Source organism: Aythya marila, assembly GCF_965140915.1.
Source record: "Aythya marila genome assembly, chromosome: 9".
Lineage (NCBI taxonomy): Eukaryota > Metazoa > Chordata > Aves > Anseriformes > Anatidae > Aythya > Aythya marila.
In genome coordinates this window covers 22,326,927-22,562,950 of record NC_139050.1, presented here as the reverse complement: position 1 = coordinate 22,562,950, position 236,024 = coordinate 22,326,927, and the positions used below count along the sequence as shown (strand labels likewise).

Below are 236,024 nucleotides of genomic sequence, written 5' to 3'. Positions count from 1 at the left end.
GCTAAAGAAGTGCCAAGTGGGATGATAACAGCCTCTGTTTGTTACCTTGGAACTTCAGTGAAAGCAAGTCGTGAAGCTCTTGTCCCCAGCTGGTGGAAACTGGGCTGTCTCTGGCAAGTCTCATAAGACTTTCTAATTCCCTACCTCAGGTCTTCATCCTGCTTTTCATTGATCTACTATTCTTAGCGTGCTGGTGAGTTGCTTGTTTTCAGTGCAAACTTGATTCACGCAGCCCAAAGTTGGCACTGTAAGTGAAGCACTCGCTATGGTTTATGTTGCCTCATTATTTTTCTTTCTGACACGGGGGTGTTTTGCGAAGCTTAATTGAAACCAACAGGTAATTGTCTGACCTGCACTAGTTAGAACTGACCTACTAGGTATCAATTTTGTATACTTGGACTGCTTTTTTTGGCTTGCACACAAATATTTATGGCAAATTGGTTTTAAACCTATTGTAAGAGGGTTGCTGTGGCACAACAGAATTATTTACGTCTCAGAATTTCACCCCTTAAAATCCAGGTTTTATTTCACAAATAAAAATGCATCTGTGCATTTCTGCTGAACAGAGACATTTTACTACTGCACAGTCCCACGTTTACTAGAACTGCTCAAACTGGAGAGGAAAATGGAAGTCTGTGTACACAGGGACTCACCGGGGCAGCTCCAAATTGGGCTTTTGGTCACTCTTCTCAGGAGCAGCTTTTAAGGGAAACGTTTATGGAAGAAAAATCCTCATAATTTTAAAAGCATTGGAAACATATTTTTATTTTCAAAGGACATCTGTTGTGCTAAAGAGAAAATAGGGCTTAGAAAATAATGATGACTCTGTAGCTCAATATTATTTTCAGTGTTTGTGCATACCCAGAACAGACCATATTTGTCAAAAGTTTTGCTAAGCATTAATAAGTGTTGATGTAAGTACAATATGCTGGAGTGTGTTTGTAGAAATCACATAATAATTCATAGAAATATAAGCAAAAGACAGAGCATCCACAGCAATCTGGAGTTCACAGTGCTAGAAGGGAACTCTTAATTGTTAGAAGAAATTACAAATGCTCCTGGAATGCAACTTCTGCAGCTTCCATTTGTCATCTCTAAACTCATTGACTGTGCTTTATTAGCAACTAAAAGCAAATCAGTTAAGGCACGAGGAATGTGCTGAACAAGGTCAAGAACATTTGAAAGCAGCAGTTTCTTTCCTTGATAACATAAAGCATAGACGTTTCAGCACCTAAGCTAAGGTCAGGATGATTCAGGGTCAGCCTTTAAAGTGCCAGCTTTAAAAGAATCGTAAACACACAATGGCCCAGGGTTTTCTGGTGTTCAGCTGGTTTTATTGCTGATTACTCCAGAGCGAGCATAGGTAGCCAGTAATCATAAAAAGTCCTGTTGGGTTTATTCCTAATGGGAGGCAAACATGATGAAGGTTTTTTTTGGTGTACTCATTTCCTGGTATGTTGTAAACATGCCAGGAAAGCTCTGTGCATTATGACAATTTCTTCTGGAGACCAGGAGTTAAAAATGGGCTGGCCTAGGAGGTGACAGTCTTTCTTACAGCTTCAGCAGAAGTTGGACATAGTTGTCTTTTCTGGAAGATAAGATTACAGACATTTAGATTGTTAGATTTTTGTGTGTGTGTGTGTGTTCAGGTAATTCACTATTCTTAAGAATGTCACATTTCTTTAGCATGCTTTTTCTACAGTTGAAATGTGGCTGTGTCTTGTCCATCATCTGTCCTAGAAATGGGAACAGGAACTGTTTCTTTAGAATTGTTAACATTATTCCACAAACACAGCAGGAAAGATGCATAGTTTATGTAGTTGCACCGTGGTATATATACTTCAAGTGAAATATACTGGGAGAAGTTGTTCAGTGGGGTGTGTTAAAGGTCTTTTATTTGCATGGATGCTTAACTTTGTCAGCTCTGATTTATAAATCCGTGGATTCTGGCACCCTAACTAAATACTAATGGGATAGCATCTGCCCCAGAGGACCACAGTGCTCTATAACTGTAGTTGCTCAGCAAAACTGTCACCTCCAAAGATCAGGTACTTTCTTAGCATCCTAATCTGTCAGAGGCTGAATAGTTAGAAATTTGTTTTACATGTCTAAGGCTTGTAAAACAAAATCATTGCACCAGGGAACGAGTGGAAACATTCATGTTCTCTGAAGTTCGGGCTGATATATCACAGCAGACACCATTTTCTACAGACGGATAGTTTATTATTAGTTTATTTCTCATAATTAGTCTATCTGTGTGCTCACATGGCCTTCCTGAGTCACATCTCAGCTCATTATCTTGGGGAACAGACCTATTATTTTTGAAAGCCATCCAGTCAATAAATTAGCTTGGAAGAAATGATAGTCCAAAACACCTTTTCAATAGATTGCTGTCATGCTTGGTTCCTATCAAAGAGAAGCCTGAATTTTTCGTGGTGACATATGGATTAACTGAGCCTTCCCTGCTGTGAGAAAACAAAAGACAATTGGTGATGCATGGAGCAAGCTGATCTTAAAACAGAGACATCAACAAAGAAACATGACAGCATGAAAAGACAGAGTACAGTCTGCTGTCCACATTTACAAAGTCATTCTGTCTGCAACTCCAACATACATCTATTGTCTATTTTTTCTCAAAGTAAGTGACAATGTTCCTTAGCTATATCATCTCAAAAAACCTGCATCTCCGACAGAAGTAGGAGCATATTAATCAGAGTTTCTTTTGGTCTTGATCATGCTTTTATGTTTGCCATTGAGCCACAGTAAGCTCACCCTGTGTCAGCAAGGAATAATTCTCCAAGCACGGCTCCTTTCTTTGCTCTGCCTTTCATTTGTTCTTCCACATTACTGAAACTCTACTGAAATTTCAATGTGATCCAATAGAACAAGCTGATTTGTGATATTTTTCCCTCATTACTTATGCATGAAGATGGCCTTTTACCTGATACAGTTTTTTTATTTGTTGCATCTGTTTTACCTGCTCCCGATGTATTTAAATAGCTCACTACACAGCATTTAATGTGACCTTGTAATTGCCAATTACATCTTCATGATGCATCTTGTTGCTGGATGCAGTGCAGAGGCGTAAAGCAGCTGGTTCTCAGCTGGTGTCAGACAATGGCTCTGTGCTGGATCACGTCACGTCTTTCACCAGACACTGAAGATCAGTGGCTTGCTGCATGGGGGAAGAGGGAAAGACCCTGTCTGACAGCAGAAGTATCACAGAAAGCCATGGTGGCTTCTTCTGGCAGCACAGCCACACGAATTTGGAACTTCATTGACTATTTAAACTTCACTTCAGAGAAATCTTGATCAGTATCTACTGTTCATGTTCAGGTGAACTAAGTTTGTATGTTAGGATTTACCCCTTAAAGGACTGAGAATTTTTGTTGAACTGTCTTTAGTAATAAATGTGTAGCATTTTCTTGATTTTTTTTTTAAGTAGGCATTTAATTTACTCTCTCTTTAAAAGTATCCTTCTTCTCTGAAATTCAGGATATCAGTGTGAAAAAATTAATAGTCCACTGTGGAGTTTTTATCGTACTGATTATTGCATTAAGGTGTGATTATTTGATTCCCAAAGAACTAAAGAGCTCTTTGCCCACTCTCCTCTTGCTGTAGACAGAAAGAAACCTTTAAGCAAGAGAAACAATTGTATTACATCTTGTTCAGACTGTCACTAATATGACAGGGAGATTGATCCCCCCTCACTAATTCCTGTTTTAATTTCATAATTCCTCTAGGTTGTCTTACGAGGAATATGCAAGAGAGGCTCATGCAACCTTCTGCAGACAGAAGGGAAGTTTGGAAGCACGTCATCCCTTGGAATTATTCCCAAGAAGAGCACGTAGGGCGTGTGACTTGCACTGAAACTCTGGGAAGCTAGAATGAGGAAATGGCCAGGTCTTGTTTACCCACGGAGCCTTTAATTATTGATGATATCTACCTGCTTACATAACGCCGGCACTGTAAGTATACCTGCATATCACACGCGTTAATGGATTCGTCCTTAGGCCACCTTGGCATGGCGAGGAAAATTAAAGGGAAATTTGAAATTCAAACACAACTCCCCCAGTGCTTTAGGACATGGAGGTAAAATACAAGTGCTTAGATCCTGGCAGCGCTGTGAGAACTGCAGGCCTAACACTCGTAATTGCCATGGTTTTGGCAGTGATGTTTCCCATTCTGTTTCTGCTGGTGGCCAGAACTGTCTGTCTTAGCAAGGTTTGGCAGCTTTGCTTGTCCCACGCTGACGTTCCTCTGAGCAGATTCCTGCCTGGGACAACCTCTCCAGAAGATGTGGAGCCACTGTCTGGTTTCATTAGAAATGAGGCTGGAGGACACAGGTCTCAGGATACAGGTTCTTGCCCGGTAGTCCAACAGAAGAGGTTTTCTTCAATGTTTCACATACATCTGCCTGTCTTCCACAACAGAAGTACCTGAGAAAGGAGAAAGAGGAATAAGAAATTGGGGATTTCTGGAGAAATGCTGGCAGAAAGAGGAATTCAAGACAGGCAGGAACACAGATGAATGATGGAGCTGCTGTGAGCTCCTGCTTGGTACTTTGTGCCTAATCTGGCTGCTCTACAGCTAGAGCAGAAGGAGGCTTTGATGGAAGCTGCTGACCCCATTTCTCTGCCTCTCAGTGGAGACCCCTGTTTGAGCTCACGAGCTCTGTGGGATTGTGCTTCTGACAGCTTTTATGTCTCCCACTCCACCAGCCACTGCTTTCTGAGCACTGGCTAACGATGTGGAGACCCGATTTCTCTGCACTCTGCTGCAGGAGGGAATTCAAAACCCACGTCTCCTGCACTTCCAGGTTAGTCCCCTTGTCACTCAGTTAAATGTTGCATGCCGTGCCAGTATGCCTCTTTGTCTGTGCACAAACGAGAGAGTGGTGTCCTGACCTGGGGTTAAGGCACTGACCTGAAAAAGAGATGACTTGGTCTTGACCCCTCTTCTAAAGACTGATGATTTATCAAGTGATTGTTTGATGGTACCAGGAGAGTTCCAGACTGCAAATTCTGCATGGACATAGGTATTTTGTCCTAGGCCAATATTTAAGCCCAGGGGAAGGTAAGATTTAGGATTCATTCTTGTCTTTTTTTATTGTTCTATTGGCTAATTTAAATAGCTTCCTTCTAGGTAATGGCTGGCATATGCTGAGTATCCATTTCTTTTCAGTGCAGTAAGATGAGGTGCTGCAACTCTTTTCTAAGAGCTAAACAGCCCAAAGTTAATTGACTGCCTTTACAACTCTTTTCATGACTTCTTTCAGGTCACCTATGAGCTTTAAGAGCAAGAAAATAAAACCAATGTCCCATATCATTTCGATGCCTAAACCTTCAAATTCTGGTTCCTGTGCTGCATTTACTGACTTCCAGCTAAGTGAAAACAAGCCTTAAAATGGACAGAATAGTTTATCATTAATAATATATGTCTGCATAATATCACTGTTGGGCTCAACACTTGAAAGGGAACAAATAAACATACTCGTCAAACCTGAAGATTCCAGTTCAGTAGTGCCGTAACAGCCAGGCTGTTAAAGAAAAAAACTCCGTTTGCACTGAGAATTACAAGAAAATTTATATAAAGAGAGAATGCTTTTCAAACCAGGTTTTAGCACATTTTTGTAATTCCTGGCATCCGGAGCAGATGTCCTGAGGGCCTGCAACCTAGTTCAACACAGGCATCATTAAGTGATGGAGGAGGAGCAGCGCAGCTGTGGAGGCATCCCCCTCTGTCCATATCATGTCTGGACCCAGCTCTGAATGTCAATTGCACATAGCCTTGGTCCAAATTATCAGCTCTAATAAAAGCTAATTGATGTTAAGTGAACGTTGTCTACCATATCAGCTTTATGAAATTAAATGCTTCTGTCATATTTTCCTGCCATGAGTTCAGTACCAAAGTGGAAAAAAAATGCTGCTGCAAGGCATGACACAGCAGGAGCAGGTTTACAGGAGTTGCCTTTGCAGGAAATGGTATCCAGGTCAAAAGTGCATTCTGCAGCCCTTTAGATCCACAAAATCAAGTTTGCAGTTGCTGATCAACCATTCTTTTTCCTGCATGCCTCATTGCTAGAGATAAAGGTCTTGTAAAGAAAATTTAGGAGGTAACTTAGCTGATGGTGTACAAAGATATAACAGAGCCTGTCTTGTTCTCCTGTTAGCCCTGCAGTGCTAACCTTGGTAGCTCTGCCTTATCGGTAAATGTATGGCTTCAGGAGAAGGTGCTACTATATTGAGGGGAAAATTAACTCAAACTATTTCTCTAATTCTAGCTGAACTATAAAATCTGATAATTTCCCATTGCCAATAATATTGCAAATAGGCTCAGCTAGCAGGACTGAACTACTTTGACACCATTGCTGTACCTACCCATGACTAACACAAGCGGATGGGTACATACACATTTGCATTTGGAAAATGTAGCTGGTCTTTGCTTTTATTCAGTCTCTAGATGTTTGCGTGTGATCTAAAAGACAAATATATTTCTATCCTCTTATGAGGAAACATTATAGCATGCTGTGATTTCAGGGTCTGTTTGCCATTTTTTGTTATTATTTATATTAGCATAATGCTAAGAATCCCCAAGCGAGGTTCAGGGTTGTATTGCACCAAACATAAAACAAAAAGGCTATTCCCACTTCAAGAAACAAAAGGCTCAGTTGTTGGAAATCAGTAAAAATTAAATTGGCAACCTCCAAAGTTATTCCATATAGTTGCTTAGCACAGAACCCCGTTTTCAGCACAGGAATTACTAGAAAAAGATCAATGTGTTATTCTTGCACCTGAGGCTGCAACACGCTATGGCTATAGTGATAGGATTCATAATTAAAAGACTAAAAACCAGCTAGGAACATAGGATTGAAAGGCATCGCCTGGTGCCCACATCCAGTTCCCTGTTATCACATAGAAACATATTTTAGACTTTGTTTAATGAACTTATAAAGTTCCACCATGCAGCTAGCTTTTTTGTTGTTGTTGTTCGTATTGCTTATATTAAAAACCTATTCCAGACACTCACTTGTTAAACACTTAAACACTCCTCCATAATTTCCTGCTTAAACATATGTGTATGGCTGGTTTAGACCGGCTCATGCTTACACCAGCGTTGTCTTTCAGCTTTGCCAACATTCTTGCCTGTCCCTGATACTCAGCCTGTCCCACCCCCTTCCCGTAGTGTGCTGCAGGAGAGCAGTGACAAAGCCATCCATCTTTGCCCCAACCTTCAATCTGCTAGTCTGAACAAGCCTTACTTTTGCTCGTCTAAACAGATCAAATTCTTTCCAGCTTCCTGGCTGCCTTTCCTCCTGCTCATCCTGATAACCCCCTCCATACCTGTATCGTGTTGAATTCTTCTCTTCATACTCCCAAATAATCAAAACTGTGTGTGGTATCTCAGAAGGTCTCCCACTGGGATCAGGATATGTTCATTTCTAACATGACACTGTATTCCAGGAGCATACTAAACCTTTTTTTTTTTTTTAATGCCTTACCACATCCGTGGCTTACAGAAATGTGTGAGTGACTTTTCGACTGTTTCTCCTCTTTGTGTGCCATGGCAGATTCAGCAAAGGTTGTTACTACTAGTCCCCAAGTGTGTTGCATTTTTAGATTTCATCCAACCAGCCTCAAAGTCTTCTTGCTTTTCCAGTGTGATGTCCTTATTCTCTACAACACCTCTCAGCTTTTTCACCAGCAAACTTCATGAGGTCATGCCCATCATTTGTGCTGTACTGCTCCTCTTTTTCCCCAGGACTCATCCTTGAGAGATTCCTTAGTGGCCTTCCCATCACTACACAGTTCCTTTTTGAACACAGCTCCCCATTATATCTTTCTGAGCTTTTCTTCTTGTGCTGTAAGCTGCTGGAGGTTAAACAAATAATTTTCCACAAGCAATAAATGCTTCACTGAAGCCTGTATAGATTAGAGTTTGCATCTAAAAACTCATTATAAAAGAAGAATGTAGAGTTAGTTTGGCATGATTTTCCTTCATTAACTTCTTGGAATTTCATACCATTTCCATTAATTTTTAATTATAAGATTCCTTCAGAAGTAGCCTCAGAAATTATGGATTGTTAGACAAGTTTTGAGGTCAGTCTAAAAAGCCTGTTATCGATGACATTGCCTTTGTCCTGTGTACATCTAGATGGTCAATTTATTATTTTCATGATACTTGATTTGCAGTACTTAGTCCACTGAATGCTGATTTTGTTGGAGAGAAGACTGTGTCTGTGACCCTTACATATTCTTCTCAAGCATTTTCTCTGTAAGTCTTTGTAGCAACATGGATTTCTCCACAAGTTAATAATAGGTCCAGAGTTATTAGCTGGGAATTCCATTCCAACACCATTTTGTTGTTGTTGGATATGATCACGGCACAACCCGTTAAGCTGTAGATAAACAGACACGCAGGCATGTGTGAAATATTTAATTGCCACTTTCTTGCTGCAGTCCTGTGCTTGCTGTTTCATGAAGCATGGTCAGCGCAATTCCCGTGCTCAGAATGATTTTATTTGCATTTAGCAACAAATAGTGCTGATGCTAATATCTGTCTCCCATAAGATTTTCAAAAGAAAACTTATTAAACATTTTCAGTTCATCAACTCCCTGTAGACGAGAATGTTAAAATCCTGCCCTGTAATATGTAAATGCCTATATAGATGTGCGCAGCAATACCAGGTTAGCTCAATGTATTAAAGAGCTGTTCCAGGATACTTAGGATTCCTTGAGAATAAAGGAAATGAAAACCTTTTTATGTATAAGAGTTATCACAAAGAAGAGACTCCTTTATGCTTTTCGCATATCCATGATTAAGGAAACAATCAATCTATTGCTAACTTTCTTAATAGCACTTTCATTTTTAAGAGAAATTGGTTACTAACGTTGGACAGGGAACTATGGAAAAATGCTTGCAAATATCCCAACATTAACTGCAGTGTGCAGGCATCATCTTCTAGGATTTAGGACATAGGGAGAGAAGGATCTGGAGCAAAGTGCTTTAGCACCATTAGGGAAAAAATATGCTTTTTAATATTTTTTTTTAAATCATGAATGCTGATCTGTATTTTCAGAATACGCATTTTAGTGTGAGGGATTCCTTTTCCTCACGTCTTTAGTCTCAGACTAAAGTCAACTGAGTAGTGCTGTTTAAGAATAAGAATAAGAATATTAATTTAATATTTAAGTTCAAGCATTTGGTTAAAAACAAATCTGGATACATTCTGGGTTTGTAGGTCACACGGGTCATTCTTGTCTGAGAAGGCGAAGGGAAGTAGGAGGAGGGAAGGGGAGAAAAAAATTGTTCCATCAAAATATGAAGAAGTTATCTGAATTTTAAAGCACGGTAAGTTCTAAATACTTCTGAAAATATGGGTCAGCTCCTGCAGTTGGTACTCATTCAAAACACATACTACAGTTTGTAAGTGTTAAAAATGGAGTATTTGATGTTTTCCTTAGATTTTGCATTCGGGTTTCATCATTCCCCTGAAATTCTCCCACTTTCTATTACTGGTTGGTAAATACTTCTGTAGTAGGCGAACCATCCCTTAGAAGAAAAAGGGCAGAGACAAATCTCCTTTATGCTATGGATAAAGCACCTTTCAAAGGCAATAAAACCAGGACAAATAAGGAAAAAGCTCTCCTCTTTCATTTCATCCTTCCCTCCTTCTTTCCCTCCAAGCCCCTGCGTTAATTAGCTGTGTGGTTGATTATTCCGTCAAGGATTTAAGAGATCGATGGCGACAGTAGCCAGGCAGGTAATTTAGAGGGAAAAACAGTAAAGTAATGCTCTAATGTCTTTCTGAGAATGAGGTGTGAGCTGGTTGCGTCAGCAGAACAGACAGAGAGGAAAGGTAGACGCAGAAACACACCGTTGAGTTTCGGTTCTTCTGTGACAAATTATGTGCAAGTGTGTTCCTGGGATTTCGTTAGCTCCTAATTGGAAGCAAACAAACAAAACACTTATTTCTTTGATTTTTTTAGTATTTTAAGTACCAGTGATAGGCTTAGCGCTGTACTAGACAAAGAGGAAAATACAAGCTTTCCAAGCAGCTACGTCTGAAATACATGAGCAATTCCAAGGGGAAGGGGAAACCCTGAGGAGAATTCTACTTCTGAGCACTTTTTGCTTTGATATATTTCGCGACTGCATTTTTGGTGATGTAGATTAAAGTTACTAGTTTCAACATCTAAAAACCAAATTTTGAGGGGGCTGCCTCCCCCAGAGGATAAATTAGAGCGCTTGAAGTATTAGTGCTAGTTAAGGCTGCAGTTTTACACACAGCAGTTGCTGGAGTGTTATTATTGCCTGGTTTGTGTGGTTGTGTTCATCCCTTATGGTCCCGGTACAGTCCTGACACTCACTGAACTCTGCTGTGAACTAACTGAATAATTCATTTGGCCAAATAGACCTTTTTTATCACACATTTTAATATTTTTTGGTTTTGCATTTATTTGTTTCAATTTTCTTAGAGAATAACTCTTTGAAATCTCCCACCCTCTGGGTAGATCAAGAATATTTGCAAATCAGTTTGTGCTGTCTACCTGTGGTTGGCTAGGTAAGTCTCCAAGCGCTCCCTGTCTTTCCTGGCTCAGCAAGCTTTTAAACACTCCTAGCACGAAGACCCCAAATCTGATTTCTGGGAACACAGGAGCATGCAGGTACTCTGCTCAATGTTGGAACGAGGCGCTTGCTCAGCTGTTTGAAAATTTTCAGGTGGCTAATAGGGTGGCCAAAAGTAATTCATTTAGGAAAGAATTGTTAATTTTATTTTTTTTTTAATACTTCCTCCTAGAAAATATTTTGCAATATTTTCACTGCTCTGCAAAACAGTGCATTGCTCTGGGGTTTCTAAAGCCTAATTCTTTTCTTTGTGTTGAGATGAGGCTGGAAGAGCTCTACTGAGTTTCAGATACATCTGGCTCTCACCTGTGTAGGCTGGAAAAGATACAAGTCCCCCAAATGTGTGATTTTAATTTGAATGTGCATAAGTACACTGGATTAGCCACTCATTGGAGTGTCATTATCCCAAATCCAGAAATAGATAAAAGCACTCCCAGTTGTTACTGCCTACCAACATAAAACATACTTTAGGATTATATTGTCAATAGCGTGTTCTTGCTGGGGTTTTGGTTAACTAATGCTAAAGTGAAAAGCTAAGGAATGAGATCAGCAGCCTTTATGTAAGTAATTGTGAATGTGGGTTACATTTTATTTTCTCAATCAGATGTAATAGCTCCCTACAGAAGTATACTCCTGACTTGAATATCAATAGATTTCTACTTGTTCTGTCAAAAAGAAATAATTTTTTCCCCCCAAAGAAAGATTGCTTTGGGGTCAAATTGTTCACTCTTTTGCTTTTTCTTCCCTTCTAGCCTTTCCTGCCCTCACCTCTGAGTGAATCCCAAACATCAGTGAGAGAATACAGTTCTGTTACACGGGGCATGTGGGAGGGGAGAGCTGCTGGTCATCAGATGGATGGAGTGGAAGAGATGGGAACAGGTAGGATGATGACCACAAATTCACAAACTAGGCAAACCTTGTTATTGAAACCAAATTTATTGAACTTCACAGGCCTTGCTTCTCATCATCCCCTGTCCTGGTGCTTGCAAAGCAATGCCCACGGCAAGCAGAGCCACCGCCAGGGTTCCAGTCCCCAGCCCTGGCCAGGTTTGTTCAAGCACACGTCACGTTTGTCATCAGGCTTCGTGCAGGTTCGGCCTTTGTCGCAGCTAATGGCTGGGAATGGCTGTGTTGCTACCAAGTAATGGAAGAGGGGTCAGGGGGCAGAAATGCTCAGAAAGATAGAAATGAAGCAGGAATTTCGATTCAGAGCTAATGGATGGGGTTTGGAGGCTTCTATTAGCAGAAATTATCACGGTATTAATGTATTTCAGGCAGCATTTTTTACAGTTGAATACAGTGTTATTTTCTGAGTTATCCATTCCCTGACAAGTGGTTATAATCAAAACTGTCTGTGAGCACTATTATCAGAAACTTACTATTATGTGCTGTAGGGAAAAATATCAGGGAATGATGCAGTGCCAGAAAGCTATTATATGTTTTTAAGACCTACTGCAACACCAAGTATTTATTTATGTATTACTTCTACTTCCTGTAGAAGAAAATAATTTGAACTTAATTTTCTTGTCTTACCCAACTGCTTTGGAAAATGTACCTCCTGAAGTCAGTCCATAATTATGATTAACAATGCGGGCTGGATCCTCAGTTACTGTAAATTAGCGTTCCCCCCTTCATTGAGATGGAGCAATGCCAATTCATTGCAACAGAGAAAGCTTCCAGTTACTTTAGTACGTCACTTTTCATCTTTAAGGGTATCAACAAACCTTCTTTAATACAGTATTGTACAGAACTTACTCTGTTTGGCCAGAACAAACTTTAAAGAGGACTAAATCTAGCATCATGTTTCTAAAAGTCTTTAAAATACTCTTGTACGCAAAATTAATCCTTTCAATATATTCTGTTGTTTAATTAAATCAACAAAACTGCAATTGCTCTGTCATGTGGTCTGGCTTTGTAGGCCACCTTTATTTTCTTCTTAAATTTCAGGGTAGCCATACACTTAAAACTATTACTGTAATTCTAGCCTGGCTCTTACTGCTTTTTGTGGAGGAAGGAACTTCAGTGAGACAACATAGAAAGGAAGTAATTACCTAAAAATGTTTATATCTGTATAGCTGACTATGAAATATAAAGAAAAAAATCATAAGTCATAGGGATTCTGAGGTTAAGGGTATGAGTAAGCAATAACAAATTTGGCACTTTTTGATTAATAAGTTCTCCAGAAGGCTAAAGATTAATCAGATTATTTTGAGTAACACAGTAAAAAAATATATATTTTTAAAAGCCTTCTTTTGGGCTGCTCTGCCATGTTCTCTATCCAGTTGGCACAATGAAAATGACAGTCCCAAGACTATTGTACAAAACTTCAGAAGTCCTGAGGATACACTGATGGGGAGTTCACATCTGAAAATGGAGAGAATCCCTGCAACTTGCTCCTTCCCAAATCTTCCTTTCTCAGCATCCCTCTTTTTCATCTTGTGCCTGGAATTGAACAAACCAAATCCAAAGAGGTTTTTGGAACATTCCTAAATCAGGGATACTGTGAAGACAAATGGTAAATGTCTGTTACCCCAGCTGCTAAGTTAATTACTGTAATGGGAAACATCTTGAGAGAAGCATTGCATATGGTTATTAGCAATTAACCCACCACTCCAAAAATCACAATTCCTGCTAATAACAGAACACGGTGCAGCCTTTCTAATTACAATCTCTGCACGAGAATTTCTTTCCATCAGAAGGGAATGTTAAATCCTCTAACTAGCTACGATTTAAAAAGACTTGGAGATATGGAGAATTAGACAGAAAAATGAAAATGGGAACGGGTGGTGTGTCACTGACTCAGAGTTGTAGACATGCTCATTCATATGTGGAGACACACAGCAACTTTCACAACATGTTGTGGGAAGACAAAATCATCAATGACTATTCATGGGGAGGGAAATATGCTTTAAAATGAAGAGGATAGCATGAGACTTCGTGAGAGATGCCAACTTTTCTACAGAATTTGTGATCTCAGTGGTGCTGTAAACAATATGCTGAGTTTGATAGTGCATAGGTAAGGATCACACTGGAAACGGTAAGAATTTTCTGATCAATGAAATAGGAGAACAATGCAAACTACGTATTTTCCATCCCACAGAAAGTCCATCAGTACTACATGGAGGGCAGCAGGTGTTCCTTTTCTGACAGTCAGTATTCTGTGCAATTGGCTTAGATTATAGCTCACCTGCACAAAGTCACCAAGGGGAATCGACACTTTAGCTGCTCAGTTCAAAAGCTGGTTTAGCAGAGCAAGATGGGATTTAATTTATTCCTTTCACCAGGCAGGAAGAGAACTCTTTTGTCAACATGTTCAGTGCTCAGTTTGGTGATGGGCACGATACAGTTTGTAGGTATCAAGATCAAAGATACACAATTGTATGGCAAATAAGTTTCATGACAGTAACCGTGTCTGGTTGGTCACGGCAGGGACGTGTAATATAAAGGAGTCACTAATGCTGTATCCACTACCATTTTTTTCCTGACATTTCCCGCAGCTACCACTGTAAGAACTAGAATAAATGAGTCTGCTTTTACCTCTGTATTGTCTGTGTCAGGTCTGAAGATTTAACTGACTTGGGCACAGTCAGATCAATTATTCCAGTAGGCTTTTGAAACTGCTTTCACAAATGCTGGTTCCCTGCAACTCTTACTCATGTGAATCGTCCCATTAAAGTCAACAGCCTTGCAGGATGTTCTCAATTAAAACACAGCTGAGGATAAAACATTATATAATATTTGAAGAAGGGCACATTGAACAAACTGGGTTTACATTTCAGTTCAGGAGAATGTCAGTGCCATAGCTCCTACCGCGTGGCCTGCAAGGCTTTCTGTGCAGATTACAAGGAGATGTTAAACTGCTCCGTCCTCAGGATCCAACTGCGGCTGTATTTTGCTATGTGCCCCCCAGGCAAAGGTTTCATCCATTAAGTGGCCTTCACCGTGTAAGATGCTGGGAACTCTGCACTTCAGCATCTCCCAATTTGCATGCTGCTGTTCCATTATTCTTAATGACTGGGTGTAGTAAATATTGTGCATAATTTGTAATGATCTCATGCAGATCTGAAATATTAAAGCATTTTCAATGGTTTATTGTTGAGTTCCATAAGATGGAAAAAAAAAAAAAAAAGTATTTTTGAAAGACTAACTTAGCTCTCCTGGAAAAAAAATAGCTGGGCAGTAAGATCCTTCTCTATTTTGCAATGATGTGATCCTGAAAGTAGTCCAGGTTGGGATGACAACTCAGGGCGTAATTAACACTCAGCCTTGACTTAATGAAAGTCTATTATTTTATGAAGAAAGATTTTCTGGGGTTTAAGAAATAAAATGATTAGAAAACTATGTGCTCTGCAGGAGGTAATGAGATTAGCTCAACACAGGGTCCTGCAGAGTTAAAACTACTCCAGATGCAAGAAGAGCTTAACCATTCAATGGAAATTTCAGGGTACAATTAATCTGCTCTAGGGTCAGATAAGGGCTATATGTTTTCTTTACCATGAAAAAGAAATCGGTAATACAATCTCAGGGAGATCGTGCCACTGCAAGCTTCAAAGCAATGAACAATATAAGAACAGTTTTCTTGTTATGACTGGTAAATGTTTACCTACTTTAGGAAAGGCCTTAGAAAATAAAAACCATACAGGGAACTGTGCTTATAAAGTATGCATAAAGTAGAAACTGCTGGATCTTGTTACAGGACTGAAAGGAAGACAAATTAATGCACTGTGAAACCGAGGTTGACCCCTACCCCGTGAGGACTTCAGAGTACCCATGCGGTTCTCTCTGTCACAAATCCTTCTAGGAGCTAATTTGGAGCAACCCGAGACCAAGCCCCTTCCGCTGGGGTGGAAGGAAATCTCCATCCCTTCAGCATCAGCTGGCTCGGGGCCCACCCGTGCACTAACAGCCCAGCGCTTGGTTAGTCATGGCCCTGCAGGGAGATGCAAACCGTGGTGCAATGGACCCTGACTTCTACCTAAGGTCATAAAGTGCTGAAGGTCTGTTTTCTCCCATCTTTTATTTGCTGCTGTGCACAGTTCCCTTTCCAGGTCAGTTGGTGTCCCTCCTCACCCTGGTGAAGGGAAGAGTTGCCTCCTGACAGCAGGGAAGGTCTGGAGGGATTGTGAGGGCAAGAGGATGGGTTGTCTGTAGGGTGTTAGGCAGCTCTGGGGTTTAAGGAATTGCTCCCACAGCCCTGCCATCACTAACCCAGGGCAGTAGCGCTGGTATCCCTCCCGCACGATGTTAACTGCATTTATTTTTGCTGTTTCCCCTTTGAAGTGCCCAGATGCGATTGCAATGGGCGTCACGCACGCAGAACAAAGGAGGACCTGAGGAAAAAAAGGAGAAGCCAAGACGTGGCTCTCCCAGCAAGACCCAAACGCCTTGGCATCCCGCAGCGGGGTGGTCAGCCGTCCTCCAGGAGCCCGTAACCTCCCCAAAACCACGACCGCACAGAACTCCCCGCTTCATCCCCGAGCATAACCCCCTCCTCATCTCCCCCAGCACCAGTGGGGGCGAGGGGGGAAAAGCCCCTTGGAGGGGGACTGGGGGGCAAAGCAGAGCGACCCCAAAGGTGAGGCGGGGCTGGGGGAGCGGGGCCGGGAGCCTCCAGCCCGGGGGGACCCGAGAGGGGCCCCGAGACCCCCCTCAGCCGCCGAAGGAGCTCCGAGGCCCCCCGGCCCCCCACAGCCTCCGAGGGGGCCCCGCCAGGGGCGGGCTGGGGGCCGGGCCGGGGCCGCCCAGCCAGTGGCGTGCTCGGCAGCCGCTTTAAATGATTTGGAGGGCTGGGGGCGGCTGCTGAGGGTGCTGCCGAGCCGTGCTCTGCCTCCTTCCATCCTCCCCTTCCCTCCCTCAGCCATGGGAGCGGGGCCGGCCTCCCTCTGCCTCTCCCTCAGCCTCTGCTGGGCGCTGGCCCCCCGGGCGCGGGGAGCAGAGGAGCCGCGGCTGCAGCGGGGCATGTGAGTGGGGTCTGGGCTGTGGGGACGGGCTGTGGGGTCCTCGGTGGGGCTCCTTTGTCTCCTGTGGCGCCGTCCTGACCGTCCCCGTCCTCTCTGCTGCCAGCATCCTGGGGCTGGCCGCGGCTCGCAAAGTTTGCCCGGGGGTACTCCGCATCGCCCCTAGGTGCGGGTTTGGGGGTCGGGGAGTTGTTTAGGGGGTTTATTGTGGGGTCTTCAGCCCCGGAGGGGAGGTGGGAGTGCTGCCTGGACTTTGATCTGGGGTCTGAAATGGGCTCCGGGGGGGGGGGGGTAATCAGCATCCCCGGGGCTGGTTCTGCCTTCCCGTGTTGGGGAGGCTGCTGGCGGAGCTGCTGCTCCGCGCCCCCGAGCTCTACCTGCGGGGAAAAACAGCAGAAACAGCGGGGAAACGAGGTGTGGGATCAGGCAGGAGCGATATAGGGCAGGGACCACGAGCAGACGGAGGTGAGCGCAACAGAAAGCATCCGGCTGCGGCTGCCGGCACAAAGGAGCTGGACCCGCACCGGTGCCTGGCGGGCGGGGAACTTTCTGGGGGTGTTCTCTGCCCGACACAATAAACGTCTTTTGTTGCAAGTATAAGGTAATGTTTTTTTTATCAAGAGGGCTTTATCTGGTCAAATTCAGACCAGGAGTAGCTGAAAACGTGCACAAAAGCTTAGTCGAAGTTTTTTGCTCATTGGAACTGAACATGTAATTTCTGGAAACTGTTGCATGCGGTGCCTTGGCGCTTCTTTCTCTGCAGAGCTCCTGGTTATTGTTAAGAAATAGCACATGAAACACCACCACCACCCAAAGAAGGCAATCTAACAACAGACTTCGGAGATATATGTGCACCTCAATTCCAAACCTCTTTGTTCATCCTTTTCTTGGGGCTTAATTCAACTTCATCCTACTCTTCTAGAATTCACGTGCTTACCATTTGGTTCATGGTTAGTTATTTCTTCTGTCCCAAAAGCAAATCTGTCTCACCTTGGTTTCCTATGAAATACCATGCAAATCCTCAAAACCCACCTTAAATGCATTTCTAGTAAATATTACTCCATTTTGCTAGGTGGGTATTGCTCTAGCATCACGCTGCTTGCAGAAGTCAAGTTCACTTTCTGCTAAAGCATTTGTCTTTTAAGGTGTTTTGTCTTTCTTTCAGGCTTGCTTCTTTTGCCTTTTTATAAGCAATTCCTCTACTATGAGGAAGCATACCACTGACCTACATTAATCTGTTTGTGTTTAATGTATCGGTAATAACTGTGATCCAGCACTTCTGAAGCTGGAGGTGATGTTAGTTGTGAATTACCTCCATGCAAATTTTGCTTGCTTTTACCTTGTTAAGGTGGGTGTCATAGAAAGAAAACCAGAAACATTCCCTCCTGGAAATGGCACCACTTGTGACTGGGGCACAATGGCAGCATTCACTGGGGGCAGCAGGGCTCTGTCAGCCAGCTGCAGGCTTGGGGGGGGGGGGTGACAACGACAGGGACAAAACCCACCCCCACCACTCCCAATACCCATGGCAAGCCTTGGGTGCTTTTCCCGCATGGAATATTCCTGAAATTACTACAATTTGCATTGCTTTTGTTGAGCTAGGGCACGTACAACTGTTCCTCCCCTCTCCCTTTACCCTGTTCAGTGTCTTTGGTGCAAGCAGAAGCCCAAGAAGGCAATATCCCATAGGAGTAAGCCTCCAGCTTTGACTGGGAACCATAAAAGTCCAGAAGGACACTTGTCACTAATCACCTCTTCTACTAATTCAGTTTTGTTCTTTTGACATTGGTCATCTGCAGTCAATGGGGTAAGAACAACAAATGCATCCCATGGCACACGTCACGCTGGGTGCTTTCTTCTTAAGCATTTTGCTGTTGTTTTGATTGAGGTCTTGTGTGGCTGAGGATATACAAGATATTCTTCATAATTGTTTTTGTTCTGCTGCTAACTCGAGTGTTTGCTCCCAGCTAAAAATGCAAAGGATCTGTGTGGATGTTGGTATTCTGCTTCAAAGCCCCCTGAGGAGATTTAATGTAGAACAGATTATAGGATGACTCGCTATTTCCATCAACCATGTTTCCAGACAATTAGCCCTTGATGATCTTGTATTAGAACTTTGGAGAACAGTGGAGCAACCAGAGCACAAATACAGTTTTCACTGAAAAGCAAGCTATTTAGGCCTTGAAATGAGGAATTAACCATTTCTCATCATAAAAAAGTTTATCTTCAGCAGCTCATTCTGCTGCAGTAAGCTCTATGGTTTAAAATTAGGGATATAATGACACCTTAAGTATGATGTGCAGAGCTGTCTAGCGTTGAGTTTGCTGCACAGAAAGCTGGGGGCTGCTGTGGGACAGGACAGGAATGGGAACTAGGAGCAGAAGGCTTGAGTTGCTGTCAGAAGAGGAAAATCCTTCTCTAGAGAAGTTTCCACTACATTTAGAACTATGCATGCCTGCTCATAGGTACCTGTACAGGACAGATCAAGAGGCAGGACTGCACTAAGAGTGATCTTTCTTAGCAGGGACTGGGACACGACTCAATGAATGGCTTTGTCTGTTCCCAAATAACACGAGTGGAGGCTGCTAGCAAAACTCATGAGGCATTGTCCCCTCCTGCATCAAGCCCAAGGACTTGCTCTGTGGCTTTGCAGCCCAGGATGACATCTGAGGGGGCTGATTTGGTCTTAGAAGCTCCACTCACAATCTTGTGTTAAAGCCATTTTGTTTATTTTTTGACTGCTCACTTATTGCAGCTGCATATTTTCACTCCATCCATAAGCAAGTAAACTTGGTTGCATCCCAAAGAACACCTGGGTTTAGAGCCGGATTTCTGGCTTAGTAACAGCTGTCCAGCTTCTTCAATCCCATGGGGCACCGTAGGCTTACAGGCTTACAAACATTCCTTCAGATAAATCCTATTCCCCAAAGAAAACTCTACAACTCAGGTTTGTGTCTACAGCTGCAACAATCAGGTAAACTTGGTACTCTGACTGTAAAAGTGTTTGGGTTATAAAGGTACAGGACTGTTGCTGCACAATGCTTCACTGCTAAGATGTGGTCGTGGACACTATTTTAAAGTAAATAACAATACTTGGTTCTTTCAAGCAAGTAGCTATGATTTAAAAAAGGGAAGTCCACTTTTTTGAGGACTGGAATTTATTTCACAATGAACTACTGGCAAAAAAAGCAATTCCACATGGCAAGATGCTTCTGGATTTTGATTCTTTCTCCATTGAATTCTAACATTTAAAGTGGCATACAGTTTGCTCAGCTGTAACAAAGTCATAAAAAACTTTCTGTAAAGTATATGGTGCTATATCTTAATCTCAGAGCCTGGATTTTTGTCATGATACTTCTCAAATAATGTGAAAAGTAGGTTGTGTAATCACTTCTCGGTGAGAAATTGTCCCCGTGTATTGGCAGTTTAACCAATGCACTGTATTTTCACCTCCAGTGATGCCAACTTGCAGGTGTGAGTAAAGTTTGTGTTCCTAGACTTAAATAAGGGCTTGGTGTATGTTTGGGTGTGGGAACTGAAATGAGTAATGTAGGATCTCCTGATTGTGTGAACGGAGCGCTGTGTGTTCACAGACCTTGATGCATGAAAAAGATTGTGGGTTTTCTAGGGAAAATAAGGAGATGACTTGTCACTGCAGGGTATTTAAATTTCTAGCTCACATGTTAAGTCTTTCTTATCAACTCTCTTTAGACCTCTGCTGAAGTGATGGCGGCAACTTGCAGGCATTGCCAAATTCTAAATTGCACTACTGACTTCTACTTAAGATTTTTTTCAGTAGAAATTGCACGTACTTCTTGCCAGTCCTGCCTGCCCAGAATCCGTAAGGCTGCAATAAACACTCAGTTCTCATTAATACTCGATAGCTCCATCCCTGGAGATTTGGATAACACGATCCTAGTAAGCTGTAAGTTTAAATGCTTTGGGGTCAAAGTCATGGAAGGTTTTTTGTTTGTCTTGTTTTCTCACCGCTCTCCTTCATCAGTATCCAGTAGCTGTTGTTGGGAAAGAAAATTAATATAAAAGTCTGAGATATTTCTCATCTCTGAATATGAACATCATGCTGAACAAAAAATAACCGTGCTGTCACTGGCTTCTGCACTACAGTATGTTGCCACCAGATAGAGCTCCTGCTGGTCAACCTAATAACACAGAATCGTGTCTCTCAAGAGTTTGCATTTAAAGCTTCTGTTTCAAAAGAGTTCCTAGAGGAAAATTAACTTAGTTTAGTCTTTTAACAGATGGTAAAGGGCTCTTTTTTTGGTGCCCCAGTATATTCGTTGGCAGGAGACTTAAAGATAGTGAATGAGTATCATCCTGCTGTAGTTCTTTCCCTGATTTGTAACAAGTTTTTTATTCTTCTGGAGAAAAATGTGATCAAGACTTCCTCCTAAACTCTGAAATAGACATAAAGCAATGAAAAGACATGGTCATAAAACCTGATAGCCTGAAGTTGCTGTGTTTTTCAAAGGTGAAACTGATCTGATTAACTGTAAATTACTTTTGGCTTTATTAATGTCTGTTCTCGTAACAGATACATCACACAGGAGACTTAGAAGTTAGTGAATCATAATCACAACAGCTGATATATACTATACAAGTCTGAAACCTGCAAGGTTAAGGCAGATAACCACTGCTCCCACTTTCAATGGGATTTAGGTGTAAGTTACTGTTTGAAAATGCACCCTGAGAGGAGAGACCTTGTCAGCTTCTCTTCAGGTTTAATTGTGCTGCATTCTGACATGCTGAGCTAGTTTAGTTATTGATGCATATATTCATTACGTGAGTGTAAAACCTGGTCTTTGGACAACTCCTCAGCAGAACCTCCTTTGTTGGAAACGATGCTTTGGCTCTGGGAGTTAACAGACCATATTGCAAACTCCTGTTATTCACCAATTAAATACCTTCTCTCTTTGAACGCAGTTAATAGATTTCCTTCTTCTGAAATTCAAACCTGTTATTGCTTGCGTTCTCTCTAAAATCTATTGCTTTTAATTTATTTCTGAGGAGAAAGCAATTTCCTTTCATTATTGCTGAACCAAAGCATTTAAAAATTATGTATGGAACATATGTAGTCTGGATTCCATGCTGGTCTTGGTTTAAAACTAGTCATCAATTGTTCTGGAGGTGGACTGGAGATTTTGGCCTTTTGCTCGAAAAGGTGTGTGCTTCCAGATATATCGGTTACACGAGCTGAGCTGTACATTCAGCTGTATTTCTTTCAGTGCCTTTGACCTGTGGATGAATATTTGATCCCATGTATGTGAAAGAGGAAAGTTATTGAAGTCAGAGTGCCAAAGCTCACTTCTTGGATTCCTTAGCAGAAACACAATACCACCTTCAATTAGTAAGTCACAGCAGAGCACCATGCACATTTTTTGTTCAGCAGGCAATGCTATGTCTGTACCATGTTTTTACATACATTACTTACTTAAATATTGAAAATATATCACCATAGCTTTTATGCCTAGAATTCATAAAATACTTAGATCTACCAAAATTGCTTGATGTTTAAATAAATAAATAGGCATCTTGTATCCGTGGTATCAACCTGAGGATTTCTAGGGGTGTAAATACTTGGAATGTTTTAACACTTCAATTCTTCCATGCCAATATTTTTTCTTGCATATATTACATGTTACTTCAAAAGTCAGCTTTGAAGAAAAGAGGTTTTGGCTATAAGCTGTTAAAAATCTGACATCCACCAGAAGAGAGATGAGCAAGTCCTAGATAATGGTTGCCAAAGTGAAACAGAGGATTTCACTAGCTTCTCATTAGTTTCACTGTCAAGCAATGCAGTGCTCACTGTAAACAAAAATGATCTTTTTCTCCTTCTGACTCAAGTGGTATGATATTTTTCAGAGGTTTTCATTTTAATGTTTTAGCATCAGATCCTCCTGTGCTCTCTTGCCAAGAGAAATTCAAGTGTGTGTACCTGGCAGACTTAGTGGGGTTACTGTTATTATTCGCTCTTCTGCAGTGGAATGATAATTGAGCCAGGGTACGTTTAACGTGAAATTTCATCTAGAAATGATTACTGCTACTTTATGCCTTCCTTTTATAGCTTCCCATTTCTTTAACCTTCAGTTTTGTCTGGCTTCTGGACAATTAGTTGCTTTTGTCTAACAATGAGTCCATGCAAACCGCTTTGTAGCCTCCTTATACCTGAGATCCCATGTGTTTTTCTAATTGTGCTAGAGCTGGCTCCTTGGGCATTGGTCCTTAGGCTGTCTGTAAGGCAATCTGCATGCTAGAAGGGTTTTGTCAGTGCTCTGCAAGGCCTCGTCATCAGCAGTGGTGCCAGCTCTCCTGGGTGTTGTTCTTCCAAGTCACTTATTTAAAACAACAGTGGTGTAGAAATAGGTGGAGGTACTCAGAAGGCATCTAACAATACAAAAGCCAACGATAAAGAACAACCTGGATTTAAGAAGCGGCTAATAACAGGTGCTCTGGGCAATAATTTTGCTATTTTAGTAGTGATCTTTTTACAATAAGCCCTCTGCCAGAGCAGTCATATTGTGACATAACTTGGTACTCTGGATACAATAGACGCAGGTAATGTGCACGACTTCCCTGAACGTGAATGGAGACGAATATCTGGAGGCTATCAGAGTTGTATGTTAAAGTAAGGAATCTACACTTGCCATCCCCTGTGGGTCTGTGCTTTACTTGATGCCTTACCTGGTCCTGCAGAAGCCAGCCAGTAGCAGAAAATGTGCAGAAATTGGATGTTGCTAGGGGTATGTGACTCTAAAATAAATAAAATAACTCCTTGATTTAAGATATATTAAAAAAAAAAAAAAAAGTGACTTAGCAATCATAGTTAAATGATCTGGATGCGCGTGTTTATCTTCTACATTTCTTGCTAGCAAAAATAGATTATTCTATCTTGGGGGGGAGGTTAGTTAAATAGAAGCTAAATGACAGGCACTGCAGTCTGATAGCAGTAGGAACTAAAAATCTTATTGTTGTTATAATAGCTGAGTGTGTAATTAATCATCTCATATTGATTTGCTTTGAATCTAGATGCAGTGCACAAAGGCTGAAAGAACCCTCGTGTTATTTAGCTGCTCCATCTAATCAGAGAGAGGATGTGAATAAGACGCAGCGTTGCATTAGTAACCTGTGGGGTTAGGAGAGCCTTCTGTGGTGCACCTCCATCCACGGATCCAGAGAACAGCAGTGATAATGAGACCTAATCTAAATGAGCTTGGTGCTCCCAATCTATATCCCAGAGGGCATATAAACATCACAAATATTGATACAGGATCAGTAGAGAGCAGGGATTGATTAGTGGTCAGGGGAGCAGGATGTTCTAATTGTCACTGGTAGTGCTGATTAATTTTATCTGAAAAATGTGGGGAAGTGGATCTTAAAATAGTTTAAGGGTAGAAAGGGGAGTGAGGTAGTTCAAAAAGGAAGAAAAGCCTTCACTGTCACTCCAGACTTTGTGAAATATTGCTGCTATTAACCAGTATATATCTATATGCAAACTTTATATCTCTGTCTCTCTACAAATAAATATTTTTAACTTGCTCTTAAGACCTTTTGCTTCTGTGCCCCATTTTCCAATTTGTTTTTTTTTGTGTTCAGACAGAACTTGCTTTTTCTTTCTACATGCTGCTATCTATAGCAAACCTTTTATCAACATCCCGTTTTCATACAACGCCACGTTGCTGACTTGCTCCCCTAGAGCCCACCGTGTTTCTACATGGGTTCAACCTGCTCTTCTGGAGTTCTTTTCTGAAAGACACTCAAGGTGTTTGGGGTATTTGGAGGAGAAAGGAATGTACAACTCTGTTCTAATCAAGACTGGTGCATCTCTGGAGCAGGGCCGCCAGTTGCCATCACTGCAGTGGAGAATTGGGCTTTAAGTACAGTCTATTTCCTTAAGGAAAGTTCTTGCTTATCTTTTCAAACTAAATCTGGAAAACCATGCAGGCTCACTTTTCTGCACTCTTATTAATGGCATGAAAGAAGGGAGCACTAACCAATTAGTGTTTTGAAAACCTGGAATTCTGGCAAGCTGCTTCTTATGGCAGCCTTCATCTATTGACTGTTCTGTGGAGGATCAATAGTGTTCAGACTGCAAATTCCTCAGCTGAGACAACACAGGCTACAACATCCTCCTTCTTAGGGAGATGTTAACAGCTCTCTGGTTCAGTGCAGTGGTGCCACTCACTTAGTCCCTGTGGAAAGACCGAAAATAATTCTTTGCTTCATATTCATTAATGTTTTGACTTGAAGTTTGCACTGTTGAAAGAAACCTTTAAGGATATCTTGATGTATGTTTGCTCTCCCACTACTATTAATTCTACCTATTTTTAGCTTTTTAACTTTAAGTTGGGGAGAGGGAAGGTGGGTTGATAGAGAGTTACTTTCTTTGTCATTCAAAGATCCAGGTGTTAGGATCGTGCTAAGAAAAATGCCTGTCACACAGAGATAAGGTTCCTTTTGAAATGGGGGAGCTGCTCCCTTGCTAGCTCGTGTGTGTTCAGTTGTCCTCCTGTCTCTTCACCTCCATTTCCCCTTTTGGACCACACATGCCAGGGGTGTGTGGAAAGCTTCTTCCGCTCCTGTGAGCAGATGGCCTGTGCTCCTGGCTGCCTTTTCCTTTGTTACATGAAAACAACGTAGTACTTCAACTATTGCTACATAAAATTACTTATGGTTGGGTGATTTTGTGCAAAAGCTGTGCTAATATCCTTCTACTTTCAAAGTCATGGGCAAGAATAAAAAGTAGTGTACATCTCTTGGGAAATCGTAGACCTGCTACTTCTATCGCCCATCCTCTGCCATGGGTTATGGGAAGGCTGCAGCTGCTTCTCTGGGGAGCTCGGCTGAGATGCTGCTGGTGGTGGTGACAGCTGCTCACCAGCCTTCTCAAAAGAAACTATTTCTCCACGTCTGTGTCACCAAATCCTTGTATTCAGAAATCAAGAAAGCACTTATGACGCATGGACAAAGCAGGAGTATACATCCCCTTGTTCCCCAGTTGTGACATTAATTGTATTTAACCCTTTGGCCTTTGAATCTAGAAGAGGATTTTTTGCCAGCTTCTCTTGAAAACCACAAGGCTATTCTGCATGGAAGCTGAGTCTAGTGTAGGTGTGCACTTTGGGGACATGGAGCTGTAGAGAAGATGCAGATGTTGTGAAATAAAAATGTGAAGCAGGGTAAGACCGGAGACCACTGAGCTTGTGGGCTGCTTCCAGGAGTAGACCCCAAATGGCCAGTGAAGGCTATAAGAGAAGCATGAGCATGCATCAAAGCTTTGCCTGAAATAAGTGCTTCAGTATCTAGGATGTGAGACTCAGGGACTTCCTGAGCCTGGTTTGCAGTCTCTCCACTTAAGGAGAGACTTAAGTCTCTCCATGGGGGCTTTTTTTGTCTGCATTTTTACGTGAAGATGCATATACCCTTTCAAAATCTAAACATGGGAAAAAATTGTATCCCTCCTGGAAGTGCTTTTAATTTTTCCCTTTGAACTTCTGTTGTGCAGTGGTTCCCAGGCATCGCAGCCATATGATTAGCTGAGGCTGCCGTGCTTTGCATTGGTCTAATTCATTAGAATCTCAAGTCCTGAACTGGAAGTGTGTGGGGTGGCTTTGTTTAAAGGGCACTCTCCTAATGCAAATATTAAATGTGAGCTTTCTGACTTGCCCAAGTCAGACTGACAAGCTAATAACAGCCTTCGTGTTAGTCTTGGCTAACAGAGAGCATCAGTATAAAAAGGTTTTAAGGGACTGGTGTATCAATCAAAGCGCAGAACACAATAGACATTTATGTATTTGGCATATTTTAACACTTAAACTCCCATTAAGAAATATTTTCTGAATGCAGAGGGCACGGGTGTAGAAGTGGAGCTCTCTTCCTCCAGTTGTACCATTACATCCACTAGAGGCTTCACTTTAGTCTTAGATGGCATCTATTTAGCCGAGTGTCATAATACAGAACTGTGTTTCCCAGTGGTACTGTTGTTCAAGGAACTGGTTAAGCTATAGTTAACGTATCAAAGTACAATGAGTTGGAGAGCTAAAAAATGGTGCTTTGAGTGTGGGGAGTTGGGAATTTCCCTAACTGTCGGAGAGGGCACGTGTTATCTGTTGGTTTTGCCAGCGAAGGATTACATGCTATGCGATTGCTGCAATTTAATTATAATGTAGCAGAGGTTTTGATATCTGCCTTTAAATTATCCCAAGGGCATCTTGGAGGAATGGCTTGCTTTGAATAAATCTTAATAAACATACGACTTTATGCTGCTGCCTCGCTTTATTCTGCGAGTGCCATTCAATCCTATTAAGTACATCACAGAAGTCAATCCTGGGAAGCTATTCCTGGGAACACAGCAATGGCACACGAGTAAGAGTTTGTAGGACGGGCTCGGGGTGTCGTTACAATTGTCAGCTTCTCCTTTTATTTATGGGGGAGCGATGCAGATGAACGTACTGTTATCTGGAAAGTTTTAGGCAATTCTAATAAAAGGAGATATGCATGAATTATCAGTACATGATGTTCTATTCACTGGAGGGAGAGTCGTTCTAAAAAGCCTGCTAAGTGAGGCATGGTTGCTAAGTAAGGCGAGGGTTTTATTAGACCAACTGACGTAATGGAGAGGGAAAAAAAAAAAAAAAACAGGCAAGATTTTGGGCATACAAAGAGCTCCTTTGGCTCTGAAACAAACAGCAGACTGCGCTAAGAATGGGTCGGGAGCAAACGCTTTGAGCTGAAGCTCAATATGTTGAATGATGGGGTAACTTGAGGGGGTAGCTGGCACACGTGGGGAGGGCTGTGGAGTGATGGAGATGATGTGGAAACACAGGAAGGGGGGCTTCTGGAGGAACTTGAGGCAATCTGAAGCTGTGCTGCCACTGTCTTCTGTCTTGCTTTGTGGTGTTGGCAGCTGCAGTTAGGGCCAGCCCAAAGACCATGGAGCAGGGCAGCAAGCGGGCTGTGCAGCGGAGGGAGAAGAGCGTGGAGCAACGTGGAAGGGATATGAAGAGACAATCCTGGGCCAGCACAAAGCATCCCCTGAAGGCTCAGGAGGGGTGGGCAGTGGGGGAAACAGATGTGCCCTAACCCACTGCCACTGACCCCATTGCGTTTGGCTATCGTTAAAGGCATGTGTTTCAATTTCCAGAGCTGGCTCAAGTTCTGTAGGTCTCCTGTGAGGAACAGGATTAGGAGGCACTTCTTGAGGGGTGAGGGAAGGCTCTCGGTGACAGCTGAACCTTCCCATATTTTGTTGGTTATCTCTGTGAATCCCCTGGTGTCCTGGCTGACTGCTGTGCTTTCCAGGAAGACCCTTAGTGGTCAAAGTATGTGATACGTGTTGCAATACAGATGCTTGTCACCCAGCAGGGCTAAAACTGACAGAGGGCAAGCGTGATTGAATTGTGGTGTCCACACTTTCTGTTCTTGTGTTACAGATGCTATCTGTGTGTCTTACATGTGTCACAGTTTGGGTAGACTTCTTTGTAAAGAAGCAGGCAGGGGAGGCATGAGAATGATGGAGATGGCATTATGACTTGGCAACAGTATTTTTGTTTGCATGTATGTTTTTTGAAGGTGGAATAACTAAAACCTGTGCTTGCTAATGATTAAATGAGCCAGCACCTGCTTCCTCCTGTGGTTCTTCAGGTGCCCAAAATGCAGGGAAGTCACACTCCTCTTCTGGGGTTTGTTTGAGACTTCTGCTCTATCGTAGGCTGGTTTTGATCTAGGCGTGCAGGTTTTTCCTAAGTATTTAATCAGTAAAAATGACCATGCTTATAGTATTTTCCTGTTCTGCAGAGGCTTAATTTAATGATGTTTGTAAGCTACCTGAAGACCTGCAGATGAAGGATGTACTTTTTCATTAGAAAGGCTGCCTTGCGTGGTACTCAGCCATAACAGGGAGATGTAAAGTACTTTGGGCCTCGCAGATAAAAACCGCCATAAATCTTGAATGAGATAGTAACAATATCCCGTGTAGCTAATAATAACTTTACCTGCCAGGCAGCTGTTGGGCTAGAACCATTATCTATTGTATTAATGTGGAAAGAAAAGTTGCTTTCTCTCACAACTTCATGTTCATGCTCCCTCATTTGACAGAGGAAGCGAGCGTGTATTCCTCTTGGATGGTGCCTGGCCTGAACAGGGGGCTCTCCAACTAACATTTCTGGAAGAACTCTGCTAGCTGGATGACAGAGCTGCTAAAATGGTGAATTTACCAAATGGTAACTGGATTAAGTATACAAAGTTCATGTACATCCCCTTATTTTAATCGTAAAGTTTTAAGTTTGCAAAGCCTCAGCAGGTAAAGCAGGCTGCTTGGAAGGAATTCATTAAATTACTACATTAGCGGTCTGTAAACCACTCCAAAAATCACCGAATTTTAATGTTGATATGCTAGTCTGTCTTAAAAGACAACAAAAAAGCAAGCTTTCTTGCTTCAGCTGGACCTGGTACACACAGCACTTCCTTATTTACATCAGCAATGAAATCAGAGTAAGGCTGACACTATCTCTACAAAAACATCAACATGTTACACTTAACTCTTTATTTTTGACCCTCAATACCTTGTGGGATGTTGCTGTTTTTTAACCAGGGCTAGCTAGTAGGATGAAGATTACATCTCATCCTCCAAAGCAGTGCTTTTATTTTGCTCTTGTTATTCTTGAATAATCAGCTGAGAACAGCTACGCTTCCTCTTAAAATTTCATCTGCTTCCCTGAGGGGGCTGCTCGCAAAGGGGGGCTCTTTACAGACCGTCCCTCTTCCTCAGCAATTTAGCTAAATCTCATCTGCTCTGGAATCAATGGCAAAGCCTCCATGGACTTGTACACAACCTGTATTTCACTGTATGCTTTATTCAGTTTACATGCTGTTTTCTAAGGTAGGATCTGCTTTCGTTAGTTATATTTAGAGCCTGGCTGTTTGGTGGCTCGAACGATGAAGGTCGGTACCTGGAGCTGCCAGGCCTGCGATTTCCACCCTGCTCCATCAGCCCAATGATGGCTAGGCAGTGAGGTTCCCAGCAAACTCAGTACAAGCACAGCCTTTCAGGCTCCCTCACATTAGCCATCCGCTTTTTTGCTTGTGAAGCACCATCCTTTGTCAGCAATGCCTCATCTGAAAGGCTTTTGTCATCTAGAGACAGCAAATAGTGCCTGAGTCGTCAGTCAAATCCTGCTCAGGTGCTTCACCTCCCATTTTCTGGGAACAAGGTACGGTCGTGTTTTGCTGCCTAGCTGTTCAGCTCATGTCAAAATTGCTACCAGGAACATGGTCACGCTCATGGCTTGTGCAACCAATACACTAACGAAATCTTGGCTCCATGAAAGCCTGGGGAGCACTTACTTGCCTGTCTGAGCTCAGTCGATCGTGGTTTGTCAGGTGTTTCTGGATAGTGTGCTCTTCCAAGAGAGCATTTGTGATCAGTTCAAGGAGAAATCAGTCACAGAAGTACAGTGTTCTTAAATAGCAATGTAAAATCTGTTTCAATCTCTTAATAACCATTGCATATGGAAAAATATACTTCGTTATGCTTAGACTTTCATATATAGTGTTAAAAATTATATATCTTTCTTTTCTTTCCCTGAAGGCCAAATGTCTGTCCAGTGTTTGAGTTGGCACTAGTAGGACACCAGCAGCCATGCGTTCAAGCCTTCAGTCGGATGGTCAAGATGTGGAAACAAGGTTGCACGGGGAGGAGGTGGTGCATGGGCTATGAGAGAAGGTAATTATTTATTGTTATAAATTAACTCTTTTACTGAAAGAGTGCAAATTTTTTAATATTTTTTTTGTGAGGAAAAGTTGCATATATTTCAGAAGATGAAACAGTTTACAACTTAATTAAGGGTATATCATATCCTGTTGAGACATAACCACATTTACAATGTATTTAATGTTTTAAATTTCTGGGTACAGTTTGTTACTGATGAGATGCAAATAAGCTAAATTAGAGCTGTGACTGTTCTCCTGAACTAATTCTCTTCAAAGGTCTGGTTACTACACAGTGTACAAGCAGGTGTACAGAATGGAGCATCAGACTGTCTATAAGTGCTGTCCTGGATGGGTCCAACACAACAATGAACCTGGCTGTTTGCACTGTAAGTGGATGGCAAAACTGTGACAGAACAATGACTGAAGAGATCATATCCTTGGACCTTATTTTCTTACTAAATTTTCCTTCTAGAAAGATTTTTTTTTCTTGCTATTTATAACTAGAAATTTAATCTATAAAGATGCAGTCTATTTATGGAAGAGGAAATTTCTTTTAAAAAATACAAAAGCTGTTGTATGCAAAAGTCCCAAGGAACTTGAATTTTGAGCTAATCAGAAATTCAGTTTCTACCGCTTATAGTTGTTGCAGCTTTCTTGTGCCAGTGTGGCTTTGACAGGCCAACCAGATTTATTGCTGTTACACAAATTATGCAAACAAATCTGCTGTAAGGCACTTGTTTCTTGGACATAGCACTCCTTGTGGAGTCTGACTGGTTTGTTTTTTTCACTGCTGCTGTTGCCATTGAAGTAAATTGACTTTCTACCCTGCAGTTCTCCATCTGATGAGAACCTGTTCCTATTAGTAATTTTTAATCATGATTGGATGTTTTCCTAAAAAAAGAAATTAAATTTAAATGATGGGGAGCACTTTAACCACTGTTAACAAGACATGAATAGAAGATAACAATCTACTCACTGTTCAGTTTTGCTACTGTTTTGTTGGTAATTATATTTTCTGTAGGAAAGCAAGCATCTGTTCCTATGTATTTTTTTAATCGTTGTACCAACTTGAAGACCACATTCAGAGAGCTTGCTTTTATGATTCTCTTTACACAAAAAAAAAAGAAAAAAGAGAAAGAAAAAAGCCTGAAAGGTATTTCTGTTAGTTTCAGTGTGAATCTACATATTTAGTGTGCACCTGTTCCATCGTAAGAAGTCAAAGATAAGTTTACAATCTGTATTTTAGTCTCTGGCATAAAGGAATGTAACACTTGAACACCAGGGGTAATGTAGAATTATCACCTTCCTGAACAAGCAGCGAAGACTTACATTGAATTCTTTAAGGCACTGAACTAGCTGGATTATTCTCTTATATTTGATACTCTATGCTAATTTGGCTCAAGTATGTGGAATTTAACCTATTGCAAGTAAATCTGTGTTGGAAGAAGGAAAGAGAATTATTGTAATTCCCTTGGACGTACAAAACATCTTTTAATACAGCAATGTTTCCTAATCATTGCTGCATTATTCTCCAGCAGTTCATCTCTTCTGTCATTCCGCATTCAGGAAGTACTTTCAGTCCTAGGAAACTGTGTTTTCTGATTTTGAAACATCTTCAGGCTAAACTGCGTCATCCTGGTCTTTTTTTATTAAAATTAAACTTCATCATAGTAACATAGTAGTTGTAGTCATAATAAAGTTCTGTCACAGTTTAACTTTTCAATTTAAATAAGTGGATGAATTCCATTTATTTGGAAGTGCCTGTTACAGCAGGCTATGATAGAAAGAGGCAGTTCTGGAGAATCCTTGGCACAAAATAAACAAAACCCTGTTTCATTCTGTTTGTGTGTACTAGTGCTGTGCACTGCTGGCACTTGCTTCAACGGAGGGAAGTGTTCTGAAGCAGGATCTCAGATGTGCCACTGTCCTGCAGGATTTCAGGGTCCTCGCTGCCAGTATGGTGAGTCAAATGTAAATTGTCTCAAACGTATCTGTGGTGAACTGCGTTGATTTCATAATGTTTCAGTAAAATGCATATATAACAAGGTATTTGTTCTTAAAATTAGTTACCTCTTCAGTATCATGTGTTAAGTTAAACTGACTATTTGGCCACTATTTTTCAGGATAAGCCTCTTAGTATTGAAATTTAACAAAGCAAGTTGAGAAATGAATTTTGTTGATAGCAGATGAATTTCTATAAAGGATAACGCCATTGAATATTAGTGGTGGTGTCCTATGAAATATCATTTATGCTGCTTGCTTCTGAATGTGCACAACGTGCTCTTGCTAAATTTCTCAGTGGTTCTTTAAGTGTGGCAAGGGTGAATTGAATCAAAACAGGTTGAGCACAGGTAAAGTACGTAGCAAATGAGCCAAATGTAGTTATTAATGGGCTTTCTTTGGTGCATCTGAAAACCAGAAAGTTGGTTTTACAGATCACTACTGAATATTTTCTAGTCTCAGAACAGTAACTTATATGCTACTCTTTCACTCTACATGCATTTTAGCAAATTAGGTACTAAAGCCTGTGCAACTTAGGCTATTGCTTGCTCTTCATGGGAATCCTTTCCTCTCTTGTTGGTTCTTGATCTGACAAACTTGCAAAAGGTTTTCTTGAAACTCATGTGAATTAAGAATCTCACGTTGTATAAAGCTCTCTAAAGTTATGGATATGCATCCTTCTGGCTTCTGAAAAGGGGTGGAAAAGTCATCCCTTCACAGTAGACTCTGATGGAGACAAAGGATTTATTTCGTATTAAACAAATGGTATTTTTTTCTCAACAGAAGCACATAGTTTGGTTTAGAAAGGCAAGTTTTTGAATGTTTACTTATAATTCTAATATGTTCATATCCACGCTTGGCCTGTGTCTTGTGAAGTATAAGTGAGAAGGGATGTGATGACTTTATTTACAACAGCAATCCCTTTTGAGAGCTGAGAAGCTAAGCTCTGTGCTTGATACGTAGTGTGTATTATACTTGCTTCAAAACCTCTGTCATTCTGATCTCTGGGCTTCACCAAGTCTTATGTGTGGGACTGGGTCTTGCATGACCATGCCGAAATAACTCTGTATGGGTAGCAGCCTCCCCAGGTGAAGGTAATAAAGCAGCTGAAGTTGCAGCCGGAACAGTAAGTAGGAAATGCAAAAAGTCAGCAAACATTGCATCAGGTTTATTTCATTGGAGCCTGGTCATAGGCAACACTTTTCATTTGTAAGCAAGCATTTAAATAAAATGCAGAGCACTTCACAATGAAAATTCACTAATGAAAATTCTGCTGACATCAGGCTACGGCATGCCAACATCTGCCTTCAAACAGTATTAGTTCAGTTAAGTGAATCCTAAGGGTAATGCTGCAATTGTTGTTTCTATGGGCAGTGCAGAAATACACGGGTTTGTGTGTAACTTGGTATGAACCGGCGCGACACCAGTGAAGATTGCTTTGTTACTGTCTTACAGTAGAGCTGCTGCTTCAAGGTAAGCAGGATTAGGATCTCTAAGGAGCCCATACAAGAAGCTTTTACCAAATGCAATATGTCTCAGCAAGTTCTAAACTGTCTTCACTAGTTTTTAGTCTTCCTTCTGTTGCCTGGAAATACCTACAACACTAAAGCATTTCCAACGGGCAGATTATGTGGGTGCTGCATGGGGATAGCAGAGGTCAGGTTTTCAAACTGAAATGAGATTGTTTTTGCAGTGTCCGCAGCCACCAACCTGTGAAATAAAGACTGCACAAAGTGAGGTATCCTGCCGTTCTTGCTCTTTGCAATTGGGTGGAACTTTATCTTGGTGGTTTGTCTGCTTTCTATTGATTCCTAAGGCTTGAATGGAATTTCTGTAGTCATCATTTTCAGGTTTATACAGTAGCTGCTATCGGAGCCTGGCAGGAGTGAGTTTATAAATTAAATTCTGAAGGGAAATACTCCTTTCTGAAAGAACGCTATGGCCATTTCACCCGCCTAACAAAAGCATGGTAATTTAGAGAGTAAGGCCTCTTAACCATTGCAGGCATCTCCAGTCAGGTGTTTGTGAGGCTTGTAACACCATAGTTGTTGCAAACAAAACTAAAGAAAATGCACTGTGGAGCTAGCAACCTTAGCATCTGATTTTTTTTTTTTCCTTTTTTTTTTTTTTTTTTTTTTTATTTGGCTGATATTGGAACTGCCATTTTTAAGTAGTTTGAGTTTAACGTGACTGCATTACTAAACTGTAATATGCTGTGTTTTTAAATAAGCATTAAATCTAGCCTATTCCTCCTCCCCTACTTGCATGTGAAAGTTTACTAAAAATGTTTTTCCTTCCTGCACTTAATGCAAAAGACAAGGAGACCTCTCATACCAGCACCTTTTGCTTTGAGGATTCAGTGGAGCAGATGAGTGCCAGTCAGACCATGGTTTGTTTTTGGAATATGTGCTAGAAAGTGCAAATAGAAAGGGCTATTCTACAATATGTGATTCTGTCGAAGGGGACACTTTGGTACAGAGATGCAATTTCTTGTAACCCTAAGCTGTGTTCCTGACTGCCTCTGGCAGGAGAGTTCAGGTAGCCCTCAGAGGCTTTACAGGGAAAGGGGACTATGTGGTTATGTGGCCACAAAGAATCTTTCAAAAAAGCTGGTTGTTTGGCATCTTTGGCCTTAACCTTGGTATCTGCCACCTCTGGTATTGTAGCCTCTCCCTGGTCCCCTAATACAGGGAGAACCACTGGCACTTCACATTTCATAACCACTTGCAGCAATCTTGCTCAAGTGAGTGCACGTACCCTATCATATGTGCCCCCTCCCAACCTCTCTGCTCATCTTTTCTGCTCCTGCTATTCAGTGTTGACAGCTAATCCTGCAGTTATGTATGTGCAGTGGCTCTCATTTCTCTGCTAGGTACTGTGATCCACAGACAACAGAAAAAAATACTGCAAAAAAGGGGGTAGGTTAAAATTAGGTTTTCTTAAACAAAACACACAAGGAAAAAAAAACCATCCAAAAAAATGGAAATATCCCTGGTCTTCTAATCTGTTTTCCCCTGTTGCCTTTTTTTTTTTTTATTTGCCACTAAGCTTGTTAGTAAGTAGGTCAACCTCCTGGAAATCAGGTTGGTACATGCTCTGCACTGCTCTGTCCCACAGAAAGTTTGGGACCCATTGTTGCGAAAGATTTAGGACATCCTTGTGCACCATATCAATCTGCAGCAGGGGTATTTATTCACAATTGGCATGATCAAATCTAGTGACTTCTTAAAAGTACTGTGGTGTTTTAGTAGCCTGTAAGACAATATTATTTCTGATTAGATGCTGAAATGGTTATGATTCCTGTAACAAACTTTAGGTAATTGACTAGAGATACAGTAATGCATCTCTTGTATACTTCACTCCATAGTTTTATTATTTTACCCACACTAGCAGCAATAAAAAACTTAGAAGAAAGATTTATGAGTGAAATGGCTGAGCTCTTCATATAGCCGTTACAAGGACTCAGTAACAGATTGAGCTGTCTCTTTCATTGTCTGTTGCAATTTGTCTTGCAATAATAGACTTATATCAATTACAGTATAAACTTGCAAGCTGTATTTATTTATTTATTTTAACTTGCTCAGAAGTTGAGGTTCCTATTTGTCTTGAACCCAGCAAAAGGGAGGAAAGACTTATAATAAACAGAAATAGTAAAACCCAGTGCCAAGAGTTAAATTGGCTGCAGTTCTGGTTTCAGTTATTCACTGGTTGTCCTGGTAATCTTGTTCAAGGCCTGCTAGCCACCTGAGCTGGATGTGGAAGTGAATTAACTTGATTTAGCTTGTTTAATTCAGCCCTGGAAGTTGTACTTGGCCACGCAGCTAATGAAAGCATTCCAAATTGTACAAACAGAGGTAACTATTTACTCCTTGTGTAAATAAAACCACCCAATGCAAAAAAAGTTAGTTTTGTCTTAGCCATTTTGTCATCAGACCTCAATTTACTGCTGGTCTTATCAAGTGCCTCCTACTCTGACATTAATACTTGAAGAGAACTGAGCAGCCTTTATCTGTTTGAACAAAACAAAGGCCCAGCATGACAAAGGCTTTGCAGAAAGCTATTACAATCAGACATGGGTGACTGAAACTGAGCATCTATGAGAAAATGGGTATTTTCAGAAGATATTTAGAAGTAGGCATGGAATGACTACCGGAATATCCCAACGTCCTATAGAATCTAAGTGTACAGCTGCTCTGGTTTACACTGAAATGTTTGCCATAATTCAGGTCAAACTTTAAATCCTTTTACACTGGCTCATGTAGACTACAAAGGTTACATGCTTAGGAAGCGTTTGCTACGGCTACATCTCAAGAGGCAGTGTGGTCAACTGAATTCAGTGCTTGCTTGATATTTGAGATAAGAGCTTTGTTTTTCACCTGCCACTGACCTTGGATTTGAGTTCAATAACTTTTAGCAAATTATACCACTGTGCCTCAATTTCTTTCTATATGAAATGCCGATAATGATAGTTCATTCCTTTAAGTGCTTTGAGACCTAAGTAATTAAGCATGAGATAATAACACTGGAATGTGTATGTAAAGACAAAATGCCCACTGCATGGGTAGCTAAAATGAAATGCTTATGAGATAGATATTCATCAGTTCATTGACTAGCTGTCAATCTCTGCCTTAACTCTGGTCACACACTATTAGGATATTGAACTGTATAAAGATTCTAGGGGAAAAAAGGCAACACCTCCTAGTCTGGCTGGGTGAGAGTTCATGCTACAGAACTACTTAGAGCAAAGGCATTTTTTAAAAGCAATGACTGAAACGGTACGGTCTGGTTCTTTGTGCGACTGTCCTTCACTGTGAAGGTTTCCTTCCATTTTTCTCTAGTAAATATTTCTTGATGCAAAGAGTTATTTCTCAACTTGTAATGAATCTCCTGTCTGTATAATTCTGGTCTCTTGAAGACCTGGATTTGAGACCGAAGACCTGGATTAGCCTTTTAGGACAGTATATATCCATAAAATGATGCAACAAAATTTCCTTCTGTGTAGGTCCATTAAAATGGCAAAAGGCAAGCCTAAAAGTCCCATGGATTTGTTATTCATAGAGATGTCTTCAGATTTCATGCACTTTGTTTCCTAGTAGAACTAGAAAATGTTTGTGTATTTGAGGCTAGGTTAACCCTTAACATGCTTATGCAGTGCTCTTTATCCCAAGACCCTCGTTGTTGCCAAGGGTTTTGGTATTTTGTGTTCATATTTTAACTGAGTTTTGTGCAGCTTCACCAAATATGAATATTTTAGCATGAAAATGTGTAAATGAGAAGAAAATACATGATGATTCCCAATTCTCTCAAAGAGTGGAGGAGGATGACACAATGATTCCCCCAGTTTGCACATAATCTCTTTAAGGTTGTCACTTTCTGTCCTACCATAGTCGTCCTCCTGCTCCACATTACTCAGTTCCATTGGTGCAATGCCAGCAAGGGAAGCAGAGATGGCTGAGGCTGCTTAGGACAGAAAAACAGCTTCTTGCAGAAAGAAGCCTGGCAATTGTGTTCCCCTCCTAGTGGGACAGGCTCCTCTGTCCTTCTTCTGCTCTGAGAGGTGGAAAACTTCTGAAGAAAAATTATATGTCAGCCCTCTGTTCTTTCTTTGGCTACCATTCTCTTCTGTTGTCATGATTAAGTAGTGCTGGCTGACAGCAAATATGAAGGTGTGGATGCTTTTGGCTCTTTATATAGCAGTAAAAGAGCACCAGCATTGTGTGAGCTCTTGACAGGCAGCTTGAGAGCATCCTGTTGGCTTGGCGTGTGCTGAAGTGCTTCAGAGCCGTGCAATCACTTGTGCCTGCATTAGGGCCTGTGGTGACGGACATCTTTTTAGCGCTTGTCAAAGTAATAACAGTGCTGCTGCTGAGCATCCCAAACCCCCAAAGTAGCGAGAAGTTTAAAAATGAGTGTGTTTTAAACCACAAACACAGCCAGCAAGGTGTGTTGACACGTTTCATCTCCTCAGGAGTTCAGAGTAGACCTCGGTGCTCCCTTTCTGCTTGAAGGAGAGACAGGAGATGGGCAGCACCAGGCAGGTCCACCTGGTGCTGCCTTCACGTGGGGGTTGTTGGAGGCCAGCAGGTAATGCCTGGTGGGTGTTAAGGAAGCTGTCACTGCTGACGTCCCCGCCAGTTCTACAGAAAGCAAATTGTCTTAATTCGACAAAATTGCGGGGAGCCTAGATTTTAAATGGCTTGATATAAATTGGACATGTTACAAATGCTGAAGCCCTTGACTCACATGAAGACGTCTGAGAATCCCATTAGTATTTCTTTGCTGTAATTCGTTCCAACACTGAAGGCTTTACAGTTCTTTTAACACCGTTTTGAAGGCTGTTTCAGGTGATTTTTATTCAGTGTTAAGTCTTCTACTGCCCAATGGGCATTTGAAAAATCCCCCTTCCTTGACTTATTTCAGATGTTCTTGGATTTGAAGTTCCTACTCCAGGTGGCCAGACAGTTCTGATGTTGTTCGGAGTGTGAGAAGGGACTTTGTAGGGCAGAGCAAGTTGCGTGCCTTGCTTCTTTAGTTGCCTGGTAGGCATGCAAGACCTCCAGAAAGGAGACCTGGAAATCTACTTAGCCTAAAATAAGGATGACCTTTTTTCAAACTTCCCCTCTAATTAAAAAGCAGTGTTTTATTTCAGATGTAGATACTGCTGTTGCAGACGACAAGGACTAAATGTCGTCCTTCCTTCATACAGTCTGTAGTGCACTGGTGTCAGGTGAGTTCTTACCAATACAGCCTTTGTGCTTCCCAGCATAGCCCAGTGTATCGTCAGCCTCTGTCAACTTGGAGTTGTCAGGGCTCATTCCATGTCCTGCTGCCACCTCTGCATTCGTTCTCATGCTTTTTGCACAATCTGCTTCGTGGTGACCTTGGAAACTGCTGTCACAGCTTTGCTTGCTTTCCCCCTCGGCCAGGGGCTGTGAAGCCTCAAAAGATGTACAAGTTTTGGCCCTTCCAGAAGCAATATGAAAGTTCGACAGCGCTGGAGCTTGCTTGATGGCACAGACATCAAGAAAAAAGCCTTTCTATAAGCACAGGGACAACAAAGATAATGCTGTTCAGGGCAAAAAGTAGAGAGCAAGGTATGAATAATGAAAGTTTGCTGCCCTTACACTGCAAAACCATTTCAGATCTTATATCCATTCAGCAAGATGACTTGTGTAATTCTTCAAAAGACAGGCAATGCTTGCATGGTTTAGAATTGTCCTAGAGAAGAAATCAACTGGAGCAGTGGGACAGATATTCAACTCTGTCAAGGCAGCTTCACGGTTCACAGGACCCATACAGAAGTCTAGGCACAAAGCCAGCTCTTGCCTTACTGTCATATGAGCTTGACACTTACTTTGGTCACTCTTAGTAAGCAGGAAGCAGCATTAGGTGTGTACATTTATTTAAGCAAGTGCTTTAGTGTGATTTTCTGCTTAAGTTTGAAAACAGTAGGTGATTTTTCTTTGGCTTTTTTACTGCGTGATTTTAATTCATGATTCGTCGGGGCAAATTTGTACCAGAGTGGAGTTTAAAATGAATTTTATAGAAGTGCCTACAGCATTTGGTCTTTATGTAGGTAATAAAAAGTATTTGCAAGAGAAAGTATGCTGACATATGTTTGGTGTTTAAAATTAGTATATTAATCAGAACAGCTATTTATAGTTAGTGAACTAGATTGATTGTTTTTCCTGCTATGACCTACACTACTTAGAAGTAATTGATCTCATCCTGCCTGCCTTGTAGGAAAAAGAGAAAAACACTGTCTTGCTCTTTCAGTCCCTAATTAATTTATCAACTTTAATGACACTTTAGCCTTGATAGTCTTCTGACTTAACCTTTTAGCACATTCTGGTCTCAGTGGATAGCTGGAGACCTCCAGCACTTCAATGGCCTAAATGCCTCAAATCTGAAAATCAAATATGCACTTCTTGATTCTCTTTTTCCCCCTAAGCCCTAATATAGCATGTAAAAAATTTCCCATTAAATGTTTAAATGCCTTCAAAGCAGGAGAAAATACTGTTTTAAGTTTTGTTTTGTATCTTTTTAGATCTGTTTCTAATGTATAACGTCAACCCCTACATGTAGGTCTATCAAAAGTCATCTGCTGTCAGTGGATAAATACCTTCTGCTCTTGGTAACATCCCTTTCTCTAATCTGTCTTCTGTATTCTGCACTTTGGCAAATGATAGATGTCCTGATACTTTAAACAGACTGTGATTTGAATAATAAATTATATACATATACAGTCACAAATTAATACAGGTATAAAGTTGGACCTAAATAGAAAATGTCAGAGCTGGAGCTGATAAGAAACTCAGGAGAAAGAGGAGTGGAGTGTTCTTCTGTGAAGATACTTGTAAAAGAAAAAAAATATTGCATAAAATACCACAGAAGGGCCAAGCTATCTATAACCTCTCAAGAAAAAAAAGTTATGGTTAAGATAAAAATGACACTATCTGCTCTAGTGAAGGATAACAGTTGATTCAGAGATTAATTTCAGTTGCAAGCAGGATCTCATAAATGATTCAAAAGAAAACAAAAGCATGGGCTTCCTCCAGCTTTTGTGTCCCTCATTCTTTGCCCTTCCCCTGCATTCATTTCTCTCTTCATATGCAGCTGGCCCTTACCGGTGTAGTCTGTAGGAACACCTCTGCATTGGGAAGGTACGAACCTCTACAGGTAAAAAGCTCTTTGAAGTAGCCACTAAAAAGCTCAGAGGAATAAAAGCTTTGTCATTTTAAAATGGGCATGGTAAAACGCTGATTGAAAAATCGTGACTGGCTCCTACCTAGCTATGACAGGATATAATAATCAGCCCATCTCGCTGAAATGCTCTTGAGTGCCTGGGCTTCACAGCCATTAGTACAAAGCGACAGGTAGACAGACAGCAGTAGTGAAACAGCAAACAAATGTCAAAAGTAAATGAACCTAAGAATAACCACCTGAGAGCAAATTCACCCTTATTGTTTGATATAAAAGGCTGTTTACTTTTGTACTTGCTGTGAAAAGTAAAAGTAAAGAATAATGGAAGAAAACCTGCTTTCTAGCTGTTAGCATTTATTTGATGTTGCTTCAAAAAATGTGGTAGAAAGCCATAAGAAAGATGAACGCTGTGCAGAGATGCTTGCAGTTCCTTTTTGTTTTCCTCCCTAGAAAAAGGTGAGTGAGCAGACCTCGGGTCTGCAGAAATGCCTGGATTCAGTTTTGTGCCTCCTGCTGGTCACTGTGTGATGGGGGCAAAGTTGCTTGGGTATCCAGCCTGCAGCACACCATGCAGTGTGGTCTCTGAGCAGATCACAATAAATCGGGTCGGGTGCTGTAGGTAAGTTTAAATACTCAGTGGTACTCCAGCCAGACTCTTGCCAATGCCCACAGCCACTTCAAGCAGTTCTGGGGCTCTGTGTGCAATCCTGCTGTCGAAAAGCATGCAGGTAACTTGGAGCTTTCACTGTGATTTGGCAGAAAATCCAGCAGCAATATTTAAAATCTTTATTGCTGCAGTTTGGAAGGCTTGCTCTGTGTTAACGTGAAGCAGGTTTTGAGATGGTTGCTCTGTGTCCCACTCCTCTCAGCAGATCTCTCTCCTTGTTCCTTAACCTGTGATGCTTGAAGCAGGAGGCTGGGCTCTGCTCTCTGCGGTGCCTTCCCTCCAGCCCCTCAGAGCAAACTGGCTGCCGTGTGCTTCCAAAAGTACAAATAACACAATTCTTCACAAACAGAGCTCAATTGAATGCTTTGCTTTCTACTTCAGTGGTATTATTCTAATGTGTCTCTGCTGATTGCTTCTACTCCTGTGCAGTATGTTTGAGATGCTTTCACTGCAGCTTCTTGCACAAGTGATGAAATTGGGCCTTGAGCAGCACTTACAGGATTGGGAATAAGAAAATTAGATACCTAAATTTGACTCTTCTTGCAGATTTATCCATATGCCATCGACATGTGTATGAACAGTTTTTTGACTATGTAGGGGGAAAAATATATATACTTCAAAAATTACATGTGCACATTAAGCTATTTAGTCAGGGTTTGTATTGTAAGTGACTTACGACACAGGCACTGTGCTTTGTAAGTGATTTTGGCATCAAAGGAAGCCCCGTGGTTCATTCTGCTGTCCCTTCCCTGCAATTGTCTCAAACTGGCTGTTGATATTTGCTGTATTCTGCAGGCTGTGCTTTAAGGCTTAAGGGTAGATCTGTTAATATGTATCCTGTCAGCTCTTTTCTACAGGAAACTCCTTCCTTCCTGTGTTGTCTCTCCTTGGGTGTCCTATCAGTGCCATTAAGGAAAGATCTATCTGTTCCCAGTCATCATCCACCTAGAAATTTATTTTCTCAGGTTTAATGACTGCCATAAAATTCTTCTATATACATACTATTTTACAGTCGTTTAACAACATTCTTCAGTGCCGATGTTTATTTCATCTAAAAGGGGCAAAAGAGTTAATTACATTGTCTAGAAATGGAGACAGAATCTTGCCAGCAACCACGAGGCATTGCTGCTCACTTTGATATAACTGAACTCGCAGTAGTGGCAGCTGGATTTAATTATAAGTTTGCAACCCTGTGGTTTCGGCAGCAGCTGCTGAAGAATGGATAATGCAAGTAGCCTTCGAAGCCATTCACATTAGAGATAAAACCTTGTCATTCACGGAGACAGCTGACTGAACAAGTATTAAAATGAACAAAGATTTCCCCGGGGAGGTTGCAGTAAGAGGGCTTTTTGTCTATCTGGCTCTTGCTCAGATATGTCAGGCATGCACCGTTCTATTCTGTTCCCACCCCAAATATGAGGCTATTCACCAATAAATCCTAAAATGTCTAATTGTTGAATGTATTGAACAGCAATGTGTGTGTTTGGTATTACAAGTGACTTCCATAAAGCTGAGCAGTCTAAGCCAAGCATGGGTTGTGTTATAAACATGTGGCTAAATGAGTTAGAAAGGAGGTAATGCTGGGTTTTGTTGGATTTCTGCAGCAATCTTATGAAGTAAACACTACTCCTGCCTGAAACATGAGGAGGAAGGGGGACAGAAGAAGGCTAAACTTGCTAAAGGCACCTTAAAGTTTCACTCTTTTCTGTTATATTCAGTGGTGTTTAGTAATAAACTACCGGATAAACGTGACTATTACAAATGACATTTTCATTTTTGGTTGATATTTTCCAGTTCTCATATATATTGAATTTTAATTCAGGCTGAGTCTTGGGAAACTGAAATTTTGGAGTGGAAATGACAATCTCCATAGGCAATCTCAAATATTTCTCAACCCAGATAGGAATGAGAACAGGTCTAAATGGTGTGGAAATGCTAGGTTTGGTTTAGGTTATATGCTTAGGTCTGAATTTGGTTGTATTAGTACCACTCAGTATGATGTACCTTTTACATCTGAAAAACTACTTGCTCATAGGACTTCTTTCTCCAGGAAGGCAAGTCTGCTGTTTCATTAGATTACTTGAATGTCAATGTGCATTCACGACACTAAAAAGCGAAGCTGTACAGTTTTGTGCACAGATACAGATATTTGTCTTCTTAACACTATGATTTGCCCTCAAATCTCATTGAAAAATTCTGTGCCTCATGCTGTTGATCACTGATGGGTTGCTCTCTTACTCCCAGCAGTTGTAGTAATATTTCAGTGGTGATACAGGCACGTAGCCTGTGATTACATCTCTGGAAGGCGTGGTATGAGCTTCAGGTTAGCGTTACTTGTGGGTAACAATCAGGCTGGAAGGAAACTGAGTGTGTCAGGGCTTTTATTTTAACCAAATATCAACACATCACTGGTCACAGGTGCTTCCTAAGAGAACTTCCTGTGCTCTCCCAAATTCTGGGATGCGTAGTGATTTGGAATACCAGGAAAGCCTTTTTTTCCTCCTGTTTTCTGCATAGCATGAGACTTGCTGTTCTTAAACTTAGCTTGTTTTCAGACATGTTTTCCTGGGCCCATAAACAGTCAGTCAAATTCTAGACTGGGGTGTTTCAAAGCTGCCCCATGTGACATTTCCTAGGCATGTTCTTAGCTGCCCCCTCTTCTTTTCAGTAATAACGAAGCATTGAAATAGTCTGCTTACCGCAGGTGCAGCAGAAGCCTTTATTTTTCTAGGCAGGTATCTGTCACCTGGCTCTGTCAAGCTCCTGCAGAGGATGAGAAGGCTGCAGATGAAATGTTCTCGGAGGTGCCAGCCCTCTGTTCCTGTGGTTCTCTGAAATTCTGTCACTGCTGTTGCATGTCTTGATCATTTCTTTCCTCTCTTGTTCATTTTCCTTGTGTCCTCACCATGTTTGAAGCCAGAAATTGTGACTAGAACTTGTGATCCAAGCTATTTCAAAATTGTTTTCTGCTTCTTCAGCTACTTTCTGATAACCTCCTCTAAGCACAACCAAAGTGGAAAGGGCCAGCTTCGATTCCCAGCCCTCTGGGAGAAAAGCAGCTGCCCGTGTTTTTGCGATGTTTGAGGTATTCTGATAGTGCTCCTCACCTGGGAGGCACCAGAGTGAAGGCTCTGCTATCCTTTTAAAGAAAACTTATTTCTGACTGTTTCCTTTTTTCTTTGTAAAATCTAATTGCTTTTGGTTCACCAAGAATTCATGAGCAATTGCTTCTCTCACTATTACCTGTACTGCAAGTGTTGCTTTTGTGTGTGGGGTTGCTGACCCGAATCTGCTTTCTTTCACAGTAATCTCATACTGTTTGGGAGCTCAGGAAGCCTGACAGGACTTGGAGGAGGCAATACTGATCTGTTAGACTGTAGATGTGTTTTACGTCACCTACTTCATATGCAAGTAGTAGAAATCCTTTTATATACCAACACAAAGAGTACCTGATGAGGGGAGCAGGGTAGGAATGCTCTATTCCAGTGGAGCCTTAAATCTGAATCTCCCACTGCCCATCCGTCTTCTCCCTACAGCTGTGTCTCCCAGCCTGGCATGTACCTGCATGTAAAAGCGATTGTCTGTTTTTCTTTTTCTTTTTCTTTTTCCCCTCCCTTTTCCTCTAACCTCTAGATTCCAGCTTTGCATTTATGCCATAAATAATGTAGACGCTGTAAATATAACTTATTCAGGGGTGGCATAAAGAGTCAAACTCAATACGCGAAGCCTCCTGAATATTTTTCTCATTTTGGATCTCTGTACCCTACAGGAAGTATTCTTGAGAACTTGTGTAGTGCTTACTTAACTGGGTAGCCTTGTTTGCTCATTGTGTCACTGCTATAAGGACTGTTTATGCAAGCGATGGCTTCCAAGCTTGGGTCTGAAGTATATCGCTTCTGCATCTTTGCACAGTCAAAGAAGCTGAGAGTTTAATTAAATCCTCTCTTTCCTGGCTTCTCTGCTTTGTGGTTAAGGATGAGCTGGAGATGTGCTTTTGAAGCTCTGGTTTAAAAATGTTTTCCTTGGCTTGTAGGTGGTACTACGCGAATGTATTTGGGAGCTTAATTTGGAATTATTTTTGACCTTAGCATAGTAAAGCAACAACCTTCACTTGTAGTAATCTGAATTTAGTTTTACATTGTGTCTGAAGCAACAGAAAGGAGAATATGCTAACAGTAGATCATGGATAGATGCTTATTGGAGGGCAAACTTAACTGTGGAATAAATGAATATGTTAATAATGCTTGCTAAACTCTTTGCATGGAGGGCACATTCACCTGTGGCGTGACTGTATGATTATTCAGGGATTACAGTGCAGTTGTACTCTACATCTCCAGAGAATTTAGCTACAATTTATTTCATGTTCCACCTCTGTTCTAGCCAAGTAAACTTGAGGCAGAAGAAAACTACATAACATGGGAGAGGAAATAGAAAAAACTGTGGATGTAACTCGGTGTTGCTCTCGTCATCATTGCTGTATTTCAGATAGCTTTGTGCAACGATCCATTTATCATGGCAGTCGTTCATTATCCTGCCAGCCACTTGGCGTTATCATTTATTCTGACAAGCCCATAATAAATCAGAGTTTTTTGATGAACTACTGCATATGTGAATAAATACTTCAAGACTTTTGGGGGTTGTGCAACTAATTAAACTTCACCGAAAATGTTTTTTCGCTTCATAATTCTGCAAGAAAATGAGATGGCAAGTAAAACCTGAATTCACCAACAAATGAAATGCTTTCAATCCTCTCATGGAATATGGACAGCTTGTTGGAGGTGAAGAATAAATCTAACCAGCTATTTAGGAAGTGTGCAAAGCATAACTCTAAAAATTCAGAGAAAATCTTAGATACCTGTCCAGAAACACTGCTCAAACTGAGGTTTGGTCAGTTTCTGACTCTTCTCTCATCTTCCAAATATTTCTGTATGTTCTTAAATACACATTTGTGACGTAAGCAAGCTGTCTGTGTAGTAAAACTTAAGTTGCATCTGATTTATTGTGTTACATGTATACTTCTTGGAAAAGCCTAGCTGAACAATTAGTAAATGCCAGCACCTCTTGAAGCTCAATTCCAGCTTTCCAGGAATGCTTCTTTCCACATGCTTTGGTCTTACCCAGCCTTACCTGTTTGCAAAAAATAAGGACTGTCTAAAGAAAAAAGCTTGAGCTACCCCCAAAATCTCCATCATCCCATATTTGTAAAGCTTCAAAAGTACCTAAACATTTAAAAGAGCAAAGTGCCCAGGTCATAGTGTGGGAGAACTCACACTGTGCAAGGCTCAATGTTCTCTGACTTGGCCTCAGTTAACCAGAAACTTCTGAAATGGGGTTATTCTCCTAGGGCAAGATTTCCTTATAAACTAGGGTATTACTCTCATGCCTTCCTTATGCATGTTCATTTACAAAGGCTTTATAAAATGCAGATTCAATACCAGCATCTTTTATCTTTATTGTACATATCAAGTACAAAGAGGAAAATGTCTGCTGGAATAACACTTCTAAGTTTATAAACAGCTGAAAATATACCATCAGGGCAGCACTGTGTGGTGGTGTGAATATACTTGAAATGTGGTTCATCATAGTGAAAGTCAGAGTCCCGTTACCTTATGCAAACGGTTCTGGCTGACCTGTAGTGCTGTTCATTCTGTCTATAAAATTCATTGGATATAAAGTCTTGAGTTTTGTTTGGCCTTTATCCTGACACAGGTACTTAGTAACTATCACCTGATTTATTTTGCTGGGCTCATTCCCTTCCGACATAAAATTTCCTGACTTAAACAGGTCCTTTTTTTTTTTTTTTTTTTTTTTAAAAAAAAAAAAAAAAAAAAAAAAACCTCTGGGAGGCCCATATTTCTGCCACCATTTCAAAGGTTTTATGTGTGGTCATTATTAACCTTATTCAGCGCTAACAGGAAACCTGTTAGATTTCTAACTAGTAATGGTGAAGAACACTTGCCTATATGTCACTATTTTTCAAATGTGTCAGTCTTTCCGTAATAACTACAGGCTTCATTAGCTGACAACTTTACATGGCTTTTGATGCACTAAGGCATGAGGAGAAGGATGCCTTATTACTTACTTGTCCAGAAGCCATGTCAGTATGGCTCATGTGTCTTACAACAAGGTTACATTTACTTTATTTTCCCCAAGGAGAAGTACAGGGTGTAAATGAGGGCAGGGTGAGTGGTGGTTGCTCTACTTCTCTTGCATCGGGATCCCGGTTGAGGGGCAGTGACTCTCCTTTCTCCAGTGTTGTCTACAGGGAATACAGCACCTTTCTGAAGTCCTGCTGCTGCTGATGTCATCCTTCATCCACCACCGTGTCTCTTCTCACGTTTTGTCTGTGTTTAATCTTGCAAGATGCTAACGTAAGCTGTGAGCTTAGCGGTAGGTGGCTTTATTTGATACTTGCTAGGACGTGGGCCAAAGTGTGTTGCAATCTCCTGTGGAACATATGTGACTTCTGCTGTGTATTTTATTGCATTTTATTGCACTGGAGCATGATTTAAAGTCAGTACAGAAATTCTAGAGAGCATGTGTGAAGCACCTAGTCTCCTTCCCAAGCCTGGAAGGACTTGTTGCTGTGCCAGCAACTAAAATCTGCAAGGGGAACCACTAAATGGCATAAGCTCATCTTTTCCTTCCACTAGAGAAGACTGTCCTAGTTCAGTATTAGTTTTGTGTTCTTCCACAGTCACTTACCTCTTCAGGAGGAATACATAAGTGCTTACTCAGAGGAGCTGAGGACCATGTAGGCTTGCTATATGGCTCTAGGCCTTAGAGAAACAATAGCTCTTGACAAGGAAACAGCTTTTGAGTGTACCCACCAAGAGAACTGCCGAAGTGTTCTCTCTTTAATGAGCACTTGCCTCATCTCTTCTCTTGAACAGCCCAGCAGAAGTTACTTGTGTAGTGTTTGGCCCGTCCTGGCTTCTGTGTGAAGGTTTTGTGTGGCACACATGGTTAAACTCTATATCACCTTGACGTTGTCTTCTAAAGAAAAGGAGCACTTAAGCATTCAACAAATTTTGTATAAGAAAATAAGATCAAAATGGGTGTCTCTGATTGCTGCAATCTGCAGCCAGCTTTCAGATTGCAAAAAATAGGTCTCAAAAGCACCATATGCACAGATCGACGTGAAGGAAAGTCTGCCACAGTTGTGTATCAGGCAAAAGTGCCCATGTCAAATGGAGGCAGTGAAGAAGTGGTCCCAGGGCTGTGCTGACAGCATAAGAGAAAATACCCCTGCAAGAGAAAACACTTAAAAACCCACAGCTAAAGGGTCAGGAGAATCACCAGGATGGTGATGCATTTTTATTTTAGCTCCTACTATGTTTTCTACAGGATGGCTGCATGTTATCATCTTAATCGTGTCAGGATTTACTCCTCTAGCTCCCCTAAAAATTAGATACTTACACGTGTAGAGTGAATGCCTTGGTATTTATCCAGAGACACTTCAAGCAGCTTAACAAAGCCCTAAGTACGTAGAAAAAAAGCATATTCACATGTTCAGAGAGATGCAGAACCAGTAGTGTTGAACAGGACAAAGGAGTTCTCGAAAAGTTGCTCCCATTTCTCCCTTCTCTGTGTTTAATGATTTAAAACAAACAAAAACAAAACAAAACTTATGGTTGCATGTGAATAATTGAACCTATAACAGGCTGTCTGTCTTGGGCTAGTTAATAGGGGTAAATCTGTCTTATGATGTCTAAGGGCCAGCAGTCCCAACATTTTTCTTAGTCTTGCCCATTTATGAACTGAATGTTTTAAACTTTTTAAATAATTACTAAGCCCTTTCTAAATTTTTTATATTTTCCCTTTCTAAAGAATTTTAGATCAAAACTGTATTGTGTTCAAAATGAAGTAAGATTCTGTTGTTAAAAAAAAACCTTCAATATTTTTAAATATTGCAACAACTCCATTAAAACTAAAGGAGACTATTGATTTAATGCACACGATAATATTGTATTGTGCTAAGTGTTCTCTTTTAGTAGAAATATATTATTGTTTTCATTTTGACCAGATGGTACTGACTAGCAAAGGAAGTCTAGACAAATTGCCAATTAAAAAAAAAAAAAACACATTTGAAAACTTTTATATCTTGCCATTTTACTTGACTGCAGCTTACTTTTAATGATCTCATTCTTTCACACCTTTAAGTAAAAATATCGTTCTCATTGAGAATAGGTTTGAGTTTAAAATACAAGATCATATAAATGGTGGTACTTCAATGTGCTGTTATGGTTCTTAGGTAGAAAAAAAGTGAATATTGTTACAAACCCTTGAAGAGACTTTTTGGCTGAATTTATACTGGCTTTGCACTGCTGCCTTGGGAGGGCTCTGAGGCAGCAGAGGACTTGATGCACTGTTAACCTTGAAGAAATCTTGATTCTGAAATACTTGCAGCTCTTACTAGACTCCGTGGAAATTCTTCATGAGAAACAATGCAACATCACATTGAGATGTGTGAACCCGAAACAAACTGCCCTGACAGACTTTGGAAGAGCAGGAGGACAGTGGTAAAATGGATCTGTCTAGCGGGGTCCCTCCTGACTTCAAGTACCCCCAGCAAATTTTGAAGCTTCAATGTAATTTTGCCAAGTGATGTGCTGTCATCATGGAGTAAATTAGAAATGATCACCTCCTAGTAGAAGTGGTACTGAAGACCACTTCTTGTTCTCCTACAATTTCTGTTCTCATTTGTTTCTTTCCTGGGGAGGGGAACGTGACCGTACCTCTCAGTGACTCCAAGCTGGTGCCCAGTCAGTGTGTGTGCCAGCTCAAGCAGAGAGGGTGAGAAATAGTCTTGGTGGAAGGGAATAGGGAGTTCTGAGTTAGGTGAATAGTGACGTTAAGTGGTGTGTGATGGCAGTTCCACAATTACATGAATTGGGGCCTGTGTGGGCAGTGGGAATAGCCCTGAAGCCAGAGGGGAAAACTGGGAAATGCAGCCAGGAGAGTGGATGATTCTTTCATTTGTTCTTATTATTTATAACTTATTAACTTTTTATAGATTCTTTTTCCTGATTGAAGCCAGAAAGTTGGTGGCTTCTGATGCAATCTGAGGTTTTGGTCTTGGCAGTGAAATGCAGCTACAGTCATCTATCTAGGATTTTGGCCGAGTGACTCGCTCAACTCTGCCCATCTGTCATCAGCATCCTTTATTCCGTGGCAGAACGAAACTGGGAGTTTGACTTCAGAGATGCTTGTTATGCCTGGCATGTCACCGTGCGTGACAGTTCTGATGTACTCGTGTAGCAATTAATGGTGGTACAGATTTTCTTTTGGCACTATCGTGTTTCATGAGTTTTCATCATCGTGTACATAGTCTGAAGCGAACAGAAGACAGCCAGGGCTGGGACTGCAGATGCCCACACAAATAGCGTGAGGGAAAATGTGCCACAGTGTAGGGCTGGGCAGGCAGCAGCACTCCGGTTCTCTGATCATTTTCAGGATGGAAGAGGTGTCTTGATCTTGCTCTAATTCAGAACAGATCACCAAAATTCAAATGAATACGGACCTGAAGATTTTCATTGCTCTGCTTTGAGTAGAGTGCCCGTCTAACTTCAGAAGACATCTGCTCTGGCAGTGCTGAATACACCCAAATGATCTTTGGCACTTCTATCATCTATTATACTCATGATTAAGCTGAGGAACCGTTCAGTTGCACAGTGTGATGTGTCTGTGGCTCTGCATGAGCCTTGCAGTTAGGCCATCTTAGAGCCCTATACAGTGTGGTTTCTAGACCCTCCGAAGATATCCCAAGTCTGACTTACGGAAAATCCCATTGCTTTTGGTTCCTAACTCCCTCCAGATGGGCTCTTAAGGGTTGCAGCTCACCAGGGGTCTGCAGCAGCCACCTGCATGAGCTTGAAGAGCTATGTTCTCTATGTTCTTCTCCAATGTATGACTGACTCCTTTTGTTTCGTCAGAATTTCGTTGCAACTCATATATTTTCTTCAAGACATTTATTTTGGTGAAGCAAGCTTGTTTTCTTGGAAAACTCTGAGTGGCCTTTTCTGTATACTTAATTCTGCTGCAGCTTCTGGAAGGTCTGAGTGGTGTGACCCACTGCAGGGGGCCTCCTCGTACAGACGGGCAATAAAACGGACAGGGTACAGCACTAAAATCTGTCCTGCTGAAAGTGTAACTGCTTTTTATGTAAAAACTAAGCATTAAATAAAAATAAACAAAACACTGTCTCAGGGAGAATTGTCTACATTTTTAGGCTAAAATGCAAGACACAGTATTTGGCATCTATTTACTAAAAGGCAGGTAATAAAAGAAAGTTATCTTCACTAAAACCACACACCACAATGAGGATCTCATTTAAGCCTGTATAAATTACTCTGAAGTAATTCTGTTTCTGTTTATTCTGCCATGTGATAAGTGTTTATGTGCAGCTGTAGATTCATTGCCTCATTCTGCTGCTGTTGGTGTGAATGTCAAACTTAGCTTCCTTCGGTGGAAGGAGGCTTAGGCCCTTACCTTACATCGTAGGAGTGAGGATACATACCCCTGTTATTGCTATAGGAGTGTGAATTGTTACAGAAAACCTCCTGTTTTTGCAGTGACTGGAACATGTTTTCCATATTCAGACCATAATGAGTAACAAGTTGAAACTTGCAATGGCTTTGCTGGTTTTACTGAGTATTACAGCATATTTCCAAACTGTTTTATAGGCATAATATTTCAGGATTTTGCTTACTGTAGTATTTAAATTGAGAAATAGCCTTGTAGAATTGAGCTGTCCCAAGTCCAGTTTGGCAGCTGCTCCGCTGTAGACTTGTACACTTCTCATTTTAAATCCTGTTGATCGAGTTATTCCATGTTCCATTACCGATTTCTTACATAAATAACTTTAAATCTCCAAGGGACTGAAACAACAGTTGTGGCGGCCAATTCTGGATTGTGATTTTTTTCTGATCTCTTTCTCTGCTGGCAGTGAATGTGTGCATCAGGTCTGACTCAGCTACTGCATGCTTTTGGCAACTTTTTTTTTTTTTTTTTTTTTCATTTTACATTATTAACAATATCAGAGTAACTTAGTCACCTCGGCGAGGTCTGAAGACCTTATTTGCTGGTCATTTTTGGTCTATCAGCCTTGGAGGCTCGGATCATCTAGGCTTTGGAAAAGACTTAAAGGAGACTTACTTAACTTAATGTAAGAAAGAATCGCTAGGACTTCCTTATTCCCTTTGTCAGTATTGTATGTGACAACCAAAATACCCAATGATAATGCTTTAGAGCATTAGGTAGTACCCACTTGCATAATATCCAACCACTTTTAGTAAAAGTCACTGCTTCTGCCATACAGTAATTTAGTATGTTTAAAAAAAAAAAAAAAAAAAAAAAAAAAGAGCAAATACTTTCAAAATATCTTTACCTTTTAATTTGTAAAACTGTGCCAATATTCTTCCAGAGAACCAGAGAACATCTGCAGAGGAAAGATTTTTTTTTTTTTTTTTTGATGACTTCTTTTGAAGGAGAGAAATGGGGTCTTAAAGACATACTTTAGCAAAAGCATTTTCTGAAAATGCATCTGTATTTATATGCACATATAAGTATATCTGCAGAAAGGTGATGATGCATGTCATTGAACTGAGTGATTAATTGGCAGCTACGTTGTTTTCAAAAAAAAGTTAATCTTTTTCTTTTTTAATGAGTTTTTCTTTTTTTTTTTTTCCTACCACCTGTGTTATAAGGTGGCAATTCTGTCATTTTTGTTCCAATTTAGGATCAACTAAGATATTTACTAACATCAATATTGTTTGTTTGTGGCTATAACACATATAGAAATTGTCTCTTAGTGAATGTGTAATTTTGAGTGGGGATGTGTTTTTATGCATAGATCATGTATATATACAAAGAGGAGGAAATAAAGTTGGTTTACTAGAGCTGTAGATTTTTTTTCCTTAAAGATCTTAAAGCTAATGAATGGTGTTCCTCTGCTTTGCTTAGGGAACTTTATTTACATATATGTACAAATAAACTCTGAGTTTAAACTAAATAGTCCCTGTGCACCCTGAATATGTCTGAGGAAAGTCCTTAAAACCAGCCTCTTTCCAGCTATCCTTCTGACAGATGCTTCCCAAAAACAAACAAACAAACTAAACTAAAACAAAACAAAAAAACTTGCAACATTTCAAAGATAATCTTTTTTTTATTGTTGTTGTTTTTCTGGAACTGTTTCTCAGCTGAGAGTCCACCAGGACTAACGTTTCAGCACTAGCCTGGACATTGAAATCTCGGCACCATTAGCTGGAGTGTCCCAATTACTTTAATTGACACAGACATATCTGAGGAGGCTGTTTCCAAGGTTACCAGGATTTGAACTATAGCATCACTTTTTTTTTTTTTTTTTGGTATATATTTAAAAGCCAGTGCTTCCTTTAAACTCTAAACTCCATTTATATTTGAAGTCAAAGTGTAGTGAGGGAAGAACAGGCTCTTCCAAGCACTAGTAAATTGTGTCCTCAGCAAAATCATTACCCAAAGACTTATGTAATGCTGTAGCCATCTTGATTTGCTTTTGATTTACTTGCAAAGTATTATGACTAGCTTTACTTGAAGGATGGGTTTCTGGACCATGCTTTTGGCCGTCAGGACTATTGTATAACGCTCTCTTCAGCGTCAGACCCATGCACATGTCTGGCACTGAAAGAAGTTGTCTCTTCTCTCATCACCCAGTTCCTGGGGAAATGTGTGTTGCAGTCAATGGGAATGAAAGTGAACTTTCAACTCTATTCTATATTAACAGCTAAAAGTTCATCTTATAGAAAATTCGCATAATTCCAGAAATATTGTTTTCCAAACACTTTTTAATGATTCTCTAGCATAGTTTCTGTGCTGTGACGCAACTCTCAGTTCCTTGCTGCATTCCAACATCTGTTTCATTTTAGTAAGAATTTCAAACACTTAGCCTCGATGTGGCGTGTGAAGTTTGGAGTATAATTTTAACCACTTTTCCAGGGACTAGCCCTGGAGTGGCAGCAGATGGGGGAGGCTCTGGGGGAGGCAGCAGAGGTTTTAAGGCTGCTGTGAATTACCAGAGGAGGTACAAGAAAAGGTAATGCAGAAGGAAGACCGTCTTGTCTCTATTGTCCTTCTGCCACAGCTGCTAAATTTATTGTGCATGCTGTACTGTCAAATAAAGAAAAGCAGTTTCTGTTGTGACATCTGGAGCTCGAGTCTCTCAGGCCCAGGGGTTAAAGGCTCCCTTTCCTGTACAACGTAGTCAAATATTTGAGTTATCAACCCCTTTACCCTGCAGGCTGCCTTCTCTTCCCCAGGCTTACAAACACTTATGGAAACCTTAAGAACCTGGCAATGAGGACTGCAAAAGTAGGGAAAGAGAATGCCACAGGGGCAGGACAGCATCTATAACATGTGCATTAATCTCTATCCTCTGGCAGCCCATTTTGTATTTAGTTTTGGGGATGATCGCTGTGGGAATTGACTCCGTCAGTCCTGGAGCTGAACACTTGCTGCTGTCCCCCTTCTGTTGTCCTTCAGGCTCGATGCTATGCTCCACAGTCCCGAGGAACATTTTGTTCTTAATTCCATCTTTTCTGCAGCAGCCTAACGGAGGAGTAGTCCCTGCCTGCAAGTTCAGCCAGTTAACTTTAGGTGAACTTTGCTGCTACATTTCTCCTCCATTTCCATCTTTGTAAATCAGGAGCAACTTTACTGACGCCAGTCTAAAATCATTTCACATAATCGAAGGGAGAACCAGAGAGTAGGAAAACCAATTTGTAAAAGCTTTGGGGGCAGGAATTGTTTAAGAGGAGGAGCTTTTTCCTGCTGGGGAGCAATTGCCAAGTACCTGGCCTGTACTGCATGGAACACGTGAAAGAACCTGCCTGGTTTTATGCCAGGGTACCTCCTGTATGTGTGATAAACCTCTCACTAATTCTGTTGCTGGTTAAACAGGTCCAGTGCCGTTTGGTCTAGGGCTTTGGCAGACTTGTGTTCCCAAAGTCCCTGCTCGGCTAAAGCAGCAGTGAGAGCCTCATTGCTGTCGTAAGCGTATTGATAAGGGTCTGGAAGGAAAACGAGAGAAATTCCCTAAGATTTCCAGAGCAATTATGGAGCTGCAAGGAGTTTAAATAAAGTTCAGTAAGACACCCAGGGATAGCAGCCTTTTATGCTCATCAGTCATCTGTGGGGATGAGGGCGATATTTATTATGGGCGCGCTGTCAAGTCTCTGTAAGGCTCTGCTGAGGAATCGTTTGCAAGACTGGTTCATCGTAAATTTTGTCATATAAGAGTGAAAGCATTTTTTTTTTTTTCTTACTGGACAAAACTGAAATATACATGGATCTTATCCAGTAGGTATCAACTTTTAAAGCCTTTCTGGATTATATCTGCTTTATTAAACTATAGCCATTAAAGAAAAGAAAAGGCTGTTCTCAGCCTGAGAGCTTTTCATTAGAGAATTGGAGAATGCTACAATAGGTGGGAAGAGCTGGTGATGAATTTCCTTTCTGGTCCATGGTTCAGGTGTTTACTGCAGGAAATGATTTATGAGATTAATCTAGATTTCAGACTGTTTGGCAAAGAGAAGAGGCAAGAACACCCTCTGAATAGCATAACGAAATAAGGCATTTAATTTTTTTAATATGTCTTCCCAAAGTGAAGCCTGCCAGTTCTAGACATATGTGCTATTACTGATTTAATCATATAAATGATACATGCACAGAAATCATACACAGCTCATGTATCTGGAGTTGTTGCATATGTGAGTCTCTCTTAATAGCAGTTTTGTGAAGAAAAAAATAGTCTTTTTATAATCTTTTAGAGCTAGAAACAGAGAATGAAGTTTCTTAGCGTTGAACTGGAGCTTTTAGGCACTGTGACATGGACCAGGAGGCTTGTGTTAAGGGTCAAACAAATGATGAGCAAAATGTAGTCCTCACATCTGAATAGTGAAAAAGAGATAAGTGGAATACGTGAAGTCTTAAAAAGAAAAGGTACTGATTTCCTTTTTAAATCAAACGTATTTGTTTCTTTATTGTAAAATTCAGTCACCTCTTTTTTCCTGGTATAATTGAACACTTTTGATAAATTGCAAATAAAACCAAATTCTTTAATTGGGTAGGTGCGCAATGTTCTTGTATTTTTATACAAGGACCAGTATTGTACATAAATGGACCCAGCATACTCCGTATCAGCAAAAAAAAAAATGTTTTTGACTGTCTAAAAGTGCTTTGGCCAGCAGATGACTATGGCAATGCAGCCGTACTGTCTGTATTGGTCTAGAGTAAAGGCCAAGAAGGTGCAGAAACATTTCATAGTGGCCTAGTCAAAGGCTGGCAGAAATCCCATCTGTTAAACTACCACAGACACAACACATGCAATCATAGCTGAAATTAAGAGGCCAAAGTGTGTGTGGAAATATAGTTGTTTGTGTGCTATGCAACACACGTACATGCTTCTCCAGCCATGCCGTAAGAGTTGCTTATCAAACCCATGGAGACTGTTTAGTCATTCAGCGAGGCACCTCCCCAAAACAAATCATGATTTTTCTTGTTCTAGTTTCCCAAAATAACGCTAGGGCTGGGGAGTGAGATTACAACCTTTTGTTTTGTTCCAACATATTGAAAAATTGCTTTAACACACTTTTCATCATTTATCTCCTCATTTATATTCAACTGCTGCTCTGGGATTTGCCAGATTCAAAGATTTTTCATTTCACTATTTCTCTGCTTTACAGAGAAGTAAAAAATGAAAAAAAACGAAGTGATGTAGTAGCTGGTTGTACTTCAGAGCTGTCTGGAGGTGAATTCTGGGCTCCTCTCAAGTTGACGGAAAAGCTTTCATTGACCGTAGCGAACCTGAAGTTTCCTTCTGAAATCTTTTAATTAAAAAACAAACAAACAAAAAACACTTTTTTTTTTTTTTTTTTCCCCTTTGTTATCTTTTCTCTTCTTGCTTGGCTTTCCATCCCTTCTCACTCGTATCTTGTTGAAACCTTGCATGTTCTAACAACAAACTCCATTTATTTTGGGTGATCAACCTTTCTTACTAGTTCTTGTGTCTTTTGAAAATTTCTGACCAGGAACATTTTTCCACAGATGGAAAAGACAGGTACTTGTCCATGGCTTTGAGGTTGTTATCTCAACTCCTTAATATTTTGCTTCCAATAGACGTCAGGCACCTTCATCAGTGAATGTTCACCCTGAGCATTCACCAGTGTTTGTAACTGGCTAGCTGGTGAAAGGCACTTCCAGCACTCTTTCCAGAGGTGGGAGGCAATCCAGAGTATAGATATATAAAATAATAACAAAATCAACAGGAAAGAAGTTGTGCTTGATGTAATTAATGCAACAATATTTTTTTTCTCTGAATGTGATCCTTATCTGTTTTAAAGAACTCTTTTTACTGCTTCAAAATCAGAATGTAGTGAATACTATTTTGCATGTGCCAGTGCAAGAAAAAGCATATAAGAGGTATTTCTGTTCTCTTTCTTTTTCTGTGAATCCCTGGTTTTGTAATGCTCTAGTAAAGAGGTAATACGGCATCATTAGGTAACCTCAGCGGCCAGTGCTTATGAACTTACATGAATAAGACTCGCATGTACAGATACTGCTTTCCTGCATTTACATTTCTATACCAACTTGAGGAATCTTTAGTAGATGTGAAATCTAAGTTCTCCCTCATAACCTTTCTTCCAGGAATGGAAGTTCCTGGATTTCAAAGAGAAGATCATTTTTACAATGAATTTGTAAAATAAGTGACTTTTCAGGCAGATTTCAGCAGAAATGTTGCATGAAAAAAACCCACTAGTGATGGCTCTAAAATTTGTCCAGTGCATAACTTGCTGGAAGTAGCAGTTATTTCTACCATGTTGTAAACTATTCTATTCTTCAAAGCTTTAAAATGTTTGTATTTTGAACTGTTCTTGTAAAGTTTTCTCTTGCTCTCTTTTATCTGGAGACTAGAAAATGGTTGAAGATATTTCAGGTTTTATACCCACTTATTTTTTATTTTTAGTTTGTGTATTGCTCACCAGTTAGAACAAAGTTTCAAAGGTTGCTTCTGAAAAAAAAAAAATCATTAACAATGCTTTTTTTTGAGGTATTCCATGGAATTATAAAAAGAGCTCTTGATTGCTTTTGTTACTATCAGCTTCTTCTTTAGGTTGTCACTTAATTTACCCACTCCTCAGTTTCTGAAGTAAAACTGAGCTTATTTTGTAATGAAACATTTGACAAATGTTATGTAGGTACCCTGAATGAGAAAGGGTAGTCATGAGAAAACGTTTAGAAACTCTGTTAATTTTGCTTTCTTATGTTTTTATGGGTCTTCAAAGGTGGTACCTTAGTGGTTGGCATCCTTATAAAATAAATAAATCCAGAAAACAATTTCCTGCATGCTAGCATTGCATTTGTAAGCACCCAGAAATTTCAAGAAAAATAAATATCATTAAGCAAAGTGCTGAAAGACTTTTGTACATTGCAGCCTCTTTCTGTTTGTGCTTTTATCTGATAATGCTACATCTGTTCACTGGTTACCATTAACAAAAGAACATGATTTAGAGCTATAATAAAAATTGGCCCAGTACTCCTCCTATGCCGACTTTCAGGTGAATTTACTCTTCCAATTTAACCTTTAGAGATAATATAGTTTATTGCAGATACATAGTTTTCCCCAATAATGGTAAGAATTTCCTTGGTGAAAATGTAACATTTGGAAGAGTCTATTAGAGGTTTACTCAACGTGTACTTAAAGATTTACCGTGTCTTGTTAAAGGACAAACTGGGAGCTAATGAAATCACTTTACCTTCTGTAGGACTGCTATGTTGAACTACACCAAGCACAACATCACCAAAGCAGATAAGGCAGTTAATCGAAAAGACACTGTATGGTAACACGTTATTACCATGGCTTATGTAGAATGGTCCAGTGTGCTCCTGGAGAGCAGCTTCGATGGTTCACGCAGTCCTTATTTCTGCTACCCCTGGCTGTGATGAGTAACCGTGTGCTGTCCAGAACACCGGATTTTTATAACTCTTCTTTGTGAAAATCTGTTGCTCGGTGCCAGCTACATCTGCTGCTCTTTAAATGACTCAACGTACACTTTCAGAGGACAGAAATATACAGGCTTTGCTGAGTGAAGAAGTTAAGAGGAGCTCAGCTAATTCTTCTCTTACATTCGCTCAGGTTTCTTACTGAAACCATTACGGGATGCAGAGCCCAAGTCAATCCACTTCCATCTCCATTGTTACTGAGTATAAAAATGCTGTCCCAGCTGTCTCTTACAGTGTAATTTTCAACCATTGACTTTCTTTTGTCGTGCCCTCAGGAGGCTGTTGAGAAAGTAACTCATGGGAATCAAAAGTGTACTGATAGTTTGCCATCAACTGCATAATGAAAGAATTTAACGAAATGTTAAAGCTCATTTTAGCATTCTTCATTTCATCTTCTGCTTTGGATTAGTGCAAAGACCGCTGTAGACAATGCATGTGTGATTGCTCCTGGATTCATGAACTTCAGGGTACATAGGAGGCAATGAACAGAAGCAGATGTTTCCTACCAGACAAACAGGTTCTGGGAAATCAAATGAATATTTATTTTTGCTCATGCTTTTGCAAATAGTAAGAGTACAAGTTATAATATCAAGACCTCTGGTATGCTTTGATCAGATGCTCCCAACAAGAAATTCTTACTCTTTCTGGCAGTGAGATCAATGCACGCTACCTGCCCAACACAGTCTGTATGTTCCTTAGTTAGTAACATTAGAAGAGTAGAAAATATTGGTAAGTTATAAACCCATGTTTTATTTGTATAAGCAAGCATACTTCTTTCATCAGAATGTGATATTGGAGAGGATGGAGATGGCTGAATGGAAAACACAGTGCTTAATGTATCAACATGCAATAGGAGGACAGGAGAAGGGAGAGACAAGTGTTCTTGGTGATATGAGGAAAAAGAGTTACAAAAATGCAGGGATTGCTTAATTCTATTGAAATTACAGATGCGATACAGTGGATGTGTTTCTTCTTGACTGTTTAACTTATAGGAGTAAGAAGTATATTACTCTTTTTTGAAAGTATTTCTTTTTTAACACTGTTACTGTGGAGTTTAGTTATGGAAGAGGTCCTTGAAATGGTGAAAGTATAAAAGGACTTTTTCTCATCCCCACCCAGGAATTACACCTTAAATGTAAAAGACAATGGACACTAACAGGGAGGTAGAAAAACAATAAGATTTTACACTACTTATTTCTTTTATGTTGTGTTTTTGTTATATCCATGGCCTAATTGTCAGGCATTCCAGTAACAAAGTTGTTAGATATTTGAAAGCAGACAGTGATTTAGTTTTGTTCAGGGAGAGCTGTGTCCCTGCCTGGTCCCACAAGGTGAGGAACAGCATGAGACAATATGCAGAAAGAGACACTTGCTTTTATTTTTATCATGTGGGTAATGAAGTCTGACATCTTGATTGATGGGACGGAGCTATTGGGGACCTTGGAAGTAAGGTAAGGCAAGAAAATATATGCTTGATATCTCAGAGAGGGATGAGTCTGCAGGAGAAACAGCACTGAGATTTGGCTGCAAATACAACTTATCTGGACTGCTACTTTCACAAGCTTGTACGGATATAACAGGGGAAATTGCAACACTCAGGCTCAAAAAAAATAAAAAGCGTGATAAAATCTCCTTAAAATAGTCAACATGTAAAAATGATGTGTGCCTCAGAAAGAGGTTAAGCTATCCAGATGAATGCTTCTGTTCGGTGAGGCTGGAAGGCAGACCAGATCTGGCAGCTGGGAGCTGTAGCAAGACCCATGCTGAAGAAGACGATGTGTGGATGAGCACTTTGCCTGGCTGGATGTTGATGTGGTTGGTACCTGGTCAAAAAGTAGCAGGAATTTTCTAACTGTGAATGACACACAAACAGAAAATGTGGTAACCCTGTTTTCCCCGCTGAAATTAATCCTTAAAGGAGCTGGAGACTATCTCATTAAAAAGTTCAAAACAATTTGTTAATTAGCTTATCTGTTCAAAAGGACATACCTCAGAGCCTATGGAATAATTGGGCTGGAGGAGATGGAATACCAGTTCCCATGGAGAAGCAGATTTGGAATTGTAAATCTAAATAAGAATACGCAGCAAACTAGCTCCCATTTCGAGTAAAGCCATTTGAGAATTAGAAAAATACAGATGAAACTAGTGGTAAGCCAAATCTCCAGCTATTCATTTAACTGGAAAAGCTACCCCAGGGGCTTAGGTCTTAATCTAGAGTCTTTTTCACTGCCAAGTGTTTGTACCCTTTTGTTATCTGCAGAAGGGTCGGTCCTCACGTTTTATTTCTCCTTTAATATTTAACGTTTCTAGTTGCTAACCATTTTTTGATCTTCATCTAACCCACCTTTTCAGTTTGAGAAAAATTAATCAAAATGCCTGACAGTGATCAAACCTATTTGTCTTCTGTGCTTAATCATTTAATTTTTGTATCTTTTTTTTTTTTTCTTTTTTTTTTTTTTCCTAAAGCTCAAGTATATTTAGCTTCAGACCTGTGTGGCTGACACATTCCCCCTCCATATTGTTTCTCTATATTGGATGTCCATTGAGACTTCCAAATAAATTGAATTGACCTGTGCAGCTCTCTGACCATTTCTCTTGCCTGATCCTCCTCTTCTATGGCATGCATACAGATTGGAATGAATATGATTATATTGGAAAGCAAATTCTCTGTTTATAATTGCTTTTAATTGCTATTGCTTGGCAATAGAAAGTGCCAAACTCATTTGCTTGTTCCCTCCCTCTGAAATGTAGTTGTGTGTTTTTTTTTTTCTACAGGAACTTTTGTTTGAATTGATAATAATTGTGTGCTCCAATAACTGTGCCTTGAGTAGTTGGTAGATATAATTGGCTGTTAATTGTAAGCTTTGATTGCATGTCTACCACTTGTGTTTATTCAGAAACAAATGTACCTTTTCACAGTTAAGTATGATTCTGGCCTGGGTGACAATAATAGCTCAGTGTTTTGGTATTCTGCCCTCTGATCATCAACCCTGCAAAATTAGCTTTCCCTTTTCATGTGCTATCTGGAGAAAATTTGCCTTTGTTAGCAGTGATGCTGTGTTCTCAGTACCTAAGGATCTTCAGAAATACTCTGTGCTGAGTAGGAAGTCCCAGAGGAGGAATTTGGCCACTCATTTGGGTAAGGGATGTCTTCCCTCAGCTGTATTTCCTACCCAGCTATTGCAATATTATGCGATTATGCGAACATTGGCAAACTGGAAGATGCATCATGCTGTAAACTGGGGGGTGTTTCTATGTTTATTCATAGATTTTGTATGTTGAACTTGTAATAACAACCAACAATGATGCAATGTCATTCCACATCTGCCAGGATTTTTTTTTTCAAAAAAAAATCTAGGTGATGTCTCACTAAAAAAGAAAAAAAGCGAAGTTCTTCATTTTAAAATTTGTGTATGTCTTTTTTATTAATATTATTATTTATTTATTTATTTTTTGCATTTGAATCACTGTTTAAATTCCAATCATTTTTTCCCTCTGTCACATCTGATCGTGGTAGTTTCAGGACACTTTTTATATGTGAAATTTAGGAGAGACTCATTTTTAAGGGAAAAAAAATGCATTTGCTAAAACAAGATAATTTTGTTCTTTGTCTGCACAGAGAACACTGAATTATTTTCTTTTTCAAGCAGCTGACTACAAAGTGAAAGAAAATGTTAAGTACTACAGATAGCTGGAACAAAACTAAAGGTTGAATAGAAACCTCTGACTGGCTGCTACTGCTAGCAGCACCAGTGGTTCTGATATTTTTTTTGGCAGTTCGCTTACCAGATGGAAGTATTTCATTCATCACTATCTTTTTCAGTTTGTCACAAAGAATTTTTGGACGTCATCTCTTTCATTCATTGTTACCAGGACTAATACGTGGAGAGTCAAAGAGTGTTGTTGAGAAGGCTGGTGAATTTAATACTTATTATTGAAGAAAAATGAGCTTACAGATGTGAAAATTAAACTTTTTTTCTCCCCTTATCTTAATGTTTAATCATAGACCTTGCAACTCCTATTTTCGCTGTCTGGCACTTGCAGTCTGATTACCCATACCGTTCTCTGAACTTGAAAGCTCAACGCAATGCCTGCAAGCACACATTAATAATACAGTTTTTCTGGATTAAAATCATTTATATCATTTCTAAAAGTGGAAATAAATGTGGATGACTAAATCTGCCTGATTTCTCCATAGCGCAATATCTTCTTTTTGCTTCAGACCAAGGGAAATTGGCAGATGTAGTTTTATTTCAAATAAACCAAATATTAGCTAAGCAGAGGTGCAGCTAGATTTCGTGTATCCTCTAGGAGAGGATCATACTAATTTACTGAAATAACTTGATTGCTACAAGGTGCAAAGTTGGATTGGGTACTTATCTAACCTGATTCTGAATGTACAATGTCAATTTTGTTTGCATACGTTTTTATTCTCACTAAATCTTGTCTTGTCAGTTGAGCATTGGCACCATGAAGATGCTCACAAGGCTCCCTGACTCTGCTCGGTCCATGTCTTATTGTTTTGTCTTTGTAAGTAGGATTCGTGTGAAAGGAGAACTGAAACCATGTGAAACATCAGCTCTGGATCCTTCCGTTTGTCCCAAAACAGGGGTAGGGAAGCAAGCTCCCAAGTCACTGGACCACCAATGTGCCTCAATCACGCTTTTGCTGGTGGAGATCCTTCCAAGCAGAGAGCTGTTTGTTCCCACTTCAGCCTTCTAAAAAGGAAGACAATTTGTGTAAATTGAGGTTGTTTTCAGTGTGGTAAGCTATGAGCTGAAATCTGAGCTGAAGCCATTTACGTGTGGAACTGGTATTGGGAGCAGAGGACTGATTTGCCTAGGAATCATAGTTATTTTCAGCATGTGTAGGATAAAGTAAGCCTAACAAATGCTGGTTATCTTTAAGTGTTTCTTCTTGCTGTGTTACAAACAGTGGTGCTCTCAGCACTATATGCATTTAAAGGCTCAGAGGCTGTTTCACATTAGACAGCTTTGTTCTCCGAAAACGTATTTCTGCACCAAGAAATGACTGAAATCTCAGACCTCCCTGCTTGGCCATAAGACCTCTAAGCTTCCCTCACCTCTTTGCAACGATGCTTTTAATGAGACTTTGCAGCTCACATCTGGCTTTTACCACTGCGAGCGTATGACAGAATACAAAGGGTTCATTGTTTAAAAACGAAGACCTGAGGCTTGTAAGAAAGCAGTAGGAGTTGAAAGTGACTCTAAACAAAATCCATTTTAAGTGAATTCAAGTCTTCAAGAGTGTTTCTTGTATATTTTACACATCAAAGGCCTTCGTACCTTATTTATGACAGGTAAAAGCTGTGTAGGCCACTGCTTGGTATTGTTTTGTCCTTATTTCGCTATACTAATGCCTGGTTACTGTAGGGTAGCATCTGTATTTGGTGAGCCTATTTGTCTTTTCTATCCATAAAGAGCCAGTGAGTCTGCACCCTCTGTGCAGGAAAGCATCCTTCTGTTTACGCAGCACCGAATATCAGTGGCCTTTGGTGACATGTAATGGATCGTATTTGCTGTGAAAACAGCAGAGCCTTCTGTCTCGTGGACAGATCCTACCAAAAAGGGCTGTGTCCACAGGAAAGCTTCCAAGTATTACTGAGGAGGAGGCAGATAGGGGCAGGTCCAAGAGGGGCTTGCTGGCTGCTGGATCAGCCAAGGACTGAAATCCTGCAAGCCAAAAGCTCTCACGTTTTGGAAGAGAAAAGAAAGTGGGCATTTTAGAAAGCACTTTTTCATCTGAAAGCAACATCTGTGGAATGCCTTTAATGGTAAGCTGTGGCTGTGAAGAAGGTTATGATGTTTTTGCTGTCCAACAGAAGGTAATTGCACAAAGCCCCTTTTGCAAAAAGTGCAGAAATATGTTAGCTCCAGAAATGATCATTTTTATAACTCATTAGTATTCTTGCAGAAGTTCACCATATGTTAAGGGAGTGATATAGGAATATATAGGGCAAGCAAGGAGACTCGGGAGACCTGGCTGTGCGTTGGATTTGCTGTAGGATTGTTTTGCACAGCCTGCGTTGGTGGGTTCATTTTTGCTTTGGTGGATTGCTGCTTTTCACCTCCTACCATTTCTTTTCCCCTTTCATTTGAACTAACGTAGAATGGGGACAGTTTCTCCCCGCTATGTGATTTCAGCTGTTGGCTTGGGTTTTCCCCCAGACTACCTGTTGCTGGTTTTGCTGCTAATTTTGCCACGCTGCGTCTGGTGCCTGAGCTAACGGGAGCTCGTGGGAGGTGCTGGAAATGGCAATTTGCTGTGCCATGTGGGCACACCTTGATTGCTTTTGTACGGGCTGCTACAGCTGAGATCTCTAGATGATACCATAATATTTGTAATGGTTTAGGTAGGCTGATTAAGATAAAAGCAGGTTGTATCTTTTTGTGCTTTTCTTCGGTGTCTAATGTTACTTCTCAGCATTGCTGATTTCAGATAAAGAAATACAACGTGGTGGCTCAAATTACCAGCATGTGTTTTCTTCTGAGAATCCATGAGATGTGTTATTAAGTAAATGATACTTCTGGGGAAATAGAAAATATGTGAATATGAAGTCACCTGCACTCCTACTAAGAGTATACGGAGAACTATAAGTGACAGAGCTAACCCTATTGTAGGCAGCGTTTCTATTCCCCACATAGTCATTCAGACTGGAATTTAAACGAAATTGGGTTAGAACTGAATGTGGATTGGAAGAGAATAGAGACTTCTCCTGTAACTAAGTCTACATTTTTTTTCTTAAGTGTTTTTCTTTTGGCTGTAGTTCCACAATAGTATTTCCTATCTCCATGCTCTATCATGGCAAGCAGCTTTCAGCTGATCAGCTGGAGTTACTCACTTAATATGACCTAAACAACATGGTTCTTAAAACACCAGTTAGATTTAGACTTTGCATTAGGCTACGTGAACAGTCTTTTCATGGCTAAGCCTCAACAGCAGGCAGAAAGCCTACCCCTCCTTCCTCCCCCCATCTCAAGGAGCACAGTTTTCTTCTGGAGCCGATGTGCACAAGCTGTGCTGTGTCCATGAGATTGGTTGTGGAAAAATAAAAATGTCATTTATGTACTAATTTTAATTAAGGTGATTTCTAAAGTCCCAAACCAAAAAGTTGTGGAAGGGGACCAAAATTTCTACCTGATTTTATCTGTTTAAAAGGTAGCCTTCAGAGCTTTTGCCACTGTTTTGGTTTGCTGGGAGTCCTGGGCCAGTCCTAGCTTGCCCTGGCTCGCCGACTACTTTGCTTTGTTTTCTGCATGGGGTTAGTTATGTGCCTTGGGTGCTGTCAGCAATCAGAGGAGCATCTGGGATTGAGCAGGAGGGATTTAAAGGGCTAGTAGGGTACACTGAAGCTGCAGAGTCTTTCAAAATTCATCCTCAACATGATAAGCAACAGTAGCCTTTGATTTGATGATGAGCGATGAAGACACATTTTGTAGACAGACTTGAGCAAAATACGAACAAGCAAACTTTACTGCAAAATTTCGGTGACTCCTTCACCTGCAGCCATCCGATGGGCACAGAGTAGTCAGTGTGAGCTGTTTGGTAGCTCATTTGGGATGCAGCTGGCTGGCATGCTGCCGGCTGGCCGTGCTGGGGCTGGCAGCCCCCAGGGCAGCCCCGTGTCTGAGGTTAAAGCTTCGGGCCTGGGTGTGCTTGGGGACGCTCACTCTGCTCCTTCTCAGCTTTCTGATATATGGCAGATGGGGTCCTGCGAGTTTGCTTTCTGGGAAATGACATTGTTTGCATTTTCTTTTCGTTCTGTAGGGGTTGATTTACTTTTTGTAATTCTTGCCAATGAAGGGAAGTTTGGAAGACAAGGAGCTCTTGAGTCAGGGTAGCCCCTGGGGTTTGGCATCTGAATCTACTCCAAAGCAAGAACGATCTGCCCTCCTCCTTGGGCTTGGTTGGGATATTACAGGAGTTTTCAATCCAAGCGGAGAGAAATGCAGGAATAGTTGATTTCATCAGATTTCTACAAATGCAGCTTGTCCTATTGTCCTGATACCTGTACTGGTTTTCTTAGGTAAATGTTAATAAGAGGCAGGGACCTCCAGCATCACAAACATTTTGTATTGCTTTGGAATACTTTACTTGGCATTTCATGCAGGCAGCTCGCATGTTGATCACATTGTGATGTTCCTGTTCCTGTTGTGCCATACACTGCGCTGCTGGTGTTCTCAGTGGCTTTGGCACATACACTTTGTATAAAATAGTGTTCCCTCTGAGTGAGGTTAGCCTAAGCTGTCCTTAAAATTCAAGATAAGGAGCTTCATCACCTCTAAATCCTGAATAGTTGCTATTGTAGCGCACAGCATGATGAGAAATAGAGCTGAGCAACTGAATACAGGAAAGATCACTGAGGTCTAAGGGAACCAAGTATAAGAAAAAGCATTATGCTGAACAAGCACAAGGCTTCACATTGAACAGCCACCAGAAACTCGACTGTCTGTGGATAAATGGTGTTGTCTTTGCCTGTTTTCTGTTTCTGCAGCAGATAACCACTTTTGGCCAGGAAGGTTTTTTTTACCTTCATTCATTCTCTCGTTACATGACCTGATTTTTGCCTGTTAACCTTTCATACTTACACAGGGTTAGAGCTTCAGGGGTGTTTTCCTTTTCCCACTAAAGCTCCGGTATGAGGAAAGCACAGTTTGTAGTTTAATCTGTTGCAGCTCCTCAGTTAATACAAACTCTGCAGAGGCGCTGAGATTGCAGGGCCGACTGCCAAATTGCTTTTGTCTTTTCTCTCTCGGTGGTGAGTTGTAGGCATCAGCACAGTAACCTTTCTTAAATGGCACCTCCCTAGCACCTGATCTCTAAGCACAGAGCAAATTTGGATTATATAAACTTTGTAATAAATTGGAGAAACCGAGCCATGTTGGTGTCCTGAGACTGTAGACATAGAGGGACTTAGTGAAATAGATATAAATAAACTAATTTGCCCAATCTACGGCTATTTTTTTTAGCTCCTATGTTCCAGTTTATGCAGGATGCACAGAGAAAATAAATAAAAGTTTTCATGGAGTTTAATAAGGATGAGCTATATCTTCAGACATATTTATTTAGTGTGTACTGTAGCCTATTGATAAAGCAATTGGCTGTTGGGAGGTTAAAATATTTTTGTCTATTTTAGCCAACCTCTTGCAAAACAGAAGCATCCTGGTTCTTTTCTAGAGGCTTGGAAGGTCTTGGGGCTTGAAAAGTCTTAGAGAACTTGTGTGCGCTAATGAATTTGTAGTTTCTATACAGGAATATTTATAAATGACCTCTCTGGGGATCCTGTCCCATCGCTCAGTTGCCCATGCAGTAAGGAGCAGTCTCCTGAGGTTCAGATGGAATCGCCTGTGGTTGTGCCCATTGCTTCGTCTCCTGTCACTGAGCACCACTGAGAAGCGCCTGGCTCTGTCCATGCATCCTCCTGTCAGCTATTTATATACATTGACACGATCCACTCTGTTTTAATTGGGTATTTCCAAGAAACTAAGACCTATATATTTCTTACCTGAATCTTTATATCCAAGAAGGATACAGAGGTCGCCCGCTTCCTTGATATGTCTTCTTTTCAGCTAAATAAGCACAACCATTGTTCTTTTTAACAGCGCAAGAACAATAATGAGATGCCTTCTCCTTCCTCCTGAAGAAATTCAGAGCCAGGAAAGAAACTCTGGGGGGAAACCAACTGTAGCCATCTAATATTTCTTGAAGAGTGATTTCTCCTCCAGGGTTACTATTTCATGTTTTTATTCTAATAGATCTTGTTAAACAATGAGGCAGGTAACTCTGCCCTTACTTTTAATGACTGGTTTCAAACACGTGCTGCCGTTCATCAAGTTGAGTGCTTAATTGTTGTTCCCAAGGCCATTTACAAACATGCCCTGAAACAGTCTATCAGCGTAAAGATTAATTGAAGTCATTTTGTTGTCTGGGGAAAATTGGAAGTAATTTTGTTGTCTAGAGAGAATTTCAGAAACTTTTCTTGATGTTCCCTGTTCTTATGAGTGGGCTCACTGGAAAGGTGTCCTGGACTTGTGCTGGGCTTGCTGGGTGTAACAAACAACATTTTTTTAGCTTTAGGCAGTCTGTCACCATTCCTAGAGCAACACACCTTTGTTCAGGAGCTGATCCAAAGCCCAAAGACTGTTGAGCAACCCATGGCTTGCTGTTTTGTGTGTGTTACTCAGATGCTGCTTGCTTCCTGCTGTGACTGGGAAGACCAAAAGGGCGCCCACTTCACAGTAATCAACAGGCGGCAGTGATAAGAGGGAACTGAGATTTTTTTCTTTTATCAGCTAGTGAGAGTTGCTTCATTAAGCCAACAGCACGAAACAGCTCCTTTCAAACACTGTGCCTACCTGCCAGACAGTTGACATCCTGAATAATGTTTTGTATTTGATGTTTATCTGGCTTTTCATCAGTTACTGTGGGCTTTAGGAAGTGTTTATGGACTTCTTACCTGTAGCAATTTCTTTGCTTCTCTCATTATGAAAATGCATTAACCTTCAGGCCAGGGCACCTCAGCTGTTACATCACATGCAAGTAGCAATAGGGAAAACAAAGAACTCTATTTATTTATTTAAAAAACAAAAAAGCTTTCTTTTCCTTTTATAGGAGCATGTAAAGGCCCCCAGTCAATGCTTAGGCCCCAGTTTTGCTGAGCAATGTACAACTACATACCATAAAAGATAACTTCTTTTCCATGTATTATCAGAAGGTAAACATAAAATTAACAATAACAGGTGGAGGAAACAGATTGAGAGAGCACAAGTTAATGATGATATTGCTATAATTAAAATATTAGCAGTGGTTACTTTATGGCAGCTGCTTAGGAGCTCTCTAGAACAACCTGTCCAGCTAAATGAACAGATTGAGGCAGGTGAGAAGGTAGCTTCTAAGAATAATTTAAAAAAAAAAACACACACACACAAGAAAAAAAAAAAAAACAAAAAAAAAACACAAAAACAAACTGCAGAAGGCACTGCAGGTACCATCTCGAAATTAAGGTAAACTCATAGTAACATTTCATTGGACTTAGTAATCATTAAAAATCTCTACTGCACTTCTTTAAAACATGGTACCTGTGATGGTCTCAGAACATCTGATATTGTAGTGATATGTGGGTTTGCTCCTAGCCCATGTTACTTCTGACATGTATTTTTAAAATTCCTGCAGCTATGTTGGTTTTGGGGGGAGGTTTTATTAAGGCTTAAATGATGAATTTTTAAAGAGATGTCCATTCTTGGCCACACTCTTGGAGTCTGTCATTTTAAAAATTGATGGAGAGACAGAGGGAAATCACATATCTCTGGAACCCAGCTGAGTTAAACTCCCATAAAACAACAACGGGAAGGTAAAGCTGAAAAGGAAGGCAGACATTTCAGCTTTTTGGAAGAGTTGAAACGATATGGTGCCTGATGGGGAAGAAAACCAAGCCTAATAATAGTGACAAATATCATTATATACGTCTCTCAAATTTGGCCAGACTTCTTTTGAGCTTACCTAAGAGGGGTTGTTTTACCTTGAAATAATACCAGCCAGAGGAAGAAAGTTGGGAATGGTGTGGCCATAAAAACAGGAGCAGTAGTAAAAAAAGTACCCCTCACGAGAGACTGCTATTAACCATGTTTTCTTTTTGACTGTACAAAAGCCACAGTGATGTTGTTTTACATCTGAAATTTCCAAAGATCTTAGGCAGGGCAAGCAGCTCAAGAGCTCAGGCTGAGGAGCACGTGGGCGAAGGTAGGTGAGGTCCCCAGTGCCCGTTCACTGCGGCACTTCTTTCAGCAGGAGCAGGGCAATAAAGTTCCAACATATAAAATGTTTCTTATTTTAGTTTTTGCCCTCATTATGATATGTCTCTGAAGCAAACGGCACAAAGAAGACAAGTAATTTCTCAGTGTGCTGTGAAATGCCCAGAATCTAATAAAATTTGGGAGCCTGTCCCCACCAGGAGGTAATTGCTTTAGTCCTCAAGCAGCTGATAGGCGTATAATAAATGACTGGACCAAACATAATGTTAGTACCTGAGACATTCATCATAGCTCTTCCCAAAACAGTGAATCTTCCTGGAAGAGCACAGGGGAGCTGGAGTGGTACTGTACACGCTCCTTAGTTTTTGCTGTCTTGCTTCAAAGAAATGCTGCCGTGCGTATCCACCTAAGGTGCGATGAGTTGGAGAAGCTCTTGGCAGCACCCATGCCAGCATTTAGCATGTGTCCATTAATCCCCTTCAGTCCTCACAGCTCCTCTGGAGCTGCCAGTGCTCTGAGCTGTGCCTTGCCCCACAGGTGGAAAACAGAAGCAGCTGGGAAAAGAGATATCCTAAGTTTTGAAATCATTTTTTTTTTCAGAAAATAGTACAAAAATTCTATATTCAAGGAAACAATTTAACAGGAGAAACAATTAAATAGGAGAAATTTCTTGAGAAGGCAGCCTAGTTGATTCTTAGTGATACAGCTTTGTAACAGACCCTTTTGCAGTGTAAGCTTGCAAGACCTAAAACATGTTTTCCTTGCTCAGAACATTTCATATATTAATAATTAAAGTTGGATTTCAAGGGACAACTGGGCTTTGATATGCAACTCCTCTGCTCTGCCTCTCCCTTTTTTGTTCATTAGGGACCTTTGGAGTGAGAGAGGAAAAAAGGACAGATTTTCATTGCCCTTTTGCTTTGCACATGGAAAGGTTAGTTTTTGAACTGCATTTACAAATTTATTTTTTCACTGGAGTCGCTGATTGGATTAGCAATAGTGCTGGCTTTATTATTACCCCTGATTAGAGCCGGAGCACTGGGGATCTGACAAATGAATTCCGTCTGTAGTTCACCCAGCACACACTGTTTAATCCTGTTGATTGCAGAGCTTACCAAAATTGTTTAGTCACAAAGCTAGTTCTGTAAGTCAGCGAGGAGAAAAAAGGTAAATAAAAGATGACTCAGGAGGAAATGAGTTTGCAAATTATGTATACTTACATAGCCTCTATCAAAAGTCCCAAAAAACAGGGGGTTACAAGTTAGAGCTCTGGATGACCTTTCAGTCATCTGGTCTGTATTTGTATTAATGCAGGATGATTTCCTACGGTATACATGTTTGAAGTCTTTGTAGAAAGGAGATTAGGTCTGAGTATTCTGCCCATGAAAGTGTACTTGGTGGCAAAACAAAAGGAAAAGTAGGACATCCTGCCTTGGTTTTCAGTCTTGTGTTCCTTGGGCCTCAAATCTCCCAAATATGAAGGAATGATAAAGTTATTCTGCTTCCATGGAAGACTTTTTTTTTATCATAAAACTGAACAGAGTAATGATTCTTCACTACAAGTACTAATGGCAGACAAAGTAGTAAGCAACTGTTTTCAGTTATAATTATCTTTGAGGTTTGGGGTTGTCACTGGTCTCCAAACGCCCTGTGCCTGCACGCCTCAGTTTCTGCCACGTTTTTCAGACAGCAGCCCTGCTCGTCTCCCGCTGGGTGCCATCAAGCCACAGCACCACCGAGCTCCCTTCCACGTGCCTTGCTTTGCAGTGGTTTCTCAGCTGAGCACTGGGGCATGAGTGCGGTGGTATGTGATAAGACACTTTAACATGTTCTTTTTCATGCTTGCCACAAGTACCTGCGGTAACTGCTGGCTTCTGTGATGCTGAAGAGTTTAAAAGAAACTATCAAAGAGAAAAGGGTTGTGATTTTTTGCTGCTAATGGTTTTGTGAGACAAGCTTCAGGCAAAATTGTACAGTAATGTAATTCCTGTGAACACAGTTTAAGTGCTGCATTTGAATAACTCAGCACCTCCCATACTGATGAGAATCATCCTGATGTTTGAGGGATGAGCCTTCACAAATCAGCCTGACTCAGTCCTAATGCCTGGACCGGGCCATAAACATCGTGCTTAATTCCTGATAGCCACCTGTCTTCTTGTAATGCTGTCATGGTCAAATTATGACTTCCCTTGTGCCAAAGCATTGGGCTGGGATCCCTCTCTTGCTTTGCACAGTGACTCGGAGGGAACTGTTTCAGACGTTTGGGCTCCCAGAGTGAACACTGGGAGGTGCAAATGATCACTGAGGCTGGTTTGTGGTGCCCTGCTGGAAACCACTGCTTCAGGAGTTGAGTTGGTCTTGACTCCTCAGGTTTATTGCTTAATTCAGTGCAGTAACACTGGAAATATTTTGTTAGAAAATGTTAAATTAGATTTAGACTGTAGAAGGAGGTTATATAAATGAGATGTGATAAATCAAAGCTTTTCTTTTCAGGGTGTAATTTGTACTGAATACTCTTGGAATCAGTTTTGTGGCTTTGGAAACTGTATATTACAATTTCAGTGTGGCAGAAATATGTTTTGGTGAGAATTAATTCCTGAATAACAGAAAGATGTTTATGTCTACCCAGCCTCTATCCTCTCCAAGGCAGCATCTGGCTTATTCTCCTTCCTAATTTTACATTTGGATAAAGTCTGGATAGGAAAACTCATGGCTGTACTGCAGCTCAGCAAATAACCCTGTCTTGCTAAAGTCGCTTTCTAGCTGTTGCCTTTTCCCTAAGTTGGTTTGCTACATGGATCATTTTTCTGTATATCCAAAGAGTTAGAACTGAGTGAAAAAGCAAACTTCATTTAGGGGAATGGATTGCAATAAAGCTATTTAAACTGTGCTACCGTATCTATATATGTGGTGTAACAGTTTTATGCCTTGTAGTGATGAAGAATTTCATCAGCACTTGCTGCATGTTTAATAATCGCTCAGGAGTGAAGCAGAAGAGTTGTGAGCATCTTTACTGCCGTTAAGATGGGGAGCAGTGCTGGCCCAACAAGGCTGTCCTCCCTCACCACTGCCTGTCAGAGCTGGCATTTTCCACCCTGCCTTTTCCATTGCTTCTCTCTGTCACGTTTGGGAGCTTGGCTTCTGTATTTTTGTTAATAAATTTAAAATACACAGTGGTGCTCAAATCTTGTTAAATGATGTTTGGGTTGCCTCGTAAAACAAGCTAATTGTGCAATCACAGAATGGTTTAAACATCTGATTTGGATTTGAAACAAAAATGCTGTGTAATTGCTCTCTAAAACTTGTAACTCGCACACGAAATGGATGTTATCAGGCAGATGTTCTTTTCATTCACCAGCACACTCTGTGTCTCTGGCTCTTAAGTAACAGGATAAGCGAAACATGCTCAATTAGCTCAATTGTCTGTGGCTAACCGTTATGCCCAGCGCTTGGTTTCTAGGTATGGCTCTGCAGAAACTCCCGACAATTTTCACTGGTGCTATACCAGCGGACTGAGACGGAGCTACGGGGCATAAAAGTCAGAAATGTGGGACACTGGTGCTTAGAACTACCCCTTGAAACTTGAGGACTGTGGGTTAAATAGACTTAACGGCATCAATATGTAGAAAAGCTCAGCACTGCTATTTAGATGCAAAACTTTTCTCGCATCCAGGCAGAAAATATTTAGAAATCTCAATTCTTACCCAGGAGTAGAACTTGAAAATGTAGCTAAAGTATTTCCTAACCCCAGATCAAGTACTGACATTTTTGTGAGTGCTTTCTCTTTGCTTTCATATCCTTTTGCACTTTCTGAAGTAATTTCAGTAACATTGAGGGCTGCAAGCCTCCCAAACAAATGCCACCTCTTCCACTGATCTGTGAGCAAAGCCCAAGGAAAACTGAGCCTTTAAGAAGTATGCGAGGTGGGTGGTGACAAGTCTGAAAGTATTATCCTGATAGAGCACCATTCCACTTGTCCTTTCAAAATCTCTGCTCTGGGAGACTCTGCAAGTGCTTAGAAAGTCTTGGGACTGTGGAGTAGGGAGTTAAAGATGTCTGGAAAAAAAAAAAACCCTGCTAACCAGAACATCTTTTGGTACTTCCAGTGCATGTTAGTGTTTTTCCTCTTGTCCTGGTCATTGCCAAGTCTTCCAGGTCGTCCTGCACATCATTTCACTATCATAAACAATTCCTTTTCTTCTGCTGAAATCCATTGCACTGTCACCATGTTTTCAGCACATATTGATCTCTAGTCAAGCACATACTCACCCTGCCTTTAGCAGCATCTCGCCTGTGGGCTGCTGCAGCTTGTTATTCCTTCATTGGTCACCGTGTTCTCTGAGATGGCCATCACCCCTGGAAGTGTATTTCAAAGGCACTGAATCTGGTGTTCTAACAGAAAAAAACATAATTATTATTATTATTTATTTTTTATTTCTGTGAAGGTGATGGACAATACTTAACTTAATTCTTTTCTTTCTCCTGTCCCACAGCTCATATTTATATTTCTTAAATATATGAAATTCTTGCAAAACATTCCAAAAGTGGAAAAAATACACAAAACAAAGAAAAAGCCTACTCCACAAGCTTGGAGGAGTTGCTACAAATAACCCCCTTAGTTCTTAAGCTTAATTATGTCAGATCTGGTCAGCAGGTAGGTGGGATTTCTATCCAGGCTGAGGCAGAAATCCCTTCCAAAGGTGGGTGGTGATTGTGGTCACATCTTGTTGAAAAGCCTAATCGTTAATCGTGTCAGTAAGAGGCACAAGGGAGTAGTAGGTGGCTTTGGGTGGCTTTGAACCCAAAACTTTATTCTTGTTGCCCTTTTATGCAAGTGTTGGCCATTAAACAGCTAAAATCCAAATGTGGAAGTTTAATTTCTTTAACGAAATTTCCCGTGAGAATTCAAATTAGACTCTCATCCCCCCAGTTCTCTGTTGCTCATTACTGACAGATTTCGTTTTCTATCCCTCTGTCACTAATGTAAGAGGAAATGAATATCCTTGAACATAAACTCTTTATTGCATAGATGGGACCATCTTCTTTCAAGTTCATTTGCTTTCTTGTACGCCAGCTCCTAAAGGCACCATATATGATTCTTAAAAATAGAATGGCAGAAAGGCAGGTGACTGAGGTCTGCATTACTCATAGCTCTAAATAAAACACATTCCCCAGCTGTAGATAACAGTAGCTTTAGATATCATGAAGCAGCAGAAAGCATGCACATAGGCATCTCTGCCTTCTGCAGGTCAGAGAGGTACCAGGGATCCTCCCTCCTTCGGAAAACACTGGAGACTCCTGAAGCTGAATTAGGGCACTGAATTACAAGGAGGCCTAGGCCTTAACAAGAAGTTTAAACAATTGCCTTCATAAAACAAAGCATCAGAAGCACTGATCACACTCAGGAGTGCTTACAGGATACATTTTCAAGTAAAATTAGGACATATGGAGAAAATCATATGCAAGAAAGGCTTCCAAACTAATTTTAGTTGACTAAAACAATGAGCAGATCCCAAGGTGCAACGTAAGGCTGTAAAGGGAACATAGTTTTTATGGTTGAGAGTCTGAGACTCCACGTGCACTGTTCCTGAAATTTTGTTAAATTAACTTAAAGTTGCCTCATGATAAAGATTGATAATTTCGTTCCTTATTGGAAATTTATCCTTCAGGAGAAACAAAACCAACATCATGTTTCTTGTATTTGAAGTATGCACAGGCTTCTGGAAATCTAGTCTGTGGATTGAAATGTGTTAGGGATTAACAGTTTTAGATCTGATCAAACCAAAACTCAAAAGCTGAAATTTCTGTGGCTTTTTGGGGGTCTGGCTTGACTGTCGTGAACAAGCCTGTTCCAAAAAGCTGTGGCTGTGCCACACAGGAAAGTCAAAGTCATGATTCTCGTTACCACAAAGGGGATATCAGATGTGGGCAGGGACGAGGTGATGGAAACATGGCACTACCTTGGAGGACTTTAAAAAACAAAACAAGCCTCTGCACTTCAGCTGACCTAAATGGAGTATTTAACCTTTTTACAAACTATGGCCTACCTGGCAGTGAAAACAGGCCAGCTTTTAAGAGCCGCGGTGGCCTGGACTGAGCAGTCCTCACCGGCAGAAGATGAATTTCTCTGACTTGAAGCTTGCTGCTTTAACCAGGCTACAGAACAGAGGAAGGCAGTTATGAATCTTTAGCAGCTGGAGAATTAATTTTGTGGCTGATTTTTCTACTGTTTTAAATACCTGACTGATTACCTTATAATGAGCTTAGAACTAAGGTTTGTTGTAAGCTGCCTGCTACTTCCGTCAGGAAACTGCCTTCCTTGGGGTGAGACAGGAGGACACGCAAGTTCTTATAGCTTGGCCTCCCCTTTTGACAATTTGCAAAGCAACGTGCAAATAAATCACCAAAGATTTCTGGTGTTCGTGCTTGGAAATTGAATTCCTGCCACATTTAGCATTGTTCCCATACTGCCTGTTAGTTCCCCTGCGAGCATCCCTTTGGAGAAGGCAAAGGGATGAGAACAGAGAGAAATGTGAGAGAGGACAGGAGCACTGGAACAACAGGAGTTGAAAATCAAACCCCTTCAGTATGCTGACGCTCAGTATTTTAAGATAAAGGATGCTGTTCAATAACGCTGTGGTACATCCTGAACCCAGCTGCTCTTTATATTGCAAGTAATTACGACTTGCCCATGGATTAACCCAAGATCCAGATATTCCTCTAAGAAGATGAACTCTTTGTAAAATTGAATATTTCAAGATCATCCTTGCTGTGTTGCTTTCATTTCTGTAGTTTTGTCAGTAAAGCCTGCTTGCTGATCAGCACTCCCCCCTGCCCTCCAGAAACAGAGCAGCCCACCATTTCAAGAAAACAAATTAATTTATATTGTAAGTTTTGTATAAATTTATTCTCTTGGATGAATAGACAAATAATTTCATTTGGCAGAACTAAACTGTACATTATATAATAATATCTAAAACCTCTCTCTCCAGAAGGTTCTCCTGACCTGCTAATAAGAGTATGAAGGGTTCAGGAAATAATTTTTATAGAGAATCATATTGCGTGCTGATAGGAGAGTTACAATAATGAGGGCTGACTGAGATTCATTGATCTTGGAAAAGGTAGGAGAATAGCTCATTATTTCATTGCAGAGAAGGGGAAATGGATGGGGGATGCAGTCCTTGTTTGTGGGGTTGTTTTGTTAGAGAGGAATGCAGCATCCCTCCTAGAGCTGGGAGGTGGGATTGGAAATGTGCTAACTCAGGGATAGGAAAACAAGCAGCTGGTATTTGCTAACACAATTGAATGTGAAAAGGTAACAGAAATGGGGTTGCAAGGCCTGGGAGATTTTGAAAGCACGACTGTTTTGTTAGAGTTTCTAATACTTTGGAAGATGATGGATAACTCTGAACACATGCAGCACACAGACAGCTCGTGGCAATGAGTAAAGGTGTGGAATTTGGGGCTTTACTGTCAGTAGAGGAACAAACAAACAAGTCTTCTTTCCTTGCATTTCAACAAGGAAACAGTCAGCAGTATGTGAAAGAGTGAAACAAGGCCATGTGAGGTTGTGGTGTGGCATGTGTGCTCACGGGGGAAGCAGGTCTCCTCTTCCTGCTCAGGGCCCTCCGTCTCCCCCTTTCCTGGCCAAATGGAAAGAAGTGTTTCCCTGCCTTGCAGGAGAGTGGTGATGGTAAATGCATGGAAGACCGAGCGATTCCTATCAGATTCCCATCAAATAACACAGACCTAGGACTGGAAGAAAGCTCTTGGGCCATTGACAGGATTTCCAGCTAGCATGAACAGATGTATCTTATTAATCCCTCTATAAACTTGTTAAGCAATTGCTTTAAAAACCTTATGTTCTCATATTTCTATCTTTGTGGCAGATCTTATTGTCATTAAATATTTTTCAGCGCTGTTGTTGTTGAACCATCTGGCTGTGGATGGAGAACTCTGCTTTTTCCAAGGTTTTCCTCGTCTCTTCCTGTTGGGTTTTGGTTTCCTGGTTTAGCAGCAGGCATAAATCCAAAGAAATGAAGAGCTGAAGGGCTAAAACACGATTACTTCTCTTATTTTATGACCCATGCCCAGGCAGCTCTGATTTACAATATGCACTGAACCTTGACTGTTTTGATGGAAATTTCGTTTTTTCATTGTGTTTAGTTAAAACAAACATTTCGGAACACAGAATATCATAGATCTTGGACTTCTTGGGTGGACTTTTTTCAGGAAGTCAGCAGAAAAAGTATAAAAAGGAAGAGGGGAAGGAATCCTATTGCTCTCCCTGCACAATTTGTCAGCTTTCAAGCCAATGAGAACATTTTTCTCAGGACTGAATTGGCTGCGAAGGAAAACGTTCTGGGAGAATGGGCAAAGCAGCCCGCTAATATTGGAGCAGAAATTGCTGTGCAATCCCTGTCTCCTTGTAGAACAGGGCAAAAAAATGGGTGTCTCTTAAACACACACCACCCTTCAGGTTATCCAAAGAGGAGAAATGAAGAAATGTTGTATCTCCATTTTAAAAAGAATTAATGCAACTTCATGGCACTGGGAAGCCATGGTCAGACACCTGCAGGTATGTCTGAATGGGCAGTGAGATGGCAGTAAATGTGGGAAGGGGGAGAGGTGAGTCCTGGAATGCTATTTTAGGAGAAAAGCAGAAGAAAACTAACAGGAATATCAAATGTAAACACTATAACATTAAACAGGAGGGAAGAAAAATACATAGAGGAAAAAAATGTGTATTTAAAGACAGTACTTTGGGTTACTGTTTTATGTAAAAATTTGAGACACGCTGCTGTATGTGAAGTGCAAAAAAAAAAAAAAGATAAAAGTAAGGTTTATTTGCTTTGTATTATGTGCATGGACACAAGACACAACTTCTCATGTTGTGTTTTTCTATTTTGCTCTTTTTTTTTTTTTTTTTTTTTTTTTTTTTATCCTGTAACTAAACCATTCTGCTTTTTCCTGGTTTTCAGAAGGCACACTTGTTGCATTAAACACTGCTTATTCTTTATCAAATGGGCAGCGGCCAAATGCAAAACACAGACCTCTTTGTCTTTGCCTGTTAAAGCTGATCGTAGCAGCTCAAGGAAAGGCTAGTGGCAGCAGAAGAGGTTTGCTAACATCCCCCCAGTTCAGTGCTGAGTGTGGTTCTTTCCCCTCCTTTTTCTTTCTGGTCCTAGATGCAGCAGCAGTGGCTGGGGCTCTCTTCCCTTTTCTCACCTCATCTTTTAATTGGTGATTTTATTTAGATTCCCTTTTACTCAGATTAGTGAAGTTCACATTCCTTGGTGGTGGTGGTAGCTACATGGCAGTTTTTAAATACCTACAGTTCTGTGATCAATTTTAGAAATGTCAGCTTGGAAGCAGGATAAAGTCCTTTTGTTGTCCTTTTGTATTTGCATGTTGGTCTTTTGTGGACTGAAATTACACTCTCTATTTTCTTTACTTTCAAGGTCAACTCGTGACCCCTATTTCCACCTTGCCATCCTGGTTTGAATTGCAGCTCCAGCAGTTAATGTCGACATTAGATATATCTGCTTCTCCTTGAACAGTTATAGGAACAGAGAAGCCAACTGAACAGTAATATCAGGTTCTGTTGGTGCTATTTTCTTTCTTCAGGCTGATTTGAATCACCCCCTAAATAAATATTTTGGTCCTGTGTACTGTACATAGTTTCTATCCCATTCTTAATTTTTTACTTATATTTGTATTTCATATTGAAATTTGTGTTTGAGCCAGAATTGGCTTTAAGCTGCGCTCCATAACAAAAGTGGTTTTGTTCTCAAGGTTGCATTTGAGGTTAAGCACCGTGTCTACCAGTCTGGTTTGGATCCTGTACTCACAAGTAACCCAACGCTGAGAGCTTCCTTCCCCAACAGCCTTGGGATGAGGCAGGCAGCCCCCACCCAGCAGCTGGGCTGCTTACAGCTGTGCCGATCCCTGGTATTTAGCACAACGCTCAATGTGAAGGAAGAGACGTCCCCATGGCAGCTGCTGCTGTTCTGGGTTCTTGGCCAGGACGACAGCAGAAGCGCACATCAGCATCCCTGGTGCCATACGGCTTGAGACTGTTGTGTCGCACACCATGTGCAGGATGAGAGAATAATTTCAGCTGAGTATTTAGGGGAGGCTGCTGGGTCTTTTAGGTGCCTCCGTGTCCTCATAGTGACCCCACCTCTGCAGTGTATCTGCTTAGTTAAATCTTGTCAGCGTGAGGGCATGCGACATATCCTTTTCCTTGTATCGGATAAATTAGTCTGGTGAGAATTTCACTCCAGTAATAAATTTTTTCCTATGTCTCCCTCTCCCCATCCCTCCTTCCTGTTCTGAGCGGGCTTTACATCCTGACATTCCCTTTAAGTGTCTTTACCAATGACTGCATTAATTTTCTTTTACGACTCTTACCCTGTGCGCCAGATGAGATGCAGGTTGGTGGTGGAGGTGCTTTTTAGCTAATGACTCGCATTTGATATCAAACGCCCCATTTTAAATGCAAACAAAACACACCCTGCCAAAAGGAAAACAAAGCCTGTTAAGCAAAGACCAGGCACACAGGGCTTGACGGATGTTCAGAAGTTATTTTTTTTTTTTCTCTGTGAACTCTTGTCAAAGTCTAGAATTCATGAAAGCAAAAAAGAGCCTTGATTCCCTCCGCGTGCCCTCGGGGAATATATATGGCGAAAAGATTTAAAATTCAGATAGAGCAGCTTCAGAAAGAAGTGGCATCTGAAATAAATTATTTTCACTCTATAGCAGCGAGTGAACTTTTACACTGAAATTATTCCTTTTGAACTTGTGCGTGGTGAACAACACAAGTGTCTCGAGCCATACGGCACCAGGAAAACACCGCCTTTCAGGGCTGCAGCCTCGGATTTGCAGCGGCAGCTGTCAGACGGCTGTCTGCTCTTTTGTATTGATCATTTGACTGGAAAATGAAAAGATAATTAACGGCCTGGTATTTAATGGGGATTTGTTTTAAAAACAAGGCAAAACCTAGATGGAAGGGAATCCTGGTGGAAATCGCCCGCAGATTGCGCGTTTCACTCAGCTGCAAATTTGCCTCTCATAAATCGTGGCGGTTCTGTTCCCTAGTAAATGGATTTAGTGTCAGCAAATTTTAAAACAATGTCTGAAGTGTCTAATGAGTTTATAAGCCACTAGAGAAGATAGGATGCTTTGCTTGCAGCACGGAGCTTAATTTGATATTCAAGGTCAGCACATCAAACTTCTTAATCAAGACCATAATGAGGAAAACATTTCTGCTCAAGCAAAGGAGCAGAAAATAGGAACAGTACAAGACTGAACGTTTTATGCCACTGATTAACATGTGCTTGTTTTAGACTCCTATCAAAGTTTAACCAAAACTCTCAGTACACTCTTCCATTAAACTAGTGCATTAAAAGTTAAACACTACTATTACTACTAATAAAAAATTACCTTAGTTTCCAGGGGATTGGTATATGGATGCCAAGCCATGTCACTCTATTTTAGCAAGGTGACAATGTTCTGCTGTCCTACATTTCAAATGGAAAACCTGAAACCTTCAAGACTTAATGCATTAAATGTTCTCTTAAACTGTGCCACAGCAGGAGCAGAGCTGGGGAGAGAAGCTGAGGAAAGCTTTGCCAAGGAGCTGGGAGCTGCTTTGGGGAATTAGCGAAGGTATCTGTTTGTATTAGCAAACGGAGATAAGAACTGCTCAGTTCTTTAGCAGCAAAGTTAAAATCTCGGTCCTTAGGGCACTCTTTTGGATGGAAAAAGTCTGGTGCTTTAATAATTTTATTTATATAGTTGATAACAGGAATTGCTTCTGTCTTCGCTTGCTGATGGCCAAGGGTTGAAGCGGGGCGGGTGCAGTGGAGCTGCTCTTGGAGAGCGCTGGAGGCGTTTGCCCTTCGCTTTGCCCTTCAGCTGGGTCTTTTTGGCTCCATATCTGCAGACGACATAAGCGGAGTGCCCCAAATTATTTCAGTCTGAGATACTGTCAATATGTCATCAACTGCTGCCTTACTGGGGTGTTTTAAAATTCTTTCCAGCACATAATGGATATATCTGTTTAAACAGCTCTTAAAATTCTGAGGAGATAGACAAATTCAGCAGAAAATCAATAGTGTGTTGCTAGTGGATGTATTATTTATTAATTTCCAAACAACCTGGTCTATGGCTATGTGAATATTGAAGCCCAGGGTTTTTTCAGTCCATTATAAAGATGATATCTTAAGGCTGAGGGGGTTATTATGAAATGCTTTTGTTGGGTAAATATCTCTAGAAGGTCCATCAACTGGCCTCTTCCTTTTGAAGTCTGAGCTCCATTTGTGCATTTTAAAGCTGGATGTAGGCACACAGTGACATTGCTGTAGAAGCACCTTTCTTAATAGCATTTTTTTTTCCTCTGAAATTATTGTTTTACAATATATGCAGGCCTTAAATGTGATCTTCGTGTCAATGATGTTCTGTAATCTTTGTAGGAAATGAAGCAAAGTGTAAAGTCTGATACATAGAAAAAATTCCTTTTATTTATTGGGCTGATGTGGCTCATAAATAAAGGTTTAAGAAAAGCTGTTTCAGTAAGCATATTTATATTGAGAATAAATCTTTTATCATGGTACAAGCCATTATTGCTCAGTGTGGGTGTCCACTATAAACTGGCAATAGCTCGGGGCAGCTTTTAAATGGTAAATCTTGATTATGAAGATATTAAAGCCTGGCACTAGCCTGAAAATAAGTATGCGGTGATGATACCTTCTCACTTGCAGATCTACTTTCTGCATGTTTTCACAGTCCAACCTGCTGATGGGGGAAACTAAAATAGATTCTGTTTGCTCCTGGTAGCTCTGCAGTCAGCACGCTCCTGGAAATGGGAGCTAAGCTTTTCTCAGGGCTAAGCAAATCCACCATACTCATTAGGGAAACTCTGATAGCAGGGTCTTCATGGCCAGTAATATATTCAAGGAAGAAAAAAATCATCGAGGTTTTTAGAATCAAAATGAAATTGCCAGGCTGACAGAAATTATCGGGAGGAAGCCAAGAGACTGAGCAGGGTAAATCTAGAAATCTCCTGGGAATCTGGGGATCTCCTGTGCATCTCCTAGAGCAGCATTTTTATGAAGAGAAGCAGTATTTCTACATTCACAAACCTTATGATAGCTCTTTTGCTACAAAAATGTACAATTGTCGGGAAAAAATGTTTGTGTTTTTAATATTCTTTTTTTCAAATGCAAAATGGAAATCTGACTTTCAGGGAGTCCTGTGTGGAGTGCAGTCAGCAGCACGCAAAGTCAGAAAGGAAAACTAAGCCCTGAAGTACAAAGGGGTTCTGTTGTGTTCCCAGAAGCCACATGAGTTTGTGCTTGTGCGAGCATCCTGAGGTAGGACAGAAAGGGACCTTCTGGAGCCCTAGCAGGTAGCCAGAAGTTGCTGTTGGGTGGGAGTGCTGTTTGCTGGGGCAGTCTGGTGAAGCACATCCAATTTCCTGCTGCCACAGGCCAACCACCTCATGTAAGTCCTTGCATATTTTTCATTTTCAGAGTATTGTTTTATTTTCAGTTTCATTCCTTTCTGTTTTGTAAACAAGGGACCAGCAATACAGGATGCACCGTCAGTCCTATTGCCTGGCACAGTTCCTTCCTATAGTTTTTGGGAGCTTGCTAAGAAGTCTCCCGAGTATGAGAGTATTTATCATTCCCAATATGACTGATTGAAGCAAGCACATGAAACCAATGTCCTACCCAATACCAAACTTCTGTCTTCATGTTGGAATTCATAAGGTAACAGATCCCAGGCAGCCAAAATCTGCTCCAGGTGTACGGGCACCACTCCCTGCCCTTGCCAACCTGCTGTGCAACGTGCCTTCTGTGCCTCTGCTTTGCTGGTAGGAACCTTTTGGTGTTTATAAACTGGTGACTGGTTATTTACATTGCATTTTTAAAATGTTTCTGTGCACTGTGATTCTCTGAGAACTTTGCAGAGAGATGTGCAAAGTATCAGCTTTCACAGCAAGTCTCACATCCCCGCGCTGGTTGAGATGCGAGCCTTATGGCTCCTTCTCGCCTTATAGCAGGGAAAGGAACTTGTCACGGGGACCGAAGTGGTAACTCGCTCTTTAGCAGTAATAAAATTGTGTTAATTTATTGTTTTTAAGATAAGTGCATGCTGAAACTTGAATTTGCAATTATCCTACTGATTGAGCCATGTTATAGCCTTTGTCTTACACTGTTATCTTCCTTCCATGCATTGGAAGTGAAAACAAATTTTCAGTATGTTTTCCTGTCAATACACCAAATTTAAGCTTTTTTAATAAAAGAGCAGTGCAAGTTTTTAAGACTTTGCAATTCAGAAAACACCACCCATGTGGTCTTTGTGTTATATTATTTCAATATTATTTCATTCCTGTTTTGGGGAAAGTGCTGTTCTCATTTTGGCTTCTATGCTTGAGGTGCTATTTGTGTAATATGGGTATAAATTCCATTTGGACGGTTTTATGGCCTTTGTAGGTCCTACAGCTTAAAGATACAGAAGTAATTTAAAGTATCAAAAATATCTGATTCTAACCTGCCTACTCAGACAAAGTCAACTGCCAGTACAGTGAGAATGGATTTATTATCATTTGAAATAAAAGCATTTAAGGCAATAAAAGCACACGTGATAGTAGTTTTTAGAATCATATTTGGAGTTTGATTCTCATGAGTTATTTTCCAGTATAGTGAACCTGAGCAAAGTAGCTTTGTGATCTATTCATGTGTTTGTAACATGGTAAAATTATGCATGAATTTAGCAGGTAAACGTGCCGATGGGTAAGTGTGGGATAGCCTGGGCTGGCTCCGAGATGAACGAAGATCTCTCTGTGACCATAATAATGCTGTGCTACACTCAGGCTGGCTCTGGAGCTGCAGATCTGCACTAAGAGCAGGAAGATTTGCCCTCTCTCCTCTGCTTTTCTGAAGCAGCTGGAAAGAGGAAGGCAACTAAATGAAGGGAATGTACAGCAAAAGGTCAGGAAGATTTGTTCATGTCACTGTGCTTTGATTTCCCTCTGTAATTTAGAGAAAATATGTTGTAAGTCTTTAAAAATAGTACATTTGACACTCATTTGGTGCTCAGATATGGTGGTGATTAGGATATCAAATATTTTTATAATGAATATGTTTTAATTTTTGTTCGACTTGTGGTGGAAAATAAAGCAGAAAGCCACACGTTATAAGTGGGTTTTCATCCTTTCAGTAGCTTCTCAGTAAGAAAGCTGTGCCCGTTTTATGAACTGAGTGATGGGGTGTGGATTTAGGACTCCTGGGGGAAAGCAAGAAGTGGATATTTAAGAGAGAAGGTATGTGCTACAAAGGCAGATTTCAGCTCTAGTATTCCCCCTCATGCTTCTAACACTAATATGCATGTGTTTTGTTTTGCTTCGTTGGTTTTATTTTTTATGCCTGAAGTGAATTGCTTTACCAGCTAGATTGTGTAGCTGTACGTCAGCTTATTATTTTATTTGGAATTCTAATTTACAATAGTAAGCCATTTCTTAATGTAGGATTTGAGTTAGCATCTTCTTCTGTAATATATCTGAACATGCAAATATTGCCTTCTAGTTTATGGCATCAGAATACCTGCTAAATACACTTTTATCTTCCTCTTCACTAGAAAAGTCATTGTTATCTGAAATATACTACTTTTTTTTGGAAGATAGAACTTATTTAAGACCTTTTTCATTTTCAATAATTTATCACATATAAATCTTTGCTTATAACTTTATGAAGCCTTCAGGCTGGAGGCACTGTTAGAAGAAGAGTTATAGGAAGCAATCTTTTTTTATATGCTCCTAATAAATGGAACTAGGCTAGGTAAGGGTATAAAAAAGTCAATACCTAAGAAGTAAAGACATGAAGCCAGGAGATTGCGTTCCTGTTCTAATCTGAATAAGAAACCATGCGCTCACAACAAAGAGATGGAGTAAGGTTTCCCTGCATCGGGCACACGGTATATTCAGAGAAAGGAAAATTCGTATTCTGAGCGTGTTCTTTTGCATTCTTTAAAGTAACCCAAGCAGTTTGTGTGTGTCAAGTGGTTACGTTTCAATGCAATTGGTTATCTTACATTTCAGGTGCATAAACACCTCTTTGGTTCAAGTTTGCAGGAAGCTCAATTCAACATGTAGTTGAGCCGCAGACGTAATTTTTCACCAAATAATGCTTGAAATTATATCGATTGTATGAAGCTATTCTTCCTCATCCAAATGGGCGCACAGAATGAGGTACAGAAAGGAATAAAAAGAATAGCTTTGCCCCAAGAAAACACATGGTGTGTGGCTTCTTGTTCAGTCTTTGCATCGGGGTGCGTGACAGCCACGTCAGTGCTCGCCCTTTGGCGCCAGCTGCCTGGTCTGAGCCGTAGATGACACCAAGGGAATTGCATCCAGGGTTAGCCTGAGAGCAGCTGAGATTGTAGAGCTGTGAAACTATCAGATACAAGTCAGACTCCACGCCTGTGTATTTGTATATTAAATAAAAACAACCACAGACGAAGAACAACAAAATCCTTCCCTACAGATACCCACCCGAGGACTACTGGCTCCATTTCCAGCAAAGCCTGGACAGGTTTTGAGGAGAAACACATGTGAAAAGGTAGACTCCCCAAAGAGTTGAACAAAATCTTTGTCACCCATCCCTCAAGACCTTCTGCTCATGCCAATACCCTGTAGCATGGCACAGAAGGGCTTTAGGTGGGCTGCAGCATTGCTGCCACTCCCCCTGCAGTGCAGCTGTCTTCAGGGCTGCTTCTCCCCCACTTAAAATCCTAAAAAAGTTATCTGTACTTTCATGGCAGCTTGGTTGTCTAAGAGCAGCAATTAGGAGACTTCAGTGCCTGTGCAGCTGCCTCAGATGTAAAATTCAAGCCCTGGGGAGCAAACATCCACCTGAACGGTGATGCTGGTATAAATGCCTCGTGTAATGCTGTGTCCTTGTGTGTCCCATTGCTGTGCGGTGCCGGGAAGATGCTCAGCTTGGGCTCATCCTCCTGGCTGCCTCTGGGTAGATTCACTTGTTGCTCACATCACCGGAGGCTGTGTCCCTGTTGAGCCCACAGCTGACACCGTGACGGTGTGGATGTCCCTTGAGCGTGTCCTGTGGTTCAAAGGCAGTTTCTGCTCTAAGCCCCTCACGTCCATAGAAAATCTGCCTTGTTTTTAACAGGAACTACAGGAGCTGACAAGTTCACAGTTCTTAGAAACACTGCTACTAGAAATGGTGGTTTTCAGGATATTCTGGATCCCGTTAAAGACATGTCTGTGTCTGTGTATGCGAGGGTGAGGGAGCCTCAGTGGCAGCGCACCGCAATTAGGGGCAGCGGGAGAGGTCAGGGCTCCTGGTGCTCGCCTATGGAAGCTCCTCACAAATAAAAATAAATGTTTATTGGAGTCCTCCTGCACAGTGGTAGAAAAGATAGGTATTTGTACCAAATCTGGGCATTTCTTTGACCTTGGTGGTGTCAGGCTGAAGGCAGTGCCGGGTGCCTCACCGGCAGTGTCCCCACGCCAGGGCTCCATCGTTAGGAGGGGAGATCAATCTGAGACACCACCTGAAGGGAAAGATTAATGTGTCACTGCTGGCTTAAATTGTCAAGCAGGTAATATTTCTTTTTTCTAAAAAAGTAATTACTAGTGAAGTAAAGGATGGGTTTAGGCATCCAGAGGTTTCAAACGACATGAAGTATTTGGTGCTACTATTATAAGAGGTGATTTATCCCAGTGGATCCAGAAGGCTGGTGCAATGAAAATATTTCTGGATACTGTTACTGCTTACCATGCACAAAATCCCTCAAAGAGAAATATCTGAACCATCCTGAAGAGTAATGCTGGAAAGAACCCCAGTACGGGTGGTTTCTCACAGCGTACGTGTTCTTCATTTCATTCTCTTTCTTTTTTTTTTTTTTCTTGAAGACTCCAGTAAACCACAATTAATATTTACTGTTGAAAAAATACAGGTTCACTCAGTTTTTAGAACCGTAAGCTGCAAACCTGTAATTGAAGCATGTGCAAGATTATTTGGTTGATTACCCATTTTCACAATGATAGGTTTCTCGTTGTGTGTGAAAACTAAATGATAATGTTTAAGTCACGACTGCACCTTGCCAGCCTCTGAACAGCGATGTGCAGAGCTTTCCGTAAGGTAATATCAGAGTCTCGTAGCATAAAGCAGTAATTGATGTGACTGATCTGCGAGTGAACTCTGCAAGGTGTAAGATGAATAGCAATGAAATTGCAAAAGCTGCAGTAATGAGGCAGGCTGTATTTTAGTCTGTTTTACTAGAGGTGTGCTGCTACAGATTGTGCTGGTTTATGGTAGGCTACATAGCAAAGAACATCTGAGCATAAACTCAAAATTTTAGTTTTAGGTTATTTCAGGTAGACTTCCAAACTGTTAAGTATTTTGACACAGAAGTTATAGCAGAAGTAGAAATTCTCTCGTACACACATTGTGCGAAGAGAGGGATATATATATCATGTATATGTATTTTTTTCCCCAAAAAAATTGCTTTTAAACCAAACCCTGGTGGTATTTGTCAGACATCTTCACTTGGATAGCGCCCTTCCTTAGCGGTAAGTGTCAAAACACCTCCTAGGTGCCTTCCATTGGTTCCTCTGTGGCAGCATTTGGTATTTAGTGGGCAGGTCCTCATTTCAGTCTGGTAATTGTGGCACCATGGAGAATACTACAGAAACCCACCAAGTCACACAGGCCATGTGAAATGGGACTTGATCTTCTGGCTTTGTCAATCCTCCTCAGAGAAATTGTATGTGAAGACATGATGTGAAGGCAGAAAAATGAGAACGATTGGTAAATCGGTAGTGGTTAAACGGATTGAAGAAGGCCACCTCTGCATGCATGCTGTGTTTCCCCCAAACAACGGTTTGGGCAGAGCTTTGTCAACACAAATAAAGCGGGTATTTAATCCTTAACTCCATTTGTTTCTCCAGTTTTATCCCTGGCAGCACACACACTGGGTCTGAATTTCTTTACTTGCCAAAATTTTGGCTGGTTTCTGGGGCTGAAGATCCCTGACAGCACGGCCACCGGATCCGTGGGGGCGAGAAATCAGCATGTGGCAGTCACGGGCAGGGGGAAGGAGCAATGGATGGGCTGTCATGTGTGGGATCCGAGGGGCAGCTGGAGTTAAAAGGGTCGTGAAGTTTATGCATTATTGACAGAATATCCATAATGACTCCTTAGGAGCTATTATACAGTGATATGTGAAGACCTTAGTTGGGGATGATTTAATTTATGAATCATTGCTGTGATGGATTGCCTGTTATGTCAGACTGGCTGCTGCACTGACTCTGTGTTCTTAACTCATTATGAAAGATTTTATGCAAAGTAATTGCTGTACAACAGCCACTCTTCAGAATGAAATAATGTACATGCTTTTCCCCCCCTCCTAACAGCGCAGGCTTTTGTTCACATTATGAGCAACGTTCGCTTTGTGAAGTATCATCTGGAAAAGCTTTGCTAGGAAGCAGCGCTGCTGAAGAACAGAGCTTCTGAAATGGCAAATATTTCGGAGGCCTAATCTTTCAGGTTTCAGGTTTCCTTCCGTTTAATGAAGTATCACGTTAATTCACACATAGGCCCTGTATCGAGAGTCTTCATTCACAAATCCTCCAGAGGATCTTAGGGGTTGGTTCTAAAATGTCTGAAGTGGAATTGAAAAGTAATGGCTTTTTATTATTTTGGTAGTCTTCCTGTACAGTCTTCAGTGAGGCTCATAATCTTTCCCTGCCTTTCTCTCCTCACTGCAAAATAAAGGTAGCAATGTTTCCTCTGGAGAAAAAATGGAAAAGCACTTTTTTTTTTTTTTTTTTTTTTTTTAAGCAATACAAGATGATGGGACTGGGGCGGGGAGAAGTTTGTCCTTGTGCAGTGCAGGGGCTGGCAGGAATCTCTGTCAGCCCCCAGTAAGGAGCTGCGTTAACACGGTACACACTTAATTTGTTCTGCTCCTCAGGCGCTGAGTTGCTAGTCCTTGTTAAGAGAGAACATAAACACAGGAATCCACGGCATGGCTTCAATAGTTATTTTTAAAAAATCTTAATTCCTTCATTCTGCTTTCTTAATTCAAAGCAGGGCTGAAATTGTAATATATTCTGCTGGGAAACATAAAAATGGATTCCTCTGGGTTAAAAAATTCAAGTGTGGGTTTAAAAATAACCTGAGTGATCCTTTTTCTTTCCACTAATATGTCCTATTTTTAAAGCCTAGAGATGAAATCTTCAATTTTTTTTTTTTTTTTTAATAAGCGGATGAATAACTTAAAAGTGCAATCCCAGAAATATTGTAAGAGGCTACGAGCTCCTCTGCCTGGGACAAGATTGATGATGTTAGCCTGACTGGCAAGTGTGCAGTTTACATGCTAATAGAAACTAGGCTGTCTTGCAGGGAGCAAATACATTGCAGAGTAAGTGTGGAATGTTTATTAGTCCCAGTAAAGTGCAGCGGAGACAGTACAAATGATGTAAGAGGAATGTTGTGCAGGAAATATAAGTCATTAGATCAGGCATATGTGTTTCTTGGCCCAAACCCCTTTGTTTTATAATCAATCCGTAAGGAATTAGTGCAGACAGATGTCGCGCTCATCGCCGCCCCCCGCGCTGGATTCGGCAGAGGTGCAGCAGCTCCACTAATGCCTGCCCATGGCTCCAGAAATCAAGGATGGGTAAGACCTCGTAGGAAAACTTGAAGGCGACCCATACTTGGTTTCAGGGGCTGTGTGGCCGTCGTCGACGTTGGGTATCGCTGCGTGTGCGCCCGCACGTGCTTTGTTTTCTTATCCAAAATGATTCGTGCATGGCCAAAAAACAATTTTGCTTTTACCCTGCTTGCAATGAAGTTTATGACAATGACAATGAAAAATTGAGTGAATCACAGTAAGATACCCTGCTGCAGTCAGAAATATCAAGCTCACTTCTTGCTGGTGATGGGGAAAGCAGGGAGGGTTTAAGCTCTTGCCCTCCTTGTTATTGCACAAGTCATAAATCTGAGGGAGATTTTATGGCTTAGCAATTAAAAACAAAATTAAATTTATCCCTGCTGTAGACTGTAAATACTTTTATACAAAGCACCTCGGCTTTATTGACTGGAGCTTCTTTGTAAACTAGGATATCTTTATTTCATGATTCGGTATAAGCCATTACCTATAGAAGAAATTACTTACAGAAGATTGTGTTTTGATTTTAACGTTACTCTCGGTTTTGAGATGGAAGGGAATCACATTTTTGTGCTGTCCCTACTTTTCCTTGAAGAGTAGAAAATTCAAATTGGGTTCCCTTTTGGGAAGCCTGGCTTTATGCAAGTCCACTCAAATACAAGAAGAAACACAATAATGACTGTGACTTCTTTTACCTTCTAGTAGCAAAACCTCTTGCTTATGCTCACTGGACAAGTATTACAAGTTTTCATTCGGCACAGCCAGGGATTTACACAAATTCCTGTTTACCATATTAGAATGGAAATCTCCCCCCTCCAAATGATGTTCATATTAACTGCAAGTAAACCTGGGGTAGAGCTGGCAGGGGGTGACTGAGCCTAAGCTGCCTGCCTGGTGCTACCGAAGAGGCATTTTGGCTGGAGAGTGAGCAGATTTCCCTGGGTCCCACAGGATTATAGCAAAAATCTGTGACTGTTTCTCCTAGCAGTGAATCTGATTGCGCTTGCCTATGCAGGTGTAGCTCTCCATTACTCTAATATATCTTAGATTTGGTGCTCTTCGAAACACCTGGCAAATTTGGTGGGCTGAGCAATCAGCACTTTGCTGCAGAAGGTGCATTTGGAGACTTGTCTTGGTTTTGGTTTGCCTCCAGGTACAGGCAGAAGCATGTGGACAAGGCAGTGCGAGCAAATACAGCAGCTTTTGTATGACCAGTTGTTGACAATGATCTTAAAACAAACCATCCGCTCCGGATATCCCTCAAAAGTCACTAGCGGTGCCTTTTTAAACTAAAATGCTTAGAAATAAGAAAAACCCTAAAATGGTGCTTTGATATAAATAGAAAATTCATGTACTGGAAGGCTCTGGCAAAAGAGGTTGTTTTTTTTTTTTTTTTTTTTTTTTTTTAAAGAATAAAATTAACATCCCTGTATGCCATTTATCTTTATCCTTCCTAATTTGCATACTGGCAATCAAAATAACCTACTCCCCCATTCTTTGAATAGGCTTTTCAAGCCTGTTTCTTTTTTTAATTGCTCTATTTCCTGCTGGCGTATAAGATAGGGTCTTTTTTTTTTTTTTTTTTTTTTCTTTTTTTCTCCTTCATATTTGTGCTATAATAATTTTCAGATACATGTTCTTCTAGGAATATAAGGTTTTCAGTAGTATATTTTTAAAGCTGATTTACTGTTTTCCTTTTATTAGCTTAAGGGTTAGAAGCTTTGGGCAGATTTTAAAGTCTGTGTTTGATCTTTTTTTTCCTATGAAGATGACAGTTCATGGCAATCAGTGAGCTTTATCTCTCCGGGTTTCCTGCTAAATAAGTATCTCTTAATATGAAAGTGTATTTTTACATTTTAAACAGGGGCCGTTTCAGAAGTGGTTTTTAACTTTTTAAAACAATGATAACGGTAAAAGATAATCCCTTAAAAACATTACAAACCTAAAGTTCATTCTTTACCTTGTATATTTTTTCCATGTAGGTTTTACAGTTGATAAGGAGGATGCCAGCACGAAATATGCTGTTTGTAAATCCAATATTGAGTGCAGCCACACTCAGCCATGAATGTGGGTGCTGGTCATGAAACTTCTCCCTGTAATACAGCAGGTGACTGCTTGAGTTGGGCCCGTTAAAAGGAAAATGTTCGTATTCACGGAGAGAATACATACCCTAGTCATTCTTCTTTGCATGTTGACATCTTCATTTGCTATTTAGAGAACAGGTCTTCTCTACAGTTTGTGCAGGCTGTGCCTGTTGGGTTTGGATGTGCCGTCACATCCTGCTCTATAGAGCCCTGCTAACTCCAGCACCACCTCATCCTGCTTGCCCCTGGCTGTCTTCTCTTGTCTTGGGCTTTTTGTCATCTGGGGAAGTAGCTGTGGTTGGAACATCCCTGCTGCTTATATACTGAGCCCCTTTTCTTCCTTCTGCTAAACTTCTCCTTTCAAGAAATACCCTTTTTTTTTTTCGATATGCCAAGTCTTCCCTGTATCCATGTTTTTCTTGTTATTCATTACCCAGGATAAAAATACCTATCGCTGTTGATTAGTGTTGATTACAAGAAAGTACATCAGAGCTTTTGCGTATAAATAAATTAATTTCATTAATAGCTATTGTTACCTGTGAAAGCTAAGGAACATGGGGAGGCTGCAGCACGTCTGAAGTGCTGGAGGTATTGCTGCCTTTTATCAGGTTTCTACTTCGGTGCAAAATTACTTGTAAGGGTAATTCACCCCAGTGAATCTGTATCCAGTGAAAAGGGGGAGAATCTCTGTGTTGCCTAAGTGTGAATCATTTAACCATGCAATTAGCACGTTCATTGGGAAGCACGTGAAGGAGGATACAAGAATCCTCGGGGGCACGCTGGTTGAATACCAATGCCTTAATTAAAATCCCTTTAAATATCTCAGTGCTCTGCAGTTGGGGCCACCTCTTCCATATCGCAGGGCCATCTTTTCTCGTAAAGTATACATATAACACGAGATGTTTATCTTGTACAGAAACACTTTCTTTTGGGGGCACGTAAAAGCCTGGAAGGCTCCTGGGTTTATACAAACATCGGGGGGCTGTGAAGATCCATATTGTCCTCCCGCGGGGCGATGTGCGCCCGCGAGCTCTGTTTGGGTTGTCCGTCTGGTCTCCTTTCTTTGTTGAAACTACAAAATGCGCAACGTAAACACACAGCATAAAGAGCTGAAAGCAAATGTGTTCTATAAACTTTGTTGCTTCAGGCTTCAGTTTTTGAAAGGCTCTGAAGTGCGAGTTCCCAGCCTCCCTGCACTGGTGCTGAATCAGCAGCCGCTCCCCTTTCATCTCACTGCTGTGATCCGTTCCACCAGGCTCAGGTTGGGTTGTCATCTTATCTGCTAGCTGTCTACTTTTGCTCCTGCTCTTTTCAGTTATTTTCTTCTCTGCTGTTTCCTATCCTATCTCTCAAAACCACTATTTTGGGACCTCTGAGCCCTGTGAACCTAAAGAAAGAACAGACGCTACTGCCTCGGAGTCCGCATTTCCTCTGGCTGCTGTTACCAACAGGACCAGAAACCAGGATGCAGCTCTCTGGTAGTAAAGTAAATCCAGGAGACAACTTTTTTGGGGAAAAAATAGCAACTATCACAAGGCTCATGCCAAATCTCAAAGCAGATTGCAGCAGGGAGGCACGGCTGCCCTGAGCCCACCCAGCAGTACCTGTCCCTGCTTGGAGTCACCCGCATGCCCCAGCTGGGAAGGAGCAGAGTCAGAGACAGGTTTTCACCTGGCAATAGCCTGTGCTTGGCTCAGAAGTGTCCCTTTAAGCAAGCCCTTCATGCTTATGTTGCTTTATAAAGTTTGTAAAGTTTTCCCCTTCGATTTGCTGTTGCTAGGTGCTGGATGTTGTTTTTTTGTTGTTGTTGTTTTTTTTTTTTTTTTTCCTTTTTCCAGTGTGCTTGTTATGAAGAAGCCTTCAGCAGGCTAAGAATATTTTATAAGGTTAGAAAATGGTGTTAAATGTTAATTAGCAGTTGCATAATCCCAGGTGGCATCCTCTAACATGCACTCGTCAGTTTTTAATGAGTGTCACTCGTGCACATCAAACTCAAAATTAGCTTTCTTTCCTGAGCACTCTGTTTGATTTTCACACTCACTTCCCCTCCCCTTCTCCTTTGATGTTACTGACACAATATATCATGCTGGCATTTGCTTTGGTTTCATCTCCAATGCACATTGTCATGTAGCTAGTTAATCTGTTACATATACACATCCTCATATCCACAGAAGCACATCTTGACTTTTTTTTTTTTCCTTCTTAGACATAGCCTCTGGTAACTTGAATGAGGGAATTTGGAAGCAAAGGGTTTTTAGCTTTCAGTAGGAGAACTAAGAGCTGTTCTCCAGCCTAGCTGGAGGTGACCCTCACACCACCTTCCATCTGAATTAGAGGTGGAAGGGTATTTAGCACCCATAAATACATGCTTAGTCCTGTACGGGAATGCCCTCTATGGGTTTTTGGGTTTTGGATTTTTTGGGGAAAAGTATTCCTAAATGAGAAAGTTGCCAAGCCCCATGGTGTTTGCAGGTCTGCCTGGACAGGGGGAGCGAGCTGATAATTGTGGCCCGTGCATCAAGTCTCTGGCTGCTCTCAGATGAGACGGCTGGAGCAGCGCTACCCGGACAGCTGGCAGCAGGGAAAGCGCCCACATGTAGGAGGGATGCAAATAAAGGGGCAATCAGGCTGAGTAAGAACATTTCAACTCCTACGGAGCCTTTCTCTCACCTTTCTCAGCTTGAGCAGCTCTGCAGCCCCACGTCTGTGAAGTGGCCCCTCAGTAAATCACGCAACAACCCAACAGAAGCTCGGATAACTGAATTTTCTTCATTGAGCATTTCCATTCGTTTCCTTGCTCTTTGAAAGCACAACTCCCCCTCCTTAGCCCCTCACTGCCTCTCTTCTACATGCACAGTTTCTCCCTTTGCCTCTGATTTTGATCATGTAAGTAATTTTACTTTGGTCTGCATTTTGCTTTGATTTTTATTTGTTAAGGAAGGAATCCTTCTAAGCATCGGGATGATTTTGTTTTGTTAAATGGAGTTGTTAGCTCACTTGGCAGGAGACTCTGTACAGACTTTGCTTTGATTTCCCCTAAGAATACCATGTGTTTGAAAAATATTGGCTTCTTGACACCGTCGTGCCAATGACCTCTCTTTCCAATAGAACAAACTCGGCTTTAAATTATTTTTATTAATCAAGATTTTATCTCTTACCAGAGATTGACAGTTTTCCAAAATCTTTTTGACAGCTACTGTTACATGCAAGAGGTGAACCAGAATTAACGATTAAGAGGTCCGGGCCTGATTCCCGCTGTTATTTACTGAAATCAAACGTGGGGGAAGGTCGCTGATCCTCACGCAGTTACACCAGTGTAAATGAGATTACAATCCAGTCGTGTAGCCAGGAAAATGAAAATGTCATGGCAATGACTTGTGTCCAGCTCCTGAAATAAACAGATCAAGCAGTAGTAATTACATTTTTCTTTCACCCTCTCTGCACACAGACAATTTTCACTATCTTTTGATGATCTGTACTGAAAACACATACGATAATAAATACTTCCACACTCATTGCTGGTTTGCAAGAGTAATGAAGTCTCTTAATAAGAAGAAAGTAGCAGGATCATACACAAGTTGTTGAAATGCCAAAAGGCCCCTATATTTTCTGAAAGTTTTCTGTTAAAAATGTCTGGGTTTTATTTAACTTGGAGCAAAGAGAAAAAATACAAAGACTTTTTTTCACCCGCTTATCTCAGCAACATGCAGATGCCCTGATCATGGTCAGAAGATCAGTGCAGCCCCTGCCCAAGGAGGGAGTAGGGATAACATCCCACGGTGCAATGACTGCCTGCTCCCTCTGTCCTTCTCCAGTGCAATTTTGGTGTTCTCATTGCATGGGAGAACTTAAAAAGACCACTCCAATATTAATTAAACCCTTTTTGATGCTTTGTAAGAAAAGGCAATCCATTCTAATAGGAATCAAGCCCTTGCTGCTCCTGAACTTGCATCTCTTCTAGAGCCATCTGGAAACTCAAATGCAGTAGATGACTCCGAGAGAGAAACTATAATTTTTTTCCAGTCTGGACCAGAAGTTGAATGTTAAAAATTTAATGAGCTAGCTTGCTATTGTGGGATTTGGCACCCCATTGGAGTTTCTTAAAAGCTTTGAATAATAAGCAGTATCTATTAGGCGTGAATTTAGGCTCATTTTGGTACTTTCTCTGTCTTCAGGCTTTCGTATTTTGTGTCTCCAGGTATTTGGACTGCTGTCCATTGACACTTTGAAGAGATAGGCGCCGTTAAAGAGGCTGTATATTTCACACCATTTCTGTTGGTAGGTTATTAGACAAAATATCAGCTTCCTCTGGAAGATCTCCAATCATTTCATGTGTGTCTGTGGCCGAGCACATAGTGCCAGGCCTCCTAAAAGCAGTCTTATTCCTCTGTGTCTGCTCAGCCATCTGCAGCCGCCTTACAGTGCCGCCTGAACTCTGCCTCAACCTGGGAGAAGAGAGCAGGAAGGTGTTTGCAGTGCAGTGCTTCTTGTTCTGCTTCCTGACATATAATTATATATTTTCAAGTACTCATACTATAATATGTGAAACCTATTCATTTGGAGGGCACGATTTTTTTTTCCTTGCTTTTGAATGATGGCTTACTTACTGCTGTAGGATATTCTGCCTTCTGAGAGACAGAAAATTGGTCAGTTCTGCCAATATTTGGAGTTATAAACCATTGCTTGAACTTTATGATAGCATTAATCCCAGTGCATAGATTGTTACTACGGTTAAGGCCCGTCTTATCAGCTCTAACAGCCCGTGGTATTGCTTCAAGCCATTAAGCAACAAATTGGCTGTAACAAATAATTTCCTTGCACTCCCCCCTTTGTAATGAGAAGTGTTGTATTTAACATGATGCTCTCTTCTGTGCAGTTGTCACCACCAGACAACGCCACCAGCTCCTCAGTCTGTGTAACTGCCCTGTTATTCCCTCTCTTGGGGATTTTTTTGGATGAGATGAGATCAAATGCAAAGTATTTTGAAGTGGTTTTGGAGTAGTAAAGTTCAGGAACCCTGTGAAATCTGTGCCTGGCTGTTTTCCTAGTCCAAGACAATTTCTAGGCCAGACAAATACAGACTGCAATCTGGTTTGGTCATCTATTTCCATGTCAATATGAAGTTTTATATGCTCATAAACTCGTTTACAGAAAGTCCTGGCAGAAGAGGAATGTCAGAAGATGGAATTGCTGATGAAAAGTTCGTAATTATTGAATGGAATTATTAAATAAAACTGAAGATGTGAAAACATCAGAATACAACCTTATTTTGAAAGGAAACTCTGGAGCTGTGTTATGTCATCTTCTCACTTGCGTTGTGTTCCAGCCTGATTTATTCAAAAGTTGTGCACTGGCAAGAAGCAGCCCGTTGTCCTGAACAGCTATGTTCTCTCTGCTTACAGCTTGTTCCACCAAAGAGAGGAATAAAGGCTTTTGAAGGCTCTTTCATTGTAGTTTAAAGGAAAAAGAAACAAAGGTAGATAGACACAGGATATCTGAAGACACAACAGCATGGACAGGACTTGCTTCATGGCAGCACCACTACTTCCAGGTGCGTCCCATCGACAGGTGCTGCACATGAACAAAGTCCCTGTCCCTGTGCCTCTGAGTGGGCACAGGTGGAACAAACACACTTGTCTGGAGCTGGTGGGCCTTATTCACCCCTCTTTTGTTTCACTTTGTTACTCCATCAGAATTAATTTAGTTTCTGTGAAAATCAGCTGAGAGCTGGCCCAAACGCATCTCTTGAAACAGCCGAGCAGCTGGGAGCAATGAGCACTTGCACTGCGGGTCAGCATCACACCTGGAGCTGGGAGCTCACCAGTGTGTCCTGCTGTGAGATAAGTTAGGAGAGCTATGTAGCTCTGCCTTCTTCCTTGACCACGTTATTTGAGTATCACTTTGAAATAAATGTTGGACTGCAGCCACTCTGAGTGATCTGCTGCAGGCTGATATAGGCTTTTCACTGATACTGACTTGGGCAGGGTAATTTAAAAACCTCTTCTGCTGCCTTTAGCCTTGAACAGCCCAAAAAGCCAAGACGCAGAGCTTTAGAGAAAGGTATACACCAGCACTGGCACATTGATGGAGCCATGGTGACACTGCAGAGGACACCATCAGGTGAGAGGTGGGTGATGTTTTGTTATCTGTGTTAGTGAGGGAAATGTTGGTTGAAATTCCAGTGAGCTTGGAAACTTGCAAATTTGTTGAAAGCTTTTGGTGATGCAGGGAACAAGGATGTCATTTGGCTCTGCAAAACTTAAAACGGGAAAGTGAGAAGTAGGGGGGCTGATTTTCCTTTTAGTGTAACGTACATTGCAAATAAGTGCTGAAATCAGTGAGCTGCACAAGTGTAAAAATTGGAGAAAGCAAAAAGCAAACCTGTCCATTACCATTTAACTTGTAAACTCAATATATCTGATAAAGAAATCATTTAGAAATAATAAACATGCCATTTTTACAGTCACATTTCAGAGCAAAACCACACTTGAAGGGCTATAATTGTGACCTACATTTTGAATTATTTGATAAGGCTGACCCCCCATGATGATCTCGAATTAAAATCTTATAAATTACCACTTTCTGGCAAATAGGCTTGCTGTTATCATTTCACTCTGACATTTATTCTTTGCTGTGGGTCACTGCTTTATTACTGTAAGAGCTTTTGGCCAAGTGCTGTTCCCAAAGCATAGGAAAGACGTTAAAGGTTAATTTCTTGCAAACTGTGAGAAAATGTTACTTCTCATTCATTTAGACTTGCATTACTGAATTTGCATTCTTTTTATAGAATGTGTATTAGTATGTAGCTAAAATCCCTCACAGCAAATCAACCAATAAATTGCACTGAATTACAGTGTGGTAATGAATTGCTTGTCATTTGCTTTCCAACAACAATAACAATTTTTTTTAATGCTCTTGGCCAGACAATTAACATATCCTCTTGTGGCGTAACTCTGAAGCCTTTGGAGTTCTGCCTGTGGAGCATTTGGCCCAAAAGTTACACATGCCATAAAAGTTGTTTGTCGTGTCTTTATCTGCATGTGTCTGGGGCTGTAGCCCTCTATAAAAAATTATGATGATGAGAGCAAATGTTTGGATCTACTGTGTGCCGAGTTTTTGAGTGGACAGGCAATTCCCTGGGAAACGCTCAGCTATACCTCAAAGGCAAAATGGTTTTTGGCTGGCCAACACGAGGCCGGCTAGGCTAATCCCCACCAGGAAGAGCCCTGTGAAGTGTTTATTCACCCCATAAACAAAATTCTTTGGGGATTTGACAAGGGAACTTCATGTGGTAGATTTATTGGGATTTACCCGATCAGCCCTCCAGGTGGTGATGAGGCCAGAAGGAGGCAGGGGTGATGTGAATGGGTAATTGCCCAGTGAAAATGTTGTACTCCATGTGAATTTTAAGGTAATAATGTCTACCTTCCTAATGGAAACTTTTGCAGAGGGAACTGTTAATTATCTCCATACTCATTTGGGATCTAGATGGAGGTGAACAAAAATGTCTTATCCATGTGTTGTGTGTGCAAGTACTTCTGCCCCAGGGAATTGAGGTTGTCCTTAAAGAAAAAAGTGGGGTACAGCATGGGACTGATATGAGTAAAGGCACCTTCACACCTAGGTCCCTTTGGTATTGCTCAGAGGAGTTCAGCAATGTAGAGGAGGAGGGAGAGAAGCATTGGCACAGCTCTACGCCAGACAGAAATGATTAAAAAATGAATCATGGCTTACAATGTGTGAGTTATCACTAGTGGTTCCCTGAAGAAATAGGTTAATAAAGTTGTGGCCTAATTAAATCACAGACCTTGTTTGTCTTCTTGCCCATTTGAGGCTGACATCTTCCAGACTTCCCCATGACACTGGCCCAGAGGCTCGCGTGCCTCGTGCGTGGCGGTGGGAGCAGGTGAGATTCTTTGCACATGCGGTCACCAAAGCATTCCCCTTTTCCACAGGGTGGGGACTTGTACCAATTAGTTTATTGTTTACTAGTTGGGTTTGCAGATTATGCTCGGCGTCAGGAAACATCTGTGTGGTCTCTTCTGAGGCTTCTGGCATTACTCTACCGTCTAGCCTTCGTGCTCGCCAATTATTTTGGCCATCTCGCAGTCTCCCTCTACTGCCAAGTTTGGAGGCTCCTGAAAATAGGTAATTAAATGTGTAACCTGGGGGTGTGAAAAATCTCTGCATCGTAAGGGCTCTGCTTCGCTTCAAACTGCACGAGTCGTTCGTACAGCACGAGGAAGATTAGCTGTGCCGTCAAGGATTATACAAGGTTTGTTTCAGTGCCAGCTACCAGTTATTTGTGTTTGGGGGGGCTCCCAGGGGAGGCAGGCAGGTGGCACTCGCTGCCCTGGCACTGGCAGATCGCTGCCACCCAGCCTGGGCCTGGCACTGGCAGAGACTGGAGCTGGCTCCCAGGGATGTGCTGGAACAGTTGGGTGGCAGAAAGCAAGGAGTTCATCGCTCCTGGCATGGGATGAGGTTCTTTTGCAAGGGAAGACTGGTAAAATACTACTGTGGTACATTGTGAGGTGTCAGTGTACAACAAGGAATATGTATGTATTGCCTCAGATGCACATCCTACTATTCATGGTTTTGTAAGGGTTAAGATATGAATCAGAGCATTTCATGTGTCCCAGTTCACTATACGTTCACCATAAAGTGAGTCTGACCTTTTGAGATTTTATTCTCTTCTTTAGTTTGTAAGCATATTCCCTTTATGCTTTTATCCCGATTTAGAATTTATTTTGAATTAAGCTCATTGACAGTTGTCAGTGAAGGATGTACTTGCTGCTGCCCATGTAAAAAGAGTTTTTGAAACTCAAGCAATTCCCCAAGCCATGTTAATTCAGAAACATTACAGAGTTTGGAGTTGGCTCGTATTTCATTTGCAGTAAAATCACAACTTTTATCTTTCTTCAGGGAAAGAACGTATTTGCCAGTGACTGGACAAGAATAAGGATTTTGGTGATCAATTTTATAGTGCTAAGGCTATGGAATGCAAGAATTAAAGCAGCTACTGATATGATTATTATAGCTTTAACAGTAAACAGATGTGATGTGCATTTCTCACTGAGCTGGGTTTTTTGATTCCTACTCATATGTAAAGAAGTGCTAATGAGAACGTTTTGGGGTAACTTCTCTGGCTTTTCTACTGTTTTCGTTGTATGAGTTGGAGGGCTTGGTTTGGATTTGGACTTTTAAACTTTTTTTTTTTATACAACTCCATTAGATAAGATGTGCTTCGGTAGGTATTTGTTAGGAGCTGCAAGGAGAAGAATGACAACAAATGTGTTGGAGATGGCAATACATCAGTATGTGACATTTGGCACTTCGCATTATTTCATCAAGGAAGGAGTTCTTTTAACTCTAATCATTTGGTTGATGTAAAGAACCTTAAGGATTTTGCCATTAAAGATCTCACTTTAGATACACACCATCTAGATATCTCTTGACTTTTGGACAAACTTGATGTCATATATTCTTCTCCAGTGCATTCCTTGTACAGCCCTACAGCCCTCATTTCTCTGCCAGTCCATTTGACAAAGACATCAACTGCTGGCACGTTCTGACTGAAGAAATCTGGCCTTTCATTGTTAGCCTGTTTTCGTAAACTGCCTAAGGATTTAGCAGCTGAGTAAAGAAATACATTTGGTGTTGGGTCATCTGAGCTTAGTGCTGCAATACAAGCAATAATAATAATAGAAGCAATACAATATGGAAAGGAAGTGTCTTGAGCCTAGAATATTATCACTTAATCAGTGCACTTTGAGTTGCTTATAGATGCTACACCCGTACGCTAAATTTGGAATTTGCTGTGTTTAAGTGTTAATAGCACATAACCCTTTTTTTAAACTTGGTGGTAATTAAATCTCTGTTATTTAGCTATGTTATAAAACTTTATCTTCATACTATTACTGGAAATAAAACCAATTCTAATTTGGTTTGCTAAATTGAGACACAATTGTCTTATGTCTTGAAGGGACATGGCTTCCTTATTGGCCTGGAGTCTTGAGCCCAGACTTAATGTAACAGAACTGCAGTTTGGATTTATTTTTAAAAACAAATTATAAACAGAAATAAAACATTCAGTTGCTTTATTCAGTAAAAATAATTTATAAGGGATACAGATTACAAACTACTAATTTGAAATTTTTTCAGCATTATTCTCCAAATTTGTATTGCAAAGCAGCTGTACCTTCCCCTGCCTCATAGTGTGCGTTGCATCACAGCTCCAGTTAGGTCTTCTATCAGTCCTGCAGCAAGGATTACAGCTGTAACTCCAATATCCTGTAAGGAGAGGTTGCCACACAAATACGGGGGAAGTGGCAGGACTTCCATTTATTATTAAGTGTCTGACAAGGAGAAATAAATTAGTTTCAGAAATGAAATACGAGCCTTTCCAAATCTTATGCCAGGAGAGAAGGTGAGTGTTTCTCCACACTGTAGTAGGACTGGAAACAACTGCCAGGGGAGTGGGTTAAGGAGAATAACGAGGGTCTCCCTTCTTGTGTTGTTCTTCCCTCCTGCTCTCCAGCTGCTTTAAGCCCCTTGCTCTGGATGACTCTTATATTCTTCATTCATAGACAAACATATGAATTTGTCTTTAAGGTAAACACATTCCTGTTTTAAAGGGTGCTGAAATCGCTGCCAGGTACAAGTAAATGATCAAAATGTGCTAACAGCTCCAGGTGTAATTTTTGGCTTATTGATTTTTGTCTTTGGATGGCTACAGTACGTTTAAAAGGAGACAAGGCAGGCAATGGAAAGCAGGGGAATATTCTGCAGTGGCAGGGGCTGGCCGGATGACACAACAGATCTTCTGCTGTACAGTCTGGTCTTCTGCAAGTTGAAATTGAGAGATTTCATTTAATGCAAGTAGCAAGGATACAATGTGCAACTTGAAAATAAAGAAGAAATACAGTATTAGCTATAGATAGTCACTGTTAAGGATTCTCAGAGGCTGTTCGATAGGTGATTGTTCTTCTAACTTTAAATACACAGTAGTACTATTTGAAAATCACTTGTACGGACATGCTATTTCTCCTTGAGTAATAATGATTTACCAGCTTCTCTTTTATCTTTTGGGTGTCCAGGGCAGTAGCATTACCACAAGAAAACTAAATTGTGTTTCTTATATCCTATTTCGTTCTCTTTAGCATCATTTGACAGGTAACAAAATAAACAAGCAAAAAAAGAAATCAGATTTTCAAACTATGAAATAACTATACTTACGAAAAAATATATAAAAAAAGGTTTGAGGTGCACTTCAATATCTTCAGTCACATGTACTTTAAGCAAGGATAAGCAAAATATTAACTAATGTAATATTTATATAAGGGACATCTTGATATTTGCCGTGTAGCAAGGACTTGTGACTGTTTTATGGAGATTTCTAGACCTTGAGATTTACTAATCTTTTTGATTTGTCACTCTGATGGGATGGAAGTGCTCATGAATTTACTCTAAATAGAATTTTCTAATCATCGTTAGGAAAATTAGAAATATATGGCAGATTAACAAACCAGCCATTCATCTGTTGGGTTAAGCGTACTAACATGATCTTAACAAGCCATGTCGTCTTTTAACACATGCAAAGGACCAAATTATCTGCTGAAAGACTGACATTATGTAAATGTAACATTTGCTGGACCTCTAAACCCTGTGATTAAATTACTGTCTAAATTATTCTGCAATATGAATGTCGCCTACAAAAGGAAAGCTGTAGAAGGAATGACTGTGACATCTTCTGGGTTTGCAGTGTTTCCAGAGCGAGTGTTTGAAATGAACAGTTTGTATATATAACTCAAAACCTTAATGAAATAAGAAGAAAGCAAGCGGAGGATGTGAGGTGAGAAAAACTTTACATAGAGGCAGATTTATCCCAGGGCTTCAGCAAGACTTCCTTAGCGGAAGAAGCATGGCTCAATTAAGAGGGGAATTTCAGACACAAATCAAAACTTCTCACTGGAGAGATTTGTTCCCACCTTCCCTTCATGAATACGCTGGGTAGGCAGAGGCAGGTAATCAGCTTTCACTTAAGACGTTGCGAGATACACGGCTGTAAAACAGAGAAAATAAAACCAGAAGAGTGTGCTGAAACGCTGGCGTTGCGAGTAATTACGTCCCTGAAAGGCTGCAAATAAATCGTGTTCCCTGCAAATAGATGTCTCCTCATATACAATAACTGATCAGTTAATGTGTGCCGTATCATTAACTCGTGTAAATTATCTCAGTCATATCTCACTCATTCAAAAAATTAAAATCTAGCAGAATAAATGTGCTTCAGCAAATGAGGAATTGAGTGTTTTATTAATTGGCTGCTCGTGAGCTGCAACAGCAGCTGCAGACAGAGGCACTTTACAAAGGGCAAGAAACTGAGCCTCATGGTACACCTGCAAGGTGAAACGTGTGGCTTTTGTGATGGCATAGCACGTGAGCCCACTGTGATGGAGGGTTAGTGTTCTTGTTCCCCTGAAAATCTGTTTTTTTTGTTTTTTTTTGTTTTTTTTTTTTTAAAAAAAAAAAAACAAAACAAAACAAAAAAAAACAAACAAACAACAACAAAAAAAAAAAAAAAAACAACAACAAAAAAAAAACAGGCTTGTTGCTTCCCTGGTGGCTCCTTGAAGCTGCAGGTAGAAAGCAGCAGAACTGGGATGCTCCAAGGAAAGACATAGTGCCCACCTCCCCGGCAAGTTAGAGGTTTGTCTAACGCTCAGCTTTATTTTATTTTATTTTATTTTTTTGGAGCTTCTACTCCTTTGTGGAGATCTTTTTTCTGTCCCTTCTCTGTGCCTCTGTCCATGGGCAGGGTTTGGGGAGGCTGCGAGAGGACAGGACAGCTCCGCAGCTGTTGGGTTGGATGTTTTCTGCTGCTCCTGCTCCGTTCCTCATTCACCCATTGGTAAACACATAATGAGAGGCAAAAGGAGAAAAATGCATTCATTTACCTAAGGCAAGATGTTACATTACTGGCTTTAGAGTGATTGATTTGAGCTAAAGAAAACTGGCAGAAATGAAGATGCAAAAAGGGCAGCGGCAGGGGGAAAGACAGGTAGAAAAGCAAACCAGCGTCAGGCAGAAATTCCTTTTATGTACTTTCAGGCCTTCCAAATGAACCAAAAAATCCAAATCAGACATTATCCACAATAACTCCTTATAGTTTGTAAGATGCCCTGTCTCATTTGTCCTGCTGGCTACATTTTTATTTTTTCCAGAAAATAGGCACTGTGCGTTTTATTTCACCCAGTAATGCAAACCCCTTTCTAGAGACTTTTGGTCTCTAGATTTCTTTTGTGCATTCAGAAATCCTTATTAGAAAAGTATGACTGGTGCTGGCTCTCAACAGATGGATTTGTAGGGTTCTTTCCACATGACTCTTGTATGTTTTTTGATCAGTTTTTCTTCAAGGTTTGTTGTTACCCCAAGGCTCCAGCTCTCCACCATCCCTTGTGCTATTTTGTAATCGCAGAGCCTTGTTCCAGGCCCTTGGAATCCTTCCCCATTCCCTCATCAGCTCTATGCGACCTCTCCATTCTTTTTATAAATTCTTGTGGTTTTAAGTTGAAATGAGTAGAAAATTAAGTGTGAACTTTTTACCTGCAACGCATGTGTTATCTTTTCTCAGACTGCCAGACAGCAGGGTTTTGCTGAGAGCCGTATTCGTTTGCGTGCTTCGTGTGCCAAAGCCTCGTATAAGAGGAGAATCACTTGTATGTATGTTATTCAAATGCTGAAGAACTCCAGATGTAATTTCCAGATTAGCTGCATGTTTCAACAAGCCAAGTTATTGTGGCACTGTTTTCAGATGAAATAAACCTCTCCCAATCCTACAGACCGCTCATGAAAACTCGCTTCTTCTCCCCGTCCCTCTGTGTGATTTCACTCAGCCAGGCAGAGGATGCAGAGGATTTTGTTCAGGTCATCCTACAGTGAGCCTACCTGTCCCAGCATATTGCTATCTGCCACTTAAATTGAATATGATAGGATTTTTTGCTTAAAAAAAGCTTTGTGTGTGTGTATGATTTTGCTTGTTTGTTTTTTGGTAAAACGCCTGTGGGTGACCTATTGGTTTTTCTTCATTCAAATTCTTCTCGTTATATGGGAAGAAAAGCAGAAAAGTCCTGGGGGAAAACCAAAAACAAACAAACAAACAACTCTCCATAACTGGGAGAAGATTAAGCAGAGAGATGCCCTCGTTTGTGTTATTTCCTCCTTTGAAATGGAAATCTGGCTTTCTGTGCCATCATGCCAAAGGTGTCTCCAAGACTTGCTTCACTGTTGGTTGAAAAGGTTTGCTGCTCCCCACTCCCTGATCCAGCTTGGTCAGTGTCCCGTAAAAGCATCTGAAAATGGTGCCCCAAGCACTTCTGTTTGTGGTTAAAAATTTGAGAGGAAAAAAGACAAGGAGGAGAATCATTGATACGGTCCTTGTTTTTCCGATTTATTCATGTTTAGGGGGGCTAGAGATGCAGAGGAAAATAGATGAGCTTAAATGTTATGAGAGTGAGGGCCGACCCTTTATTTATATCACTCTGAAATGTATATTGCTCTTAGTTACACCATAATCCATAGTAATTGAGGAGTTTGGTCATTTCTGGCACAAGTTTAAGTAGTTTTTCAATATCTTGCTCCTGAGCTTAAATTACCACAGGTTTACAGTTGTGTAACTATAAACTGAACTTAATCATTAATTTTTCAGCATTAAAAAGAAAAAGTAGGCTAAACTTCAGCTATAGATGAAGTATTTAAAATAATTTCCCAAAGCCCTTCATAAATATGACATTGATTCATTGATATACAGGCCATTAGCAGTTAGTCTCCTCTGTTCATCTATCATTTCAATTATCTCTAGACTTCCCTAGGGTCTTTGACAAATGGGAGACAATTTGCATTTGGTACATTAATGACCTTGGTTGAATTTATGGAGGGGGGGGAGAGAATTATAATTATACTTCAGCATTTGAGGGGAAAAACCCACAAAAATATAGTCAGACAGTTTGTAATTTAATCAGAAGTGGAAGGGTGCTGAGAAAAGGAAGAGCTGGGGAAAAGGAAGAGTTGTCAGTCTCCCACTGCACTGCCCCAACCCTGTTGATTTCTTACTGGAAATACTGTCTTTTTGGTCCCTGCTCTTACAAAGTACAAGAGGGGTTTCAGAAAACGACCCTTTAAAACCTGGGGGGACAAAAAAATAAAGCTTTAACAGAAAAGTAATATTCATCACTTAAATGTCCATGCTTTGATGCACTCACCGCACCAGTTCCCACCTCAGAAAGCTCCCTGGCCAACTTTCAGGATTTTGGGGCAGTGTGTTGCTTTTTAAGCACTGGGGGGTCGTGTATGTAGTGAATCCATCACACATGATGAAAACGCTATCAGTGCTGTCCCAGGAATGTTTCCGGTTGTTAAAAATTTGCCGTTGCCATCAGTAACAGCAGCATAGTTAACAGCAGATACAAGTCTTTGTCTTTTCCTTTGAACATGAAATCTCTGCAGCCTCTCAGACAACATTAGGTGGTAACTGTTGGCAACAGCTACGATGTTAGGAGCGACGTATGTTTCCAGCTAGATTTTCAGAACCATCCATAACATTACACTACATGTACTTTTCTCATATATCACACTTCCCTTTTGTGAGTCAGAATGAATTTGGCTGTCTCTTCCATGCAAAAAAGTAATTAGACTGCTTTGAATGTGAGGAATTTATTTTTTGATTGGAACTGAAGGGTGAAGTTCCAAAATGTGAAATTCCAGATTCACCGATGCTCCTGCTTAGGAGGGAGGCATGCGTAAAGCAAGAAAGGTCTTGGGTTTGAAGAGTGCCAACCCAGTCTGAGGCGAGCGCAGGGCAGGCTGATCTGCCTTGGTTTCTTCTGACGTACGCTGTACAACTGTTATTCCACATGCTGAAGAGCTGTCAGTGTTTGGTTTGAAGAGGCTTGGTTAAATTAGAAGCTCTGAGTGGTCTCTAAGAGTGAACGAAAGATCAAGGTAAACATATCTATTGATTTCTTTCCTCACCCTTCTGCGAACAGGACTAGGACTCCAAATAGTACACGCCTGTGGAATCTCCTATGCTCTGCACACAGATGCTGTGTGAATGTCTTTATTTCCACACAGCCAGTATGCTTTGATTTTTCACCCCTAATAGTTTTTGCCCTTTGTCTGTTTTTAATTTATTGAACATCTATAATATATCTTAAGAATATTAAATTTATTTCTAATAAATATTCTGCTTAAGAGTATTAACTTTAACACTGTGACCTTAGTGCTGCTCGCAAAATATGGTTGGTTATCTTGAAACCAACATCTTTATGGCTGTGTGTTGTGTTATTTAAGATTTTACAACAGTATACCCTTTTTAATGGCCAGGAACATAAAAACATAGCTGCTATTTGCAGAGAGGAGGGTGGAGGAATGGATGTTTTAACGTGCAAAATGATCCCATGAAAAGACCAACTGCTGTAGTCATTTTGAAGTTTTAAATGAATTGCACCATCTCATTGATGCTTTGCTGAAAACATATGTACATTTCTTTTGTATACCCCCTGAAAAAATTGGGTTTGGCTCCCCATCAAAACCAGAAGCCTGACATCTTTGTAGATTTGAAAGGCAAATTTAGTTTGGGTTGGAAACCAGAGTGTGAAATTTGGGTTACACGAAGCTGGTCCTTTCTGACTGTGGTATGAATCCGTTTTAACAATGCAGGATTAGCAGTTTCAGCCCTCTAATTTCTGCCTGTGATCACCTTTGACATCTGACAGTTTAAAAACCTTGAGATCACATTTTTATAACCAGAACTCCCAGGCTGTAAATCTGAGACTGCTACCTCTGCTAACGGCGACTGCTACACGTGGTGAACATATGTGTTTGCAGAAGTAGGAGAGGTCCCAGGTTCAAATGCTGGTGTCAGTCTGAGATAACTTCCAGCCAAATTGTTCGTTCTGCAGAGTGCCTGACTGTGGCATCAAGCAGAGCAGGATTTCTTTGTTTGAGAGGAGACATCTCTGCTGTTCTATGAGGAAAGGCCCCAAGAAATCAGATCTGTTCTCTGCTCATCACTGTTAATTTATCTGGAAAAAGAAATCTTATTTTTCTAGTCCTTTGCTTTGAGTTTTTCACTGGTAACAACTGCACACAAGCTAATGGTTCAGACATCTTTTTTTCAAGCTTGCTATAACTCCATATCCAACTTAAGTGTCCTGCTTGAATTCACTAGCAGGGATTCCCTCCTAGACAAAGGATGCTTACCTCTCTGCTGGTTTTGGATCTTTCTGAAATATTTAGCTCCCGTTTAGCATGAAATGAAGCAGCTGCATTTGCGAATGCCCAGCGGTGGCCATCCATTGGGGTGCTGCACAGCACTGCTTTTGGCATGGGGCAGGCGGAGGAAAGCCTGCCCCACAGTGACACTAAGCACCAGTTAACAAGCAACCACTGGTGTCAAAAGAGTTAGAGGAATTCAGAAGATAAATTAGGCAATGAAGTCTCTGGGAATAATGACTTCCCTAGGGTTTCTTTACAAATTAAACTGATGAAGATTTAATCATTTGTTGTTTTTCATTTTTTCCATGGGTTCTGTTGCCCTTGACATGTCAGATCAGTTACCAGAACTCACCGTGAGTGAGCGCAGCTAAGGGGCGATGGCATATGTCTGTGCAGACCAAACAAAGAGTTCTCATTTACGTTCATTGTTAAAGGATTGACCTGGTTGTGCAATCATCTTTCAGCCACACAGAGAATAATTACAGAAAAGTTATTTTCTGTAGTAAGAAGAAGTGAGATTACTTGACAACTGTAGCTAGCACAGGATTTTTGACAGGGTAGTGAGTAATTCTGCCCACATAGCTGTTAGGAAGGTCTTCTAGTGAAGAAAAAACAAAAGACAGGAGAGATTATTCAGGAGGAAATAGGAAGAAAGAAATATTTAACTCATTTAAGGCAGCAGCGGAGGCGTGCTGCTTGATCTAATCCCAGGCTGTATCGAGCGATGAGGAGAGTCTGTCCCACCAGTGATTGACATTGACTGGCAAGGATAACTATTAAGAAAAAATAAGAAAACGGGAGTTTCCATTTAAAACTCAAAAATTCATTCCATTTCTAAACCAGAAGCCAGGCACGTGGCATCCTTTCCCCACTAAAAAATCCTTCACAATCATATCAGTATGTAATAGTTTGGGGGGGAAAAAGGGGGGAAAAAATATTATTCATGTGATAAATGAACTAATTTGTGCACTTGCTTAGTCCTGCGGGTAATGATGTTATGAGAAAGAGTAGTTTAGAAGGAAACTACTTGGCTTCTTACAAGAGGGATGCCCTGAAATTTGGGGTCATTAAATTGATATCTTTCTCAGGCTGCACTGCAGCAGTCACCAGCCTGTTTGGCTGGGGAGTGGAAGTGTCTGGACCCGTGGCTTCAGTCCCATTGAAATTCAGCAGCACCTCCACATTGGGCCTGATGGTCCAGTTGGCAGGGTTTTATCATTCGTTAAGAGACAAATACTGTTTAAGGACAAGCATTTGGATGACACTTTTTCCTGTCCATGTCCCCTTCCTTTCACGCACACCGGGGTATGTTGGGCCTGGCACCCACTGGGGCCTGCCCCAAGGTGCCCACATGTGCTGCAGGGGCTCCTCCCCACAAAACACTGCCAAAAGGAGTGGGCTCCTGGGTCTGAGGCATTTATTTTACAGGGTTGGAGGAGAGGAGCCACATGCATGCTTAGATCGATCGGTTCTCTTGCTGAGTAGAGGAAAGAAAAAAAAGAGACAAAGCTGGAATAAACACTTTATGCTTATAATAGTACTTTTCTTTGTTGTCTCTCCTGTCCTGCCCTGGATCAGATAAAATCATGATTTGAGGTTCCTTTACAGAACTTTATTTATTTATTTATTTATTTAATTTTATTTCCCAATAAGCTGCTCTGGTAGGGCCCAGTGCTGCCGTGCACCCTGCCGCATGCCCAGCTCCTCCTCCGGCCTCGCAAACTGGGGCTGCTGCTCTGCATAGATGTCAAAGCCACGGGGTGTCAGGCCTTTTATCATCCCACACGGGCCACCACTGAATTGGTAGGCTCTGACCCATCATTACAGGTTTTACCTGGGAACAAGTGTATTTATTTCTTTCTGAAATTGTTCGTTCACCTTTTAGCCCAGCGAGCCTGAAAAACATCAACAATGTATGGTGCTATCTTTATCTCTGCTTTTGTTATTTATGTGTTGGACTGTTGCAGGGCTCTTCATGGGAGGTGACATTTTAAATCTCTTGAAAATACAGGTTGAGCAGAATGCATCAGACACCTTCTTCGCTTTCCCGTTGTGCTCCTTTGATGCCAGTGCTCTACTTCTCTGAGCTGATGGTTGGTCCTGAAGACGTTGGCATTAGCTAACCCAAGGGTACCCCCAGGTTATTTTCACATATCTACTGGATATCACTCTTCAGCTATCATAGCCCAAGAACCCAAATAATTTTGCATAGCCTTGATTATTTTTTTTTTCATACGGAAGTAACTCAATTTTATGGAGATTTATACCACTTAAGATTAATAAATGTAAATGCTAAGCTTTTAGCAATGACCTAGCATACCTGCTTTTTCTATATGCTTTTACAATTGCACTCTGATGACCCAATTTATAGGCGATCATGGGAAGTGGGGAGAAAGGCAGTAGTTCTGCACATAAATTTTCTTGAGATACAGAAGCAGAAAAGGGAAGCTGAACATTTATTGGGAACAATACTGGCATAGTCCCACCCTGGGTTTGTGACTAAATGGCTGGCCCTTTCTGGTTTTCTTCGCCAGGATACCAGAAGGTAGCAAGCTGCAAGCCTGTCTCAGGTTCAAGGTGCATTTTATGAACTCCCCGTTAGGCTCCAGCACTTGGCTTGGCTGGAGCCAAATGCTTAACTCGTGCTTGCAATTCATGCCAGAATTCAAGTTGATAAGACTCCTGGAGTCTCACTGGTACTCAATGGATATGATTTTTAAAGGGCGTTTACTTGCCTGCAAGATAGGAAAGAGCTTTATATCGTGAAATCAAACCTCCAAAGTTCAGTCTTCTACCCTGTTTGTGTGTGTACACCCACCACTTGTTGGCAAGGGAAGTCAGATATACAGCAAAGAGAAGGCATTTTTAGGGTAGCTGCATTTTCAGACAAAGGCAAAGGCTTTTGAGGATGCCACTGTGGAGCCCTGAGTTCTTTCTAAAAAGGCTCCATTTTGTCGTTTTGTGGCATGAAAAGTCTACGCAGAAAGAAATCCGCCTCAGCAGAGCTCTGTTGTGAGGAAAGCTACATTACAGCAAATGATGCTTTCTTTTATGTTTTGCTCACAACCATCATAGCAGGCAAAGGCAAACACTTGTCTAATTTGATAAAATATCTTTAATTGCAGCAACGGTACTTGAGGTTTGGGCTGGGTGCGTTAGCTCTGTTTGTAATCATAGTTCTAGCCGTGCTCCACAATCATCTCCAATCATGGCCAATTAGCATCCGTTAGTCTGTTGTTGCTTAATTCAGATGTTCTGGGATGCTCAGTTGCATTATTCATACCTTGTCTGTGAAATGTGTTTTAAAAATGAGTACTATTACAGGATTTCGTTGTACTGTGGGAAGGTTTTTTATCCTTTCATTTTAGTTATTCCAGTTGCTATTAAAAGAAAACTGGAACATGATTTAGGTCTTGCAGTTAACTTTTAGGAAGTAGTTGTTCCTGCTATAGATGGTTTTAAAGTGGGATAAAAAAAAAATAAAAATCAAAGCAAGTATTTTTTCACCCAGCACTTTGGTTTTGTAGGTTATTGTTGCAAAACGTCCTTGAAGCTCAGGGGGGAAAAAAAAAAAAAAAAAAAAAAAAGAAAGGAAAAGAGAGACCAGCTGCGTATGTGGTTATGGAGGGTAAGCAGTAAGATTCTGAAAGGACAGTTAAATGCCAAGTTTCAGGATTTAGTCCAGACTTTATATACTCCAAAGAGTAGGAGGAAAGTGTGTGGTGGAGCAGGCCACCTCTGTACCCACAGCACGGCACTGAGCATTTTGTGATATTGCACAGGGGCAACAACAGCTCTAGAGTACTACAGCGGTTCTTACCAGCCTCTTGCTTTTTAAGAGCTTGTTCTTTAACTTGTTATTTAAACTCTGAGCCTGTTTTTTTCTCCCTGCCGAGTTTTACTCTGACTTTAAAGGAGTTATTCTTGATGTGTGCAAGTGCAAATGACTGATGCATCTGGTTTTTGTTTTTAATCTTCAGCCTATGATTTTAATAAGGAAAAATTAGTAGTGGTAAAGGATGTTTAACAAGAGGTTTTGTTTGATTTTGGTTTTGCATCTAGGGTTCATAAAATCAAAATTTTTAATGCTCCAGGGACAAAAGCAAGCAAACCATTGCAGAGATCTACACCCCTGGGGTAGGTGGGCTGCGCACCCCGTCGTTACATTAGACGGCTGATGTTCTCTGTGTAAATGATGTGACATAGGGATCAAGAGGAATGCGTGCAGAGGTAACTTCTTTCTACAAAAGAAAATAATAAAAAGAGGAGGTGATAACTTTTGGAAACAAGGTACAACAGCTGCCAGTGGAGACAATGGCAATGATGGGTGTTCTCTGGGAGCTCACTCGAGAAAAGTCTGTACCAAACTCTCAGAAGTTTGTTCCACTAATCAGATGCTTGTTAATAACAGCTCAGATTTACGATACTTCATAACAGCACAAGAAGAAATATTCATCCTGTTATTGACTTTGTGGAGGAAGAAAACCTAATAAAGCATTAAGAGTGCTTAATCAATACACATGTAGGACTGTGCTTGACTACCAGAATGAGCAGCTTTGTTTTCTATTCAGGCAGATAATTTATGGTTCACACTGAAAATGATGGATGTAATTTATGTTTTCAAGACAATTACTGTTCAAAGAAGACTGTTATATAGGTCTTGCACAAAACGAAGATAAAGGCAAATGCAGTAGCTGGGGCGTGAGCATTGTGCTCACCAGCCTGTCCAGTCTGGCTATTTACATGTAACATTGCTGTGATATATGTGCGTATGTACTCGTGTGAGCTGTGTACTGTCATAGCAGTGATTGGCCTTTAAAGTTCAAATCAACTTTCTCAGGCTTCGGGATTTATTCAGACATATGGTTTTGGTTGCAGACCATCTGGGCCGTAATTTAAAAAAAAACAGCACAGTGTCTAAAACCTTAAGGAACTACCTATTTGTTGGATCTTTGGTACTTTTAAAACTTGAATCAAACCATTTAGAGCTATAAATGAGAAGTTTTCAAGTGCACGTTATAATTTGCAGATGCTCACCTACTATATTTCCTCATGGAAGCAAATAGTAATATGAATGAGAGTATAGCTCTTTGTTCTTGTACCAGGCACGCATCTTTATCAAGGTACGCATATAGGTGCATTTAGGTTGCACATTCAATATATTATATATATATTGAGGATTTGATGATAAGTATTATGAGGGTTTTGTGCAAAAAAAAAATTCAAGTTTGATGCTGCAAGCATTCATGTTATGTTTTCTGAGTTAGAAATTTACACTTCTGAATTGTCATTAAAATCAATAGATGCTGCCAGTGTCTGTTACAGCAGGTAATCAAGCTTCATTCTTAGATAAAGTTGCTTAATATTTAGATTCCTGAGATCTGCCCATCTTCACCCCAGTCTTCAGGAGAAAATCACAACTGGGGTGATGTGCTATTAGTGAACTGCTGTATTCCTCCTAAATAAACATGTTCTGGTTACTTTGACCCCTAATTGAAGCACAGTGTGCTAGCCAAACACTTTTAAACTAATCAAAATAACCTCCCATTTCCGTAGTGGTGGGCTTTGTTTGTGTGGTATTGCAATAACAATGTGAATGATTTTGCAGATTTTATTCCACTCCAGTGATTTATTACAAGCCCATTGAGCTATGACATGCGCTGAAGTCAGCTGCTTATGGTTCAGAGCACAGGTTAGCCCTCGCGAGTGGTCACTGAAATGGCAAGTTTGCATGTGGTTGCATTAAATAAAGTTGTTGCTCATCTGCAACTGATAAATATAGCAACCTTGGGGGGAAAAAAACACTAAATAATGGGCTGCGGCTATGAGATTCTCTTTGTTGACTTAAAAATTAATCTTTACAGTAATACAAATTCCTTAAACTTGTTATACTGGTAAAATCCTTTACCTAAAAATACTATTGCCTCTGGGCTGGTGTGTCCCATAGATCTAAATTGTTGCCAAAAATAGAAGGTGATTCAGTCCATTGTTGGAATTAATTTTTATCCAGTGCTGCATTTATAAAAATTTTGCATTTATTTGTAGGAAATCTAAAATCGTCTAGACTTTCCAGAAATCTTTGTGAAAGATTTTTTCTGGCTTGCTCTGGCTTGCTATCTGATACTTTCAGACAGGAGCATTCAACAAGAATGGAGAAGGCTATTGGGATCTGTCCTTCTCCACCCAGCATATAGCTCCTAGGCATAGTTAATTGAGCAAAGGTGATCCATTTCCTGAAAAACAGACATGCTCTCCTATGCTGAAGATATCAAATATTTGAGGAGGTTTTTGGACAAATGAATGAATTTTTACAATACCTTGTGCTGTGAGTAAGGGATGTAGGCAGATGCCTACAATCTACATTTTTGAATTCTAGTGTATTAAAATGCTGTGATTTTTTTTCCACACACATGACAGGCATCATATACAAAGTTAATATTGAATTAATCTAGATTTTTTTTTCATTTTTATTCTCTAAGACTTCATACGTTTGAAAACATATTGAAAGCATTGAAAACTCACATAAAGTATGTCCCGTGGAGAATGTTTTTGTGTTGCAACATTGGCTCTATAAATAAATGTGAAATATTGCAGTAGAAAGCATCACATTTATTTTTCTGAAGCGCCTACAGCATGTCATTACAGATGGATTGATAGTCTTGATAACATTGAACTTTTGTCAGCCCTAACCTGGCAGACTTGTTACATGTCAGAAATTTTCTGTCATTTTTCTTGCTATCCAAAAGGCAAATATATTTGCAACCTTGAATGACATTGAATATGGAAAGCAGACAGAAATTTATCATTTGACAGAATTGTTTTTGTTGTAGTTGTTTTTTGTTTTGTTTTATTTCTTTACAGTGGCAAATCTGTAATCAGACATTAAAATTCTGCCTACTCTGTGTTTTAGGAATATAGAATGGCTTACAAGGGCCATATGAACCATGTTTTAACAATGTAAATATGTAATAACAAATTTGTTATTATTTCACATTCAGATAACTTATTTTTGTGCTTGTTTGAGGCAACTTCTGACCTTTATTATTGGGACTGTTAAAAACAAGTTGGCATAGTACAAGCAGTGGAGAAGCTCTTGTACAGGAGGTTGTACATTGCAGATGCAGGTGCTTAGAGAGCAAATTTCCTTAACACTAACTTTTGAACTACTATGGTTTGTACCTAATGAGGGTTATGCCTTCAGATATGTGTGCTGTGTTGTAGGGAAAAGGCTATGTCAAAAGCTCATTTTGCTGTCTTACAATACCTATAATTTAGTTTCCGAGTTATGACGATTAGCTTTAAATGACATATTTGTTTTATAGAGGAGTATGGATGAAAACTCAGAATTTCTGCATGCAGTAGAAAAAGCAGTAGATTTCTGGTGTAAGAAACAGCCAAAAAAAAAAAAAAATAAAAGCATAGAATAAAAACAAATTTTAAGGCAGAGATGAGGAAATCCTGGACACAGCATGTGAAAAAGAGATAGATGAAGATAAAGAGTTGTAGAAGCACCAGTTCTTTTACTGGGGCAAAACACATGGGTGGGTCACAGCTTTTTATGCTGAACAAGAAGATTCCTGATTGCTAATATAAATATGTTGCAATCAAAAGGAAAAATGTTCTGTACATTAGTATGCAATAGCACCATAGACTTCTGCGTGTATTATACCCTTGTGAAATCAAGAGGATAATGATTAGCTTCTCAGCTTGAAAGGTTTTCTTTCAGTGTTTTGGTTGAAAATACAGACATTGGTGTTAATAAATTAGGTTGTATATTATAGACCACAGAACTTAGTCAATATTTTATACTAGGAGGTCATGTAGTATTGCAGATGCTAAACATGGTCTAGAAAAATAAAGTAGTTCCTCACATAATTTTGTTTAAAAAAATAAAGAGCAAGAGATTTTATTAGTTTTCAATTCTGCTAGTATAAATAGAAGTTGAAGCTGTGGAGCAGGGTTATTATGCGGCTCATTACTGTTTATTACCACAAGGCATATCAAGATGTGTGCTAGTTAGAGGGAGTAAATCACTTGGAACACGTCTGCTTTGTCTATCTTCTGTACGATGCTCAGCGCTACCGTGCCTTCTTCCTGTGCTTTGAGGAACAGGACTAAAATCTGTTGCTTGTCATATGTTCTCTCAGTCTCTTGCTGAGAAGCGAACAGACGAATGTTTTATTTCGGTACGGGTTGCTTTTGCGTTTCGGGGTGTGTAAGTGTTTCACTTCAGAAAAGTTTCTATCTAAATTGTGTTTCCATGAAATCAAGAGAAAAGCCTTGCTGACTTCGTGTGAGTTAAGATTTGCTTTGTTGTGTAGCTCTGACATAACTGATATATTTTTTTAAATCCAACTTGCCAGTGCTTGTCAGTGTCACTGGGAATAAAGAAAGTTTTACTGTGTCGGTCATTGCACTGAATGTAGAGCTGTAGAGAAATTAGCTGCAGATAAATGAGACTTTTTCAGTGAGATTGTGCCTCTTCAGATATGTGTTAGTAAATGTTGACATTGCATGATGTGCTTTCCTTTAGCTTGTTAATAATCTGAAACCTCCCCCAAAATTTCTTTGAACTCTGGTTTTTAGACAGGATCATAAATGAACTAGTAAAATTAAACTCAAGCTCATCAAAGAACTAACAAACCTTGGTAAATCTTAGTCTTTAGCAGCTAAGGATTGAAGTTGAAAGGCTCTCATCTCTCTTGTATACATGTGAAATTCTTTCTTTTTTGATTTTCTTTTTTTTTTTTTTTTTTTTTGCAGCACTTTGTATTTCTCTTAGACAGAGTCTAATTAGAACTTTTTTAAAAAGCCGTATTTCCCCAGTGCTGATGTAGAGTGCCCCTAATATGAAGTAATTGCTCCAATTTGTATAGTCATGATGATGCTTATCTACTATTGCTTAATCTTCCTCCTCACAGCTCTCTTGCTCTCTAACCTGAATGCAACGTGTGATCCTTACCAATATCGAAGTCCTCGTGGACATGACATCTGTCACCTACATCCTCATGCCAGGTTTTGGGAACCTGGCATGTCCCCCTAGCCCTGGCTTGCCCCTTACCAGTGCACTGTTGTCTGTCACCAAATCAAGAAAAAATGCCCACAACCCATCGCTCTTGTACAGATTCATTGCTGTCCCTCCCTGCCTCTGAATTGCGTGTCTGTGAGACAACATTCACACTTCAGAGAGAGCGATGCAAGCCAGAAAGTAATGCACAAGTATGCTTTCCAGAATACGTGAAATCAATACAGCAAATACCTGCTGGTTTTGCTATATTTACTATCCCACTTGACAAATTTTCTACTTTGGAAATACTTTCATACCATCTGTTGTCTGCGATGCAGCTCAACAGAGCATTACTGGCCCGGAGATTTCTATCACATTTCTTCAGAAATTCTTGGGTAGGATATATGAGTACACAGGTTAAAAAGAAAATGTCTTCAGTATTGATTTTTCTCTGCCATTGACTAGTCATTTACTTGATTATTTATGTGGTTCTTTAATGTTCTTCATTTATAATGTGTAAAGATTTTTTTTTTTTTCCCCATTCAAAATCATGCAAGCAAGCACCAGTTTGAGCAGGTGAATAGGCAAGGAGTGCAGATATTAAGTGCACACATATCCTGAGGAAAGAAGGACCTTAACTATTTTCCAGTGCTACCGTTTTCTAGAGGCTTTTCATCTCTGCCATGGATGCTGGCAGCAACCTAGCACACAAGTGAAGTGGTGGAAATGGCAGTATAAAGATTGTTGTTGCTCTTCTTGAGAAGAATCAGAATCATGGGCTGGTTTGGGTTGGAAGGGACCTCAAAGCCCACCCACTTCCAACATCCTTGGGCACTGCCAAGGATGGTGCAGCCTGTGCCAGGGCCTCACCGCCCTCTGAGTGAAGGATTTATTTCTTGTATCCAATCTAAATCTCCCCTCTTTTAGTTTAAAGCCATTACCCCTTGTTTTATCCCTACATGCCGTGACAGAGTCCCTCCCCAGCTTTCCTGCAGCCCCTTCAGGCACAGGCAGGCCTCTGCGAGTTCTCCACAGAGCCTTCCAGTCTGTAGGCCAAACATCCCCTGCTCCCTCAGCCTGCAGCTGAGGCCGGGTGGACCTTGCAGCTTACCTTGCACAGAAGTGGAGGAGGAAAAATCCCCCCATTGCATCTATCAGTTGCGTGGTGGGGCACAGTGACATAGCTGGGAGCCATTTATGCAGTGGTGGCCTAAAAGGGCCTTAGTTGTGTTTCTCAGTAACTTTTTACTTCTGTAATATCAGGATCATACACAGATATTCTTAAATAAACATGTAATCTGGTCAATGCCCACTTTTTACTGACCGCCTAATGCTTTCCACCCACAGATGTAAATGAGTGCACCACAGAGAACGGTGGCTGCCATGACCAGTGCTGTAATACCATCGGCAGCTACCACTGCAAATGTCCAGCTGGCCAGAAACTGCAGGAAGATGGAAAATCGTGTGGAGGTAATGTTTTGTTCTGTGTCTTTCTGCTATTAAGGAATCAGAGAAGACATTGCAAAGGAAAAGGAAGTGTTAGCTTTTAGCTAGAGCCAGCTGAAGAGTGTATATTCAGAGTTGTCAAGAAAGCCGATCTTCTCATGTCTGGATTATGCGGATGTAACTCTAAGAACACTTCAAAGGGTTGGTTTTTTTTTTTTTTTTTTTTTTTTTTTTCCCTTTTGAAAAATTGTTATCATTTAACCTGGATTGGTTGTGCCATGTTCTGATTATAGAATTTCCATCATCAGTTTAAAAACCTGACGAATGTTTGATAACATTTCGTGTCTCTAAAACAAAATGGTTCTTATCAGAAAATACACATACATTTTTGCATTTCAATCACAATTCCACAGCTAGAGATTAACAGAATAAAAAAGGATTTGAAATCACATGCTACATAAACCCATTTGTCTTCTTCCTAAGGGAAATATAAGTCCAGTTAGTGCATTATGGGGTAAAATTTGTTCCTATGCAAAAGATGCTATGCAAAAGCTTGACTTTGCGTAAAATTAAAACATCACATAAACTTATGTTACAACATTTGGGAAATCTAACCATAATTCATTAGAGTTACATTGGTAACATGGAGTGGATGTAAACAAACCCATAGGATCTGTTGATCTACAGTCACTCCATTTTTAGGTGTAAATGTAACTGAAATTAGGAGTAAAGTAGCCAAGATATCAGAGGCTAGAGCAGATTCTTCTCCTTCATGAACTCTCTGCTAACGCAGGTGATGAATGTTTGCTGCTGTATGATCTTCTGGGGACTGGCTGTGTGCCGGGATTGCGTCCTCAATTGTATTTCATTGCTACAGGAAATGTAGAGTGGAAGTTTTCTGATTCTCTCAAGATGAAAGGTTTTAGGTATGTTTCCACAAACTGTGTTATCATCTCTTCACAAGAAGCCATCTCCTCTGGCTTTTCCTGTTGTACAAACTGTGTTATCATCTCTTCACAAGATGCCATCTCTTCTGGCTTTTCCTGTTGCACAGCGTCACACAAATTCCTTTGTTCCAGGATTTCATTTATCATTGTCCTTCAATGTCTCTCTTCAGATTTATTACAAAGCAATGTATTTCTTAGCTGTGATCGTATTCTTTACCCTAACTTTGTAATTTATTTGGCTGCACTCCTTTTTCTCCACTAGAAGATTGTAGAATTATTTTTCAAGGTAAGCTATCATTTGATATCAAGCTTGACAATGTAAATAAGCTGTAGATGCTTATTTTATTTTGATTGAAGTTTTTCATTATGGTCATCAGTGCTTTCATTTTGGCCTTTTGAGAGCTGGAGCATGAAATACTAGGCATAATTCACAGATTCCTGCTACTTCACCTCAGTCTTCTCTTACCTTTTTTGGTGGCTAATTGGTGATATGCCAGTGAGCCAGTGCATAGGTTTGTTTGTGAAGGTTTGCTGTTTTTACATCTGCTTAAAAGTTTATAAAAAATACATTTTTGAAAGCAGGGGTACTACATATTGTAATCCTAAATTGTTTAGCATGCGGGGGTACTGTTTCTGTTAAAATTGTTTTGTGTCAGTCAAATTAGTGTTCCTTCTATACAATTCTGCTACTCTTAAAATAGGCTTCAAAATCTGTTATTTTGACATTCTTTGAAAAAATCAAATAGAGCTCAAGATATTTGATTCTTGTACTACACAGGATTTAGAGAAGAACATATTGTTAGCCATTTTGAAGCCACTGTTTGAAATCTTCAGACAAAAATGGAAATGTGCAACAAACTGAAACTGCTCAAGTCATAGATTAAGGTGAACGTAGAGCTAACGCTAATTACACCTTGACTTTTGTGGTGCCAATAGTGACAAGTCAGTGGCTACAGACTTGCAACGAAGCACCTTCAGCCAACTTGTAGCCATCAGATTTTGCAATGTAAGTGACTCAGTGGTTGACTTTGACAGGAGGGAAATGTGAGCTCCCAAAGAAAGCTGCGTGTGCTGCTTGAAGGTGCTGATCTTTCAGGACGTGACACTGACTTGGTGCTTTATTGATGCGATGGTTCTGCATTGCTCAAAGGGCTCGTCTTGAAGATGAGGGCAAAACAGTTTCTCATCGCTCAGGTTAGCCAGCATTTCTGGAGGAATAAGGCTTACAGTTGTTCTGGGTAGTTACATTCTTTCTTTCTTTATAGCTTCATTGTGCTTTATGTTAGCTCTTAGTCTAAACTCTAGCATTAAATAGCCGTGCACTATTGTTCTGCTCCCATTATCTGTCTCACGGTTGGTTTTATTTCACTGGTGACTGAAATGATCAATTGCTGTACAGTGTGTTTTTTTTTTTTTTTTTGTTAGCCAAGGTACAAATACAGCATATTGTTATAAAAGCACCGTGGAAGTAGTGCAGATTTTATTCAGTAGGTCATTATTAGTGCGAAGATTGATCTTGTTTTTCAGAAACAAAATAGAGCATCCTTTTGACAAAAAGGAAATGTTGCCAGGAAATAGCTTTAAAAAAATAAAAATAAATACTGTTGTTAGCCATTTGTAGCTCTTTAATGTTGAGGAGGTGAAAGTGAAAATTCATGAATCCAACAACATAATGAAGTGTACTGCTGATTAGTCAATAATAGCTTTTTGGGGAGCCATTTTAGGAGACCCAAGAGTATAAGCTGACAATGGCTACAGACTTTTAGAGTAGGAGTTGAGCATCTCTACCTTCTGTGCCATCAAAGGCACCTGCAAGACATAAGGCTACATGAATATGAACAAGACAACAGCATTAAATAGGCCAGATCATCTTAAAAAGGATCTTTTCTAACTGGCTGTGGTCTCTTATGGCAGGATATATCATTCAGAGTTATGTCGTATATAACATCTTATTTCAGAGAGGGTTACTTGCGTCAAGAGGCAAGCTGTAGGAAGATGAAGGCACGTGCATCTATAGATGACGCCAGCCAGAGTGGTGAACTGATTAGCCTTTCAAGTCTAATTATCTGTGTGTTGTACTGCAGCTGAAATCTCCAGTGTTCATAGACAGAACTTCAGTTCTCTTATCTGACAGAGAAATATATTTTGGCAGATAGTCACATAGGCATTACAGATTTTGACATAAAGCTCATGCTTACCTCTCTGTCTTCATGTGTCCTGTTAAAATTAATGATGAAAAAGGATTTGGATTTAAATCGCTGCACAAATAGTGCCATAAATTAATATTTGACATTTATTAGTGTACAGCTGTCAGCCTCATTCTGTGCCCTGTGCATCCATACTGGTGTTCAGCATTTCTAGGGGCATCCTGGTTGATGTCAGTGGGGGAATTTGCTCAGAAAGCTTTAACTTGGTCTGAGTAAGGGAGGAGAAATATGTGTGTGCACGCAAATCAACTTCATCTGTGTGCAATAGCTCCTCAGTTGTTAGGCAGAGGTTACCCTGACTTCTTATGTGATATTCTGTTATACATATAGGTTTTCTCAGTTCTTAACTTACACTAATGTGAAACAATTCTACTCAAACATCACAAAAAGCAAAATGCTATTTTCCAAATGTAAATACCATTTTAAAACTCAGCTTTCAGCACAAGTCCAGATCTGTAAAGCATGCTGAGGCTAGAGCTACAAAAACATGTTTTCACACATGAATAAGCTACAGAAGTCAAATGAAAAAGGTTGTGACCTTATGTTAACCTGCTTTGGTAAAATGTCATTTCTTATTTATATTATTGTGTTCTCATCTGTCAAGGCAACTGAACAAAGCTGGAGACAAATGAAGTCATATGGTTAGCTGTTGATGGAACGAAGCTTTTATTTTACTGATTAGAGCAATATTGCAATCAGTGCAGCCCAGTCCCTGGGCATCCCTGGGGGTTCAGTCCAGCCTCAGAGCCTGGGCAGATCCCTGACCTTTGCTGGAGAGGCTCGTGGAGCGGCTGCCTTCAGAGACGGTGTGTGACTTTGCAAGGCCACTGCTGTTTACCCAAGTAATAAAATAGTCATTGGTGTCAATGATTTATCCTGATTTCTTGTCTGATGGGAACTCTCTAAGCACTGCTTCCACAGAAGAGTTAATAGCTTGACTAAAAGGAATACTGAAGGATTTGTCAAAGAAAGTGTTTATTAAGATGACCTCAGCATTTATTTAGTCTGTAAGGCTTGAGGTTTCGGTCATAACTTATTCTTGTCAAACGCTGTGTTTTTGCCAAAGAGAATAAACACAGTAATTCTGCATTTGGACTGGTTTCCTTGCCCATCAAATCAATGCACCAAGCTTCTGCTGCATCCTGTGAAAAAACTGAAGGACGTAACACTGTGCACCTCTAGGGAGATGCCAGGAAGCTCTCTTTCTTTCTTTCCTTCCCTCTTTCTTTCCTTCTCTCCTTCCTTCTTTCTTTCTCATTTGGACTGATTCGGGTTATACTTCTTTAGTATTCAAAATTTAGGAATTTCATTGATTCATAACACTGTGACATACCATGGCACAGATTTAAATACTTTCAGGAACAATTCAATCGAAGGAGAATACAGAAAATAAATGATACTTTACAAGAAGAAATGTAGCCCGGCCCTGATTACACATGCAACAAGTACCACTCAGCTTGAACTTAAGTCTTAGAGTAATCTGCAGAAGGCACTCCTCATTGAGGTAAAGCCGCATGACAATCTTTATCTTTCTCTATTTTAAAACTTTGTCCTGAGGTATGGAAATAAGGCTAAATTGTAGTAATTGTATCACAGTTACCTAATTATCTGTAACTGAAATACCGTGCCCATGTTACGTCCACCTCAGAGAGTGAGGGACACAGACAGCTCCATCATGTAACCGTAACAGACCCTGGGTTAACAATCTCGATAACGAATAAATTTTAATTTATTAGATTTTTACAGTGATTTGAAAGGAAAGATAAAAAGAATAGACAAAAGAAAAAGAGTTGAGAAAGAGCACAAAACCTAATTTCTGTTATTGCCAGCCGTGTATTGAAGTGCTTAGTGGTACCTTGGGACTCCACTATGGGCTGTTAGGGCTGAGTCAGAAAACTCAAAGCATATAAGTTTCAAAGTGTAAAAGGGCTTTGAGGCACTCTGTCAGAAGCCAAGGAATAAATATTCTCTTCTCCATCGGTTTGTGCACCCAGAACGCTGGTAGCGTGGTCTGATCATCTGAAGTAAATTCAACAAGTAGCAATTGCTATTTTTACATTTGAATATTGTTTATTTATGGTTGCTCCTAATTGTCAAATCAGTATCTTTAGTCACAAATATAAAGCATAATTATGGCTTTTGATTTCAGATCTCAGCTGATAAAAATCGAGGTTTCTCTTTTTTTCTTCTCTTATGAAAAGAAGGATATTAACTAAGATTAAGGATTAACTGTGCCTTTTAAACACCGTGTAGCATTATGCAGTCAGACTTCTGTGTTTTTCAGGATATTTGAACTCTGTGTTTGTACATGGTTGCAAAGAAGATCTGGACAGAAATTACCATAAGACATTCGTATTTGCAAACTTTTTGGCTAATTTAATTTAATTTTTACTCTTAATTATTTTTGAAATTCATGCTTTTATTTATTTTTTTTTTTAAGTGTTTGTCTTTTCTGGTTCTTCAGGAGGAATGAATGCTGGAGGTCATTTGTCTGTCCTTTCTTGCGCAGCCCTGTGCTGCATTAAGAGCCAGCTGGGATCAATAGATGCTGGTAGCTGTTGCACTATCCTAGGCAAATAGCATCATCTTTCTGCATTTGTCTCTTTGTGACAGTACTACAGCAAAAAATGTACTCCAAATAAGTAGTAAAAATTACTACAGATTCATAGCAAAAGTAGCATTAATTGTAGGTTATTGGACTTTTAAAATGAATTACCTGAATCCTGATTAATAGCAAGCCCACGGCAGGCAGGAACCTGAGCTGAATTTTGGATTGCTAATTGAGGGCTCACAGCGGCTGCCGGCACACAACGAACGCTGCGTGTTGGTTTGGTCGCTCCCCTCTCATTTTGTGCGCCCTTCCAAACCTAATCCGCTCAATTACACACCAGGGACACGCGAGCACTTTCCATCTTATTAAAATGTATCATTTACTAAACTCAGCAAAATCAGTCCTTCCAGCTCTGCCCTGCTTCTCTTCAACCAGGGAAGCATGGGGTATAAACACACTGGTGGGGCAGGTAACAGCAGAGATTTCCAACCTGGTCTTGGAGCAGTAATGTGGTCGTGTTAGCCCAGAAGAGCATCTGATGCTCTGATAACTGTAATGATTTATTTTTGCATTTTAATTGCACCGTTTCAGATTTTTCCTGATTCATGCTTGGCTATTGCAGAAGTCTCCCTTCTCTTATTCACGGAACAAAGAGGCTGTGAGGGAGATCACATAACTTCTCACGTACGGCATCCCTCAGGGTAGATGAACTAACAGTTATGACAGCTTCCTCCAAAATGAATACAGCCACCGAAGAGTGAGCTCATTTCTCCTGAATACAGGAGCTTATCGATTGGCACCGAGGATGAGCACAGTCATGTTTCAGCCACTTTTAAAGCAGAAGCTGGGCTTCAGTCACCTTTAGGCAAACCAGTTAGGCACAAACAGAGTCAAGAGCAAGGATCCTAACCAGAAGCTCCAAACAACAACAGGAGTGAAGGAACAGTGTTCCTGCATGTACAGCTTTGACGTCTGGGGTGGATGGGAACCCCTTCTATTTCAAGAAAACAGTGATGATTATTTTATGATCCCACTCTCCTTTTTCCTTGGAGGTTTTCTTGTTTTCCAGATTTTCCTCAGTGAACTTTTAATTTAATTGTAGAATTTTAATATGCCTTTTGCATAACCAGAGCTTAATTTTCAAATTATGTAAGGATTTCGCCGAGCTCGGTGTAGTTGCACATACCTACACTTACACACAATATATGTATGTATCGTGTATCAATACGCAATATGTTTCCTGCAGCACATCTGCTGCTGTGTTCCAAAGCGGCACGATTTTCAACAAGCGTGGGATTATTCATAAACCGCAGCAAACTGGCACCCCGTTCTGCATGTCAGTTATCAGATGAATTATTGATCACTGATCTGACACGGGCTGAAAGGGAAAAATTATTTCTCGAAGTCCCAGGCCTCCCAGGTAATGACAAAGGCAGAGTCCCAGCTCGACAATCTCTGCTGCCTAGGCCCATCTGGCACTTGAAAGCCCCCGGCACAGTTGCTCGAAGCCAGTTCTGGGCTGTGGCCCCAGGGATTCCAGCTCCCAGCCTTCCTCCATCTCCAAGAAGCCTCACGTGGGCTCTACCAGCTGGAAGGAAATACCAAGGGTAACCGCAACTTGCTCTTATCTTTGGGATGGAGCGGGTGCGTGAAGTGTGGGTGAAAGCCAGCCATCCCCTTCGTGCTTCCCCTGCCTGCGATGCCCATTTTTGCAGTAGTGAATTTGTGTGGGAAGCTGGGGATGATCAAACGCACTGGTGTGAAAACTTTGTGCAAACTGACTGCTGCATATTTATTGACCAGCTTTCGGCAACCAGAAATATTTAGGGTTTGCTAATACTGTGGTATTTACCACGCCAGTCAGGAATTTAATGTGGTTTAATTGATGCACGTAAAGAGCTTTGAATAGTTAGATGAAAAGCAGTATATATCTATATGAATGGACTATTACTGTCCAGACAACGTATAATACTTCAAAATAATATGACAAAAATGATAGACTGCAGTACAAATATGTTTTGAGACATTTCTAGGGCTCTGATTAGTTTCTATTAGCTAGTTTCTAACATTTATGACTACCTCTGAAAGGTAGGTTATGGAGAATGTTAACATTCCACGGGGCTGATTGACAATAATTAGTTTATTTTAAAGGAAAGGAAAGAAGCATGGTATTGTTGCAGCTGACTAATGTGAATTAAAAGCTAGGTAATCTTTTCTGCAATTACAGAGATACAATGATTGCCGTTGTCAGAGAAGAAAATACACTCATAATTTCAAGAATCATTGTGTAGGAAGAGCTTTGCAAGCCTGAAATTGAAGCTCTGGTCATGGTCTCCAAAATTACAGTTAGTAATTTTATGCTGAACCAAGGCTTTTGAATACTTAAATTATAGCTTGTTTGTAGCAAGGTATTTACCAGCAAATATAAGCATCTTATAAACAGCACATGAGTCATCTTGGTGTTCATTCTGAGCACATCGAAAATGTAAATTGCTACTGAATTACTCTTGTGTAGAGAGGCAAGGCTTAGAAACCTTCAATTCATTCTTTAAATGGAAATTATAAAAGGAAAAATGTGCGCATTTGCCTTTCAGCGGAGAGCATTGTGCAGGGTAACTATTGCGTTCTCTATAGCGTTGCCTATAGGCTATGTAAACAATGCCGGAGGGCAGGTCCGGAGGTAGGATGAGGTACAGCTCCCGAGTGCTGTTTGTCTTCCTCTTGAGAAGCATTTAATGCCGACTTTAATGGGGACAACTAATAGAAATCCCGTTTTTTATTGAAATGCCCATGGATTTTATGAGCTGATTGATATATTCAGGAAAAAAAAAAAAGAAAAAAAGAAAAAAGAGAAAACTTTAAAGCAATTTGTGATAAAACCTAAAACAAACAGAAATCCGTCAGCCTCTCTGTTCAAAGCGCTGGCCCGAAGGAAGCGATCCAGACGTGATTGCGTACAAGGTAGCAACTGCTGGGGAGGCTACGGTTCCTTATTAAAAGATGAGTAGTTTGATCACCATCATATTGGATTACTCAAACTTCAATTACATGAGTACCTGAGGGTTTTCACTGGGTTTAACTGATTTATTAGAAGACCAACTTGAAATATACCTGCTGTTAGCACGTACCGGATCTTTGGAAGACCCACCTGAATACCTTGTTAACAGACACTATTCCAAAAGGGATTCAATGCCAGTGAAGGAGATCAAAAATGGCTAATAAAAAATGGAGCAATCCAGTGATTAACTTAATGTCATTTTAATCTCAGGAAAAAAAATTTCTTCTGTGCCTGATGACATCATTCATTAGGATCCAGCAGCTATGGAAGCCTGGCATGGGCAAATTTGGGATGTGTTAATGCCTCTTCTCACTGGTGGATCTCTGCAGAGTCACAACTAATATGTTTTAGGTGGAAGCAGAGCAAAAAAAATCTGTGTAACATACTGTCTTTTGCTTGCTGACTATTTATGTTGCAGAAGATTGGTCTGGAGCTACGATAGCTCCGGTGGGGAATCGACGCTTGTGGAGCATCTTGGGGAGGCATCATATGAACAAATGACCATGGAGCAATTTCAGTGAGCTGAATTTTCAGTAACAGAGTGGAAGGTACTGGGGTCTCATCTAGGCAATGAGTTATGGTCACCTCGGTGGTCTGTTATTTCCCTCCCTATGTTCCCCATCCCATACTCTGAAGTAGCTCAGTGTTATAATGCAAAACCAGCTCTGTCTTCCGAGAGCAGTGGCAGCATTACAAGTGTTTCATGTGTTGAAAAAATACAGATCTACCAGCAATTGCTCCACCCAAACCAATTATCACCAAGATTGTCTGATGTTCCAGTCAGTCAGCAAGAAGAGGCTGTCCATGTGATGGCATAAAGCTTTTCCCCAGCCCAAGTAGGACATTTGTTACAAATAGCATTCATGTTTCAGACGAGCAGAGTGTATGTACTGCAAGCAGGAAACATCAAATTACGATGCAATTTGCATGATTATCTTTTTTTTTTTTTTTTTTTTTTTTTTCCCCCTTTTTTGCATATTTTACCTCCTGTGTGTGTAGAAGAAACATTTCCCTGCGTCCTACTGTAGTAAAGGCACTCACTGAGCTCGGCAAGTGGGCATTAATATTGCTGCTAACAACAACAAAAAATATTCTCATCGTATCAGTCATTTCTCTCTCTTTTTATTTCATAACTGTTTTTTCAAACTGTCACATCCTGCTGAGAGAAGATGCTGATGGCCCAACATATAAACCTCCGCACCACATCTCCGATTTGAATCTGCGCAAGGAGTTGGGCTGTATCACGCTGTCGCTTATTAAGTGCATCTCCTCGCAGATATCCTTTCCTCCTTTGCCACCCTCCTGCCTCCCAGCATGGCCTAACTGAATTGTGCTGAGGAACTGCCTTTAAAAATTGATAGAGTCCCATAACAAATTTTCCTTCTGCTCTTATGCCCCGCATCAGAAAATCCTGCGGTACGTTGCGGTGTACCTGCTGATGCTAACTATCTCAAAGCCTCTTTCCTAAGCAGAAATTACATAAATGTTTAATTATTGTCTTTCAGCCCGCACTGATGCACTGCACAGGCAAAATGTCCTCTTCCAAATTCCCTGCTTGCAGCCGGTGCAGTCACTGCTTTTCTACAGGAAACACTGAGTAAAATTAACGAGTCTGTTTTCTTCAGCATATAAATATTGTTTAAGATCATAAGTTATGTGTTTGTCCGGATTGTTGTTTTTCAGATTGAACTCCTTTGTTTCTTCTTGTGGTCATTCACTTTTCCTGGCTGCAGTTTTTCACTGCAAGCCCGTATCCTTCCATGTGGGTTTCATATTGATGTGGATTGGAGTGGTCAAGTGCCTACGGTTGCCAAAATATCTATTAGCGTAACCCAGTGTGGAGGCTGGTAACCCTATCAGTCTTCCTTCTTGGCTGTACTTCTTTGTGATGCTTGTGCTGCTCTGAAATGCAGAAATGGATCTGTTCGTTTTTCGTTTAAAAAAAATGAGAGTGAAGGAAAAAGTACAGATCTGTACCGTGAAAAGATGATGAAAACTATTTCTTCCCTGCTATGTGCAAGCATCACAGTGTTGTCTGAGGTCTGTCCATGAAAATTATCCCGTTCTTTACTTTAATTCTATACCCTGATTTTCTTTCAAATTATCTGGCCCCAATAATTGCTTAAAATTCACATATATATGTCTCTGTGTGTATATTTAATGAAGAATGCCTTGAAACTCTAATTAGGGCTGCTTGACTCCAAAGCAGTTTACATATCACAGGCTTACACAGCTATCAAACAGATGCTTCTCCTTTTTTTTCATTCAACTGACATTTTCATTTTCTCTGCATATTTTGAGGACTGAGCAGTGATGTGTTTTGACTCCTGAGGCTACAGACGATATCAAAATGAGGATTAGAAATGAAGCTTTACCTGTCAATTAAATTGTTAAGCTTGTCCTCCGCAGCATCTACACTTTCAAATGGCCTGTTTATTGAATTTGAAATAGTTTTCATTCTTGACCTTGTTTAAACTGAATGGACAGTTCTAATTATAATCTTCAAAGTTTTCAGCTGCAACATATGGTTCGCATATAGAGTTGTGGATGAAGGGCTCTTGACTGTTTATTGAGCTAAACCACTGTTAAATATCTCGGGAAAGATTGGCATGTCAGGCGTTGAATTCAAGCAGAAAGCAGCAATACAGGTATTGGCCGTTTTCGTCTTTTCACATCCCTTTTCCCAGGAGGTCTGCTCTCGGGGGACACCTGAGAAATGGTCTGTGGTGGTGGGACCCAGGCACTGGTGAGGAACAAGTCCCCACTTTCAGAGGTTGCATTGTGCCAGTCTTTACGTAAGTACTACAAAGCCATATCAAAACAAACGATATCAATAAATAAACAAAAAACAAACAAAGGAAAAAACATCCCACCTGTCCCCAGAATGAATTCAAATTACCAGGATCTTTGGCAAATCAAATGTCATTCTTTCAAATCAACACTGGCTCCCCCTGATGGGGTTGCATGACACCTCACAGCAATTTATCCCTGTATTTATTGTCCAATAAGGCCAGTGACAGATCAGGAGATTGAATCCAGGTCTTTAAGGCTTGTCTGGGTGGATTGCCCCATTCAGTGCTTCCAGCTCTGATCTCTTCTCCCCAGAAGCCTCCCCAGCTGCTCCCTAGGACAGCCATACCTTAGAGATGCCTCTTTCCTCTTCCCTCCTTGAAAACAGTCATCAGGAAATGCATCTCCCTCCCAACCTGGACATAAATATTTATTACCTAACATAGGCAGAGTCCCATAGATGACTGCTGTTAAGCATTTCCCAGTGTCCTTTGGTGTGCTCGGTATAAAGACGGATAAACCAGGGCTGTGAGAGAGGAAAGCTGACCTAGTCACAGCTTGAAGCCATTGAAGCTACCTGGAAAAATATCTGAAATATAGGGCAAGGTACCAACTGCAGGGCAGCAAATTCTCCTCTACGGTGTGACCAAATCACCAGGGAGGTCTGAAGGAAGGTGACGGACTGAAAGTCAGACAAGCCTTTACAAAGAGCATTTTTTTTTTTTTAAAAATGCCATTGATTTTCAGGGGAAGGTAAATAATTAGATAACTTGGAAAGCCTGTTTCTGTGCATGGCTGATTGGATAACCCTGCCAAAATAGTGCAGGTTAAAGCTGCTTTGTGCTTAATCCCAAGCAAAGAAGAAACATTGTGCAGAACTCGCCGCACTAACAAGGGCTCTCTTTCAACGTGCAATTGGTTCTCAGGGACTAAATTGGGTAAGGAATCTCTTAACCATGCCTTTTAACCAATCTCTTATCAGACTTGACATGCTTCTTTCAGTACGATTTGCTCAAGCTATTCCATTAATTAATTTTGTTGTAGCGAGCTTGCCTCAGACACCTGTGACTTACTGAAATTTAAGTAAGCTGCAGCAGTGATTTGAGCTAACCTGACTGACTTTGAACCGAAGCAGACAATGGATGCTCATATAATCCATTGGAGGGGCCAGAAAAGGGCAGAAACAAATAGGTAAGGAGCAAAAATAAAAGCCCAGGAGCAGGAACAGTTTAATATGACCCAGCAAGCTCTGCAGGAGCACGTTTATCTATGCTGAAAGCTATTTCACCAAGGTGTTTTAACATCAGGTTCTAGTGGACCACTCAAAAGAGCTTGTAACATATTTATGGTATTTTTTGTGAAGTATAAAAAAGAGCACTAGAGTTCATGGAAGACGTGGCGATTTAAAATCTTGCAGCTATAGAAAATTGCTCTCTTCCCTTTTTGCAGCTCAGCTTGGTTTGGTGAAACAGAAGCACATTTTCAATTAAAATTAGCAGAAATTCTGTATTTTGTTCTTGAATTTTAAGCTTTGGTTTTGACCAGACTTAAAATTTGTTGTATTTTATTTCTAGAGTCAATGCTAATGTCAAACAACTTTCATAGCGGAAAAATTGGACGAGCATTTTTCTAGCAACGGGAGGTTCAAAACTCCTGGAATCAAACTTTCAAGCCTTGAAAACAACTTTAATGTTAGTCAGACAGGAGAGGTCATTAAAAAAACTTCTGCTTGAAGAGCAAATCATGTCACGCCTAATAGTAAGTACATCTGTGAATGGATTCACACTGGTTGTCAAATTACAGGCATTTTCAAACTCAAGACTTGGGGAGACTGTGTGATTTAAAGGAAGCTGGGAGCTGAGTCTGTCATAAATGTATCTGCTTATAGCAATGGTGGTTCTTATGTTATGTTTCACTCTCACAATATACAGAAATTTCTGACTTTTGCGATCAGCTTATACGTGACTGGGTACCGAGCCTGTTCCCCTCCTCTCCCTTAAGTATACAAATTAGTCAACTTTGAAACACGTGAAATTAATGTGTAAAATCCACCATGTAAATTCGTGGGGGACGACCATATGATATTTTCACTCTGTAACTTGCATGAGGTTTAAACATCCTTTGGAATCGATACACCAGACTAATCACAAATAACAGAAGGGAAAGCGCTGTCATCCATCTTTGCTGATTTTAAATATCGTTTTAGATACCAAACAATAAGGGAGTTTGCATGTCAGATGAACGAAATGAGCTGCACTTTAGCAAGCTGAAGGGATTGGGTGAGTGATTCAGCACAAATGAGTGGAAAGCTGGATTTTTGTTAACCTAATCCAGAAAAATATTGAGATGAACAGTTTATCCACTTGTGATAATTTTACATATAGCTTCTTATTGTTTCTCCTTGTGGTTCTTTACATAACATCCAGTCTTCCCTTCCCTGTTTCTCCACCCTCCCTGTCACTGACTGTTTAATCCTAGCACGTGTGGACCCACAGAGCTCCCTGGGCACAGAAGAGACCAAACCCTGATGTTATTAAATTGTAAGATGCTGCTGCAAGGGGTAGACCATGCTTCCTCTCTCTGGTCACAATTTTTTATAAATAATTATTATAATTATGTTTAATTATAACCCAAATTTATAAGTTTAAAACCATCCACGTAAACCGTCCTTTAAATACATGGAAGTAGGGGTTTGTGTTTTCCTCTCTCCCTTGGTTGCATCCTTCCTGCAGTGAGCTGGGTGGATTGTGGTGAACCAAAAATGTCGATGTGCATGTGTCATCCGTTCCAATTTCATGCAGTATTTCTTAGGCATCTGGTAACAAGGGTGTAGTTGTGCTCCTGTGAAAGCCTGTCGAGCCAGGTCCACTTTGGGTACAGTGGAGGTTTGGGTCCCCAAGTGTGAGCGTGTGCCCAGCTGATTTTAACTGGGTGAATGTAAGCCCTGACTACTCGTGTATGTGGGATACCTGGCCTTGGTGAGGACAAATTATGCATTTTGAAGAAAGGAGCTGTTGCTCCTGGCCTCAGTGAGACCATGGTGCTCGGCACCTCCCAGCTTGGCGTGACTTGTGGCATCCCAGCAAGTCTCTAGTGCCTGCGGGGTGGGTGATGCTCACAGCTTAACGTCATTTGGCCGCTGCCTCTTTTCCTGTTGTTCTTCACAGCTGGGTTGAGTCTGGTAGGAAGCAGCTTTCCTTTGGCAATTTACAGCCATTCAGGTCTTTCTGTAGCACTCGCTCCTGTGGCAGTAAGCATAAGAAGGGAGGTAACGGTGCTAATGTGAAACAAAAAGTTTATTCTGCCCCATAAGATGTCCCCTTGAGGAGTCACCTTCCCTCCTGACGTGCATGAGCCCTTCATGTCTGCTCTGGGGCTGTCGGCATGTCTGACGTGGGCTCATGTTCGAGCTCTAGTTACAAAAAATGACCTTATGAGGAACACTTTACCCTAAAAAGTAAACTGAATTAGGAAGAAAAGCAGGCCTTTCTTTCAGTATTGCTGCAGGCTCTTTGAGATCTGAAGTGGCAGCTGTCCTGTACCAGAGCTCAAGTATTTGCATATAACTACAGAAGAGAATGAGGGTCAGGGATGTATCACTGCAGACCTGTGGGAGAGAGGATGATGCATTCATTGTGGGAGTAGAGACTGCAGAGACTGCAGTCACTTAAAAGAAAAAAAAAAAAAAAGAAAGAAAGAAAAAAAGGATTTAAAAGCAAAAGGGATTTTGGACTGCATGAAGTGCTTGTCCAGTGGTTATTATATTGGGCATATATTTCCCTCTGGAGGCTCGTGACCGTGCAGATATTTGTTACGTGTGGGTTTAAAGAGGTAGCTGGTACAAGTGTGAGTGCCTTGGGCCCACCACCAACCCCTGTTCAGGGCCGGGGTTGCTGTGGCTGCCCCTGCTCCTGACCCACGTGTGCTGCAGAGGCTCCTGCAAATGCTCAGCCCTACTGCTGTCAGAACGGGTTTTCTCCCTCTTTGGGGGCTTTCTTTAGCTTTGCCTGTTTATGTTTCTTAGTGGCTTAAAAAGCTTAGCTGCTGGTAGTGGGGAATTGATCTGGCAACAGCCTGCTTTTTTTTTTTTTTTTTTTCCTTTATAGAAGCATAATTGCAGGTCCACTAATTATCTGTGTCTAGCGCTGCTCTCTGTTTATTTTTAAGGAACTGATTGATCATAGCTGTTCCTAAGCATTTTAAGAAACAGTATGAAAAAAAAAATCCTGCAAGCTGCGTACAAGAGCCACCAACGTGATGACCTTGAATTCCAAACAAGCAATCTCACAGCTCTGTGTTTAAACAGGTTTTTGGCAGGGAAATCAACCTGTTGCCAAAGCAGCCCATCAAATCGGCTGGGGGCAAACTTCACAATCAGCAAAACCCCCACTCAGGGGTACAGAGGACTTAAAATCTGTAACACCATCGGTACAGCCTGCCCTGGAAGGGGCACAGTGCTGGCAGCAGCCCTGGAATTTGCATGCCACAGCCTCTTCTCTGTGTTTAGGGTGCATGAACAGGCAGTGCACCATCACTCAGGGGCCTGAAGAGCTAAAAGAAGCTGCAGGCTGTGGTGGCTAAGGCAGTTTGCATCCTGGCGACAAGTAGGATTGACTTTTGGCTTGGCCATAAGACTGTTCCTGATGATCAGTGGGTAAATTGGGACATAATCCTCGGGCAGATGATGGTGGGCTGGTGGCAGCAGGGCACGTGCTGCGTGTACAGCACGGAGGGCAGGGACTGGCGAATCTCACTGAAAGGCTGAAATTCACAGGTGATATAGAGGATATTCACGTCCTGACTGCTTTGTTCACCCAGTAGCGTAATCCCCTTCTCAAGATAGCTTTGGGGAGCACAAATTTCTTGTTTCTCTTCTCGCCTCTATGGCTCTGCCCCTGTTTTGGGGACGCACAACTGCTTTCGGCACAGGGCGACTGGCAATAAGAAATGGCTCAAAATGGCCCCAAATGGCTCGAAATTCTGGTTATTCAGATAAGAATCCTGAATGTAACTGTAGAAAGCTGAGCACATAGCTATTTTAGTTTGATCTGCAGCAGGAATTAATCCAAATTTAATTATAGTATGTAGTTAAACAGATGCAATCTCCTGTAATCCCATGGGGACGGACTTTATAATTCTACTTTTCTAAAGTTATTTCCACATAGAAAAAGAACTGGCCACTTGTATACCTCTGACAGTGTAAGCTGTTGCTTTCCTGGTGTGTTTGTCCTTGACAGGTGCAGCTATTTTACTGTAAGAGTGCAAATAGGTTACACTTGTAAAACTCTCAAGTGCAGCTCAAGCATTTAGGTTAGTGGCTGCTTCTCGGCCTTCTTCCCAGACAAAATAATTAAGGCATTTTTCTTCTGTAACTGGGGGCAGCGCTGTTTCCTGTCCCGGAGATGTAGGAGGCACCGAAGGCGACTGCATGTTGCATTTTTCTTGATTATATCTTCAGGACGCGAAAGCATCTTTTGACATTTAGTCCTGATGATATTGGTCTTGCAGAGGAAGCCTCGGGCTGGAGGCCTCACCTGCCATCGGCCTCACTGCTCGGGCCTCCCAGGAGGATGGCGGTGGGGATATTGTTGTTTGATTTTGCTTTTGTCCCCCTAAAGCTGGGCCCACCAGGGCCAGTTCTGAAGCACGGAGCCCTATGGGGCCTCAGACAGGCTGGGGACACCTCTCGGAAGGGTGGGCTGTCATGCAGGCAAAGCCAAGGGAGGGACATGGAGGGTCTGGTGATGTGGGGACATGAGCGGTTTGGGACATGGCAGCACAAGGGACACGCGGGGTGATGGAGGCCGCAGCCAGTGCTGAGCTCCCGGGGGCTCTCCTGGAAATCCAGGCACTAAAATGCCCAAACAGACCTAGCTCTGACAAATAGCACTTACTCTAATTGCTCATTTTTTATTATCTTGGCTATTTTTTTCTTTGTAAGTGCTGATATCCTAAACTAAAGCTGTATATGGTACAGATAGAAATTCCGTGGCTGGTTGTAGCTTATAAAATTAATATATATTGAAGCTCAAAATAATTAAATTTATGAAAGTATGAATACTAGAATGTGTTGTACTATATAGCTCAGCTGCTTCCTTGGTATACTTTTCTGAGCCTTTTTGCTTATTTTATTTCTTTGCTACTCAAGACAAATAGTTTCCTGGTTTTGATTTCATTCTGGGATTTTTCAGCAGAGTGTTTCTTAACAGCATAGTATCCAACAAGATGAATAACATTTTCTGTTTACTGTTTACGTTAAAAAAAATGAAACTTCTGTTTTAAAAAAAGTATTCCAGATGTCTTCAGGCAGTAGGAAATGTACATAGTATACAGTCTGATGAAAGGAAAGATATAGCAGAAGGATTAAAAAGTGGCACACGTTAGCAAATGGTCTGAATTTAAGCACTAGTCAACACTAGGACTTCACTTTAGGTGGGTGAAATTCACATGTGAAATATTAAAATTTAACTTTATAAATGCATTTCCTGAGGACCGGGATGTTGTGTGTTTCCAAGTCATCTTTAAAACTTCCTTTTTCATTTAATTTTGATTAGATTTTCTAAAAGGGAATAAACATAAAAGCATAAAAATGTAAACCATAAAAGCTAAATGCAAAGCAGATATATCAACAGCAAAAATATGAAAGCCAGACCCCTTGCTCCTCAAGTGGAACACCAGGGGGAAAAAAAAACCTTCTTTGTGCTCTTGTTTCCGTGCTCCTCTCTGCTCCGCATTCCAGGCTCTGTGGCCGGCCCCTTCCCTGCAGCAGCAATTATGGGCTGGCCTCTCCTTGGAGCCACTCTTTTCTTTCTTTCCATCCCTGTCTGTTCATGCACACCTGCTTGGGCGTTTTTGGGTGGGTAAATCCTTGAGGATGGTTTCAGAATGTGATCCAAAGGGCAGTTCAGTCTGTGTCAGTCTTTAAAATAAATAAATAAATAGTGATGGAGGGGCCCTTCTAGATGCATACTGCAGAAGGGTTCGGTAACGGGAGGATGTGTTCAGTGGTCAGCATAATTTGGCGCCAGCATCGCCCCTGGGTGGGATGGAGGGATGTGGACCTGCCATCCCTGGGGGCTGTGGAGGAAAGGACAACCAAATCCAAGACAAGTATCTCCCAGGTGAAATTTTGTCAGGGAATGAACTAACTGGCCCTTACTTTCAATGATTTCTGTGTCAATTTTTAAGGTAATGGTATCAACATGCCAATCAAATGCTATTTACAGTATTCTGGAGTTGCAGAAAAGATGCAGAAACTGCTTATGCGGTACTTTTGAAAATGCAGTTTTGTGGATTGCTTCTAAACCTTCAAGTATTTTCTTAAACTTTTCTAGGTCTTTTTTGTCCATCCTTGTCTTCATTTTCAGGTGAAACGTTACAGCACAGTCTCAAGCTGGTTTAATGGTAGTTTCTGTCCTCATTTGACTGAATGTAATCCCCCTAAACTGTGAAATACAGAGTGATGCCTGCTGATGCTGAGTACGTATGGTCAGGGAATCACCGCCCTGTCAGGGAGGTCACCTGAGAAGAAGATAGGGAAAGTTCAGGGAAACACAAAAAAGTCCAGGGGACTGGAGCCACAGAAAATGTAGCACAAAATCAACCTTCTTTTCATATGTAGTGCCAAAGCTCCCGTTGATTGAGAGCATCAGCTCTGCTCTTGCACGTCTTTTTCCCATGTCAGTTGTATGTCCTTGTACCCCCAAGCAGTCCTGCTAATGAGATTAAAGGCCTGATGCAAAAGGAAATCTTCATACAGCAAATTTTTGTGAAAGCCAAATGTTTGACCAGCGGTACCTGCAAGCTCAGACGTGTTAGCTTACTGTCATTCTCTCCTTGTATTTTTCTCTTGCCCCAAGGAAACACCGGCGTCACAAACCACTCTAATTAACAAAGGCTTCAGAAGTAGAGACTACAGAGAAAGTGCCCGTGGGAACTTTGAAAAACGCCATAAAATTTCAATTTTCTTTGCTCTGTTTAGAGTGCAGCAGCAAAATAAATAAACAAAAAATTCCAGTCGGATCGTCATGGTGGCATTGTGTATGAGCTATGTATGCTCCAGGAGAACCGGGGTATGGCTTTGCTGAGGCTGTCTTGTCATTTCAGTCATTTGTCTTCTCTCTGTAGATGTGGACGAGTGTGCAGTGGTGAACGGAGGCTGCCAGCAGGGCTGCGTTAACACCCACGGCTCCTTCTACTGCCAGTGCCAGGTGGGATACAGACTGCACACCGACGGGCGCACGTGCTTACGTGAGTAAACGTTACAAGCACATCACTGGGAAAAAAATGGTTTTGCATAAATGTGGAGGTTTGTAGACTCTCCCAGTCTGAATTTTGGTTAATTCACAAAGGATATCGTTATCCTGCCTGGTTCAAGTACTTTGCAAGAAATCAGACATTTTCAAAATTGGTCTGTTTTTTCGGGAACAAAACAGTGACAACATCCAGTGTTTCTGTGATGCAATTGTGTGAAAATATTTTTTGCTTTGAAGCAGGCTTTAAAGAAATGTAAGGTCTTCCCGTCAAATGAGAACATTTTTCCAATTCTGAGCATTTTTTAAGCCTGATTTTAGGCAATATGAGAAGAATGGTCAAGTATGGTCGGGTCACATCTGCAGAATAAATTCACTCCCAATTTTGTCATTGTCTCAGTTCTTGCGTGAATTCCCTTGGTTGTACTTAAAATCAGCCAAATATGTCATCAGTCATTTCTTATATTATCTCAGCAGTAAATGTACTGATGCAACTAGGACATAAGATGTACCAGCGCTCAGGCTGTGGGAATAATGGTTCGTTTGTTTTTTTTTTTTAATTTAATTTACTTTTATTTTATTTTAAGGAACTTACCATTTTAGCTTTGTTGGGTTTACCACATACAACGACTTTCAGCATTTTGGAAATTAACCATAATTAAAATTACGATGAAGTCTGAATCTTTTCTTGGCTGTGTCAGTTGGAGAGGGAATGAGTAAGGAAACATAAGTGTGAAATAAATAAATGAATTTAAAGCAAAATGGTTTATACTTATGTAGTGTTTTCCTATGAATTACAAGAAAAAAAGAAAAATCCATCTCTCTCTGATGAGGTATGGCCAGGGAAGACACAGAATGCAAAGATGTGATGTCTGAATTACATTACTCTCTCTGAATAGTCTCGTTTTCAGCAGTAGTGGAGAGGGAATTTCATACTAAAAATGACTAACGTGGCTTAAGGGGAAGAAGATTGAGAGAAGTGAATGATAAAACACAAAAAGTAGGTATTGTGGGGATTCTTCTAGCCTTCTGTGGGCAGTGTATAGTATTCTCATGGCACAAATAATCAGAAGCTTAGTTTTGAGTTTTCCTAGCTATGAACATTATCAGAAAGTGAGCTTTCAATTCAGGAATTTAAGCATTCAAAAGGAGTTATTAAAAATACTTAATATAATGTTCAGGTTTATTCACAGTATCTCCAAAATTATCAAGGAGGAAGAGAAATAAATCCTAAGATGAGAGACAGAAGGAAGTCAGAGAGAGCTGCTATCATGATAATTGATACACACAATACTGAGCAGGGAATATTGAGTTCCATTTAGCTATTTAGACGAGACACCAGAATAAATGGATATAATAAACTCTTGTGCATTGGAGCACAAAACATGCTAATTGATGAGGACAGGGAGAAGAGAAGCATTTTTTATAAAACCATTCTCCAGGAGCGCCCAGCATTGGGATTTGGGCACTAGCTGCTTGCACTAACCAGATACTAGTGGGGATGGAGAGTTTCCCTGGTCTGTTGCACTGGTTTATATGTGCATTTTTGAGCACTCATCTGATCAAGAAGTAAAAGGAATAGTGCACGTCTCCTTTGGCCTAGTGCAGCTGAGCAGAACATCTAGCATTTCAAATAAGGCTTGCATTAGCAATAATATTTGTTCCATGAATACCTTTGAGGATGTAACAATCTCTCAAACATACTAAGAATATAAAGGGTCCACATTCTGGAAATGAGCTGTTATGAAAGTTTGTTATCTCAGCTACAGAAATAAGAAACACGCATCCCTTTATACAGGCTTTTGAGATGAATGCAGCCCAGATTTCTGTTATGTTCATTCTTTCCACGTCTTCTTTTCTTTTTTGGCAATCCTATGTTTCTAGGAGCAAAAGTGCCAAAATGACTTGAGGGAAGCAGATTTTGCAGCCTAGATGGCTTGGAAGTCTCCCATACATAAGGAAGTGGATCTATCTTCTTATAAGATATTCAGCCCACATCTGAAGACTCAAATAGGTCTCCCTAAGCTTACTATAAGGTCTTCGATAAGCTACTTTTCCATACGATTGCATGGAAGATTACTGAAGTTTTGTTACAAACCCTTTACAGCAAGTCCTGTCCTGCTACCACATCATCACAGCATATCTGGGATCTCGACTGTCCCTGGTAGTCCATCCCTGCATCACCAGCATGATCCTCATAGCACTCTTCTGCTTGTACTCCAAGGCAAATGATTTCTAACGTGGTTTATTTTCTTTGGTGATGAACAGCATGTGAAAGTAAAATGTTTTATTCCTGAATCCTTTGATGATCTCTGATACTTTGTGTTGTGCCACAATCCCATCTTTTTCAATGTTCCTTTTCTTCTTTAGCTTTTTGTCCCTCAGATTTTGCTCGATACTGAATTCATTTTTAGATATGTGTGCCAGTCTGAACGTTCATTACAAATCAGGTAATTAAAATAACCAAGGGTAACACTGCCCAATTCTTCTGGTTTGTTTTCAATGCCTTGATTTTGTTAATGCAGTGAATTTAACTTCATTAAAATTTAACCAACTGATGTCTGGAAAGCAGAAAATCAGACAGAAAACATACTTATTATAGTACCAGGCTGTGTTTTTGGACTGATGTAAATTCATTGTCTTCACTGGAATTTATTCTTGTTTGAACTCCAAGAAGTGAAAGCAGAACAGAGGTTTTAGAGCCCAATTCATCTCTGGTGCCAGCTGTTATCTTTGATGCCTGGCTTATGTAGAAGAGCTGTTGAGAAACAGCTCTTTGTGGAGACTTCCACACACTATGGGTCTTAATAGAGGAAGCAACAAAGAAGGTATCTCTACAAATCTCTACTCTGCTTTGTCACACAAGTAAAAGTACAGTATATCTGGTTACAGTTCTAGTCATTTGTGAGGTTAGATTTAAGGTGATGGAAGATAAAAGCTTGAGGAGAGTGCTTGCTCTAGCCCCATGGTTACTAACTAGGGTTTCATACTTTTTTTTTTTTTTTTTTTTAAATGTTGAGTGTTACTATAGGTAATAATAGGTTGAGATATGTATGTTGAAGGCCAAAGCTTAGTTTCTTTCTGCCGCACACTAAGAGACACTCTGGTGCAAGCAGTGCTGCTGTGGAGTTGAGCAATGATTTAAACAGAGAGTGGGGATCGTGCTGGGGCTTCCTTTGGCACTGTATGGCTCGGTAACACCCCAAATAGCAGCCAAGGTAGCCACACGACCTGGTGGCTCCAGGGGCTTTGACAACTCTTTGCTGAGAATTTTTTGGAAAAGCCATTTCCTCCTGGAGTCAGACAACTCTCTTTTCTCTATAGACATCAGCATCTGTATTGCATAGGATTGGAGAAGGAGCCCATCCACAGGTCCTTGTCTTCCCTGCGTGTGGCCTCCCGCCGCTGTCCCCACATGCCGTGACACTGTCCCCTTGCCTCTGTGCCATGAGGCACCACAGGTGGCAGAGCTTCTCTGCTGCCACTTCCAAACTGGCTTATGTCCAGAAGAGGAGGGAGAAAATGGCACCTTTAAAATTTGAGGCATCTCTTCTGTCGCTTAGAGCCGACTTAAGGCATTTTTCACGTCCTGAAATTCTTCCATCTTATTTGAATATTCTTACTGAAAAATGGGTCTTTGGAAACAAATGTAGAGCAAGCGGGAAGCTCCGAGTGTGTCAGTGCCTCCCTCATGGAAATTGAAGCTGCTTTCCGTTGCCTTGCTGGCTGGGCAGGAGATGTGCAGCCTCGTCCTGGGATCAGATCAGACAGCAGGGCCAGGTGTCTCCTGGCTGCTGCTGCCTGAGCATCAAGAGTCAGTAGCAATGAAAAAAGTTGCTTCTCTTTTTAGCACATAGTCAGTGCAGCAACTAGTTGTCTGCTGATGGTAGTACAGGGTGAAATGCCTCCTACAGCAGCTTTTGTGGTTAACTCTTCCTTAATGTCTATGACAGATAACTGAATTAATATTAATATTGCTAATATAAATGTCATAGATTTTTGCTGACATCAGTGGATCTGGAGTCTGATGCCTTCCAGGGAGGATCAAATAATCTTTCTAGCTCCTCGTGGCAAACATAGTACATCCCTGCTGTTAAAATATATATAGATGCAGTCATGTACATACTCACGTACATACGTGCAGCACAATAACAGGTTCAGATGATCGATCTTATTTTTATATTCAGCGTGCGAATAGGTGTGGGTGTGTGCTAACATATTTTGGCAGGAAGTGAAACGTTTCTCCAGAGGCTGGGGATATATGCTGAACAAAAAAGAATATTAATTTGCCTGAGTAAAAGAAGAAGTATCTTTAGAGAGGAATTTAAACTGTCTTATGCCTTGTTGTTTACTCTGTATGTCCATGCTGCAGTCTTGCAGAGCCTGTGACTCCTATCTTTTAGTGCTTCCTATGCATGAGGCTGAGGAAATCAGCTTGAAAGACAATTCCTCTTTTTTAATCAATAATAGCGGGGACAGACAAAAAAACAACGGGCAAGTGCCAGTGGGGCTGCTCTGTTTTTCCCTCCTTACCTCGGCAGATCCTTGAGTGCTTTGCTGCTGTCGGATCAAAGGGTGGCTGTACTTCAGTCAGCATTGCAGCTCTCAGATCTTCCCTGCCTCTTGCTGCAGTCGTCGGCTTTCGCCAACGCGGGACGCTGTCAAACCAGCACTGTGACCGCCAGGGAGAGCGGCGCAGGGGACGGGAACAGGTGCATCGATGAAAGCTGTTCCGTAAGGCTGTAAAAATTACAGGATTGTGTGTTTTTTACCGATGTTCATATATTTGAAATGGGCACGTAGCTGAGGTGTGAAGTTTGCCTCGGTTGACAGTCACAAAGGTGTTTTTGGCCCCGCAGACCCCTGGCTGCTGATTGCACACTGACCATGATGAGATAGGTGAGGAACTTGGTCGTGCTGTAATCCTCTTTACTCACCAAGTTGTGTGCAGAGTTGGCCTCCATATTTTATTCTACGTGAAGTCTGTTCTTTAACTGATTTTGGCTTACGTTGCTCCTAATTGCGATCTGATTCATTCATCCTCCCCTTCAGGTTATGGAGCATGCACAAGCAGAACAGAAATGCTACCTTTGGGTTTGGTTGTTGTTTTTTTTTCTCCTATATTTTAAGAAATTCATCAGTTTTTAAATCAAACCTCCCCTCGCCAACACAAGCGCACACACATTGCACCCTCGAATATGCCAGCGAAAGATAGGGCCAAATCTGTGGATTTATTGCGCTAAAATTCCTGTCACAAAACCGTTTCCATATGGCTCCTCTTCTGCTCGGGGGTTTTTACGCGCTGTGTATGAAGTGTGAGTAAATCCTGCTGTTCAGCTCGCTTCCAGCTCCCGCTGTGTGCAACCAGTGCTTGGCCTCCAGGCCTGGCCTCCCCACATGGCCGCTGGCAGCCCCAGCCCACTCCTTTCTTCATGGCCTCCCACCTGCTGGCTGTGTTTTGTCCCCAGGATTAGCAAAAAGAGGCAGAAAGGGAGAGTGCTGGTGGGGACAGGGCACCGGGAGCCTGCTCTGTTCTCCAGGCCAACTCCAAGCCTCTTGCTGCTCCTCTGCTGATGCTGGACTTGCCGCAGAGGCTGTGGTGGTTGGCTCCATCGCGCCATGGGGATGATGAGGGTCAGGCACCCACTGAAGGCAGTGGTTCATCACCAGTAATTACTGAACAACGGAGCCCTGTTTGGAGCCTGTTTGTATGCTGGTTATCTGCATTTAGAATAGTGTAAATCGAAATATAATGGCCCGACCTCTGCAGGAGAGCAGCTGTGGTCAGAAAAAGGAATCTGTCTTACAAGAGGAGTTTGGCTGGCAAAATGAAGTCTGAGTGGGATGCTTTCATCCCATAAATACCTTTGCGAGTAAACACCTAGGAGAGAAAAGTGCTAGTTAAGCTGATGGACAAGATTTTTACAGGAACAAATGAGCCTAAAGTGGCCATGAATACATTTGGGTTGGCAATTAAAGATGTTCTAAATAGAAGAGGTGGGAGGAGGTGAGCCTGGCTGGTTTTAGTTTCCAACCAGAAAGGATAGCTGCTGTAGTGCTAGTTTGGACGGAGAAACTGCAGGATCATGAGGGGGTTTACTACAGCAGCCACGGCTGTGCTGCAATGGGAGCCACCCCACGGGCTGCTCGGGGGCTGACTCGGCACCCAAGCACCCCATGAGGCAGCCCAGAAAAACTCAGGCCTGGCAGGGTGCAGCCGGCCCTGCACAGCCACTGCAAGGGATGGAGACACAGCAGCAAAGTGCTGAGATAGAGGCTATAGGTGAGGGGTGTATAGGTGGGAGTTGCAGTGGCATTCATGCTTGCATAAGGGATGTGAGCTGTACAGGATGCCTGCTGGAGCAAATTCTTCATTGGGTTACCTAGGAGTGGTAGGAACAAACATCTTTCACAACCCATTCTGAATGTCCCATGTATAAATAAACAGTTACTACCACCAACTCTCCATCTGCCAGGGAAGGGACTTTGAATCCTGACCACTTTATATTTTCTCCAGTGTAAAGTCACGGTTGCCATGAGCAAGCAAACTAGTTTGATGAGACCCAGTTCTCTTTCTTTTGCTGCTCTAGATAGGTAGGACTGGAGAACTAGACTGTGTCCTTTGCAACCTTGCAGTGTCTTTCTGGAAGGGTCTGCAGCACATGCAGCACGTACACTTTATCAAGCACATTGCTGCTATCCCAGATCAATGCATCCACGTGGCTTTTTCAGACAAGATTCCTGGATGTCCTAAGGCAGCCAGGATAATGAATGGTTTTAAGGTTTTTTGTTTGTTTGTTTTTTGTCTTACTTTTTTTTGGCCAGTGTTTAACAGCTTGGGATAGAGTTTCATAGGGTGGAGTCTGTTACCCAATACTGTTAGCAAGTCAAACAGTAAGAGCCAAATGTGTTGGAGAAAGAACACTAATGAGTTGTTTTTAGCTTTTCTTAAAACCTGCCTGTGACAGCAAGGAACAGATATGTCAGAGTAAAACAAATCAATCTGTGGTTGCTTTATGTCCTGAAAATCTCTTTCCTTTACAAACTTTTATCTTGTCTAAGGACTTCCAAGGCTGCTATTTTTATTCAAATTACTACATTTTACTACCGAGTACCCTATAATTTGTTGTTTGCTTGTTGTCATGTCACAGATTATTACAAGTTTTACTCTATGCTGCAATCATTCTCAAATTAAAGCTTTGGATGCTCTGAAAACCTTTATAATATGTAGGTTTAACAGATGCTGTTTGATAGTGATTTCATTTAATTTATCCAAATAAAAAAAAAAAAGAATCAGCAAATAACTCAATATTTCATATCAGCCAGGGAACGAGTTCTTGCTTGAAGCTAAATCCTTTGTAGACAGCAAACTGTTTAACTGCAGAGCCGAGTTGTCAGCTTTGAAAGTGTCACATAGGATGAAGTGCTGCTGTCCCTCGGAAACCTATTTGCAACCTATCGTGTTGAAAGCCCAACAGAAAATTTCAGTTCTAAATCCTTAACAGTGGTATTATTTTATATTATCATGTCAGACACTCAGCCTGAAGACTTGAATGGTTATGTTCTTGAGATGCCAGGAGATGAAACGAGGGGATTTGAGGCATTCTGGGGCTGTGTCCTCTGTTGCCAACAGTGGCACAAATTTCCACTGGCTACATGGAATGGGAAAGCAAAAATTGGAGGATGTGGGAAAAAAAATAAAAAAATAAATGTCTCTATATAAAATATAGAGTCTTTTTCTCCTAGCCAGTTCTTCTACTTAATTCTATATATTTATTTATGGGGTTAGCCAAAGGAAGAGCCAAGCTGCAAGGTCTAGGGGAAAACACCTTCAACTGATGTTGACTTTCCTCCCAGTGCTCATGTAGAAATTACCTTGCACAGACCTTGAGATAACCAACGAAGGAGATGTCAAGCTGGAGGCAAGTGAGGAATACTGGTCAAATGTTTCAAAGCAGACAGTAATTACTAAAAAGCTAAAAGTGAATTTCAGTTTTAATTGTAAGGAAATAGCTTTGACTTTCAGAAAGCTTTATTTGAAAATAAGCCGAACTCTAGGGGACACATTTTCAAAGGTGTCTTCCAAGTTTGCCTCTCTGATGTTATTCACCAGTGTCTTGGTGAAACTAGCACTCCATGCTCAACCTTGTGCAGAATATCAGATTTTGGTATGAAATCTCTGTCTCTTAACCCAAACCATCCTGTCTCTAGGTCAGTTTGTATGTGTGCAAAGCCTTTGGGCAGGTACATGCTTCCAGCAGGTATGCATTCCAGGAAAAAGCACGTAAACCACAGTGAAGGCATTGAGGTGGAGTCTTCTGCAGGTGCTCTATAAATGTGTTTCTAAGTACTTGCCACTTAGAACAGCTTATCCTTGAAATAGTATGTTGTTGTTGAAAAAAGTAAAAAATCTTGACGTACAACATTAATGCCGTATGTTTTTAGACTGAAAGAAATCTTTTGAGGGCTCTTCAGTGTGTACTTTCTGTAGAGACTTCTAAATACACATTATTCTGTGGCAAACTCCACCACTGTATGTGTTTATTGGTTCACACGTACTGGAGTGCTAATTGCTATTGTTTAGAGCAGCTCTTGAAATCTGCTCAGTTATGGCAAAATAAGGATGAAATGTACTTTTCCTGTCCCGCTTCCAAGGAATAACACAACCACAGTTGCCCACTGTTTAAAGTGCTGCTGCTCTGTGGAAAATGCTGTCCAACAACAGAGAAAATAGCACACAGGAAAACAATGGATTTAACTCCACACTGACTTCTGTCAAATATTTTTTTCAGTCTAATCTTTTACGGCTACCGTAATCTTAGTTGTTAGCTGTAACGGTGGCAGGTAAGACCATTTTCAGGCACAAGTGTGACCTTTAAGTTGACAGTGTGCTCTAATTGGTTTCAGTGATAGACCCCTGCACAAGTGGGAATGGAGGATGCTCACAAATCTGTCAAAATGAGAGAGGAATTGCCAAATGCGAGTGTCATCCAGGGCATTATCTTTCTGCAGACAAGAAGTCCTGCTTAGGTAAGAAAATGTGGACTGTTTCTTGGGAAGAAGGGTATTGTTCTGTGCTCTGGCTTTACTGAGCTTCAAATGGAAAGAAATATGTTGTACAAATATATGTTTTGAAACAACATTACATTTCTCCTTGTGGTATTTGCATCAGCCAATTTCAATCATAGTTTCTAGGAACTGGATTTGTGGATGCTGAAGTGTTATTCCTGTAGTGTCCCTTTAAAATAATGCCCCAGATACAGTTCCTGGAAAACTGGTTCAAATAACACTGAACCAGGTCACCGAAAACCTATTTGGAATTCAAAAGGGCTTTTTAGCAGGAGAACTGTTTCCATATTCATAGAGAAACTACTGTGAAGAAAGAAATCACGAAGTCTTAAGATTTCCAAAGAAAGGAGCTTAAAAAGTTGAATTCCAAAGTCCTGTACTTAGGCTGGGATTTTCAAAAGGATCTAAAGCATTTCTGACCTGAAATGCGTGGGAATTAGAGACCAAAATACTTGCTTTTCTCTTTTTAACATGGTGCTTCGAAGCAAGGGTAGTTTATCAGCTTAATGTATCTAAAGTATCCCTAGACTTCACTGTGTACAGATTTTTAACAGCCTTGTCAGGATCAGGGTGCGATGCTGATTTCAAACTCCTCTTTTGGAAATCTTGGCCAAAATTTTACCACTATTTAAATTGCTGTGTTATCTGTACAGAATGCTGGCTGCTTTGCAAAATACTTCCTGCCTTGATGTTTTGCTCAGTTTTCTGTAAACTCTTCTGTGAGTAGCACTGCACACCTTAGCAATTCCAGCCTTACTGGGATTACTGATACGAGGAAGGTTACCAAAAAAGTAAAGTATTTCCAAGTAGCATCAACCCTTCACTGATGATTGGTAGGTGGAAACAGCGGTGATTTTAATCCTAAAGTCAGCATGTTCCTTGTTTTGTCTTGGATGCACATTGACAGTTCTGCTTATTTACGTATGAACTAAAGCAGTAGATAACTTGCAGCGTTATATATCGGAACAAATTTTCCTCCTGACCTCATGGCAACAGTCTTGAAACGTTAGGCATCATTTCTAACTGTGAATGTACTGTGAAACAATTGTTTTTTGTTTTTTTCTCCTAGAAATTATTCAAAGCAGTTTTTTTTTTTTTTTTTTTTTTTTTTTTTTTTTCCAAATTCAAGCTGGTATTTGACTATCTGGAAACCAAGCTAGAAGGAGACAGAGGGCAGGGAAGTGTCAGGGGAGCTGATGCTTTAGTGATTAGCTGTATTTACGAGTTATGAAGAAATATGTGCAGGTCGGTGGCTGTGGTATGGTTTTCCAACTTTTTTTTTATTATTTGAAAAGCAGAAAAAAAAAAACGGAAAAAAAAAAATTAGAGGCATTCGCCAACATTTTCTACATGTAAAGTGGCAATTAATTACAGAATGAGGAGAAATAACCCATTTTATCCTAAACAGCAGCTACACACGTTGCAGCTTCGGAGCAGCTGCCATTCAGCCTGAAATTTTCATGAGTCAGTGTGCGGTGTTTGCACTGCCTGGGGCCTCTTTTTGCAAGTAGGCTGATTGCATTCATAAAGCTACTCGTGTTCGAGTGCAGGGGGCCGTGAGCATGGGACTGATTACAGCACATATGGAGAGAAGAAACTGTCGGGAAGCAGTTTGCTGTGGGAAAGGGTGAGGAGCTGCACACCTGACAGCTCTGTCCTGGGTGCGAGACGCTCTGACCCGGGATCGTCGCAGTGAATAAATCGCATTTTGGAAGGCAACGTCAGGACAGGGTGGGAGCAGGAGGTCGGGTAGGTGTGTGCCGTGTGGCTTTACACGGAGGTTAGTGTCTGCAGCTGCACCACACGGCAGGAGTAGTTAGTATAAGGAGTATCTTTTTTCCTTAAAAATATTTTCATGCTCTTCAGCTGAGATTTTAGGAAGATGGATGCTTTTAATGGCATTTAACTCCAAAATGCAGACTACTGAGTGTAAAGCTGATGAAGGGACTGCTTGACAGAGCATGTACAGCTCCTCACCTTTTCTACTTTCTCACACATGGTATGAAACTCCTCTGATGACGGGAGATGCCTCCCTGCTGGACTTAAGCAGAAGAAACTTCAGGATTCAGGGATGTAACAGAGAGGATCTGTCTCCATCATACCTGCCATGATTTAATCCAAATCATTTGACATTCAGGAAATAAACAGATAATTCCTGCTCCATTAATTTAAATATAAGGGCTATGAGGACCTAGTGATAATTTAAGGGTAGTAGGAGTTAGGACGTTTTTCCATGTTCTTCATGTGGCTCCTATTACCATTGCTCTCGTTATAGGAAAAATCACAAGCTACTTTGACTGATGCTGTAAATATAATGTTGGATGTTGTAAATATTCATGTGGAGAGGCTTAGACAAACAGATTAATTTGGAGAATAATGCTGTGGGCTCAGTCCTCCTGGACTCATCATTTGTCGACTAACATCAAGACGCTCTTTTCACTGGACATTTGGAAACACAGCCATGTGGGTGTAGGGAGATATTTTTAATTTTAATATCCAAATGTCTCTGCCTTTCTCTCTGCTTCCTAGACATTGACGAGTGTGCAGAAGGGAGAGCCAGGTGTGCTCATCGTTGTGTGAACACTCTGGGATCCTTCACCTGTGCCTGTAATCCCGGCTTCGAGCTGGGGGCTGATGGAAAGCAGTGCTACCGTAAGTGACAGGTTTCCAGCTATGCATTTCGGGCTATCTTATCTGCAAACTGCCGTGCTTCATTTTTAATTCAGTTGGATTAGCACTCCCAGCAAAATAAATGTATGCAAAAACTCCAGCTTAATATTATTTTCTTCATCTTCTGCTATTGCCATTTTTGCAAGTTGATACGTTCCTAAGCCTCTGTTCACAGACCTTAATTACTGCATTTCAAAGAGCAAATATCCCTGTTGGTTTATCTTCAGAGCCTGGTGAATTCTGTTCCAGTGCTACCAAAATATTGCTGTTCTGTGAAATATATTCATTCCTGCCCTCCTTCTCCCAATTTTCTTACATATTGGATCTGATGCAGAAGAAAACCGAGATGACATTCTGCTCTTGTCTTCATCTGTCTAGGTTTACTTATGTTTCCCCCGAGACTGTTGACAGTATTAAGTAGAGCTTAAAAACGGGGAAAGAAAAAACAAGATTTAGGATGAAAAAAATAATATTTGCACAACTAACATTTCCCAAACCAAAGCATCAGGGAGCCCTGTTGTGTTCCCCCCACACAGTGGGGTTTCTCAAGCAGTGGTGTTTTTCTTGAGATGGGGACTGGCTGCCTGCGCTGCTCGCTGAGAGGTTATCCCTGGGCTGTCCTTGAGGGTAAATTTAGATTAATAAAGGAGGTGTTGTGGAAGAGCTGGTGTTATTATGGACCTAACATAAGCTCGCTGGAATGCAGACAAAAGTATGACCTGTTGTAGCAGAGGTGGGCAGCGATCGTTCAATCTAATAATACCCTGCAAGAACTTTCAGCAGAATTTCCTTCAGAAAACATACGGCGTGCCAGAGAGGGAACGCGTTCTTCAAGCATATGCATGTAAGAAGTATTTAATAAGGATAAAAATCAGTTTGAAAACATCCATGTACATTAAAAACAAAAAACAATTATTTGAGAGAGGTCCTGGAGAATTATTTCATGGGTAATGGGGATCTGTGAGTAGTGCAAAGGCAAAGGGAATGCCATTAGTACACAGATATGAAATGATCTATTACGGGCATAAAAAAAAAAGAAAGTGGTTTAGACCACTTAAGTTTCATTGTGATTTTCTGATCATTTTTTTTCTTGATGCTCAGCACATCTCCATGGATGGCGATTCTCTGTGCCTTATGTGCAATATTATGGAGCAAGCAATCAAAATAAAAACGTTCTGTGTATATTTATGATCAGGATTATCACAGCGTTTAAGCGATTCGCAATCTTTGTTTATTTTCTCATTTCCCCGGTGGCACTGGGGAAATCCTTGTTTTACAAATGAAGAACTAAGACAAAGTAAATGACGAAGTTAATGCATTAAGTCAGATTCTGGGCTCTTAAATCCCAGTTTAGCATGCTGGACAGTGGGCTAGATTTCTTCTCCCTGATGCAAATAACCCCAGCATGGATGAGATACAGCCTTTCATATAAGTTCCATGAATTTATACCCTCTTCTAAGTAGACTGGAAAGCACAAAAAGGGAGAACTACCAACAGAGATGTATCCATGAGCTGCAAAAGGGGGGAAATGCCATCCATCTGTACCAGATCTACTGTTTGCTGCTCCATTCTGGGACATTTCTGGAAGTACAGTGGCTCTTTTTGGGGTGCAGTTTCTCAGCTCTCCTGCACTGCACAGAAAATTCTTCTCTAATTAGCCCTCTAATAAAACAATGCAGCTAATTCAAGAGAAACTTTATCACTGAGCTTATAGCTTATTTTCTTCCTAAAGAAATCATTGAATGGAGCACCTGGATGGGAAGGAGATGGACAGATGTTCCGTTTCCTATCCGGGGGTTTCCACTGGACCTTGCCAAAATGTCTGAGGTCTGTGCAGCCCCACCATGTGCCGGCAGGTGGGGAGATCTGTCAGGGCAACAGCATCATACCGGCACTGTCTGACTCGTCTGGGGGACAGAGCCTTAACAGAAGTGCTGCTGTGCTGCAGCTAAAAGCTGCTTTTTGGAAAGCACAGGCAGGCTCAGTTGAGCTGAAGCACCTGAGCTCCTCAAATATTTCCATCTCTCCTTTGGGGTGAGGGCAGAGCTCACTGCTGCGTTCAGACACAGCATCAATCTCAGGACACCTGTAAACACTCCTGTAGCCGGCAGATTGCTTCAAACCTGCAAGCCAGCTTCACACTGCCAAAGTCAGGATCATCCACTGTTGGGACACAGAGAGACAAATACTGAGTTCAGTGGCTCAAAACCACGCCATTCCCAGGTGTAGGTGCGAGCTGAGTTTATATTTCCTGCTACAGCAGCTGGTTTATGGATGCGTTTTTATGCAAGGCTTATTCTCTAGTGACTCTCCTCTTGCGCTTGCTTTTTACCATCCCTTTGATTTGTTTCTCTGCAAGGCATCGAAATGGAAATCGTGGATAGCTGCCAGAACGACAACGGCGGCTGCTCTCACCACTGCGAGCACACGACGGCGGGGCCGCGCTGCTCCTGCAACGACGGCTACATCCTCGGCTTGGACAGCAAAACCTGCACAGGTAATTTACACCCTGGCAAAGGGGGTGCACAGCAGAGCTGTCGCTCGAGGACATCCCTTCCCCTCCCATCCCTTCCCTCCTCCTGCAGGATTTAATTAGTGCTGTCGTCCGGCACCTCTCAGCCCCTGCTCCAGCTTGCCTTGCTCTGTGCTTGCTCAGGTCATTCATTAGGAGGGGAGGGAGCTCTGCTTCCCAAATGGAAGAGGGCACTGGTGCAATTGCAGGTGTCGTGGCCATGTCTCACTGTGTACAGCTGAGGCTGAGGGGTTGTTTTCTGTCCCTTCCTCTGGCTGGCTGGCTCTGCCTGGGAGCATCAGGACTGCTTTTCAGGAGCGTTCCCTGTGCAAACCCTGCTGTGTGTTATGGAAGTTGCTCTGTTTCCATCATATGCTCACTGGTAAGGTTGCAGCCTGGCTGTGGGCAGTCTCACTGAGGAAGTGGAAGCAATAGAGTTACAGTTGTTTTTATTTCAAGAAGAGCTTAAAAATTCCTTCATCTTCCACGTGATTTTACAAGGTGATTTTTTTTGTTGTTGTTTACGGCTTCTGCTGTGCAAACTGTATCTCATACTGGTTGAGGCTCACTGTCACTGTGCCATTAAAGTTGTAAAGAACAGCCAAGAAGAGAGGAAAAAACAAACCAGGAGCAGGCATCACAGAACAGCACAGACAGACAGGAGGAGAGGTAGCAAGCAGGAGCTCTGGTGGATGCAGAGGCACTACGGACAAGAAGTCTTGCAACGAGAAAAGCCCAGTGTGGGGAGGATGAACGAGCAGGGCAGGAGGGAAGCAGAGCTCTGGAAGGGGGGCTGATGCTGGAGCTGTAACAATGAGAGAAATGAAGGAAGGGAGGCAGATGTGGATCCTGAGCTGACAAGAGCCTGGTGGGGCGGGGTGGGTCATTCAGTCCCATTTCTGCACACAAGAGGAGGCAGAGCAGCGCGGTGACCTGCTAATGGAGATGTCAGAGGGAGAACCGCCTCGCTGGCTACAGCCAGGGGAGGGAGAGCAGAGGTGAAGGGCTTGGCAGGGCTGAGGAAGCGAAAAGCTGCTCTTAACAGCAAAATTCTTCCTTTTGTTGGATGCACATTGTGCATTCCTGCACAGACAATGGGCTGTTAATAAACCCCAGAGCAAGGTATCGTCTGACAAACTGCAGAGAAGCTCAGCTGGTGACATTTCTGGAAAACACTCCGTGTCCAAATAACCTGCATTAATCATTTTCATGCTGACCTCCTCACCTCGATTGATTAATTACATTTTCCTTCTCCTCTTTCTCCTGTCCGTGTTTCCTAATAATGTTGGTACTCTCTCCAAGGTTAATTGAGACGCTGACCTTTCCCATCTGTGGTTGCTCACCTAGGTAGTGCTCAGAAATGTTTTGCAAGCTCAGCATCGACAAGAGGGCCTTGCATGGCCACTGAATAGCATGGCAGGCTGGAGGGGCTGAGCTCAGCCAGGAGCCTGCAGTCAGAAGACAGCAGCTTCTTGTACCTCGTCACTGGCACAGCCGTGCCGATGATACTGGTTTTGGGATGGAAAACAGGCATGGCACAGCAAGGGGCTGCCAGCTATCAGAAGCTACAATTGCACCTTGCAGTCCACCCTTCCAACAAATGCACTGTTAGACGAGAGCTTTGTTTCACTGCTGACGTGGAATAAGGTTGAATGTATGAAGGTGCAGGTAGTTAAACGTGGATTATCCACGCGCTACGTGTCGGGGAGAGCCTTGGTATGCTTGGTGTGTGCAGCCCGGGCCATGCCTGGGGGCTGAACGAGCTGCCCCATCCTTGCAGAGGTGGACGAGTGCGAGACCGGCGTGTCCTGCTGCTCCCAGTTCTGCATCAACTACGCAGGAGGCTACGAGTGTGCCTGCAAGGCGGGCTTCCAGCCCAGCAACGACGGCTGCGGCTGCGATGGTGAGTGCTTTCGTGCCGGTCTGACCAAGCACAGCAGCAGTGAGAAGCCTTCTCACAGCTCATTCCAGGGCTTTGCAGCCATTCCCCTGATAAGAGGATGGGCAGCGTATGCCAGCTCATCTGATAAGGTTCACAAACGACATTTACAGTTTGTGATACATCAATAAGCCAGCATCCCACATGGATCGGTGGGGCTGCTGGAGATGAGTCAGGAACTCCTCCTCCCCTCCATGCACAACCCTACTGATGTGTTACAGAGACTACTTCTGCAAAATGAGAGCCCTCAAAATATCCAAAGCATCAGCTGAGCTTAACAGCTTAGAGCAGCTGTTTTCACTTGAGACAAAAGCATAGGTGAAATGATCTGTTCCATGTTCCTCTGACATTTTTGATATCTCCTGTACTGGTGAGGAACAGAGCCCCAAAGTACTAAGAAAATTGGGCTTTCTTATGTCCAGAGTAATTCCTCAGATGCAGCCAGGCACACAGGGCACCCTCCGAACAGACACTTGTGCCTAACCAGCATTTCTCTTTTTCTAGATGTGGATGAATGTCATCTGGAGAACGGCAGCTGCGACCATTTCTGTGTTAATTCTCTGGGCTCGTACGAATGTGTGTGCAAGGAGGGATACAGGCTGGGCCTCGACAGGCGGTCCTGCATCGGTGAGCTATTTTTACATCTTGGAGACCATTAAGTAGTTCTCAGATGTGAATTCAGAGAAGGGATTTTCACAGATCCTGGGATTTTGGGAGCCCAGCTTGAGCCATGTCAGACGTGGCCAAGGCAGAGCTCTGTGTAATGCATGGGTCCCAAGTTCACCCTCAAGCAATTGGCTCTGCTGGAGATTCAGAGGTGAATGCTCAAGTCCCCTGGACATGTTTGAAAACAAAAAGCTTGTTTTTCAGAAATAAATACTGTTTTGACATTTTTCTTGTACAATTTAATGAAGTTTAACATCCTGTGGAAAAAAAAAGGTAGCCAGATTCTGCTCTGAACCAAAACAAGTTTTTCACTGCAGTCAGTGGTGTGATTCTGGCTTTCTGCCGGTGTAACCAGAGCAGAGTTTAGCCAGGCAACTTTTTTTATAACCTACTTTAGCCCCTGCTAAACTTGGGGCAGCGTTTAATATTTTAACTAACTCTAAAAAGCCAGCCAACTGATTTCCTATCATTTTAAGACAAATTTTAGCTCTTGAAAAGGGAGAGCCAGCCTTGCTCTATATTTGTCATCTCCCAAATGAGCTGGAGTAATGACTTTCATTAACTATCAATAATCTCAAACTTCAAGTGAGGAAAATTAAACTCTCCTTTTAAAAATTGGCATAATAATAGAGATGGCCTTGCCCGAGGTCCAGAGTTTATTTCCAGGAGAAATGCAATTTTTTTTTCCTTCTCATTTTATGCTATTTTGGATGACAGAAACTGTTTATAAATACAAATCAGAAAATGCACTAGCTGGAAAGTCTGCCAGCATCAAAGCAAGCAAAGATAAATGTAGGGCTGCTGCTGGGGGGCAGGACTGGGGCCGTGGTCCTAACGGGGTGCCTGTGTCAGCGCTAGGTGGGGACGAGGCTGTGGCAGGGTTCGCCGGGGCCCCGGGGCTGCAGTTCAGAGGTGCCCCCCAGCTCCTTCGCTACGAGCTCGGCGTCCCGCAGGAGGATGAGGAGCGTCGAGGAGAGCTGACGCTGGTGCACAGAGTCGGTGAGTGAGCGAGCCGCGCTTCTTGCGATCCCAGCAAACTGGGGAGATGGAAAGAATTGGGGTGAGCATGGAGAGGGGCCGGCCAGGAGGAGAAGTGTGGGGGCAACCATTAATTCTGCTCCCTCTCCATCCACCTGGGCAGAAGGGAGGATCCTTGGCCCTACAGCCACAAGAGGTGTTTTAAGGGATGGGGAGGCTCCTGCTCCAGTGGGAGGAATGAGATCTCTTACTTTTGTTACATATGTCCTATGATTTTTGTATGAGCTCTAATTACTCATCCGAGGACTGTGCCTTCCAGGCAAAAAAAAAAAAAAAAAAAAAGAGGAACTGGTCTCAGCTTTAATCAACATTTAACTTATTTTTATGAACACAAGTATTTAGACCTCCCAGATCATACAGTATCCAGCCAGACCCAGCGACACTGATAACCAGTTGGGAAACTGATAAATGAGATAACCAAGGGCAAAATTATCAGGCACCGAAACCTCAATCAAATATTTATTGACCAGTTTATGCATGTTTTATTTATGTTTAGCCACATAAATGGGGGAATTATTAGTCATAGCTGAGCACTTTAATTTTTTCTAAAGCTGAGGATTTGCAGCATGTGATGGTTTGTAGGAAAAGGTGGTGGAGGAATGAAACTGCTCGTGGTTCAGTAGGTTCTTTTACCTATCAAATATTAATTTGTTCCTTATGCTTTCAGGCATATTTGTGTGCTAGAATCTATATTATTTTTAAAAACATTCTTTAAACAATAAACTGATGTAAGTAATTAGTGATTTTCTATAAACGGAACAACTTTGTAATGTAGAAACATCAAGTTTTTAATGGTAATTTTGTATTCTTCTCCTGAAGTATGCATTTTCAACCTGTTCCAAGTGGGAGCGCTGGGATGCTCCATGTCTCTGAAAGCCTGGGCATTTGTTCAGCTTTAGAAGCAGGAACAGTTGGGTGCTGAGACCTGGAGGAAATCTGGCCTCACACTGAAAATTGCTGGTGAAAAGCAACCAGCCTGCTGACTTTCTGTTAGCTGAAGTAATCTGCCAGCTTGCTCTCAGGTGTTTTTCAAAATCCCCTTCCAAAAAGCCTCCAGCCACATCTGTAAAGCTTACTAGGCAATAGGCTGACCGGATGGATAAGATCTTCATTTCACTGAGGTGTTTTAGCAAAGAAGAAGGAAGACTTATTTTTCTCTGCCTTTATTGAGAGACCCCACAAAGGGAGAAGATGAGGGTTCACCTGGGTGTGCTTGCATTTGTGTGCAAGGGAGATGAGGAGGGCAGGGATGGCGAGGGAGGAATACATTTTCATATTATTTTTTCCACATGAACTAACCCTTTTCATTATCCATGAAGAAAAAAAGGAAGTGATAAATGTGTATTATTCTTTGTTTTCCTTGAATAGCTCAAACTATGCTGTTAGAAATATCTCTCGACTATGCTTAAATAGCACAGCACACACCTGCTGCAATAAAAGAAAAAACAGCCTCACAAGAAGAAAAGGAGGTTCTCTTCCAATAAATGCACTTAACTATATACAATTTTATTAAGCTTTATTGCAATTTCACTTTTTTGATTTTAGAAAGTAGTTTTAAGTGCTTTATGAAGGGGAATCACAGCATTTAAGGGAGTAAATTCCAGGTGAAGTCCCAGGTTTCCTTTTGTCCAGACTTTACAATTTAAAGTCAAAAATTTGGGAATGTCCATTTGGGACCACCTTCTGGAATGACTCAGTGATATTTGCAGTGCTACCAACATGAAAGGTAACAACCTGAAGAGGGTTTTTTCCAGATCGTCAGTGTTGTACGTGTTCCTTTTTGTACTTGTGCACCTGTAAGGATAGGTAAGATCCCATGGAAATATTTTGTCTGGGTGCTCACCGAGTCTTCTGCATTTTTTCCTTTCAGTTTGCCTTGATAACACTTTTGGCAACGACTGTAGCTTGAGCTGTGAGGACTGTATGAATGGAGGCAGATGTAACAGTGAGAGCAGTGGCTGTGTTTGTTCACCTGGCTGGACTGGCATCATCTGCAACGAAAGTGAGTACGGTGTATTTGAAAGGTAGAGGCTTTGTCCTAGTGCTGTGACCCTGCAGACAGGTAGGAAATCGAAGTAACTGCTCTACTTCTAATCTAAAAGAGTCTTTGAGGAGCACAGCTGTTTCACTGCTAGCTCAAAATTGTATTGAAGTATGGCATAAATTGAAAGGATGCTGCAACAAATGACACAGACCTTCAAGCAATGAGGTCTCTGCCATCCAGCGCAGCGCAGTGCCTTTTTCTAAGTGCTTGTGTGGGTGCCTATTTCTGTTCACTTTGCTGCTGCAAAGTGCCCAGGTGCTGTAGTGTGCCTGCCATGCTTCGCTCCACAGCTTGCCCGGCTGAGTTTCAGAAGTCTGTCCTGGCAGGTGGTGTGACAATCTGGGGGGACGTAATGCTAACCTTGTGTTTTTTATAGAATCCCAAGACATTTCCTTTATTTTTATTTTTTTTTCCCCTTTTGTATTGGTAAGCTTGGTCCTGTTTTTATTAATTATTGTTATTATTAACATAGATTTCTGGAGATTGCTAATTTTTAGTGTTGGAAATTATATTTTCCCCTCCTTATTTTTGCCTCCTGATAGAAGATCTTTCTGGTTCAGAAGTCTGTGTCAAAACCAACTGGAAAGATAGGCTGGGGACTGCTTCGTGTACCAGACACAATTCTTTATCTGCAGTTTGCCAAAAGTTGTCTATTGCGTGTCTGAGATTCCCTAGAGCAGGTCTCCCTGCACCTCTAAGATGGGGCTCTCAGATTGCTGAAGGATGGTGCAATGGCCCTTGGTACTTGGAAGGTCTGCACTGTCACGGATGAGGCAAAAACATGACAAAGAATTATTACTTAGCATCAATAGACAGCAATCCTCAGCTTAATCACCATCTAGTTTGTTTACGAGCAGAGGGGATAGGAAGGGAGAGGATTAAAAGGATAATTTCTACTCTACCTAAGACAATTCAGGCTGTCATGTTAAGATGTTTTTACTTGTATTCATGGTACTCTAGCGGTTCAGGATAGATTATAAAAATTTTGAGACAGGATTGACATTCACTTCAGAAAGAATAATAACATTTTTCTCTATATTTACACTAGATATCTATGCATGTAATGTTGTGGAATTTGTTTTTGGCATTTAAAACGCAGAGTAATGGAAGTGTGTTATTAAGCCAAAGCTGCAGTCCGATGAAGTAGGCATTGACAATGAAGGATATATAATCTGTAGGAAGTAGCCCGATGTGATGGCTTGCATTCTTTTCTCTTGCTTTCTTAAAATCCAGCATAGTTCAGGGGTTTAGGGTAAGCTAAGCAGTTGAGAAAACTGGAACTAAATTTCTACAATAATGCACCATAGAAACCAAATGGAAATTGATGTGAAATGTCAAGTTTTTTAATGTACATTGATAAAATGTCAGTTAAGTCTGATGACTCCAGCAATTGTATTTACTCAGCTAGCTCAAGCTCTCAAGCTGCAAACAGTGGAGCAATGCTGTATTTCACAAATCTTTTTTTTTTTGCACTGGAGTAATCAGAGCTTTAGGAAGGAGTCCTGTGCTGTTGTGGATCCTCTCCTCTACATGGTCAGCTATGGGATTTTGGAGACTGTGTTAGAAAAATACAACATTTTTATAATAGCATTTGGGAAAAAAAAAAAAAAAAAAAAAAGATGTTTAAAATATTTATTTCCAAATGTTCAAAACTGTGCTCTGATTTTCACACTTTGTACTTGCCAGGCAATGATTTTTGAGCCCCATGCATCGTGTGAAGCATATGCAGGGGAGAATGTGGGTACATCAAAAATTCCTCCACTTAGCTAAGCTTGGTTACTTCAGGTGTCATTTTAAAATTAGCTAGGAAATATTAGGTGAATGTTTATTACCTTATATAGAATGACTATGACATTGTTTGGAGCCCGCTTGGCTACAGGGAGCATTTCACTGCCCAGCTTTGATGACTGGAGTCTCATTTCACTTCTTGTCGAGCACAGGGGTGGGTGATCATTCATCTTCTCTGCTCTCCCCACAGCTTGCTCCCATGGGACGTACGGTGACGGCTGTGCCAGCGTTTGTAAGTGCCAGAACGGAGGCTCCTGCGACCCCATCACAGGGCAGTGTCGCTGCCCACCAGGAATCCAGGGGACATTTTGTGAAGACGGTACGGTTTCTGTCGTCTTGCTGGGTGTGGTGTCAGCCTGAAACCTCGCCACCTTCCTGCATTCCTATCTAGCCGTCGTTATGCGTGGTAAATCTTAGGGCCCAAATGAGAACAGCCTCCATTGTGCAAGACATAATACAGCCCTGCAGAGTGCCGTGAGTGATTTTTGTTTAAATAAGAGTTAAGAGGATGGATGAGCAAACGCAAGGGCTTTGCAAAGATGGGCTGCACAGAAGCTCAGCCGCAGGCTAGTGACAAAGCATGGTATTTTCTGTAGTACCTGCTAAAAGAGAGATGATTTGGTGTCCATTTTAATACTTAACAACTGACGCATTGCTGTGTTTGTGCTCTTCAAAGGATGTCCCAAAGGACTCTTCGGGAAGAACTGCAACAAGCAGTGCAACTGTGCCAACAGTGGCTATTGCCACCGGCTGTATGGAGCCTGCCTGTGTGACCCCGGGCTGTACGGGCGCTTCTGCCACCTCAGTAAGTCCCAGTAACTTTTCTGACCTGTTTATTTAACACGTGCATATCGTAACAGTCCTAGAAAGATTCCATAGGACCTATAAAATGAATAAGGCTTCAGGTCCTGCCTTGCTCACGTGCGTTTAGCTAGAGTGTTCATGATGGGGTCTGGCACAGGTTGCAAGCCCCGTGATGAGCTAGGGACAGTGGGATGGAGGAGAGGATTTCCCACGCACTCTGGGAAGCCCTAGAAACTCCATTTATCTTTTCCTGTAACAATTAATCCTTGCCATAAGGACTGAGTTTTGTTAACACATAAAGGGGAGGACTATAGCTTGGTTGGGTTGGTCAAGTTAAAGCTTGGGTAGTTGGTGAGGTTCAAGTCTGATAATTTCACTGCCCATCCTATGGCAAATTAAAAAAAGATAAGCACAAAAACTAGGTTTTCCCTTAAACTTGTGTCTAAATGAGTCTTCCTCTCCACATGAATTTCTGGAGACATCTAGGTTTTGTCCCTGAAGTGGGAATATTTCTGAATGTTAGTGCTCACGGTATACAAGCACACTCAGGAATACTACCAAAAATTTAATGGGAATAAAACAGATCAAAATGAAAAATATTACAAAATAGGTAATCGAGATTCTTTGCACTTACAGTTATTGTTTGGAAAATCTATACAAGACGGAAACAATGGTTGCTTGATATTTATTTTTTTCATGAATCCTTTTGTCTTGGACTGTATCCAAATATTTTTCCTTCAGAAACGTAACCAAGTTAGTTTCAAAACATTTCTGGTTCTTGCATTCACCACATCTTGCTTGAGCGAAGTGAATCACTTCATAGAGGAACCATGTAAACTCGGTTTTACACGCCCACATCAATAGGCACTGTCAAAGGAATGTAGATGTATTTGCCCAAAGTAAAATGAACATCTTGTTTTTTGCAGCAGTTGCATTCTGCAGAAGTGTACGATTTCAAATAACTCATGCATAATTACAGACTTAACGATTCCTTTTAATTTCCTTTTAATCTGGCTGCAGCCTGTCCCAGGTGGGCCTTCGGAGCTGGCTGCTCGGAGGAGTGTCAGTGCGTGAAGGAGCACACGCTGGAATGCAGCGCCAGGAACGGGACTTGCGCCTGCAAGCCTGGCTACCACGGCAAGAAGTGTCAGAAAGGTAGAACAGCAAGACACATTTCCTCGTCTGCTTATTCCTTCAGCCTATCAGTATTTCTCCTCCTGTGTGCTTTGTTGAGCCGCTGCTACTAACACATTCATATTCCGCTAATTATTTTGTCTCTGATTTTCCATATTGCAAACTCTCCGAGTGCCTGATATCACAGAGCTTGAAGGAACATCAGTGGGAACACAGCATAAGAATGCTGCATTTTTAAGCTGATCAAACGATAACAGGAATCTAGAAAACAAATTCTGTTACAGCCTTAAATAATGAAGATAGTGGGAGTTTTCACTTCTCTTTCCTTTTTTTTTTTTTTTTTTTTTTTTCATGCAGACAGTAAATAAGTGGCAAAATCTGTTTTATTCCAGCAGGCTCATTTGTAAGGGGTTTCAGCAATGCTGCTTTTCCTTCGGATTTTCAGATCTTTGATTTCAACTTATTCTTTGTAGTTTTGGGGGCAGTTCAAAGAGAATTGTGTTCTGTATTCTTGTTTGCGTATCTCTGTAGACAGTAATGGAGTAACGCAATAAAGATTTTCCCTTCAGATTCCTCTCCAGGCACGCAGAAACGTGTCAGATTTATGACACTGGTTCTGGGGGGTTTGGTGGAGAATAGTAGTGATGATATTAAATATCTTTAGTGTTCTTGGTGGTCTGCTAAATTCTGGGGGAGAGCATCTCTCACCCAGAGCTGGCTTTGCACAAAGGCAGAGAGCAGCAGAAGGTATAAACAGATAAGAGTAATTCTGTAATGGCTCAGTATTTGAATCTGGCCTTAAGTACTCTGCTACACTGGTTCTGGGTTGTATTTAAGCAGTAACCTCTCTGAAATGGCCATGCATGTGTTTAATTATTATTTACATTTCATTATCAACACCTCTGAAATACACGTTATAATGGATTTTTCTGTAAATTTCTGCTATTTTTTTTTTCTGACTTCTGTTCAGTTTCCTCAGCTCTTGCTTTTTCTTATCCGTGTTCTGCATTTTCTCGCATTTTCCAGAGTGCTCGCCTGGCTTTTATGGGGCTGGTTGCAAACTGAGGTGCAACTGTTCTACCGACGCTTTGTGCAATCGTGAGACAGGAGCCTGCAAACATCCCTGCCCACCTGGTTTTCACGGAGAAAAATGCCATTTATGTAGGTACTCACTGCATGTTTCCCCGGGAGGTACACACTGGATGGGAAATTTTACCCGTGAACCTTATGTTCAGAGGCAGAAGCCGCAGATTAAAGGGTACATTTGCTGCTGGCATGAGACACTGATGCTAACATAGATCACTCTGTGCCAGCACTGCTCAGTTTCAAATTGCTGTTGTTGGTGACTCCTAATATCTTCTAAATGCTCGGTTGTATTAATCAGCTTTTGGGCTTTCCTTTGCACAGCTTGTCCGCCCGGGAGCTTCGGGGTGAACTGTGGGCAGAGCTGCAGCTGCGGAGGAGCTCCGTGTGACCCACAGACTGGGAAATGTATTTGTCCAGCTGGGAAAACTGGTGCTACCTGTAAGGAAGGTGAGTTCAGTGTTGGCTAGGGCACTGAGTGTTCTGCTTTGGCAGACGGGGGAAGAAGCTGAATTGTCTTTCTTCTCACCAAAACTGCAATATGCTTTATTTGAAGAACAGGTCTTTAAAGGATAAGTCTTGGTGCAGAATATATGGTACCTACCATGTGGGACTGCTTGTAGAGAGGGAGCATGATGCAGTTATTTGCATGATGCAGTTACTTGCATAACCCCCCTGGGCAGGGTTTATGCAAGTTGGGCAGAGATGTCAGGGCATTGCAGCAGCTCTGGGTCCAAGAGCAGAGCTTGGGACCATGCTGCTGCATGCTCATAGTGTGCTGTAGAAGCTCTTGAAGGTGTTGGCCAAAGACAGATCACAGAATCACAGAATGGTTTAGCTTGGAAACTGTCATCTGGTCCTGGTGTGGACCCAGCAGGTGAAGGATCTGGAATAGATGGAGGGAATGAATAGGAGTACATTATTGTGGGAGATTAAGTAAAGGGATGAAGAAGGTCTCAGAACACTGAACTACCATGGGGCCAGGGGATGCCTGTCTGCCACTTGCAGAGCGTTGGCCATGGCACTGCTCTGGGCAGCAGAGCACGAGAGGTGGAACTGGGTGTGGTCTTGGGCTGCACCTCACTTCCAGCCTCTCTGCATCCACCACGGGTAGGAAAAAGGGTGTTACTAGCACAGCTAGGTGGGATGCTAGGGACGCAGCTCTTCAAATTATGACTGTCCTGTCCCCCACTCTGCCCAGCAAAAATACAAAAGCAGCCCTCCTCTCCTGAATCTCTGTCCTGTTTTTCTTTTGCTGAGTGCAGTAATTCATTTTTCAGATGCAGATATCCAAGTGCTCACGATGTTACTGTATCAAAAACAAAACCAAAAAACAGACACACAGCAACGGAAGCTGGAAGAGAGCCTCTGTGTCTGTCTTTAGATGTATTCTTGTGTGCTGCAGCACAGGATCATGTCGACTCAGAAGATTTACTGTGAAAGTGCTGTCAGTCTACAACGATAACATAATATTCTGTTATCTGTCATTGTTTTACTGTTATATACATATATTTTTTTAATCAGCAGGAATCTATAATTGCCTTGAAACAGCAAATGGCAGCGTGGGTATCTCCTGTGCTTGTTTTTCTAGATTGCCCCGAGGGCCGGTGGGGCTCAGGCTGCCAGTCCTCGTGCGAGCCCTGTGCCCAGGGGGGCCGGTGCAACAGAGAGACCGGAGCCTGCGAGTGTCCCCCGGGGTACAGTGGGACGGGCTGCTCTGAACGTAAGTGCTCGTGTCGGTCTCTCTGTGAAACAGGACTCAATGTGACCAGTCAGCTTATGGCTTGAATTTTACCTTCGTGCTGTTTCGCAAGGTGTTTGTCACGTTAGGCATGTTGATCCAAGGCAAAATACCCTGCAGCTTGAGGAGTTCCCCACGCTGGGTTTGACCGTTTTTGCCAGGCAGGAGGAGATGACAGATAAATGCAAACGACAAGCTAAACTGCATCCCAAGATGATGTTATCATTAGACCCAATTTAAAGCAGCATTTACGTAGCAATGCAGTGTTTAATAGCCATAATACTTGCACTGTAATTCCAGTTGATTGGCAAGAGGTGCTGACCAACTGGCCCCTGTGGCTTCACTCACGGATTACATTGACAGCACTGCTGCTCGATTGAGCTAACTCTGGATTAAACAGCGAGGACAAAGGAGTAATATCAGTGCTGGCTGTGCAGATCCACCAGAGACTCTGAGAGTCGCTCAAGCCACTGGTCTGTGCTGCTGTGGCGTGGCTCCTTCCCCAGCCCAAGGGTATTAAGGGCTGCTTGAGGATGGCCATCGTGCGGGCAGTACAGCCAGGCTCTCAGGACAGCAGGCTTCATGCAGACCTCAGCACCAGAATGTTTTCTCCTGGTTCATCACAAAATCACCCAACACATTTGAGGAAGGTTCTTCTGACTGCTACTGGTGGGCAAAAGTAGCCAAAAGCTGCTCAGGCTGTTCTGCTTCCCAGGATTGAGCCCTACCCACCCAGCATACAAATTGCAGATGTTTCTTTCATTTTACCATTTTAATTTCTGAATTCAGCTAATGCATGTTTTAGGGACAAGCTGTTGCTGACTTCTTTGAAAAGATCAGTCTGTGCCTGAGTTATTATCTAGGTGAGATTGCAGTCTACTCGTCTGCTTTCAGCCTGCCCCGATGGCTTCTATGGACAAAATTGCCTGCTGTCCTGTAGCTGTAGCAGCACCGCTCTGTGTCACCATGTCACCGGGGAGTGCACGTGTCCCCCTGGCTGGACTGGCCACGACTGCAAACACCGTAAGTCAGACACGTGTTTGCTCTCCATGCCGTATGCTATCTCCCAGGGACTTATCTGCAACTGTAAGAACCAGCTCTGTTTGTTCTTAGCCTATTACAGGTATTTTTTTAAATGTATTTTTGCTAATCTTATTGCTTCTGAAATTGTGTGGTGTTGGGTTTGCACAGCCTGGGTGGTTATAATCCTTAATTATCTAGGTTCAAAGTGCTGAAATAGATGGCTGATGAAGCGCAAAGTATTGATATAAGCTCTTATTTCAACACTGTGGATCCCTTTGCCCAATACCATCTGTCCTATCAACATTTTGACTGGCAGTTTTGTTTTTTCATTTTCAGAACATACTAGTTTCAAGATTAATTCTCAATTTTTCATTTTATTTAGGGGATATTTATTCAACAAGTGAGTGACATGTACAGCCTTGTGTCTTAAGGTCACTCCCTGAATTGTGAATGTAAATGCTGGGAGAAGTTCTGTTCTCTGGAAGAGAAGAGCATCCCTCTGTTGACTTTAGCATTGCTGTCCATATTGATGGCAGTATAAGAGCCCAGATTTGCCCTTTTTGCATAGCACCATATAAATGTTAACCCATCCCATTTAATTCTTTCTTTTTTCTCGTGTTACATCTGCTTGATTTGTTACAATCTCTCTTGCAGAAAGCCAATAGTTCTTTCTGAACTTGGCCTTGACCACATAAAATCATAGAAATTAATTTTGAGTGTTGACAATAGTAGGTTTTGGACCTGGTTTCTCAGACTTGGTACTGAAGAAAATTCTGGGAGGATCTGAAGCTTCTACCAATATCTATATTTTAAGAGTCAAACCAGTCAGAAATGTGTGGAGCCATTTAGATAAATTTCCATAAATCCTTAGCCTCTCTAAAGAATTATGTGACCATGGTGAAGAAAGGCTTTTATTTCTGTATGGGAAAAGCTGTGACCAAGATTGTTTTGCAGAGACCTCTCAGAAAGGCAGCTCTTCAGCTCTTGCAGACTGGGCAGGAAGCAGATGTACAGCTCCAAAACCCTTTATTTTTTTCCATAACTGACACATTCATCCTTATCCTTACAAGAAAGGAAGGAGATGCTGTGCTTTTGGTACGCTGTCATAACCATATTACATGATTTTTAGAATGAAAGCAGTTACGTTGCCTTCACAAAGACTGTGAGATTTTTCCATGTCCATGTTTCACCTCCCAGTATTTTGGGAAGAAATCTTACTCATGCTTCCTGTTTTAGCAATTCTTTTCTTAAAACAAGGTGTGGCTTTCTTTTTCAGCAGCCACTGTCAGTCAACACAGTGCTGGGAGGGAACAAATATTTCAGGGTGATTTGCAACCTTTGGAAAATTTGCAATGATTTTATGTAGAAATGCTCAAGACAATACAAGCAGTCCCATGAAGATGAATTTTTTTTTTCCTCCTTCCCTGTAAATTTTCAAAATTTTGGTTTTGCTTGTTTATTTGTTTGTTTGTTTTTGTTGTTTTTTGTTTGTTTGTTTGTTTTAATTTCAGAAGCATTCAGGCACTTAAATAAACATAGAAAGACAAAATACATATTTTCAGGAGGGTAAAAAGGCTTATTTTTCCCTTTTAGGACTTTGTCTGTCCCTGCCCTACTCCTCTCCAAAAAACAGTTTGTACTAAAATAAAAATATTCCACTGCACAACAATAAGCCTTATCTGACTTTCCAAAAATCAAATGCAAGTGTCCTAACACCAGACACTTAAACCTTTCTTGCACACCTGAAAGAGGATTGATTTTCAGAGACAGTACACATCTGAAGCTCCCATTTTCTTCTGTCATTTCAAGGCCAGAAAGCCAGCTATTAGATTATTTGAAGTCTGAATCCCTGTCTAACACAGGACATCCAATCTCATCCAGATACACTTCTGCTGAGTCCATTTCCCTGTACTTGACAAAAGCATCTTGTGCAGAAAGGCATCCAGCCTTCAGGAGGCAAAGAAGCTGCCTTGTCCATTTGTAATTCCTGCAAACGGCTAATTGCTAATAAGAAGTGATTTTTTATTCAATTTGGATGCTCGTTGTAGCTACCAGCTAATTCTGATTATTTGGATTTTTGCTAAGTCAGCTACTAGTTGATATTTTGTTTCTAAGAAAGCCTCTGTTTGTGACTGTGTTTGATTGGAACTGACTGAGAATGGTTTTATACAGGTGTTGTAATACTGCCTATGGACCCCTACTTTCAGCTTGGATAAATGAGCAAAACTGTATTTATTTCTATTGATTTGTGCCACTTGCTGCAGCTGAGTGTAGTCCAGAGTGCCTGTATATTAAGGGGCTATTCAGCATCTTCTCTATTCTGTTATTTAGATGTAAAATAGTTCATCAGCCAAGCTCAAAGTTCATTCTCAACATAAATGCTCTTTTGCATTTCAGCCTGCAGTAGTGGCCGCTGGGGACTGCGCTGCGAAAACACCTGTGTCTGCAATAACAGTGATGGTAGCTGCGACCCTGTCACTGGATCTTGTTTCTGTGAGCCAGGATTTACTGGGAAACACTGCGAACAGAGTGAGTTGCAACTTTGTCAACATGAGGAATTTGCAAAATCAAGGAGCGGAAATTGTTTTTCCTTATAACTGACTTGAGGAGGAGCCGCGACTACTTGGCCTCCATGGCACGGAGTACTTGTGTTGAAGGGATCTCAGGTTTATTTGGGGTTAGATACTTCCACTAATTTGGATTCCAGAAAAGTTATTTTCAGGCCTAAATGGCTATTTTTAATGTTAAGACCTTGCATAAATGATAGGATTGATGTGTGCTTGGCTTGTAGCATAAAATTTTCCATATCAGTTATATTTATTTGATTTTACATATGCATGTCTTTATAAATGCTCTTTAAGACCGGACAGATAGAAATGCTTTGCATGTACATAACAGAAGCAAAATCAAGAAGGTTTGGGGTCCTCTCTTTATTAACAGCAAGAATTGCGCAATGATCTTACCAGTGATCCACGCTCTCCACTAATCTGTTTCTAGCAGAGGTCAATAGCAGAAGCCTTAAGAGGATAAAAACAGATATATAGAGAATTTCTGACATTTTCCCAGGTTTCAGCAATTTGTCACGTGGGAGCTTCTTGAAACAGAAGCAATATCTCTATATTTATTACGACGTGGTATTTGTTTCCAATTAATGTGCCTCTTTCCTTTTTTATTCCATGCAAACATTTGGTATCCGGTTCATCTTGTGGCAGTAAGTTGCATAGTTGCACTATTTTATTATAGTTTTTGTTATTGAATAAAATAAAGATTTTATCTATTAGTTTGAGAATCTTACAGCACCACAGATCCAGCTACCAGAGTCTCGGTAGTGCAGGCAGAATTAACTGCTGGTGTCACACAGAAATGTCAAAACAATTAATCTGGAACGGTGACCTAAGACAAAAACCCTGGAAAGCTGCTCTTGTTGCTGTTGGCACAGAGGGAATGGAAGGTCAGTTATGGGAAGCCCAGCTCCTAGAGAAAGAGCTGCCAGCTCCACTTAGCTTTCTCTCTTGACCTCTCTCAAAATGGCATCTCTGCAGATAGGAAGTAGCCAAACAGCTAGGCTTCGTCTTCTCTGACACAGGCAAGGCAGTTAATGAAGCCATTGCTTCAGAGAAAAATTTTGGCAACCCCGATGTTCCCTCTCTAGGTTTGCTGTTTTCTTCAGTCTGCATTTTACCCCACTTTAATTACGTATTTATATATATATATATATATATATATATATAATACATACATCTGTGTGTGTGTGAGCAAGATTATGAAAGCAGTAACTCTTCCCTAAGCACTTTATGCTGCCTTGGAGGCGAGGTTTGTGTTATCATCCAAGAGCTCCCCTGCTCCCAAGGCGTACCAGGGCCCTTGCTGCAGGTCAGGCTCTTTCTCCTGGCAGCTCTGCAGTCAGCTCAGGTTCTCCGGAGCTGGGGATGTTTCTGGGCATGCCTGCCTGAGCAGAGGGCAGATTCTCTGTGATGTGGACTGTGAAATCGTTTGTGAGATGTACTGACCCATTGCCATCACCTTGAAAGTCTCGGCTCCGGGCCAAACGCCGCAGGCTTGAAGGAAGCTCACTGAGAGCCCCCACCTGCTGCTGCACTGGAATACAATTCAACACTGGGACTGCATTTCACCTGTTAAGTGCACATATATTGAAGTGAGTTCACCAGTAAACCATGTCCCATTTTCAGACACAGATGAGTGAAAGCAAAAAAATAGGGCACCTCGATATCCTTCTGTTCCCCATCCCAATGTATAGCCTCTGTAAGAGACCCAGGGGATGGCTCCAGTTAGTAGAGAGTCACTATCCTGCAGGAATGACTAAATTTGCACTGGCTTCTCTCCCTGTCCTCCTACAGCACCAAAGAGGCAGCAGCAAACACTGCTGTATTGCAGGCAGAGAGGTGTCTTTGAGGATCCTCACTGTTTTCTGTTCTCTGTGATTCTTTCCAGATTGCCTGAAAATCACTTTGTTGGTATAATTGCTAAAATCCTACACTTTTTTTTAAGAGAGCTGGCAATAATCTGCATAGCTTATCTAGAGGGAAGTTCACAGTACCTTCAAACTTGAATAGAGGCCATGCAATATTGTGTTTAGCCTAAGCATATCTCTGCATTTCAGCTTGTCCAAAATATCTAATGTCAATTAGGCAACCGGCCCTCTTCTTAATTGATTTTCCTATAATCCTGGAAGAACTTATTTTCATTCTCAAATGCTGTTTTATTTCTTCAGATAGTGAATACCGTGCAAATCTTTTAAAACTGCTAACATTAACTGCGGTGGAATTGTAATTGTTAATCTGTCCCCCAGATGTAATGCGTTAGGCTGAGTTTTTCAAAGCAGAGCCTGAAAGTGAATTATGCAGCGTTCAGTTTGGAGCTTTTTGAAGGAGGCCAACACATTGCATATTTTCTCCAGCTTTCTGGGGAATAAGGATTTGCAGGAAAACAGCGGACAGGGCCTCAAGGGGAGGCACTGAAGCTGGGAGCTTTCCCCTTCCTGGCTGTGGATGTCCCAGAGGACACGTGCCAGCCAGCAGCGCTAGACCAGTGTGTAAAGTGTCATCAAGCAGCAACTGTGGAGTTGCAGGCTTTGCAACTATCACAAGATATTACTTTCCTGTGCAGAATTTAGGCTTTCAACACCCTGACATTTTTCTAAAATAAGCTTTCACAAAAACAGCCCAGCTTACCTGCACCTCAAGGAGAGCGCTTAATGATCTCGGTTTTAGGGCATTACCTGTACACCTCAATTCTCCTTTTGCAAATAGTCAGAATTCCCATGTATCTAAAAATTCCCCGCTGATCCGTGGTCTGCTCCAGAATTAACCTGTCATCTGGTTTTGATTCCCCACTGCAGGATGCCCCGAGGGAAGCTTTGGCCCAAACTGCGAGCACAGCTGCCAGTGCCAGAACGGAGCCGTCTGTGACCACGTGAGCGGAGCCTGCACTTGCAGTGCTGGCTGGATGGGGACCTTCTGCGGAAAAGGTACTGCTGCTTGCTCTGCCCCCCTTCCTTGTTATGCACATGGCTTGTTTCAGATCACCACAGAGCTGGTTTTATAGTTTGCAGCAACTGATCTAAATAAACCATTGAACTTAATGGGAGCACGATACTACTTTAGCACTGAGCGCAAAGATGTTTGTCAGGCCTTAGATTTGCTTACTCCTAGTGCATCTCTAAAATGTGGGAGAGAAAAACATGGAGCTGTGCATCTTCTCATATGAACTCTTTAAGGACACACATCCTTTTAACTTCAATAAATCCACCAGATCCTCTTCTATCACTTGATAATTTTCTAGAGTTGGAAATGATGGGCAGGATTTCTTAGATAAATTATTGTGAGTCAGTCTGTGGCATCATCTAAGGAGCCTGCTGCCGTGCTGTGTCATTGTGCAGATCATAAAAAATAGGGCTTTGGATACAAAAGAACCAGCATGAAGTCAGACATTCTGAAAATTATTCGTCTAAATGACTGAAGATTTTATAAATGATGATCATTAAACCAAAGCCACAATTATTTTGTTTAGAAAGCAGCCTTATCAAGCGATTTATGGAGGCAGCATTAGACTCCGATAGAGGGAAATGGCACCACTCGCAGGCACCGACTGCCCTCTGATGGGCAGGAAGGTGCTACACAGCCTTCCCGGTGATGTAGTGGAGGACCCAACTAGCTGCAGTTGAATGCAGCTTGGTATTTCCCTCTCTTTCTTACCATGAATTATTGTACAAAAAAAATATTCTATCTAAAGCTCTGCTGCCATGTGCACCTCATAATTTCTGGTATCTATGCCGTGTGCCTTTTTAAAATCAATTACTTAATCTCTGTTTTAATAAGTTGTTTTTTCTTCTTATTTTTTTGTGCACAAGGGAGTGTGCCCCAAGGCCACTGACACCTCAGCACAGTTCTTACATGTGCCCCAGTGCATGTCCTGTGACTCCTTTGCAATTTTTTAATAGTTTTCGTATTGGGAGCTGACAAGTCAAACTGACTGATTTGACTTCATTCATTTGGAAATTAAGTCATTCTGTATGGGGGGTGTTTGCTAGCATTTGATGTGCCAAAGACATTGATAATCTCTGCTGGACTGTAACAAATTTGTAACTATACTGAAAAAGCAACACAGTTATCTGTGTTGTATAAATCTGCATTTCAGCAGGAATCAAAATAAAGACAAAGAGGCTGAATATCCTGCTCCAAAGTAGGTGTGAGAAACAAGGGGAAACCAGGGTGATATCAATTGAAAAAAAAAACAAAAACAAAAACAACAGTTTCAGCTTCCAGATCAGTCAAGTTGGATGTTTTTACTTTTTTTTTAATTGCTGGAAGAAGATGGTGGAGGGGGGAATGTAGAATTTTTTGTCTATCATTCATGACCCTTGGGCTGTCAAAAGTCCCTTTTTTCTGCATGTTTTCTCTCAAAAAGATGGGGTGTTTGCTCAGAGCTGACCTGTTCTACCTTTTCAAATAGAAAGTTTCATCTAAAATGGTTTGGTTGGTTCCAAAAAAAAAATGAAGATGCAGGAAACGTGTGGGTGGCTTGCCCTTGGTAGAACTTTCTGGCACCTTTTCTCTGAGGAGCTGTAACACTTCTGTTTTTAGTGACTCGGAGACTGGCAGGGTTTCCTTCTGGCAGGGCTGTGCTTTTTGCTGTACTCTTGACAATCCTCCCACTTCGGCCAAGCTCTGCGCCTTTCAGGCATCTCATGTGAGAACATAACGCTGGAGAGCTGGAGCTGCTGAGTCGTCTTCGAGTGCCAACATACCACTGGTGCTTCATCCCGGGGCTAGGAAGGGCTTTTCCATCATCACAGAAACTGAAAATTTTGCAGCTTTCCAAGTTTAAAGTCCTAGGAGAAGGTAAAACCTTACAGGCGTTAATAATGAAATGAGCACCCATTTCTTTATTTGCCATGAATTTCCATGATCTCTATTATTTTTCAGTATTGTTAGTGTAATCTTAGCCCTTGCAAGTCTCAGCGTTGGGCTTTCATAGCATGTCTCTTTATGGTGAAGTTAACCAGGCTTATCCAGCTTCCTCTGCCTCTGCGGATGCCCAGGGGCAGTTGTAGAAGCTCATGGAGGATTTATGGCACTGTGGGCAAGTGAGCCTGTGTTTGTAGCCTCGAGCAGTTGTGTTACCAGCTGACATGCTGAGGTATCTTATTCCCTGCCAAGGCAGCCAGCTCAAGTGAAAAGCATCATCACACCTGAAAGTGCCGTGGTGTTTGGAGCAGAGGCAACATTTCAGTCATATTTCAGTTTAACTGGATGAAGACAAACCTTCCCATTAACTAGAACGGAGTGTTTAGGAGGTATGACACAAGACAAGGCCTTGTATGTGATTCACTCTTCTCTGAAAAGAGCATAAAGAGCAGGGACAGCATGGTGACTCAGAAGATATTCGCAATAATGTGATCAAATTGGCGTTTCCTTATGTTTCATCCCTACGTATATTGCCTGCCAGTAATACAGACAACCATAACCCAAAGCTATGTCATCATCCACCAGCATGGGACAGTTTCCAAGCCAACCAGTATTAGGAAATAGTGTTGCTCCAGGGGCTGTTGTGTGAGACCTTGCTGCGAATTCTTCAGGAATTGACTGAAATTCTGTGCCCTCAGCAGCAGGGTGCTGTGAAGAGGCCACACGCTCTTCAAAGTACTTCTGTCTGTCTGTCAGCATCTCATCTCTGCTTTGCTCAGGGCCAGCCTCACTCAGCTGTTCTTCATCTGGTCCAGCAGCATTCAATCACACTACTGCCTCTCCAGGAGTGGCTCGATCACATATAATATTGGGTAAGAATAAAGCTATAAAGCCACTCTCTGAAAGAAAATTAGGCCTTTCTGAAGGTGGTACGTGCCTGCTCTGTCTTTCAGCACTGCTCAGTCCTTTAGAAAAATGAATCTTTTGAACCCTGCAACGCTTTAAAAAGAGCTGCAAAAGGAGCAAAACTGTTTTAGTTGCAAAGTAGTTAATTTGTATGTCAGAAGCTATTTGTACGTTAGTTAATACGACTTTTCACTGAAAACAAAGTATTTACTAAGAAATGTTTGCAGGTCATATGAGCAACCTAGGGAAGAGTTCTTTTGCATTTTCTTGAAACCAGCAAGTGATAAAATCAGAACATGGAAGAAATAGTGTATGGCTCCTCACAAGGTCTGGCATTACCAATGGAAAATTAATCATTTTCGGTTGTTCTTGGAGAGTGATACTACTAGCGATACCACCAGATATCCTCCTGGGTTGATAACGTTATGCACCTGGACTGTGCTATGATAGCAGAAGATGGCTGGGTCCTTCCTCTGTCCTGTTAAAGCGTAGATAATGTGAGTAGTATTTTCTCCAGAAAAGGCGCCTACTGTGAGCACCCACTGCTGCAGGACTTTTGTTTTAATGTACTTACAGATAAACAGAAAAGTCACAACAACGTAATGGGAAAAAAAAATACAACCAAGACCCCAAACAATTCTTTCTTGTAATCAATTGCTAAATATATCAACGATGGCTTCAAATAAATGTAAGTATTAGACCTGCAGGAAGCCTGGGCTTCCATGGGCTCCTGATGTCAGGCAGCCCAACAGTTCACCCCAACAAAAGCAGAAAGAATCAAGGTGTGACTGTGTTAGCCATGGGTGCTCTCAGCTTTGTTGCAAGCACCGTGTCCCACCAAGCAAGCCAGGTCTCCCTGCCTTGCACCAGGGTGCTCTGGTCCTGCTTGGGAAGGCAGCTGTTACAGCTGACGTTGTTCTGAGACGTGCTCAGCGTCTGCAGCTCCTGCTTTGAAGGTTATGATTGTCTTCATTGTGCTGTATTTTTGTTTAGCTTCACTCCCTGCTCCTCTCTGGTATGTGTTGTACAACCCAAGGCACAGGCCCAATTACAGCATCAGGCCAGCAGAAGAATTATCCAGTTCACTGCTCCATCTGACAGAGCATCCCAGAATGCCACACAATTATCCCACAGAGCTGGAGGCAGCGGGATTTTTGGACTTGTCCTACAATGTGTTTAGGAACTGATGCATTAATAACAGTATGTCTAGCCCCTGTGAAGTGCAGCACTCAACATTTGGATTTGGAATCAGCGCTGCTGCAGGACAGACCGACTCTGCTTCTCTCTTGGGACTTCTGCAGTTGATCGTTGTCATATGATAGCCCAGTAAGATTTCTGGTTTTGTAAGATAAAAGGTGAAAAAATGCTATGCATGTCTAAGAATAACTGACAATGCTCTGTAGTCCCTGTGTCAAACAAAGGAAAACTTTGTCAGCCTTTGAAGATACCTGAGGTCAAGTAGTAGACGTCCTTTCTTGTATGCTGTGGATCCGCGCTGCTGATCCATAATAAAAAAGGACATAAAGATTGAAACCACATGCTGATGTTTCTTCCTTACAACTTGATAACAGCTCTCACCAGTTCGGACTGCACAGAGGCTGCCTGATGCTTTAAGGCTTTCCATCAGTGTCAGGTACTTCTCCACGTTTCTGAGACAGCACATGCTTGGAAAGTGGCGTAAGCCTGAAGTTGTTCCTATGCCAAAGAAGAAGCTGTTGTCTGGACAGGATGAAGAGAAGTTCAGCCTTTTGATTTTGAGTAAATGAGACAATCAGATGTAATCATGAGCTGAGCAGCAGCTCTGGAGAGTGAAGAAGCCAAAGCAGATGTTGCCGAGCATTACACTACCGTCCTCCCTGTTTGAAGGTCCAGGTTTGCCTGTCTACAGATACAGACTCTTCCCCTCCTTGTAGCCAAAACAGGCAGCGATGCTTTCTGTTAGAGGGCTGAATTTATGTTGGTGGATGTAGCAGTAGGAATAGTCTTGAATAAAGAACCTGTACTTGGAAAAAGAGACAGGGCAAGAAAAGGAACAGAAGAGTCCAATAAAGGAAGATGCATATGGATATCAGTTTTTTCTGACCTGCCAGAGTTGCAAAGTTGTTGTGGGGAGTTCCTGGATAGTGTATGTTCTGATAACCATCACTTAAGGCTCCACTGGGAAACCGGTCATTCTGTATTCATGGTGCAAGAGTGAGAATTGGGTTTTAAATATTAGATTTTATTGAACAAGGAAGACAAAGCGCTAAGTTTTATGGAATAACTGCTCATTTAATGAACACCATCATTCCTGAGATTGAAGGATTCAGGATTTCTGTGGAATGAATGACATACATGTACACTCGTGTGTCTACAGCTTTATTATCGTTCAGGACACAATAATTATATATCTAATATAGGTATATGTATGTACGTATGAGAACTTTGCTAAAAACTGTTGTTTTGCGTTTTCAGCTTGTCCAGAAGGATTTTTTGGGCTTGACTGCCACCAGGTGTGCAACTGCAAGAACGCTGCGGGCTGCGACCACGTCCTGGGAACGTGCCGCTGCCTCCCCGGCTGGCTGGGAGAGACCTGCGAGCAGCGTACGTACCGCACCCACCGCGGCCCCCGGCAGCCTGGCACGGGTCTCTGCTGGGAACGGAGGGTGACCCACCAGGGTATGATGGTAGCCGGGTCACGTTCCTCTCCAACAAGGCCTAAAAAGGAAACAATTTTTGGTAGCAGTGTAAATAATCAAGTTTTTTTTTTTTTTTTCCTTTTTGGCTGATGTTGGGACTTTTCAAATATTTTAAGCATCGGTTTTTAAATAGCAGTGCTATATCTGACCGTGTGAGGAATCTCAGCTTTACATTTTTGTGAAGCATCAGGAGGTGAAGTGTCGTATCTGCGTGTCTGGTGTATCTCATCTATCAATTATAAAGTGACAGATTACAAATGCACAACGTGGAAAAATTGGAGCAGGGACTGTTTTGTTATATGACCATGAGAAAATAGTTTTATAACTAATTCTTAGGAAAGTTATTTGCTTTGAAAAAAAAAGAAGTCGGCTTCCTGGATTTTCACGAGCATGGATTATCCCACACTCTTGGGGTTAGTAAGAGGACCAGTTTGTTCAGCAGCATACACAGAGCCAACTTTTGCTGTTAGTGAGAATTTATTTATGAGATTTCTTTAATCCGTAGGTTGTAGATTTCCACGGGAGAAAATTAATTTAACTTAGAGATGATGCCTGTATTGAAACAATCCAGTTCTCTAGCCAGGTACTGTGATATACCCAGCCCTGCTGGAGGACTGCACTTGCTCTTGGCATCTTTCCCTCATTTGCCCTCCACCACCCAGCCTGTCTTCTGAAAGGGCTTCTCCAGTAAAGTCCCCTGCTCCTTTGATAGAGCCATCTGTCTCCTTGGCCCTTCCCGGCTCTCTGGGATGTCTTAGGGATGGGAAGCTCTGTTCTGACATATTTCATTAAATTCAATTAAGAAATGCAGCTCTTTCTCAATGGCCTTGTGCCCTCTTCTCACATGAGGAAGAAACTATTTATCCTCTCGCACCACAGCTATTAGAGCCTTGTGCCAGGCTGATTTATTCGTCGTGCTGGTTAAGATGCCAAAGCCTCTGAGGCCGCCTCTGCCCGTAAGTAAAAGAGCAAGGTCAGCCAGCAGCACAGAAGGGCAAACTGCTCTTCCCTTGGCTACAAGATGCATCTTCATTTTGACTTTGACTGCCTGGTAATGCCTTGTACTACAGCACGTGCTAACAAATAGATGGCAGGGGCCCCTTTTCGGGTCATCTGGTCACACATGGCTCTGTTTCTACTGGGGTGTTCTTGATGGACTTTAGGACAGGGGAGAAGCTTGCAGGGAGCCTGATTTTTACAGCCACAGGCGCAGTAAAGATCCCCTCAGAAACAAGAAGGGAGTCCCATGAAGGCCTGGGCCCTGGTCCATGCCTCCAGGAGCTGCTGACCTCAGCTCCAGAGCTGCTCCAAGGATCACACCACAAGCTGGGTACACTTGTCCCCGACTCCCCATCCCTGCCCAGCATTTAATATTCACCCTACCCTTTCCTGGGGCTCGTCAGCTTCAGCAGCTGGAAGATCAGCATTTGTTTTCCAGTAATCAGATTGCAGGCAATGTGCTGGAGGATATTGAGGAATAATTTTGACATCATGGGATTTGAATTGATCCTAAGCTGGCCATGCAGTGCATTTTATACGCTGCTATCTAATTACAGGAGATACAGACAGTAATGCCTTTTGTTAAAGCTGCCTAACGCTTTCCATTACAAGACCGTGCTTTACAGTTGCTTGTAAATGAGTTATAATAATTTTCTATCTAATTATGGGCGATATGGACAGTAATGCCTTTTGTTAAAGCTGCCTAACGCTTTCCATTACAAAACTGTGTTTTACAGTTGCTTGTAAATGAGTTATAATCATTTGGGATGAAATCTGCCAAGCAAGCTCTGCCTCAGCTTATGGTTGTATTTGGCAATTTTATTTAATTTTATTATTTTTAAAATTTTTAAGCGTCCACCTAAGGTATTTCAGGTTTCCAAGAAGTTTTAGGTGTACTGCTGGTGCTTAAGAATTAAGCTGTTTTGTTCACTGTCATGATGCTGCAAAGATTTAGAAGTGATGACTTGATATTTGGCATGAAGATGTAAGGCACTAAGAATGCCTCTTTCTGAAGCAGCTGGGGCTCCCCAGGACCTCCACAGAAGCTGTTCCTTGTGATAAAAAGAGACCATGTTGTGTTTTAAGATAAATGAGTACAGAAAGATTGGCTCTTCCAGAGTCTCTGCTCAGGGGCACTGATAACCAGAGTTTTGACATTTCATAGTGTGTGAGCACTTGACTTTGCAAATTTCCTGTTCTTTAAAAGCAGCAGCTTCATTTTGGGAAGCATAATCTGTGGAAACTGCATGAAATCTAATCTTCTGGGCACCCTATTGAGTCATAGCGCACATCTTTACCCTGTGCTCCCCTACACTTTTGATAGATGTTGACTTCCAGTCTGAATGTTTTGGCCTCCAGTTTCATGTGTTCCTCACACTGCATGTAAAAGCAGATTTTAAAGACATCAAGTGAATAATTCCTCCTTTTACAGAGGAAAGGCGCTGAGAGAAAAAAATTGAAGCAGGAAGAAGTGTAACAATTTAAACCTCGCTGTTGCTCCTTTCCTTTGCACTCGTCATAAAGAGAGGAGAAAAAGCCCTAGGGATATTTGTACACTCGGTTGAGGAACTTTGTACAACAAGTGCAATATTCCACTTATCTTATTCTTTAGAAAAGTAGTTTGATAATTAGGTTTGTCCTACGGAGAAGCTAAAAAAGTTTGTGTGCACCCAGCAGAATAATTAAAGTTTTCCTCTCCAGAAATTTCTGCTTTCTTACTAGGATTTTCACTAGAAAACTCTTCTGTCTTAGTAAGTAGAGCAAGAGCTTTGCACACATATTCCAAAAACCTCCCACAAACCACTGGTAACCAGTCAGAGGACCTGGTTGTGAGCTGGTTTTTCCTTTGGCATGGTTATGATACAGTTCTGGTCTGTATTGTGGAAATATTGAGTTCTGCTCCCAAAACTGAGCAAGAGCTCTGTAAGATGGGCTGAACCCGTCAACTTGAACTTGGCAATCAGGCCTCATTTGCAGAACAAACTTGAACTGTGATGGGACTGTGCTCCTGCACTTTCTTGTGGTTTTAATGTGGATGGGGTCCAGGCGATGAAAAAAAATTAACATTGTTGAGAAGTCCTAGGAGGAATAGTGTCTGTGAGAACCATGTCGGGAAGCTGGAAGTCTTCAGATGGGAAGAAAAGGGCTGTGAATGGTCAGAATCAACCAGACTCATCCCTGAGGTCAAGATGATTTCACTCCTCCCTTCTGCCCCCTGGGATGTGTCCTCCTGCAGCACTACATCGAGTTCTGCAAGCTGACACCCTCAGAGGCGGAGAGGTTCTGTGGAAAGTGATAGTTTGGGTCAGATCCTGGAAGATGTCACATTCAGTGTGTGAAGGACACTTTTCTGGATGGCGGATCAGAGCTGTTCTAGCCTCTCCAGTGCATGCCAGCAGTGCTGCAGGGATGAGAGGCTCTGACAGCTTCGTGCAAGTGAATGAGAGCCTCTGTAACACAGACCCAGAACCGTGCAACGAGGCTATCCAACTTCAGCGACTCGTTTTGTATTCTGCGGGTGATATTCCAAGAAAACAGAGTAGCAAGGCTGTCAGTTTTCCCCCATTTAAAGCTATCCAAATTTCCAGTGCACTGGAGACCAGAAAAATTTTATCATTGCCATTCTTCATGGGCGGCAGCACCAGCAGCACTGAAATGGAGCTGCAGCGAGTGTATATTTGTGAGATGGTTGTGTTAAGTTTTCACCTGGGAGCCAGCTGCTTAGCTGAATGTGTTGAAAATATCACTCCTCTCTGACCAAAGAATGAGGCTCTGGGTGAGCTGATGCATCCAACTGTGAAAAATGAACAATGAAAACAATGAAGTTGTCAGTTCTCTTACCAGGATGCAAATAAATATCCGGGCTGTCAGGCTGGCGGTTCTGCTGGACCATTAGTTCAGCACAAAGACATTCCGCAGGGCAGGGGGATGACAGCTGATCCATCACCGGAGAGATCCTACCCTCTGATAAAAGCCTCCTCAGAACGTGCTACGATACATATTTTTAAGCCATGTTATTTAGTGTCAGGCATGGTTAATGTATGGACTTAGGCACCCTTAAGATGTGAGAAGAGTACCATCAGCAGCCAATTTCCAGCTGATCTCCCTGGCATCAGTGTCTGTCTCAGGGTTTCTCTGCACGATGCCTCCTCTGGTGTGCTCTGATTACTTCTGGGGCTTCTCTTGTTGCAGCCTGCCAGCGGGACAGGTATGGGCAAGGCTGCTCTCACACCTGCAACTGTCACAACGGAGCGCTCTGTGATCATGTCACCGGGATGTGTGCTTGTACCCCCGGCTGGAAAGGAGCCACCTGCCAAGAAGGTACAGGGATTTCACTCTTCTACTGAAAAATTATAGAAGGGAAAAATGAAATTTCTTCTCAGGGCTTCACTGCTATGTGAATCACCAGCTCGGGGCACTGTTGTCACCAGTTTTGCACCCGCACAGTAGTGCAGTCTGGTCCATTAGAGCAACCTGTGAACCACATCACGGGCACACGTTTTGGGAGCTTGGTGGTGATGAGGCAGAGGGGGCTGAAGCAGAGCCTGGAAGGAGAGCTGATCTCCAGCTGATCTCTGAGTGAGCTGATCTTGAAGGCTGGCTGGTTGAGGGAGGAAAGGTCCATAAAACCTCCATTTATGCCATTGAAACACAGTTCTGTTTCTTTTCTGTGTTCTGCTTTATTGCCCCATGTGTTTGACTGATTCACGTCATTACCGTGCGTTGTTCCAGCCACGGGCTAAATCCAGAACATGCGAAAGGCATTGGGAGCTCCAGCCTTGGCACCTACCCCAGTGCATGTGACTCAAACACAAGCCCAGATCCAAGCAGTCCTAAGGAAGGAGGCTGGCAAAGAACGGCTGCACTGAGGCTTGTGTTGCACATCCTCTTCTGCTGGAGCCAAAATTAAAGGGAAAGCTGTCCTTCTCTGTTGCAGCAGGGTCCTGTCTGTGTGCCTCCCTCTCAGGGTGCCTTGTGCTGTAAGCAGTGCCACAGAGCAGGGATGGCCAGAGCGTGGCACATGTATGGCTGCAGGTGCATGTGGGGAGCTAGGATTTAGGACAACCACCAGCTCAGTGCAACAAGAGGAGGACGTTGGGTACAGGGGATGAAAGCTAGCTGGGGCGAGGAGTCCACCTTTAAAACCTAATGTGAAGAGGACGTTTCATGAAGGGATACAAAGCTGGGAAGACACCAAACTCTTCATGATCACATGTAAAATACACTTTAAAATTTCCTGGTTTGCCTAAAGGCCTCAAACACAAAACCAAAGCACAAGTAAAAAAGCTATTGCCAAGTATGGAGACGTTGCCAAACATACCCTTTTTCTTTAATGATGCATTTGGAGATTTCTGTACTTTTTTTTTTCCCTTTGGAAGTAAGGAGGTAGAATAAGTGAGTGAGGATGGCTGAGCCACCCTCCTGTGGCTGTGCTTTGGCAGAGGGAGAACTTGCTCCTGTTAGCATCTTAAAAAGGTGCCACTCTGCCAGAGATCTCTATTTTTTGTGCCAAAAAAATAGGTTCTACCCATAGGCTCCAGTTGTGATGGGAATCAGCGAACTTGCTTAACTTAAAATTAGGTAAACTGTAAAATGTTATCAGTCCGCTGTGGATAGCGAAGTCAATTGCTCATTAGAAAAGTAATTGTGATTTTAAGAGCACAGTACAAATTGATGCCGAAAGCTGCAAATCGATATCTCTATTCCTTGGTGCTGAGGAAGCCGCTGGGAACCAAGATTTGTTTTTCATAGGTGTGAACAGAAAATCTCAAGGTTGTTTGGCGGATTGAGGTTAACTCACTTCATCAGCTGCCTTTTCATGTATTTTGCTCCGAGACCAGTTTTACTGATGTAATTCCTTGCAAGTCATGCACCCCGTTTGTACTCTGTTGTACCTCCTCCTACCTACACAACCACTGGGGCTACGGAGGGTGTAAGCTGGGGAAAGTTTGCCTTCAGCCTGTGTGTGCCTGCACTTCTTAATTCAAGGCTGTTGCTGTTTAACTCCTCTTTGCAGCCTGTCCTCCTGGGTGGTACGGCGCCAACTGCCTGCAGCGCTGCCTCTGCCACAGCCAGGCTACGTGTAACCGCGTGACGGGCGAGTGCCGGTGTTCCAAGGGCTGGACAGGAGCAGCCTGTGAGCTTGGTGAGTCTCCTCATGTTTCTAGCACTCCTGCACCTCGTGCCATTGTCCTGGCCCTTGTCACTCTGCTGTCTCGTTCCAGAGTGCGAGGATGGGAGATACGGAGAGGGCTGTGGGCAGAACTGCAGCTGCCACCACGGGGCTTGTGACCGGCTCTCAGGGAAATGCATCTGCCACGCTGGCTGGATGGGGGAGCGCTGCGATGCTGGTGAGGGCAGTTCCTTCTTTAGAGGTTTTTTTTTGGCATGCGCTTCTGCAATCAGCTGTTTCTGCTGCAGTATGGAGGCTGTTTCTGTTTTGTGTCTTAATTTTCCACTATTCTGTAGGCAAGTAAGAAACAGTGCAGGTATGAGAGCTCACCAGGTGTCCATGAGCCCTGCAGGCTGGTCTCTGCTCAACCCAAACACATGCTGTGCTCCAAATCATTTTATGTCCTTCTAGTCATGTTCCCCGACTGCTAAGAAAACAGAGGTATTTCTTGGTCTTACAGCTCCAAGGAAGAACACATGGAAGGAATTGCCTTGCAAGCAGAGTTTGCCAGATCAGCCACACGCTGCTGCATCTGTGTGTCATTGAGGGCAGCTCAGCACATCAGGCTGTAATGGTTCAAGTTGCACCTACCTCACATGTCCCATTATGGTCTAAATTGCCCAAATTTGACATAGCTGTCTGGCATGTTTAGATCTATGTAAATCCCTTAAATAGCAACCTCCTAAGTACTAGGTGTCAGATGAATGATATGTACCTTCAGTTCATCACACTGGCTTGCTGTGACTTTCTCAAGCCACAAGCACTTTTGTGACTCATGAGCTGCTGAGGACTCCTGAAGCCTTGGCCACCAAGGAGACCTGTAAAGCCTGAAGAAAGTGAGGCTTTCTTCAGGCCTCACTTTCTCTTTGATCACTTTGTAGAGACTCGTGAGGTGGAAAGCAGCACAGGGACACTGTTCTCACTGTCCAGACGGCTGTCCGTCAGGCTGTGCACATAACTGCAAAAGTAAATGGCGTCGCCATCTCTAAAGAGACCATCTGGATTTGTACTCTAGACTAGGAGCAAGTCTTTACAAGCTTTCTTATGTGGACTCATTAATAGCCAGTGATAAATGCTTTTAATATTTTTAACATATTTTACTTCAATTACGTATTCTGGGCATGCAGTCCCCTAATACACACCACCATGTGCAAGAAGAACAATACTGGCACGTTCGCCAGCGAGCAGTGCTTTCCGTGCAGCAGCACAAGCTGTTGCTCTCTGTCTGCTTCTCCTCGCAGTCTGTCCCCCTGGATTTTTTGGCGAGCGGTGCGAGGAGCAATGTGACTGCGTACACAGCGTGTCCTGCCACCACCAGACAGGAGTGTGTCGCTGCAAAAAGGGGTGGCGAGGGAGGCACTGTGACAAACGTGAGTGTCTGCGGGGCGTTCAGCGAGCAAAGCTCGGGCTGGTGTGGGTGTTCCTCCCTGATCCTGGTGGGTGGCCGGATCCTTTCACTCTGGGTCGGTTCTGAAGTGCTCACAGGGATGTCCAAGGGGGTAGCTCTGTGCTGTCCTGCCCAGGTACTAACGGTGTCACCCTTGCAGCTTGCTTGCCTGGCCACTACGGCATGGGTTGTGCCCAGCGGTGCCGGTGCCCTGCTGGCACCCCCTGCCACCACCTGACGGGCAAGTGCGGCTGTCCTCCGGGATTCACCGGCTTCAGCTGTGAGAGAAGTAAGTTGTAAGGCCTGAAACAGAAAAAAAAAAAACCTACAGGGGATCAATTAATTTCTTAAGTAAAAAGCTGATGATACAGTTAGTGGCTGAGGTAGAAGGAGAAAACAACCTCCCAGCAGTGGACATGGGTTGGGGTGCGGCGTACAGCTGCCCCCCACGCTGTGTGACGCTCAGCCAAATGATTTGGCTGGTTCTCACCTCTGTGCTCAGCCCGGTTTAGGCAGATGAGATCTGTGCTCTTGATGTTTCCAGCCCTCAGGCTGGCAGAGAGCAACTGTGGACTGAACTGGATAAAAACAGGGTCAGGAGGTGCCGCGGGTAAAGCAGCAGCTCTGCTTTCTATTGGCCTGGTCCATGTGAGAGACCTTCTGTTCCTGCCCATCAGAGCTCATGGAAATGTCATTATCTAGTTTTTCTTCAGTGTTGAATTTGGCTGTCTGGAGCTGTCTCTGAACGTAGGCTTTTTTCTGTGACCCTGGCTGCATAGCCTTGACTTGGTTCCTCCTCACAACATTTTGCCTGAGCACTGCTTCAGCCAAAAAAGAGCAACACTCAAAAAGAGTTGACATTGGGGTCCCTCATCCTCCACTAAAGGATTAAATTCTTCCCCCAAACCACTGTAACTTAATAGATGTGGCAGTGAGAAACCACCAGGCCTGGCCCTGGCTAAGCCGGGGCTGAAAGATGTCAACGGTGCTCAGCTGCTGCTGGCGCCACTCAAGGCAAAATCAGGATTTGGGATAGTTGAATATTGCTCATCCTCCCAGTAAGAGTTGCTGGACGACCTACAGCTACCAGCAGTGCTCCTGCCACCTTCTGCTGTCTCTCCCATCCCCTCATGTCCTCTCTGCAAGGTGGTCTGCACGTAGTCCAAGGCCTCCTCCTCAGGGATGGCCCAGCTCGTCCTGTGCTGAGAGCTGCCGGCCATGGCTGGCACCGCTCCACCTTGTACATCCTCTGAGGCTGGTCCGAGCTACGGCAATCGTGCAGTGAGCGGCCGTGTAGGAATTAGACAGGGAAAGTTCACAAAACGCAGACGATGTGCCTGTCAACGGGAGAAATGAAACCTGTAAAAATGTTTGTGCCAAAGCAGCTTTGCAAGTTTAAACTCCCTGCAAAAGGTAGAATGTCTTTATCCATATGCCTGGTACCTGGTGAGTTATACTGTTATTTTAGTCAATTTTACCTGACATTTCCCTATGATTTTCTCTAGTGACAAGAAAATTGTATCTGGCCCTTGACAGTTGGGCACAAATTGACTGAACGAAACAAAATCAAGCAGTGAAGTAACCCCCAAGTAAATGCAATAAATCCAAAGTCCCGGAGGATGGCATAGTTCTGTAGGCAGGGGTTTTATTTAATAAATTTGAGCTTGCTCTTTGTTTGAGTGCTATATTTACCAAGACAAATTTAATTTATTGGTTTACATTTCCTCTTCCCCAAGCCTGTCCACCAAGCACGTATGGCAAGAACTGTAACCAAGGCTGTCAGTGCTCCGCCGAGGAGGACTGTCACCCGGTCACCGGCGACTGTGCGTGCCGCCCCGGGTACCATGGGGCCCGCTGCGACCGCCGTGAGTATCACCCCGGGATGCCCATCTTGGCCCATTGGGGAGGACCAAGACATGCAGAGACATTGAATTCATCTTTGTCACTACCTTCAGCACTGACTGAGATAAAGTAAGCGTAGCTTGTGCTAATTTACAATAATAAAAATTCTTGCTTTATTGCAAGGGATTTTTTTTTTACCTGGGGACCAGCATCATTTGCTACCTAAATTCTTTCCAATTCCATGCTGAGCTGAAGAATATCAATGTAATTCTCTACGTTTACACTTCTCGTCTTCAGCTATGCATGGATATTGGGTTGCTCTGTCATTTCAAAATACCCAGGCCAAAATACTTGCCGAAATCTCTGAGTGCTGAAGTAAGGACAAATGGTTATTATAAAACAACAAGCTGCAATTGGCAATAAATCTAAGTGATTCATAAAGTCAGTTAAGTTGTAGGGCCTTCTGAGGAACAATCATATTAAACAAATTGTTACTCTGGATTGAAAAACGGTGACTAGCATAGAGGACAAAATGCCAGTTGGCTGAATGCTCCATCATAAAAAATATTCCCAGCTCCACATGCCTCATGCCGGTATTTTAGGACATCTGTAAAGTTGTTTCTGGTGGAATGTGGCAACTGATAAGAAACATATACCAAAGTATCCAAGAAAGGAGACAGTTAATTACCTTTTTATTTACAACTTTAATTTTGTTTTTATTCTGTGGCTTGTAATAGTCTTATTAAAAAAAAAAAAAAAAAAAAAAAAAAAAAAAGGAAAAAGGAAAAAAAAAAAACATGTCTTCTTTCAAGCTCAGTCTTTTTCTCTCTGGCAAATGCTGATTTTCCTTTCCTAGGAATTCAGCATGGCTGTGTTTGGTTTGCTTGCTTTTTGGGTGACAGTTTGGATACAGAGGCCAACTACAATATGCGTGGCTCTGGTAAGGGTTAACCTGTGCTTTATTCATTGAGCACAAGCAGGTAGGAGGCTCATTTTAGAGACAGACATTTGTATTACCATCATGTCATCACAAGTTATTCTTTAAAATATAAATGTAAATGGAAGGATTGATTCTATCCTTTGTACATCAGTTCTTACTGTAAGTGAGATTGAAATCCAGCGTTCAAAGTCTAGACTAGAGCCATCTGGATCCATTATACATTAGATTATAATAAATATTATAGTAGAGCAGTAGTGGAGATCAAGTATTTAACAGTGTCATTTTAAAAGATTTAATCATGGTTAGCCTATTACCTTTTATGTAGTAATCTTTCAGTAGTCATTACCTGTGCATGTGGTACTAAATTTCTACAGATTATAATAAACATCCTTGCTTATGCTTAGGTCCTTAGAATTTCACTTCAAAAATTAAAATTTAAAACATTAATAATTATACTCAAGTTTTGATATATATAAAAAAAAAAAAACTTACAAAATGAAATCTGTGTTTTGTTACATTCAAAGGGCATTTTGTCGTTGATTCCTATGTAGCTAGGATTAATCTATATCATACGAGACGTGATCCTTTGCAGTGCTGTGTTCTCCCAGATTCCATAAATACACAGTATCTTGCACAGCAAATTCTCACATAATAAATAGAGTTTTGTTAAACTTTTACAGGAGAGAAAATGAAATGGTAGAGATTCACAGAGGGGAAAAAGTTTGTCTTGCATCTATGGTTTATTTTTCATATTCTCCCTTATGTTGCTCTGGTCAAGCCTTAGAGATACAAAAATGGAAGGAAAACAGTTCAGGTGTGAATTATTTTTAGGTTAAGGTCAGTGGATTGAGAGATCACGGACCTGATTCTGAAGTGACACTGTCTGATAAACAGGGATTAGTGTGACTTTGGTGGAAATACTGCTTGTTCCTGCCATCCTCGCTACAGAAAGAGCTGGGGCTGCTCCAAGATGAAGAAGCTTTCGATATAATATTAAAAACAGCATAGGGAGCCGCTCCCAAAGACGTGAAGTGGGCTTCAGTCCAGTCAACATGTGGCTGGATGCTGCTGGAAATGGTTTCTGGCAACTATTGCTGTATTTATAGTACTGTGAAAAAAGGTTCAAGAAAATATCTATAAAAGGTGTAGTTGGCTGGGAAGTCAAATTTCCAGGAGCCAAGAGCAACGAGGCTTTCATGTTCTCAAATTTTGGAGTGAAGAGCTGAAACAGTCTCTTGGCAGGATCCCGAGGAAGCAGACAAACTAGCAATAAGGTTCCCATCAGTTGTCCATAACTCAGTGGATAGGCAGATCTACTGGAGTGAAGTTAGGAATAAACCCAGTAAGGGGTGTTGTCACGGACAGAAAAACCATGCTACGTCTCTGTGGCATTTATTGAGCTGGGTGAGCTCTGAAAGACCTCACCGACTTCGATTTGTAGGTAACGGGATGCTTCCAAAAAGTGTTTTTGACAGTGCAATTAATAATATTGGTAAGGAAAGCCCTAGAGTATGTGGTTGGTATGAAAAGATTTAGGAACTCTTGGTCATGGCAAACCCACCCAAACCAGAAGGAAAAAATCAGGAAATGAGTTAGAAATCTGGCTGCTTCTCCTGCCGCTCTCAGAATAACATGTCAGATGCACAGGAAACTGTTAAATTAGAAAATGTCTTTATTAGATAACTGGTGGTTAGAGGCTAACCCTCTTTATAAATGCTGAGCCCGCTTAAATGGCAGGACGCTGTGTAAATTGCCCGAGCTTTCTGCATAGAAGCTCTGCTGCAAAGCAGCAGCAGGGATGGCCTTGTTAGTAATCATGTGAACACTGCAGCCAACGTGTTTGCCCTGCTTGTGCTGCTTCTTGTTGAATAAAGCTAAAGGAAATGCTGCAAGGGTAAATAAATTGGTACGGGGGGAATGGCTGCACCCCCTTGCAGTACTGGAACAGCTCTTGCTAGTCTTGAGCTGAGGAACAGCTCTGAAATCTTTGCCACGGACAAGCCGCATGTATGGGAGTGTGGGAAACTGAATTAACAGAGAAGAAAGCCAAAAGATGACTGAAAGGAAAGGGAGGAGGAAGAGAGAAAGTCACTCAGAGTCCAACTTAATCATTGAATCAGGGAGTGTCCTTAGCTTCATTTCTTAGTGGAAATCTAATAGGTGCTGCAGGGTTCACACCTTGATGCCAGGGTTTGCACATGAAACAGATTTTCTGTGCCGACAGATGGAAGCAGTGATGACGAAGTATTCATTGAGAAGAAGCCATGGTTGAGAAGGGCTGAGGAGAGTATCCGCATGTTGGAAAAGTGTGTATCTGTTTAGTCCTGATGATCTGCTATCCTGATTTGAGCAGAAGCCAATTTTCAATTTTATTTTAAAAGGCATCCCTTTAAAGCTTTACCGTAAGCTCTCCCTCTCTACTGAGTGGTTCAAAAAATCCATGGATTTCTCCAGGCACTCACACTATGCTTTCATGCCTTCAGAAAAGAGAGAAAAATATATGAAGTTCCTTATACACAGATTGCAAGAGATCTGTTGCCTGGAGACGTGCAAATATATATTCAGCCAGATTGCCAAAGTAGCCATAGGCTTTCCTTTGGTGGGGATTAACAGAAGGAAAGAAGGAGCAAAGAAATGTCATTCAGAGGCAGCAGCATGAATGCAAATGTAGAATGATGATCACGTTGCTCTGAAAGCACTGGCTTTTCTCCCTTCCAGTACACCAGGAAACTGGGGGAGCAACTTGCCTCTCCAGGGCTGGGTGGTGGCATGCTGGAGTCAGCCCTGGCAGCCAGAGAAACATGCCTAGCAGCTCTGCCCAGCTTTTTTCCTCAATTCCAGCCTCTCTGTCTCTAAAGAGTATCCTGAAAACATGAGCTAAGCGTGGCAGATGCATTAATGTCCTCCTGATCTTGTTTTCAATGTTCCTTCAACATGAGCTGTCCAGAAAGAAGCAGAAATATTCGCTATCACCCAGAAAAAGCTTTATTTTTCTCAGGCAAAATTTCTGGCTTTGCATTTAAAGCATCTCTCTGCTATATCCATGTTCTGAGAAGATGTCTCCTGAGATTTCGTGTTATTGTCACGTGCACATTTTCGTAGCCCTCCATTAGATTTGCCAGAGCAATGCAAATGCCAGTTTGGAGCAAAAAAATAGATTATAGAGGAATCAAAATTTCTGCTACTTAAACATTTTTTTTACAGGATGAGACTTGCCTGCTGCCTAGAACTGGTCAGCTAAAATGACAGCTGAATGAGGCAGAGACTGCTCGTGGCTTCTCAACAGGCTGTTGTTGCCCAGAGGAGGAAGGACCAGGGCCCCATCTCTCCATCTCTGCAATGGAAAGGAAAGGGGGAGCGCATTGATTTGGAATAGAAACCCAGGAGAAAAATCTCTGAAGAGCCGGGCTTGCTTTTCTTGCTACCTTCGCATATGAGAAATGGGAAGAGCAGAGCCAGGAGCAGCAGGCTCAGTAGCAGCAGTCGGGCAGGCTCCCCAGGGCTTTGACTTGGAGTTGGAGAGGGGAGCACTGCCCAAGGCAACCATCTGCTCATCAATGCCTACTCCTGGCCCTCCAGAAGCAAATAAAGTTAGAAAATGAAAATCTAATTTTGGATGAAAGTAACAAAGTGCTTATGACATGAAATGCAATGGTCCCAGTAGCAACATAGCCTAATTACCCTTTTTTATTTTTATTTTTATTTTTATAAAAACAGGGTGTCCAAAAGGTACTTATGGTTCGTACTGCCAAAAAGCCTGTAAATGCATGAATGGAGGCCACTGCGACCCTGTGTCGGGAACTTGTGATTGCGCGCCTGGTTTCATTGGAGCCGACTGTAGTAAAAGTAAGCCAACATTCATGTTCTGCTTCGTTCAAAAAAATAGCAGAGAGAATAATCCACAGAAGAATTTGTCAGTATAAAACCAGACAGATCCTGGTTACCTCCTCCTTGAACTGTAAATCAGGATTCCAGCTTTGTAAAAATTCTCTTGCAAAATATTTTCCCTCTCTTCTGCGTGAGTAGAAACAAGGACACTCATCCCAGGATTACAACCTGCTTGCCCAAATTTATTTCTAGAGCCAACTCAGCATGAATTGCTCAAGTTCCTTCTTCCTGTCCAAAATTTCTAGGTTGAGAAATTATCTCAATATTTTGCTTCACGCTATGGTGCCATTATTTTCAATAAATGGGAAAAAGATCAAGTTTTGTCATGGCAAAACTGGTAAAGGCTCCATGGCAACCCTACTCTTACTTCTCTATTTAAGTGCTAAAATTTGTGACTGAATTTCTTTGGTGTTTCCAAAGCTGTGATCTCCTTATATGGGTAAACACAGCACCATTGGGATTTCCATTTGCTATACCTGTACTGACCATACAGGTTTAGTGCTAATCAAAGCTTACCTGATGTTTTATCATATTCAGTCACTTTCTGAAGTTTTCCTCAGCTTATTCACAGAAACACAATGCTCAGTCACCTCTAGCTTTGCTCTTCAGCATAGGAGAGCATCAATACTAAGGAAGGAAAGAAATCTTTAGCTGGCAGCATGAGCAGCTGATATTTCAGTTGTGCACTCACCTTTCTGGTGGAAAACCTACTAAATATTTCATGTGTAAGCCTGGATTTTATTTATAACCTCAAAAAAAGTTTTGGAGGAAGAAGCAGTCATGTCTTTGGGTGGGTTTTGTTTTCGTAGTTGTAATTTTGAAGCACATTAGCTGGGATAAAAAGGAAGCCGACTCTACCTGTAGGATCCTGCCTCCATTGGAAATGAAATCTGGCATTGGATAGCCAGGGTGTTTAACAAAAGACTCTGTTTCCTTCAGCTTGCCCTGAAAATCGATTTGGGAAGGACTGCACCCAGTTTTGTGCATGTGGTCAAGGTCAGTGTGACCCACGGACTGGCAAGTGTACCTGTCCTCCTGGCCAAACGGGACCCAGCTGTCAGCAAGGTAACAAAGCGGGACCTGAGGTCATCTCGTCAGTTTGGCATGTAGTTGTAACAACCAGCAAATAAAACTCAGCGCCAAACATTGTTTATGGATGTGTTTCCCAACGTATCTGGAGCCAACATTTGCTTGATAACCCTGCAGCTTGCTGTACTTTGCAGGATCTCAGCCCCTGTCCCCCTCTGATCACCCTACCTTTATCCTGCCCCTGTCTCCTGCCCACATCTCACTGCTTTGCTTCACCACCAGCAGCACCATTGCTCTGGTTTCCCTACAAAACTAGCCACTGCTTTCAGAGACTGCAGTTCAAGCAGCACAAATATAAAGATGGGGAGAAGAGGAGTGTATGCCACACAACATGAGCAGTGTGAGGGCGCTGTGGATGGAAGGGGCTATATTTTGAAGCAAATTACTTGAACTGGAAAAGCAAAAGGAGAGGATTTGCTGAATAGCAGGCAGTGAAGGATGGGACAAAGTGAAGATAGCAAGAAAAGCAAATATGGAGTGGAGTTAAGTGAGGAGATAATGAGAGACAAGGAGTGTTTGGATTAAATTGCTAATAAGGACAGAGTGTAGAAATGCATGTGTCCCACGGCCCTTGCGTACATCAGGCAATTGGGATACTCGGTGGGGAGCATGTGTCTGTATTAATTCCCTGTCACATTCATCTTTTTTGGGGGATGCTAATTTATTTTTTTCCAAACTTTTGTTAATTCTCTGTAGTGTGTCCCCAGGGACAATATGGCCCCAACTGCCTCCTGACATGTGCCTGTCAGAACGGCGGTATCTGTGACCACGTGGATGGCAGCTGCACTTGCGGACTCGGCTGGACAGGAAAAGTGTGTGAGAAAGGTAATTTTCTGCTTTGATGGTAGTGAACGTGTACCTTCCAGCAGGGGTTTGTAGTGGCTATGGATCCTCAAACGGGGACAGGTTTAGCTTAAGCCAGAGCTCTCTCCCAGCTGGATTTGTCTCTGTAGCTTCTCTCCTGCTGTATTGCCTCAAGTTAGAGCTTTAGATATTTTATTTTAGAGGCAGTTTCCTCGTGAGTCCTCATAATTTAATCCTCATAAATTCCTTTGCACAGACTCCTATTTCTTCTGTCCAAGTTTTGTATTCTTTTTTCTTGGGAACATTGTTTTGTATCTTCTTTCACACACTCTCCCAATGTCAGCAGACGACAGCATCTTTCTCCTCTCATTACAGTCTCTCTTGATATTCTTTTCCTTTTGACATTAGACTGCACTTAAACATCCCATGTATTGATTTCTCTGATGTTTTGGCAACATCTGTCCAAAGCAATTGAAATGCTCATGCTACCACATCCTTACTTCTCCATGTTAGCTCTCTCTTACACGAGGGAAACCACACTTAACAGAATAAGCTCAGTTTTCACTCTAGAAAACCTCCTGCCAGCTGTGTTCCCATTTCTCTTTCTAGATGAGAGATATCTGTAGAGTTACAGACTTACGTGGGCAGGAAACCATGAGTTTACTGATATGATATCAATTAAACGGTCAGCTTCACATTTAACATGATATCGTCATTACATTATAGCTGCCACAGTGCAATGTCCTCAGCACTCTCCAGGACCCTCATTTACGGCCTTCCTGCCCCTGACATCTGTAGAATAACCACCTCCAGCTCCATACATATCTCTACCAAGAACTGGTTGTTATAGAGGCAACCAGAAATGACAGATTTTAAGCAATTCTATGCAATTGTTTCCCTTTGTACCTGACAAGACTGATAGACCTGTTTCTTATATACATGTATATAAGAATATATATGTATATATATACATATATGGAGTTGTCATTTTAATTCCACAGTGGACAAGCACTAAAATTCACACACACACAAAACAGTGCAGTTAACGAATAACTGGCTAATATCATGTTGCATAGGCTGTGTGTGTTCATCTCTCTGTTCCTTGAAGTCTCTATCACCACCCATGGGCTGTGATTGGGTTGCAAGGCCCTGGTGGGGTCATGCAGGTGCCATGCGGAATAGCAGAACACATGTGCATCCTCTAGGTGTGTTTAAACAAAAAGTCTCTGGTGTCAAGCACTAGGACAGACATGTACCCGTCACGTAAAGGAGGTGTGTGGTATCGTCAGAAAGATCTTCAGTGTTTATCTTTTGACACAGATACTAAGCTATTGGAAAACTCAATCTTAATTTCCACAGCAGGATGGTTTTGAGTCTGTTTTGACTAGAAATCAAAGCTAATCAGGCGTCTTTTTTCTGTTGATTAGATATGATGGTCTTGAAAGATCTTGTCTGACATTTGCAGAGTTACGAATCTGATTATGTGGATGGCCACGCTCAGTTAAGTCGCTCTGCACAGATTCCAATTATCACAGCCGTGGAAGTTAACTTCTGTAGAAATGATGCATAGATTAATTATATTGACACAGTCACTTTTGCATGACTTGACTTTCAGCAATTTGAGATGAGTTTAGTTCTGTAAAAGTAGATATCTAATTATACATGGAAAGTCTGTCGCTATGTGTGAAAAAATCACCTCCCATTTTTATTAGGAGTCAAATAGTGTGAACTCCAATGATAACACAGAGGAGGAAAAGCTCTGTGTTTTCTTTCACACTTTGTAAGAGTCTAAAGAAAGTATTGCTGTAGATGTAGGGGAAAAAAAAAAAAAAAGAAAAGATACCATTTATTCTGTGGCTTCAAAACACTTTAGGGGTGTGAAGGTTCAACGTTGACTGTATGAAGAGACAAATTTAAAGAGGTAGACTAGAAGAAGTATAAAAAAAGTGAGCTCTTCGAACATCTATAAAGCAATTCTCATCAAAGTAAGTAGGTTTGTAATAATGGTGCAGAAATGCTGTGCCTTCAGTGAGCACACCTGCATGAAGAGAAGGAAATTCATAAGAATTGCTCACCTGAGTTATTATGGTTAAGTTATAAGTTATTACGTGGGCATTACACCTCAGCTGGAAAAGCTGTCAGGTAGGAGCTTTTCTGGGTGAGGTTGGTGATTCTTTCTTTTTTTTTTTTTTTTTTTTTTTTTTTTTTTTGTCCGCATGTGGTCGACAGAATGTCTCCCTGGGAAGTACGGCTCTGGCTGTGGCTTGGACTGCATGTGTCAGCACAACGGCACTTGTGACAGGTTCACGGGGTGCTGCCAGTGCCCCGAAGGGTATTACGGACGCTCCTGCGAGCACAGTAAGAACCCCACAGCAGCCCGGGTCGCCTGGTTTCCAGCAGTAACACAATGTGGGGTGGCAGAGCGGTTCGGTGGCGGTTCAGTTAAAGTTCTGGTGTTGTACCAGATCACCCGTCTGCTTCCAGGCATAGTAACTCGCATACCTCTGACGTTGGGGTGTTGCTGGTGAGTTTAAGAGCAGATGGGATTATTAGCAGTAATGGTAAATACCACTTTTGTTGGCTCCCAGGGAAGGTAGCTGCAAATACAGAGGATTTTAAAGGGATGTATGTTTTTCTTAATAAACTTTCCTCACTTGACACTTTCATTTCTCAGGGTGCCCCCTTGGATTTTATGGGCTAAGCTGTCTTCATGCATGTGCCTGTAAAAATGGAGCAAGCTGCGATGCCGTGACAGGGCAGTGCATTTGTCCTTTGGGTTATCAGGGTATCCACTGTGACAAAGGTACTCATACCCATCTGATGTAAAAAAATAAACAAATCACATTAGCATTTAAAAGTTTGTTTGTTGAGAGCAACATCTTCCATATTTTGAGCTTTGTGAATATCCTGGAACATTGAACGTGTGATCCTTTACCTGTTACATAGCTGGGTGTTCTCATTTCCTTATAAATTAACTAACCTGGTTTTGATTAACAGAGTGAAAGTCCTGGTCTCCATGCTGTCTTGCAGCAATGAGTTCCACATGTTGCTTATTAAGAATAAGTTTCTTGCACTGATTTTAAATTTGCTTCTAAAATTCCAAGTAAGATTATTAAATTGGTGCATGTCAAGCCAGTTGAGTGTTATGGAATGGTCTACTAAAGAGTTCTAATTAAAAAGGAAAATAAGTGCCAGTAACATTTTGGGACAGATTTACAGATACTTTTGATATGTTGGATTAGATGAAACCAACAGAACGAGAGTTCATATAAATATTATGCCTGTTCCACTGAATTCAGTCCTTCATTAAAGTTGGCATTTGCACCAGGTTCAGCTGAGAGTTTATGAGCTTTTCTCTGAGACATCCTTCAAAAGCTCTTCTGGCCTGATGTATTTCTTGCAATGCTCATGTGCAGTGCACCTAAAACAATGCTGTTCCCACCAGGCTGTGACAACGGGTGGTTTGGAGAGAGCTGCCAGCGTCGGTGCGACTGTGGAGGAGCTCCCTGTGACCCAGCCACCGGGAAGTGCCTCTGCCCACCTGGGAAGACTGGAGACAAATGCGACATCGGTAAGAGGAATATTTTCTAGGGGCTGGACTATGCACAGTTAAACCAATATGACCCGTTGGTTGGTCTGAGCATAACTGGGAAAGGACATTTGCCAGTACAAAGTATTCAAGAACACATTGTTTGCAGCAAATTACTCTCGTGCATGTTATCACCATTTTCAGCAACAGGCTGTACTCTTGATTTAATCAATATTTAAATTGATAGACCGATAGAGAAACCATGTATGGGTCAGCAGTAAAATGTCATTGAGTTTCAGAGAACAGGCACTGCTGAACAACACACTGAGAAACCCACAAGTTCTGCAGATGTAGTGGGATGGACTCAAAAGGGCTGCAATTAGGCATGAAGGGATCAAATCACACGGGTGTTTTGTCACTGGGACGTTTGTGGGGATTTTCAGACCAGTGCAAAAGTGTCCAGCTCCAGGTGAGGATAGTGAGCATCAGCAGATGTTCCTGGCTCTAGGACTCAGCAGTAGTCCGGGAACATTTAATCCAAATAGAATTGCCTCATTTTCAGCACAGACACTTGGGTTGTGTGTTTGGTAAATGGTTGGCCCACAAAAGCAGGATTATTTTGCAACACGGGTATAAAAATAGGTGAGAAAATTCTTCTGTAAAGAAAACCAAGCAACTGATGAAACCATTGCAGGGTTGAGAGGCAGAAAGGACAGGCAAGGTTCTTGAGCCAGGTTCTGATCTCAGTTGTGCTGGTGGAAATTTAGGGTAATCGGTAGAAAGAATCACGCTGGTTTAAACCAGTGTAAGAATAGATGTGTGATCCTAATGCCGTGGCAAACAAGATACAGGGAGTGAACGCCCACGTGCTAATTAATGTTGGGGGATCACGCAAGGAACCACAATCCTCCCAAGCCCCAGAATCACAGGGGGGAAATATTATTCCTCCTTTTGTTCGAAGAGAGGGCAGGAAACAGCTTTAAATACCCTGTTATTAATGCAAGCAAGAGGTCAAGTAATCGCCTGGAGCTTAGGGGGGCCAGTGCAATCCAAAAAACTAAAAGAGAATGGTTTGCTTGCTGGACTGCACTGTCGTGTGGTCAGAAATTGAAGCAATCCAGTCTCCAGGCACTGGTGGGACTGGGACTTATCCACCCCGCAGCAAGGAGGGCTCTGTGCACCCAGAGGCCTTGCCAGTGAAATTTTAGCAGAAATGGAACGCAAGGGGGAAGCTCAGCACCAAAAATCTGAGCCCAGTTCTTGCTTCTTGCAAACTCTAGGAGTCATTTTTATTTTTCTTAAATCAACTGGGGTAGCCCCCATCCATGAAAAGCTGTTATGGGGTAGGTTTTATTTGCATTTTTATTTTCAATTAGGCTCAGTTCATCTGTGATATAACTGTGAGCAGCTGTGTCTGTGCAGCAGCCATAAAGATAAAAGGCCTGATTTTAATTTGAACTCTGGTAAAGCACCCATTAAACAGGCAAAATGTTAATTAAAAAGAAAAAAAAGAGAGAGAATATAACAGACTTTTATGGGCGCTCCTTTTCTGTAGTAAATTAACATTGCAGACTTTCAAACAGATGTCTTAAATACACATTGTTATTAACATGAAAATGTGGTATTACATAAATTAAAATCAGGTCCAGAGGTGTTCGAGGAGACCTTTTCTCATAACATTTCCTAATTGAAAAGGCCAAGCTCTGAGCGCATGGGGAGAGTTCTGCCACGTGTTGGGGCTGCAGCTGATGCAGGGCTCGGGAGCACTTTTATTTACCTCATGGTGCCTGCGTGAGAAAGCAAGCGCCTGGATTATTTACAGCGGTTTTCGGCGAGGTGAGGGAGAGAGGGCCATTGTTTACAATGCATTTAGCACCCTGCCCTGTGACCTGCTGCTAACTTTCCCTTCCTGCCTGTACTCCGAATGCATAAAAATTTGCAATGAGCATTTGTCAGCCTAGGCATGAAATGTTCTTGTCCATCCTTTGCAGCGAAGGTAGATAGAGACCTTTTGTGAGCTGAAATTGCCAGGAGGCAGCAGAGTTGTGTGATCAGAGCACGATGTATGAATATACATAAAATGGATTAATTTCCAGTCCCACTTTCTGTGAGTGGAAGCTCTTTGCTGCTGCTCACTGGCAGCCAAGCCAGTAGAGAGCCACAGGAGATAGTGTGGCTCCAGGACGCTGACAGGAACTTTCCTGAGCAAATCCCAAGATCTCTTCTGTTGGGCTGCCAACCTCTGGCTGGACACCGGGGATGATTCCCATTCCGGGAACTTCTTTAGGACAGCTGGGTTACAGTTTGGGTGGACCACGCGGTAGATGAAACTTGAGGACTGCAAGGCTTTCCAAGATGTCATGTTTTAATATTAGCAGATGTAGGTGTCTAAGCAGCTTCCTGATCCCAGATCTGTATCTCCTGAGAGAAATACAGCAAAAACATGTTATTATTTGAGACAGTTTCTTATACAGCATAATAATAACTGATTTTTTTTTTAATTTTTTTTTTTTAGTTTTATATTGGTAAGTATATAACTTTGGGCAAAACAAGGTTAATTCTTCTAACCCAGGTTTTTATGCCAGATGGTATAAAGGGATTAAAAAACAATATTATTTTCAGTTCAGCAGTTGAGCTTAACAAAGCTTCCCCTTGTCTGTAGAGCTTGATGGAGGTCTACATTCTCACCAGAGCATGTGTGAAGTTTATATTCTGTCCAGGGACTTTTATGATTTTTTTTTTTTTTAAATAAATATCCCGAATTTTCTTACCATGTTTGCATTTTGCCCTGAATGCTGACATTGGTCTCAATTCCTTCTATTTCTGTCCACGCATTTTCAAGGAGGCTCTTCTGTAGCACAGCCATCAGACAGGGAGAAGCATTCACCCTCTTCCAAACACTTCTGTCCTTCCAGGATGCAGGTCGGACCAGTACGGCCCCAACTGCTCTCTGCGATGCCAGTGTGCCAGCAAATCCCAGTGCAATCCCTACAACGGGAAGTGCGTGTGCCCAGCCACATGGATGGGGCCAACCTGCAAAGAAGGTAACACAAGCTGGTGGTGCATAGGCTTTCTTAGTCAAAGAAATCATGCACTGACCATGGTCAGTGGACCTCGTGGACAGGAGTAGCACCCCATCATGCCAACGTGCTGCTCAGCAGCAGCCACCACTGTTTGTGTCAGGCTGTGTGAGGCAGTAGCCCTTCTGCATTTGTGAATAACTCAAAAAAACTCAGTGAGTAACTCCAAGTGAAAAACTCAGAGCCTACAATAGAAGCAGCTTTGCTTGGAAGGGTTGTTTCCGTGTGTGCTGCCCCTCCCACAGGCCCAGAAGCCTGGGTTGCAAATGCCAGAGGATATTGCAAACACTGGGATTCATTCTCAGGGGGTGTGAAGTTTTGGCCAAGCTGGTTTCCCCTCAGAGTGGGCTTTGATGTGGAGAGGTTGTGCTACTTGCTCAAGGGTTCCTGTGGCTGCCTCTAGCACAGCTGTGCTAGAGAGCTGTATGCTCTTCTGTGCCTGTAGGTAGGAAATTGTGCCCTGAAAGAGCTGATATCCCACAGCCTAGTAAGATGAATGAAGAGGTTTACTTGCTGTGCATGCCATCACACTCACATACTGTTCATAGAGATGGCAGGATTTGAAGAGCATGATGAGGTCGGCTAAGTGGCTGGATAGGTAGATAAAACATTGAAAAATAGACTTGGATTGATCTGTGAGGGCCCAAGGACCTCAGCACGGTCACAAAATATTTTGGTCTGTCTGTTGTTTTTTTGTTTGTTTGTTTGTTTTTATTGTTTTTGTTTTCTTGTTTTGTTTTGTTTTTAATTTAGGTAACTTCTCTTCTTCATGAGGTACATGCAGTACTGTGTGCTGTTTCCTTTCACGTGTAGTCTAAACTTGTCTGGCTTTTGGTGTTATCATGCAAGTCTGCCATTAGTTTAGGAAATATTTTGGGAACCTTCCATTTAAGAGTTGCTTTTACTGTTTTGATGGTTCCATCTGCCTCTGTGAGGAGGCCAGTTAACTCAGTCCTCTACCTTCCTTTGAAGGGTACCATTTATTAAATTATTTAAGTGTAAATTGTATAATCTATGTAATATTTCAGTATTATGTTATACAGACCTAAGACTGCGTTTCTACTTAATTCTCTAGGTGGCCCTCCAAAGCCTCCTTTTTATGAAGAACAAACTCAAGAAAGAGGGAGTATTTTTCCAAGAGCTCTACAACAGTAACATTTGGACTAATAAATGAACTGTTTTATATGCACAGACGGTATTTGAATTTGGATATGAAAACAGCTATTCAATTCAGCTTGAATTGTGCTGAAGTATTCACACTTCTTATGGAAGACTACAGAGGCCATTTAGTAGCTGGATCCTTTTAAAAAGTTGAATCTGTTTCATGTATTTATTCCTAGCCTCTTACCCCTCCATTAATCTGCTCGGGACACTCGTTCTGATATATACGATAATTCATTGTTTGAAAGCTTGGACATGTTTTTAGTAAAACCAGCTCCAGAGTATCAGGATAAGCAGCATGTAACACATCAACTGACGGTGAGCCTCACCATGTATAAGTGACTTTCTAAACCCACTTGACAACTGGCATGAAGTTAAATGAGTGTTTAACATATTAAGACTCCAATATGGATTCACTGCAAAATCACATTGCACAGAAACTAGTGAAATTCACCAAATTCCTCTTTGAAAAATATCTTACGTTCTAGAAAAACATCCAGTCTGATTTTAAAATTGCAACTGATGAAGAATCCACCACAGTCCTTGAAAAGATGTTAATTAATTTGAGAATATGTGCCTTTTAAGTGTGGATTGCTTGGAAGGTCTCCATCTGTATCTTGCTTGCATCTGAGTCTCGTTTCTAAAGAGCAGGATGTCATCTGTCAGGCTGCTCTGGCTTTCTACATTCTCCCATCTTGCCAGCTGAGTTTCTCAGTGGTTTGTCAAGTCAAACTGTGCAGCAGTTCTTGTAAAACTCTAACGTCTAATGCAGAAAGTTTTATCCTGGATGGAGAAAGTGGATAGTTAGCAAGGATATATATGTGTAATGATAATCTGTGTGCTCTGTATGTAAAGGATTGTAATGTGCTCTTACTGCACAATAACTTGATTGCCAGTTTTAAAAAGTCCTTCCTGATGCTTCAACAGCCGCTGTTGTTCACTTAGAACAAGGACATTTTGGTGCTATTTTGTATGTTTACACAGGTTGTTCTTTAATATAGGACTAAGTCATTATACAGAGATAATGGTCTTTGTTATAATATTCTGAATTAACCAGCCGAGAAGATTTCAGAGTACCTCTTTTCACCTCTCTTTAGGTTCAGAGTTACAAAACCTTGGTAGTAACCTCTTGAGTCTGACTAGATCAGAAGTGCACTTAGTACAAGACACCAGGACCATGGGCTCTGGGGACAAGGTGGCTCTGGGGACAAGGTAGTACAAGCTGTTCCAGGACTTGTGTTCACACACCACAACAAATTGCAACTCTGCAAGAAAATATTTTTGTCATAAAAGAGAGAAACTGACAATAATTGACGCTAACTTGTGATTTTTAAAAATGTTTGTTGTTGCAGTTGGTTAATGAGAATGTGAAGTAACACTTACCCCGTGGTTCACCCCAGGTCTTAACCCAATCTGCAGCCATTAGCTGTCTGCTACAGAGCAAGTACCACTTGCTCACCTGGGACTGTAATTCAAACTGTGATCTACTGAAAGCAATACAGGTTTGGGAAGTGTTTTTCAAGCTTCATGGAAGGCTTATTGTTGCTATTCATCACTTCATAGCTAGTAGAAGCCATCGTAAACTCAGTAAAGATATTTGTGACTGTGACCAAGTTAATTAACCAACTGCTTTCAGCCAGAAAATCTCAGGGGTTGATTCTGATCCCTTGTCATTTCTTTGTTATAGCTGAATAAATCACTAGAACTTTTGCTTGACTTGATGTAAACATGACAAAATTGTTGTCCCCAAACTAGTCAGAAGCAAGTGGTTCTCAGCAGGCCTTTTCTGTCAGGTATGACATTTTATATGTTCTTTCGGAGATGTGCTGGCCTAGGTCTGATCTCAAAAGGGTGTGAAGTTGGGGCAGTTTAACCAAATTGGAACTGTTAAGGTAAATCTTGTGCAAGACAATTAGATATCATCATAGTAACTGCTGGGGAAAAAGAACCATCCAAGTCAAGCGACTGATGTCTTTTGATTTTGTATTTACTACAAACTACGACAGTAACGCAAACATTGCATTCAGTTTTTCATATTATTTTACAGTAGATACTTTAGAAGAGACCTCAGGCTTCTCCTTAAAGCATGGTCAACTTCAAGGTTAAATGAGGTTGCTGAGAGATCACCCAGTTATTTTAGATATTTCCGAGGATGGACAGCCCACAACCTCTCTGGGGCCCCGTTCCCCAGCCCCTGGTTACCTCCACAACCCTTCACCAGCCCCAGTCCAGTCTGGTGGACATTTCAGTTCTCAGAAAGATGCCCGATGTCTGGTATGGTTACTCAGCAGCTAATGCACAAAACCCATGAACTTACATTTTGCTGTTTGACAGCAGTTTATGAAATGTACTGTTTTCTTCTTATCTTTGTATACTTGTGTGTGATTAGAGCAGCTAATCAAAGGGGGAACTTTTCCCAAGCCATATTCTTTACACCTGTGTACTCTTGTTTACATTTTCCACAGTATCTTGATATTAGAATTGTAAATATGTACTATAAAGGAAGTAAAAGATTTTGTATTAAGTATTTTTAAAGAATGTCACAACGTTAGGTACATGATGAAACACGTATTTTAAGTGACTGATACTGAGCCTGTGCCAATGAATCGGGGGCCCAAGTAGATCTGCCTGGGAAATATTTTCAGCAAACTTTTTTTTTTTTTAGATTGGAAAATGCCAATTCATACAGAACTATTCATATGCAATAGTCTTTTTTATTAATTCCTCCTTCAGAATACTTCTTGGTTTCTTTATGGTATTTCCCTGGGGAAAGAAGTTCACTTCAGTACCATTAAACAGATCATTCTGATCTGGGCCTCAATACGATTTTTTGTTCCAAAACATAGAATAAAGCACAATCATATAAAGATGAAAATAAAAATTAAATATTTTAAAAAATATGAAAAGTAGACTTTTCAATGTCTTTTCTTGGTTTGCTATTTGTGAAAGTTTTCACTTTTTTCACAAAGCGGGGAAAATGTTTACAGGATGTCATTTTCTAAAAGAAGACCTAAAACCTTTCATCATTAGCTATTGCCAATTTACTTGTGATATCATTAATGTGTCTTGATGCTACTCCTTACTTCACATTAACAAATTTACATAATTCTGTGCCTGAAAAATAGTCTTTATTAGACTGCATGGACTTTTTGTAATGGAAAAGCTACTAAATTATAATAGATTGGCATTGTGGCAAGTGAGTGGGAAGTGAGCTTAATTACTACTAAAATAATATAACTGCTTATTTGGTTCATCAGTGAAAGGCTGTCAGGATGAACATCCTGAACATAGCACTGCTGTTTGTTGAAAATGAAAGTGAAAACTTCAGTGCAAATGTTTTGTGATTGAAATTTATGTCCATCTTCCACTTGGTAATGACTTTCTTGGCTATCTGATTCCCAGAGGACTGAAGTTAATTATGCTTTCTTGAAACGAGTGCTCTGTGTATTCCACTGTAACACACTTGCATACACAGATAACTCTTTTCTGAAAGACATTTAAATTATTTTGAACATGCAATTTCTGTGTGAAATGCCGCTCTCTTTCCTTGTTGTATATTCCAGATAACTTCACTTTGAGAAGAGTGGAAATGAGCTGAGTGTAACTCAGTGGATCCAGCAGAATTTTATTCAATGTGAATTCATGAAACCAGAACAACATGTTTTAAGTTAGACTTCAGTATTTATAACACTATTCTCATAGGAAAACAATCAGAATTTTAAAAATTCCCCGCTTCTCCTGCCAAAAATTATTATTCTACTTTTATCCTTTTTATGTTGAAGAACCATAGCTATTAAAGTTTGCCCAGATTTCTTGCCAACCATATTATTTTGATTGGCTGCAGATTTCTGTTTGTGTAAGTAATAACCATCACAGTGTCAGAAGTTGCCAACGGGACAAACATGGAAATTATACCTTTCTATCCTTTCCAGAGTAGCCAAAGACAGAGTTTGGAGCCATCCTGGCTTCACAGTGCTGATCTAACAATGACAAGTAACAACATTTCTGTAAGAGTTTAGTGTTTTATCAGAGCAAAGAAAAGTTTGTGAAGAGCTCTTAAAAAGAACTGGTGAACCCAGACACCTCCATCTTCCCATCCCACTGTTAATTTTAATTTTATTTTTCATAGTTAGGCCAGAAACTTTCTCAGACCCCAGTTCCTGAAGGACTTTTCTGAACATGGACTTGTGGCTGACTGCAGCAGCTCCATGCATGAGCTGTAATTGCCCAGTAATTATTTTGCAGGGGCCAAAGCTTTAAATTTGAATGCTGTAAAGCAATTTCCAGCAGTAAGCGAGGAATCTCAGACTTGTAGTGTGCACGTTGTTTATTATGTGTTGGTTTTGTTGTTGTTGTTGTTTTGTTGTTGATTTTTGTTTTTTTTGGTGGTTGTTGCTTTTAATAAGCAGTTGCAAAGCAATGTTATATCTGTGAATTTGTGACCCCTTTCAAAGAATATGTGGGGTGTATCTCAAAACTGTACTGTACTTTCCTTGTACACATATCACAGTGAAAGGATGCTATTTTTATTTTTTTTTTATATAAAGTTGTCATTAAAAGTTGTTCTTGTTTTCTCCTTATTGATAGCCTTAATGCAGTAGGCTTATATTGTGGATGACAATTTACTCTGTTAAACTAATTTAGATTCAGAGCAAACACACTGAAATCACACCTGCTCTTAGTAGTTTGTACGGCATAAATAATGGCCTGTATATAAATGGGTTTGTATAAAGATCCCTGACCAGAGCAACTTGTCCAGTGACTAAGCCTGATAAATAGAGGTTTCTGGCACTCAGACTCCAGAGTATTAGAAATATTCAAAACAGAGCATAAATCTTGTTGGAAGAGGCTGGTTATGAAGTGTAACATTTCTGGAAGACTTGGGCATTAAGCACTTTGAAGGTATTTGAAACCGCACACCTGCAGGCTTCCATCAGACTTCTTGGACACTTCCCAGAGCCTAATACTTGCCGAACAAATAGCCTTGTTCACCTTAGGGTATTGTCTTCTCACATTGGCAGGAGCTAAAGGAACACATGGGCCTGTTTAATGCCAAATAATGCAGTAAGTGTGTGCTGGTTAATTGGAAGTAGCATGCTAAATTGAATTCAAAATGTGTAACAAAGGGGGGACAGTATATCAAGCTGTCAGAGAAAAAAGTGGACAGATACAGCCAGCTAGATTCTGGGAGAACAACTTTACAGGCTGGGACTGATTTTAAAATTTTAGAGCAAATGCTTCTTAAATTGAGCTCCGTAGCACTGCAGGATTTTGTCGTATGTGATTTACTTCATTTTTCATACAGTTTTCAATAAGGATTAGAATAATTCTGTTCATTTGGTTTGTCATTGTTCTGACATATGTTGTAAAGATAGTCCTATAATTCTTGTAACTTGTTCAATAATTTCTTTATTAGAAGCAACATTTAGACGATACAGAAAGAAATTGTTGAAGTTATTGTACTAAACTTTTGATCCCAATGCCTGCAGTTAACAGCTGATCAAAAAGTAGACGTGGTGGCTTAATGTGCTCGGTGTATGGTTTTAGTAGATATATGGCACAGGAATGAGTGATCTCCTGATGGCGATGCTGGAAGCATCGCTCTGTGCTGTTGTCCCTTCAGCATCTTCAGGCACAGTTAAACCAATCTGTAGCGCAACTGTTTATCTCTTATTTTAGTCAGCGCTAAAAGTTCAGGGTGATAGTGCAGTGCTTTGTATACACAATTTAAAAAAAAGTCCAAAACCCATGAATGATTTTAAAATGACTTAGAAGTTCAGGCATTACTTTGTTGATTCCTTCAAGCATGGTAGGCTTTTATTTTTATTTTTTTTAGATAAAAAAAAAAAAGAAAGAAAAAAAAGAAAACACTCAACTGTGTTGTTTTATATATGAATAAAGATGTCAGCAACTAGTCATCTAACTGTCCATGCCATTTGGCAGTATCTAGCTTCCTTTTCAGTAATAGCCCAATAAATCTTTATCTTCTTGTAAGCTGATGACAGCAAAACATCTTGAGAAGCTGCATGTGGTGGAGATATTATAGTTAATTCTTAAAATGCTTCATGCCACCATCTACTGGGTGTTTCTCCAGTCCAGATGTAACATCTTGGCTTCAGGCATGTGCTCATGTCTCCCTCTAGTGATTCCAAGGACCTAATGAGAATTAAACTAATTAATTACTTTTAGGACTGTCATTTCTTGGTGTAAGAGATCCAAGAGCTAGGCCTGCTGCTGCTCAGAGGCCAAATTGTGATTGATTCATTAATGTTGCAGGCTAAAACCTACCAGCAGCAGTCCTAGACTGAGGTCCAAGTGAATGAAGGCTGCCCAGATGTAGCAGTGTCGTGGTCCCGTCCTGAGCCCACCGTGCTCGTCCCCAGCACCTGAGGTCTGTTCGTTCATGTTCCCTGAGCGCTGGCACAGATCTCTTACCGACACTAACACCAATTTACAGATTTCCAATTCGCAGTTTCTGCACTTTGCATTCATGTTTTCTTTCTACCTCCAACTCCTTCGTAGTTTGTCCAGGCCCATGAGGGAAAACTGTTGTGAAACCTGGAGGTTTGTCTCCTTTCCGTACCCTGCTTTGAAAACCCGGGAGCACCAGAGTTAACCGAGTGCACGTTTCCTGGCCAAGGGGAGCCCTGTTTGGGGTGGAAATGCTCCACTGTTCACACTGATTCTGTCCTGCTGTTCCAGGTCTAATTAAGAAGAAACTGGCCTGTCGTTTCTTTGTTATTTTGTAAGTCTTAGAGTGCTATAAATTACTTACAAAGTGACTTGATGAAAATTCTCTGGTTTTTGCAGCTGGAGTTTTTTCATCCAGAAATCCAGTTTTGAATGATTTATATGTCCTGTAAGATATGCAGTGAGATTCCTTTCTGTATGTCATCAACACAGAGTAAGATCAGTGTGAGCAGAGGCTGTAGGGGTAATTCCTGCCTGTCAGTTTGCTTTTTTTACTTTGCTATTTGACATTTAAGTTGTGGTAGCCTTTGTGGATCTTGGCCTTGCTCTACTAGGCACATGAGAAAGCTGCTCTTAATTACTACTTTAACCTTAAGGGTATATATGAAGTACAGAATAGCAGGCATAAAAGCATCACGTTAAATATGGGGCATATTCCTGCATAATGAGGGCTGAGAGGGCTGCAGGATCAGCCTCAAAATGAACACTGGGGCTTGAACCTTTTGCTGCACCTTTCTCCATCCTCTCTCCTCCTCTGAAAACACAAAGTTTGACCAGACACCTTGAAGAACTATTAGGACTGTTCACGGTCGCATTTAACATGTTACGTTTTTACAAGAACTAGTGAATTTGATCAGAAAATAGTTATTTTTGGCTGCCAATCTAGCAAAACCACTTAAAATACAAACTCAAGAATGTGTTGAAAGGAGACAGTTTGCCAGCATTGCTATTGTTGTAGCAAAGTCTCCCCTCTGATCCAGTGGGATTCTGTTCTCCACCATATATTATTCAGAAAGTCAAGGTGGAAGTCAAGTGCCTGGAAAATCTTTCTCTTTGAAAAGGGTGTTGGCAGGGGTCATTTTGGTTTGGTTGCTTGTTGCAAAATATTTCTGGTGTGGAGTGGTACCTCGCTTTTTTCATCCTTTGGATATCAACTTCTTCACTTTGCACAACAGTTTGATAGCCCAGTGTCACTGGTTTGATAATGTGCCATCCATGAGGGATGATGGAGACGTGAGCTGGGGGCAGTGCTCTGGACAGTGCTCCCTGCCCTTTCAAGTCCATTTTTCACTAAAAAAACAAATAAGTATAAGGTCACGATGAAATTGCAGTCAATTTTCTCTTATTTTCTAGCTTTAAAACCCCATTAGTTTTTAATTATTCTTTTAATTATCACTTTCCAGAGTAAATCCTAAAGCTTCTGCTGAGGAGGGAGGTGTCCCACAGGTTGCTTTTGATACCCGGGGCTGATCCCCTAGGAAAACCCAAAGGTTCTCTAAGGGTTTGGGAATAACGATGCCACCGAAACACCGCAGCAGTAAAAATCCATTTTTATGCATCTCTCAGTGAGTGCTTATGCAAGCAGAAAACAGTCACTGAACACTTCAGGCACTGGAAAAGGGGCCAATCCACAGTGCGTTATCTTGAATACATAACTGGTGCTAGTGCCCTGTGCTAAAGCCACCACGTGATAAGCGTGTGCCAAGTCATGTGAGATACGAAGAACGCAATGGCTGATAAATGAATGTTTTATTTTGAGCAGGCACGAAGGAGGATGTTGAATACTGGGTTTCTTCCTGACTCCGCTGCCAGGAATACAAAGCACCACACAGGAGACTTTGAAGGTCCCCCTGGGAAAAATGCCATTACCAACTCAGCTATAGTGTGTTGTCCAAGTTGCCCTGAAGGAATCTCTGCCAGAAACACCTGTTAACAATAAGGACTTGTTAATGTTTCACAATTATTTTCCCAAGTATGTTATTGCTACACCAGTCCCCAGCACCAGAGATTTTGGCAAATATTAAATACACATGATACCTGTGAAAATCTCTGGTCTGTCTGCATCTGCAAAGAGCAAGATAAAGCCATATCTGCAAGTCTGTGGACTCAGTGGGGCTAAGCTGGCACTCAGCAGGGAGGGATTAATGGAGTGTGTAGGGCACACATTTGAGATCCTTTGGGAGCTTGTTTTAAGGAAGAGCAGTTGGCCTGTGAGTGAAAAATAATTTACTCCAGTTCCCCCTTAACATAGTATTGTCTTATCCATTGTTGATATATTTGTTTGTTCATCCTTCTGATTCTCCCTTTTTAACTACCTCTTTTCAGTCCCAAAGCTGACCCACTTCAATAGAGATGAAAAATCTCCGACTTGCTTTTCTTGCCATTCCCCTGACGTCGTGTAGCATCTCCTCTCTGCTCTATATGCAGTGAGAAAGAACGAGCTCTGGATCTATCCGTCATGATTACAATTTATTTTTTTTTCAAAAAAAAAAAAAAGGCACAATTATTCTTTGCTGAAGTTAAGCAATAAACCATTTGCAGTATGTCCTAACTTTTCAGTACAGAGACTGCAAAAGAGAATGGAGGAAAGCTACATTGGTGGCTCGTCAGGGGCAGATTTCTTGTATTTGCCCCATTCTCCTGAAGAACCAGATGCAAAATCATGATTTGATGTGAATTTCCTTCTTCAAGATGTGTTTACAGAGATCTTGATATGCATGGTAGTGGACATTGCCCTCATTAAGATGCTTTAACTTTTGGTTAGCCCTGAAGAGATCTGAAGAGATCAAGCAGTTGGACTTGATGATCTTCATAGGTTTCTTCCAACTGAACTATTCTATTCTATTCTATTCTATTCTATTCTATTCTATTCTATTCTATTCTATTCATGCTAGATTTTGAAAAACTGTTCTAAGAGCCTGTCTTCATTCTTGAGTCTTTAGGTATATTACAGATATCATCCTTGGGCTTGATGCACATTTTCAGTGGTTTCTTAAATTTAGATGTTTAAATCTCATCTGTTTCATATAGTTTATGTGCTAGGTATTTAACAGCTTAAATTTCTGATGTGACAGGTTGTTAAATGATGTGGGTCCCAAGGAATGGTTCACATTGATGGTGCATCTCTTTTGGATTCTCGTTTGTGGAGTTTCACATCCATTGCTTACAAAAACTATTCATGACTGCAACGACAGAGACTGATTCATTTTGCTTGGGTTTTCCAGAGGAATAGGTGAATTCAAACCTGCTGAGATACCAGAGGGAGCTAGAGCTTGGTTCTCCTATATCTGGGGTAAGTGCTCTTGTCACCGAGTGAGTTGATGAAAGGAAACCAGTATCTATGGCTACCTTCCCACCAGCTTATACATTTAGCTTTAACAATTGTTTATTTGTAACTGGAATGATCGTATTGGTAATTTGCATGACTTTTCAGCCTCCAAAAATGTCTGAGTGGCTCAGTAGGTGGCACCCTTTCTATTCCTTTATTTTCCACCAAATGTCAAAAATAAGTTGGAGCTGAAGGCTACAAATATGTGAAAGAAGTTCAGTAAAAATGTAAATGCATATTTGTCTCCTTAATTGAATATAGTATATTGTGAAATCATTACTGTCAGGGCACACTTTGGTTTATACGAACACTTAAGTAAAGAAAATATATAAACCCAGATTGACTTGAACAATTTGAATGTGATAGCAGACATCTGTGTTCAATAACATTACTTTGGTAAGCGGTGTTTAATATTTCATGTCAAAGTGAGGGGAGTAATAGAACAGGGTATTTTCTGAATTCTTAGATTGCTGAAGTTTATGGTACGGCGTAATATATAATCTGTCCTTTGTCAGGCTCACCAGAAAGAGCCCTACTGCAGCTGAAGATGTAAAGTGCTCTAATATATATGTTTCTAGACCTCTCCCTGCTTGAGGAATTAATCTTGGAAGGTGCTGAGTGCCCTGAAGTGCCAGTGAAGTCAGCGGGATTTGAAGTTTCTCACAGCTTGGTGGATGGGGATCCTTACAGGGGATAATTACCCTCCTCCGGTCCCCGGCCAGGAAAGCCCTTAAGCACTGCTTAACTTTTAGTATGTGAGGAGTCCTCTCCAAACCGGTGTTATTAATGCTGCTGAGATAGTGTTCAGAGGCCCCGCTCCTGCCTTCGTCCTATTAACTGTGGGGTAAGAGAGAACAGGGGCTGCTCCCTGACCTCAGGAACTGCAAATCTGGGTGTGAAGAGGTGAAAAAGAGGGACAAAGCTCCTCACCCAGTGGCAGATCTGCCATCAAGGGCTGAGCCCAACGTGCCCCAAAATGGAGCAGTGCCTTATCTCCTGGGCTTTGGGTGGTGAAGGAGGAGGCAAAGGACACCCCTTTGCTCTAAGAGAGGGATAAGAAGCACAGGTATGTTGCCAGCTTGAGGGATCTGTTTGCCTTCAGAAAGTTCAAAGTAAGAGAAACTTTTCTAAGTATCTTCCAAATCTATTATTAATGAACAATTACATTGATGTTTTTGGATGGGCTCGCACAGAGTAATTCGTCTACAAACAAATCTTTCTTTTGTATTTTCTCCTCAACCCCAATCTTTTGTATTTCATTTTTAGGTGAAATTCTGTAGTGGAACTGGCCAAAAGAAACATGCTTTCCCAAGCCTCATGCTGAATGTCTGTCTGGATATTTTCATTTTAACTGCAGCTTGGGAAAAAAAAATGGAAATATGGTACTAGTATCATTTTTAAGTCAAAACTGTTCTTCCCCCATGTTCAAAGAGTATTACAAATGTTTGCTTAAAAGACACATATTTATTCTCCTAGCCTCTGAGAGAATACTGTGTGCATAGGTAGTAATAAAAATGTATTAAGGAGTGAGACAGATTTCCCTGGTAACTGGCTTTTTTCTTGACCTCCTCTTAAGCATCTTAACACGGCCCTGCTGCTGCCTCTCTGAGGAAGTAAGTTTGCACTGGGGAGGAAGAATTTTTAAGGTTGTAGAGTGTTACAAACAGTGAGCAAATCAGTGGTGTTTTTTCTTTATAATGCTGGGGAAAAAAAAAGTTATTAAAAAAAGCCATAGTATGCAAAGCAGTTACACACAATGAATATTGTTTCTAACATGCCATGTAATATTCCTTACAAGACAAATGATCTATGTGATCATTATTCCGTAACATTATGTTTTCCTAACTGAGTTCTCAAGAAAAATTTTGGTGTGACTGTTCGCTGTTTCTGGGTTTGATATTCAGATGTTGTTCAGGTGCCCAACATCTGATTGTGCAGCTTACCCGGCACCTGGTGTTTTTGTCCTGTGATTACCAGCATAAGAATTTTTAAGTGCAAAAACTATTTTCAGAAATTCTTTTGCATGAGACAGTGGAAATGCTTTTCCATGAATTTGGGTCACTTGAATGTTTGTGGAAAGGAAACACAAAACTTTTCTTATAGCAGAAAGAAATTAATCAGACTGTTTGCGTGACTAGGGGCAGGACTTCCCTGCTTTGCTCACCCAACTATCTCTCCTCCAATTAAACGTGCACTTGGCAGTCCTCAGACTGAAAGACTCAGTTCGCCATAGAAGCTGGAGATGGAAAACACCTGCTCAGATCATCTTCTATCCAGTGCAGAGCCATTTCCCTACAGGACATAGGTCATCTGCAAATTCTACAGCTGACATACTGTATACAACCTCAACTGGCAACATCCTGTCCAGCGCTGCACTTCATAAATCAGGCTTAGACCCAGTAAATCGGCAAGGAAGAGCAGTTACCAACGGCATATCTCCCTTCCCAATGGCTTTCTTGTGTTTTAAGGAATCAGTGGCATGTCAGAAATGATACTCTTACTCAAACACTAAATAGCATCTTGATAGTGCCGTATCTTGCCAAGCAAGAACATAAGCAAACACTCAGGTCTTCACTGGGGACTTGAGCAATCGTTCTCCATGGCCAACATTCCTCCCAGCTGTTCAGGCGTCCGTCGTAGGGTCGTAGCTGTTGTTATCAATAGCTGATGTTATTACTGCTGTAGGACTGTGTCATTTTATCATTCCTGGGTGGGAGGATGAGTTAAACGATGAATCTGTGCATATTTGTCTCAATGGTAGCCTCTGCTTCTCCATGTTTCTGTGGAAACCTGGCCCCTGTTTAGCTGAACTGGCTTTAAAATTTGGCCCTGCTGTGGGTGCTGAGCGCTCAGGAAAGGAAAAAAAGCTGGCCCTGAGCTCCACTTGAAAGTCTGGTCCCAGATGTATGGATGTTTGTTTGTTTTTACATTTAAGAGATCTAGAAAACTGCACCAAGATGCAAAATAGCACGAAAAAATAGGCTTTGCAAATGCTAATCTTCACTGATTGGCATTAAGTTGGATATGTATTCTTTTCATAAAGTTTTGGGTAAGCTTAACTTACAAGATGCCAAAAAGAAAAGATCAAAAAAAGGCACATATCAGCCAAGATCATTAATTTAGACTATATGTAGAGCCAAAAAAAAAAAAAAAAAAAAAAAAAAAAAAGCAAGTTACACAGTTTCACCACACATACCCATTTCTTAACCCATTCTGGCTTGATCAAAACTCAACAGAAGTCAATGACTCCGGTAGACAGAGGTAGACTTATACCAGGTTGTGGCAACTGATGTCCTACTCAAGGTTGTGGTCCTTTGGCCCACTGAGCTCCAAGAAAGTAATATCGGGCAAGGTGGAGTTGTTTCTGCTTCATCTGGAGAATGAAGAGGTTAGCTGGAGCAGAAATCCCCTGGGTACTAATTAGAAACAGGGCACCCTCCCCTCTGATATATGTGGGTTGGAAGCAAGCTCTCATTAAGAGCTGCTGCTTCGCTGTGTGAAAAAGGCCAGGGTGTTATTATTGTTGTGTGTCTTGCTGGGCCTTGAGAGGACGTTTTTGGAAGTGCACTTGAGATATCTGTAACATATGGTGACATTTTCACATATCCGCCATGCTGGAGGGGCTGTGCTGTAATGTAGACAACTGCCGTCTTACAGTGATGCTGGGGAAATATCCAAAGTCTGGCTTACAGAGCAAAGATTAAATAATATTGTCCAAAACTTAACAAGGTTATCACGGTGGGTTTGGGAAAACTTCAGAAATGCGGTTCTCTACAGGAAAGACTTTGAGGTACCGTTAATTAAATGACTGCTGTGTTTTTACCTCCCATAAAAAGCCCTGCCTCCCATAAAAGCTTTTTAGCTTGACAACGCATCAGGCAGAAATCCTGCCCAGTGTCTGCCCGCTCTGGAGCAAATGCCTTATGTTGCTGTCAGCTGCAGCTCCGGTGCCAGCTCTGCGACCCAACCTGTGTCTGGCTGGAAGGGTCCCGAAACCCCACCACCACCCCCTGCTCAGCACCACACGCTTGGGCACGAGTGAGACCACACTAACCTCCTGGCTGATGACTTCAGCTGGGCAGGGTGGGGAGGGCATGACAGCATTCAGATTGCCATAAGTGAGAAGCAACACAACATCCGTATTGCCTTGCTTGTTCTTGGCATTGCAACAATGCATAGTTTTCTGTTGTCTCTGGAACCACTCAGGCATATAATGAATGGAGTACCAGTGATTGGAAACGTTCCTTTTAAGCGGATGTTTCCATTACTTTGTTTTCCTCCTTAAGCCTTGTAATGGTTTTTTCAAGTGTCAGCAGAAGGGCCGAAGCATCTCTTGATCTTGCAGATTGCATGTCCATGTGGACCATTGCAGGCACTACATGGAATTTTCAGCACAATATTCACTTGTTCTCCAAGCTCTTAATGCTTTTATTATTTCATTTCACTGGTACTGAGAAGGAAAGTCTTCCAGGTCTGCATTTTTAAAACCGATCGCAGACAGTAATTCTGTTCACAAACACGAAACATAAAGCTGATTTTCAGAAAAGCTGTGAGGTCACCTTCTTCTCCATGACTCCAAGCAAAACTGTGGGATTTTGATATCTGAAGAACTGAAAAAAACGTTGGCTGCCCTTTAAAATATCAGTTGAATCTTTAGAGTTGGTTAGGAAGCTTTAATTAAAATAAAATTTTAGAAAATCTTCAATTGTCAGCAGCAAAGCACTGTGAGGGATCAGAATAGCGTAGAGCATGTCTTGCACTCGCTAGGTCTCTTCAGCCCGTGATTTACCCAAATCAGAAGGCTGCTGCTGCTTTACATAGCGCCGTGGTCAGTGTAGCTCAAATAAGCAAGAACTGGGATTACAACCCTAAACTGAATGCATCTGAGCAGAGATTTGGTCTTGAATTTCCCACACCCAAAGACCTAAATTCCAGGCTAATAGCAAGATAGAAACAGTTGTCAAGCATCTATCGTGTTCAGTTGGAGGGTGGAGGGAGAGAGAGAGAGACAAGAGGGAGGGAAAAGGAAGAGAAAGAAACTTGAAGATCTTGGCTTCATCCCAGTGTGGAAACCTTTTCCCATTTTGATTTAGCTGAAAAAAGAGCCAAGACTAGCAGCCAATGAGTTAGTAATGTAGGGACCCTACTCAGCAAATGGCTGAATCCATACTTAAGTGTACCTAAGTATGTGATTTATGTTCAAACTTGCATGTTTTGCTGAATTAGGATAGATTTAGTTGGAAAGTTGAAGATTCTGTAAAATAAGTCTGTAATTCTGATGCTTTGGTTTTACTCAGTCAGACTACTTACTGGTCAATAAAAACTCAGGGAAGTACTGACAGAGGAGACCGTTTTCCCCTCCCTGCAATGACAACTGGTAGAAATTTGGGCTCAGTATCTACTTTCTCATTTTTTCTTATGCCTGTGAGATGCGATACAGATTGGATCACAGCACTTCAGTCCCTGAGCATCTCACACCAAACAGCACAGCCATGCTCAGAAGGTGGCTCTGACAAAGCCCCGGGTGTCACAGCTACCGTCAGCTGCAAACACAAGTGCTTAGCAGGAGGGAATTCTTGTCACCTCGTGTTGAACCTGTTCCGCTTCAGCAGAAATGTGCTGACCAAAGCGAATTAGGAAGCCCAGAAAAGGGACCATGGGAGTTGGATGTTGGTAGCGTGAAGAGGGATGTAGAAGAGCGTCATCCTGAATCTGACCAGCTTTTGCATCAATGTAGTAGGGAAGTCCTGCTCTCCTGGGTTTACAGACATGCTAGATGCATTTTCATGAGCTCACAGAAACGTGAGGTTGGCTGGGACCTGGGGAGGTCACATAGCCAATCTGCTGCGTGGATGCCAAGACCATCCCTGACATGTGTTTGCCTTCACTGTTATTGAAAACCTCTTCTCAAGGGATTCACTAACTTCATTCCTTTCATTAAGTGCTTCCTGACCTTTGCAGTTCGGAAGCTTTGCCTAACATCCAAACCACAGCACCTCTGCTGCAAACACGAGTGATTTCTTTCCCCGTGGGATACAAAGTTGATCAATGTTCTTCTCATAATGACATTTTGTGTGTTCAGAGACAGCTATTATGTCTCCGTCGTAAAACCAAGCATCTTTTTAATTCTCTTCAAGTGTATGAAGCTTGATACTTTGGTCCTGTTCCTGTCGAAGCCCTCCCCAGTCCCTCCAGATCCAACATCAGGAGGAGCTGAAGGACCTGCAATTCCCAGTGGCCTCATGGGGTGACCCGTTATCTGGTGGTGCCTGCACTGATCTAACAGCATCATTGTTCATAAAAGAAATATTTTGGCACTTGGGCTTGACTCTGCCCCACAGGATCATCATATTTTAAACTGTGAGACATCTTTTAACAGTTTGTGCAGGGTGTGAGGGCACTTACAAGATAGGTCTGTACTAGTCACTACCATGGGCCACCTTCTGAATATTATAAACCTTAATTTACTTTTTTTATAATCTGAATGGACTTTTTAAGTATATCTAAGGGAATTGGAGTGAGGAGAAACATTGCTTAATTCAGCTATTGCATCCTTAAAACCAGATTGGAAACATGGAAACCATATGTGAGCTTTTAGCTAATAAAATAAAATGCCAAAATGTGGCGGCTAAAGCTATTGCACCCAAAATATAATTGCACATATGCTCATTTACTCACTTATAATCAAAACATTAAAAAAAAAATACGCTGATACTCAGACTAGGTGTAACTGTTGGACTAAGTTATTTAACAAAATTATTTTACATGGAAAGAATGTGCGTGGGGTTTTCTAATGGCAATATGAAAAGCAAAGTGTATAAATACAGCCACACACAGCACCAATTGATAATGTTTCACCTGAACACAAAAAAGGCCTTAAAGTCCTTTACAGGCCAAATTTATATTCATTTTACTATAAAATAATCTTACTTGTAAATGTCTCTAGACTATATGTTAATAGTAAATATGGTTTTTGTGCTGAGAGTCAGTTTTCTTAGCAGTAGATTCATTTTTTTTCATTATTATGAGCCTTAAAGAGACATTTAGCACTGCCAAAGGTGCCACAACTGAAATCATCTCTTTACTTACACACTTCATCCCTCATGTCCAGTCTGTCTCTAAAACATTACTTTTAGCTGTTTTCTCTCTTCAATCCAAGTATTACCGTCCTAGAACTGATTGGAAGCTTCACAGAGAGGCTGAAAATGAGCTGCTTAAAAATAAGACAGTTTGCTCTAGAAAGAGCAAAATTTAGGAAATTTAGGGCACTGACCACAGCTCTGCTGGATGCAGGAGGTGGGAAGTTTGCTCCCAAAGGTAACTGGGTGCCCCTTAATGTGGGCAGCACAAACAAGAAAATAAATTACAAGGAGACCGTATGAAAAGAAGACCCCGGGATGGTTACGGGAAGTCAGTCTGTTCAACACTGCAGCAACAAACTCCTTTTTTTGCATGCCCAGACCTGACTTCCTATGAGATAGGAAACGTGGGGAATGGCGATGGTGAATTATGGGCTCTATAAAGCTGTTTGCTAGCCGGTAGCTATACCTACGGCAGCCCTCATGCCACAAGGGAGTGATAACTTTTAATCACTGCTCAACCTTGGGCAGATCCCAGCTCCTCATTCAGAGGTTGAGACCCAGGCAGTCCTTTTTTGCCTCTTTTTCCTGCAATACTGGTTGCGTGAATTCAAGGAATCCTGGCTGGGTGGTGGGCAGCTGAGGGGGTTCTGGCAGAGCATGGTCCTTTGGGAGATGTTTGCTGAAAGTCCACAGCCTGGTGCAAAGGCTGCCATGTAGGTACTGAGCAAAGAACATTCATCGCATCAATCCTAACACTGAGGTAGAGTGCAAGGCTGCACCTCTGGTGGGGCCATAATAAATCCACCTTTCCTGTGGATTAGCTGTCAAGAGTGGGGAGTGAGTGGGGTAGCATTGCTCTCCCTGACCGATAGGCTACACTAAAACTTGTCTGAGCGTAAAGCCCAGCCTAATGTGCAACGAAATGCCACTGCCCATCTGGAAATAACGGGAGCAGCTCTTTCATTTCAGAGGCATTGACCTTGCTGGCACTGCCCCAGTGTGTCACTGGTGACAGCCTGGCCTTGCATCGGGCAGCTGCTGCGTCTGTTCCAAAGCATCGCTCCCAAAGCCAATGTGAAGTTCCTTGAAATTAGCTAAAATGACTGAAAAATGTGTGAAATGTAATAATAATTAGATTTTGCAAACTGTCGTGAGTGTTTTATTTTGTTTCTATTTTTTTAGAAACATGAGGGAATGACCTAAAAATTCTAATGTGTCTTTTAGAAGGATAAGAGAAAAATTAATTTACGGGGAAGAAATTGGATGGGAATGTGGGTTAAGTGCCTGGCTCTGCCACTGGCTTCTTTCGCAACCATGGCCAACATCCATATTTCTTTCTCTCTCCAACCTTCGCGTCTCTCCTGCCCCCGTACACCATCTGTAAAACAGCTCCCATCTGCAAAGTATTTCCATTGTTTGTCTTGAGAGCTTGATGGCTTTTGACTATGTGCAGCGCATTGCACAATGGCCTCTGGATGCTATTTTATAAACAGCAAATATAAATAGAAGACTTTTAGGGAAACTAATAAAAAACTTTAGGAATAATCTGTTTAAAGTGAATTTGAAAGTGAAAATCTGATGTGCAGATGCAGTGCTGGGATATCTTTAAGGCAGGCCAGCCAAGAAAATGGGCCTTGTTTATTTTCCTATGTGATAAGTTAAATAGGAAAAATGTTTTTATAATTTTTTTCCCAAAAATTAAAAAATCAGATGGAGCAGCCAAAGGAATGAGTGAAGTCAGATCAAAGATGATAAATTGAGTCTGATGAGATGAAGAGTTTACCTATTTCAAATGCCCAACTTACAAAGTCCAATTTTATAGAAAATTCTTTCTTTAAAAAAAAAGCGAGGAAAGAAAAAAAAAAAAAAAAAAAAAAAGCAAGAGAGAAATGAAAAGAAAAACATGCCATAGTCAATAAGTTGTGAAAAACTGTGGAGACTGGCACTTTCAAATGCTTGGCAGGTTATTAAGCCAATTTTTATTTAGTCCACTATAACTGTTGGAGGGTCTGTGATTCCCAACTGTTTCACATCAGAGAATGAAAACAACTATAGCCCAGCCAAGACCACATTGGTGACTGCCAGCCCCTTTATGTGCCAAACATGAAAGCAACAAGTCCAGATGCTTTGATCCCAGCATTTTTGGATTTAGCCCAGAATGTTTTTAACTCATGTTAGGACAACATACATTATAACTGGAAATCAATCAATAGCACTGTGACCTTCAAACGCAGTAAATGTTTGGAGTTAGTTTCTGAGCATGTAATCTAAATTGGGGATTGGAAGTTGGAACAGTTCCTAACCTAACAGAAAAAAATGTATAGTTTTAAAATCTGGAGTTGCAAGGAAGCAACAAATGAAGGTTTAATTATCTAGAGAAAGAGTATTAGGCGTTGGAGATGCATCTGATGTGGAGGGCTGCAAAAGCCCAAGGAGCAAAGCAACCCCCTATCCATCCCAACATAAGGCGGAAATAATAAATGGGGCAATATGGTGGAAAGGCATCAGGAGCAGCCCTATCCCATTCTGAACTGGGGATCTTGAGCCCATTTCAGAGGTGAAACAGTCCTGAGTTGGTGCCACATCAAATGCCCGGTGGTAACTCATTGGCATATGCCTTCAGCAAAGCCATGGTTGGCCTCCACTCCCTGCTGTCAGTGGGCAGGGTGGTACTTGAGGGGAGAAGATGCCCAGGGAGAGCAGGCAGGGAAAACACATCCATGTGTCCCTGGGAAACTCTACACCTGGTGTCTGCACCTTGGCCATGTCACATGAGGTCCTGAGTCACTGCACGGTGCTGTGGTACTGCTTTGGAAAATGTTGTAGCACAAAAACAAAAACAAACAAACAAACAAACAAAAAAAGTACTTTATTGCAAATATAGGTGTATTATAGATTAAACTTTAGGTAGGCCTATAGACTGACACTGTGATCCTGTTCACCTTTACACTTTGCAGAGTCAGTAACACCTGACTCGCACTGACTGAAATCACAAGTCCTGACCTCTAAAGGGGTGAAGTGGCTCCAGAAGTAATTAAAATAATTTCATCTCTCTCTCTCTCTCTTTTTTTTTTTTTCCCCACTATGATTTAATTGTATTGCCACTAAATACCAGTCTAGACACGGTCTTGTTAAAAGCTTTAAAAATCCCAGAGTAGTTTCACCTATTAGTGATCACGAATGGCTGTTGGCATATTGTGGAATGAACTACACAAAAGCTCTTACAGTAACACTGCTAAGGTTACAAAACCCTACCAGAAAGAACAGAAAAGAAGAAAGGAAGGGAGGGAGAGAAGGAGGGTGGAAGGAAGAAGGGTGGAAGGAAGGAAGAAACAGAGAAAACAAGAAAAAGCTCTTCTTTAGCTAGAAAAGCAAGTCCTTTTTAGCAAACAAGAGGCCCATGTGGATGAGATGGGAAGATACAACACATGAGAGACTCAGTGGGCCGCAAATCACCAGTGTGTGATTGCCTGTGCACAGCGGCGCAGTCATGGTGTGCTGCAGCCAGCTGTGTGTACCAGAGGCTGGGAATATTTGACCTCGAGGCCAGGCTGGCCTCCCAGCAGGGCACCCCGCGTGCCAGCATTGTTTTGGCCTCTATCACCCCACCAGATCTTGCCCAGTTCCAGCTCCGTGCACACAAGCCACAGCATGGCCCTCAGTCGGGGCAGTGTGGGCTGTGGCCGGCGGGTGAAGTGCAGGGGGACAGGGTAGAAGGAGAGAACAATGTGCTAATTGGCAAATAGCTTGGCAAAGACAATAGGCCAGTGCTGTGTGCGACCTGATCGCAATGGGCCTCGATGCCAAGCAGGCTGTGGCTCTGGCTCTACCAGCCTAGGGACCTGCAGGGGGCTGCGTGCCGGCTGGAAAACGAGGCCTGGTCGTGCTGGTGATATGTTATGTACTACAGCTGAACCCCTGTGGGGCAGGATAAGGTGATGAGAGGAGGCTCCTGTTACACCTGGGAGGGAGGGGGAATGAGGAAATGGCAGCAGAAGCTGATAAAAACCTTGGAGGAGAGACAGCAGCCCTCAGCCTAACATCAAACACCTGTTATTGGGAACCTGGGCCTCATGTTTACACTGGTGCTTCTCACAGCTTTACACATTGCACAAAGCAACTTTTTGTTTGTCTTAGCTCAATAAAGGGAACATATAGTCCTGTCTGGGTCCAGGAGATTTTGAGTTTGAATATTTTCTCATGGTAGTAGCTTTCCCCAGGAAAAGGCTCAAAGGGGAACTCATCAGTGTGTACAAATACCTGAAGGGAGGGTGCAAAAAAGACAGAGCCAGGCTCTTTCCTCTATCCTTGGTGTTAAAGCAATGGCATACGTTGCCCAGAGAAGTTGTGAATGCCCCATCCCTGGAAGTGTTCAAGGCTAGGCTGGATGGGGCTTTGGCCAGCCTGATCTAATGGAAAACAACCTTAACCATGGCAGGGGGGTTGTAGTTGGATCATCTTTAAGGTCCCTTCCAACCCAAACCATTCTATGATTCTACTCTCCAATTCTTTTCAATGGTGCCCAGGGACAGAACAAGAGGGAATGGGTTCAAACTGAAACACAAGAAGTTGTGGCTGAACATCAGGAAACACTTCTTTAGTGTGCAGGTAACCACGCTCTGGTACAAGTTTCCCAGATGGGCTGTGGATTCTCCTTCCTTAGAGATCTTCAGAAGCTATCTAGTCACAGTCCTAGACAACATGCTCTGGGTGTCCTGGCTTGAGCAGAGTGATTTGGACCAGAGAGGACTGCCAGAGGTCCCTTCCAACCTCAACTGTTTTGTGATTCAGGGTTCTGCCTAAGGCATCACCACCCAGCAGTCAGCAGCACACCCACAGACAGTGAATAACTGACAAAAAGAATCACCCTAAAATAGTGATTTTTTATTATTTTATTTTTTCTCAGAAGAAACACTCAAAGCAGCAGCATGATCACACCACAACACGATACTCACCAGCACTGTGCCCTGTCCAGTGCCCCGTGCTTGCAGACTGAGCACCCACAGCTCCTCTGGCCTTTGTGCTCTCAGGCTGGAGTGGCCTCCAACCATCCTCGCCATGGCTCTGCAGGTTGCCCACAGGCCATCACACTGCCAGCCCTTGGCCACTACCCCGACTAACAAGAAGTGTGCTGATACACTGCAAATGTGCAGGTTGCTCTGTCGTGGGTTGCTTGAGCCCCAGTCAGAAAGGTGGCTGGCAGATAGCAGGCCGACCTGGAAGCATTTTTGTGTCTGTCTGAGCTGATGACTTTCCTGTTTCATTTCCTCCTGTGTAATGTTATAGGGGACATATATGAGATATTCAGCGAGGACTGAACTGGGGAAGTCTGCAGGAGTGTTTAGTGGGAGGTCAGGAATTTTTAAGAGGTATTATTACAAGGCAGTGTGGTTTGGGTCATGTTTCTTGTAGACATCTTGTTAGGAAACTTTTTAAATAATAAATTATAATCTCCCTTTATATTGTACAAGCTTATTAAACTCAGTCTTTGATATAAACTTGCGTTTTGAAAATAGCATCAGATGAGCTCAGAAACTAAAAAAAAAAAAAAAAAAAAGAAGAAGAGAGAGAGAGAAACAGAACATATGCTGGCCAGAATTGTAAAGACAGTAGCCACAGCACACCAGATTTTAATTAGCAGCTACCTGCAGTGTCAGCTGCCTGAGATGAAATGTTTTGATGTGCGTAAATGTTTCTATAAAACAGTTGAAGCTTTCTTAGATCCTGTATCATTTTTTCTGACCAGAGTGGTTATCCAGTATGGACATTTCACAGACCAAGATCTCAGGAAGATCTGAAGTCTTTTCTGTCTGTCTCTGTTTCTACAACAGTAAAATGAGGATAATTATATTTATTTCTTATGAAAGTCTCTTAACTCTCCCAAAAAACAACATTTATAGACTGGGTAGAAATAGTAGTTGAAGTAACAATAGTGGAAGGTATAATCTTACCTTAAGTCCTGCTACCGCTTTCATTAGGAGAGTAATAACAGAGATACAGATTTCTTTGTTGGAATAGTTCCACTGTGCAATCTTTTGTCAAAAACATCCTCGAATCCAACTAGCACACAGTTTCAGAAATGTAGAGCAAACAATTTCTGTTCTTTCTCCCAAATGCCTCCTTCAAATGGCTGCATAATACAAAACACCACTGACTTCACCAGAACACTTCCCAAATTCAGTCCCTGGAGGTGGTGTGGTGATCCAGGAAACGTCTCTATTGGGAATTCCTTGTGTCAGCAGCTCAGCTCTGCTTTGGATGTAGGGCTCTTTGCTTTGGCTTCACTCTTTCCCTTCGGGGTGGGCCAGGACTCTAGGGGATCATAGCAAAAAGCTGGAGTCACCAACATTGCCTTGTGCTCTAGAAAGATGCAGGTTGGCAAGGCCAGTCCTGGAGAGATTTCGGAGTGGTATGGGGATGCCTACCACCATGCTGTCTTCTCACTCTCCTGTTGGACCTGACCTTGTGGCACAAGTAAAGTGGGAAGACAGGGGTGATCCAGTCTGTGAGCGCTTTCCAGGACTTTCACCTTAATGCCTTAGATGCAAAGGATGCCCTGATTTACACCCTGTGCACTCCAGCCTTGCCCAACACTGGCAGCAAGCTCATAGTGAGGAGATAATGTTCCCTGGGATTATTTACGTAGACATAAATCAGGGAGCCCCTTTCCAATGTAAATAGTACCAAAGCGATTTGACCCTGGGTACTAATTTCCTCTCTTAATCCATAGACTAATAGAGCTTTCTTGTAAAGTGCGTGTTTTTCTCAAAGGTGCTTTTTATCAAGCTCTTGAAAGAGGTAGGTGGAATGACTGGTCGTGAAATACCAGCCTCACAGTAAGGGTAAATGTGATTAAGGTAATTAAGTTGTAGGCTCTGTTACATATTAGAGATAGCTATAGATTTTTATTATCTGTTGTGTCAGGTTTAATTGGTGACTAGTAGTGTTTAGTCAGATCTGAAGATACACAAAGTTTTTTAATGGGAAATCTGATCATACCTTGGGGCATTTTCTCTCCATAGTAAAGATTGCTTCTCTTCTCTGTCATATGGTACTCGTGTATTCTTCAGCACCGCAGTAGCCCTTGACTAAAAAATAACCTTCAGTAGTTATTACAAGGTGTTAGAAGGCCTAGGATGAACGGGAAGCATGAGCAGGGCACTACATAGGGTATCTAGAAACTGGGTTTTATTTCCTGTAATTTCTGTAATTTTTTATTTTCTTTTGAAATTCTGGACGTTTCTGCTTGTTTTGACTACAAATTCTTCAAGGCAAGAAGAATTACACTATGGCTGTACAGAGCTGAGCATATTGGCTCCACTCTTATTTTGGGACTGTTGGTCTTCCTATAATGAAAGTAATAACTACACGATATTACCAGAGTTTGGGGATTTTTTCTTTTTATTTAAAAGTGAGGCCCAGATCCAGGCTTAAAACAGGAATTTCTGGCCCAGTCAAAGTTCAGAGAAGGGGAATGGAAATTGGCAGATCAGTTAATTGATCCTGAACAAGGCAAAATACACTGACCAATGCTTTTACCCTTGCTTTCAAACCACATCGAAAAGCTGCTCCTTCCAGTGATGTGCTACATGGGTACCTTGTATTAACCGAGGGGGAGCATCCCTACTGCTGAACCACACAGCTCATCAGCTCTGAATAACATGCTGGATTTATCCCCTGCAAATTCTCATCCACATGTATAGATCCAGTCCAATGTTGTTAAGCTTGTGAAATTTGATGGTCTCACAGCACGAGGTAGTTTAGCTGCTGCTATGTAAGATTCCCATCTATGTTAGGGTTTATTGAAAACGTTATGTCCCATCTGTTTCTAGATGCTCCTTTCATGTTCTCCATCTCTTTAGGCTCTCTTTTCCAAAGGGTTTGCTTGATCCATGTGGAGTTAATAAGCGATTTTGGTGTGTGAGTATATGCATAAGGACCAAGATGTCTTGTTTCATAAAAGTCTGTCATTGATTTATTCCTCCTTCTGCTGTGTTGCTTCCTGTTCATTTCTCCTCTCACTTTCAGAGCGAAGGACGCTGTTTACATTAAGGATGTTTCTTGTGTTTACAGATGGGGCAGCATTTGTAAATGATTCTGAAGAGTTGTTGTTTTGAAGGAGTCTCTCCAGGCTTTCAAGAAGGAGTCTCCCCACATTAGTGGTTTGCACTCACTGTCTGTTTTAAACTTATTTTACATGTCCTAGAAACATGCTAGGGGGACTGGTCAGTTCCTGTCACCTTTAGTATCACCACCGTCTTCTGAAGGTTGGCAGCCAGGACGCATGTGGACATCGGCGTTAGCATTGTTTGTCTGCCTGTGCAGTCTTACTCTCTTCGCATTTTGCTTAATTGATTGTGACATGCAATCACAAGGTTTTATTCCAGAAAATCATCTCTCCACCTCCTCTCCCATTGTGTGATGAGGCAGCTATATATAACTAGGAATACCAGAGTTATAATAACTCTACTATGCCTTTCTGAAAACAAAATAATATTAAAAAAAAAAAAAAAAGGCAAAAACAAAGTGGTCTTCTGTTTTATCAGTGAATGCACTTAGTCTTTTGAATCCTACTTTAAAAACACATTTGTTTTGGACATTTTTCAGTTTAATTAAAATGATAGTCTAGAAATATAGTAGATCAGCTAGAAGAATGGCTCATTGTAGAGGTTCATCTACCACTCATGGTAGATTTTTGCTCCTCTTGATGTCTGAGCCATAGAGGCACACTGGAGATAAATACATTTATCAGCTAGATGTGCATGCACTTGCTGTCACGGAAGAGTGGATACCAATTTGAATCAACCTCCATCCTTTTTTTCCTGGGACGTGGGAGGATATATATTTTCCCTAGCATCATGACATAGTTTTTGCATAGCCTAAAATAAAAAGCACATGTTGCATAAAGGCGACGTGCACTGATATCTAAGCTATCAAAGAGGCTGAGTGACCAAGCCAAATGTCTTTGGCAAAATGAGGCTGGAATTCAAAGCCGAGCATTGCATTTAGGAACAAAAAGAAAAAAAAAAAAAAAAAAAGAAAAAAAAAAAAAAAGAAGACAAAATTCATTGTTGTTGTTTGCAGAAGTTTTTTATAAAAGTGGCTGTATCTCAGCAAGCAGCGCTAACCTGGCTGTTTGCTGAGCCAGCAAGACTTGAAAACACAAGTGGCAGCCAGCAGAAAGGAGCTGATGGCTTTTGGAAAATCTTGCCTACATGGGAGCATTTCTATCTCTTCAGAGAGAGGTTTAAAGAGTGGCTACAAGTCAAGCGTTCAGCTCCTAGTTACAGGATGTCTTCATATAAATTGCACTGGATGCATTTTCTTGGAAGAGATGTAACACTGAGGTCTTAACCTCCTGGTTTAGGGATTTATTTATTTTTTTAATCCAATTTTGCATTTCATGATGTCCCAGCGCTCTTGGTAAATTGCTACCAATTATACTCAGTCAAATCCTGAGGGAGCTTTTTTTGTTGTTTGTTTTTAACCAGTTCTTACCCAAACTAAATTCTCCTGGGAGAAATTTAACGTAGCAACAATTTAAGTCTAAACCAGCATATTGGGAGAAGGTTTAAAACACATGCTGCACTTGCTGGAGCTTCTCAGGCTTATGAGGGCAATGGAAAGTAACCAAGATCACTGAACAGATATTTGAAACCTCACTTTTGGCAAAAGAACACCCCGTCCTGTAAGTGGAGGTATGTGTGTGGAGACTGTTACAACCTGAAGCACGGAGAAGGAACAGGGTTTCTGTTTAGAAAAGGATTTTGAATTATACAGAGAAACCTTCATACTGTATTGGTTTAGTATGTGTAATTCCAATTTTAAACATAAACTATGAGCCAAGTTATAGATAGAGCTGCTGGTGCTGAAATGTTGTACTCAGAGAGGTCTGAAAGAAACTGATACTTCTGTGATAATGCAGATTTGGATACTTGGGTATTCTTTCCATTTATGTTTTTACTATGCTCCATTACTAGTAAAATATGCGAGTGTCATTCCAGTTTTACAGTTTTTGAAGAACTTCTTGAGCATTGTAGGAATCTTTTGGCAGGAAAAGTGCATCTTTCACAGGAAATTCTGTAACTATCAAGATAAGTTTTAAAAATATTTTCTTTTTCAAAGAAACATGAATCAAGCATTGCTCGGCAAACTGACACTCGAGATGAAGCAATGACTGAGCTTCCTGAAAGCAAATGGAAGAGGCTACAACTCTTTAATTTTACTGTTATCTGGGTGCATTTCAAAAAGGTATTTTAATGAATTTGTATTCTTGGAAAAAACATTTTTTGTGTCAACACTCAGGGCTGATGTTGCCAAAAAGCCCATGATCCGTCTGGGGAAAGTGGCAATCCTGATGTGGAGATGTGCCCGACAGAAACGAGCTGTTATCCCCCCTTCGGTCTGGCAGCAGCTACCTGAGAGTTACCAAACTTTGGTGTTCAGTTACTGCTGCAATCGATTTGGCCAGGCAGTCTTTAGCGACTCAGTATTTAAACTCTTCAACCATCCATGCTCTGAATTTTAATGTTATTCCTACGAACACCTCTGATGCAAAGCAACGCAATCTTCTGAAGAGAAAGTTGGGTTCTCTCAGGGCCGTTATGGGAAATATTATCTTTCAAAGGAAGGGGGCCATTTACATCTTTAAAAAATTAATTCAAGATCAGAAGCAATGACCTCCACTATTATTTTTCTTTTAAGGTTTCAGCATTCTGAACCATCTGATCTCACCTAATAATGCTGTAGCACGTCAACTGATCACTGCTCGTCTTTGTTCCTTGGGAGGCTCCACCGAGGTGTTAAGCTCTATTTGCTTTGGGTAAGATGCCATGCTATGCCTATATTGTTTTGTGGGGGACAATTTTCTGATGTTTGATTGCCTTGGGTAAGACATTTTTGGTGAATCATTATACCGAAATGCAAAGAAGGTAACTTGAGAAAGATGCTTATGTTTCTGTAGCACTTTGCAGCAGATGTCTCCTATTTACTGCTTTATTTTATTGCTTAATGACTGAATCTCAAGTAATTGAACAATTTGACAGATATTTATTTGTAAAACGTGATTCATTTAGTCAGACATTGTGAAACAGTTTCATGCCAGTTCTAGAGATCTTGGTAGAACTTTCTAAAGATGCAAACATTCAAGTAAATTGCTCATGTCAATAGCACATCCACTTTTTACTGTTCTTTACTGCACACAAATATTTGAGTTGACAAAAAAGCGCTGGTGAACAGACTACAGGGACTTCTGAACTTTAATCAACCACAAGCACTGGCAGGGTTCAGAAGTAATTTCCTAACTATGAATCACCTGCAGACAATGAATCACATACTGGAGAAGATTGCCAAATAAAACAAGCCATCATGTATAGCTTGCATTGACTGGACTATGGAAAGGCCTTTGATTCACCTAGCTGAAAGAGAAGCTGTGATGAAAGCTCTGAAATAAAGGCATAAAAGAATGTAGGAATCCCAAACCACATCTGCTAGCAGTGAATGGCGACATTTAAGTTCGACAAGGAAGATAAAAGAAAACTAGACTAAGCAAAATATCAGGCAAGGAGACACTATCTTACTGGAAAAGAGTTGCCTGGAGAAGAACTTCACAAAGCATTTCTGGGAAGAAGACCTTAGCTTAACTTCAAACATATGTGCGAGCTCAGATTTCGACTCCAATGGAGCAGTTGTCTTTTCTGAAATGGCCAATGATCTCCCAGTGATTTTTAGGGGAGCTGAAATGTGGGGATTGCAGGGAAGACAAATGGTAGGCGAAGGCTGAGAAGGGAAGGCAGTCTCCCGGCGGTCAGCCTAGTGCTCACTGGGGTGAACAGAAAGCTTTTCCAGTGATTTCACAGGCCTCTAAGACGGTCATAAAAAGAAAACTCCTTCTGCTGAAGAAGAGGTGTTAGATTTCTGTCTGTAACGAAACGGGGCCAAGAGTTTTGGTGCTAACAAAAAAAGGACCAGATCTTGTATAACGTTTTTCAGAGACAAAGATGAATAAAGAAATCGGAGAAGAAACCAAAAACTTCCTGGAGGCTGTAAAGAATTGTACATAAGAGTAAGTCCTACCACAAGGAAAAGAAATAGAAGAAGGAATAAAATCTACTTTTTTAAATGTTTTATTTCTTATGAGAGGTATTTGGCTGTGTTTTCCTAAATAGTGAGACAATAGCTGGTAAAGAAATGACAGTGGAAGGGAAAAAAAGCCCTGCAATTATCTAGACTTTGATGATTCCCTCTGTTTGTGCCAGTATTCAATAAACCCTCAAATTGCATGCTGTAGCAGGAGAGTGAATTTACTGCAGCCAAAATCATATGAGCGCAATGAATCAAGACAGCCTTTCCGCACTGCTCAGGTCTGGCTCGTGTATAATGCTCCACATACGGACCTACACTCTGCTTCTTGTACTCGGCATAATTGAAAAGAAAGGCAAAGCAGAATTTCCAGGTCGGTATTGTAGCTACCAGCTAATTGAGCAAAACTTGCTGCCGGTTGCTGGCAGCATCACGGGGAGATCACCCCTGGTATCTGCCCAGCAAGATGGGCAGGCAGAAGTGTCTTAGCTCCTGCCTGTTTCTTGGCTTCTCAAACGGGCAGTGAATAGGAAAAAATCTGAATTTGCTCCCTGATACCCGCCAAACAAGGAGCTGGCATAGCCCAGAGCTTGTGTACTCAGCTGTAAAGAGTCCTGATAACACTTAGAAATCCTCCTGCCGGGGAATTTGTAATTGCCCAGGGCCGCTTCAGCTGGCAACTGGCTCTTTTCTGTAATTTGTTTTGAAAAAAGCTGGTTTTGACCTGCAGGAGGGAACACGAGCAGTTCCCCCGAACAGCCACGAGAGAGCAGCCGGCAATTAGGGCTGGGAGGGCTTTGCACTGCTCTGCAAAGAAAAATAAACCACGGACAACGTTAAGAGAAACCCATCACAGGATTCCCTCCTCGCATTACTCTCCTTAAACCAAACTGCACTTAGGCATGCGAGCCACTGTTAGCTGAACCCTCGTTACTTATTTTGAGTCGCAGTTTGCTCTGAGGTTCAGCTACGGACTGGCACATCGGGGCAGTCGCTGTAAAATACTGCCCTGGTGCAGAGGAAAGGAGAGGTTGCCCCTGGCCTTACGGTGTTCTTGGTCAAAGCCAGAGGCTGCCTAATGGCTGCTGGCAATGTCGACAGCCGTTTAGCAGCGGCTGGCTCTTTACCTAAGTTGTCCATTTTCCTGCGTGCTGAATAATACTCAGGCATCAGATGATCAAAGAGCCTGCCCGTGAAATGCAGCTGAAAGAAGTTTTCCACACTATATTTCTCACATGTTAGATCCATTGATACAGACAAGAAATGCTGTGTGTACAAGCAGGGCTCTGGGGGAGGCAGGACGAGCCTGGTGTCCTTCACCCACCGCCATCCCCACGGGGCACATTTCTGGGCTCACACACGAACATTCATAGCAGAAGCTAAAGCCTCGGTTAAGGTTTTACCTTCACACGCTTGTTTTTGAAGAGCTTATCCAGTTTTACTGTAAGGGCTGGGGTGAGCAATGAAAAGAAGACGCATTTAATAAGTAATGGAAAATCATTTACATAAAGGTTTCGTGTTCCTGGACAGTGCCTTCGAACGTGCCAGATAGTATTAAAAAAATGCAGAAATCTCTGCCCCTAAACCTCAGATCACATATGAATCATGTAGTTCATGAGGCACATGTTTGCTTGTGTGGTCAGTGGGGAACATATTTTTGCAGCCATGTCAGCTCGGCTCTCGGCTGCAGCGCGGGTCCAAGGCAGCGTGCCCGGCCAAGCGCCGTGATCCCCTCAGGGATGCTCAGTGCTGTCCCACGGGTGCTGCCAGAGCTGTTCTGAACTCACACACCTCTAGAAACGTGCTCCAGCTGTGCTGCAGAGAAGCAGGGGTTGGTGTCCTACCCGGAGGGCAGGCAGCTGTCCTCCCCTTGGTGGAGAAGGCATTTTGCTCCTGCGTCTGGATTTTGGAAAGCTTTCGGTCAGGAGGGTAGGGAGAAGGTATCTACGGCCAGAAGGTCTCTAAAAGGGGATGGGGTGCTTTTCCTCACGTCCTCAAGGTCACCAGGTCATGAGTGAGGAGATTTTGGCAGCATCAGCCCTGCTCCCAGGTACTGTTGAGTTGGAGCTTTTCAACAAGAATAAGAAAGATTTTAAAAACAACAAAGTAATTAAACACTGATACAGCCCTTTTTTTTTTTGTATTTGGCTGCCTGTTGCAGAGACGCTCTGGCTCCAGCGATTCAAGCAGTTTCCTATTTCTTGACTTCAAAACCAAACAACAACAACAACAAAAGCTCTGCCACGCGCTTGCCTGAGCCGGCCCCGGTGCACGGGCGTGGGAGCAGGGCCTTTAACCAGGGCTGCCGTGAAAGCACCCCCCTGCTCCCAGCGTTAACCGCAGCCGCTGTAGCTGCTGCCGACCTTGGGTGAGCAACACACGGCGTCTCCCACGCCGTATTAATGTGAGTCTATAAAATCAGGCAGGAGTGGAAAACAGCAAAAAGTGCAAAGCCATGTTTGAAACCACGTCAAGTCCAGGAGTATTTTCAATCCTGCCTTTGGGAGAGTCAGCCCCTAATTCAGCTGTTACATCCTTTACCGTGTGGAGCAGGACCGCTAATTAGGTCTGTGCTTGCATGTTAGAGAAAGGATAAGAAAACAAAATCTTGGTTAATCCAAAGGGTTTAAGTTAATGTAAATATATTCAACTGGTGGAGATCAGACGGTTGGTTCAATACCGGCTGCCAAAAAACGTACCAGAAGGTGCTGTGAAGGACCTCCACAGTGTTTACTGGGGAAGGGAGAAAATCTCCAAGAGAAGTACATAATGAGTCTACTTCTTTAAATACATTTGGCTTTTACTGAAGAACAATAACAAACACCGTGCGACGATGCCTC

At 41.6% G+C, this 236,024-nt stretch overlaps 1 protein-coding gene across 1 annotated transcript; it reads left to right on the top strand.

The window, feature by feature from the left end:
- The first annotated feature begins 16,466 nt into the window (after positions 1-16,466).
- Positions 16,467-208,768, top strand: LOC309881313 (uncharacterized protein). The gene is made up of 37 exons (XM_082767152.1): positions 16,467-16,589; positions 30,190-30,324; positions 30,588-30,697; positions 32,167-32,271; positions 121,905-122,027; positions 141,684-141,806; positions 150,716-150,838; positions 153,407-153,529; positions 155,907-156,044; positions 157,840-157,962; positions 158,503-158,625; positions 159,517-159,663; positions 161,573-161,704; positions 163,725-163,853; positions 164,211-164,339; positions 165,359-165,493; positions 166,499-166,633; positions 166,880-167,005; positions 168,147-168,278; positions 169,191-169,319; positions 171,717-171,848; positions 174,679-174,807; positions 180,107-180,235; positions 184,522-184,650; positions 186,347-186,475; positions 186,555-186,680; positions 187,744-187,872; positions 188,050-188,178; positions 189,626-189,754; positions 194,389-194,517; positions 195,499-195,624; positions 196,345-196,473; positions 198,682-198,810; positions 199,127-199,255; positions 199,898-200,023; positions 202,897-203,025; positions 204,137-208,768. Exons 1-37 carry the CDS (start codon positions 16,489-16,491, stop codon positions 204,214-204,216), a joined length of 4,659 nt encoding a protein of 1,552 aa, XP_082623278.1. The 5' UTR covers positions 16,467-16,488; the 3' UTR covers positions 204,217-208,768.
- Positions 208,769-236,024: the final 27,256 nt, after the last annotated feature.

Bases quoted from the DNA above. Each gene is read 5' to 3' on its own strand.
- LOC309881313 (XM_082767152.1), top strand. From the start codon at position 16,489: ATGGGAGCGGGGCCGGCCTCCCTCTGCCTCTCCCTCAGCCTCTGCTGG. The intron at 168,279-169,190 runs GTAAGTGCTCGT...GTCTGCTTTCAG, and splicing joins TGGGACGGGCTGCTCTGAAC to CCTGCCCCGATGGCTTCTAT. The intron at 195,625-196,344 runs GTAACAAAGCGG...AATTCTCTGTAG, and splicing joins GGGACCCAGCTGTCAGCAAG to TGTGTCCCCAGGGACAATAT.